The following is a 286,103-nucleotide window of genomic DNA, read 5'->3' as shown; positions in this document are numbered from 1 at the left end:
CAGCGCTAACATTTTGTGTTGAGATGGCGATTTGAAAATGTTTCCCTCTTGAAAACCTAAAATTGGACTTTTACGGTCTGAGAGCTTCTGAATTAATGTGGTTTGCATAAATTCCAAACACTTCTATTATGCTTTGCTCCTGTTAGATATATGCACTGGAGCTCACGGAGCTTAGACAGCCTGTAAACGGCCATGTGAATATGACGGTGCGACTGTACTTTATTGTCACTGGTGAAAGAATTACAGGCTGTCCTTTTAGACCTCTCTGTTAAGCAGTAAACGATGGTCTGCCTACTGCTGATCATAACAGCGCTCATTAATGTCGTGTGGCATGGCCTGTGTGATGACGACTGCCCTAAAAATGATAGTGCACAACCACTGTGCATCCGTCCCTGGAAATAAACACCGGCCCACCGCTAATCGTCCCAGCGTCAGCCGTGCGTAACGCCGTGTCACAGCCGCTGCGCAGGCTGAATGCCTTGCAGGCCTCTGTTTTGGAAAATGTGACAGGGGTTGCCATGGAGCTTGTGTTTGATCTATTGTAATTAACCAAGCCCATTGATTGCACAATGCTCTCCCCCTGGCTCGTCAGCAGGCAACCCTCAACCGGACGTCTCGTCAAACACCACATTAACCACCATTTATGCGGGTGCTTCCTCACACTTTGTCCTCACATGGCCTAACACGGATATACGGATCAGAGGAAGTGAAGGGGAGGGCAGGAGCAATGATCATTTCAGTTTTTAACAAAGGGTCAAGGTTATGGCTTGAAATGGGTTTTCATTCTGAGTTAAGCAGAACAGATTTTAATAGATTAGTGTGTGTGTGTGAGTGTGTGTGTGTGTGTGTGTGTGTGTGTGTGTGGTAGTTAGGTCACATATGAGAAGAACTGAACTTGTGAGGCAAAATTGAGCTTTACATTTATCATGTTCAAACTCTTCTTTGGATGAAGTGCTCCAGAAAGGGCACATTTTTAAATGCTTACATCTGGTTGGAAGTGCAAAATGAATACTTATGAATATGAATGCTTTATGATGACATGTCCATTTAAAACCATGGTTGATTTCCTGAAGCAGTAAAACTTTATTTATCCAAACCCCTTGGTAGTGGAGTTGGGTTTTTGTGCATGCGTATGCGTATGCATGTGTGTGTGTGTGTGTGTGTGTGTGTGTGTGTGTGTGTGTGTGACTGTGGTGTGATAAAATGAATTGAAACTGGGGATGACAGCTTTATTCAAAATGTGAAAGATAAACATTTTCAACTGCTCTGTTCCCATGCGTCATTGCTTCTGCTGAAATGGAAATTCCAAATAATTAATACAAATCAATACATGTTTGAATTCTTTATACCACAGTGTTTTATCCTTACTCCCGTTCAGCTGAAATCCAGTCAGTCTGGAAGACTAAGGAGGTTGTACTGGATGACTCCATCCCTCTACTAGTTTTGTCCTTTGTCCCTCAGTAGTCCAGACACTGTGGCCTGATGCATGTCATCCAGCCTGGTTTAAAGTCAATTAGCCCTGCCTCCCAACCCCAGGGGTGACAATCTGGGGCTCACATGTCCCATCAGGCCTGACCTTCACATGAGGGGCTGAGCCAACCCTCACATATGGCCAAGCCCTGGGGAGGGAGACAGCCAACCCGGCCAAGGACAGGGCACGGCAGCATGAGGGCTGCAAGTGAGCGCGATGCAGCTTCTAATGGCAACTTTGTTGTCCCTGTCTCTAGGAATCTATTTTTAGAGTATTACCGTTATTATTGGACAGTGTAGCAAGTGAGGTAAAGTAAAGGTGGGAGAGAACCTGTTCATAATGTGTGCAATAAGCCTCTTGCATAGTTTATAGTCAGTAGGCGATTTGTTGGCAAAATTACCATGAGCATCCAGCTTGTTATGCTGCCATCCCCCATCTCCATCCCCCAGCAAAGAGAGTGCAGGGGCAGAGGGGTTGTTAGTCTGGTCTGCTAATATCCCTATAATATTCCTTTAATATTTCAATGAACATTCAAGCGCCTGTGCTGCTGAAAATGCATGCCAGAAAATCCTGTATAACAAAATATTTAGGGGAGACATGACTACAGATATAGTTTTTACTAGATCTTTGCTCCCCCTGTATGTTCAAAAAATAACAAAATCACTACTGTTTATAGTATATCCAGGATAAGAGCCAATATATAAAACACTGGGCCTGGACTTTCCCACAGGCCGCTGTGAGACTCTCTTAACTTTCTTTCATCTCTTGCTAAATAACCCAAAGAGAACCAGGAGAGGCACACACCTGAAGCAACACCTAAGATCTACTCAGTGCCTCTGAAGAGACGGCATGAAATACGGCCCAGCTGACCACCCATGCCAAAGCTACTGAGGCCCGCCTAATCTAGCTAATCTACACCAGATTTATTTAACAATTCCATATTTCATAATGAATAACAATGTTATCCAAAGCTAAATCGGCTTATCTGGCTATGGATATTACAGCAATGTAAGACACAACCACATTTAAGAGGCATAACTCTTTTTAAGCCATAGTGCAATTTCATAAGCTGTGGGGGTCAGTAAGTAGGGGCTTGTAAAGAAACTGAAGCCTGCTTGTGCTACAGTTGCATAAAATGAATAAAAAAGATGTGTAAGATGGCTCGCTGCGGGAAAACAAGGTGTTTCTAATTTGAGGGTCTGTTAAACTGAATGTGGCAAAACAATCTGGGAATACAGCAAATTGGCTCTGCTGGCTTCTCCAAATAGTGTTTACTGTGTGTGTGTGTGTGTGTGTGTGTGTGTGTGTGTGTGTGTGTGTGTGTGGATGTGTGCGTCCCCAAGTGTGTGTGAACTTTCTGAGTGGCGATGGCTGAACAGTTGTGCAACTGCAGCCCATTTGCCCAAAGCAAATAGCAATATTCTAAGAAAGAGGAAAGGGAGGGTTGTGCTTTGTGGAGGTTTTTTGCCTGTGTGTTGCACTTGTGTTGTGTTGTGTGTGTGTGTGTGTTTTTTTTTCTTTTCCTTTCTATTTTCCACCAATGTCATTTGCGTTTAATCTGCAGGCCTTGCACAATTTTCTGTTTCGTTTGATGTTGAGCAACACTTTGATAAAGGTCACAAACAGTTGTGGCACTCCTTTTAAAAACACCTCACTCGAACATATCAGAGCATGGATATGAATCACAAGCAAAGCTGTTTTCATAGTCTTTTAATCATAGTCTACAATGATGAACTACCAGTGGTTATTGGGATATTTCGAAAGGTCACCTGGTTTGCACGAATGCCTTGCTAGATAGGTGCTGGCTGAACTTGTAAGGGCCTGTAAGTCTTCTGTTGCATTCCTGCATAACCATAACCTCTGGAGGCCGGGGGTTGCCAGGTGAAAGTACGACTATACTTACTCTTATGACGGGCAAAAAAGTAAGCTATCCACCAAAATAACAAAAAAAGTCCATTATATAAAAAATGCTAACCCACTTAAAATAATGTGGTAATCTACAGACACACATGCATTCCAATGACTCAAACTCACATTATTAAACAAGTCGACTCCACAAGCATGCCCTATATTTAGCTCAATGTTCATGAGGAAAAAATGACTGCATCAACAAAACGATTAATTAAACTGCGTGAAATGATCCAGAAATGGATTTACACACTTCTCATCCATATGTCCGCGACATGCACTTATACAGTTGGCTCGCTAAAATTAACCCTGAGGTGGACCCTGTCTGTGAGTAGTATAGTCCCTGGTCGAATTTTGGAAATCAGTGTTACAAACTCTCTCAGGCATCCAAAAATGTCCCACGGAGCCTACGCCCCTTGTCTGCTGTCTTTGCTATTCCCCCAACAGGATCGACGCTGCCTGAAGCCAAACAAGGTGTACTGGCCTTCACCTCCTTACAGGCATGACGTGTCTTGGTATTCAAATGGAAAGATACTGCACCTCCCTCTCACTCCCACTGGATCAGGGCCATTGTGTTGTGTTTGAAACTTGACAAAAAATTGGCTATTCCACTTAAAAGTCGGTGAATAAGTTAATACGTACAACATTTGAGACCCTTTTCCATCCTTCTTTGAGAAACATGATGTCATCTCTGAGTAATTGCTCCCAAATACTATCATTTTAATGCAACTATTGATTTCTCAATTTTAGTTTTTTAATTTCATTTTATTTGATTGATTTTAAAATTTTCATACTTGTTATTTATTTCTTTACACAACCCGTTTTGGCTATTATCTTTCGTATGTTTACACGTGTTTGTACAGGTTTAAGTTGCTTCTATCTATATGAGAGCAGGCTGCCTGAGGTCAGTTAAACAGAGGAAAATGTAATTTGTGCAAGATGTTTATGTGTACCGGTTTACACAGTCATTCAATAAATAGACACTGGGAAAAAAATAAATAAATAAATGGATTTACAAGTAAAGCCTGACTCAAGGGCGCAAAACAGGAAAGCAGAACACCTGTGTCGAAAGGTAAATACGGGGGATGATGAAACAGATGTGTCCGTAACAAGGCAATACCCTGTCAGCACAAAAGTCATTAGTTGCAGCCAACGATGAACTGTGCACAAGCATATGCTCGGGAGATGTGCGTGTGCGTGTGTGTGTGTGTGTGTGTGTGTGTGTGGGTGGGTGGGTGGTTGCACACTCATGCACGGGTGAAAAGGTAATATCCCTTCAGCCTTACTGGCAAATCTGCCTGTGCTGGCAGGGCCACAACCAGGGGGATTTCACCAGAAGGTAAATGGGAGGCAGTGTGTGTGTGTGTGTGTGTGTGTGCGTGTGTGTGTGTGTGTGTGTGTGTGTGTGCACGCGCATGTGTGGGGGTGAGTACTGGGAAACCTCCTGATAATAAGCCAGATTGCATTTTCAGATCACTTTTTTATTTCCACTCGAATTGTGAAAGGCGAGGGCTTGGTGATCTCAAGCTGACTCCAGGTCTGTGGTAAGGGGCGACTTTGCCCCTGAGCCGCTGCGTCCTGCTATTTACCTTCACAACTGGGAGTCCTGTGTTTACCAACCACACATACACACATACACACACACACACCAGCCAGTGCCTAGCATCGAGATTGCTCGCTGTCACTAAGCACACATATGTCAGCCTGTTAGTCAGCGCACTTCCCCGCTCAGTGACATACGGATGTCTGCTCCTCCCTTCATCAGGATATAAGTCTGTCATCTGTTCAGTGGTTCTCCTCTGCCCAGCCTAATGCTGTTGGAAAGTCATCCTATTTAGCTGTCATATGTCCATAAAAACTGTCTCATGGTGAAAAATATGGATTTCATTTCTGGCCTCATGAGAGAACAAGCCCGAGCGATGAAGGTTTTTGCAATGTAATTTTGCAGTCTAATGCGATCTGGCTTTGAACTGCCACTTCTGTTTGCTCTTCCAGTAAAAATACATAAAGCAATCCATCCTCTAAGTAAGAACACATTTTGGACTGGTTATACTGCATATGTTTTGATATTTATTGTAGGGTTGGAAAACAGACAATGATTTTTTTTTTGTATACATTGCATACACAGTATATACTGTAAATCATTATTTCTTTTAGTCATTTTAAATTATGTGTACCATATAACATAGTGAAACTGCTTGGTAGCACAAATTCATAATGCATTCAGCCCTTTATTTTGTTTTGCAGTAAAGAGGCGTGCATGTGTTCTGAAGATGCACGTTGCACCCTTTTCTTGAACTTCATCATTTGCCTTTGCTTGCATGGTATGTTAATTGTTTGCAAATAGCTCCTTTCTGCATTAACGACTCAGGGTCATACACAGCACGTTTTCAGTTATTCAGTATTGTATGCAAAATATGTCATATATACATATATCCCATTCTTACACAAAAACCCAAGGTCACATTTTGATTGGCTGCCTCGTATCTCTGATACTCTCACATTCCCAGTAATGATGGGTTTCCATGCTGAGCAGAAAATTCCTAACCGCCCATTTGTCACTGGAGTCATTTCTCTCCTTTACACTCTTTTGTCTGGCAGCCCTATACAAGGCCTGACTCACAGACAGTGGAGCTTTTGAAATGCAGCAAATTTGAAATGTAAAAATGTTCCTTTTTTGTTTGATTAGTGCCCCAGACCACACACACTGTGGGGGTGCGGTGGAATTTTTCTTCTTAATAAGCACGTTTCAGGTCAAAACAGGCTGTTTTCCTTTCATTCATATTCATGTTGGAGTGTCTATGAAAACAGGCGTGCCTGAATCATCATAGCACATCACAAAGCTGCAGTATATAGATGGTTGCTTCAAAGGCAGTGGATGTCATTTGGCTATATTTCCCAACACGCAAATCACTGAGAATTATACTAATTATCCTACTGTATGGAGCGTTTGGTTTTCCAAGGCTTCATTATACCACTGTGTTAAATTATTCCTTTGCTTTGGCTTTTGATTAGAGTTCAAACAATACTGCAGTCAAAGATTCTTCTGAGCACAGGGAAAGAGAAACACACAAACTAGAGCTGTCATTTGGCTCATAGTTGAGAGAGCAAAGTGCTTTCCCATGCCAAAAAAAAGGATCAGTCATAAATACATCCATTGCTACAATAAAACCATCTACTGTGGGCACACAGATAAGACCTGTTACCATACACATCATAATTTATGATATATGGATATGGAATGAAAAAAGCTACCCAGTTCCTCTTCTTCTCAATCTTTCTCTCGCTCTGAATATTTACACCACCATTCTTGGACAAGACCACCTTTGGAATACAATAACAGCATGAACTGGATATTTTGTGCAGAGAAATATTAACATTGGAAAGTGTGCTCATCCCTTGAATTACACATTCCAGTTTCACTTCAGATATGTTATCTTGACAAATGTGTCATTAGAGAAACACGTCTGACAGCCCAAGCCCATACTAGGCATGGAATGCTGTCCTGTATACAGCGGGGCAGATGGACAAAGACACCGATGTTAAAGAACAGTGACAAGCCACATTAAACAGTAGATTGCCTCAGCAGGCTACAGTCAAGCTAATAGATTTCAGTATGGGGTCATGGGACCCCCAGGGTCCAAACTGACATCAAACAATCCTTTAGTAATGTTTGTCTGCCTCTTACATAAACTCCTGCTGTTTACCATTCCCACCCATTTATGTATCAGCATATTAGTATCGGGTTTGCTCTTGCACAACTGCCTTGCTTCTCCAACACCCTTAAAAAGTACAGATAAATGCAATTTTAAAACTGTCTTCAGTCTTGAGTTTGTGTCTGTGCTGCCAGTCCATCATTGCAAAACTTTTTTTGGTTGGAATTCCCTATGGCCAGTGTTGTGTTTACAGAGGAAGTGGCCTGCATTTGCAGTCAACACATATCACCAAAACAGAAACTGACTTCACATTAGCATTTCTGACCAGAGGCCATATTTACAAAGAGGCACTAATTACCACTAAGCTACAAATTTAACAGACACAACTGTCTCCAGTTTAGCAGCTGATTTCTTATGACTGCATATGCAAAGTAAATCAGTTGCAAGTTTCCAGCTAGAATACCTGAGGCACAACCAAAGGCCTCAAAAAACAACACAGATCCCCGCTGGGCTGCTACTGTCGACTGGAGCGAGCCACAGGACTCAACAACGTGTGATCACCAAAGTCTAAAATTTCATGAATTCCGCACCGACTCTGAAATGCATATTTAGGATTTGGGGAATCATGTGTGTATTGTCACTCAAGCTGAGAGTAGATTATATGACAAAATGGACATGCTATTTTCACCTGTCCTTAACATGAAAAATTAATTAACATCTGGGCCAATAAACATCTTTGGTTAACGTTAAAGGAACATACCCGTCGCATTTTGACTTCTTTGACAGATGTGATTGCATCTGTTTCATATAAATATTGGTTGCATGAGTGTGTGTAAAATATGCATTGGTAGCTTGATGGTTAAGAGTAACTTATACCAAGTCACTCCCTGTCACTGTTCAAAATATGTTGTACATAATACACAATATAGCCTACTCTAATCAAATTCCTTCTAATTTGTGCATTAATACCAACTTGAGCTTAACAGCAAACACTCGCTGTGCCTCCAGTTGATGTCTGTACTCGCTCTGTGTTGCAACTTTCAGCCACGCCAACCTCCTCTATACTTAGTTACTCTTAGTTAGTAAACCGTATTCACGTAAATTGCATTGTATACACATCAAACATCATATTTACGGGTTAGTAGCATATGAACGCCCTGCTCGAAGTTGTAATTACAAATATGACATGCAGGAATATTGACGATACTCGAGTTTCCGAGTTGTAACGTTTCATGATGGCAAAAACGGTCCCATTCTGCTCGGCTTTCTGCAGAATCTCTGTTTTTCATTCTGCTGCCAAATAGAGAGCAACTTTGATGCTTGGTCTTTGTAGCTGTGTAAAACCCACTGAATAAACACACTTCTAATGCCATCCATGTTTGTGCTTTCAGATTGCTCTGTTTACCCGATATTTATGACCACCACTGACAGACAGATATGATCTGACTGTTGAGAAAAGGGCAGAATAGATCCTCTGTGGCCCTTTGATGTTAGATATCGGTAATAAAACTTTGGTCAAGATGAAGTAACGGTTAAATAAGAAACACTTTAGCTGGAAATGGAGACCGTCAGTCGGTAGAAAACCTCTTTGCACGTGTCTCCTGTGGAGTCAAATTGACATTTCAGGATATTTTATTACCGTATTCTGGATTTTGAATTTTACAGGTGATTTGTATGTCTTATAGAGTTTTTTTTAAGTCACCCCCTCTGCATTACTTTACCTTGGATGAGGTCAGTCATTACTTCATGTTCGCCTGTGTTTTCTCCTTCACAGTGTAACAGTATGTCATGCCTCCGACTCCGACTGAGGGAGACATGCATGTTTGATCTACAGTTGCTCACAACATGCTCTATCTACTCAAGGTTAGACCGTTCCATTACATCCCATCCATCATTCAGTGATGTAAACATCCCCGGAGCATAAATGTACCGCAGAGTCTCGCCAAATGCCCTTTACCGACAGAACAAAAGGAAGGGAGAGAGACGACAGGGGAAAGAGTGGACGAAAAGAATAAATGCGGCATGAGCGGGAGGAGAGACAGATGATTGCCAGAGCGAGAGAGAAACAGAGAGAACAGAGAGGAGTGAGAAAGAGAGAAAGAGAGAGACAGATGGAGTGAGGAAGAGAGAGAGACAGAAGCAGGGAGAAATGTTCCTGAGAAGTACACAGGGATTTGCTGTGTATCCTGCTCTCTCCGTGTGAGAGGATTTGTTTAGGCTGGACAGGATACAGGGGGTACATCTGGACAGGTTCAGCCCAAATGCAGATCTCTCTTCCTGTAGGCAGCAAGAGGGCCTTCTCTCCACGGACAGCAGTCTCTGCAACTGAACCCTCACAACACAAAGGCCAGAGTAGAGATTTACAGCCCAGCAGCTCATATGGTACTGTTTGTATTTATTTACCTGTATAAAACATTTACTGTTTGCATTAAACACTGGGAACCCAAGACTTTGTGATAGAAATTTAGTTGAAGGTCTGGTTTAATCGCACCGGACTGGATGCTTCAAATGCTTGTAAAACTTGAGAAAATTACGGGGGCAAGCACTGTAAGGAGGTGAGACAAGCGATCACGGTGGTCTTGTTTTATTATCGGCTTCATTCTTTTATCATGACTATCTAGCAGGAGAGAAAGTGTTAAATTGCTTTTTTTCCCCTTCTTTTAATGTGCCAAGAAGCAGAAAATGAGCAGAATGTCGTCTTGTCTCCCCCCACCCTCTCACCCTCTCTCTCTCTCTCTCTCTCTCTCTCTCTCTCTCTCTCTCTCCACCTCCTCCGCCTGTTTCCAGTTACCTTTCAACCGGTGAAAAATATTTACTCCTGAAAATGAAGAGGATAACTTTCCATCTCCGACACTGTTCCAGGAGGCATCTGGCTTGTGTTAGAAGATCTCCGGCGTGTGTGTGTGCATGTGTGTGTGTGTGTGTGTGTGTGTGTGTGTGTGTGTGTGTGTGCATCTGCGCATGTGCATGTGTGCGTGTGTGGTGGAGAATGATAATCATAATAAGAGTGTATTGTTCCACTGTCTGTCTTCTCCCACTGGGGAAGTCGACTGCAGCGGATTCCACACAAGCACAAGCCACAGAGTATCCCACAAACACACACACACACACACACACACACACACACACATACACACACAACGGACCTCCCCTGTAGGAGGAGATTCTTGTAATACTTTCTCCTTTCTTACAAAAGAAAGTACACACACACTCACGCACACAGAGGACCCACAAAAAGGAGAACTTCCCATTCATACACAGAACATGTACCGCTAACCTGTGAGGTCACACATGATGTGCATGCAGTCATCCTCCTACTTACACTGGGGAATCCCACTCAGCATTTCTGAGTTCTAACTTTGGTGAAGTCCGTGGTTGTGTGAGTGTGTGTGTGTGTGTGTGTGTGTAAACCCAGCCCTCTGACCATGAACCAGCTTACAGCATAAGCTACATGGTTGAGTAATCGCCTATGAAGGTAATTTAGGGATTTAAGAATGTTTGAAAGCGGAAAATAACAAACCATGAATGTAAAACGGAAACATGAGAGCCAATGTCTAACGAACTAACTAAAATATTTAAAAACCAAGTAAGATCCACATCGACATGGAGTGCACTAATGTGTGAGCGGATGCTGCCTATTAACCTCAAACCACCAAACTCATTCCGCTGGAAGTTTTCAAATTAACAAATCTGATCTGATCATCTTCTCTGCAGCTCGGACCGCTTTTTCTTTTAAACTTGAATCAAATTTTTTTTACAGCAGTATCGGTAAAGACATTTTCATGCCAAAGAGCAGAGGAGAGAAAAAAAAATCAGATTTCAGACAGAAATGTTCAGAGTTCACCCACAGCTGATCTGATGTTTCTGCAAGAGTACCTCTCGGTTTAAGGATTCCTGGCGCTTCTTCACAGAGACATGATCTGAGAAAGATGATGGGGAATTTTTTTTTCTTTTTCTTTTCTGGGGATAAAGATACAGTTTAGATCTATTAAGACAAATACAAATAAAGCTCAGACAAGCATTATCACCAAAGAAAACAATTACCCATGCAATGTCTATGAAGCAGCTCCAGGTTTTCTAATATGACACAGGTTTAATACAAAGGCAGTCCACATTTTGGTATTCAATCATTGTATCGCCTTTTAGCCACAAGTACACCAAGGCCTCCTCTACATTTTTATGGCTTTACAGGTATTTTTTGGTGTCTGGCTTTGGGATGGACTTGCTCGTGTTCACAAAAATTGACTGGGCCTTCCTAACATGCATTGTATAACCCCTTTGACTGGGTGGTATTCTTCTTTAGGGGTTAGCTACCGTGAAATAATCCCGGTAGAACCGAGGTAGTTGCTCCCTCGTCCTGCACTCCACACGGAGAATACCTCATTGCTCTTTTCCAGGCAAGCCTCCATCCAGGTTTTAGTTGTTCTCTCAGATGCACAGCCAGGCGCGGTAAAGAATAATAACATGTCAAAGGGGCTCAGAGCAGCACAGACCACGGAAAATGGAACATGCCTAAGGGTGGAAAAACACTTCAAGATTTCTCACTGTGCTCTTGAATTTATTAAGTCCCCAGTCCCCAGCCAACTTTTCAAGATCAGGGGAGAACAAGAGAGAACAACAGGATGACTTTGCAGACGAGCTTAATTGTGCAAGATCAGGCTCTAATCTTGGTTTTACTATTATAGCCCCAATTATGCCATTACAAAGCAATTTGGGAGATATTTGCTGAAAAACATCTTTCACTGCTCTTCACATATTTGTCCTCGTATCCTCCTCAGAACATGAGCAGTTGATGCTGATGACATCTGCGGGGTTTTTTGTTCTTGGAAGCTGTGAGAAATGTTGGATGGTTTTTCTCGGATGAATATTACAGTCTGGCACGTTGCAGTGAGAAAGAAAATGATTCATGGTGGACCCGCTGTAGGTTTTATTCACATAGCAGTTTATGGTGATAAGCTTTGTGTGCATACTGATTATCAAATAAAAATAATAATAAAAAAAAAAACACTGTTCCATTCAGTGTAGTTAATTCGTTGAACAAACTGAAAGCAGTCAATCAATCTTTTAAAACCCAAAAGCATCCTAAAATCTCCCAGCGGCAAATCAGGAATGTTGTTCCTACAATTAAGGCCCACCACAAGAAAACTACAGGGCATACTTCTGCCAGCACTGCAATCGTCAGGATCTGACAGTTCCACATGTCAGCTTTTCACCAAGACTTAATAATTCCTTCCATGCCCCATTACCAGTTTGTTTTATATTAGGAGATATGCACAATTTCGTGACTTACCAGAACTGGGACATGAGATATAGCCAATTTTAGGCATTTTAGCTGATTATCACAACACACCCATGGCTAATCAGCACAGTCTTTGTTCAGTGGCCATTAAGGCTTCCCTTCCACCTCGGGCTGTAACTAGTAATTATTTCATTTAGTCTATAAAGTGAAAAATGATGACAAATGCACACGGGAAGTTAGCAAAGCCTGAAGTGATGAGTGAAATTGCTTTCTTAATCTGACTCGCTGAACCCGAAGTACTAATTTTGTAATGCTATTGACAGAAAAACGGTACGCACCTAAGTGATCTTTGTGAAGCTGTAATCAGCAAACGTTTGGGATCTTTTTTTTACTTGATAAATAACTAATAAACATGAATTGATGAGCAAATTTAGAATTGATTTTCTGTACTACATCTGCTGTTAATGACATCTGTCTGACCTCAGGACCAGTTTTTCCATTATGTTTCAAGGCGGTTGGGTGAAACCATTCGGAAGTTATGTGCTCTTTTTTTTTTTCAGAAGCCACGCCCACTGCCATGGTTCTGTTTGGCCAATGAGTGAAAAGTGAATAGTTCATCCTGGCTCCAAGAGTCTACAGAGTTCAAATCCATATGCAAATCCTTTCATAACCTGATGTTCTGCTGAAACAACCTCAACCACTAAAACAATATCAATCATCCAAGTGTTGACAGATGTAAGAAAGAAAAAAAAAGATCTTATTATTTACTGTATGATTGACAATGTAGCTGGCAAACAGCAGTACAATTTAATTTTTCAGTGGTATGGATTTCACTTAGTAGTGGTACAGGCATGAGGCATCATACAAATGAGCAAAGCTTTTCATGATCTGCATGCGAAACCATAGATTGCTGATTATTTGTTAAAACATTTGACATTTCTTCCTTCCACTCTCAGCAGCAGCCGCCCACAGAAGCAGGCACAGTCCAAGAGTATGGTGTTACCGGAAAGCCAGAAAAGCCATTTTGCTTTCATGTGAAGCTAATGAGAAGATTGATTCCTGCCTTTGGATACCACTCTCTGTGGCTTTTGGCTTGGGTTGTGATCTGTGCTTTGTTAAGACAACTTTCCTTAAACCTTCACCGGTCTTATGTTCCTTTTCATATGCAACCACTCACTCTGAATTCAAAAGGAGCAGATCAGCCTAACCCCTTCAGAATTTACCCTCAGGGAACAAAGGGTGACATAACAGTAAACACTGAGGGAAAATCAACACCAAACACTGAGTCAGAGCCTGGTAACTTGCCTAACACCTAAACCCTAGCTGTCTCAACACGGGAGTACAAACAAGCATGGCCCCTCTTCAGCCCACTAAGCCATGAATAGAAAATCTTTGTCCTTGTTTGTCTGATGCCTGTGTCACGACTCTGCTCTCATTGAGTGTCCCTTATAGCCTTTTGCTATTGTGTGTGAATGGGAACAAATTGCCTAATGTAACAACAGCATGATAGCATCAAAAATGGGCAATACTGTGTACACAATGTATACTTCACACAGTAAAAAAAAATAAAAACACACACTCATACAGAGTCACACAACACTTAAGCAACCATGCACATACAAGTGCACATGTGAGCCCATTCACACACGTGAAGAAAAGCACACACATGGCACATATACGGCAGTGCACCCGCTCCTAGTCAGATGGATCATATAGAAAACAGAGTCTACCGCTCTCACAAAAAAACATACATACACAAGGAACACACTCACACACAAAACACACCCCAGGGGTGTTAAAGCGGCTGGGCATGACAGATCACGCTGCCTCTCCATTATTACGTCGTGTTACGATTAATAATGCATGTTTCCTGACACTTTAATTACCTCCGCCCACACCCAAACTCAGACACACATTTTCAGTCAGCACCAACTCTATCACAACACAACTCTCTCTCTCTCTCTCTCTCTCTCTCTCTCTCTCTCTCTCTCTCTCTCTCTCTCTCTCTCCCTGTTGAACATACACATTCAGCTCTCACAACAAGGGCTGAGGTGCTTCGAGTGCGTGCAGCTGTCGGTCCCTGAGCACATGCTCCAGGACATGCTGTTCACTCCTGTATGTGCCCATAGCGATCCTGCCACAATGACTCGACAGGCATTAAAACGTCTCACATGAAGCCTGGCAAAGTCAGTCCTGCCTCTTGAAGTTGTGACAGACCAGGTCAAAACTGGTGCAGCAAATCGCCATCCAGCATCGAAAGCTGACTTGTGACCAGGTGACTGGAATCTGCAGCTCAAGACATTTAGATATAGCGCTTCTATTCAAAACTGTTTTTTGTATGTAACCCTTTCAAACAACAATACACAAAAGGCCCAACCTGCCTTTGCCCAAAAATACACCATTCCCTGTGTACGCAAATATTAACAATAATAAAGATAAATGAATAAAAGAATTATACCAAAATAAATAAATAATATTAAAACAAGGTGAAGAAATTAAAATAGTTATTAATAATACATGAATAAATAAACAATAACACATATCAGACACACCACCAATTAACATGGTTATCTTATCTGGAATTTGTCCCAGCTATCCAGAAATCAAAATTACTCCCTGTGGCATTTAACATATCACCAATTTTAATTAAAATTAAAATAGTGTAATTTAACAGGGCTAATGTAACGCATAAGCAACCATTTATAATGTAACAGTTCACATTTGGTATTAATAGTTTTAGTTAGTTTGATTAGTTTGAAGATGCCAGCAACGTATTGTGAAACTTGTTGTGTTGTACAGTAAATTGTTCAATGGTAGATATTGGAGGTTTGAAAAAAGTTTCAGTCTGTGTTTACAAAGCTCCTTGTCTGCAAGCATTTGAAAAAATGCCAGCAAGGCCATATTAATCAACGAACTGTTGAAAGGTAATTAGAATTCCTTCATTATACTGTTTTTTTATTTTACTTAATCTTTTATCTTTATCTTTTCCAGTGTTTGAATCCTTTATCACATCTGGCAGGTCTTAAACTATCTAAACTATTAAAACATGAAAGCTTCTTAGTTACCTTTAGAAAGGCACGGGCTTCATGCCAGACTGTTATAATGTTTCTGAGGAAAGGATTATGTGTATGTTTTATGAGCATAGTTTGTGATGAACAGAGTTATGGTTGTAGTGGAATGTTAATTTAATGTATTTTTTTTCTAAATTTAATCATGCTGTGAGGTCCCTAATACAAAAGTAGTACATGGCAGCACAAAGCGGAGCAGCCCAGTAATTAAGTTTCATATTAGGAAGCCTAAGCCCTCCCTGATCATATGGCAAATGGAAAAACGGAGCCTAGGGCGCTTTTTATTCCAACTAAAGCGGGTAAAGCTTTTCCTAAGTGTGGAAAAAGGGAGGCTGGGAGTGAAAGAGGAATTGACTGTAAGAGGTATAAAAATTTTGGTAGGATCGTAATCTTAATTATAGTAATTCATCGTGTCATCAATGTAGGCTTTGTGCCCCTTCTTTCAAGGGACTCTAATACTTCTAATATCAAAGGATCACAATTAATGGATACAGTATTTTTTTGTGTGTGTGTGTAGGGGTTATTTTAATTCCCAAATAAGTGAAACCTTCAGGAGTATTAGTAACTTGTGTATGGATTCTCTCTCCTCTCTGTTTAATAAGAACAAGACACTTTTATTATGATTAATTTTAAAACCAGACGCATCTCCAAAAGCCTAAGGAAGATGACCATCTGAATAGAAATTGCCTTGCCTTGTGTGTCTCCTTGTAGTTGTTGTTGTGCTGTGTGTCTGACTCTGTTGTTGTCATTGTGGTTGTTGTCGATGTTGTTGTACTGTTTTTTTTTACTGCTACTGCGGCAGAATCAATTGCCCCTCAGGGACAAATAAAGGTCTTGAGAAATGCCAAGGTTTGTAAGGAACAGAATAACATCATCAGTGAAGAGAGAAACGCAACATTTTTTTACTTACAACATGTTTAATACTGTATGTGTGTTATGAAATGGTTGTCTGCCCAATACTAATCTGGTCTGATCATTAGACATCAGGCGTGGAATGTGTCTCTGTCCTCTTAGCCAAGGCCTCACAGAGACTCACAGAGAGAAGACATTAAAGATGCGGTACAATGTCATCTCAGAGGGAGATTCACCTGGGTTTAACACTAAAGAAATCACTGCTGATCTCTAGGATGGCGATAATATTCCTTTTTCATAGGACTCACCCATCCCCTTAATTCTCTAAGCTAGTAGCTGACCCGCCTTTTTCCCTCTGATCATAGTATGACTGTCCTAACCACATCAAATTGGTGGCTGTTTTATTGGTGGTTATTTCATTATATTGGGTTTCTAATAGAAGGAGTTTTTATTACTTTCCTTGACTATCTTTGTGATACAGCTGTTTAACACCTTAATTTGCAGTTCAAGAGCATCTGATTGGTTATAGTGTGACTTTTTATCTCACCCCTTATATGTACTTTAAATGCCTCCCACCTTGCTGAGGTGTTAGTGTGGTTCGTGTTCACAGAGAAACTGTCATCGCTTTTCCCACCAAGAAACCTCACAAAATCAGGACTTGAAGGCCTGCTGTCTTGGAAGCAAAATTAAGGTGTTGAAGAAAATAAATTAAATGTCTGCATTGTTAACGAGACTGGAGCATGGTCAGAGAGTAATATACTGTCAAACCTACATTTCTCAATTTTTGATAGTAAACTATTAGAAATTTTGAGATAAGCAGTTCTAGAATATGATTTACATGTATTAGAGAAGCATGAGTATTTTTTTTTTTTTTTTTTTAGCAGGACTGAAATATCAATTAAATTGAAATATGTCATGATTTTTTATATATTTTTTTCTAATTAATGTATTGTCCAGGATAAGACACTCCAGAGAGAAAAAGATTGTGATGAAAATAATGGTCATCATGACTAATTATGACTTATTAAGTTTATCTGGGTAGATAGTATTACATATCACCCTGATAGATCTGTATGTTTATTTTTCAGCTGGAACAGGACCGATTACTGTTATAAGATCATGAATCCCCTGGCATGGGAAGTGAAGGAGGGGCTTTCTCCGCAAGATAAAGGATGCTTCAGGGGCATCCCTGCGATTTATGAGCTAAGTCTGTATTTGTCTGATCTACTTTCTCCTCATATCTAGGGTATTATAGGGTACAGCAGGATTTCATTACAGTTAAAGAAAGCAATAGCCTGTTGGCAATTAAGATCACTGGCTACCAAAATGGCATGACGTGAGCTCTTGTATACAAGACACAGCAGACAGTTACAGCTTGAGATTCAGGCTGAGCAGCCAAATCAAGCCAGGTCTGTTTTTTGTTCATGGCTTCCTTAGGCTTCCTTAGTGGCTGCCTTCCTGTGTGTTGCATGGACAAAGATACTTCGCTGTGTTTCATCCGGCATGGGGGTGATTAGATCTGCTTTGGGTGAACTGTTCCTTCAACTGATAGTATGGCTGAGCAAAAACGTGAAGAATGCATATTTGGGACCCATCTTAGCCGAGTTCAGCAGAGTGGTGAACAGAGACTCGATGACCTGCGATGAACTGAGGAATAAATGTATTTACCCAACGCAGTATCTGAACAGCTCAATGTGTGCGGGATGGATCGAGCCAGAGACAGACACCACTTCAGGCTCTGCTTTTCAACTTTTCAGGATGTTTTTGACAATTAACCTGCCAAGGTCTGGTCTGCTATATCCCTTTAGTTAGGGGGTTCTTCCATTGTGAATCACAAAAACAAATGTCTCCGAACGAATTCCTTTGAAAGATTTTAGTGGCTGTTTCAATTCCATCATGTGTGTTCCTTTATGATGACACACTGCCGTTGAAACTCAAACACAAACTGTTCATGAATGTTAACCTACATTTTCAACATCCTTCAAAACTGATGAAACGCCAAGAAATGCACAGAGCCTAATTTTCACCAGCCACAGAGTCTGTATTTAATAGAGCAACGCTGCGCTTTCATCTTCCTCCCGTGAGTTGTAATGCAATCATATCATTAAAGCTCTGCGCTAGGTAATTTGTGAAGACTGACAGGTTGTTGTTGCTGGCTGAATAGTAAGTGTGTATGTGTACACACAAACACTTTCTTGTCTTCTCCTGCTGCTCCTCGCTCCTCATTCTCCCGCTGGCCTAGCCCTAGTTCAGTCAGTGTATTCCAATGCATGGGAAATAATTGGCCATCCCTTTCATCACAGGATTATGAGAATAAATCTCCTTTTGGAGCAGAGCAGCGTTAACAGTCACTGAAATCCTGTTACATGGGGGTATTATCCTGCAATTAATTGCTTTTTCCAAACGCTAAGCTCTTCTCTCCCTCTCTCCCTCTCATGTTCATACACTTTGATAAATTCAGTGCTCAGTTGAGTCACTCTGGAAAGAGGTTGGGGGGTTGTGGAACGTGGAAAGAGGGGCTTGGTAACAAACACGAGTTCCAGCTATTTTATCAAACTCTCTCTCTCACTCTCTATCTCTCTCTCTCTCTTTCTCTCTCTCTCTCTCTTTCTACTGAAGTGTCATTAATTTGATCCAACCTGTTATGTTGTGGCTGGAGGATGCACTTTGTGTCCACAGTTAGTGAAAGGAAGAGAGATGGCGGATCTGTACCTTTCTATGCGTAATTTAGTGCAGGGACTTTAAAAGGCGAAGCCCCTTTGAACAGAAGTTGTCGCCCATCTCTCATCAAGTAGCACGGAGGAGATAAATGTTGGATGACATTTTCATGTGCCATCCTCTGAGACGCTGTTTGTAAAAACTCTTTTTATTCCCGCTGAAAAAAAGAAAGAAAGAAAGTAAATGGCATGCGGTGAAACAGCGTGGGTCTGTGGCATAAGAAGCAATTTCTCAGTCGTGGTATTGCATCATTCACAGGAGACTGAGCGACTGAAGAAACACAAACAAACAAAAAATGGTTTGTATGTTTTGTTTTTGGGTTTTTTTGCCAGTACAGATTCAGTTCAGTGTTTAACTACTTTGTCAATCAAACCAAATGATAGACATTTTAATCCAAAATCTCCCTCTGGAGATTTCCCCTCAGTTTCTCCCTCCCTATTCCCCCACTGTCTGAAAGCAGATACTAAATGTGAGCAGACGCTCATAAAAATACTCAAATCTCCCCCTCTGTTTTTCTCTCTGCAGAGTGATTGATAACAATCACTCCTTCCTTCCTTTTCTCTTAGACGCTTCACATTCCTCAGAGGGTGACATCATTAGACTTGGCCTGGCTGAGTTGAGAGATATTGTGTAACTTCGCTGACGGGCTGGTGACAGTCTGGCGGTCTACCATCTACTTCCCATTTGCAACAGGAAAGCCCTTGAGTCATCCTGGAGTGGATTGCTGATTGTAAGGCAAACTGTTTCGATGAAATCATGTGTTGAAGGCTGACTGACAGCTAAAGTCGGTACATTCAATGAAATGATGAAATTATGTTCTTGTGAAGTGAGGAGGAAGTGAGCTGAACCTTTCATTGAAATTCTGCTGGTAAAGGTTAACAGGGATACCAGGTAAAGGGTGACCTTTTCAGTGAAATGATGTTCTTGGCATATAGAGGGGATAGCTGGTAAAAACTGGCTATTTTAATTAAATCATGTGCTTAGGGTATGAGCAGAGGCTTGCATGCAAAGTTGATCATGTCATTGTAATTACGTTCTCAGGGCATTAGCAAGGGCTTTACTGTTTAAATGTAACTACAGTGTTAGGGTATGACAGGGGGCTATGATAAAGTTGACCATTTCTGTGTAATTATGGTCCCAGGGTATGGGGATGTTGGTGAAATGGATTCCGCTGAAATTCCACTTTGAGCTTTAAAGGGGAAATGAATGAATGTGAGACATTTAAATTATATGCTATTTGTTGGGTTGGAGCGAAGGTTAGAGAGCAGACCTGGCTTGATCTACAAAATGTGACAGGGAAAAAGAGTAAAGGTCTGCAATTCTGGGGAGAGTCTTATTGGGGAAGTCTTTATGCTGAGCATGTGCCAATGACAATGAGAGAGGAAATTTGTTTTCAAAGAAATACTGAGGGGAAAAATGTCTAGATGTTTTCAAGTGTAAAAACAATTTCTCCTTGTGTGCTTTGAAATCTGAGCAAAGCTTAAGTATTGGAAGTATATATCAAACCGGGCTTTCATGAGAACAAATTACCTGTGTTGCCAAGAATCCAATCAATCCAATCTGATTAACCCTGACTCAACTCAGCAGATCAAAGAATAAAAGTGATGAACATATTGGGATAACTAGAGAAGGGAGGCAGGAATTTACAGCCTGACTAGAGCCTGGAGTCTGTCCACATGAAACAATCTTCAGCTCTGCTCCTGGTTTGACTGATTGTCCTCTGAGGTCAGTTGGGTTTGTGAAAATACAGTGCATATTCAGTAGAGGTGGTTATGGCAGGGTGATGACTAATCTTGGATGAGACCTCCACACTTGAGTTCATGCAGTTCATGATGTACATGAGCTTATGTCAAGACGCACTTCAATGGACAACTGTGGTCTCCTGAGACATGCGCTTGAATTCAGTCGGTCTGTTTAAAAAGCATTTACACAACGCGAGGACAGAAGGTCCATCATTTCTCTTGCACACCGGCAGACACTGTATGTATCCACTGTCCCACTTTTCACCACTGCAGGACGATTCCTCACTGTAAACTGTTTGGAAAATTCCCTTGTTTTTCTTCTTTACTTGGCTGACAGAAGTACACCGAGGTATTTGGGAATTACATGTTTTGCATTACAGAACTACTTAACAAAATTGAAGAAAGAATAAGGGGCAGCAACTCCTGCAGCGAAAGAAAGCGGTCACATCTTTGCTTGTTAGCCCCGGGGTTCTGGCAGTAAGTTTCCAATGAGAAAACATGTTGGGCTTCAGACGCGATCTACCATAACTTGAGATCGGTTATGTTTTAAGACGGGAATCACTCCTGCATTGGCCTGTGTGATATAAAGATTAATCTGGACTAACTAAATGTCTGGTTTTGAAAATGTCATGTTTGAAGATTTGTAGTCCGTTTTCAAGAAATAGCCAATAATTCACCGCAAGGGTTGCTCAGACGCATCAGATAACATGCAGCCGCTCACCTCAAAACAACTAAATATCTCCCTGTGTCCTGACTTGTGATGACTTTCACCCCTCTGAGAACTTCTCTTGTCCCCATTCTTAAAAACAGAGGATGTTGCCAAGGGTCACCATGGTTATCAGGTCAGTAGCAAACAGGTTGATCACACTGGCCAAGTCTGAGAGCAGGAATCTAGCACGCTGAAGGTTGTGTAGGGATTTAGTCTTTACATCGTACTAGTGCTAGCACAGCAATGCTAGGATAAACTAATCCTTCTGAGACTGTGGTTCCTAAAAGTGTAAATTAGGGTGACCAGACATCCGATGTCTCAAATTATGAGTCCTGAATCCTAAATCCTTTTTGTCCCTGAAATTGGACTAAACCTGAGTTTTAGTTAGTTATATCCTAATAAAACATTAAATACACATTGTTAGTGGTGTGAAACATTATTTTGGTGTTGCCCACAGACAGGCGCTGTCATGTCCGCAGACTATGAATGACGGCTGTTGTAGTTTTTTTTAGCCATGCACAGTAGTGCCACAAATTGAGAAACAACTGCGCATGGCAGCGATACATATCAGTGACACATGGCAGCAACGCTGTTTAATTAAAACATTTATGGAGGGAAATTAAATCATCCTTGGCTGACATGGAGCTTGGTGTCCCAGGGCCTGGTGAACATCCAAAACAGCCAAAAAGCAAAAAGGAGTGGGGAGGGAAATACCTGAGGATCATTGCTGCCTCATGAGATCCACACACAGCGTTTTGCAAAGTCTGCAGGAAAGAATATGGCATTTCGCACATCGGGGAAAACAAACTGCAGAGCAAAGTGCGAGCAGCAAGCAAGATATAGCCAACAGTGTGACTGTGCAGACCAACACGTTGGTGTCCTTTAAGCGAGAGGATGACTCCATGTGTAATAAAATAGCTGCTGCTGACCTCCATGTTCCACTGTGTGACCCACCGACATTCCTGCAGACCCAGCCACAGAGGAGTGATCTGACATGTGCGTTGACAGATGTGACAGGCACCACTCTGATGAAATGAATAAAATACAATGAATTTTATGTAATAGATAATGATTTACACACTGTCAATATTCTTTCTTTTTCATAATGATAGACCATATAATACAATAAAAATAATACATTTTAGTGTTGAATTTTGACTTTCACGTGTTTTACTGTTACTGTGGGTTGACACTGAATGTTACGTACTGGAAGTCACACCCACCTTGGCCACATGACCTCATCCACCCCCAACTCCCCTGTTCCAAGTCTCACCCATACTCATCTGGTCATTCTCACGTAAATGGCGGTGATTGTGGACATTCAGTTTCAGAAGCACACTTTCCTGTTCTGTAAAACCAACACAGGAAAGATGGCTGACGTGACTTTAGAGGCTGTTTCTGACAGAATCACTCCCCTCTATCTCCAAGAGACCTCTTCAGACTCTCAGGTGTGGGGTCAAAGTTCAGCTGTAATTAACATGAACATGTCTCACAATTGGCCAACAACACCAGGCAGCACATGTGTGAGTATGCATACAGTACCTGCTTGTGTGTGTGTGTCTGAGTGTTGTGAGAGTGCAGCTCAAGTAGAGAATAATTCACACCAGTGGCTGGCTGGCAGCCAGATCAGATTGAACTATTCTCAGAGCAGAGTGATCAATTCCCAGCCTCTCTTTACCACTGCTGGTGGTGAGTGACTCAGCTAATTATACCAAGGGAGAGCATGCCCTGAATAGTGTTTTCTTTCCGAGCTCACAAGCACAGGGGAGTCAGTCACACACCTACACGGGGACATACTGTGCACTGTATATATACACATATAAACACATGCATATAAACCACCCACACGCACCGTGAGGTACACGGTGGCCACCATCTATATCATGTAACAACGTAAACTCTCTTACACAAGTGCAAGAAAATGCAGCTACCTGCATATGTATATAGTATATAGTGTAACCTTGTGTAGCACAATTCATAAACTCCCAGATCTCTCTCAATCTCAAACTATACACACACAAACAGCTATATCCCATAATAAGAAACACAAACATGGTTCTCACCACAGCCAATACAAATCAGCCAGTTTTTTTTTTAGCACACACCACAATTCTCTTTCACATACACAAATACACATGCACAAGCCACAACACACACAGCCTACACCAAAACTTTCACACCAACACACACTATTGTCAGATAACAATGAACCTCACAGCCCTCTGTACCTCCGCTGTCCATTCCCACAGTAACAGCTCATCCTGCTTTTTGAACTCCTTAAACAGAGAGGGACTGCAGCGAGAAAGGAAACCTGTTCCAGTGCCTGCTCGGCGGCATGACAAACACACATGCACTCAAACACACACACACACACACAGACATACACACATCAGTGAGTTGGTGAGTCACCTTATTCGTAGGACGACCACTGCACAAAGAAAGAATGTGAGGCCTAAAAATAACAGCCATCATTCCTATGGAATCCGCAGCTCATCCTTGTTTGGACGGCCTGCAGAGACAGGTTCACATAACCTTTTTGAGTCAAGCTGAGCAGAGCTGGAACGACCCGGTTAAGTGTGTGACCTATTGTGGAAAGAACTGCGTTGGAAAGTGCAATGTGAAAAAGAAATGGTTCGGAACAGTGTGCTTCTGTTTGGCAGGAGGGGAGTGTGCAAAAGAGGGGTGATAACCAATTGTGAGTTCGTACACACGCACACACACACACACCAGCTGGTGCTCTGTGCTTTGGTGTGCACTCGGTAAGCCAGATACACCATTACTGAGCTTGTTCAACTTATAGCTGTGAAAATGAGACTCTTGCGCAACACACAGTCACACATTCACACACACATAGCCACATTCATAATTACCTCATGTTGCCGCTGACATACTTTGTATTTACCGTAATGCAATTGTCAGTTTCGGGGTTTTTTTTTACATTTAACTCTCAAGCTCCTGCACATACCTACATGACTGCCACTTTGTCAAGTATTGTGTAACTTTGAGAGACTGTAATGTAATACTACAGGATGAGTCCCTCTGTGGCATTTGGACAAAGACTGAGTTTTAGCCCGGGATACGCTGTCTAAGAGACACCAACTGTTCTAATCTTAAGGAATATATTATGTGAATACTTATAGCCAAGCACCAAGGCTGTAAGGGGATGACTCATATGCACATAACAAACAGGAACAGCATGGGAAAATATCACGGGGATGTAGAAGCTGGAGTTGGGACTCACACACTGAAACCTTGTATTGGCTAGTTCACACTTAAGACCTAACATTTGGAGAGCTAATATTTTCAAGTCCCATACAAAGTCTGAGCTCTCGGTGTTGCAACTGGCAATAAACGGAACAATAATACGGCCGAGCATTAAGACAAAGGGAAGCTGAAAAAATGAGTTTCAATAGAAATGTTAATCATTGTCTAAAACACGTGCGTGCTTTGAGGAAAGAGCTATGATTAATAGCAGATGATTTCCTTAATCCTCTCTCTCACACATGCTCCGGTTTCTCACTATCACTAATGGCAAACTTACAGACAGAGAGGACAGATTAGGAATTTGGAAATTTCTGACACCTTGGAAAACGCTGCTCTCCACAAAAGAAAATAACGAAAAAAGCTGTTGATGTTTGAACCATATGGCCATAGTCTGCTCTGGAAAATAATATAGCAGGCTGTTTCGTCAGAGCCAAGTTGGAGTCGGTGGCGTTAGTGGATTGCTCAATGTTTGTGTCACCAGGAGGCTGGACTGGTCGGGCGGAGTGTTGGAGCTCAGGACTCAGAGAAACATCACCGGAGCTCACTCGCGGTCTCTCTCTCTGTGAGACGGTCTCTCTCTCTCTCTCTTCAGGCTCTGAGGGATCGAGATTTTCTCACCAAAAAGTACACTGCGTGCGCTCTCACGACCGCGGGCATCCACTCTCCCAAAGGACTTGGGCTGGACTATTACCAAAAACAGGGGAAAATCGGATTTTTGTCTTGTTTAAATTTAAGGATATAGGCGTCATCACTGAAAGTGATAAGTAGTTTATATTTGTACAGTTGTAAGGAGTCGCGAAATGGAACACACAGTTGGTAGTTTGTTTTAGCCGACAAAGGACACATCCGAGAACAAGTCAGGGTCGCGTTTTTGCTTTAATGGTAAATCGGTCTGTTGGGATGAACTTACAGTGGAGCAGCCCGGTACCGTGCATCCGCACCGGGAGAGTCGCTCACAAGCGGCTGGACTCAGACGATCAGCCTTTGGCCAAATGCGCCAGGCTGAGCGCCGAGTCCGGAGACTCACCGGGACTCCTCGGCACGTCGCCCGGGTCCCCGGTGAGCCCTGTTCCCGTCACTGTCCCTGCGACTCACCAGGGACCCTCCAGGATAGGACCGTTTCTGCTTCTACCTCTGGCCGACCGGGAGGGCATGCACAGCGCACTGAACACCGATACGGGGGATGAGCTAGTGTGCAAGGTATGCGCAAAACCCTCATTGTGCAATTTCTTTGAATGAATGGTGTTTCAGGCAACCGTGTTGCTCAATAGCCCGTCTGACATGTCATCAGCAAATAGCCTACTTTTCGCAAAATGTCAACCTGACACGAAAACCGTTACACTTTGCAGACAGCGGGCAAATAGCCTCATGACAGTATTACAGCCTAGACAATATTGTGCTCTGTGTTCATTTGAAAGACGAGTGTGTTAGATGCATCGATGAGTGGTGGCTTATGTGGCAAACACGCAACACTGTAGCCTACCTGGTGTGTTGAGGAAATGTCGACACCTATCACCAAGTCCACCTATCTTTGGCCCTGTGGCTTTACACCCTGTCTGTCAACTCAGCTCATTTGCATACACGTCACTGCAATATGCCACGCCATGGCAGACAAATATGTGAAAGGCAAAGGAGAGCAGCCTATCATGATGAGGATCTGCGCTGATTAGCTCCGCTGATAGCAGCAGAGCCCTCCAATGTTTCAAATAACATTTATTTTGCATGAGAGACCTGCAGGGGCTAGGCATTGTTGATTAATAAACTTAATCGCTTCACACTTTTATAATGAATTTGTCATGCTCATGCAAAAGAGGTACTATAGCGCTGAGCTGGAATCAAAGCACATTCTTGACTCAGCCAAATTTACATGGTTGTTTTCTCAGATAATCATTAAGGCAAACACTGGCACACTGACACTCTCCCTCTCTCCCCCTATCTCTCTAATTTCCATCCTGCATCCCTGTCTCTCTGTCTCCTCTCCCTTTTATCTTTCATCAAGGTCTTTGACATGGGGGTTTACCAGGAAAAGATCCGAGCTTATGGCGTCTTACCAGCCCACAAGAATGTGGCCGGCATCAGGGACATTGTCCTTGGTGAACGCAAGGCCTACGTGTTCCTGGACAAGGACTTTGGGGACATGCACACCTTGGTGAAGGGCTGCCGCAGGCTGGACGAGGAGCAGGCCTCCCGCCTCTTCCGTCAGGTGGCGCTGGCTGTGGCACACTGCCACCAGAATGGCATTGTGCTGGGAGACCTCAAACTCCGCAAGTTTGTCTTCGCCGATGAGAAAAGGTGAGGTGTGAGGGACGTGGGTTTGTCCTTAAAGTCTTGGTGCTCAGTGTCACTGTTTTGGAACAATAACAACGCACTGCAAACTACAAGGTATTCACATTACATCTTGTACTGCAGTGTTGTGCACCCTACACCACTTGACCTCTGCTTTCCACACTGTCTAATGCAGATGCTCAAAGGCTGCCAGCTGTAATGGTATTAGTTCTCTTGTTTTGGATGCCTGTGAGCCAAATATTCACATTCCCCTCCAATAGTCAGCCCCTTCAGTGTGTTGTTGATCCTTGTTAGTCTGCAGTATAACCAGATTACTACATATCATCAACTGAGCATTAAGGCCCTAATGAGCTGAATGAGACTCAGCATTCAAAGGGACGTGCCAGTGAAGAGACAGAGCAAACATGGCAACAGCTGGTACACACAGTGTGTGTGCATAAATTGATATGGGCACAGATAGAGTAGGTTCTGTGCTTTCGGAGGTGGACTGCATGCCTGCCCAGATTCTACAGTCTGTCTCTCTCTCACTCCCCATGTCTGTCTGTGTGTGCCTGTGTGTTTGTTTGTGTGTGTATGTGTGTGAATCTAGTGGGTGGTAGTTTGGCAGGGATGCTAGACTAGGGTGGTGAATGAAACATTCATCCCCTTCTGCAGTCTATATCTCAGAATATGTTTATTACTCATTATTTATTAATAAATGACATCATCGCTCTGCTTCAGAATAACTGCTTCTAAAAGGGATTCATTCAAATATATACACTTGTATCCATGAAGCAGTCATTTAGAGCACCACCCTATGGACTTGTGTGCATGTGCGCGCGCACACACACACACACACACACACACACCTTGATGCTTGTACTCTGGGTACTACATTCTGTTCAGGAATACACACAACCCCTGCTTACAAAACTATTTGTCACCTCTTTGCCCTTGCGTCAGTCTCTTTCCTGTAAGCACCCGCTCATCCCAGAGAAATCCCACCACCGCCACCCCCCCACCCAGCTTTCAAAAGGCCTTTTTCATGGAGAGTTTCAACAGTAACATACTCCAGCCACGACCTCTGGCTTTGCAGGGTCACGCTGGATGAATGAGAGCAGACAGCCAGTGAGAGAACTTGGAGTCGCTTATGTCCCTCTAATAGCTATATGGCTGCAGAGCGATGAGTCACAGCTTATATGTGCTGAGGAGAAGTGTGTGTGTGTAGCTTGTTGTCTTTCTGTGTGTGTGTGTGTGTGTGTGTATGTTCATGCATGCATGTGGTTAGACATCCAAACTCAGGACGAGATGATTGCAAGGCCAAATGTTGTTCTGTCATGTTGCCTCCAACTTTAATGTGATGTTGGCAGGCTATAGTAGACATTGCAACATTGTTGCTCATAGACTGACCCAGTTGACCCTGGAGGGGTTAATGTGACCTGTCTTTTTTTGACAATAACAACTCTGTGTGCTTTATTTAGCAACACAAGTGTAACCAATCTGACTGCGATGCTGTTTTGCTTTAAAAACAAAGCAGCGGTTTTGGTTGAGAATTTTAATTGGCTGTGACTGTATGACTACTGAATCGTGGTATTTGTTTGTTTTCACTGTCAAAGCAGAGAATCAGCATTGTGTACCTGCGCATTTCCCTCTCTATCCAATCCCATTTTGATACAGTGTCTCACACAGACGCAGCGATCCTCTGACGTCGTGAAATGCTGTGATTCTGCATGACCTCATTTATTCCATGATACATTCGTGCAAATTCACAATCATCCCTCTTTGAAACCCCAGCCATCGAGCCATGATGCAATGTCATACCGAACAATGCAGCACTCGAGCCAGAGACAGAGAAAGTCACAACAATATGATAAATGCTATCTCCGCTCACAGACACAGCGCAGTTGGAAAGCCAGTTTGGGGAAGGTGACTAGCACTGTGAAACATGCAGAGCTTCATTGCTGGGCAAGCCTTCCCATGCGTCACTGATGTGGCAACAGCCATTTGAGGGTAATTATGGGATGGCTGGCGCCGCAAGTGTGGGACCCAGGTGCAGATAGCCTCAGCAAGAGAAAGAGAGAGAGGAAAGGAAGAGAGAAGATATGTACTCTCAACAGAAAGATGACTCACTCTCTCCACCCCTCTAACTCTCTCTGCTCTGATTCTTTTTCTGTCTCCATTTCTCCCTCTCTCTCTCTCTCCTCTCTCTCTTTCCTGATTTATCTCCACCATTTTCTTGTTGCTGAAATATCAATTGCTCTTTCTCTTGCTTCTTCTGCCTGTCACTCTTTTCATCCCCCCCACCCCCCCTCTCTGTCTGTCTATCTCCCTGCTGATGTCTCTCTAGCCATTCTGTCTGATGACTGGAGTGTCTCACAGAGTTGACCCGTAGAATGTGAAATGAAACGCCACACTCCTTTGTGTGCGTGTGTGTATGTGTGTGTGCGCGCGTGTGTATGTGTGTGTTATGGGATAAGAATGTACTCGGTGTATTTGTGTCCTCGGGTCATTAACTTAGAGCAAAGGTCCAAAGGGACCTTTTTCAATTCAGGACACTAAATCCGTTGTTGTGAGAGAATGATCCTTCCTGAAATCCCCAAAGTGAAATATTTTTTCACTTTGATGAAAAAATATTTCACAGATGATTCCATCCTCAGAAACAGAATAAACTGAAGATGGCGCATAACTTAACCACGATGGTCCAATTTAGATACAGTATCTCTTCATCCAGTGAGTCCTGGTGAAGACGGCGGCACAAAAGTTAAAAGTTACACATGGAAAAAACAGTCACTGAAACTCTTAACAGTAACCCGTAATACGCTTTAGCTTCGTGACGTCGATCATTTTGTTCGAGTAGCGGCGTTTTCAGTGGTGGATGTCTCACTCTACAAATACACACTCACATTCTTAGCTGCTCTGGTATTGGACTGGATGTACGTCCTGCCATTAACATTGCTAAATATATCTTTGTGTGTGTGGTGGGGGGGTGTGGGTGTGTGAGGGAGGGGGGGTTGTTGTGGGTGTGTGTATATTTATATGTGTGTTTATGTGTCTGTCTGTGTGCCAGGAAATCAGTGGAAATGTGCTTAGGCAGCTATGCAGGCTCATTCTAAAACTGCATTCGCTTGTTGTTCATTTAGGTCACAGCACGCTGGTTTCTTCTCTGTCTGCCTGTCTTGCAGCTCGAGGCTAAAGGATGCTTGTTTTTCTATGATGCAATAAGTGACTTAACAGATCTCTGAAATGTTTGACAGTGTTGACCATAAACACCCTCAGAAATAGACACACATGTATGCACGTACACATTCACACACACACACACACACACACACACGGCTGCCTGCTGGACCGTGTGATGATTTGTAGTGAAATGTTGATGAACTCGGGATTTTTTGAAACCTTATTTCCAGCGCCACAGCACTGTGAAGTACCAATGAGGCGTGCATGGATCTTACTCTGAATTTTTCGTGGCATGATAAACACCTAGTTCTTTGTGATTTGCACAATGTGATGATAGTTGAAAGGTTATAAAATCTCCTGGACCTTCAAGATTTCTCGACTGTACAAGCCTTAGTGTGGAAGCCAAGGTGCTTGATGTATTTGAAATCAGCACTGGGACATGTGATCATCTCATAGCTGTCAATATATATCCTCTTCTCCCAGGAGTCTTATAAATTCACAGTACATCTAGCCACTAGTAGCCGTTTTCCTTCCAACAAGGGAAATCTCACTTGTTTTGAAGCCTGAAGGTGCTGTAACTAGACAGGAGGCCAGCAGAGACAAATCCCCCAAGTTATACATGAAATAAAAGTGAGAATCGACTGTTTTTCTGGTGTTTTGGTTGCCCTCAGACATCCCAGGAAAGTTCTTGACCTTATTTTTGAGAAACTATTGTTCTAACCAACACCTCTCCCTCACAGGACCCAGGTGAGACTGGAAAGCCTTGAGGACTGTCGCGTCCTGGAAGACCCACGGGACGACTCCATGTCCGACACCCACGGCTGCCCCGCCTACGTCAGCCCAGAGATCCTCAGTGGCTCCGCCCCTTACTCTGGCAAGATGGCCGACATGTGGAGCCTGGGCGTCATGCTGTACACCATGCTGGTGGGCCGCTATCCCTTCCACGACCCGGACCCGGCCACATTGTTTTCTAAAATCCGCAGAGGCCAGTGTTGTGTGCCGGAGGGCTTGACGCCCAAGGCCAAGTGTCTGCTGCAGAGCCTGCTGAGGAAAGATCCCTGGGAGAGACTCACGGCGAGCGAGCTGCTCGCTCACCCGTGGTTCCACCGGCCGCGGTCACCACAGGAAGTGGCGCTGGGTGAACAGGAAGTGAGCCTGGCGGAACAGACAGTGCCATCCTTTGACGTGGAAGAGGATGATGATCTGTTCTGCTGACAGACTTGATGTACCTGAACTCCTCTGTTTGGCTGAGGGACCAAACAAAAAAGACTATTGCTATGAGGGATTCATTGTTTTGTTTTGTTTTATTTTGTTTCATTTTTTTTTTTTACATTTGGCACTTTTTAGGACCCCATTTGTGTACTGTTGTGTATCCACACACCCTCAAGCTTCCTACAAAAACGTACTGTATTTTGTTGTCGTGTATGTGTTACTTGCTAAGGGCATTGATCACAATGATCATTCATTGTGTGTTTCTGTATTTGCGTGTTTGAAAATCATTTGGTGCTAAAACAAACAAAAAAAAATTTACAAGGATTATAAAATTTGCTACATTATGGTAACAAAATCATCTCTCCGGGCTACACAGAGAGTGTGTCACAGAAAATGTATCCATCGGCACAACAGTGGTTACTAATGGTTTCTCTCACCCCTGACTCCAAAGGATTCAGGAGGCATTAGATAATGCAGGGCAGAGAGACGAGGAGACACTCTCTGCCCGGGCTGCAGGCACCGCTGGCTGACTCACTGCCCGGCTGGAAGGAGACCGCGGCACAAGTGCAGCGCCTCACAACAGGCAGTGATGTGGAGTGAGAAAGATGGTTAGCATAGGATTTATGTGTCACACTCAATGGGACGCTAAGAAGGTGTCTCACTGCCAATCTGGCACATTCTCAGCAAGGGGAGAGCATTTACACGTCTGCCAGCGTGCGCGGAGGGCTGAGGAGGGCACAGTGTGGCAGGAAGAGGGAGGAGGAAGGCTTTGTTTGCTGCACACATCCAACCTTAAACGATAAGTGGCGTCAGGCTGCCTCGAAGGCTTTTTAACCGACTAACAGAGGAAGACATACCAAATAATGCTATCAGGTTACACTGCAAAGAGTCAGTTAAACAAGATAATAAGGAAGCAAGGTATAATTCACCTCCTAACCCGAACTTAACCTCCACTCGAACTCTGAATTCACCAAGGAAAATGGCATAGAAACTAAATATTTGGCAAAAGGTTTTAAAGGTATGAAGTTTCAGAGCCTGCATCTCTCCAGGAATTGTCTACTTTGACGACAGGGGTTACATATCATGCCTCTTCTGACCTTTTTAATTATTTGGCTGGGCTGACGGAGCATTCTCCAGTGATGCTTGAGTGCAAATAGCCACGGCCGAGCCGACACTAACTGTTCTCGTGCAGGGAGCAAATCTGATTTTACGTCAAACAGCTGTGGCCACATACCTGTGCGGCGACAGAGGCGTGCCACGTTAGGACTCAAGTTGAAGAAGTGAGGGAGCTGTGTGAAACGGTGCGTCCTGCCAGCACTGACATGAACTATCTCTCAATCCAACACTGTGTATTTATTTGCCTCAAGACATGTGGCGTACATCCAGCAGCAGAGCATTCAAATTCGTCTAGGAATCTGAAATATTAAGGGAGTATAAAGAGTTTTCAGTCATTTGTTTCTGCTGGAACATTTTGTGAAGCTCTGTCGCCTGAACAGACCGGAGCTGTGCTGAGTGTTGTGCCCGTATTACTGTGTTTCATAAACTGAATGGCTCTGAATCAGTCACAGCCAGGCGGTATTTGATGTCGGTAGACTGATGATGACTCAACACTTCAGTGTGTCTGTAGAGAATAGTCCTGACCTTGGCTCAAAGAATCTGTTCTGACTGTTTCACCTCTTTAATGGTACAGTTTTTTCCTTTTTTTTTTTATTTTATTTTTTTATTTTTATTTTTTTTTGCTTGCCATTAAAAGCCGGGCATCCATGGAGACTAGTCACCACAGTCGGTGACAATGATGCGCCATGTTCTGAAAAATATTTTTATGTTGCATTGTGATAGGCAGATCCAGCATTTCAGTGACGTCGGGCCTATAAGACTGCTATAGGTTGGAAACCAGTGACATCGTTATGTAAAAACTGGTTGATGATGGTACTATATCTGGTATGTCTGAGAAGCGCTGTGCATTTGGCTGATAAAATTTCCAGTCACAGACACTTTGCTCTCGACTGCCTGGCACAGGTTTGGACTTTTTTTTCGGAGGATCTAATGGGTTCCTGTGTGCCAGATGTGTCGAATCAATCACAGAAAATTAATTTAATGGATTTCTGATTCTCTCTCTCTCTCTGGTCCAAATATATGTAGAGTGAGTCACACTTTCATGTGACATGTCGAGTAAACTGACACGGGTGCACAAAGTTCATATTGCACTGTGAATTATGTATTTGTGACATGACCTGGAGGCTATCAGTCCACATAGGTTACACACAAAAAGATATATTCATTGTACAAAACATGTAAATATGTATATTTGAAATATGTGTGGAGATGCTGAATAAAGATCACATTTTTTTCATATTCATATGGGATGCTTTTTCATTGTTACTGCTTGTCTGTCTTTCTCACTCAAATGCACACGCACACACACACGCACACACATAAAACACCTGCGCTTTACACAGTTCAGCTGCATGCCTTGAAGGTTTTTCTGGAAGAATTCTCTCCACACGGCTCTTCATCATTGTGAAGGGGGAAAAAAATACATTTTCACATTTTTCTCAGCACTTTCAATTTCATCTTTGCTAGGAGAAAAAAAAACCCGCAGTGAAACTATCTCTTTCCCTCTGCCTCCAACCGTTTACTCTTCGCTGACCTTTGCGTAATATAACATTTAACTCCTCAAACACACAAATGTCAATAGTGGGTCAGTGTCTTTTCCAGGAAAATGCAAGAGGGAGAATATACACGTTGTCTCTGCTCGGCTTCACAACCAACTATTGGAACTTCAGCTGAACTCTTCACACGTCTCACACCAAGGACAATGAACATCAGCGCGATTCAAAGTCAATCAACCTGCGTTGATTTTCTTGTATCCAGGCCACCTTTCCCTGTGATTCATTGTTTGACCTATAAGAGCTAAGCATATCTCCACCCTGTGTGTGTTATGACTACCCTAGGCATGGCTGACCGGGGCTTGCGTAAGCATTGTGTGTGTGTGTGTGTGTGTGTGTGTGTGTGTGAGCACAGGAGCAAGATTAGGTATCAACAGGGTAGCTGGAGTGTCTCAGTCTCTGGGACGCTGCCAAGCCAGAGATTGCCTAAACACGTCAGAGCCGGGCTCCTCCAGGGGTGACGACAGGACCCCAAAAAGTAGGCTAGCACTAGATCAGCGGTAAAGGACGTGTGTGTGTGAGTGTGTGTGTGTGTGTGTGTGTGTGAGAGAGTTTACACGTGGAGAAGTGTGTTTGGGAAGAAATATGGATATTGAGGAGGTATGTGAGGAGGGCAGGAGGGGGCTATACCTGTATAAACTGTATATATGGAATTAGTCTGTTAGCCTGGGGTGTGTGTGTGTGTGTGTTTGAGTTTGAATTTGAATTTTTAAGACGCAGATGTCCCCACAGAATAGCAAACCAAGACAGCAGTGACTTGTGAGGTTAAAATTCTACACCTCCATTATGAAAAGGCTGATTTTATAGTCGTTGATGGTTCGGATTACGGTTAGTCACAGGTGTATGTGAGCTGTGTGTGTGTGTGTGTGTGATCTCATCTTGTCCCTTGACCACACACATAAACTTTATCCTTCCTGGTGATCTGGGCTCATTATGCTTTCCCAACCACCTAATCCTTTAAACACTGAAGGAAACAACAGCCCTCGCTCACTTCCTTATGATGTGTTTGTGCTTCTTTGATCGCTCTCTCTCTCGTTCACGATAAAAGAAATTGCAAAATGATTGCGCCATGAACGTATAATCATTGACTATTATTGAAGTTCTAATCGATCTTAAGGCCCTCGCTAACAAAACAGCAGCGGCCAACACAATGCACCTGTATGACTGAAATGTTAACTGATGAGAGTTTCTCAATCTCAGTTGGATGTGTAAGCCTTTGAATTCCCCCCTCAAGTTAGACAAAACACTTTTTCCATTTTGTACCACAATCTGTTGTTCATTAACTCACAGACACTGAAATTCACCTTGTCAACTATAATATCGCACAACTAATGTGTAAACCTGAAACAAAAACTCCTACCGCAAAGTATTCAGAATATGTTTGCAATTAGACAGAGCTGGTGACCTTACAGGAATGCGTAATTTCAAGAGAATAAGGTTCAGGACAACTATAAAAAGCAGATGTATCTCAGTTAAAGGGTTGAACTCATGGAACCACTTATGGCCAATCTAAAAACACACAGTCCAACACAGATTAATTAATTATGGTACGCTCACTGGTGAATCTTTGGTGGATGTGCGCTTCTCCAGGTCCATGTCTCTACAGGTGTATATGTACACAGGTACTTCTATGCGCCCACATAGAGGCATATTCTCTGTGTTTTATTGCCTTAGTGCCTTTCTGTTGTTCCTCAGTAGCCATTGAGCTTATCAGTTTTATATTTTACATTTATGATATGGATAGTATTTTGCTCCCAATGTAATAATTCTCATCCGTGAGCCACGTAAGAGCAATCAGCTATGGCATTACACCTTATTATCAATTGCTGATATTTTCATTATATGTTTTGGGAGCACATCTGTTAAAGCTATTCATTATTGTTATTTTGTTATAATTCTGATCATTCAAGTTAAATTAATCAGTTTCAGGAGCTTAAACGACATGTCATGGAGTCTGAGTTGTCACATCGACTGTGAAATTATTCAAATGAAGAGTCTGTAGGTTCCTCATGCTGTTTGATTGTAACGCCGCCTATATTCTGTGTGAGGTCTCAGGTCATGTGGGTGCTGCCCTCCCACCTGTAGGAAACACACGGAGCTGGAGAAACAGGCTGAAGGTGCTGCAGCAAAGCACCTGCTCCTGGTTTGTAAATGATGTCGAGCACATTGTCTGAGGCTGGGAATCTTTGGCACTGAGGTCATGGAAACAGCAGCCCCCTTTGTTTCAAAGTCTCTTTGATCTGATTTATGTCAATAACCAAATCCCTGAAAGAATCTGAGGCATTGTACTGACCGCAGCTCAGTGGGTTTGCAGGCTTGCAGCGAGGACGGCATTTTTTTATCTGTCATCATGAATCACAAACCTGAGATTCATCACGATGCGGTCCGAGTGGCTCTGTTGTCTCTGCTGCCATCTTGTGGACAAACAGAGAACTGCAGTTTTGTTTGTGATACAATACAGTTACTGTACAGTCAGTGGCCACGTTATTAGGTCCACCTGCAGAATTTAATACAATCCAATACAACTGTTCTCACATCAAGTTTACTGTTATGATGTCTGTAATGCTCAGGTTTTCTTTTTGTCACAGTAATAGAGGTGTACATTCAGTTCTGTGTTTGGCATTGAGCTCATAGTTAGTGGTGCTGTTTTACTGGACTGCATTTTATTGAGAGGTGTTTCTACTTTTCTGTCCCCCTCATGTATATAAATAGGGAGGACAAAAAAATTAGAAACCCCTCTCAATATAATGTAGTCCAGTACAAGACCTCTGCAAACTACAACCTCAATAATAAACATAGAATTAAATTGACACATTCTCCACAATGTCAACAAAACCTGAACATTATAAAATTTGTTAAAATGTAGAAAATATGGCAGAGCTGTTGCATTGAATTGCATTATATTGTACAGGTGGACATAATAAAGTGGACACTGAGTGTGTATTGCTTTGGCAAATTTCATGTCTTTGTTTATTTCATTTACTCTCACATCCCCCAACCCTACTTATTTTTTATTAAAAAGTAATACTTGGATTAATTTTGAAATATAGAGTAATTATTTTGTTTTGCACAGGTTACACAAACTATGTAATGTAATTTCCAAGAAAACACAGAACACAATTATCTTTCTCTGAGAACATGATCCCCACCTGGGGGTACGCAGGAGTCTTGTGCACTGGGTCAGACTCAGACCACCAAGGTGACTCAGACCCCCAGTTAAAGTGATTTCTCCCCTCTATGGAGACCCTGATATGAAAAGATATTGTGGTGTGTGTGTGTGTGTGTGTGTGTGTGTGTGTGTGTGTGTGTGTGTGTGTGTGTGTGTGTGTGTGTGTGTGTGTGTGTGTGTGTGAAGTAATATATTATTTAGATGACATACCTGAACAATGACCAAAGTGGTGAGAATTGTGCATTTTGTTTTGTTTTGTTTTTGATGATATAATAACATTTCTTGGTGACTTCATTATAATAAAATCAAACTATTCCTCATTTTCCCGAAGACCACTGTCTTGACTGACCAACCATAGAGAGCCTGTGTGAAATGAGTATATTTCTTTAGTGAATGTTTTGCTGTAAACATTCAGGCCTCACAGGCTGTATTTTTCACCCCTGTTGTATTCTGCTCATGCTTTACATTAGACCGGACACGGCCTCCCTGACCAAGCGTCCCGGTTTGAGGAATGATGCCAATCCAGTTCCCTGGTGACCAACACTGACAAAACAGCAGCACTCGTCATTAAATGTGGGGAATCCACTCCCTCCACCTGTTCTATTGTTCTTTTGTGTGTTAAAAGTTTGAAATACCTAAGAGCACACACTGATGACAGACTGAGATTTACAGTAAATGCTGATTTTATCTCAAAGCAAACACATCCCATCCACCCCGAGTGTGAGGCTCCTCGGGTCTGAGCCGCTCAGGCCCTCTGGCAGAAGAAAAGGCCCGGGACACATGTGTGTGGTGTCTCGTCCTCCTGTTCAACACAGATGTGTGAATCATGATCATCATGTACAATACTACGTTACACTGACCTTCATCTGTGACACCACAATGCCATTTTATTGTATCGTATCATAGATTGTGTGTGGGTTTTTTTTTTTTTTTAAATCTTGGACAATAAATCTCCATTTCATTCTATAATATTCCACCACCACCCCAAAAACACACACACAAACACACACACACACACACAAACACACCTATTCACAGGAACTGAGGAAATGCTATAATAAATCTCATCTAGGAAACATGGGAGGCAGGATTAAAAGCGTTAAGAAACAGACAAAACTCAAAATAGCAGTAGTGATAAAATGATTAAGTTAGAGAAAAAGAGAAAATAAATAAACAAACAAATAAATAAATAATTGTCATCACAGAAGAAAGACCCTTTTTTAATTTTAGTCATTAGTCATACAACCAATGACCAGTAGAGGGCAGTGTGTACTTGGTTTTTACTGTAAGCATATTTTGTAATTACATGTATTTATTTATTTATTTACTTACTTATTTACTTAATTACTAATTTACCTAATCACATACTTACTTAGTTTTTTATTTTGCCTGAAGGTTGAGAACAAAATTACCAGAAATGATTTTGCTTATCATGAGATTAACCAGGGTGTCACACCTTTAGGCAGGAGGGATTAAGTAGGATAGATAGATAGATAGATAAATAGATAGATAGATAGATGTTAGCAGCCCCATGCACAGTCCCATACTCTCACATGTCTCACACACATATTTTTAGTCGAGGCAGACAACGTGCACTGACCTCTGATTTCCGTTTCATGGGGTCTTAAACTGCAACAGACCAAAATAATCTATACTGTTTGGAAGTGGAGCGGTCGAACCATCTGTCTTTGGAACCAATTACGCAGTCCTGGCCTGCGTTCAGACGCCCCTCGGACCTGCACTGTTCACACTTCACTGTAAACATACAAAATACAGGGGAGCCAGTCGGGGCCCTGGATGACTCTTGAAGTGGTTATTTTAATTTAACCTTATTATCTCATTGTTTTTCTGCCTTTCTCCCTCACAGGATGATATAGACTGTAAGGAGACAGTCAGATTAAGAGAAAAAAAGTTGAAATGGTGAGAGTCAGACTCAGCACCACAACAAAAATCTGCTCCTCTGTACTGACAGCAACTGGATGGCAGAAATATTCTTTATGGCACCTCCTTCCTTATCTTAATGTATTTTTTTAATAAAAATCTCTCCAAAAAAAAAAAAAAAAAAAGTCTATACGCTGGGCTAGAAGCCTATTCCACTACATTGTAGCCCATTAAACCAGCCAAGTACTTTCATATGTAATAAAAACCAGTTGGAACTAATGACACAAATATTACACAAGAAGCATGTTCATGGTTGTGCATGTTTTCACTGATATCATTTCCTAATTATGCACACACACATAATAACCAATTTCACCACAAGTCACACATCATTCAGTTTGGCTCTACCAGATGCTGAAAGGCATTGTGCTGTGGCTGTTTGATTTTAAAAATGAAGAGAGAGAGAAAGAAAAAGCCTACAGTAGATCCCTGCAGGCAAAGGCGACCAAACAAGAAAAGTAATCTCCTGTCAAGTGCTGAAACTCATACACTCTACATCTCATATAACCTCATGATTATAGGCTTTCAGCTCTAACAGCCCCACTACAGCTGGTATTAGTCTGTCCATGACTTCAGCCACAGCCTCCTCTGTACATTTCATTCCCATTGCCTGGTAATTTGCGATCCTGCGACCGGCTCTGTGCGGTCGGACCGCAGCGTTAACGTGAACATCACTGACTCACAGCCTCTGCTAATGGAGCCGGTGTCCTATAAACCAGAGCTCCCCTCAAACCCTTGTGCCATTCATGTCAGATTTTCCAATTTGATATGCAACACATACCTGCACAAAGTCATTGGGATAGTGTGCCTCCCATTCACTCATTCATTCATTCATTGTCTGCACTTATTCCTACTCATAACCACAGGGGGCTGGCGTCTATCCCAGCATGCTCTGGGTGAATGGCAGGCAAAGTAGACGAGTTGCCATTCAACCATAAGGCTGACACAGGCAGACAGACAAACACACTGTTATCCACTCATGCCTCCCACTGTTTGCCACAGGGTTCAAAATGAAGTGGTGCCACTGGAACTCGATCTGATCTGCCCCTGACTTGTTTGCCGAGACTTTTACATTTTTAGTTTGGTTGAGTAAATAGCAAAGGCAAGACATATAAACAAAAAGAAAACGAGGGCAAAAACAAAAATGTTCTTCCTTCCTCAAGTGCAGGCGTTCTCTTGTCTGTCTGCAGGGAGATGTTGAAGTAAGTGTGTACTGCTGTCATCCTGGAGAGGTTTTTTTTTTTCTTTTTCAGTCCAAGATATCCTCTTTAGCATGTCACTCATGCTTGAAGTGGTGTGTATCTCGTGTTGTGAAGGCTCTACTGTTCCGGAGGCAAAATGCCAACCTAATACCTGACTTTTTAGTCTCCCCCCACAGACCCGGGTGCTTGAACACAATCACCGCCAATCTCTCTGCAATAGACCCGCGTCTGTGAGGAGAATAGAAATTAGGCTACTTTGTATTTTTCATCATCCCTGGTATGAATTGGAGTTTGGCCCAGCCTGGAGATGATTATTTTTGTACGAAGGTAAATATTTTTTTCTTCCAAAGGAAAAAACTGTTTCAAGGGTATAAGAAGGAAACCAAAGTACTGAACTGTTTGAGACTACCTGATGAAAACATAAATAAATAAATAAAAACACTGAGGTGTTTAAATGACAGTATAGGTGGGGAGAGTTAGGCCAATACCTGATGTGCTGGAGAAATAAGTAAGCTACTTAATGCCTAACCTCTTCCAAAATGATAAATCAGCAATTTCCCAAACTGATGGCAGAGAAAAATACTGCATTTGCCAAAGAGATTAACTGAAAATTAAACAAAGAGCACAGTGTAAGGGGATTTGTCTTGCCACACAGGACTACATTGAATAAATGAGGATACAATAGCTATGGCCAGAGCCTTTGGGGTCTTTCATGGCATTTAGCTTTGTAATGATTTAGCTAAGGTGCTACCAAGGGCTTGAGGCCATTAGCAGACATGCTGCTGGCCTCAAGCCCTTGGTATTAGATGCTCGGTACATAGGTCCCATTGTATGTCTGAGAAAATCCACCAATCAGCTGGGCTCAGTGACAGCCGTAACCCTCTGTGTGCACTCATGTAACAAACCTGCATGCCTGGCCATGCATATAGCTTGTGTGTGTCGCCTGTGACTGGGCATGTGTGTCTGTGTGTTTCATGAGCTGGTGTATGTCTAATGTGACAACCGTGCTATGTCTAATTGAACTGAACATCATTGGTCCTCAGGGGAAGGATTATGCACAAACACATAATATCATGCATTAAACTTCCATGTTCCCCTGACATGCTGTCTACACTCTCTCATAATCCCGTGCTGATGCTCCTATTCCATTGGCTCATCGCTATCTCCTGTCCTTGTTCATTGGCCGGCTTGCAGCTTGTCCTCAAGCGGGAGAAATCATGAGCACTTGCTACAGTGAGTGTTTGCTTTTTCAGCATCCTTTCATTAGTGATAGGACAAGAGAAGGCACTGCACCACGGCATGCCGAACACAAAAAGTGGAAGGGGGGATTAAATCTCCAATCCACATAGCTGCACAATGGCCTCCTCATTTCCTCGCCATTTATTTGGAGCTCCCTGTGGGATAGCTAAGGGGTTATGAACAGGAGAGAGTGGTGAAAGGGCTAGTCTTTCACTCTTTTGCATAGCACAAAGGCTTAGCTGGAGATAAGCCCCACACTCAAAGTCCACTGCACACACGACAAGTAATATTAGATGTACCCGTTCTCTTTAAAAGGAAAGTTGGTCACACATTCAAGAGATCTGAGAGGATGTGCTGGGGCCATTACTGCAATTAGCCACACATATACGCATATACACGCACAAGTGCACACAGGCATCATCTAGTTGCACAGATGCACAGCCCTCAAGGTGTTTACCTTGCATCTGAGCTACATGGTGTTTTATACTGACACCATAATGGCTTACAACTACACTGTAAATACAGGCTTCATGTAATATTCATTTAAAATGCTCCATTTCAGAGAAAGCATGCACGTGCATCTGCAGCGGGGTGCCGAGCAATGCCGTGGTCCAATTATTGAGAGCTTTTGAGGAAAACATAGCAGGGTAGGTGCTGGGTTCGTAAGTCAATGGGTGATAGATGGAGGGAGAAATACATGGGCAGGGAGGAAGAATGATGGACAGATGGAGAGGAAAGCCCGACAGGAGGTTAGAAGAGGAGAGCTGAGTGTGCAAGTGGAGTGAACAGAGAGGAAAACATGTGAGAGAAAATGAGACAAGAATGAAGAGAGACTGAGAGAGAATGGGGGAATAATGGAAAGGCGAGAAAAGAGTGACAGGCAAAGCACGGGACTGCAGTTTGCATGGCTCCACACTGCGAGGGAGATGAGGTGATTTTAATTACTTTTCAGTGTCACTGCCTCTCCTGGTCATGAGCCGCATGCTCTGATCACCCGCCTCTGATTATCGGGCCTTTGTGAGGGCCCCTGCCCGCTGTCAGGTCGTAATTACGTTTGTGCTGGAGAGCGTCTCAGCATGTCAGGAAGCTTACAAGGGCATTATACGAGTACATACCTCCGCTACCAGCCTCCAGCTGCCATGCTGAGGTACCCACAGGTTAATGGCAGGAAATGCATAAAGTGTGTGAAATTGCTGCTATTGGTGAATACTTGGTTGTAATTATTGATATACGGTAATTTATGTTTTCCTCTGTTTTCTTGAGGTTAGAGATAATTGCTGGGGAGTGCGCTAGATACAGCACACAAATAGGAGGTGAAAAGAAGGAAGTGGCTGTAAGGACAAGTCAGTCGATTCATGATTCATGATGACGAGGCTCAATAAAGCAACAAACCATCCACGCACACCCAGTTGAAACATTTATCTGCACTTTACCATAAACACTTTTTTATCCTCTTAAGCTCTGCCGGCGCCATCAGAGGGTTTGTCATTACAAATGCATGCGGCGCGGCCGAGCTTTGATCAAACCCACAGAACTTTATTTTGAATTCTAGTGGAGATACCAAGGTTTCCAAAGATACAAAATATGTCCTGCCGAATTACAGGGAAATGTGTATAAAATGATGCACAAGACATCTAGATATTTTATATTTGATGCAATGCTGCAGCCATAAAACAATGGCATCTTGTGTTTGAATATTTCACTTAATATAAGCGTGAGATAGCTTCAATGAGGTATTGCAAACTGCAGATACAGAATATGTGTGATATTGTTGCACAAAATGAAAAAAAAAAGTATTTTCCAGCTTTGAAACTGCTTAAGGGTAGATTTAAAGGGAAAGCAGAATTCAAATGTATTGTTTACTAGGAGACAATCATTTGAAAACACACAGGCGAATCTGAGTCTATTCTTGTCATATTATCCTGGACTCTGCCTCAGGTTTTCTCCTGTCTGTGAGCAGAGTGGTGCTGAAACAATGAGGAACAGCCTTGAGGATGAGGATAAAGCAGCTTGTTTCCTGCCTGGCACAGCTGTCCCCATGGTCACCGTGATTGGTCCACATGTACGCAGGGTGTTGCTTTGTCTCCCAGGTGCTGCACCGTGACTCCCCAACCTCGTTCACATCCCTCCCTCTTGATACCTCTTCGATCTCCCTCCTCCTCCCTCCGCTCAGCCTCTCCCCCTAAGCAATTCTCCAGCCTTAAAAATGACAACACCTGTCCCTCCCCCTTTCCCCTTTTAGACTGTCTCCCCTTCCTCTGCATCCTTTGTCCCCCTCTCCTGCCGCTCCATATATCCCCTGAGCCACTGATCTTTGTTACCCCCTCCCTTTTCCTATCTCCCCGTCCCTGCCTTTCTCCCTCTCCCCTGCAATCACTCTCCACTGAACCAAACAGAGGGAATGAGATGACATGAACAGAGAGCTGCAGGTGTCTATTGAAGTGCGGTCCAGCCAGGCAGCCCACCTCCAGGCCTCCGCGTCCCACATGCCTGTGGTTGCCCGCGCTTGCCTGAAGGTCGCACCCCTCCCACCTCACCCACAAAGCGACCTCAGAGCCTATTGCATGCAGCTGCTTGGGGCCGCTGAGACCCATTCTCATCTCGCAGTCCAGTGCCTGCCTGCCGAGCAAATCAAAGGAGCCGGGACAGACCTTCAATCACAACAAAGTCAAAAGTTTCTCCTCTTGTGGTGCGATGGTCAAGAGCAGAGCTGAGGAACAACTCTGCGGGGTACAGACAAACCTGATATTTGTCTGTGTTGTTTGCCTTTGTGTGTGTCCTTTTTCGCCCAGAGGCTCCATCACTTCAAGTAAAATGGAATGATTACACTGAGAAGGAGCAATGTGAAATAACCTGAATGAGTGCTGCAGAGAAAACCATGAGAGCACAGAGGTATGATTACATAACACATCGATACTTTGCAGCATCCAATGAAAGAGGAGAAAAAAAATATTAAAAGAAGCTGCTCCCATCTGATGCATGGAAAATTCAGCTTTACTTACAGCAGTAGTTTATAACAAAAAGCAGTGCTTGTGGATTAATCATTTTAGTCTCTTTTCAACTTGATAGGAGCCCTAAACACTTCCTTTCAAGGTCTACATATTGTGATATAGGTTAAAATTTAGATGAGTCAGTGTTGAAGCCTGACTGCTGATGAGTCACTCGTCCCGTCCAGGGGGAGACAACGGGACATGTTGATGGACCTTGATTTTTCTCTTCCACTGTGACAACCATGGCGCACTTGATGGGCAAAATCTCCCACTGTGATACAAAGATTAGGTTGGCCTTTAATTAATAGCACTATGATTCATGGGTATTTGGCTACCATAGGGGACAGCAGCTCCTCCGAGGACAGTTACGTTTCACATTACACAAAGACTACGAGCATTCCCCTCAGAGCGGCTTTAAAGCTTACAGTGGAATGTGGATCTCCCTCTCTGAATTTAAATGATCATTTTGGGTCCCATTTCTGGTATCTCCCGCAATGATAGCGGTAGAATTGGTAGAACAGGATACTGAGTGGATTTGAAGATGCACCTTGAGGCCACTTCACCGCTGAGCAAACACCACCACCAGGATTAAATAGTGCTCACATCTCAGGCAGGTGGAGCAGGCTGTACAGGCTGCCTATTACTGACATAAACAAACAGACAGAAAACATTCAGGCATTATGACTTGTTGTCGGCACTGTAGATTTTAAACTCATTTGAATTTGGGTTGAACGGCCTGCTGTTAAATGATCATACCAACAGCGTAAAATTACATCGTGGCTACATGAACAAAGGGACTGCTCTTGGATTTAACCAAGGCTGGGTGATGAGATGGTGCCGCTGTCATTAAGCAAAAATGTTTTTAGATTAAAGCTGGGAGGAAACGCCATATTCAGTAGATGGTTAACAGATTGTTAAGACTATGAATAGATTCCTTCTGGCTTTACTGAGCCACAGCGATGATGCAGTGTTTCAGTGTTTTGCTATGACAGTAATACTAAGTGCTTTCATGCTATCACCACCATTTCAGATTTCACCATCGCTGCTCTTAATACTGACAACATTCCCATTTGGAGAGAGGACACTGTGTACTGCAATTATGGGTATCACAGTGAGTATCACTTTTACTGTTTCACCAAAAAAGAAAAAAAGCATTACAATAGCAAAAAAGGACACCGGGTGAGCAGGTGACTATGGATTTCATCTACTAATCTGCAAAGTGTGAGTGCTGTGTGAAAAAACTCATTTTTGTCCCTGTTACAGCTGGGTGTCTGGGGGAGTTTTTTTCTTGCCAGCTATGAGGATTAAGTCAGGGGGTGTCATCCTGTTTGAGACTGTAAACTGTGATATTGGGCTTTAAATAGACTTGAACTTGAATTCATAAGGTAACATGAATATATAGGAATATATAAGAATAACATGAATATATAAGAATAAAAACCAAGAGAAATAGAGGACAGACTGTTAACTAGATCCCTAATACGCTCTAGTTGGCTTGGCCGTCTATTCATAAAGCCTGACTAGAACTAACTTTTGAATGTACGTCTGTATCCTAAGAATTGGTCCAGGAATCCGACTGGAATTTTAAAGTTACACTTGGCCTGCGGCTAAAACCTCCCCCGAGGTTATTTCTAAGATACTGCTATGTCACCGTTCAAATCTCCTGTTCAGGTATTTCCATTCCTAAAGCGATGTAATTTCAGACCTTGTGTTCTTTTAATTATCTGCAGAACAGCCATAGTTTATATTGCAGCTGCTGGGTTCTCTGGGTTTTCTTGTTTGTTGACTGAGAGGCAGGTAAATGCTTGCCAATGCTGATTGAGGCGAAGCTGCTTTTACTACTTTCAACATGGAGCAAGCTTATTATATCTAGTTTTGCACTGCTGTGGAAAAGCTTATTTCCTGCATTTTCAAGGCCCTTGTTGTCCAAATGCCCAAGCCTGCAAAAGCATTTCAAATCAAAAGCATAAAAATGTAAGACATATCTCATTCAATGATCAAACTGACAGTCTCTCAAAAGAAGAAATTGCCTGTTTTACCACTGGCTTTGTTCATGTCTTTTCTTCCACGATAATTCTCTATTTAATGGGTTTGTGCAAGTGCATATATGTTGTATGTCAGCATCTCCAATCCAACTCTGTGTTTATGAATATGTATTGATGCCTCTCAAAAATTGCCATGCAGGAGTGAGCGCTCTCAACTGCCTTTGATTGTTGTCATGCCTAAGCACTGAGGGCTGTGTGTCTCTTTCATGTGCTTTTCCACACAGTATGTGTTTGCTTCCCATGCCAGAGTGTGGTATAGCCATCACAGGAACGAGAGCCCATGTTTCCCTAACTTCCCTGACACATGGCAAGATTTTTGTCAAGCTTCTCCTGGAAAAGCAGCAATGCTACCAATTACCTCTGCGGAGCCAGCCAGCCGTCTCCCCGGTTTGACAGATGACTTTGACCTCAGCAAACATGAGGACCTTCTCACTGCTTGGTCGACACATCCTGTTGGCCTGCTGGTGAAGGCGGGGAGGGAAGAGGGAGGAGGGAGGGGGGTGGATGGGGGGGGGGGGGGGGGGGGGGGGGGGGGTGTAGAGGATGAGAGGCTGATTCCCATATTGCCTCCTCCGTAAGGTGTCACGTGAAGTCAGCCAAGCAGGCAAGGACAGGTAAGTTGTCCTGATGGCTTCGTTCTGGACGACTCCTGCAAACGAGCCCCTGTGCGGTCTTATCAGCCAAACACACACACATATTCACACACACACACACACACGTTTTTCCCCCTAATGACTGAGCACATAACATCCCGCTGGGCCTGAGAGCTTGACCATACAGCACGACTGTCAGACAGACACAATACATGAACTGAGTGGTGTAGCTGTGGTCCAGATAGCTGATCACATTGAAAGTGATGGGTGACATGTCTGATGGTTGATATTTTGGTGTGAGGATAACAGGGAGGTATATCCTGTCCTTTGCGAGAATCTAACCCTTAGTAACCCTACAGGTTCCCTTCTAATTCATGCTGAAATACAAACCAGCTCAAATCCATTGTGCTCTCTCATGGGGACAGCAGAGGTGAAGGGCTGCTACTTATTAAACTATGACCCTCCTTTACAGCAAATATGCCTCAGTATATGCAGTGACATATGAAGGTGTGCTAATAAACATGCCAAAAACGCAGCAGAGCGTCCCAGTGGGGTATTACACAAGGCAGGATTAGAAAGTGAGTTGGAAATCCGTAAAAAAGAGCATGTTATATCCTTGTGATAGTGATTGGAATATGTGAAACAAAACTTCAATGACTTGAATATGATTTTTTATACACTTTTTAAAAGTTATCTAGTTAACTTATTAACCCTGCTTTGTGAAATGACCCTCAGGTTTAAATAAACGCCTGGCAAAGTCACTGCAACTGCAATGACAAACGGCAGAGAAACTGGAGCACTGTTTCCCTGTGTTTTCAATAAGTGGCACTGCATGACTCTTCACGCTGTTATTAACATTCCCTGTGATATTACACATTGCAAAAGCAACCCTTTGTTAATCAGAGTAAGGCTCTCAAGCCTTACGCACCCTACGCAGTAACTTGATCCTTTGTTTTCTGTGGCACTGTTATTATCAAATCCCAGCATCGTAATCAAGCCTCTTGAAGCAATGGAATTTGCGCTGCTTTGACTGACCCACCGGGCAGAGCATGATGAATATCTGCCCTTCGTGTGTGAGCTCATTGTAGGATTGATCCGTGCTGTGAGTACAAACATAGAGAGCTCTCAACTGGGTGGTATATTTCACCTGTGGTAAACACAGAAAGTGAATTATAGCCTACTGCTATGCCGTGTTGCCCTGGCTCCTTGTGAAGCGAAGCGTGGCTCACGCTACAGGGGAATGCTACATAATGCTTACAGCTTGATTTACATTGGTATCTTTCCGTCAGTGATGCACAATCCTCATCTTAAATTCACTGCTGTCAGATGTTTGTGCATACAGCAGATCCAATTTTGAAAATTCAGAGGATTTGGGGAAATTGGGCACAATAGCATTTCTGTGTTCTACAGTGATAGTGTTCATTCAACAACCAGCAGCTTATAGCTCCATATATCTGCACAATCATGTTCTGTCTGTCTGGTATTCAAAAGAGAAAACAGAGCTGAGTTAGGAAAAATATTACCATCCATTTAAAGAGGCTTTGCTAAGCTTCTGTTTGACTTTCAAGGTACGTGGAAGAATGACAGAATAAAGGATAACTACACCTTAATGTGAAACTAATAATTCATCCTGAATGTTACACCATTTGGCTTTCTTTGAATACCTGTACAAGCCAAGTTGAAGCTTGTACCTTATAATTTCCCCTATGCAAACAAGTTATTAATTCCCCAAAGGCCTGGAGATATTGTTATTTCTATAATTTAAGCCCAGGTTGTCAGACTCATTTTCTTCCTCATGGCAGCCTTAGGTTAGCATTGTGTTTCAAGGTTAGGATTTGAAACAGGATCTGTGCCTGCCTGGCAGCAACAGTGCAAGAGCTGGACCCCATGGTGGGCACCAGAGGCATGAATATGAAACAGCGCCTTTGTCAATTCATTCTCAACTCCCCACCGACACAGATTTCATGGGAAAATGATGAGGCTCACTCCTCTCATTTTATCCTATGGTGTTTGACACAGAATTAAGGAAAGAGACAAGCTTGTGGTTATTCACAGAGGCGCCAACACGGAGGTCAGAGTTCACTCACACATGTCAGAGTGGCGACCCTTTGCCCCAGCCAGCTGTTATTCCTACTTGCCACACTCCTGGCATCTGGAAGCCACACATTTATGCAAATGAGCAGCAATTAGTACGTGGCTGCTCATTTGGCCTAATGTGCTCCCCAGACACGACCAGAGATCAAGGAGGAAAGAGCCGCAGGGTTTTAACGGGGAAAGGTAAAATACAGTACCACGAATACTGATTCGCCAGCTAACACAAGGGCTGACCTTCTTCCAGTCAAAGCTCTGCAGAATATGTTGTATTCCACAGGACTCAATTCTCTCATTTGGCAAGCCTGTTAGTGACAGCACATAGGCAGCCACTGGAATCATTAGTAAAAGTGAGTTCACCATACTGACACTACAGCTGAACAAATATGGTCTCTCACAAGAGACAGGTAAGGCAAACCCCTTTACACTATAGAGGGAGACAAGAATGACTCGCTCCTGAAACTGATTAAGTCACTAGGGGCTCCCCTGTCCCAGACCATTATCTCCCTGTATCGTCAAGACAAAGGCACACGCACAGCTGACCCAGCTGGAAATGCCACAGCGGAGCTGGGACAGAATTAATAATGATCAATTTGTACAAACTGTTTAATTCACATTTTATCCGGTTTAACGATCTTTGCACTATTGGAAGGGCCTCCCAAGGAAACAGCGTTTCTTATGCAGTAAACTGTAAATACATAATTGATTATTATGTATTACTGCGAAGCCAGGCTACTCATCTGGTCAATCTAATGTGTTTCAGTTAGTGTTTCTGGCTTGAATTTAAACACAGTTTTCATTAACCTAGTTTTAATGGTTGTGTATTGAGGTATGACTGTGGTGCAGATGGTTGCCGTAGTTACCATGGCATTTGCACAGGCATTACTTTCCACAGATCAAATACCTGGTCAGGTTTGTCTCCGGGCCCTTGGCTGTGAGGTGGGTCAGAGCCTGGATATATTAACCCCACTTTTCCCTGGTGTGATAACAGAAATTAAGCCTGGATCAGATTAGATAAATTTGTGTAAAGATACATGCGTCACCTTACTTAGACAAGTCGAGGATTATCTGAGCTTTAACCCTATCCTGCTGCTGTAATGGAAAAATCAACAACTTGACCTCATCTTCAGAGAGGGATGCACTGCCCTCCTGCTTCAATTTCACAATGAAGATGACAGTGACACACATCTGAAGCAACACCTTGGTCCCCTGATCTCCAGACAGATGCCATGTGCCAGTTAGAGTGTGCCCTCAGCTGTCTGCAGCAGCCCGGCAGGGAGGTGCTGCTGCTAGACGATCTACCCATCAAAATTATATGACCAATATGCTCGGTTTCAGCGGGGGCTTGGGAGAATATGCCATTATGGCCTATTTGCATCATGTGCTGTTCTAATCTGATAGAACAGAGTGTCTGAAGAGAAGGGCAAGATTTGGGTACTAACCTTGGAAAAGACCGCTGTTGCATAAGAAAAAAGTTCCCCTTTTACTCATTATGAGTGTGTACCTCACGTTAACCTCAACATACACTGATGTTTATCATCAGTGTTAGACAAAGGGATGATGCCACAGTGGGCTCTCATAATTAACTTTTATTTGAGAATAACTGTGAGCAGATAAAAGTCATTACAAAGCCTCATATGCATTCATGGCTAATATGAAAACCGGCAGTGCGCTGCAGTACAATTTTCTGTGTTTTCAACAGCATCACACTTTAAACAAGTAATTACCCAGGCAGCCTCGTCAAGGTTTCTGCTGATTTGTTTGGTAACAGGAAATCCTGGGCTGAACAAGGAGAGGAATGCAAGTTGATTTGGAGTACCTCCTTCCTGCTCATTATCCCTTCTTGTAAGCTTCACTTTTCTTCAAACTGCCTCTGAATGACCCAAAAAAAAAAGGCTGATGGTTTGAGGCGCTCAAACAACAACGGCCATGAGAGACACGAGTCAACCCGGCCTACAATTAAGTTCTGGCCTCTCGTTACTCCAAGAGGCACTCGCTTCATGTGGATGTGAAAAGCAGAGCGCTGTTTTCTCGCTGCAGCGCATCCCTCAGATCTGTCTGACACACATAAACATATTGGATATTTGCATATTTACTTAATCCAGTCCAATCCACTCTGATCTCGTAAGTTTTTAGGTGTTGAGATCAGTGGTAAGCGGAGGGCCACTTATACGGCAAACACTTTTTTACAACACACTCCATCTTCACTTAACACAGTCTGGAATTTATGCAAAACATCAGCTAATGACTCAGAGCTTTGATTCATCTTAGGTGTTATCCACCAAGCAACACTATGTAAATTTCTAGGTTTAGACTTGCAGGATATACTTGATGAGCACATACATGATAAGCCCAGATGTTACAAGTAAAATTACCAACTAATCTTCTTCTGGCAATATTTGCATAATTTTACACATGGGTTGACAGAATTAAGGAGACACTTTGTAGCTGTCGGGCTTCGGGGGGAGAACAACCGAGAGAGGACTTTGTGAATAAGGATGATTAGAAATAAGGCCTTGCTCAGGTAAATACACCGTTACTCTAAAGTGTAAAACAACAGCAAACTCCTCAAGCAAAAAAAGTGGAGTCACCGCCGAATTAAATGATACAACCATCCAGATGTTCCATCCAGAGTGGCTAATTGAATTGATTAGCGGAAACACTGTCCTGATAAAACACACAAAAGCAGTAATAAAATTATGGAGATTTAGACTTAACAGTTTGCCTCTGTTGTGGTGGTGTTTTGCCCCTTGCAAAGCTGGTCTAAGCAGAGAAGCCTGCCAGAAAATACAGCTGTATAAACAGATAAGGGAGAGATAGGAAGAAATTACTGGGCTACCGTGTCCTATGACTCACACACTCTGCCCTCATGTGCTTCAATTTAGCAGTTTAATGGTGCGTTAACATTGAATATAATTGGAGGGAAAAACCTTTACTGTTTAGCGACAGTATGCAAATTTGCCTTTGATTTTGCTGGTGCTGTGTTATAGTGCAATATATTGTCCACAAATACAATGACTTCCTGTTCCAAAGGGTTTCATAAAGCAATTAAATATTGACTTAGAGATATTTAATAATATTTTCGAATGATGAATAGCCAGTATATTGCTGATGTGATACTGATTCACAAAAAACTGCACAGGGATCTTGTTAGTCAAAGGTGCGCCCCTTTAATAAATAAGCATACTGTATGAGAGGCACTCTCTAAATAAACTTAACTCTCAGGGCTCAAAGTCTGCCATGTTAGCTGATACCTCTAAGTCCACATGGACAAATATCAATTCGAGTGAGTCAAAATCTCAGCCAGCTCAGGGCCCTATCATCTCAGAATGACTGACTGAAAGAACCGGTGCCAATAAATAAGTGCTGTCATGGGAAAGACCAGGGACAACAGCAGAGATAAACAAAGGTTGGGCAGACAATAGAGACACCTGGCTCTTCTCCATCTCCAGCCTCTCAGCTTGGCCATGTGGCTGTGGACCTCAAACAGAAAGACAGGGCTTTGGGCAACATTTGGGCAACATAACCAGGCAACATTCCCAGCTATGAGAAATGAAGTGACGAGAGGAAAACAAATTTAATCCGGTTTATCTAGTCTCACTTTCCTGTGAATCTGAGACTATGCAGAAGTGAGCGACCAGCTCAGCGGTGAAAATGTACAGCAAAATACCGCTCCCATCAGCCTCTCTACAACCCATGGCATGGACACAATATGCATGAAAAAGTGTGTGTGTCAGTGTTGATGTACACATTTGGGGGGGGAAAATGTTGCACAGCACTTGTGCAGAACTAAGGAAAATAAACAAGAGAACAATGACTTTTTACACCTCAAGATGTATTCAGGATCCTTGGAAAAACGCTGAGGTTGGAATCCATTCCATTGCAGCCTGACCACCTCACAAATCTCCCATGGTTCACTGCAGGAGTGATTAAAACGTTTTCCTTATTGTTCTTGTGGATTCCAGTGGAGCTCTGGCTTATACAAGCTGTTCACTCCTTTTTTCCTCTGAAATCTTTGTGCATCAGCTCATACCAATACGCCTCATCACCACGACAACTATGACATGACACCAGTCTAATCAGTATGTAGTCATTCTAGCATGACTTCTCTACCTCACATGAAACACAATGAAAAGCTGTGATGCAGCTCACAGCTATTACTCACTCCCAGTGCAGCAGCTGCAATCACCCAACTCTTCCTGGCATCCTCTGTTCGCCCAGAAAGGGCCCGCCATCAGTGGAGTGGGGCTCAAATCCTAAAACACGCGTATTTTGTCCCAATGTGTTGGACTTTTTAATGAGCTGTTTCACTTTTTATCACCTATTAGGAGAGAAAGAGCACCACAGCACTCACACTCCCTTACATTGATGAAAGTGTGTGTGTGTGTGTGTGTGTGTGTGTGTGTGTGTGTGTGTGTGTGTGTGTGTGTGTGTGTCCATGTGTTATTCTGTCCTGTGACTAAAAAAAAAGATCTATTTTCAGAAGCTGCAGATTCGGCACAATGACTTCTCTTATTTAGGGTTGTGGCATTATATCCACTTTTTTTCAATCAATAAAGGAAGTTTTGGCTGCTATGTTTAAACACTAATAGCATTTTTTCCAGTGATTTTTTCCTGGGAAAAAAGAAAATTCAAGCTACACTTGTAGGAAACGGAGGGAGAAAAAAGGTCTTCCTCTGGGAAAGACAGTGCAGCTAAACACGGGGGCTCAATCAAACTGCAAGACAATATGAACCGCTTTTTCTAGGCACTTTATTGAATTTAATCCGAACAGTCCCTCATTCTTTGGGTCAAGCCCAGTGGGGACACTGACCTTTACAGAAGAAAAAACAGAGGCCCTCTGGAGTTTTTTACCCTAGTCTGTCTGGTCTGGCATGAATGCACATTGTTGAATTGCCTTATAGTTTGCCTGTTTTATCATTATTTTGATATCAGTCATATTTATTATCTATTTTGTTTTACCTGTCTCCTTTAAGCATTTTCATTTGCCTAAAGTCACATGATCATTGAGTGCAAAAGGAACTGCGGCATATATGTTACTATTCAGGTGTTTTTTATTGCTTTCTGATATCTGTTGTTTTATTTGATTGGCTGTTTTACTCTAAAGTTTGTATTTCAGCTGGTTTTAGTATGCCTTTGTATAGCCTCGATGAAGACCATGTGCCAAAACATGTTACTTTTAAGAAATACATTTCTTCTTCATGTTTTTTCTCAGCAGATGTGCCTGATTGTTGTTCAAGTATCCCTGACTACTCCATGCACCTTGTTTTTAGAGGTGAAGCTGTGCTTAATATTTTCTGAGATCCTCGCCATGCTAGCCAGCGTCTGAAAGATTGATGAAGACGAGTGATGAGTTTGACTTGTGGACAGAAACTACACTGTGCTCGCAGAATTTTTTCATCCCACCATAACTCCAAGTGCAGGCCTGGTTTACTGCAATGTTTATGAGAATAACACAGAGAGCACTCTGAGCCTCAAGAAAGACCAGAGATTTAGCTGTCACGGACTCTAAGTCTTTGTGCTGAGAGCAGTCTCAGGCTTTTTTTGGGGGGAAAACAAAAATCATAAGTACAATGTTTTGCTTGCAGATAGTCTGGCAGGTCTTCTGTTATGGATTACAAATGGGAAAATTAAGCATTTGCTCACTCTTATCTGGTGCAAATGAGAAAAAGAACACCTTGCGTCTGGCTGCTGGATTGAACCTCCCAATCAAGCTTTTGCTTTTTGAAACGCATCTGTTTTTAGTATGCGGCTGCTTATCTGCGCACAATAGGCGTGCGAAGACAGTCAACAGATAGGTAGTAAGACTCGCAGTCCTTTTATCAGCGAGGATAAAAATCACATAAATACGGCTTGTTGAAAAGGTAGTTTATATTCCTTGTCCAACATACACCACTCACATGTACAGCAAACACTATAAATACCTCTTTGATCCCTTTCATATTGTCTGATTGAAACACAGTGGGACTATGCATAATGAATTCCAATTTGTTGCTCACTTCAGTGCAGCTAATCTCATCAATTCACCAGCACCTATGGAGGGAATAAAAACATGTAGCAATAGCTGGCATAGATACCTGTAGGCAAGCGCTGACAGTTGATTATAATTGGGTTGGTTCTGGTATGCCCCATGCTTTCACATCCTATCAAGAGGACTGGCCTGAGATGTAGTTAATGCCAGATGGCTCCTACTTCACTGTGAGACGAGTCAGGCTTGTACATCCTCCCTGTACACCACAAGGGAAATGTTGTGTGTAAAAATAAAATACACTCATTGCTATTATTTTGGATCTGAACATCATGTTCAAGCCTTTTGAAAGTACCATGGCTGTCGAAACAGAGAGGATGGAGCAGCACGTACAGATACACACGACACCCAATTCATTCGTTCTCTTTACATTCTTCTCTTCTCAGTGTTGCAAGAGGCTTAGGCTTATCCCAGCATGCACCGGGAGGCACTCTGGACAGGTCACTAAGGTATTTAAACAGTCTGTCACACTCAGATTCATACCTATGAGCAACTTAGAGTCGCCTGAATCACCCAGTCCACCTGACTCCGCATGTCTTTGGGAAGTGTGAGGAAACCCGGTCAAAAACAGTTAGACCAAGACAAACTCCACTCCTGCTGTGTTAAAACTCCTGCTTCAATATGCAGATTATCAAATACACTCAAGACCGGTTGACCAACTTTGTCAAGAAGCTAAATATGTGTTCTCATATCCTCATTTAATTACATTACTTCAGCGAGGCCATGGAATTTGGAAGCAACACTTGGGATTTAGTTGCTTCAGTTTCAAAGCACTCTTTTACGCTCACATCCAAAATCACTTCAAGACTTTAAAATTAATCATAACCAACCAACTGCAGCAGACATTTCCTCGCTTTTCGTAAGTACGGTCGATTGCATCAGTTTTGAACAGAACGGATAATTTTGATTTTGAATACCTTGGACTGCTGATATCAGTGGAGTCCCTGCTATTTCTACTTGCGCTGACACACTTCCACAACCTGTTGCTCCAGGTGGGAAATAACAGAGCCTGAAAAAAAATCCCACAGATCTTTAGTCACAATTAGTCAACATGATTAGTCAACATGATCGTTTTCCTCCCCGGTCGTCTTTTTGCATGCAGAACATCCAGTTTGACGTGAACTTGGCTACTTGAACCGACTACTTGCCAACTAGCTCAACTTAATTAAAATAACATTGAGTATCTGATATTGCAGCAGGTTTCAGGCCAATCAGACATCAGATGGAGGTAGAACCCACTGTAATGTGAGTGCTCATGTGCTGAAAGGCCCTGTTCTAGATACTTTCAAGGCTTGACTGTCCACGACTGTCCTGTTTGAGCACCCTTGGGTGTGTACTGGACAGCATCACTGCCAGCAAACTGGAGGTACTTACAGCTCTACAATAATATAAGTGATGACACTGTTATGATCAAAACAAAACACAACAAAAAAACTAAGAAAATGAGGATCAAAATAACCAGAGCTAGGCTTTAGATGAAACATTGCTGTTTTTGTGTTTCAAATCTGTATCTGAATCTTGTTGCATTTGTCTGGACACTTGTTGGATTATGAGGACGACTAACGTAATGGTTACTGATGTGCAAAATAATGGTGTTTAGACATGTCACTCTGCATATCACAAGATGTATGCACATATAGCTTTAATTTAATAGTTTACCCCCGACATTCTCCCTTAACGCACAAATGAGAAGCCGTGAATTGGAAACCAACATCATCCTTCTGATTGTTTTCTCATAAAGGCAAGAATAGGCCTCATAACTAATAAAACATTGCATAAATATGAAGATAGATTTTGTGAAGAACAGCTTAGAAAGGCTGCATATCTTATTAGACAATAATAACACGATGGGATCACACTGCGTGGTGAGAATTACAACAAAACAAAACAAAACAAAACAGTCTGGATAAATGTAAGTATGAATCCATGTTTTTAGAGTTACTATGCTGATTATACAGTTGTATAACTGGCCAAAGCACAATAGATACCCTGTGTCACAGTGTCTAGTGTAGCACAGGTGGGGTCTATAAGCCAACACTACCTGTCCACTGCACCTAAAGACATTATTGCCAGTGTTATACCTGTGTTACATTTCTTAACACCTGTGTCTCCATTACACCTCTTGGCAAAACAGAGGTTTGGTCATATCTTACGCATGCTGCTTCTGATGCTACTATATGAAGTCATGGCAGACACCACTCCTCTGGCATTATAACAGAAATTAATCTTCATACCCACAGCATTAAGTCTGCTTTGTATTAACACACTGCAACGAAATGAGCTTGTAAATAAAATGCTAATGGGACAAAAAAAAAAAAACATCTTGCTAAAAGCTTACTTTATGCCCCTCATTTACAGATTCAAAAATCCAGATTGAGGCTTTTACTAAACCAATTAGACTATTATTCCTTGTCAACAGGATAACAGAGAACTAATGTAATAAACGGAGGTTGTCCCTGTATTGAAAGCAGCAGAGCTTTTCACCTTCACAGAGCAATTTCCAAATGTAACATTAAATCTAAGATAGTGTAAACACTAAGACGTTGAAACTGGCTTGTTTCTTTGGCCATGGGAACATAAGAAAAATCTATACCGCTTCAAGGCAAATCAGTGAGGCAACCCTGACGTTGTACATTTAGGTAAAATCTCTCGTTTTATTGAGGTACATGAGTGACCAAGAAATATGACTCTCATATTCATTTAGCATTACTATCATTATTATGATAATAATAATGGCTGGCCTTACCACAGGAAATGAAAGAGTGCAAACTCTTTCTGGTATGGTAGAAGTCCAATCTTAAAATAGACATCTATAGGGGAAAAGTCCAAGACATATGCGATTTTTCCTATTTGGGCATTTGTTGCATTCGGAGTTTAGATAAAGCATATTTTGTTCTGTATGAATAAAGGCATCACACTAAACTTAACATGTAAGAACCATCTGAAAACATGAAAATAAGAGAAATAGCCCTTTAAAATAAATGCAGATAGAGCACACAGCCTAGCTAATCAAAAGACCCAGCAGCCACAGATGCATTCAGAGGAGTACTCTTGAAATCGGTGTGAATTCTGAGTGCGTATGTGGTTAATGCAACACTGTGTAGGCCAGCTTCATACAGGATGTGACAGCATAAACAACAACACTCACTATCCAGAGGTGACAAAGAATGAGGGTTTACTTGACTTCAGTGTCTGGTACAGTTAATCGCTGCTTTGTTCGGCTTAATGCAGGCCAGCTCCACAACATGTTTTCCACTTTCCACAGATTCTGGTTTAAGAGTGAGCCTTAAAGGCAGAATCCTTCTTGCAAAACTTTGATGATGTGTGGGTAAACTGAGGAGTGGCACGCCAAACAGGATATGAGCAGAGAAACATTCACCCCTTACTGATGGGCTTACAACAGGTTAAGACAGCGGTACTAGGCTTGTAAGGCAATTATCAACTATACATTCTCTGGAGGGGGGGTGCTATGGGCATATCATTTAATTGAATCAGTTCAATTACTTTCAGATAATTGAATTCATAATTGCTAAGGCCATTATGCATCCAGGGATATTGAGGATTGTGGCTTTAAGGCATTAACTTTGATATAGACCTATATGAAAACACTGGGACCAAAAGGCATGATGACAAAATGAGCATCCTATTGTAAATTGTGGGATTTGTGCTTCAATTAAGTCTTCCGACAAAAAAACGAAACAGTGAAGGTTTGCTATAGATCAAAGCAAGGTATAAAAAATATGTCTGGTTAAGCTATTCTACTTGCAAAGCAATGATTTGAAAGAAAACCGTCAGCTTGCAAAGGGAACCAGTTAGACGAGAAATCACTCGGCGCCTGGTTCACTTTTAATCTCCTCCACACTGAAATGATTGGCAAGCTCCTGCAAGACGGCTGTCCTGCCAAGATGGTCGTTTCTTCTTTTCTCCATGATCATGTCCTCTAAACTCTGAAACTCCAGCACGTGTGCTTGTTTGTCGGACAGGAATATTTTCAACCTGTAGGGCTGTTTGCCTATCCGTATCTCTCCACCCATTTTGAACTCACGCTTGCCAAACCTGCACCAGGCTGCAAAGCACTCGGAATTTCTCCAGCTCAACTCTCGGTCCTTCAAGCCCACTTGCTCCATCGCGTTCTGCACCACCATGTCCGCACCGAGAGCCTTGAATTTGTACAGGTCGTTCACAATCCGACATCTCCTGCCTTGACTGGCATCTGTCAAAAAGCTGTTCTTCACCTCGGATCGGTGCAGGTGCACCACCTGGAAGTCTCCCACGTACACGGCCCAGTGCGGGTACTGGCCGGTGGCCACGAACTCGACCAGGTCACCAGCTTTGCATTTGTTCAATAGATTCTCCGGGGAGTAAGCCTCCAGGTCGCTGGACTTGACGCTCTTCTCGTAAATGCATTCATCTCGGTTGTAGACGGCGCACTCGACCTCGTCGCGCTGGTCGTAGTGCTTCTCTTCCTGATTCTGGTCCTTATCGGTGCCATCTACGGCACTGCCATCCTCCAGCTCGTCATCGTCGTTGGAAAATATGTAAGACACGCCGATGCGTGGACCGTCCTCGGTGTCCACGCCGTTCGGGTCCACCGTGGGAACTTCTGCGTAACTTAAATGTGACAACTTATCCACCTGGTTCCCCATGCCGCCGCTGCTCCCCGGTAGCAGCCTGTAATGCGATCTGATGCTGAGGTGTTACCACTCGCCAAACATCACCCCCGCCATCTGCCCGTGGCGCACACACATAGCAAAACTTCCTGCAGCCGTATCCAAATTACGCATATGAGTATCTCTGAGGTATGAATACGCTGACAGCCTGTTGGCGGCTTATCAACAAGTGGAGTTGGGAGGCAAAGTGGGTTAAAATGCGGCGAGGGGGGAAATAGCCCGCAGGTGTAGCCTCTCTCCTGACTCACCTGCGGTTTCCCAGTGTAAAGTTCCGTCCGCCGGCTGTCACATCTACAGCAAAACAGCGTGAATTACAATCCAGCGCGTCGCCGCGCAGCAGTGATGACTTGTTATTTATTTATCGCAGCACGCCGCCGACAAAACTAGTCCGCTAGCTCGCTTCCGCACTGAATAGCGGAGATCCGACGATGCCTCGACGAGGAGTGCGTGTGTGAAGGCAGATCTGTGGCTTGGCATCGCCACGGCGACTGTACAAACGGCTCCTCTTTTAAAGCGGAAGTGCGCGTTGCGTTCACGACCGCCCCTTTAACACCCGCTCCCCATCTGCAAAGCGAGGAAACTGCATGCGCTCGAGACAGGTCCACAGATGAATGTTACGAAAACATACAATTTTAATATCATGGCTTATTCATCGGATGCACTCAGTCGACCTTGGATCGTGAAAGCCGAGATACAAGGAATAATAGCAGCGGGAAACTTCCATCTCATAATGACTATCATAGTAATCTTAAAATATTCCTGTTATGCTTGTATTGTGTGTCTGTGGTACTGAATAGTAAGTTAATAGCGTCCTTATGTTGCTATTATTATTATTATTATTATTATTAGTCGTCTAAGGTATTGCTGTGATGCTCCTATAGGATTCTAATGTCTGAACTAAACAATTGGAGGATTATGTGGTTCTTTTATGTAAGAGAAATAACTAACAAAATCTCAATTGATCAAAAATTGATCACAAAAAAAGTCATTTGCATCTTTTAGAGGACACCTGTTCATTTGATGCAGCACGGTTTTCATTGTGCAAGCTGAAATACTAATTTGAAAAGGCAGATTGGGCAACCCTCCACCCCAGGGGCTAAATAGCTGATTGGAAATGTTATTACAATGACAAGGAAAAGGTTTGCAACATCTGCATAGATATTTTACTGTCTTGACCACCTGTCTGTCCTTGAGTGAACTGGAGTTGCACAGTCATTTGCTCGCTCTCCTCTCCTGGTGGGACCATAATGTCTCTATTACGTTTGTAGTGGCTCCTGGCCTGCCTAGACTCTCAGTCATGGGCTATTTTCTCACTATGTATCCCACAGGCAAGGGGAATGTGCACAGTATGCCCCAAAAACGGCACACTGCAGCAGCCGTACTGTGAAAACACCTGTCTTGAAAGGGTGTAGCTGTGAGTGAGAGACTGGAAAGAGGAAGATGTGTAGGGGCGAAAATGAGAGTTCCTGTGGGGGTGGGAGAGTGTTTGACAGGCTGAAGAAAACATGCATGTGAATACAGGAGAGAGACGGAAATATGGTACTAACATGGTGCAGAACTTGACCCTGACCTCAGTTTGGAGGGTATCCACCTAAGGATTTCCTCCTGCTGCTGCAAAATCTCACTCCAGAAATCACAGTTACAGCTGATATGATCAAGGAAATGCCTCAACTGGGGGAAAAATGACTCTCCCTCTCAACCCTCCCTTGTCTAGTCTTATTTGAACAGACAGGATGGCCTTAGTTGTCACAGTGGAAAGAGGAGAGATTAGCAAGGTGGCCACATTAGACTTTGGCAGTGCTCCCTAAGACTATCAGGTGTATTAGGAGACTGAGTGTGGTTGGAGCTACACAGGATCAGAAACTGTTATGTTCACCCCTATGTAATCCAGATTTTTTTTCTTGTGATTGCGCTCCTGTGGAGCAGTTCAATATCAGTCACAAAGTTCAAATGAAAAGATGAGTGGGAAATGATTGAGTTTGTCATTATTAATAGCCTATGGATGTTTTTTCGTACTCCACAGGGCTTTTGATTCCAAAGGTGCGTCCATGACAGATGCCACCCATAGAGAGAGATAAACTACAAGCCATCATGTGCAGACTTGATAACAAGATGCAACATGATTCATGCCCAGTGGGAACATTGTCTCTGAGAAAGAAATCTCAGACTTAAATTGGTTGGCAGACTTGAAATGAAGAAAAGATGGCAAACACAGATATCTGGGCACCAGGATGTCAATGCAGCAAGCAGGAAGGCACTTTAATCTCCTCCATCACCTCTAATGACCTTTCAGGACTGTTGGCTCAGGATGTTAAGTCCACAACTTACTGCTGTATTTTTTTTTTTTTTTTTTTTATCCTTTCCTCCTTGTTCATGCTATTCTAGCCTCAGGACTTGTAGCGCAAGTTTATGGCAACAGTGAGATGTGATGATGTCAACAATAATAAATCTGCAGAATGACTTCAAGCAGATTTATTACAGCAGAGGGTAAGGTGAGAACGTAAGAGAAGAACTGAACTATTAGAGTAGTGACATGCAGCCCATTTGACTGCTTATTGGAGCTTGTTATCCTCAGGTGGCGTGACCCAGTTTGCGCCCTTGCTGCCCCCTGGTGACACACTGTAATTTCTGCTGCAGGGAGATTACTGGAGCAGGGAGACCTGGGACACAGAGTCAATTAGGGCAGGGTTGCACCTGTCTGGTGGGCGCACAACCACGGGCAAGCCCAGTCCCAAACCAACAAGTTAATCTGCTCCCAAAATATCTATTTTTAAGAGCCTCAAATTGGTGTATTTCTGTGTCCCAGTAATGGTACTTGTAGTTTTCAGCCCACTCAGTGTCCATCTTTATCCATGAGGCTAGGTGAACGAGTGTATGCACGAGGCAGATGGACAGAGCATCCGGCGCGCTGTGTCTTGCACACCATCTGCTCTACCTGGCTTGGAAAACATCTACAGAGTACGGCCTAATATCGTGTAATGTGATTGGCTACGATTCAAAGCCAGTGGGGGCTGGATTCAGTCTCCTCAGTCTGTGATACAGCAATAGTGAAGTCCAAGTGCTGCACACCCTTTAAGTCCTGCCAATCACTGGTACGGAAAAGGAAAGACAACACTGGATGACAATTTCAGGGAGGAAAAAAAATGTTTCTTATTACATATTTATTTATATTTTCATATACTTTTTACATATTCATTTGTCATAATAACACGTATCTCTGGAGCAGAGGGGAGATAGGCAGAGAGGGAAGGAGAGAGGGAGGGCATATTGTGGAGGAATGTCACTTTCTTTTTTTTTTTACCCATTTAATTACAAGAGCATTGTCATTATTATTCAGTCAATAATATTCAGAGTCCCATTAAACAAGCTACAACAAAGATTTCCTAAAATGTAGGTTGACATATAAAACTAGCATTTTTTTTTAAACACTGGTGGTGGATATACCTGGGGGAGGATGATGAATATCTGGGATGACTGAGTACTGTGAGGCTATCAACTAGAGAATTCGGTCCAGCAGACTGGGGGACTCTTATTGTGGAGGGTAGCTGTATACGAAAATACACTGAGGGACTGAGTGAGGTGTACAATACACACGCACACACAACATACACACAATGGTCTCTACACAACCATCATGCTTCAACAGGACCTCATGTTAGTCTTTTTTTTTTCTACATTACCATTGTGTTATAATAGAAACAACAACCACAACTGGGTCAAAATTGTGGAAGGAAAGATTCCCTCAAAAATGAAGAAAGAAGAACTCAACAAAATGGTTTACCACTCTAAACGCAATAAAAAAAAAGTACTCAATGTCCTCCGCACTGTGCTAGAAATTCATGACAGACATCAGACACTTCTCGGGCCAAAATAAATCTTTCAAATGCTGGGTAAAACATTAGCATTCCCGTCCCATGGGTCTGTGACAGAGCTTTTGAGACGAAGTAGCCCATTCCTCTCAAGACTACAAACCCTATTTTTCAAAACACAGTTGTAAACAGAATCCCTTGGAGAGTGTGGCGGACTGGCCAAGAGCACACTCCACGCTGACTGGAGTCGAGCCAGGCAGAGATAGTAGCAGGCAGCAGAGGCACCAGGCCCGGGTCAGACACATGGACTTGACTGTTCCTGCCCGATTGTGCTGGGAGCACTCGGTTAATCTGGCAAAATGTTTGGAAACGGGCAAAGGTCAGTAGTTTGTGATCCAATTTGGTTGATTTAATTGATTTGATACACTCAATTAAATGCAAATAAATCATTTGAAAGTCAAAAGGTGGAAAAAAAAAAAAAATCAAGTCAAATCGATGGATTTGATCCAAGACCTGGAAGCTGCTGATTGGACAACATTAATAAGGCAGCAAAGTAAAGAGAGAAAAAAAAACAACAATAAAAAGGATGTTCTTTTAAAAAAAGTCACCATAAAAGAAAAAAAAACTAAAAATTTGGTCTTTGGTGTTCTCTTGTAATAAGAGAAAAAAAAAATCCACAAAAAAACAGGATGAACACCAGCAGGTTCCTGTGATGCCCAGTCAAATTTAGATTGGCACCTGCTGGAGTTGTGATGCAGCCCGGCCTGTTGAACTACAGCTCTGAAATCATGCGAGCAATACTAACGATCCAATGGAAAAAGAAAAAAGACAAAGGGAAAAAAAAGGGAAAGATTTCAAGACATTACTTCATCCACAGGTTTGGAGGAATTCCCTACAGTGCAAATCAAAAAATGCCCCCTTATATTAATAACAAGTCATGAAGAAAGTATTCTTAATAATGACATAACTTGTGCGACTGGATCATGCATCAGATCACTAAATGGGAGACGACACAGGGAGGGAGGAGGGGGTCGTATTTGGACTGACTGACCACATGTGGCCCGGTGAGTCCAAAGACTTGGTCCTGGAATGCATATGTCACGTTTCCTGAAGATGTCCATTCAACACTTATGTCAGTTATGCTGCGGATCATTTTAATGACATTTATTTAATATTAAAACGTTTCCCCTCTCAAGGATCACAAAAACATCCCTTGATCGAAGGGCAGAGGACAGAGCTTTTGTTTCCAGTAGTGTCCTGTTTATATGGTCTTCTAGGTTATATGCTGTACCTGCATCACTGTTATATACTGTGATAACAGCACCACTCCAACAGATAACACTGCCTTGTTAAAAACACAAGCAATCACATAGCTTGGGGCAATAGCTTGGGGTTCGTTACTAGTGTTAGCTAGTCTTTTAGAGGGGTGATCTGTTATGACAAAGTGCTGGGGGCTTATTTTCCCACAACTACATATGGATTGAGAATGGCGGGGCTTGTCAATGTTGGCATTTCTTTGTGGCCGGATGTGGAGATGCAGAGTTGGAGAGCCTGTGTGAGGATTTGCTCCTTCACTGGGAAGTGACATTGCGACAAAGGGTGGTCCTTTTCGGTAAGATGGCATTTCCATGCGACCAAACGTGGAGGGTTTTGAGGGGGGTGGCCTATGTGGGTTGGTCCTTCTGCAGGGCTGAGATGTCCAGAGGAGGAGGGGCCCGCCCGCTCCACTCCCTCAGCTGGCCGTCCTTGAAGAGGAGGTTAAGGGCGGGCAAGGGGACGCCGGACTCTGCCGCCGGCTGGCTGAGAGGGCCCGACACGCCGCTGTCCAGGTCAGCAGACTGGCTGCCGTCCTGCCGACACAGGGCAAAGGTCACAGGTCAGAAGACAACGTATAGGCAATAAGACACGATTATATGTGGAGTTTTTCTAGGATGGAAAGAGCAGACGAAGGAAACACTCGACTATAGGTGGTTCTGCTTATGTAGATGAAAGAGGCGATACATTCAAAACACATGGGAGTATATTGTGCTGTTCTTAACTTGGTTTCAGTTCTTCTCAGCAGCTGGGAAACTCAGTCACCAGGAATTACAGATGCCTGCAAGCAGCTTAACCTGAGTGAGATATTAACTGCGGTACGGCTAATAGTTCAGCTACTCTGTGACTGTAAACATCGCCTGTGGGATTCCTCAGCTCTGTTCAGGGTCGGCTATCAAGAACCACTGCAAAATTAATCAGCTTCTGACTGATCAGAATCAAAACACCAATACACTCCAGGGGAAATTGTACTGCTATTGATTCATAACTGCCCAATTAATTTTAATTAGTTCGCAAATAACTTATTAGGCATTTCCTGTGTAGCCCGGCATAATTACACTTTCCCTTGCAAGCGCACAGCAACCGCCGTCGTGCGTTTCCATTCTTCACTCCTAACACGTTCCATTTCAATGATGGCGAGAAGTTAAAGATGCTGAACTTGTAGGGTCATTTTATCAAGACATATGGAATTTATGTAGAAAAAAAAAAAAGAAATATGCAAAGGGGCTACTGCCAGCAATCTCATAAAACACAAAAGCAGCAGTGCTGTGAATTTGAAGCAGTGATGTCTTTTCACTGCTTGAACAAACCTTTTGCTGCATGCACTCTCTCAAAAAAACGTCTCTATAAACCCATGCCTTTTATGTAGTACTTCATGTTCCCTACTCAATATTTAAATATGCAGAAATACCTTTACAGATGCTGCTTTTTGTGAGCAAAGATTTTCAGTTACTAGTAACGATAATAATCCATAGTAAATTGTACATTGATGCAAACAAACCTTTTGAAAGATGAAAAATATTCAACTTTTAGAATTACACCCCATTTGTTGTCATGTACCTGATCTGACAACCAAGACAACTAATTCTAGTGAATTAGTATATAAAACCTAATTCTGTCTGTTCATATTGTTCCACTTTAGGTGAAACGTATGGCCCTCACAGCTTCAAACGTTCAAAGGAGCTTAGTGAACACTGGATTGGCAGCACACAGTGAGTTAACAACTGATTTCCTGCCTTGTGGAAAAGGCTCTGCTGTACACCCCACCTGCTTCATCTGCTGCTCTCCAGCGCCGACTGCGGCTCTGACTGCTGGAGGTAATCATACATCACTCTGTGAGAGTGACTGCTTTCAGAGAAATAAAAAAAATGGATAGCTATGGTGCTCATTTTTTTTAAATCAGATGAGTCATGTTTGACTTCGCTGTACACACCTGCTCATCTAACCTAAACGCAAAGCTGTAACCATGTGTCTGCTCCTTTTATTGAGTGTTTGTCTTTTGTATTACAATGCAAAAGTACCATGATAGACATAAGCGCTCAAGGACGTGCACTGTGCATCACATTATGCCTCACCAAAGCTTTCCTCAACTGTAACCAAACTGAACTGGTCCACATAGAAGAGGCAGTTGCACCAAATGACCCCTTTTGATTGTCAGGGGTGAACCTGGAGGTTTCCTTACCAGAACCCATGAAGTTCAGGGACTGGCTTTTGTTTCCCTTCCCACGGCACAGAGACCCAACCGTGAGGGATAGAGGGGGGCTTCAGGATTACTGTTTTTTTTTTTGTTCAGTTAAAGAGTTTGGCTGTTTTTGAGATGTAAGTGATTAAATTTAAGGAATCTAAGTAAATCCCTGCCCATTCCTGCTGTAAAATTCAACCTTTCTTATTTCCAGCCTCTCATTTTCTCACTGGAGCTTTTTGCTTCTTTGCCTTGCTGTGAGTGGTCTCAGGTGGTCCAGGGGGACTGACAGGGGAGTGCTATTACCTGGAACGACTGAACGAAGCTCAGCACCTTCAGTGATAGCTTTCGGCTTGAGTGAAGGAGCTCTTGAAGGCTGAAAACACAAAAAAAGTCCAAGTTTAGCATTGTTTGAACACACTCTATACGGTTTCGCAATGTTTTCCACAATCTTGAGTTCTTTTTCTTGAGGTCAGGGGAATGACAGTGATACTGAGTCTTGATTTACCTCTCTTTGCTGCACAGTTTGTGCGAGGCGATCTTTCGACACACTTTGCGGTTGAGCTCGGAGCTGAAGAGGGGCATGCCGAAACACAGTTCCAAAGGGACCCACTCGTCTTCAGATGATAGGGCTGAGAAACAGTGATTGGTGGGGGAAGGAAGGGATGGGAAATAAATATAAAATGAAATTGCAGAGAAATCAAAGTGTCACAAAAAAACAAGGGACAGAGCTGTCATTTATCACTGAGAACATTTTTCAAAGAGCATTTTGAAAAGAGAGTTTTCAAAAAAGTATTTTACCATTTATTTTATGTGTAACTGTCTTCCATAACAAACTGTTTTAGTCTTTTCAAATGAGTATGATAGCAAGAGATTGCCCAGTGACTGCTAATAACTTAACTACTGGAAATGAAATCTAACAAGGCGGCCGACTGGCTCATTTGGACATTTGTTGCATATCACTCTTGTCTTTATCTACTTTCAGGCAAACACCTTTGTCACATAAAATCATTCAAAAACAAAAAGAAAAACCACAGGCTTACTGTCCGTCTTTCCTTTGCCGTCTCCATTGTTCTCCTCTGTCACCAGCTCAAAGGACTCAGTGCTGCCGTTGGTGTCCAGGCCTCCACCTAGATGAGTGTCTCCTGGAAGAGGAGCAACAACTTCCAGTCAGCATCAAGGCACCGAACTGATTATAACCAAATTACAGCTTGGATAAATTAAAGCCTCATCCCAAGTTGTGTAGATTTGTTTTGTTATCATTGCCCTCTTGCTGAATAACGACCATGGGATTGCCCATAATAATACATTCAGGGCTGCATTGAAAAAGGAGAAAGCTGACAAGCTGACGTTAGCAAAGGCTATCATAATAAGGGACACAATTAATGAGACTGCATAACTGCATAATTAAAATGACCAAGAGGAGTCTTTTCTCCGGTGAACGCCGGAGAACGCATAATGGAACGATGCATCAACACAATGTATGTCTCTATAGAGGCCCCATATGTAGCTGGTACTGTATGTTCCAGTACATCTTGGAAATCGCGTGCTCCTGTGTGTGTGAGTGTGAGCGTGCGTGTGTGTGCGTGTCCCTGACTCCTACCCCTGCAGTCAGCAGCATCGCTGGCCCGGCGCCGGTGTCTGTTGTTGGAGTTGAGCATGGTGATGTAGCCACACTGGTGCTCCAGATCCACGTGCTCCTTCAACGTCCGCAGGGCTTTGTGCACGCACATGTTTGAGTAGGAGAACTCTGCACGGGAGGGGGACACAGAGGGATGGGCTGCCAACATACACTGCCATACCACTTCAAGTCACATCTGGATCAGTCTGATCAGTAACAGATTTTCTAGGATTTATTCTGTAAGGTGAAAATGGGATCAATGGAAATATCCCAAAAACATGGCAATGCACTCTACAAAGGGCAGCTGCAGACACTGGAGCTGATAGATCGGGCTTTATGTAGATTATCATGTCGAAAAGTACTGTATCAGTTTCATATGACATGTATTTTTTTCAGGGGGTGTAAAGCTCTGAAAGCGAATGTATATTAGGCGGATGAGTCTTGCTGTTAAGCTGGATACACAACAAAAGGCTTCAAGAAGGAAAAGGATTCAGAGGAGTCGAAATCCTTCACAGGATGTTGGAGAGTTAAGCCCTCAAAGCCCAAATCAGCAAATGTTTAAGTCACCAGAGAAAGGACCACATTTTGCTTGCTGGATGAAGGTACTGTTAATCACTTATGTGCAACACAGCACTAACAATAATCCGACATAAATTTCAGTAGTATGTAATGATAATATTGTTATTTAATAAGTGAATCCTGCTGTAAACCCTGGAAAAGTTTGGCCCAGTTCCTCTGAACCTTCACTAAACATTTCCTGACCCTGAAGTCAGTCTCCCAGTCAGTTTGAGAGGATCTGCACCAGACAGTGCAACAGCGAGACATCGGCACTCTTCATTCTCTAGTTTTGAGCTTTGGAAGAGAAGAGGACTTTATCACAATACTCATGTTTTTAAATTGAGAGTCGTTTTGCCATTTTGCAAAGTGACATTTTTTTTCCATCGTTTAATTCAACATCACTGAAAATGCGGAACAATCCTCAGCTGATTTTCTTGAGTTTAAATAAAAGCTAAATGAATTAAAATGAATGATTACCTCCCACCCTCTGCAAGTGGCATAGACATCCATTAAAGCTCACATTTTATTCAGTTTTCATTTCCTTTACAAACAGACTGCGGCTTTGGACATGAGTAATATTCTTCATAATGTTTAACAAATAAATGTAGCTTAGATTAAAGCTGAAATGATTCACTTATATTGAATGAAACTGAAGATCTCTGCGCTAGCCCTGAGTATAGTCATTATTCATAACCAGACGTGTAACATATAAGCTATACAGGGTCAATTATCTATCACTTTTTTCAGCTGTATTCAACACAGCTTACCGCCTTTCAGATCCTCCTCATCAAATGGGAACGGGATGTGAACAGTTTCTCCATGGCCATGCATTCCATGACCCTGAGGGCACAAACACACACACACACACACACACACACACACACACACAAACACACAATGTGATACCTTATTCTCTAAACACTGAAAGCAAACAAAAAGTGAAGCTTGATACAGGCCTGAAAAGGTGAACTCAGTCATGACCCTAAACCACTGTGTCCAAGCATAAAGTCTGAATGTGTAACTTTTTGTGAGTTACAATTATAACCAAAACTGGCAAATAACTGCTGTTTTTCAATAACATTCTTCTAACTCATGGCTAACCTAAACCTGAGACCTTATGTACGAAAATCCTGACCCAATCTGAGTAGGGCAGACTGAGCCTGACCCCTGTGGGTGCTCCTCATAAAAATATCAAGCTTGTGTGTGTGTGTGTGTGTGTGTGTGTGTGTGTGTGTGTGTGTGTGTGTGTGTGTTCACCTGGATCAGTACAGCAGAGTGTGTGAGAGCATCATTGAGCATGGTCAGCACGTTGGAGGTAGGGACGACTCCGGGGTCATGACCCCAGGAAGTGATCAGCAACCTGTCATAAACCTGAAACACACAACACTACGTTAACACAAGAGCCGTCCACAGCCCACTCACACACACACACACACACACACACACACACATACACGGCTTTCACTGTACCATCACAAATGCAGTATGATGGAAATAAAATCATGTGCTTTACATGGGAACACAGCTAGTTTTGTCCCAGCAGCTCATAATTTAGGACAAACATGCAGAAAGAATCATTTCTCCTCACAAACCCATCAGACTCCAAGTGCAAAATCATGTGCTTAAATATTTCAGCCAAATGATATGTCACTGTCCATCCTGCGATGCAAAACATTAACATCTGATCCAAGATTTCAGATGAAGCTCAAAGCTGACTTTTCCACGACTCCATGAGTAAATCTGAGCTTCATGTTTTTTCCTTCCTGATGTATTCAAGCAACGAAATAAGCAACAAATTAAAGTCTCTGGTTTATGCTACATTGCTGTCTTCCTGTGGGGAAAAATATCTGATAACCACCTAAAGCGATGGGGGTGTGAATCGAGTGAGGAAAAACCTTGATATTCCCTGACTTCCCCAGAAAATTCATCAAATTCCCACATGTTCCTTGTCTGGAATATAGCTCTCCCAATCTCTGATTGGCACTGGTGAGGCGTGGCATTTCCTATCATGCGTGTGCATTTTCCTATTTGATTCAACCTGGAATATGTCTTTCAATTCGCACTAACCCTTGAATACGTCTTTCAAATTGGGCGATCCTGGAATATGTCTTTGAGCTTGGACTAACCTGGAATATGTCTGGAAGTTTGCGGAGCCTGGAGCCTTTGGAGAGCAACAGAGATGGCGGGCCTTGGCCGGTCACATGGTACAGGTACAGCTTGAACCAGATGGAGCTCACCTCAGGGATGGCGGGGCCAATGTGCTGCCGGGTGAAACGCACACGTGTATGTATATACGCAGACCTCAGTGCACCAGAGCATGAATAATGCATGCGTGTGTACATAAAACAGAGCAAAAAAGCAAAAGTAATTTGGTTCTGTCAACGTGTCGCCTCCCAACATTACGTCCTTTAGTCTCGGTGTTGTTCTTCTGTCAGAGAAGTGGAAATTGAAACTGCTATCAGGGATGTGTAAATAGGAAACAAAAAAACACCAAGAAAACAATTCACTGAATCCCACTTCACTGAGTCCCAGCAGTCTGAGAATAAACAGCAGCATGAATGGCACAACAAGTTTAACTCCCTCTCTTTCTCTCTGTGTGCTCAGCCAGAAACCTGGAACATAGCCAGCCAGTGGAATTGCTTGCGAGCCTCTCTCTGTTTCCCTCTCTCTCCCTCTTTTTCCCTCTCTCTCTCTCTCTCTCTTTCTCTCTGTGTAGTCTTGTTGTTGGAGGCAATTGCAGGCTGAGCGTTCACACAGCACACAAACACACACACACACACACACACACCACCTCGGGCTGTTCACACTACACACATAAGTGTATACACACAGCAACAGGCCAAACACAGTACACACGCGCATGAATAGCTCACCAAAATGCAAACGCAGATCTCTCACCATCCCCAATACACACACACACACACACACCGTTTCATCCAAAGTGCCAGCATGCCACAGAGTAAACCTCAGCTCTCCCTCCCTCCAGGCTTCAGTACCTGAGGCGTGCAGCTGCTGATGGGCCTGATTTCGTTGCTAAGCGGTGCCATGGAGACCAGCAGCTTGTAGTTCTTGTTGAGGACGCGGCTGCAGGTGGCCGGGTCCAGACCCAGCAGGCTCTCGCAGCGCAGCATGTCCAAGGGGAAACCTGGTGGGGCCAGAAGCCGGCGGGACAGACAAACAAAAAAGGGACAGGGGTGTTTTTTTTTTTTGTTTTTTTTTTTCATTTTTACTAGATGTTTTACTATATGTTCTGTGCTTTCCTCCTTCCTCCATGCACTTTACGCCCTCACATTCCTTTTTCTGTACTGCCTTGTAGCACCTCTGTCCTTTAAACCAAAACCGGAGCTTTCTGGCACTTGATGTCGTTGTTCTCGCCTGAATTGATCTTTGCTTGTTGGTGGATAAAAATTGCACATGCACGTCACTTTAGACAAAAGCACCGGCCAAATGTGAATTGTAATTATAACTGTAATGGTCCTGTGCCCTCCCCCGCGCTTTAAGTGCTATTGAATGACTGAGGTACAAATCCAGAACAACAATACCAAGGACGAAGGGCAGATAAAAGTCCTGGAGGGCAACCTGCCAACCTACAGCACATCAAATGGTCACTTGGCCAATGAGAACAAATGGGAACCTCACATCACATCCAAACAAACAAACACGTGCATCAACAGCACATCACGTCCAAGCAGCACTTTCATCTAAGGTGGAGAGGCAGGAAATGCGGCTGAGAAAATGAATTGCTTTAATTGATCACTTAATTGATCCTTTTCAGTAACACTGGAATCCAGTAAGTATCTCTGAGTGTTGAGCGTTAAAGCCGATAACGAAGATGTGGCTTAAGTCTGAAGGACCAAACCTAAATAACTGGTAAGAAGCAATCTTAGAGGTATATACTATGGAAAGAACTGCACATCCAATTAGCGAGTTCATTTTTTGAATACAGATGGGAAAAAGTTAAGTTTAAGCCTGACAGAAATGATTTTTTATGCATTCAGTACAGGAGTGAGTTGACTGGGTGAATGTTAATGAAGCTCATGTGAAAGTTAAATAAAGATCATCTCTTTCCCACGTATGCACCATCATCATTTGCTTTCCCATGCTTTTAAAGCTCTGCCGCTCTCACTCGAGAACCGTTATCCAATCAGCATTCAGCCCACATTCAACCGGCCAATCAGATGGATGAAGCTGAATTAAATAGCTCAGCTGATTTCTTTCATTCTGTCTCTCTAGACTGAGAAGAAGATCCACCTCCACCCCATAATCTCCATCTTAAAATAAATAAGTAAATAAGAACTGGTCATCTGCAGTCACTCCACCAGCAGCGTCTGTCCATTCCTTTCCCATCCATACATCATCATCTGTCTCTATAAGCATGTTTTCAACTTTTAAGGAGTTTAACCGCCAAACTACTGGTCATTCATCATGAACCGTATCTTATCTTTCTTTGACAATTTGATCTCTCCTTATTAAAGTGATGGTAAATTCTTATGTGGGCTACGTCTAGTTTGACATTTTAATTTGACAGTATCAGGTTATTCTACCGGTAATGCACAGCAATTGTTCAAAGAGGTTTAAGCACATTTTATATTTCAACAACAACAGCATCTCTGCATGTAAACGAAAGCCATTTAGAGCTAGGTCTCCGCACAGATGTCAACTTGGCATCAAGTTTATGCAAGGCCAAGCACTGGGATATCTGTGTACAGAAAGTCAATGACATGCACCTCAATGCAGAAGTCCAAAAACTTTAATGTATGCACTGCCTTTACACGCTGATTATGTTAATATAGAGGTATAAAATGCACTTTATACACCAAAATTGTGTGTTGACTCTACAAACTAAGGAAGAACAATCATATGCAAAACCCAGTTTGTGCAGTTTTTAATTCTGTCACAGATTAGAGCAGGCTGGGATGATGATGCTTGTTATGTTAGATCTTAGACACTAGTTTTTGCAAATAAACTCTTGAGAGGAGCAAGAAAATCAGTACAGTATGTTAGTTGTAAATCTGAATTCAACCAGAGAGCTAATTTAGAGCTTGTGCAGCGCTGAAGCAACAGTAAAGGAAAACAAAGAGAAAAAAAACAGTCGGGTCTGGCGGAACTTCACATAAATGGATTCTGTCGGTGAGACACATTTCCCTGTGTTTCTAAGTGAACAATTATCACCGTCATGACTAAGCTCAAAAATCCTGTATCAGTGGGGGTTTAGTTTAACTTTAGCCAGCAGGCTCTCGCGGTGCAGAGCATCCTGGGGAAGCCTAGGAGAGCAGATGAGGAGGATTGAGAGGCAGATGATCAGAACTGAGGCACCCAGCCAAGCCAAACAAAAAGCATCTGTTGAGTCAGTGGTTACGACAAGAAAACCGAGAGATCTGCTTTGTTGTGGCTGGAGGAGCTGAGGGAGTGACTCTCTGCTGCTGCACCTGCAGGGAGACGAGCTGGAGGAACACAGCTCTGTGGACTCAGAGACACACGCCACCATATTTAGGAGAAACTGGAACTGGAGAGGAGTGAAGCAACATGGCTGCCAAAGCAACAATGGAGAAGCGCCTTTTTGTTCAGCACATCCAGAGTCATTTCCACCATAAACTCTCAAATGAAAGTGAGATGTTGAGACAGCGGAGCGCTCACTGATGTCCCCTGACTAAGAGCTTAATTCAAGACCAGTCCAGTCGATTTCACCACACAAAACACTGCAGTCATCTGCTTTCAGCTGTCTGATGAGCCGGTGGCGGTGATTCAGCCTCTGCACATTTGGGTCACAGTTTGGGATAACCAGCTGGGATTGTGCTAATTGGTATATTCAAAACAACAGCCTTCCAGCAACAACAGTCAATTTGATTTAGGTCATAAAATATTTGCACTTCAGCGGTGGAACATTTTGGTCATGTTGTGCATTTTTGTTTTCTATTTACCGGGGGCTTAGAGCCCTTACCTGCTTCATCTCCGGCCAACAGCCATCAACAGAAACATCCATTACCGCGTGTTTACAGGATACTATTTTGTATTTTCATAAATAGCAGCACTAAATTTCATAAACTGATGTTGTGCTCTGAGCCACACAAACAGTCAACAGCCAATGACGACATCACCGAAACAACCCTCTGCACCCATATTACACCTGGTGATTGAACTTATTCTGTATTCAGCTGTCAACAGTGAGCACTTTTGTCTACGTGTCTGTGTGTCTGTGTGTCTGTGTGTATGAGTATAATCAGCTCTCACTCTTTTCACACCGAAGTCACAGACCTATTTCGCTGAGCCTCTCTCCAGCGCTCAATTCCGGTTGTGGCAAACAAGCCAGGGAATTGCACGCAGGATTACTTGCACAGAAGAAGATAAAGGTATACATTGTGTTTGCAGTAGTTTGCATTGTGTGTGAGTGTGTGTGTGTGTGTGTTTGCATGCAGGCCAGTTAATATTTCACAGTGTCACAGTCACATAGTGTTAAATGCGCCATGCCTAGTTCTTGTGTCTTGTGTGTGCAGTCAATGGGTAAGAGAGGAAGTGTGATATGCCACTGCATAGTTACCTATATTAGGGATATCGGGCCCCTGGTCCTGAGTGAGTTCCTTGTTGTAGCGCAGGAAGAGGATGGTGTTCTTGAGGGTCAGGGCGTGGTCAAAGTAACGCTGGGCCTCGCCCTCTGCTGTGCTCTCCACCTGAGTAAAGAGACAGCTTTAGGTACAGGGTGCAAGAACGTGAGCACATGTAAACATCAAGCTTATGTCACATAGGGGCAAATATTTGGTGCCAGCTAAGCCAGGTGCCCTTGTCGTGTGTGTGTGTGTGTGTGTGTATGGGTGTCGCCTTGCTACAGCGAGTGAGCATCCCATGACGTTTCGCAGCAAACACCAGCTTCCATCAACGAAGCCCATATTGAGGCCTCACCAAGAGAACGCTTTAATTAATATTTGTTTTCATTGTTGGCATCATTGATTTTACCTTTTCCAGCTCGGCCAAGAAGCTGTCCAAAGTCTCATCAGACAGCTTGCCCACCTCAAACATGGTAACCGCATGGCTCTTCAGGTTCTGATGGAAAAAAAAAAAAAAAAAAACACATAAGAAACTATCAAGGTGCAAGCTGTGGGAGCTATAGTCAGTGGCCAACTTGCTGTGTGCTGTGGTCTATTAGGTTGTCCACATTCAGAGATCTGTGTGTGTGTGTGTGTGTGTGTGTGTGTGTGTGTGTGTGTGTACGTCCTGTCACTGACAGGAGACAGGTTGCCCATCATGAGGAAGGCGGTGAGGGTGGAGTCAAAGAGGAAGGCGATCCTCTTGGTGGGTGCAGCTGGGATGCTCAGGCTGCTGACGCTGGCTGTGTCTGCTGTTGAAACCGAGAGAAAAACATGCAACAACAAACAGTTAAACATATAATATATCTTCTACCATTAGTGCCTGCATTAGTATGGGCAGCCACTGTAACGAATCAAAGCCTTAAAGCTGCGCTATGCTGAAACGACACAAGTGCTTTAACATACACAATCCTTTTACCCTCTGGTCAAATGCTTAGTTTATCAGTTCACGGTGAATTTTTCAAATATTTTTCTTATGAAAATAAATCCCAGCATGCCCTGGAGTGACCCCTTGGGGCCCAATTGTGGTGTATGTGTGAGGCTGCCTGAGCCCTGCATTACTGACTGGGATCCCATTTAGACCCGAGTGGACACTTCTATTCGGGTTAAAATCACCACATTTTTTTAAATTGTCACTTCCAGAAGATCTACCTTGTTCATCTGAGACAGGCATTACAAATTTAAAATGACGCGAAAAATATCAATAATGTGAGAATGACTGGCATACTTAGGGATTAATTTGTAACCATCAGAAAGTGGTGTGTGTGTGTGTGTATACATCATAGCATATGTACTTATTTGCATTCACCAGAGCATACATTTGTGTGTATGTGTGTGTGTGTGTGTGTGTGTGTCCAGACCTTGGTCCTCCAGGCTGGTGGTGTCTGTGTCGGTGGCTGAGGAGCCTCCCTCCATGACCGGGCTGCCCTGCTCCCAGGACAGCAGCATCTTCTGGGGGTCCATGGTGCTCCTGGCACAGGGCGAGACAAAGCCGTGTCACCACCCACACAGAGACGAGCTCATGCGCTCACACACACTCACGCCTACACACGACCATGTCTAGGTTTATGTGCATGAGGAGCATCTTAGAGGTCTGTCGTATACTGGGGGCAAAAAAACAACTTTTCGCAATTTTAACACCCCAACTTCAATCTACTTCAATCTTAAAAACAAACAAAATGTAAATAAAGCCAATTACATGGTGTTTCATCCTTACTGGGATTTTAAGTGGAAGGCAGGATAGATGGCTATATGGGTGAAATGTACAAATACAGAGACTATCTTCAATGGATGGACTGAATGTTTAGATGGATAGCTATTAAAGGTGCACTATGCAAAACTGAGGAGAGTTGATTCAAATGAAGACTCTATAGATCCAGCTGAAAAAAAAATGCAGAATAAGTATGCAATTCATCAGTGTCAGGCTGATGATGAGAACTGTCTCAACCGTCAAATTAGGTGCTCATGCCATGTTTTTTTAATCAGCTGAATCTAAATGTCCTCACTTAAACTGACCTTGGGCAATTTCGCATAGTGCAACGTTAAATGGCTGTCTGGTTAAATCGCACATACTTGAGTCTGTTGACAGAGGGGGCGCTCTTCCAGGTGGGATGCAGCTGGTCGGAGCTGAACACCTGGCCCTTCTTGACAGCGAAGCCCAGGCGACAGTACATGGAAACTGCGTTCTGATGAAACAGAGACGCGGTCAAAGAGCCTCGTCCTTCCATGGCACCTCAACTTTTCATGTTGTACCTTTTGACACTGTGCATATCGCCCTGCTGTACCGCAGGGAATTGTTGGCCAGGTTTGACATTCAAAATAGTGAATGTAAAAAAAAAAAGCCCCAGTACTTTGACTCTGAGAAACTGACACAACATTTTGGCCACTATTAAAGACTTCAAATTCGTTCCTGCTTGAAACAAGTGAAAAGAAATCTGCAAACAGGGTGTGATCGTTTCTAGTTTCCTCTGAAATCTCATCTAATCTGATTATTTTCAGCATCAACTAAAAAAAGGCAGAAAACACCATAATCCAGATAATGTGATGGATCTTTGGGTAATTTATTTATAATATCCTTGTCCATTGATCACTTAGATGATGTCAAGATATCAACATTTATGTCAGTGTTGATACGTAGGCTAATATCTGAAACAACTGATTGAGAAAATTTACCCTAACACACATTACTCTGAGACCAGATGACTGAATCTGTGTAAAATAAGACAAAAATTAAACACGATAAACTTTCCACATACTGACTGGCTGTCTTTTTCAGTTTTTCATTTGCTAATTTATTCGGTCTTGAGCTTGCCTTGCCGTGCAATCTTTTATTCAGGCTGATGAGGCCGCCTCAGTCAAGTACAGTGGGCTTGATTGCTTTCTGCTCCTCAGTGCCCTCTAAGTGCAGGCTGAGGTCAACTCTTTTGCCATCCACTTCCATATTGAAAAGAAACACAGCGTTGGGAAATTGTAAAGTCACTGAGGCCATGAGGTAGTCATTACAAAGAAGAAAGTTTAAGGCAAGTCACGAAGGAGAGGAGCGCCGCACAAAATAGACCTCTCAGACATCTCAATCATCTCAAACGTTCCAGGCTTTCTCACTGCACACGGCTACCTTCATCCGTTTCCCTCAAGTGCTGCTTTTCAGTAGCAGGAAAGGGAAGAGACGGAGGGGGAGCGCGGTGTGCAGCTCCTCACACTGGAGGTCACAGCACTGACAGCGACTCTGCCTCTGTGTCTGATACACAGTGAACAGCAACTGGGGAAACTAGGTCAAACTGGAGCGCCGATTCAACCTCAAATGGTGTCGCTCAGTCTGCGGTCATGCCAGGGGGCACGCCGCATCTCATCTGGCATATGACACACACAGGCAAATTGTGCAGAAATATTTACTGGTTAAGACATACACCGTGCCAGCTTCCCTAAACCCTATCAAGAATATCAATTTGCACATAATTTCATTTGAACGGCACAGGGCTAAAATAAAAACGACAGCAAGGCCAATGTGCTCGTCTAATAAAATAACAAGATCTACTTAGCCTAAAAGCTACATCTTAATTTAATATAGTCATACCTTTGAAATAGGAATGACCGTAATACTATTACCACAGCAAAAATACATAAATGTCTCTGAAAAACAAGTTTGAGCTCTCATTATTAAACCATGAGATTTGATGCTGAAGATAAATATGTATAATTGGCTATAATTACAAAAAAAAAAAAAAAACAATACAATGGTGCAATTAACAAGAAACAAATGTATGATCCATTTACCTTTCAATCGAAGCCACACTGGCAAACCGTGTGCCCTCAAGCATACAGAGAGCCCGAAAACACATCTTGTTTCAGAAATCCCATCAAAACCTCAGTGGAACCCAAGAACCCAAGAAAATTGCCTCTCCATTTTGTCAGTGTCAATTTTGAGAGAAGGAGCGCATTCCACACAGTTTTTCATGCTCTGGTGAAAGGTGGCATTTTAGACTATTTTCCCTGCAATAGGTCTCTCACGTTCGCCGGCAAATGGATACCCACCTTCACTAAGCCCAAGTCAATCTCCAGCACATTCGCCAGCTGAAAGGCACAGAAGGAGAAGGAGATGGAGGAAATAAATAGAATATGGTTGACACGGTGATCGATAAACACACAAACACACACATGCTCATATTATATTCGTCGACCACAACCAGTATGTACACAAAAAAAAGGAAAGAAAAAAACATTAATAAAGCCTACCTCTGATACGTTCGTCTGCTCATCAATGGACACGAAGATTTTGTAGAGGAGCGTTTCAAAGTAATCGCCCTGCACGCGGTTCATGACGAAGCCTTCCAGCGGGGGCACTGGGAACAGATGAGGATTAAAACACTGTGCTAACAATGCCAAAGATCAATATACTTTGGCTACTTTGCAGTGAAATTGGTTTCTCATGCACCTCTTTTGAAAAAAAAAAATGCATTTATAATATCACCATTAAGCCTCTTTTCACATCTACAGACATCCATTATGCATAATGGCCCTATTAAGTACCGAGACCGGTGTGTGTACCCAAGTACCTGTATGCATATGCTTGCATTGATGCTCAAAAAAAACACACACACACGCGCGCACACACACACCTGAGATGCAGCTGTCGTCTGATATGGGTACATCTAAGTAGATGAAACCACGGTTGTACAAGCCTGGATGGAGAAAACATTAAGAACACACATGAAAACACACTCTGCTGAACATCGAAGATTGTGCTTTGGTTCATCAAAGTTACGTGCCGCTTTAGCGACAACAGAGCTCTGCAAATCAAAAAAAAAAAAAAAAAAAAAAAAAAAAAAAAAGAGAGAGAGGAAAAGAAACACAGTCAATCAAGTCGTATTTGAAAAGCTACTTGTAGTGAAATTGGCCCAACTGAGTCTGCTGTGTTTACTTCTATTTGTTCCAATCCAATTGCCACCACTTTATCACTGTCAAACTGTTCTCCAATTAACATCTAAAGCGCGCGGACAGATCCTCAGTCACAATTCCTTGACATTCACGCCTAAATGCTGCAGATAAACTGTAGGATTGGCATCAGCATCCATGTGCGGAGTTAAAGTCAGGAGGAAACGCGATTTTGTTGGCGTCTTTCTTCTGTAATTCAGCGAAGCTCACTGCATACTTGATGTGGATGGTGAAGCAATCCACTGTGAAATGAACATAATCTCGATTTGCTACAAATTCTGGATACAGTCATGGTGTCTTAGGAAAAGAAAAATGTGAACACCCCAAAAATGCACCACTCCCATCACTTTAAAAACTGGAGGAAGCTGTTAAAAAATCATGGATACATTTTTATGAACTTGTTTTATACACTACTAAAAATTAAGTCTCTATTCAATAAAAACATTTTTTTTGAAGAAGTAAAAAATTTGCTTAACAGATGGAAAAGTCTTTTCTTTTTTATTTCATTATGACTTTAACCTGTGCAGATAGAGCTGTTTTAATTGCTGAGGAGATGTAGGAGAGGGACACTCACTTAAGACCACGTTGTACTCCATGGATCCTGCCAGCTGTGGGCCAGAGTCTATCATCTTATCAATGGCCTTCTTCTCTGCTTGGGAACAGATCTGTAAACACACAGCAAACAAGCATTTTATGGTATACATATATGCAGTGGTGGACAGTAACTGAGTACATTTACCTGAGTACTGTACTTACAGGAAGACTCCAACTACTGCATGTTCAGAGGAGGAAATGATATCGAACATCTTGTCTCAGTCTGGGTATTTTGTGCAAAATGGTGGAATATTCCTTTAAAGTATTTTTAAAAGCAAGTACTCCAGTAGTTTAACCAAAGTAAAAATTTGACCAAGGAAGTTTCACTTGTAATGGGGTAATGACTGGCGGGAAGTATCTATACTTTGACTCAAGTGATGGGGTTGTATACCTTCACTGCATAAATGTGTGTGTGTCTTTGTTTGTGTGTATGACGCACCGACACTGAACACCTGTGGTGATGCAGAGTTTGGGAACAGGACTGTAATTAGACAGTGTGGATGCTTGGACTGCTTTCCCATTTTCCACGTTGTTATTTACTCTGGAAGACAGATATACTGGTGGGTGCTTGGCAAGTTTTGATTTTTAAGTGAGGTGAGATCTCCACATGGGGCAGAGGCTCTTGCGGGATGAACAGATGCAGATGCTAGATGCAGTTATGAGTTACAACACTCGGGACGACGTGCACCCTTCTGTCACTCAGTTTGTAGATCAGTGCTGACACGCAGGTGAAAGAGAAGGGAGATAAAAAAAAAGAACAAATTGGTCCTTCTTCGCAGCGTCTCTAGTAAATGCATTCAGCTGTGGCAAAAATAATTAAATGGCAAAACTGCTGAGCACGCAGTAGATGGCAGCCCACTTGATTTCAGTGACAGTTTCAGATGAAATCCCCAGTGCACAATGAGAAATCACAACTACCCCATTGCCTCATCTTGTGCATGGTATCCTCACTCACCCGTCTACATGTGTCACCAGTCTGCTATTACTAACACACGTTGACTATCAGATAAGACAAGCAAAGCGTGTGCCGCACCCTGATGTCGTCCTCAGTGATGAAGCCTGTCTGTGCCACCCACCACGGCTCCACTGAGATCTCCACCGGCTTGGCTGGCAGCAGATCCCGCGCCGATTTCCTACGGAAGAATTTCTGACAAAGGACACAGGAGAGCAGGTGAGCTGAACTGAACTCGAAGTGAGGCGTAAACTGTAATTTTTGAGAGGAAATTCAGAGAGGATGAAGAAAATAATTGTTTTTTTTTTTCTTGGACATGCTACATGCTATGGCGGTTGTGATTACACTCATGAGAAAGACAAGCTTACTTATTCATTATTGCTGTGATTGATAAAAGAGAAAAAAATAGCACTTAACTAAACATTCACACTGCTTCCCTTGGCCCATAAACAGTAAACATGAACAAAGTGTCCATTAATAGAAAAAATAAATAAAGAAAAATATCATCTTCCTGATGAATAAACAACTTATTAAAGGAAGGTTATTTTAGTAAGATGTCTCACTTTGGAGGACCTGCACTGGTTCATCAGGTCAATGTACTGGTTTCTCCCAATGCCAAGCAGCCTCAAACCTGTGGGATGATGGGAAAATGAGTCCGACACTTCAAAAGTTAATCTCGCCCCAGTAACTGGCCGTGAAGTTGTAGTAATCACAGTGCATTAACAATATAGCAAATAAATCCGGCCGCAGCACAGCTGGAATGTGTCTCTGGCATTTTTCAATTACAGCGACTGAGGCTCTTCAAGAAATGAGAGAGAATTATAGTGAGAGGCAAAGTATATAAATTGGTTTCCAGAATATTTCCAGCCTCATATTGAAGAGTTATTTCAGTGCACGAAGGAGCCTTGTGAGTAGTGAGTGACTCATCCCAACTCCGCATTGGGAGTGGTTTCTCTCTCTCTCTCTCTCTCTCAAACACACACACACACACACACACACACACACACACACACACACACACACTCTCTCTTATAATCCCCTGACACACACACACAAACACACACACAGAAGTAGTACCAGTTCTTCTACCAACATACATAAAGGGATCTGCAGGGTTAACACTGTGACCATGTATGTTAACATATGCTTCAATATTCGACATCTGAATTAGGCTGAGTGTGACAAAAACATCAGGTCTATAGGACAATTTTGGCAGCCATTACACCGTGGAGCTCTGCAGGCGTTGGTCTTGAGTCCCAGCTTGTCCCCGGTCAAAGGTGCCCCTCCTCTAGCCTCATGTGCTGAGGCCATGAAGGGGCAGAGCAAAATGTGCTGGGACCGCTGCCAAGGCAAGCAGGGACCAGCGAGGGATGCTCGCCTTTCGGCCTCCCGACCCAGCAGTCCCACACACATACCCCCCCCATTTCACAGAGATGGAGACGCCACACACAAACACAAGCACATCAAGCTTCCACCCCTGTGAGTCTTGCTCTCCCTCCACACACAGACAGACACGTGCACACATTCACTGCCTCTCTCCCCACCCACTTCGGCATGACACACTTCCAAAGCCCCTCCAGGGAGATTAGAGGAGAGCACGGCTCCGACAGCCTGCTGGCAGCCTTCTGTCTCAGCAGCATGAAGGTCCCGCTCTGCCAGGACTCAGTCACTCACAGGCCACTGCCAAAGCCTGCTTCACCTGACAGCAGAAAGTCATTAAACTCTGCAACTGGCCACACACTTCACTTCCAGCTATGACGCAATGTTATCAGCTTTTCTGCATTCATTTACAAGCAGCACGCTCACACTACATTTCTGTGATGCTGGAACACATCAGAAATTTATCTTAAAAGGGACAGTTACAAGCTGGTTTGCTTTACCGTGAAATGGGAATTATTTATGCCCACTGCTAAGCCACTTGGCCAGTGTTTTCCTTATGGAGATAAGCAGAAAATATTAGCATTTATTAGTAATGCTGCTGCAGGTCAGTGGGTTTGCAAATCGTTTCTTTGACCAATGCATTTATGTCATGAATTATACCGGGAAAAAGTTGAAAATTTCTTTTAAAAAATTGTGCATGTGATTTATAAAGGTGTTTTCTCCCAATTGGCTTGCAGTGGCTTTTTTGACAAAAACTAAGAAATCCTGCCCCAAGTATTTAAAAAAAAAAAAAAAAAAGTCAAAAGTGATGACAGGGCTTTTTTGTGTGTCAACTCTCATTACCTCCACTTTAAAGTCACACGTAAAATACTGAAAAGAGGAAGTATGTATCTGAACTACTATTCAAATAGCACACAGACGAAAACTAACTTCTCCAAAAACTACATCTGTGGTTACCTTAATTTAGCTTTCGAAGTTTCCGTTTTACAGGTGCAGTTTTAAAAGAATGGAAGAACGATGAAAAACAAAATAAGGGAAAAACAAAAGTGAACGCTGAGATTCATAAACCAGTGATGAGACTGGCCTGCCAAGCATCATTAGCGTTACAGCCGAGTCAAATATTATAAGAGTTTCAAATAGAAGTTAAAAGGTAAAACTGTACCGGTGGAAAGTAAAAGGCACTTCAGTGATGGGTCCACTGTGCCCTACGCTGACAGCCCTTTGCAAATAGGGATTATTGAAGGGCTCAGAAAAAGGGGAAAGGGCAAGAGAGGAGAGAGGAAGTGTGGAAGACACACAGAGCATAGTAACGAAAGTCATCTCTACAGTGTGGGAGTGCAGGGGAAATTGAGAAAGAAACACAGAGAAACACAGAGAAATAGGATGGAAAAAGAAACTCACAGTCAGCAGCAGTGAAGTTGGGCAAGGAGTCGTAACTCTTCTCACTGTTCATAATATCCTGGAGGGGCAAAAAAATCAAGAAAGAGGAAAAAGAGAAAGGAAAAAAGAGGAATTAAACCAATTTTTCTTCCACCCTCCCTCTATGTCCCTTCCCTGTGATTAATAACAGGATTAGCAGATCTGGCTGCTGCACTAATTTCTAGTCCCCGTTTTCATTAAGTGCTTAAGACGGATTATCGGAATATGACATAGCCTTCAGCAATTTAGGGTCTACATTCAAGGCTCAGTCGAATGTGGTTTTGTATGCAGCAGAAAGAGGTTGAGGCCTTCCTAAGCATGAGCTGAAAACTAAATGGCGGGTGTTTATTCATGTCTGAGAGCAGTGTCACAAGAAAGGACACTGGGCATACTATTCAAGTGTGCTCAGATGGAAGGGGAAGTATACGTTAAATGAGGAACAGTTAAAGTATGCGTGCACTTCACAGTCTTTCTAATCTCGCTGACAATGTCAAAAGTCAAGGAGAGCGCCGCTGGTCAAAGTCTCCCTCAGACGGGAGCTGTGTGAAAGTGGCTCCAACAATAGATTGAGCTGTATCAGTGAGAGTGAGCCGTTATGCAGACGAAGCCAAAACTGAGCACAGTGCAAATAGCAAACACTTTCTCTGGGCCTGTTTGTCCTGGACACGGGCCCCTCCGTCTCTGCAAGCCAGGAAAAGACACTGAGTGACATCTAGTGCCTGGCTGAGACCAAATCTTATCAACATTTGAGAAACTTTATCTGAACTTACATTTTATACGAGTATAGAAGAGTGAGGTCCTACTCAATGCAGAGTGTTTGACACAAAAATTTCTTTTGTAATCAGAGAATGCATTGGCTCTTGGACTGGGCAGCACATGCCATGGAAATGTATTTTCCCAATTTTGTGACATTATCTCCAAAGTCCTTTGAGCCTTGTTTGTGATGAAGGGCTATATACTTTAATCAAACTTCAACTTGAACTGTAAAATTCAAACTCACTGACAAAGACTTGTCACTAACACAGCTTTGTCCTCTAGTTAAATTGTAAAATGTTTATTCCCTAATTAAAAATAAGTCAAATTGGAAAAAAAAAGATTTGTAGAGGAAGAAGGTGAACCTGGATCTATGCCAGTGTATGTTATAATACAACACACTACAAATACTCCAGAAAACCTGAACAAATTAGGCATGACAAGTCACACAGTGCAGATCCTTCTTATTATAATGGTTTTAGTCCAGTCTTTGGTTTTGGTCTGGCACTCAACACTAATTGGAGCTGGAATGGGTCTCAGTGATGCCAAAAAAAGACTGCTCATGGTGTGTGGGCTGTTTTTTGTTTTTTTTGTTTTTTTTTTATGACAGCGGTTTCAGGGAAAGGGGAACGTTTCAGGTCAACACATGTTCCTGTTCCACCTTGTTCTCTGATATTCTCCTCAGACGTCACTTACCTCCATGATTCCTATGTAATAGGAGAAGGGGGTGACACGGAGCCCTTTGACCATGATGTCTGACAGGTGGTACGGGTAGAGCATCAGGTGGTCCCGGCTGTACTTCAGAAGCTCCTCATAATACTTGCGCTCATCCTTCCTCACGTGGCGCACTGCACACAGAGCATAATGGTTAGACAGTGCCAGACAAAAGCGTGGGTGTACTGGACAGCTGCCAGCATCTCAGTCAATAAAATGGGATATTGATTTTGGACAACCTCCTGACAGCTCCCCTCTATCACAAGAAAATCAGTACAATTGATTACATGAGGGTTATATTATTACACATCTATTTAAAGCTCATTAACATATCATCTCCACTGACCCATTATTGAACTGGTAGTTTAATCACTTTTCTGTTAATTGAGCGATGTCTCTGTCATACGATCAGATGTCTTTGTTCATGCACACACAAGTAGGGCAGGGTGATATACACCAAATCAAATATCACAATATTTTTGACCAGATACTTTGATATTGATAATGTGCCAATATTGCAGGGATAACCATCTGGGCTTTCATGAGATATTTACTAATTTTTTGATTTAAAAAAAAAAAAAAAAATCTTTAATGTTGTTCTATTATGTGCCTCTCTATCTAGAGGGTAGTGTGATGCACCCTTTCAAAGGAGAAAAAGACAACACTTATGCCATATCATGATATTATGATATCCAATATCCCAGATGATATATAGTCCAAGGATGCATGATCATATCGGCATATTTTCAGTCTCAGCTGATAAAGGTTTTAAACTGAATAGCAGCAAAAAATGTAATAATGTGCATCTTTAAAAAAATTAAATATGGCATTTTTTATATAACCTAAGTTGAAGTAGTTTCCTTATTTGTATTTTACTTATTGTATTTTATGTCTGCATCTGCCAGTGGGCCAGCAAAATATGAGTAATTATAATAAAATGTTAATTCCACTACAGGAAAGACTTGATGCTCTCTGCAATCAGGTGAAAAAAATGTGTATATATTTGATATCAGCATCTGCAATGGCCAAAACAGTTGGAGAATAACAAAATATCAAATATCTGCAAAAAATCATATCTTGTGCACCCCTAATTTACTCTCATACCACCATATCAATACAATACTGATATATCACCTGGCTCTACACACGAATGCAAAGATCATATTTCAGTGATCAACTGTAATTTCTATGGTGGTACAATAAATTGGCCAGCTAACACTTTATGGTTGACCTGATGTCTGTAAGTCTTTGAAGAAATGAGAGAGTGGAGGAACTTATTTTTTGCACCATGAAATTCCATGAAAATCAGGGGAATAAGGAAGCTCTTTGTTTTGACTGTACTCTCACATCCATGGATCATGCATCGCACGGTGTGTTCCTGTTGCACAGTAGTATCTGTGTGTTGTACTCACTCAGGAAGGGCAGACCTGCTCACCTAGGTTATTGCGGAATCGCAGCTGATTGCGGATACTGTAGAGCAGCACATGTTTCTCATACTCGCGTTGAGAGTTCCCCAAACTCTGCGAAAAAACAAACAAACAAACAAACAAACACAGGAAAGGTGAAGACTGACCACAAGAGCAGAGCCTCCAGCTTCAGACTTTGGCACAGCAACACTCATGCATTCATGCACTGCAAGCGCCGCTGTGCAGCCGCCCCCACTTGCACGACATTTGCACTTAATAGCTCAATGGTTTTGCAGGAGATGGGATTAATGCAGCCTAATAATAGTCTTAACAGCATTTACACATTCCCACACTGCAACTCAATTACATTTCGCGCAGCCCACAAGGTTGTTATAGCTGTAATTATTGCAAAAGTGATATCCCGGTGATATGATCATCATGTGGTGCCACCGATCAAATCTTATCAGTCATGTGATGCAAATGTAGTTAGCCCCAGTCCTTGTAGCTTAGCTGGCCGTAATCTAATGATGGTCAGTCATGGCTCCGGCTGAACGGTGAAGCCTGTGTCTTTGCAGATGGGGGTAGCAGGTCGCTCGTCATTGACAGCTGCCCTGTGCCGCACGGTGCACGCCGTCCTTGACAGTGTGAAGCCCCGGGGGGGACAGAAATGCCCCCGTGCAGCCCGGCCCGGCGGTAACATACCTGTTTGACATTAGCTGGTAGCTTGTTCCACGGATAATTCTGCCTGATGTGAAATTCCACGTCCGTGTTCATTGCTAGCTAACGTTAGCTGGCTAAAAGGCAGAATCCCACAAGACGATCAGAAACGGGCTCTCGGGCAAGTCCACGGCGACTATACCCCCCGACACCAAGCAATCGAGCTGACACACTCTCGATTTTGAGAGATTTATGGGGCTGGAGATTATTTCCTTTGGAATAAACGTCCACTTCCTTGTTGTATTTTCGAACGACCCGTTCGTCACGCTTATGGCTATATTCGTCACTTCCGGCCGAGGCGTGACCGTGGATGTGAATAGAGAGCAAGGAGGCAGATGAGAGGAGAGATTATCAAACACCATCAGCATCATCCAGGCTGTTTCCACACGTGGCTTTAACATTTTTATTCATTGTTTTGATATTCTAACTGTGAAGACATGCATAGGCATGCAGTCATGTGTCCCTGCGGTGCCAAGGTGCCATGTGGTGTCAGGGAGACAACATGCAAGCCCACAAGGGATAAATGCTGGTCAGGTGGCTGTGGGGATTGTGGGAAGTGTGCTGTTTTATGGCAGCATATCATATTATATTATACAATCACATGATATTACATAACAGAAATGGTAAATGGACTCCATTAAAATAGGCCAGAGCGTTTGTAGTCTACCAGCCACTTAAAGTGATGAAAATGTATGCTTTACATCCATGCATTCACACACACACACACACACACACACACACACTGACGGCAGGGGATGATGCCATGCAAGGTGCCAATCTGCTCATCAGGAGCAGTTGGGAATAAGGCAACATAACCAGTATGTACATAACATAATATAACATAACAGTGCATGTGAGTGATGTTCTGCTTCCATTAATTCGTTTAAACATGCATTAATTAACATGGCCAAAGAGCTAAATTTTGCAATCGCTACAGTCAAAATATGCCATAAGTTGAAGCCCAAAGCTGTGTTTCTCTCTGTGTTATCAGTAATACTCATGGCTCTCTATGTCTGCAGAGGCACAGGCTCTTGATGAGTTTCAGTTTGAAGACTTTTGCAGAAGTCAGTGATATGAGAAAACTCCCCAAAGCCATCATTTGATTTTATACAGCAGTAATAACGTTGGATCAAGCGTTGGGGCTTTTAAGGTAAGGCAAAAGTTGAAAGTTATGATTTTCACCCATACTCCACACAACCTGCATTTTCAGTATGTGTCCTTTGTTGGAGTTTCAGCCCTGTGCCTGCGGGAGTCTGTAATACACACCATGACCTATGAGCATTAAGTTGTCACTTGGTAACCGGTCACACAGTGTAGAATTTCAGTGTGTGAGAAAGTCCACCAAAGCTGTGTGTGTCCATGTCGTGATGTCTGACTTGCTGACAGCTCAGTTCCATGTAGTTATGCCATTCAATCTGTCCTCATGCATCTCCAATTCCTTGTCATATGCAGCTAAACAAACATGACAATAAGTCATCTCGCTGCCCCAGGAGCTGCGAGTTGGACAAGCGGGGGGCTGGAGATAAGGCCCCTTTGCAGTCTGGAGATAAAGACATGCTTTCTTGGAGATGTCAAGCGTAAGGTAAAAGAGAGGCTTAAATGCTGAATCGTATCTGGAGATATGGAGAGAAATTGAGAAAAAGAGCAGCAATAAAAGAAGAACATATTTCTTTGCCTTTTTTATCTTGCTCATCTCTGGCTTCAAATAATGTTACAGGAGATTCTGTCCAGACTCGCTCTTATCTTCCAGAAAGGTTGAGTTTGAGATGCTTTTGTAGAGGTGTACTATTGTGGAGAAAAAAATATGTACCGAGGCATAAAGAAACTGCATCATCAGACCGTTAGACTTAGTGTATAGTCAGAGATAAATACAATTCAGACTCCTCGAGGCCTGAATATGTGATTATAGTAATTGCAGCATATCTCCACCATATGCAGATGGATACTATTTGGCACCTTGACATACACCTTGGCACAAGGAAAGTAACACCTCAAATAAGTGAATGGTTCTTGCATGCAGTATACGCACACATACAAACACCATCACACCTTGAGGCAAACCAAGCCTGGGACTTTCAGCTGTTCCTCCCGATCAGGCTGGCCCATCAGCACTTTACTATATTTACCTGCTTCCTGGGTTACACAAGCCAATGGAAGGGGGCTTAAAGAACCTAGGAAGGTGGGTAAGGGGTGGCAGCTTGGGGACACTTTCATTAAATGCCCCCCTTGGTGAGCTTCAGGACTGAGCCGTGACCCCATGATGATTCTCCCTCCCCAGGCTATTGTAAACACTCGCTCCACTGGACCCTGGCAGAGTTGTTAAGCCGGCAACTGGGTACCAAACTGCTCTGTGTCACATGAGAGGCCCGGCTGTAGCCGCAGTGGCCCAGGATACTATTCTTAGCTGCAGGAATGTACACAGTGGCCTCATGGCAAGCTCCGAGAGCTCCTAACTGGAAAGCCTGGTACCCCTGTGTCGCGCTCCTTCTCTCTTCCTGAATATGCTGCGCACTTGACTCTCGTATCCGCTTTGGACAGTGTTTTGGTTGATTTTTTGATTGCAGCTGATTTTTTTTTTCTATCCAGACTAACAAGACATTGTGGATAATATAGCTTTACTGAGGATAGGAGGTAAGGAGTTACCCACTCACAAATGGTGCTGATGAACTGAGATCAGATTTTACCCACTAACGGATATAACACTAATACTGTGTTATGTTGCCTCCTAATATAGTTGTCATTTTTTTTTTTAACAAAAGGGATTTGTTAAGTGATAGGCTGAGTATGGACCTAAACTATATGCCCCTCCCTCTCAAATTTCAAAAAACTTTTTCTAGATCTTACTAATGCTCTTAACGTCAGGTCTAAGGGACTCCCAGACACAGCTAAACTGTGTTCAGGGTGTGGCTCTGTGACATATAAACTGATATTTATTATTATTGAAATAAAAGAAATTTAATTACTAACAAACTTTACAAAGAAAACTATAAAATGAATGCCCAGAAATATCACTGTAAACTAAGAGCAGAGTATCTAAAGGGTGCTAATCCAAATCATCCATTAGTGTCTGATCCCTCCAAATTTATAACCAATTCAATATGAAAATTACAAACCAGTCCTTTACGCAAACCAGCACTGGACTAACAAATCTGACCCGTTTTGGAATGTCACTAATGCCCATTGGCAGTTCATAATATAGAATAATGATTAGAGAACCAAATATATCAGACAGGGTGGGCCCTGTTTGTGCGAGTAAATCAGTAGCTGTCACTGGGGTGATTAGAAGACTTAGTGTTGATAATAGTCCCATGAAATTCTCCCACTCTAAACAGCAGGATCATAACAAACCCCGCAGCAAGAGCAGCAGAAAGACTGAGACTGACACAGAGAGGAGAGAGTGAAAAAAGAAGTAACAAAGAGAGACAAAAGAAGAGAGAAATACAGAAAGGGAGAGACAAAAACAGATGGCCTGTGGCATAACTCTGATAAAGTTAGCAGTGATGAGGAGCTGGATAAGGGAGATGTGGCCTAATGCAACATGGATGCATCAAGATAATTTAGGAGAAGCGGTTAAAAATAGAAAGCAGTGAGTCAGTAATCGTCATGTTAAGGACAGCTGCTCTGCAGGAGTTGTAAGAGTTGGAGTGTGGGCTTATTAATAAAAGGGTTTGCTGTCAGCTCCAAACTGTAACAGGAGGGATCTCGCCGCTCGCTCCGGGGGCAAAGTTCAAAGGCAGCTTAGATGTCAAAGTAGTGAAAGATGAAGTGATATTTCCACTAACATACTTAGACAAGTAACCTACGTGTTATGATGTTGTGCACAATCAAAATGATGAATAACTAAACCTAATCTATTTCTAATAGCAATCAATTAAAAAATTCTCTTTATTGTAATTTCTACATTCATTGGAAGCATTAATGCATTCATTAAAAGAACTAATCCCATTCTAACCTGTATCAACTAGTGCAACAGACTCTTGAAGGCAGGCCTCAGTAATAATAATAATAATAATAATAATAATAATAATAATAATAATGACATATTTCCCATCTCTGTCACCCACTTGGTAACTCCAATCACATCTACCCCTTCTCCTCATCACAGCATCCAAGCCAGTTTTTTACACTGGACCTCACCCTCGTTTTTTTTGTTTTTTGTTTTTTTTTTACCACAGGGGATAATGACATTGCTTCTGTCAACCTGTGCTACCCAAAGGCCAGTAGAAATACTCAAAAACTGTGATCATGGAGTGATTCCTCCTTTTTCTTTTGCCTCTCTCTCTTTTCCCTGCTTCTACAGAATGGCCTGTAGATCACGTGAAGTTTTTTCTTTCAAAGACTTGGAGCTTCCCTCTCACCTTCTTGCTCAGCTCAACATCCTCCGGCAGGAGCGCATCCTAACAGACGTCCTGCTTTGCACCGAGCACCGGGAGATCCCGTGCCATCGAAACATCCTGGTCTCCAGCAGCCCATACTTCCGTGCCATGTTCTGCAGCAACTTTCTGGAAAGCAGCCAGGCCCGTGTGGACTTGAAGGGAATCTCATCAGATGTCCTCAGTGGCATAGTGGACTATGTCTACACAGGCACCATCACTATTACCATGGAGATTGTGCTCCCACTCATGCAAGCAGCATCTATGCTTCACTATGGACGTCTCTTTGAGGCCTGCTCGATGTTCCTCCAAGAGCAGCTCAGTCCAGACAACTGTCTGAGCATGATACGCCTGTCCGAGATTCTTCACTGTGAGAGTTTGAAGGAGAGGGCGAAGGAGATGGCTGTGAGGTGTTTCTCTGATGTAGCTGCCACAGAAGACTTCTGTGAGTTATCCCTTCCTGAGCTGATGTGTTACCTGGAAGACGACCGACTTTGTGCAGAGGAAGAGCAGGTGTTTGAGACCCTCTTGGCATGGATCCACCATGACCCGTTCTCACGGCGTGGTGCTATCCACGATCTCTTCAAGAAAGTTCGTCTTCGCTACATCCACCCAACTTACCTGTTCCAGTTTATTGCTAATGATCCGCTGGTGCAGTCCTCCACCCTTTGTACTGAGATAATTGAGTCAGTGCGCCGCCTCATGCTCTCTGTCAGCACCAAGTGTAGCCGTGAGCTCAAGCCACTTTGGACCACACCACGGCGTTACACCTGCAGGGAAACGCTGGTGGTGGTTGGAGGACGCAAAAACAACGAGCAGACATCACGAGAAGCTTTGCTATACGATGAGAGGACCCAGCGTTGGCAGTGGCTGGCCAAACTGCCTCTGCGCCTCTACAAGGCAGCATATGTTTGTATTCATAGCATCCTCTATGTGCTTGGTGGGCTCAGCCTCTGCATGGCATCAGGCGACAGCTCAGTCAGTGCTACAGTTTATACGCTCTCCCTCAAGACCAACCAGTGGCGGACTGCTGAGCCTATGTTGGAGCCACGATATGCCCACCAAAGTGTGTCCTATCTCCACTTTATTTTTGTCCTAGGGGGCATTGGGGTAGACAAACAAATCTCCCAGTCAGTAGAGAGGTATAACAGTATGTTTAATCAATGGGAGGCCATGGCACCAATGCCTACACCGGTGCTGCACCCAGCGGTTGCAGCCAGTGATCAAAGGATCTATGTTTTTGGAGGGGAGGACTCCATGCAGAACCCAGTCAGGCTGATTCAGGTAGAGAAGACCTCTCATTTCACCATAACTGGGTCAACATCACATTCCATTTCAATAACATTGCCATTCAAATATGGCTATGGCTTTAAACGTAATTCATTGTCAATATGAACAGACAAAAATTGTTCTAGTGTAAAAATCAAAAACTTCTACTCAAGAGAAAGCAGGATGTTTGGGTAATTTTTATTTATAGTATACCTATACCTATCACACAAGCAGATGGTGAATCACAGTCTTGTGGCTGATACTGTAAATAGATTAACTAAGTGTGTGTTTATGTTGTGTAAATGCTGTAGGTCTATCACATCTCTCGCAACCTGTGGTCCAGGCTAGAGACACGGACAGTGAAGAATGTTTGTGCTCCTGCTGCCGTCATCGAGGACAAGATCTACATCATAGGAGGTGAGCTCAGGGAATTGTTTAGAGCCAGCTTTTTCATGTATAAAAAACAAATAAGCTGTTTCCCCCAACAGCTACATATTTCCACATGAAAACATGTTCATGAAAAGCTTCAGATGTTATTTCAAAGAGACATCTAAATTATGTATAGCATGCATCTTTAAAGCTGGCCTCACTGAATATTTAATTTCCAGGATACACCAGACGAATGATTGCGTATGACACCAAAGCCAACAAATTTGTCAAATGTGAGAATCTGAAGGAACGAAGGATGCATCACAGCGCCACAGTGATAAACAACAAGCTCTATGTGACCGGTGGACGCTTCCTTAATGGCCACGACGTCATCGAGGACTCGGACTGCTTTGAGTGTTATGACCCCAAGACAGACGTGTGGACCTCGAAGGGCTCTCTGCCCTACAAGTTGTTTGACCATGGCTCCCTGCCATTAGTCTGTGTTTCCAACAGACCCAATCCACCATGACCCGTCACACAACCACCCACGTTGGGCCAGTGCCTTACTACAGGTTCTGCACCCACCCGCCCTTTGCCATGATTTATTGGCTCTACTTTAGCTCCAAATGAGAGACCATCTCAAACTGACTGCGTTCCTTCACGCAGCTCTGCCTCCGACACAACTTAGCGGCATGTTAGGCCAGGCTGACTATCATCTGCGGTATTTTAAATCAAAGGAGACCTCAGCTGGTAAGTAGAAAGCATCACGGCTGAGGCAGCTGTGGGGGAACTGAACTGAGCAGCCCAGAGTTAACAAGAGGCATACTTACACAACAAGCAGCTGTTCAGACACATACGTAATGCAAAAAGCTGTAGTCTTGATGCTTACTAAAGGTGGCAATGCTTACTTTGTCAGGCATTTATTTACAGCATATGAGCCTGTGTGCCTGCTGCAGAATAGCTTAAAAAAGAAATACACAGTAAATTATTTGTCTGGTTAACTCTGTCTTGTTAAATGAACAGGGGGAAAAAAACAGATGAATGTAGATATAACATTCCTCCTTGATCCACATGATTCTATCAGAGATCATTTACTGATGAGAGGCAGCAAGACTAAAGATGGACTAGCTCCTGTTAGCCAAGCTGCCACGTCAGCTGTGGCTGCTACCGTATTCGCTGGAATGTTGCTGGGAAGGACAGTTTTGCTGAAATTAAATTATTTGGGCCAACAGTAATTTACCGGCTTGATTTATGACTTTGGGAGTTGTAACTTTAACCCCCAACAAAGTATGTACATCATTAAATATTCTGCAACATTCTTTGACTTGGAAGATCACACAGTGACAGTAGAATATCACCCGGGACTGTGGACGTATTGTGGATTTCTCTAAGTGCTGTAAATATAATATATTTACAGTGTTTTCTTTAGTGGGGATATTTCACCAAATGTTGTTACTGCTAGATGAAAGTCCTAGTCACTGGTTCTGTGGGCAGCTATTTTGATGTGTGTACTTGTGACATTGCTGCCTTTGAAGGCAAGTGCCTGATGGCGATGCAGTGACCTATAGAAGGGCGACTGTGAGAGGAAAGCACACTCTGTACAATGGACTCACTTTTTCACAAGCATGGCCACAGATACATCTGAGAAAATTCCAGGAGAGGAGAATAATGAATTTTCATATCCAAGGAAGAACAATACCCCTATGTGCATGTAAAAAGCTCCCACTGATGTGTAGTGGTACCCAAACTGCACCACATTTTATATGTGGCAGGAATCTGTAAGACTGTGGAGACCTGTCTTACAATAAGTCGCCACTGCTGCCATTTGCTTCCTCACCAATAGCCTTGACCCCTATGGAACAGATACTCACTGTGGTGCTCAACTAGTTCCTGTCCCTGGTAACAGTCACCATGGCAACCCTATTATCACAACACTGGATCATACCGTGGCCTGCATCCCCGTAGTGAATCTGTTTCAAATCAATTACTATTCAGCTGCACGGTGCATAGTGCCTGTCGCACAGATGAGAAACTTTCTGTTTAAAATGTGCAATTCCTTACAGTGCAATGTACCTGCTAAATTTGTGGATATTTATTACCTTGTTGTGTGTGAACAGCAATATGATTTTTGTGTATGAATGTAGCAAGACTACAAATCAAGTCTAGTTTCTGATTTATTGCTTTGAATTTCCCTACTACACAAGAACAATTAATGGAATCTCTCTTGGACAGTGGTGCAGATTTTCTTTCAGCAGACTGTCTTTAGTTGACCTTAGGGGCGATAGAAATGGGTCTCCCGTTATCTGTGGACTTGCTGAGCCATGGTCCTTTGTGCTCTAGGGACGATTGTTGACAGTGACAAAAGAACGTGTTCACTGGCCATCATGTGACACATTTGCAACTATACATACAGTACATGAACAGAAAAAGACCAGTGCAATTTGCATTGAAATATTGGATTAGTTATTGGGTTAGTTACCTTTGAGGTACTATAGAATATAAATTAAAACAGAAGATTAAAAATGTATTCAGCTTCAGATGGATGCATCCCTCATGTTAGCACATGACCATCCTCTGCTGAGCCCTTTGACCCCTCAGGGCATGTTCTGTCCATAAAATGTGTCTGGCATGGGGAAGTCCACATCAACATGCAACAGCTCATGTTACCAAATTACCCTTGAGAGGCCCACTCTGTGTATGGCACAGCCTATTTCTATATAGCCCTTGGGTGAAGTTGACTTTAGGGGAAGAGATCTAAGATCAATTTTCACTTTTAAGTTTTAATCCTTACCCATTAGAGGATAAACCTTGAAACCTACACAAGAGGAGCAACCAGGGGTGAATTTCATCACACTCCACATTAACACGCCCAAAGTGTCATTGGGTTAAATGGCTTCTCGTTAGCATGGTCACTCTGAATACCTCACAGTATCCCTCTGCTGTTAGTATGTGTTGCTTCAACATCTACAGCCCAACCAAATCATTTACAGGATGTGCAGTATTGCATATGCCACCCTGCAGAATAGCTGTTCTTTAATTTGAAACCTATCAAGCCTGAGTGTAATCATCATGAGTAATTTGTCATCAGCGGGGTCAGCTGTCCATTCAGTTAGCCAGTGCAGCATCTGACAAGAACACCCTATGAAGTTTTTTTATTGAGCTGCTGCTAAATCCATAGCCTATTCAGACTGTTTATTGATGTGTGTTTGCTTGTTGGCTTACCATAGAAACCAGTGTGAGAGGGTCACCCTTCAGGGGGGCTGCGGCCTGCCAGGTTATTTTCAGTGCCTGTTACTAACCCGTCAAGGCGTAACTGCTGTGCCTATGCTGTGTATGAGTTTGCACTTGTACATGCACACAGAGTAGCATGCACACACACACACACATGCACATACATACTAGCAACCCTACCCACCAATTCAGTTTAGATTATGTTGCATATCACCCATATTCTCCAGAAGGACCATATACCATGACAGAAATATGTTCTTTCAGCTGAGGCTGAATCAGCCATTAGGTATATATTACTTCCAGTGCAGTAACACTTTAGGCACTTATGTGTCCAAATGACACAGGGAGAGAATAACCACTCTAAAAGATACAGTCTGGATCCAACAAATGGGCGTGCTACAATTTTTAAACAATCTTTTGAAAGCCCTCTCATTCACTGTGACTGATTCACTTCATAACAACAGCAAACAATAGAGATGGCATGGATCAAAACAGCAAGAGGTGCCCACATGGTGGTTGCCCTTAGAGTTGCTTTGAAATACTGAGGGAATTCCCTGCTGTGTCATGTGAGAGGCCCTATTGACTTGGCCAGTCTGTAACTTTACCCTTCTGTTAATGTGATAGACCGTGAGATTAAGAAACACATACAGCTACAAGTGAGCCATATTGTCTTCCAGCCCTGTGTTAACAGGTGGTTTAGAGTTTAGACATTAAAAGATCCTGCCACCTGTGGCAAATTATGTTCCTTTACACCTACACCCTAAGATGAGACATCCACATTGTTAAATATGCATTATGATGAAACTGATGTGCAAGATGCAACCATTTTTGTTACGAGAGCATACCATGCGTTAAGGCTGAGGCCTGATCGCAGTGTCCTGGGTTTGAATCCAACCTCAGGCCATTTGCTGCATGTCATCCCCTCTCTCTCTACTTTGACTGTCAAATAAAAAGCAGAAATAAATAAATAAAAAGTGTCGTAAATGGTAAAATGTATCATGGATCATAAAATATTACAAAATACTCCATAGAAGTCAAAAGAGAGAGAGGCAAAAGTGTCTCATCACAGCTGATGTTGCAAGTGAAGGTTTTTTCTGGGCAGTATATAAAGCAATAACAGTTGTTTTACCAATAAAATATATCTAAAATTATTTTACCACTCATAAATCTCTGAGGTCCTGGTAGAACTTTAGAATTAAAAGAAAGATAAATCAAATAAGCCATACCGTGGCTTCCTGAAAATAAGCAACATATAAAATGTGAATAGCTTTTGTTCTCATTTTGCAGGAGCAAAGATCAGTTCAGAGTACAGAAGTACAGAAAAGTAAAAATAATAATGAATAGATGAAGTCATATGAAGTCAGCAAACAGTACACCTACCACTATATGAAGTGTTAGGATTTAGAAACAAGTGTGTGTCACATTCCAAGTACTGCAACAGAGCCACGGTAAAAATAGTATTTGTGCTGTACACCAATAGCTAATGACGTTAGTCATGTATCTGCACAAATGGATATGTCAATTCAATATTTCAAAGTCTCTCTCTCTCTCTCTCTCTCTCACACACACACACACACACACACACACACCGCAATATCCACCCTCTGCCGCTTGATGTCTCCATGACCACTAAGTGATGTGTGGTGGACCTCTGTCGCCCACTGCTGGATGAAACAGGAACCTTCACTGGGATAAAACCTGCACTTCAGTATTAACACTGCACATTTGCAGAACGAAGACTCAACTCTAAGTGTTATTTTTTTGTACAAGGGATTTGGGAGTCTTCATCAGAATCTTGATAATTTTATTATAATTTCTCTCATTAAAAAAAAAAAAATCACAGTACAGCATGCACACATTCCTTACATGGGTCTAAAATACTTCATCGTGTCATAATATTACAGGCTGGTTAGGCTTTCTGCTCATTTGGTACCAAATGCCAAAACAAAACCATGAACTTATGTGAATGTGACTTTCTGAATGTGTGTGTGTGTGTGTGTGTGTGAGTGAGAGAGAGAGAGAGAGGGGGAATGTTATTTGAGAGGCATGAAATTCTAGCTCAGTATGCATACTCCAAAGACAAAACTTAAAAACGGTCTACATTCAGTTCGATGGGGTGTTTTTTGTTAACAAAAAAAATAAAAGTTGGCACCATTCACACAAACTTTCATCCACGAGGAACCCTAGGAAATGGCACTATGGACCCCAAGAGGTGAAAAACAAAAATTAAAAAAAAAAAAAGAAAAAAAGAAAAGACAGAAATTAAGACAAACGCAACATAAATAATACATTTCTCCAGTAAAAGTGCTATTTGAGATTTAGAGGGGTATCTTAACAGGGACTTTACAGACAATACAAATAAAATAAAATCTTTATATTAGATTGACACAAAGTATAATGACACTAATAATAAAGGTTTAAGAGAAGACTCTGAAATGGTGCGCATCAGGATTTGAAACTTCACAGGCACAAGGAAAAAAAAAACTTAAAAGAAACATAGCAAAATTATACTTCTAATGTGGAAACATAAAAATCTAGATCCAGGCATGACTTCTGTGTGTGTTTGTGTGTGTGTGGGACGATGTCAAAATGAGTTGTTACCCTACAATGTCAAAACGAAGGCCTTTCAAGTTATGCCTGTGCCTGGATTTTTATAGTATTCCATTAAAAAAAATCCAGTAAAATTTCCCCCTTTTTTACATCACTTAGTAAAGGTTTTTGATTATTAGATTTAATTCATGGTTTGGAACAATTTAGATATACAGCATGTACACATTCATAAACCCACACTTCTGTGCTTCTATTGCCCAGCTTGGAACATGGCAAGGCCGGAAACCAAATATCATTTCCCCCTGTAATGTTCCCCATTTAATTTTTATCACAACTATGTACAATAGGTCCTTAATTAGAAAGGCATTCAGAGAGAAGAAATTATTTTGGCACCAGGCACACAATTTTAATGTACATCATATCAAAGTGGCTAAAACCCACCCAGAAACACACTATTCTTGCCCCCCGACTTGTCATTTCAACATCCTCTGAGAGAACAGTAAATATGTTTGACAAATCTCTACATTTGATGGAAACTGGTTAAAAATAATAACAAATGATGTAACATTTGGCATAATCGTGTTGGAGGGGGGAAGGGAGGGCGGGGGAGTGGCAGAGGACTACCCCAGCAGACCTGACGAGTGGATCTACAGTGCATTTCTGTCAAAAGACAATCGGTTGTTCTTCCTGAGTGCTAGCAGTAAACAGGAACTGGAAAACGTATGTACAGCCAAGATTTGGGTAGGGCCTTTATGCTATTTACACTTTATCTCTGTCAACATCTGACTGGAAGAACCGCAGCCCTTCCCACTTGTTTTAAATGTACATACTCCTACTTGGTTCATCTGTGACATCAGCAGCTTGATTTATCCATGTTACCCACCGATACCCTGCCCTGAATCATGACCGACGCTCACAGAAAACTGGGTCTCTCCATTGTTATCTGGCAGCTAAAAGTATTATAACAACAGGGTCCTGACCACTGGTCTTATTCACAACCATCACAACAAAGCAACTTTTCCTGAGAGGGGGTAAGGTATACCAACCTTACTAACTTTGGGGTGGTGGGGTGATGGACTGGGGTCATGGTCACTTTTGATTTTTCTCTTAAACACTGAAGTGAGGCTAAAAATGACCTGTCAGTTTCAACCTAGATCGAATACGATGTTTTGTTCGTCAACCGACTCAGGCAAGATCCTTTAAGGGAGGGGGTGAACGAAAGGATTGAAGAACACGTGGTGGCTCCTACACCTCATTGATGGTGCGGTCCATGGGCCTGAAGTTCACCGAGCTAGAAGTCGACATGTAGAAGGACTGGGTTTTGCGATTGAGGCGGGCCCGCTTTGTGGCCACAGACAGGCTGCGCTTGCTGGAGGAGATGATCTCCGTGATGAACTTTTTGCAGTCCACGCAGACCTCCATGGAGGCCCAGTCCTCAGTCATCTCCTTGGGCAGCTCTGGTTCATCCAGCGAGCGGCCCTCCTTGCTGCTACTGCTGCCGTGCTTGGACAACCTGAGGACAGACAGACAGGAGGGTGTGGATGAGGGTGCTGACAGACCTCAGCCTGTAACTACAAGCAGAAAAAGGGGTTTGTGCGGTAACATACTTGTAAACCGTCCGACGTAGGCTGTGACGGTTGTGTGAGGACCCAAATGGGGCCTTTTCTGGCTGAGCGGGAGCAGGAGCAGGAGTAGAGGAGGAGGATGCGCTTGCCTCTTCCTTCAGTATGGCACCGGAGCCCAGCGAATAGATGGGCAAGGTGGAATAGGGCTTCGATGGCAGCCGCATCTGTCACAGTAATAACGAATGAGAAAGTGTGGAAATCTGCTTTTGCAATGGCAGCTTTAGATAACATCTGCTAGTGTTCATGAAGCAGCTGGCAGGTGTCAAGAGTGTCAACGCATTTTGAAGAGACTGATCAAGGGTGTGTTAAGCTGAAGTCAAGAGCCACCTACCTTTTTACAGCACTGAGAGCACACAGGCCTGGAGAGGAAGATAAAAATAATGTTTAGTCAAGCTTTTCTGAACTGCTGCTGTACTTCAGTAGACTATAAAGATGACCATTAGTCCCACTAATAGTCATTCAACTCACCGCTTGCAGAACTGGCAGGTGTAGGACCATGTGAAGAGGGAGAACCTCTTAGTCCGACATGAAAAGCAGAGCTAGAGAGGAGAGGATGGGTGATGAAGCCACGCAGAAACTGTTGCATTTGACGGCTTGGAGATTAAAAAATCATTCAGAAGAAGATTCTACCTATGTTTTTGGACAGCACTGAAACTTGACAGAAGCTATGCAGGGTTACTACCTTTCCTTTCTTGAGGGCAGTGTATACATCCTTGTACTGCTGAAACTTCTCCAGCTCAGCCTTGACCAGAACCTGCCTGATGTGCATCACCTCCTCCACCGTCAGAGCCAGGCACTCCACTGGGTAGCAGAACTCCTCCTGGAAGAAAACAAACAGAAGGTTAGCACACAGCCCCTACATACAGAACACAGATTAGCAAACAGATATCCCATGACAGAGAGCATGAGGTGATTGTGCCTGTTGCCAAGGAAATTAGCTTGACACCACATGAATGCAGCCAAATGCAAAAAAACCCAAAATCAGATAACAGATACAACCATGCTGAATCACCCAAAACATGACACCTTTTACACACCACTTTACCTGCAGACCAAACATGCCAGAGGCGATAAAAAAGGTGAAAATTAAAGTGTTCCCCCCATCTCATGGTATTCAATGCATGATGCTTCCACTACCATGAAGATGCAGTCATGATGAAGGGCTACCAGGTGACATAACACACCTGTTAGGGCCATAATGGAGGTCCACAGCTCTTAGATACAACAGCTGATTTACTTTCTACAGCTGAGGCTAAATAACCCTGAAACTGAAGCTAAATAAATTGGTTGTTTAAGTGACTTGAGCTGAAAGAGCTAAGGCTACAGGTTACTTTAGCCTTTCAGTTTACTTGTCACAGTGTCCTTAATTTTGAAACACATCTTCCTTATCTGACCATCCTTTTTTACTATGTTGTTAAATGGACCAATAAAACAATGTTTGCCAATATTTCTTCGGTAGCCTGGGTGCTAAATATTTAACCATTATTTGCACACAGTCAATAATGCAGTGGACCACAATCATGGCAATAGCCTTGGATGCGACAACAACATTTTCTCCATGAAATCCCATCTCTTGGCTCAGCATAATAGTCAATATTAGTCAAACATCAGATGATTAAATTTGTCTAAGGAAGTTGTTTGCCTGTTGAGCTCTTAAGCCACACACATTAGTGCTCAGCGTCTTTGAGTTGGTTCAGTTTAGGAAATATGAGATTCTCCTGTCAGTGTACAGATATTGTATATTTTATTTTTAACACCAAATAAGTCATTCAAATAAATGAAAAACCCTAGGGACTTTACATCAAATTAAAAGTCCTTACTTGGTATCTCTTATGGACCTTAATGATTTGAACCTGCTGGATGGGATGGTATTATGGATGTGCTCCCCACACCATGTTAGTGCAAGAGTTAAGAGGTGCTTTTGATAATGCAAGTTAATGATGTAATGACAGTGACATACCGTGCCCTGAGCACCGCTGGCAACTTCCACCTGACCAGCACATAGAGGAAATAAGACATTCAAGCAAATATAAACAGCACCTTCTTTCTGCTCTAATGAGCCAATATCACACAATATGCAAGAAGTTGATTAATCTAAGAACAGGGTGGGATAATGATTATAGTTTAAGAAAGAAAAACGACACAATGTGTGCCTAGCCTTCCTACACAGTGACTCAAACATTATTATATCTATTCAGTCCCAGCATGGACCCATACCTTTAAAAAAAAAAAAAACTTGGTGCATCTATTTCAGCTTTGGCATGAAGTCTAATTCAATAACAAACGCGTAGTGCCAGTCCCATGATGGGACAATCTACTGACATGGCAGCAACCATCTCGTGATTAGACAATTGTTTGTCAAAGAGAGCATTCTTTCTGTTCATAATTTCCATCATACACAGCGAAGGCGACTGATAAGAGCTGGTGCCCAGTGGAGGGTGTAGTGGTCAAAACAACCCTCATCTGTGGACCCACATGTTTCCCTGCTGAGATTCAAATGAATTCTGCCAAAGCCTTCTCTTCTGTGCTTCCTCGCAGCTGCGTGTGAATTCACTTCTTATTGTTTAAATAAATAAAAAAACGATCAAGATGAAATAAAATAAAATAAAAATAAACAAGGGCTGACAGACAGAGGATTGACCAAGTTACCTTGGTGCTGGGATCCGCCATCAGCTGCAGCATTATATAAAAAAGAAAATGACTGGAGTTACGTGTTTGAAAGGACAAGCCGGCTAATCAGTGTAAACATAATAATGAGATATAATATGGGAACTGGCAGGGGAGGAGAGCTGTAGACCAAAGACAAAGCCTTTAGTGTTTACAGTACATGCTGTTGGGGAAGCTAAACTCTTACGAAGGGCAAAATCTTGTATAAGCATGTATATAAAAAAACATGAGAAACGTGGCTTCTGATTAAATCAGTTAAATGGAAATAAATTTAATTTTATGAAGCAAAAGGATGACAACATTACACAAGAACATGGTTATTGGTTACCCTAATCATTCACACAGAGGGTGAATTGTTCTGATTTTCTAAAGGCAAGGGGGAATGCCATAAAAAATTAGGCAGATATGTAATGGAAAAACAATATCTCTAATTTGACAAATAGTGTAAAGAAATTTCTTTTCTGAGCAATAAGGGCTTGAATCTTAAAGTGGGAGCAGTGGGATCCAGCAGACTGATTACAGTCTTCTGGATGGTTGCTTGCTCTTACCACCTGTGATGATACTGACATGAGCAAATTGGCCACTGCTTAGAAAGGAGGAATTACTGTGACAGGAAGTTTAAACTTTAAAATATACAATTATCCCCATACGGAATCTGCCAAGGATTTTATCCTATTAGTTCTTATTTGGTTGGTGATCTCTGGCTGGTTGATTTATGGCCTCTGGTTTGGCACAAGAGCTCCGTCACTTTACTAGCAAGAGGTAGACAGGGACCAACTCCCATCTTCATCCGCATCCATTCATTCTGTGGTTCTATCCTGTGGTTTCAATTACATCCATCAACCTTATAAAAATCACCTGACCAGCAGAGGGCCACTCAAGGAACCAATGATCTCATAGTGAACCAATGACCAGTCACAGGACAGGAATTCAAATTCAGTACAAAGTACATCCAGTGTTTTTGGCTTGACTGGGCCTGGGGAACAGGATGAACCCATTCAAATATATGTGATGCATAAGTTTGTTATTTGGCATTCTACAGACTAAACTCCTTGGTGTAGGCTGTATTGCATTTAGTCACACCACATTAATGTGCATATTGACTTACACGGACACAAAAATTTTCCACAAGTGTCTTTGTGTGTCTCCAGCCTCAGATGCTTCTTTCTTGCAGGCCCTGATGTATAAATCCAATAAATTTCTTCTCAGGGGTTAACTTACCAAAGACTTGGAGGTCTGTTTGGAGGGGGCCACAAAGGGACGGACACAGGTGGGGGCCTCCTTCTCAATGGAGTGTCTCCTCTGTGGAGACTGCCGCTTGTCTGGCTGAGGCGTGGCTGAGATGGGAAGGAACTTTGGGGGAGCTGGAGAGATGAGAGACAGCCAAGTACACGACATGATGATATAATATTTTGTGTCAACAATGAAGATATCTTTGGAGCCATCTGTTCAGAGTAAGCTCTTACCTTTCTTCCCCACATCACTCTCAGGAGACGTATCCTCCTGCAAAGACGTCACCATGCTGGAGCTGCTCTGTGTGGCCTCCTCCTATGGATAATTACATTAGACAACAGCATAACTCTGTTAGACTAACTGGAGTTAGCATGTACTTGCATTCAGTTTTAGTTTTCTGCTTGCATGTAGATCCAAACTTGCACAATATTTTGAGTATGATAATGTCTGTGGAAAGAAGAAGGGGGAGATATTCTGTTAATATTCTGGTGGTCTCTTTTCCCCCTTAGGAACAGGAATACTCAGTTGCAAGGTATCAAAAGGTTTAGGTAAACAGCTTGACTGAAATATGAATTTAAGTGGAGCATGGCCAAGGATATATAGTGTTATACAGTGCAGTCACTGTGCACTTGGTGAAACCATATCAGATATTTATTGAAGACAGCCAATTAAAATGTGACTGAAATCTTACGTCTGACTCGGAGCTGTCCAGTTCGGCCAAGGTAGGTGCCCTGAGCAGCCTTTTCCTCTGACTGAGCGGCTGCACTCCGCCCGCTGCTTGAGTCGGCGCCGTGGCTCCACTGGCCAGGGACTGCGTGCTGACAGCCAGCTTCCTGGGAGCATCAGGGGTGTTCATATCTAAGAACACAGGGGCAAGCCGTCAGTCAATCATAGGGAGAGGACAACTGTCTTGTCTTTCAACAATGATGCATTCTAAGTCAACTATAAATCCCCCTGTACTATCACCCTGTCTACAGAGCTGGTCATCATGCTTCCTGTTTGATTTATAGGAGTCTTTGTATTGTGATAATGCAGGACCGCAGAGACAATACTGACACACCACATGGTGAGCAAGATAAGCCCTAACCATTGCTAATGTTGGTGCCTCCACCCCTTATATATATATATATATATATATATATATATATATATATACACAAATATATATAAGGGGTGGAGGCACCCCTTGATAGCAGTTTTCAGCTCATCAGGACTGTAATAGCTCAGTCTCCCTCACTCAAGGAACCTCTGAAAGGTTTGAGGTTAAAGAAGCAATTCCTGCTCTGATTTATTATTTACTTTAGTTGAGAAACTGTTAGCTATTTTCATAAAAAAAAAAAAAATAGCCCTGATATAGAGCTCTTAAATGTGTGCAGAAATCATCTGAACATAACTGAGTTGGCAGATGATTATATCTCACTCAAGAGTTCAGAACAGATCCTTCTGCTAATCAAGAAGATACATAAGATTTCTCAAGCTTTAGGTGCCATATATGACCATCCCATGATAGATCTGTATTAGATTCCAGTTAAAAAGGCAGTTAAACACTTAGTGGTGGTTATAACAAACTTTATATACAGTCCAGACGAGCTGTAGGCCACTATCAGAGGAACCTGGGCTTCCATAACATCTCAGCAGAGCCACAGGCCAATCATCTTCATGCCACGTCACACTGATGCAGTCAATCGTGCAACAGGAGCCCCGACCAAGAGTGCATATATGAACATACTTTTCAGAAGGTTGACATTTCTGTATTATAAATCCTGTTTTGAAAACAAAAAAGGCTTGAAATATTTCACTTTATGTTTAATGAATCTAAAATATATGAAAGTTTCACTGGAATTAAATTACGGCAAAAAAATGACCTTTTCCATGATATTCTAATTTAATAAAAGAAATTGATGAAAGGAAAAACAGACAATGACGTCAAAAAAGTATCAACATTTGTACAACATATCTTGGGATGCATGGTGATATCAGCATGTCATCGGTATTGGCTGATATCTGCTTTAATATGAAATATCGCTATTTGCCTGAAATCAAAATTTCTGCCGATATGACCTGCCAATATGTGAAAAAGGTCAAATTTGCCCTGGTTGTGGCTGGATTGACTCAGGAAGAGCATCATCCAAGCCTGTTTAAGTAAGTTTTGTTTGAAAGAAAATGTTATATAAAAATAAATAAGGCATGTTTTACATAAGTTTGAGAAGTATCCTTATTTTGCCCAGTGAATGTGTGCATGTTCAAAAGCATTGTAATTTATGTCTGTATCTGCCAGTGGCCATTCACAATGAGAGTAGGCATGATAAAATGTTAATTCCACTACAGGAAAGACTTGATCTCTGCAATTAGGTGGAAAATAATATGAGCATATATACTGGTATCGGCATCAGCCCAAAAGAGGTGAAAAATATCAGGTTATCAGAAATCAGCAAAAAAACATCCAGTATCATGTATCCCTAAACATATCCTTCACAAAAATAGAAGCAATCACTAATAACATATTAGCTTTCAATATCCTCAGACTTAATGGGATAATGCAGTGCCATATGCATTTGCTATTTACAGAAAGCCTCAGTAGTCGGTTGTCCAAGAACACGTAACAACTTATGTTATTTCTGAGTGGTCAAAACACCAAACAAGCACTGACATAAGACCTGCTCTACCTGACAGTGAGAATGCAGCAGTAAAGTTCATATCCGACTACTGCACTATTCAATTACCTGCAGAGGACAAATGATTTCTCCATAATTAGGTTTTCCAACTGACGTCGGGATATATGTACATATTCGCATGTCTTGTATATTTTGTGACTACTCAGACTAATGACAGCAAGATGGCATATCACACACTGGGTTCACTGAATGAGCAAACCAAAATGCACAGCACACACATGCCCCTCCCTACACATGTTGTGACGAGACAACCCTTGATGTGTACTTTACCTGAGCTGCGGAACAAGTCCTGAGGTGTGCTGATGCTTTTCCCTGAGCCTGCAGAGGAATCCAAGGAATATAAACCTTCAATAGGACCCCAAACTCAGTTAACATTCCCCCTTAACAGCGGTTTGGTGCTACAGTGGGGAAACAACAGTATCAAGCACCTTTTACTCAGTGGCAGCAGGTGCAAAGTGAGGGCAGCCTGTGCGATCTCAGGTTACATTCACACACAAATAACTCTGTGCATAGCTGGAAAGCACAGGAAACGCTTTAGAACAGGTGAGGGAATCGGGTGCCATGGGGTCAGAGGAAAACGATGAGTGAGGTCACAGTGCAAAAGGTCATTCTCATACATCGCCCGGCATTATGGTGTCCCGTGAGCTGCAGTGCTACATTCAGACGCAACACTGTTGAATCACATTCAACTATTACGTGAGGGAAGCGACTGTGTTATGCAATTTCTCATATGTCACAGTGAAAGCAGATTAATATGACAAGCAGACCAGGCACACTGCGGAAGCAGAGTGATGATCTGTAATCTCACCCTACTGGCTGCGGCTCAATGGCTGTCCCTCATCACCTAAACAAGAGATAGCCTTGGTGAGTAGCTTACTGTACATGGAGCATTTCAAATGCTGTACTTCTGACAACATTCATAAAATGCCTAAAACAGAGAACTCCTCTCCCCTGAGGCTATGCGTTTTCACCTCTAGGCCCTGAGATTGACTTGGTTATGACCTCGCAAAATTGAACACCATGACAACAACATGACGGTTCAGACGATCTGGCGTCAAAGTTGCACTGCACCGACCCATCTTTTCCTCAGGTGGGAGCATGTGTCACACCGGCCAGTGTGTGACAGTGTTGCTGCAGTAGCGTGCCTCTACCACGCTTTTACGCAACACAAGCATGGAATGAGGGAAAAGAGGTGCGTGTGTGTTTAAATTAGGTAGGAGCTGGAGCCAAAATCAAAAATAGCCAGGGAGGAAAACAGTCATAGAGTACGCACACAGAGGGTAAAGCAGGAATATCTTTACCTGATGAGTCAAAACTGTAAGACATGCTAAGCGGCCGCATAACTGAAAAATATGCCCACGTTACAAAAAACAAAAAGGAGACAGAGGCAAAAGAGAGAGAAGGAAAAAGAAATCCATGAAAAGTAAAATGGATGGTGAAGTCACTGAGCCACACAAGAAAACTGTCTGTGATTAGCATATAAGCTGTTAACAGCCTTGGACCTAATGAGATAATGCAGCACCTTATGCATTTGCTTTTTACAGAAAACCTCAAGAGTTCGCTGTATGTGATATTATGTAACAACTGCCCCAGGTTACCCCTCTAATTCCCCTAACAAAAGGTGCCTTGTGTATTCTCCACACATGCATTTCATTGACAAAATTATTTACTGTTAACATTATCCTATTAAAGGCTTAAAATATTTTGAAACAGTATAGATTAGGAACATTGGCCAATTGTGACCACCACATACCGCACAGATTATTTAACGCCTATATAATGTTTTCATCCAAAAAAAAAGAAAGAAAGAAAGAAAAGAAAAAAATTAAATTAGCAACTACAACAGTTTTGACTAAAGTGGCGCCAGTGAAGTACAGTAATCACGGTGGCTGCGGTTTAGTGCAATGCAGTTGCTCCCCTTAATGGTTTTGTCCTCATTTGAGGGGTTATGGTAGTAAAAAGCAGCCATGCAGAAGGTAAACAGCCACTCTGGGCCAGATTAGAGACAAGCAGGCTGAGCTGACAAAGTATTCCAACAGGGAAAACCCGCTATGTATGATGAGTGTGCAGGAAAGTGTTGAATAGCTATATTGTTTACATGTCTGAGCATGTATGCAAGCATGTGCAAATTAGCGAGTGTGTGTGTGTGTGTGTTAACTGTCTCACCCAGGCGGTTTCTGCGGATCATGTCTGGTGAGACAGGCCTGAGCTTCCTCTCAGCCTTAATGTCCTCCAGCAGTCGCTCGTGGAGACTCCGGGGCCGTGGGGGGTGAGGTTTCAGCTTACGGGCCGATACCTGTCATGACACCACACACACACACAAGTGAAAATTTGACTATCATTGCCAAGGAGACCGTGGACAGACTTCTTCAACATGAGTCAGTGAAGTCCATTGCGTCGGCATGGTGATGACTGACATGCTTGTGACAGTCACTACTCACAGGGTTGAGAGGAGGTCGCGACCTGATGAATTCAAGAATGACCTCATGGGCACTCTTCTTTAACCTTGGAGGAATGTCTCCATTCACCTGGAATGATACCGTCAAAAGAAATTTGTTTGAGGTCTTGTCTTTCTCATGTGGCAAATGATCTCTAAAAATGGACCTATTCTCCGAGAGGTCATGATAAACAACAGCAGCTACCATGAACTGCCACCTGGACTCTCCACCTCAGACATTTTATCATACAGGTGTGTACACCCTTGTGTATCAGTTTGGCCCCGCACAGTGGAGAGCATAAAACTGCATGCAGGCCATGAACAGACAGGGGACAAAGGTGTGTTGTGGTCTACTCTATCTCCCCGGTTGAACACATTTGGTTTAAGATTAGGACAGCTCAAAGACTAGTAGTGAATGTCTGTAATGCCACTGTCGCAATTCAAGGCTTTTTCTAGTCAAGGCATGAATGCTTGACATGAAACACCGTCACCACTGTCAAGTGTGTTGAACATCCATTTTCTTATAGAGCTGGAAGACACTATAGTGCCTGCTTGTCTGGTAGCGCACAAATGGAAAAGCATCTATAAAGCTGATGCCATTGTTCTCTATGAGTTCAGATTTAGAGCAAACAAGTCCATTCAAAATCTAATCATTAGAGAAGAATCATTTTGTTGGTTGCTAGCCAGAACAAACTAGTCTAGTATCTTACTAACCCTCACTAATAAAGTTACCTTGTTATGTGGAGTAGCTGACCAAAACTGCCCAAAGTAAGGCAGTTAGAAATGGTGCCATTTTGTGAAATAATCTCTAAACTTTCATGCAATTGTGAGAATATTTATGCCTAATATGTCTGGAGTGTAAATATTTACCTCCAACTTTATGCTTAGTTAGAGAGACAGTAGTTGTTATTCACTTGTGGGAAACAAACATTTCAAATGAAAGGTCTTATGGGTCTTCTGTATATTACAGCCGTCAGAGCTATAATATGCAGAGAATAGCCAAATAGCACTAAAAATGTTATGTTGAGCCTGTGCAGATTAGTGAAACACTCACCATGACTTTCCGCAGCTTGTAACGTTTGGAGCGGATGTCGTCCATCAGCATCTCGTAGGGTGTGAGCTGGTATTCAATGGGCAGAGGGTTGTACTGTCGCTCCTGGACTTTCTTCAGCTTCACACCATTCCGCAAGTCTCGCATTACCTGCACCCAGAAACGTGCCTGGGAAAAAAAAAAAAAAAAAAAAAAACATGTTGTGATATGATAATTGCTCTGATCATGATTTAACAACCACAACATAAAGTGCTTTATGGCTCTAACCATAAAGCACATGAACAAAAAAACAAAAACAGGCAGCAGGCAGAGGGAAAGAGAAAACCAATCTAAAAGTGGAAGTATGAGGTACATCTGAAGACCAGGTAAATCTTCTTCAGTGAAAAGATATATCTGGACACAATCCAAATATGAGACATTACTTACCCAATCTGCATTCTGCAGCTCGTTGAGGTCTTTAACAGGTTCCTCCCGAGTCTCACGTTCCATCCTTCGTAGGTTCTGGCCAAGGGTCCCAGAGGAAAGGAGAAGGGTCATGAAAAAGAAATAAAACAAAAGGAGTCAGAGAAGGAGAGAACTATGGAGATGAAAAAAATGACAACTTAATAATGTACAGCAATGCACAGCACTGCGTATAACCCAGAAAATCAGTGTCAGTGTCAAGCTGCCCACGTTGTTATGTCGGGTTAATTAGTGGCTTTTGTTTCACATGAGTATGTCTGATATTCACCTCATCCTGACAGCATGCCAAGGAAAAAAAACGAAATCGATAGCCAACTAATGACTGCTTTTAATGTCTGTCTCTCTGCCAGGTCCTCTTGGTGGCACTTGTACCAGCCAGCTACAGAGAGTTCTGGGTGACTAGTTCAAATGTCAAACGGGGTCAGAGACAAAGAGCAGGGTTCAAGACAGCCGCATGTTACAATGGCCGCATATTATACTGCTTCATCCAACAAATGCATATCTAAGCGGGTCTAATCTCTGTCTCTCTTTGTTGAGTAATCGCTGTTTTAGGCCAGATGATTCAAATATTATATGTCTCCAGGCTAGACTCAGATCAAGAAAAGAGCAGCTAATGACTGACTTTTCCTCTTACTGTTCCTTTCACACCTCATTCAGTCCTTAGTGTTACATCTCTGCTATTCCCTCTTCTCAAAGCCCATCTTAACTCCAGTGTTTGCCTGAAGACGAATCATCATTAGTCTGTGGGGAGACTGAACTGTTATCTGGGCTGAGGAGCCATGGGAACATTTCAACTATTTCTCACCCAAACCTCCCAGATCTATACCAGGGGTTCGCTTTCTTTCTAAATTGGCTCGAAGGAACGAGTGAAGGAAGTGAGAAAGAAAAACAGAGACACCGAGAAAGTGAGAACGACAGTCTGGCTGGCTTACTGACTTGCAGGTAACCTCATTCATATGGAGGTGCACTGTATGGTAGTTTAGACAGTTATCAATTATCTAATGACACATATTCATAGTGCACTGATGAGCGCGGAGCAGCCCCTATAGCCAGCCGCTTTGTAATCTCCTTACACTGATGTAATAAAGCTACAGTGGCTTTTGGAACAACATATTACATAATATCATATGTAGGAAAAATGTCGTCGCAGCCTGTTACAGCAAGAATACAGCGTGCGTACATACAGTACACTGTCTGTCAATCTGTGAGCCTATCATCTGACCTTATCTCCCCTGTCTTACAGCTCGACGAGGCCTAACTAAAGTGCACTAGTGCTGTAAGTATGCACGCATTTGACCCTCATGAGCTATATTCTTTAATGCTTGACTAATTCAATTATCAAAAACAAGGCAGGGTAAATGTCACCTCCAATTCAATGAAGTATTTTAAAGATATATATTTATTAGAGGTAGTGCCATTAAATGGGATGCACTTCATTATTGTAAACACCATAGTGTGATGAGACAATGCTGCCCCACAGGCATTTAGCCAGCCACTTAACTAACAACTTGTTGGGCTACTCCATTCTCTGAGCATACTATTTGATCTTGTGGGTCAAAATAAATGTCACCCCTCTCCCCTGACACCCTCAGTAGTCTACTCTCCACTCACGTGCCACTGTCCAGGATGCTGGACACACTAAGCTACTGTCTTTTCTGGTTACCTAACTGGCTCCTGTTCAACTAACTTAATCCAAAACTGTAATTACACATATCCTGCCTGGGGTTTACCGGTCCAGAGCCACGGGGGCACGAGAGAGCTCGGTGTTTTCTACTGTACCCTCACATCTGTTCTGTACTTTCCAAAATACCTTTCCTTATCATTTTCCCTTTCTGTTTGCTCCATGTTTTGCTGCCTCACTGGTTTTAAAATGCGGATTGATCCCTGTGATAAATTGTTGAATGGAAGCTCAGTGCACAATGTACCGCGTATGACTTGCTGTCACTATTATCTGACATAGTAAAAGTGAAAATAGAAATTTCTCAAGTTGGTGTGGTAGTGTCAATCATGCTAATTCTGAATAATTAAGCTACTTGCCATCGTTCGTAAAGCATTCATCTTTTAGTGGCCTACATTGGTTATCACAAAACCATTTGGGAATTTTTTTATGAATAATCCATAAGCCGTTTATTCCATGATCCCATCAAGTGCCATGAATTAAGTATGGCTTATAACCAGATTGTCGCTGACTTCCATATTAATGTGTGAGCGTTATGCAATGTCATCCATTCTGGAAAACACAACTTCTGGACTCAGGTGGGTGAGCAGATGGCTGTGCGTTCACCTCCTTTTGATGTGGCTTAATCCCACCAGATGCATCAAGACTTGGCAAGCACATTTGTGTGAGTTTCCTACCTCCTTGGCACTCTTGATCTTCTCCAGGAAGGTGCGCAGCTCCCGGGTCTCGGCGTAGAGGGCGCGGCACACAGCCTGGTAATGGTTGGGGGCATCTGAGGGACTGGGTAGGTGTGAGGAACACAGCTATAGAGGGGGGAAGATGAGGAAAAGGTTAATTAGTGGTGCAATGGCCGCTGAATTAAACATGCCTTCCTGACAACCTGAGGGCAGCAGAGAATGTTGATATTTTTAAAAGCAAACTCAAGACCTACCCTTTAGCCTGCCTTATAATTGGGTTTTAGTTATTTACTTCTACATTTATTTATGTATTTTAGCCTGTGTACCCTCTTGGTCTATCCTTTTACTTTCAACTGATTTTGTTTTAAAACTCTACCCTCTTATATTTATTATTAACTCTTATTTTCTGGATTTACTCGCTTTTATGCATGTCATCTCTTTTATTATTTTATTTATCCTTCATATCTTATTCATTTTATTACTACTTTCATTTTGTTATTTTGAGTTTTATATATTTCTTATTGGTGTTAATCCTGTCTCAGATGTTTCCTCATAGAAAACTGATAAGATTTATGATAATGTTTCCTCAGCTCTTGTTTTTGTTTTGTTTTGTTTCTGGGGGGTTGTTATTGCTTTATTGTTTTACATTGTGAGGCATTTTGTGTTACATGCATTTGTATGAAAAGTTCTATATAAATAAAGCCTGATTAACTGATTGATGTCCAGTATACACTGGTCATTACTGGTAAGTGTATGTATTGCCCATATTTGTAAAAGGTCTGAGAATTACTTCTATAGTTTCTGTGTTTGAGCTGAACCTTTCATTAATTAGTCTGAATCACAGAGCGGCTTTCAGCTGACGTGACACATCGTCTGGTGGGCCCAGCGGGGGTCCTCAGCTCTTGGAAAACAGTGGCTGTCGATTTCATTTCTCTGTGTACATCTCGGCCACCTCGACAGAATCCATTACAAATGGTTAACCTGAGCGCCACTTGTGGCTGGGAACTAATCTATTCCCCACCGAGCAATCTGATGAACTTTGTGTTGAGATAACGTCAGCTTGTTAGCTCTCACTAACAATATTTTCAGGTCAGCTTACCATCACTGACATGTTGTAAAAACGTTGGATATGCGTGCTACTTGACATGACTAGAGCTAAAACAGGCTGCTGGCTAGTTAGAAAGTTAATAAAGCCAGAGTCCAGCTGGTTAGGTGATTAATACAGTGTTCAGCTAAAATTTGAAAACCAACAACCTTAATCAAAATGAAAATATTAAATCTAGAAAAAAAGTAGTGTTGGTAAAAAAAAAAAAACTGTTTTTGTTGTGATAATGAGGCACTGACATGTCTTGCTGTGAAATGCTAAATAAATACACTCAATTTGGGCCAACCTCATGTTTTGACAGGTAACTGAGATTTAGCACTGCATTTCTTTCGAGTTGTGCTTTAACTGTGATTTAGTATGCTGATAATTTACTTTTTCTCTTTAAAAGCTACGCAGAGTTGGTCAGACAGAGCCAAACTGTGCATTGCTAAGCTGAAACTGGTCCTTTTAACAGTGTGAACCTGATCACCTGGTGGCAACACCTTCGGTTACCTAGCATCAACCATGAACCGGTTAAAAGCTCTGACTCTTCAGGTATTCCACTGTGATGGCAATGACGATAAAAACAGCCTTAAAGAATAATGCTGGAGCTGTCATGTTATTTCAAGCGAAACAAGAAAGGAACCAGACAAATGACATTTTTCATCTCTCCCTGATGGGCTTGGCTTGCCTCAGGAATGTCTGACAAAGCACAAGGTGCCCTCTTCCTCCTGCAGTGCATGGTCAAGGGAATTTAACAGGTAAAATGACACCTGGGAGGACAGGGAGTGTTTACCATGTTAAAAATACCTCTGCACAGGTGATGTCCTCAGGTTCTGCTGCACAAACAGATCTCAATCTGTGTTTATTCAAACAGGTAATTCAGAAAAGTCAAGCAGGCAAAAGTGTGGGATAATGTGTGCATTGAAGCACAATCAATGCACCAACAATCTGTCCCAGCAACAACTGTTTGGTGGAATCCACTGCCACAGATCAACAGCTTTGATATGAGGATGTAGGTGTTGCCGCTGCTCAGTTCACTCAGTTACACTTAAAGGAAAGAGCGAACCCTTTCGCCTCATTAAACATCACACTTTCCCCGTCTTTGCGGAACAGCAAGTCCTGCTACCTTCAGTGACTGTCACGTCTCACCAAATCATCTGCTCAACCTACCTCAGCCCGACAGAACAGCAGGGCTCATGGGAGGGAAACAGGTCAGTGTCAGGAATGTGTAGTTATCTAATTTAACCATGTCACAAACACACACACACACATACTGTAGTTCACACTCAAGAGAATGATTGTTGCAGGAATTAAGGACTGAAAAAACAAGCTAGACACACAATGGCAGCAAACAGGCCTAGTGCATGTGTTATACACCGGGTTCGTTATATGGAAGGATCAGGCCATGAACGTTTTAAGCCTATTCCCCAAATACCAGTGTGTTTACAGAGCTATAATTACCCGTCTCCCCTTTCAGAAGCTACTTGGACAGCTTTGAGTATGATGTGCCCTACCAGGGGAATATTTTCTGGAGCTGTAGTGACCGATGCGCTGCCCTGTTAAAACAGACTCAATGCACCCAGTGTGACACGCTAAGCTCTCATTTCCTAGCAGACAGACTGAGACTTTCTCATAGTTAAATTGGTTGAACCTACATTAGTCCATTTCAGAAAGAAAAATTCAGACAGCACAGAATTAAAATGAGAATGCACTGAATTCTTTGGCACGGGGCACCCAGGTAGTTCGCTTGGTAGAGCACATAGCCTACCACTTATCAAGTCCTTACTGCAATTCGGGTTCAAATCTGAGGCCAGGCCCTTTGCTGCATGTCATTCCCTCTCTCACTTTTCTTGCAATAAACAACTAAAATGTTTCAGTTATGGATCAGTTTGTGTTCAGCATGATTTTCAGAATAAGTAAAAAAAAAACTCAATTCTGTTGTTCCACCTTTTTGAACCTGTCTCCCCACTAACCTACCGTAATGATGTCTCGATAGCTGCGTATGCCGCTGACTGTGCTGCCAGTCGTGGCAGAGGCAGGGTCCTCCTCGCCTTCGCCCTCGCCTTCACCGCCGTCCTCGTCCTCATCCTCATCCTCTTCCTCAGTGGCCTCGTAACCCTCATCGGGACAGGGGTCACTTTCGGCCTCTGCAGTGTTGGTCATCAGGTCGATCAGGTGCTCCAGGGGTGGGCTCAGCTCACGCTCCTCGTTCTCCTTGAGGCCGTAGTCCAGAGCCTTGTAGATCATGATGCCCAATGAATCAATCACCTGATCACACAGGGGAAAATGGCAAAACAGCATGGGTTCACATTATGCAGCGATACACAATAATCAGCTGGTTTTACAGACCTGCCCATGGACTCTGCCTAGCCAACACAGTTCACTGCCATTCACTTTTCCACATTAAAAACAATCTAGGATTAGGTTTAGTTCATTTATTGGTTTAGTTGTAGCCTATAATCACAATTCAAGCCTAATGTTCTACCACAGTGAGTGAAAAATTAATTTAGACACAAGAAAAATTACTACAAAAACCTCATTGGGGAAAAACGAAGAAAAAACTGATGAAATGTTGGGAACTCTGAGATGGAGGGAACCCTCTTCAGCAACAGTCAGATGTTCAGAGCGTGACTAGATTTAATATTTATAACAAATGCAACAAGGAAGCAAGGAATAAGCTGAATATGAACAGATCTGATTACAGTCATTAGTGCATCAAATCATGACGATGATGATTTGTTTTTTTGCTGTTGTTTTTAAACAAGACAATGCAACACCAACGCCATGTCCAATATAGACTTCATTAGGTATCACGTTCATGCCATCCCTGCCCCAGTTTTTATGAAGTTCAGACAAACAATTCCATTCACCTGCAGAGACAAAATGATATGCCCTGTCCTTAAGCCAGCTGCAAAACGAGGCCACAGTGTTCCTCCAAGCAGCTTGGTTATTAACATAATCTGGGGATGATTTAATCTCTGCTTCCACTCATTAACAAATAGGGAACGTCCCATCCCTTTCCGAACTGTTTTTAACTCATGAGTCTGTATCCGATCTTAAATTCTGAAACTTGTTGGGCTGAGACAGGACAAAGCCGCTCTTTCAGTGGCGCATTACCAGCAGGGCTCTACTCTGCCCTGCCCTCTCAAAAAACTTAATCAAACCACAGCCTTCAGATTGTGAGTGACCCAGTGCTGCAGCTACAAACATGAGCTCTGGTCAGGTCAGTGTGGTGTTCAGAAACAAGCACTAAGCAAACCCTCCCACAGGCCACAATACCTGGCTTATAATTTATAAAACAACTATAGCATGCGGAAAGTGATCTCAAGCAGTGGTCAGTGGTTATTAAATGACAGCAGAATTAAATCCTATCCCTAAACTACGATTGGGCCTAATTTCCAAAGTAGCACACAAGACATTTACACTGACTAGACAGTGAGTATTTCAATATAACCCTAAGTGTCCTGGCATCTATGTAGGATCAACAGCAGCTGTGTTAATTTGCCATATAACATAAGCACCACTGCAGGGATGCTAATTGTAGCAACAAAAAACAACAAGTAATTTGCTGTTATGAAATGTCTTAGGTGAGGTAGTAAAAAGCATGGCTAATCGCTCCAATATGTACTTTGTGCTGAGTCATTAGCTCCTTGTAGAGAAAGGAGTGGAACAGCATTGTTGAGAAAGGGAGGTGCCCCGAACAGAACCCAGAGGCAAGGTGGGTGCAGCTGGTGAGGATGGGCATGGCTTAGGTGCCAGGGGTGTGGGAGGGGAGAGCACCGACGGGAGGGGTGTTGACTGAGCATGTCTGGGCTTATTGACTTTAGGAAACGAAACAAAAAAAAAAATCATTACATAAATGGCAAATGTGCTATTCAATATTGTGATGGTGCAAAAATAACAGCAATGCTTGGGGGCAAAAAATGAATCCTTTCTTCCTTTTTCTGTAAAAGGTACAGTAACAACAACGATCACCGTCTCAATTCTGGATTTTCAGAACGCTTCAACTACTCAATTCTCCCTGGAGAAATGACTTCCTGGGAGTTATATTTATCAGCCATCTCTGTATGCTGTCTGATAATCCTGTGCTAGAGCTAAAATAAATATCCTATTCCTTCGCGTCTCATTATGTAACTCATAATCCATCTGTAGGCCAACATACGCTATAGGGAATGTCGGTGTGACCGCCAGTGTAGGAGGTCTCACAGCGACGAGGTTGCAAAGGCTGAAATTAGACCGCATGTCATCAGTGCTTACCAAGTAAACCACCATACTCTGCGGGCAAAAAAGCCTCTAACATACAATGGTAAAGAGGCAGAGGATAGCTCAAAACATTCTCACATCCACCTCTAGTCGATGCAGTTGGGGAGCGGCGGCACCAGACCAGCTCAACACACAGACATTGTGAAACACGTGTTATCCTGTCAAAGCATAAGGAGCTTATGCCAATAGGTCATGTTTACCAGTGAATGCAATTTCCCTGCCAGAGCTTCAATTCAATTAGAAATGAGCTGTAACACCCAATTGGGCAGTAGCTCAACAACAGGTAGCACTGCACACTTCACTGTTAAATCATCATTAATAAAGCAGTCTGAAAGCTACAGTTCACCATTATTTTCATTAGATTAGTCTATAAAATATCAAAAAAAAAAAAAAAAAAAAATACAAACAGCTATCATAGCTTACCAGAGACAAAAATGATGACATCAAATTGCTCACTTAGACTGACCAGCAGCCACAAATTCTATCAATTTTACAATGATATAAAATGGATAACTGCAAGCAAATCTTAGAAAATCAAGAAATGTTTGGTGTTTTAACTTGATTAGTTATTAAAACCATTATCAAAGTTTAACTTAATTTTTGCCAGTTAACAAACTGATTAATTACCTCAGCACTAAAGCACTCTATGCAATTATCTGGTTTGTGCCAGCTAGAAAAACTCAAGTCAAACCTTAAATAAGAGCTGCTTGCACTCACTCTGCCAAAAACACAGCTCAGTTCAGAGACACACTGCCCCAAACAAAACCACGAGAAGGCAGGATGAGCACAACCTGACTAAAGTCGGTGACACAAGGAGGGTTCATCAAGAGCAGCGACCCTGTCTGGGAACATGGGCGCCTTCACAGTAAAAGATAACCGATGTCTGACAGAAAGGTCACGGGGACGATATGAATCTTGGGCAATTTCCAAGGTGTATGTTTTTGGTCTCTTTTTAACCATGTTTTGCACAGTAGGTCATAGTTGCCAACATTGCAGTGCTGCTCAATGATTTAAGCTGGCAGCAGGAAGAGCTTTATCTTTTTTAACAGTAAACACCATCGAGCACTAATCCCGCATTGAGATTTGTCTCACCGAACGAGTCAGATATGTACAGGGTTAGGTCAGAAGGAATGTGAAAGCAGACTGCAGACTGACAGGGGAAAGAAGAGATGGTAAAAACAAAAAAACAAACAAAAAAAAAAAACTTGGCTCTCCCATGACACATCACAATCTCATTTGATGATTTGTGACTCAAAGCTCAGGAGCAGGCAGAGACAGGGTGCAGGGGTGTTAATGAGGAAACTCAGGTATGTGAAAAAAACACCTAGGAAATGAACCATTTCAAACAATAAGGTACTTACTGCTAGTTTAAAGCAAAGAACTAATTAAAAACCAAACCCCAAAATAAACCGCACCTTTTTGACATTACAACAGAGAGCAGTGCCTCAGGCAACAGTGCTGACACAATAGAATTTATAGTATGTCTGCTCTCTTGACAACTATTCTGAGTTTCCCAAGTGTGTACAAGGCCTTTGGGTGTGACCAGGGTGTAAGATTAAACCACCTTAATAACTGCATGTCCACATCGACCCAGTCTTGGCAAACCTCAGCTGACACAGGATATCGCCTACATTTCCAAAAACCCTTTAGAGGTGCAATAGCATGAGTCATGTGGTGTGGAAGAAATGGTTTCCAGTGAGAAAAAGGGAGCTTCTTTAGCTGCTCTGCTTAACATTACCAAGAAATGTTTACCAAGAAGTAAAGCTGTTAAGGTTTAATAGACTGACTTAAATAGTAAGACTTAACCTCCTACATTACATTTATATATAATGGAGATACTGTTCACAGCCATAAATTCATTAGGCCTGAGCCGTCTTGAATTGGGCCTCTACATCCATTCTGAGTAAAAGTCAGCCTTCCTCTGAGCCGGCCATTTTTCTCACACTGGGCAAAACAAAGATAGCACTCAGGACTCGTTGTGTTAGCAGTATTATGCACATGACATCATTGCCTGGGTTATAAGGAGTGGGCTTATGCCTTCCTATTTTGGCTCGTTTCCTATCAAGGTTCCTCGAAGGAAAACAATGAGTTGTTTTTACATAATCTCGGTCAACCTTTTCACGTCAATACCTGTGTCACAGACGCAATCTGGGGAAACAATTACAAATACCAAGAGAGCTCCTCACTCATGAATAATGCTCGTCTCCTGAAGGCAGAGAGCTGGCATTCATACACTGACATTTCATATAAAATCTTGAAGGTCATAGCCATGGCTGGTTCTCAATATGCACAACAAATTCAAAATAGATAAATAGCTGTCTGCAGGAATTGGACTTCCTAAGAGACCCGCAGTTAAGAAGGACCACACTGCTGCTAATTTGTGTCAGATATTCTCAGGGTCACGTACTATTGAGGCTACCTCTTTCCGTGTGTCATTGAAAAAGAATGAAATTCAAATTTTAATGGCTTACAATCACCATACCATGGCCTTCTGATGACTGAACAAGTTGAACAGAGGGACGTCAGCACTGGTTTCCTCCCACGGCATGCAGCTCAGAAAGGAGTGTGAGCCAGTTGGGCGACTTAAATGTCATCACTTCTGAGCCTGAAATTCATTTGGCCTCAGAGGCTGTGTGCTTCTGTTTTGGGGAGAATAGTAGTCGACTTGTTTCCCATGGCACTGCATAAATTAAGACATAATCATTACTTTACTTAAAACACTGGTATTTTCTCGGTCGAGTAGTATTTTGAGCGGTCGGGTGGGAGCTCTGATAAACTGGCAGTTCGCTGTCATTCAAAATGGGGCGAACTGAAGTACATTCTGTGTTATGTGATACTGTTATACTGCTTAAGGAGCTGGCATGATCATGATGTGGAAAGGATCAGTGGATCAACCAGTATTTAAATGGGAAAAGGTGCTGCCAAGTCCTGCAGCACACAAATCATTCAATACAGCAAGATTTCAATGATACTTGCACATAAGCTGTGTGTCTGCATCAGTAACTGAGCTAAAGTCCGTGTACAAGATCATTATCTAGGACTTTATTTGAAGAAGACATTCTGCATTACTGATGCTCACCGGTAATTAAACAAAAACAAAAGTGGGGTAGGGCAGGACTGTGGGAAGGAACACTGAATGCCTCACTGGAATCAAAATATGAGCTTCATAAACACATGAAGACAAACATTTAAACCTGAACTCTTGATAACCTTGCCATTCGAATGTACTACAAACTGGCAACTGGAGAGCAAAATTCTGTATTCATGCAGACTGACATCATTTTTGGACAAGGCAAGCTGTGGTCACACTCTGCGTTTGCAACTGTGGTGCCCTCTCAACAAAGTGTCTTTCTGAGTTCACAGACCAGACAGATGCGCAGCCTTTAGCATTTGCTGCAACAGTACAGTGAAGCCATCGCAACATAGACAGTTACATAAGCGGCGCTAAATCTAGAGGCCTTCCACTGCAGTACTGGATGCTGAGCCTCCTCCAGTCTGCAGCATCTCCATCGTAGTAGTCACTGAAGCAGAACTAGATGCTGCTCATCCACAGTATCTCCTAGTCAAAAACTGTCAAGCCTGCACTGGCCTGTCCAACTCGATGCATGTTCATTCACTGACAGCCTCTTGCCATTCTGTGTCATCTTTCCTCAATATCAGTATGACACTGGGGTAAAGGCTGGGTGGATGCAGGTTACGACTGAGGAAATTTGTTTGGACAGTGAAGCCCCTCCACATGCATGTGAAGAGGCAGCACAAGACCTTATTATACAAGAATCTATCAGGACAAAACTGAAAATAAAAAGCTCAGCATATATAGTAAATGTGATATCATGTTTTGCAAAATAAGGGATTCTTTTTTTCAAGGTTGGCAGCAGGAGGTGGTGCCCACAGCAGGCATGTCCTGAAAGCATCCTCCTAGAAAATGACACCACACTATTGACTCCAGCCATTATTCACCAGCAGCACAACAACTACACTAGTTATCACAGTGTCCCAGAAACTCTTAGCTTCAGCTAGTGGAAAGGATGTCCTGCTGAGTGTGGCCTAAAACACTGTCAACCCCCCCACTGTGGCTCTAAGCGCCACACAAATCTGATGGACAGCTACTGTGACAGTAGAGGAGAAACTGGCCCCTTCCCAAAAACCCATCTGACCAAATGCCAGGCCAAAGACTTGGATTTTGTCTGAGCCTGTAAGCTAGCTACTGATAAAAGGCCTCTGGCAAAAGATCTGATGGCTTTAAAAATGTGACTGCAACAATCAAGAAGAAAGAGAATCAGATTTCTCCGGTGGTGGTCAGCATGGACTTATGAACTGACCAAATTGTCAGACACGGGTGCTTTTAAGTTGTCCATTACACAAAATCATTGATTGATTAGAATAAAGGCAGGATGTAGCATGACAAGGGCACTGATACAGGTCAGGCATGCAAGGGGTAAAATGAGTGGCACTCAATAGCCCAATTTCCATTGCAGGCCTAAACACATGTGCCATAGACAAGTTTGATGGTGCTGTTTTTAATATGGCACCATTTCCCGGCTTAACACTCATCCCGGCAGCAAAATGAGGGGCAAATATGAGTGATGAACAAGCCCTGGCTGGCTTTGCTGGAAATGGGATAAATTACTCATGTGGACTGTGACTGAACTCAGAGGGCCACCCCACAAATGACTATATGGACAACTGGCCTAAAAACAAATTAACTGATGCACAAATCCTTTAATTCCACAAAACAAAATCATGGTTAAACTCCTGAGGGCCATGAATGAAAAGCCCTCTCCCTGTCCGTCTCCCTCTCTCTCTCCCTCTCTCCCTCTCAGGATGTGCAGTCTGACATCAAAAGAGTGAGAACCAGTCTTTGTAGACACAGAGCCAACAGCCTGCAGGGCCTCGGGTATGGTGGAGGGAGACACCACGCCTACACATGCACACGCAAACGCACACAAACACAGCAGCCTCACATGCAGACACATGCCGCTTCTGTTCCACCAGCTGCAGCATGGGAGCCACCACTGTACACTGCTATATGCAAGAATACCTCTTTAGAAAAACGCACTAGCTGTACACAACTGTACCATTTTGAGCCGATTAGCTAAACACCAACACCAAACCAGTGGCTCAGTTGGGAGGAGCTGGAGTGGTTTGTAAGTGAGGTAGCCTGAGGGACTGTCATTTTCAGTACAGTCTGATCAGGAGGAAGCTGTGTTTTGATGCTCCATGCTTACGCTGACCATGTAAAAATGTTGAAATATTTTAAGTTCAGTCTCTCCACTTTTTTTGAGGATGTAATTTATCCATTTGGATAACAGTAAAAATAGACCTATTAGCAGGCATGTAGGTTCATCACCGACACCATTAGTCAAGTGTGAAGCCCACACCACTGGAATTCAGGTCCAGATCTTGACATACTGTATGACACGTGCAAAATAATTGCTTTGGCCCAAAATTGAGCCACAGGGACATGACCAGACCTTGAAAACCTGTAATAGGATACTACAACTAATCTCACCTTAATCCTCGACTGGAAACTAACTAGGTTAAGCCTGTATGTCGGTTCCCCTCCCACAGCCGGAGGTGCAGGTCTCACACAGAATCAGTCAATTCTCTTGCAGGAAATATCCACTACCAAGATGGAATGGCATCAGCCTGAATCATAACCAGCCTTGATGTGAATGACACAGATCATTACTCGCTTTGCCATTATTCAGATTTTTCCTATTGCTGGTTAACACAGGGGGGTTTCACTGAGCTGGGCGTCAGATAGAGAAAGTGGGTCAGCTCTTCACAAGCTGGTGATTAGCTGCAAAAGGCTCAAGTGTAGAAACAGAGGATGCAAGGAGAGGGGGGGATACTAGCAGGCAGGCTGGCTGGCTGACTCACTCACACCAGGGATCGAGACATGGGGGCAGACGCGCAGCCAAAAATCAAGGACCTACAGGGCAATGGCCAAAGTGTGACCATGTGTGAGATGGATTGCTGCACATAATCAATTAGAACGGGTTCTGGTTGTAAGTGTGATGAGGGACTGTGTGTGTGTGCTGAATTAATCTGTTCAGATGATTTGAATTCAATTGGACCTTAGGGAAGCCAAAAGTGGAATTTATAATTCCAGTTTATGCTGAATTAAAAGCCGCCTCTGAATTTACGATTAAATTATGCAACTTTAATTTCGTAAAAGAGGCAATTCATTTTGTTGCCTGAACACACCAAGTGACACTTGAGAAATAACAACCCAAATAGGATAAACATCAATTATTTAAAAGAAACAAGCAATTGGCGGTAACACAAAGACACAAACAGCACAAAGAAGTGATTGGTAATTATCATTAAAAAAATAAATTAACTTCAAAAATACATGGGGTTGTTTTCATAGCTCCATAAATTTGTGGCTACCACACACAAATCCTGTGAGTGTAGGTTCTGTATGGGGTGGTCATGCTATGCATAACCCCCCTCCATTTCCTCTCTCTTGACAGTATGTACCCACAAAGAGCAATAACTATTTGGGAGACGGTAAACTGCCCACAAAGGAGAAGCACATTAATCTAATTAAGCAAGGAGCAATCCAATATTGGCTAGTATAGATCGTTTGAGTTAAATGAAACCTAGCAAAAGTGGATGGAAGCGTTATTGTTTGAGGAGGCAACGATCCAACCTTACTGTTTTCACTGATGGGCTTCTCAGTGACTGCAGTTATCAGGCTGCCTGACCACAGACAGGTCATGGGATTGCATCCGTCTTGGATATTTGGCTATGACTGCCTGTCAGCTGAGGTAGAGGAATTTTAAATTCCACTTCAGTCATGCAAAACACACGAACATACCAGTGATCACATGAATTACAAGACTAACAGAAGGAGGGATGATCGGCGTAAACACCACCACACTGTTAAGAGTTGACAGAGCACTCTGTGTAATTAGTCTGTGTACACATAATGAACCCTTCATAGAAACTGCTCCTGACAGTACAAGTACCTTGCTAGGCCAAACAAACACTGTGACTGGACACATGTCCATTTCACGTGGTGCCCTTAATATCGTCAGGACTGTCAGCTACATGCAAATGTGTTTGAGTGCATAAAAAGACAGACAGTCACTCATGAATAATAAGAACAAGAAGAACAGAGATGAGCTCTTTGTTGCTTGCTGTTCATGGGAGTGGAGCACACACAATAGGTGCAGAACAATAAGTACACAGCAAATTGTACAGAACACACTCCTACTGACTCATGTTTAATACACGGCAAGTTAGGGCTTAGTCTGTGAGACAAAGCAGTTTAGAGGGTGTCATGTGTACTTGCGTGTGAATATTCTGCTGAAACTTCCTTTTATGTTTTCCTTTTATGAGGTGATTTTCTGAGAAGGTGCTGAATGCTGTGAGCACGCTCCTTATTGCTGCTAAGATGCAAGTGTCTGTGTACCCTTTGTGTCGTGTGTGCACACCAGTGAAGCCAAATCCATGCAAACACGTCCCCTGCCTCCATCTGTGCCTGCTGAGCGCTGCCATATTTACATGCAGATTCAAGCTCTACTGATGTGGCACATTCAGAATTGGTGCATTTCCACCAATTTCAAGGAAAGATTTGAACAGATGAGCTGCCTGCACAGGAAATCACCATTTCTCATCTGCACTGATAAGCAGGCCATGCTACGTTAAAGTCTTCTTACTCAGTGAAACTGAACAATACTGTAAACATAAGACTTTTGACAAGGCCAGCGACAACAATGCTGCAATAGAGTTGTCGCACTAGCCTATTTATGGTGAAAATGATAATGCTAACGGTGTCAGTATTATGACTGAACAATTACTCAAAGTATTATGGGCACTGCAATATATATTCTCCAGGGGGAACAGAAAAAATAAAAATGTCCTTTATAGATTCCACCAAAAATTACATAATTTTAATTTGCTTTAATGGTGAAAATTATGCTGTAATTGCAGTTTTTATTGACACTTGTGCAAAAATGAGCAGTCCCATTAAAGTTGTGAATCATATCACCATCCCAGTGTCTGTCAAAATAACTGCAATATGGTTTCTTCACCCCATTGTTCAGCCCTGAGTCAGCAGTGGGCAATACAGTCGAAATAGATTCAGAAATGGTTTTCCCTGGGCTGTATAAAAAGCATGGTTAATTTTAACTGTAACAAACACTCCTATCAGCTCCAGAGGAGAAAGCTCAGATAAATTACCCAATACGTTCAGGTTAAAAAACCACAGACATGATATCAGTTCTCTCCCACGAGGATCAAAGCGGCTGGGTCATGGCTAAATATAAAACCCGTTCTACCACTGCCACACAACTCACTTAGTGAAACGGTGAACCTGAAATGAGTGAGGAGACAGAGAGGCGCTGGTGACGTACAACTCACCTCTAATGAAGTGTGGGCCGATCTATATTTATCTGCAATGACAAAACAAGAGAGGAGTGTTATTCATACTTTGACATTCATGATTATGTTCGATGTCAAGTAATTATCATGCATTTACTATTTGTAAGAAACAATCTGGGCAGATATTCCCTGTGAACCATTTATGAGCAGGTACAGCTACACAGCACAGCATCACATGAATAGATTATAAAGAGAAAACACACACACACACACCCCTCCACGAACCCTCTGGGTAACCCCATACAGTGCTGGCGAGTATGAATAATTAAACTTCATGTCTAAAGAGGGAGGCGGGGGTGAGGGGAGGCTGCAGGTGATCAAATGCGATCTGAGAAGGACAAAGTGAAAAGGGATTAGCTGACATCATTTGAGACGGTGCATGGTTTGAGAGGCCGGCATGCCCTGTGAATAAATGAATATGTCTTCCACTGCCTAAAACTGCCTGAGGCGAACTGAGGTGTCAAAACCTGCCACTGGGGGCCAGCTGTGATAATTGGACTGTTCATTCTTACTGTCAGAAAACACAATCCAACTATCTCTCCCTCTCTGTTTCCATGGAAAAGCCTCTATAAATGGAAGGTCAAAATAAAGAAACCAATATCTTGACCTTGATCTCTTCAAAAATTGGAGGCTGACTGTGCCCCATTGATTTTCAGCACAGAAAATAAATCTGCCCTACAAATATAACCAATTATAAGACTCTCAATCTAGACGGAAAAACTATACTTCCCCTTTCTTCTATTGGACAATAAAAGACTGAAAATTATTTTTAATCATTTCAATGAACAGGCTCTATCAGATAGTGACTGGCATATGATTGCATCTAGACGATGGTGCCTGTGTACATATTAAGTTATGATATGGTGAAGATAGAAATATTATGATTTCATAAGTGGATTTCTTCCCTTGCTCAAGATAACAGCAGGCTAATGTCAGGGGTGAAAGTACAGGCAGAGCGAAGGACCGGCAGACTTTGACGCCAGTCCAGAATATAAAACGAGGTCATCTTAGACAAATGAGACACTTTGGCCGGATGTGCCAACTCATGAGAGGCTAATATTATTGTCATGTCAGTACCACTGCTATCAATTGAACAGGAAATTAAAAGTTCTCTGATTTGACAGTTTACTTCCACATCTGTTATATCAAATACTATCAGTGACAACTAAATATTTCCACTCAGAGCTTAGGGATACCACCACTGGAAAAAAAAATTCATGGTCAGCTCTGTGCAGGTTGTTCTGACTTGATGGTAGCAGAAGAAAAAAAAATAAACACCAATCTTCCAACGCTCCTCTTGGGAACACTGGGCCCTCTGTTAGCCCCAGCCAAAGAGAGGTGCTTTGGCCAAGGCCTTCGATTCTCCTACAGTTAATCACAGTGGGCATATTTGGAGCCACACACAGGGTCACCCTTGACTATCCTGTTCATGGAAAATGTCCACTCTGTCCTGGTAAAAGGATTTTAGAGAGAGTGGAACACAGCTGAGTGGGGTAACATTTCTCACCTTATTAGATTTTGAAACATTTAATCTTTAACCCAACACTGGCCTCCGTTTTCTAGCGGGGAGTGTTTCAAATTGACCTACATCCTTACTGAGACGCATATGAAATGTAAAAAATGCAGCATGCACATAATCTAAAAAAAATCATCTATACCCTAGGTGTAAGACATTGTGAATCTTTAATGGGTAAACAAATATCTTATCTCAATGCAGCAAAGGCCTGGCCCTTGGAAAGGCGCTGTGGAGTGGGAGTGAACATATTTTTCCCCTTCCTCCATGTGAATTGATCTGAGTGCAGTAGGAGCCGTGTGCATGTTGCATCAGCGAAGCTCAAAATAACACTTGGCTCAGATTCTGTGCCTCTTATTAGTCCAATTCACTTAGCTCTATATCGCAAAAGTGCATAATCCCTCATTTGCTGTGACTGAACTTGTCATTGAAGCAGTATGCATGATTCTAGACAGAAGCTCTAGACGAGGGATCACAGTGGAGGAGTGACATTGGGCAGACAGGTCATAGGGCTAAGTCATGGGTTTCATGCTGGCCAGCCTCTGGATGTCAAACCACATCACCTTGGCACTGACGCACCAGCTGGGTTGCATAAGCTTTGATTTTCCTGCAGGGTAACCTCTTGAACTAGCCTCTGAGCCACTGAGATTTGTGGATGGGCGGCTATCTTCTTAATAGGTCTCATGTCTTTCTCATCTCCAGGCCTAATGAGAATCAGGACGGGGCCGAGCCGTCCCAAAATACCTCGGCCACAGGCCAGAGGAGCAGCAAGGGAGTGTCCTAATCTCCAAACTCATCTGCAGTCAAGCCTCTGAATTCTGTGCATGTAATCACCACGTTAGTTCTATTTTTGGTGGAGCAAAAATGCTGTGTGGCAGCGCAGACTGATGCTGTTTATCATCTGTACCATTTTTTCCCCTCTCTCCAAGACACAACAAACATACTGAGATGGAGGACTGAACCGAGGGATTGGTTCAGGAGTAGAGGAGGGAAGGAGCAATAAGGCGAGGAGAAAAGGAAAGGGAAGATCGCTAATAAGTTCCCAGCAGAGCTATAAAATCGACAGCACCTCAGGCTATAAAGACGCTCTTTCCTCCTCTTCCTGTACAACCCTCTATCATTCAGATATTAACGGTACGCCAGATTTATGTCAGGCAATCCAAAGTGGCAGGATATATAGCCTTGACACATTAAGTCTGTCTCAATATCACATGGGTGAAAGGGAGTTTTAATAATGTTCAACTTCCATCATGCAGTAGAGCCCTCAGCTGCTGCTGGGTAGCTCTCCCACCGGTTAATCAGTTGAGTTAATCGGTTTCACCTGGCATCACAGGTGTAAATCAGAACCTGATTAGATGGCTGAGTGGAAAGCAACAGGGGTCTGCAGCACTGAACATGAGAATCACTGCTGTGGTTCATTTACTGGAGCAATAAAGGCCATGCATAATGATGCTGAATGAATGTTTATTGTAATAATCATTCGCCTGTTTATGTAAATCTTTGCATTCCAGTGTGTTTATCAACCAGCCTCAGTGTAGCCTGGCCCCTTCGCCCACCAAGCACACTTCAAAAGCAATGCCTTTTCACATAAAACGCTACCAATGTCTCATTTAATAGGTGAAACTCTCTGCATCGAGATTTTTAGCCGCTGTCTTTGATGTTTGACTAATTTTATATGTTTTCTGGAACGAACAAGGTGCCCTGCAGTTTGAATGAATCACATGGTTCATTGTTTACACTAGCTAACTGACCGCTGTGAGATAGGCCACTTCACACAGACACCCAGCAGCCGCCCTCAACCAGCCCTCCTTTAACGGGCCATTTGAATAACTCACTGCTAGTCATTTACATGTGTTGAATATGAATATATTGTAGCCTAATAAGTGCTAGCTAGCTACTTATTAAAAATGGATGAAACGGCTCGTCTGGTCGTTTTAATTTACAGCAGTGCTGCGGTTGCTAATAATGTGAGGAATAATTAATAGCCTGACTGCATCACCGCGTCTGTAAACACATTCACCACATGGCTGGAGGCAGACGGAGCCACAATATGGCCTCTGTGCTGGGATGCTCCGCTCGCCTGGCCTGTGACTGACGTGAAGGAAAATGCATCATGCTGGCAGGGAGTAAGGACACAGTCTTGCGCAGCTACTCGGAAAGGCCGCACAAAATTTTACAGAGTGAATTACTTGGTGTGGTTTAGCTTGGTTTGGTTGGTTACCTGTGCTGTCTTGGTAGTGCAATTCAACCGTCCCGTCTCTCCGGATCCTGACATCCCCGGGTCCTTCAATCCTTCTCGGATGGTCGATAGCTGAAGCACCGGCTGCCTTGGAGTTTCTCCTCCGGTGTTTCCGAGCTAAAGTCCGGCAGCACTGATAGCACACGGCCCATGCCTGCTCCTCGTTAATCGGCTGGCTGTACAAGGTGAGAATTTCTTCCAGGGAAAGCTCCTCGACTCCATCGCTACAATCCATGTTGACGTCCCCGGCGTTCAAATCGACGGCGAAGTCCCGCTGAATGGTGGGCGAAATCAGCATCCCGTCGTCAGTCCCCGGTCGCTTGGCCATTCTCACATTATAGAGACACGCGAAGTTGAGGAGAAAAATCGCGAAGGGAAGAAATCAACAAATGTTTCCAACTCTGCCCGCTTCATAGGTGCAGCCGTTGGCCACGTTATGTGTCCATCAGCTGTTCTCAGCAGTGGCCGAGCAGCGGCAGCGGTTCAACATGAAGGCAGGCTCGGTGTGCGGCTCCGCCAGGTCCCAGCGCCCGCCGCTCTCCTGCACAGGCAAGACACTCCCCATCAGCTGGAGACAATCCCTGCGTTCCAATACCCATACTACCATACTATTTAGTAGGGAAAAAAAGAATTAGTATGTCCCAATACATACTAAACTACATACTTTGTAAGGGCAGCTGCAGTACATACTAAAAGTAAAAAGTATAAGTATGCGATTTGGAACGCAGGGAATCAGAATCAGTCTGCTGAAACGTCACATTCAGCTTTTTACACTGGAAAAACAAACATCACTTCTCATTATTATGAGAGTAATAATTAGTAGTAGTGTAACTGAAGTGGTAAATCTATACATTTTGTAAAAAATTTAAGGTGAAAACTGTCTATATGACTACTAGATGATTATACTGTCATCCTGGGCTTTTTAAAAGGAAAATGTCTATTTCTGAGCTTCTTCAAGCAATACCCCCTCCTCCCCGTCCTGTGGTGTAGAGAGAGTAATCAAGGATTGAAAAAAGACAAACAAGATACTGGTCTATGAATTTATTGACTTCTGCTATAGCATTTCTATAGCTGTAAGAAATATGATTGCATTCATCACATTTTCTCTGGCTTTTTCAACAACTTAAAGAACTGACAACAATCAAATACAAAGAACGTGTGTTTTCAATCAGCAAAGTTGATCTTTACGTATTTCACAGGTATCATCTCACTAAATCATAAAAAAAAACAATCACCCTTCCTCTTGACAAACTGTTAACACCCCTGCTTTACTTAGAAGATGTGGCTGATTGATTGACTATTGATTAGTCTCCAGCAAAGCAGAGCTACCTCTATTAGCTGACTGTCTTGGTCTTAAATGTTTACTGGTCAAATTTGCAATCAGCAACAGTCATCTTCTCTGGAGCTACTTGAGCCCTTCACCAAAGACCTGGTTAGGAGCGCCACCTACTGAGCAAGTTTCTTTATTAAAACCATTCTAATACCATGACCACCCATCCTGAATATAACTGACAGAAAAATGTTTTACTTCTTTACACAGTATTTCTGTGTTCATGTAAACCGGATGGGCAAAATATTGGCATTGGCAATATATTTGAAACAGCGTGTTGCCTTTTGTGATGTTTGGACGATCATCGTTGATCAATGACAAAACTTTTTCAGCAGTTTCCAGACTGATTTATAGGATACATGCAAATTAATATAAGCCACACATTACACAATATTACAACACAATAGGGCAAATAATACAATGTAATATGATAACATAAAAGAAAAAGATCCTGAGAACAAAACACAGGAGCAGTTTAAAACAAGACAAGTCATAGGCACATGCGGGTGTGTGTTTTGTTATTTTGCAAAGGCCCAAGTAAAAATAGCCCTCAGCCTTTGTGTCTTAAACTTCTAACTCTTGATTTCTGAACAGCACTTCAGGTTCAACTAAATGTAATATAATTACAGCATTTACTGAGGTTAAACAGTGTTACCACTGTTTTTTTCACTCACTGTTTCTGTCATTCAGAACTCTTGCACACAGAAATGAAGCAAATTGTTGAGGAAGGCCCCACACAGAGAACATTTGAAGTGCAGACTGAGATTATCATGTGTATAAGGGACAGTCTGTTCCTGTAATCCAGTGGTGTCGCTGAACATGGCACCATAGCCTAAGCATAGGAGAAAAGCATGATGGCGAGTGTGTGAACAGTGTTTGTGAACCACTCTTTACTGCATGCATTTGCAATGGCAAAACAAAGATGCAGCATCCCAAGATCTTTGGATGGAGACGAAAGCAGTTGCTTATACTAGAAATCACCAAGAAAAATAGCTAAGATCTTAGAGATTCGCAAGCACACATCTTCCACATCACTATGTAAACCATCATCCCATCCTCTGCTGAGCTGCTCACTGCACTAGCCATGTCCCTCTTTACAGAAGTTAACAAGGAAATGGCCTTCATCTTTCATCACATGCCTGTCCAGATTCATTATCTCCACTGCTGCTGATGTTGACGGGCTGAGCATCCTTAGACAAAGCACTGGCCTCCTTTGATGATCTCCTTTTGGAGTCCCGAGAGGTTTGCTGTGAAAAGATGTAAGATTTTGAATGTCATGTCATTTAAATGTCACCACAGTGGACAGAGAGTGTGTGGGCCGAGATGAGCCCTAGGTCACTGAAGTATTGTTCCTAAGTGTAAGGTTAAAGAAATAAAGCTCAAAAATCTCCCCTTCTGTGTCAGTGAAAATGTGGTTTCTTGTGGATGTGGAATTGATTTTGTGGTCGTAACTCTGCAGCCATTGACCTTTTTCAAACATTTCAATTTGTTTCATGAGTTTTTGGAAAGAACAAAAAGCATACACATCCCAGTCCTCAGCAGATGCCAGACTGAATCATGGAAGAATAAACAAGATGCACACTGTTAATAAATTCATTAACACCTGTATTACAGCTGGCATTTCAGCATTCATCAGTATAGCATTAATGAATGTATGTTCTGGGAGCAGATAACAGCATGTGGGCTTGCTTTCACTCCACGTGGGTTTGGAGCAATTAGCTCTCAAGCTCAGAGAAGGCAATCCGAGTGCAATTCCTCAGATGATTGCAAGAACATCTTATGGAAAGTCGTGTTCCAGTACCTGCTGTTCATTAAGCAACTGGACTTTTTAAGCCTACAATTCATAATTCTCAGTGATTATTGCTTGCTGTTATTGTTACGGGAGAATGGCAGGAGCATCACTGCTGCTTGAAGAAGAGAGCAACTCTACATACATCACTAAGCAAGTGGGCTGCATGTGTACTTTAGCCTTTATGTTTTTTGTGTTTTCTGCATAAGTCTATGACACTGTGAGAGACGTGTTTTAAGGCTCTAATAGATAACTGTAAAGTTTTCTGCATATTGCAATGGTTTCCAAGGATGGTAAAGTCATTTTTTACATTTTTGGCTTATTGGTCAAGGTTAAGAGTTAGTTAGGGTTAGGCATAAGTTGGTAATGGCTAACATTACCTTTGCCATCCCATGAAAAAAATATTGCCTCACAGAAGCATAGCCAAATTTTTAAAATGTAACTAAACAAATAAATAAAAGGAAAATGTTTTCTTTTGTAAAATCTAAAAGCCTATTAATGTGGACTCAAGGTGAGGGTAACCTGTCATTCTCCTGTCTATCATCCTGAGTGTGAGACAGAAGGCCTTGTTTATCTCCTAGGGCAGTGAGAGATCTACTGAAGGCATCCCTCAGGCCGGTGCCTGTGCTACCACTGACACCTACATCATTGCAGGAGCGTCTTGGTTTTCTCTGGTGGTTGGAGCTGGTGGTGGTGAGGGCCTGTTTCCCACACTGGGTCCCCGTGTTCACCATCCTCTTCTCCTTCAGACTGGCCTCCAGAGCTTTACCTGAGCAGAGTCATGCAGACTTATTACTAAACACAGCCACATGCTTCACCTGGCTCCACTCCAGACAGCAAGTCAAGTCAGCAGAGACGGTCCAAAGCTTGAGTCAAAGGGACAAAAACCAGTGAGGTGTGAGTTTGGCTTACATCAGACTTGACAGCTGGGTTGTCATATTGTCAATGAATCATTTACCTCGTGAGCCCCGCTGTTTTTTTTATTTTTATTTTTATTTTATATTTTTTGGAGGGACAGTAGCCTATAGACTTGGTATAAAAGAGGTTGTATTTGTGCAGCATCTGGTGATCTGGTAATCTGGTTACATTGATTTCGCAGTAAAAACAGACAATTAAAAAAAAAAAAAAAAAAAAGCACGACGGCAGCTCTTACTGTTTATTCCGGGGAGAGGAGTCTCCACGTCGGTATTCGTGAGCCACGTCGATTCCGTCTCTCTGGTCCAGCTTTCATGATACCTGGGCTCGATAATCGCGTCCGCCCGGCTCCCACCACAACCCATCGGAGATATCATCCACGGCAGGTGTCGGAGCTGACTGAGGCCGGGTGAGGAGGGCTCGGCTGGCTCACGGCGTCACTGACAGCTGCTGCATCCCCCGGATCTCTGTGCCCCTCCGCTTCCACCCGACGCACCGGAGCCGATGATGCGCTCCGCTCCGCAGACAGCCGCTGCCGAGCATGAGCCACACGGCGGGGCTGTGTGCGTCACCCGCAGCGGGGGAATTTAACCTGCGTCCTGCCACAAACCAGCCATGTATGTGCTAATAAGAGTGATCAGCTCCAGCCAGGGATATAAAGCATACGGATACTGTAACTAATGGTAATAATATTGATCATCATCATCCTCATCATCATCATCATGCTGTTTTTAATGTGATTGTTTTATTTTAGTCATATTATTTGCTTGCGGGGTGTTTTATTGTAATTATATAGTGTATTGAGGATTATAATGTGGTTGTTTTTTCGTTTATTTATTCAATTTTTTAAATTATTTTTCTATGTTTTTGATGTATGTTTTGTCCTATATAGGCCTATTCTTTTTAATTGTACAGTGTATTGGGATCATGTTCTCTAGACAAAACGGATTGGTCATTATAATCATTATCATGACAATATTAATAATAATAACTATGATGTATACAATGACTTTCATGTTATGGTCTGTCAGAGTAAAAGGTGCGTAAAGTGAGGTTAGGTGTCTTTTACATTTACACATTTATTTATTTAAGATATATAGATCAATTTTCAATTATACTGACAATACAGTATTAGCACATATGTGTATATTTTAAACATGTAATAGGCTATACAGAAATGGATGGAACATACAATCAACAAACATCCTTCCTCATTAATGACCTCTCTTACTGTTTCACATGAAGGTTTCACATGAAGATACAGCAGCTTGGGTGGGGAAAACATGATAACACTGCTCACGTCTACTTCTACCTCACACGGAGCTAACAACACAGTATCCTCAAAAAGTAAACAAAACAAATGCTATCCACTTGTTTCAGAGTCTTAAAATAAATATATTTGACATATATTATTATTTCTTCCATTTGTCCCAGATATGTACCTTTCTTGTTACTTTGAAGACAGTAATATATCAGTTTGAAAAAACAAAACAATATGCACTCCAGTGTTTACCAGGGACTTTTTCAACACTCTGTCAAAGTATAAAATGAGAAGCCATTTGTTTAAGCCATGGTAAGAAGAGAGAAACACTAAGAAGATGTTCAGGGCCCACATTTATCAAGTATTTGTTGTATTTGGTGTCCAGTTTTCATGAATTTATGCCACCACGTGACCCTACGCCAATCAGCACTCCTGTTTCTAATAGCTTATTCAGTGTGGACCCAGGAATGTACCAGAAAGAAAGAAAGAAAGAAAGAAAGAAAGAAGTTGTGGTAGAGCTTGTCACAGCAGAACCCAATCGCAGCAAGCAGAGTGAGACTGTGTGGAATAGATGATGATGATGCCATCGGTGATGAAGGCAACATATCTAGACTTTGAAGTCCAGCAGGTTGCAGTCGATCTTGTAGTAAACATAGGGGTAGTACTCCTGCTGGCTCAGATTCAGTCCTGGGATGTCCATAGAGGCCTGGGGGCACACAGGAATTACAGGAATAAAAAATAATAATTATACAGATAAAACAATGTTCTATCATTTATGACAGGGACGCAGCGTAGTCAATTTGCACCCTTGAGCCGAAATCCAAGATGTGAAATAGTAAGCGGGCCTGAGAAGTGCGAGCATGTGAGGAGACTCACGTCAATGATAGCAGCGCTGCTGTCCAGGTGTTTGTACAGGTCGTACAGCACCTCTCTGAGCTTCTTCATGTTCTTCTTGTTGGGCTGCAGCAGCATGGCCTGGAAGTTGACTGGCAGGCCGTATCTGTGAAATACAGGAGGGCCGTCAAGGCTGCGCATCTTTCATGGTCCATTCACAACACAAGTGAGGGACTGCAACTACTAGGATGGATGATGGTAACTGTGCTGTCAAACCAGTATTAAAGGTGTGGCACATGCATCAACCCCACCATCATCATCATCAGCATCATTATTATTATCACCTCCACCAACAGAGCTGGGTGGGAGGTATGTTTTCACCCCATTCTGCCTGTCTGTCTGTGTGTTGTTAGTACAATATCTCTAAAAGTTATGAACAGATTTGGATGAAACTTGGTGGAAAGGTTGATCATTGGCAAAGGAAACACAGATTAATGTCTCACTCTGATCGGCTAAAGTGGGGAGTGGCAGTGGGCATGATTACCTTTTGATGAATATTCATGTGGAATTGGCATATCCTGACAACTGTATAGTGCTGGCAGAAGTGTATGTTCTACTGAGGGCTTTCTAGTTGTTATATCATTATCATCATCATTATTATTATAGCCTACTATGCACAAAAATACACAATACCCTATTGATTACAGTATAGAGCCAGTAATCCTACAGTGGTACTACAGCAATCTGTCTAATCTCATTTAAAAAAAAAAAAAAAAAAAAAAAAAATCTGCAATAAAATCAGAAGTAGATCAATCTGAAGACACACAACACAGTCTGATGCACCAGTGCTGGCTGTGATTTGGGCAAAAATGCCATGCTTTTGCTCTCTCATATTTGTTAATGTTGGCACATACTGTCATACTGCACCTCTCAAATGGCTGCATGGAACATGGCCTCTTTTTTCAACTCTTTCACTATTTTTCATATTCTTTTTCTCAGTTGTTTCTCGCGCTCATCTTACTGCATATTAGGCGTGTCCCCTTCATAAATGCACATAGCAAGTTCTTTTGGTTGATTAACTCGTGGAAGCTACCAGGAACTTTACACCGCTCACCTCAAAACCGACTCCACAAACACACGCAGGGCTTTTATGTGGATCCATGCGATGAAGGCCTCGCTGAAATTCACTTTCAGCCACCGTACCAAAGGCCCCTGGATGGAAGGTAATGTCATTTACATAAGCAAAGTTTTCAATAAAGGATAACTCACCTTTCAACTTGAAAAAAACAGGATATAATGAAACTATACTGCTCTACAAATCCAGTTCTACTTTAGAAATAATTAATGGCACTACCAGATTTTTAATAGATTTTTTCAAACAATCAGTGGTTTTACATTTTCCTCCATTATCCAAGACAGTTAAAGGATGTAGTCTTACTGTGTTGAAAAAGAAAAAAGTCTGAAAATGTGTTTTTTCTTTCCCGTTTTGCCCATTGTGTTGTTGTTTGTGCAGAGGAACGGTGGTCATACAAACTGTTTCTTCTTGTCAGTGGACAAACGCGTCATCTCCTCTTTGTCTGCCTTCATCTCCTCCTCATTGTACTGGAAATCACGCACTGTAAACCTGGGTCAGGGCAGACAACAACACTCTGTGATTTCACACAATGACATGTATGCATGTGTGTCTGACGCTCAAGTGTCAACAGAGCCATGTAACAGGCTATTTTTAGGTTGAAATAGTCCAGTGTTATGAAGCGATATGTAAACTGTGTGATGTGTTGGCCCCTACTTATCTGTGTCTGACTGACTGCCCAAAGAGTAAACAAATTCGATTCAGGACACAAAAATGGAAAATAAATATTAATCTTCTATTCCAAACACCTAAGAATTGTGAATCGATTGAAACTGAAACCCAGCTCAAAAGGGAAACCCAGAAAAACACAATCTAGCCGACTTTACACACTGAATCTTTGAGTAGCTTCTATTCTTACAGGTAGGGAGGAGATAGAAATGATAAAAATGCAATGGAAATGGAATCGTTTACTTGTTTTCTCTGGCTTTGTGTCTGAAGTCGTCGATGGCCTTCCTGAAAAGAGTGACACTGAACAGGCCGCTGTCGTTGTCTTCAAACAGGAGGCTGAGGAAGACGACAAGCTGATGTTAGAGTTCAGGCCTCGGTTTATTTGCTACAGAAACTCATTTCAGCAGATTCTGACAGACAGGGGGCGAGGTTTACAGGGAAAAAAGTACAGTATGTTGCCCTCAGGCTGTGTAATGTGCACAGATGAGCTGAACTGTGTGAGCAACTGCAGTCGCTCTCCACCTTGACTGATTGTGTTTTGTTGCAGAAAAGCATCCACACTTCCTTTTCCAGCCAGTGCCTCTGTTCAGATATGCGTGCTAACATCCCACGGTCAGCTCTTCCAACATGAGCGATCATGAGCTCTGGCTTGATGAGCTTGTTATTGGAGTTTGGCATTTTTCATCAGTTTTTATTTTCATTTCCTTTAGACTTTTTGTTTTCAGTTTCAGTTCAGCTTTAATTCGTTTTTAATACGGGTTTACTAGTATAGTTTATTTTTTATTTTTTTTGAAAATGCTTAGTTTTAGTTTCGTTTTCATTAGTTTCAGTGTTAGTTTTAGTCTTTCTCCACACCATGCCAAGTGTGGACGGACTGGCAACACAGATATGTGAGGTGCTTGCTTGTGCGACAGAAGGATATTAGCCATCTGCTGGCATAAATCTGGCACAGCTCAAAAACTGGAAGATAAATTTCACAGCCACCCAAGAGACTAGGCTTATGTATGAAATACACTGACAGATGAAAACTAGACATTCTCTCTATAATTGTTGAACACACAATGCAGTTTCAGTTAGTTATTGTTTTTACGGAAAGCCTCATTTATATTTTTACTTCAGCTGACAAAAATGTTTCTTCACACCTAGTTTTCATTATTTCATTATTCTTTGTTAGTGATAATAACCTTGATCTGCACCTTTATGACCAATCAAACTCCGATTCCTCATATTCCTTCAGCAACTTTTAAATTTTCTACTTTGGCCATTCTTGTCTTTTGGTTAATGCCATTTCTGCTTTCACTACAGTTACCTGTTTAATCTTCATGTGCTGCTGCTGCTGCCGAGAGTAAATAAACAATACAGGCATACAAATTTGTATGTGGCGCTGTGTTCGGCTGCTTGTCTACCTCAGGCGAGTTGGACTGTGTTGATAGTGTACTGCTACCTTAAGGTACACATACAAAAAAACCAAAACATCAAACCACAAAGAGTTGTTTTCAAAAGGTTATCTGAGCTGTATTTGTTGGATTGCAGCTTTTGAAAACATAAGCCAGCCTCATCAACTACTACAATAAATTAACACCCCGGTAAATATCACAGCTACAAGTTAGGATCAAATCTGCATGATCAAAATCCTCCAACCGCCCAGGAGGAAGGCGTCTGCCAGCTAATATCCTCATATCATATCAAAGTGGAGCTTAGAATAAAACAAACAAATGACTGAGGCGACAGGGAGACACCTCGGCCAAAGTAAAGTCTGCTGTGCCCGAGCTGCTCCGTCAGTCTGTTGTGAAATACAGGATGTGCCTTGTTTCCAGGTCTCATCAGCAGACAATGCTCCATATCTGCTCTGGCGATGCAGGTTGCTAGGTTACCACACCACACTGTGCCGTGTCTGTCCAAAAGCCCGAACATGATGTCTGAATATCCTCCCTCCAAACTGGCGAAAGGTCAGCTGCATTCTACAGGTCAACCATATGATGTCCTCTATTCTAATCATCTGCCTTTTTTTTTTTTTTTTTTTTTTTTTTTTTTAAAGGTCAACTATATCACGTTTCTTATGCTATTAAGAATCAATCAGGACGCTGACAGCTGACAGTGAGAGAAGCCAAGGCACTGTGAGGCTGCAGGCAAACTGATCCACCACATCGGTCCACTAACATCTGTTTCTAATTATTTTTTAATGAGGAGTGTGTGTTGATGATGCGTCCGTCTCTGTTGAATTTTGTGTCCGTTTTGAAACAAAGCCAGGGAAGTGCAAGATGGAACAACAGTGCGCTGAACAGGAAAATGATCAAAATGTTTATGACCTGTCTCGCCATGCCACACACCATTTTAGTGAACACTGCTAATGAATAAAAATATTCCTCCCGAGTGGGCTGATCTTTCCTAAATGTGGCTGAAAAAATAAAAAATATTTGCACACTTAATTAAGTAGTTACTTACTTAGTGGAGCGTGGCACGACCATCTCTGCCAGGGTTTCATACGTCTTCTGCCAGTCACCATAGTTTGGTCTGGTGAGAGTAACAGAAATTACTTACAGTATATTGTAAACATTTCATAACTGATATCAGTCAAATTGCCAACAGTTCATATTTTGTGCTGAAAATTAAATTTGAAAAATTATCTTTACATTTGCAGATATTTGGTGTTTCTCAGTATTTTATTCCTAAGAGGATGAAAAAAGCCTCTGAAATAGCATTAGCCAATCACAGGACACTAAAACTCTCCACTAAAAGACACACTCGTGAAGTTGTTTTACAGTTCTGACATCTTAAAGACAAAGAGACCCGGTCATTCAGTGGTAGGGGAAAATCTAGGATGAATTAAATCTCTTTAAATGCAAAAAAATTTAATTATTTAAATATACAGCCTCAGCAGTTCCACTGTACCATGTATTCAGGTGCTCAGATGGTGGCGTACTTACTTTGGGACAACCACCAGCAGGGTAATCAGGTATTCTGAGTCCAGCACAAAATCCTCTTTCTTCACAATATCAGCCAGACTCCTTGTCATCAAGCTCCCCCTGCAGGACAAAATAGACAGTGCAGGTCATCTGGAACTTGCTCGAGCCAAACTGAATTATTAAATGGTTAATTAATGTGTGAATTAAACCCTCAAGCAAGAACATTTAGAGCACATATGAATGCATGCTTCATAATTTTAATGTGTATGTATTCTCAGTATGTCTCTCTACATACATACATGATTGATTTTCTAGTTATATTGTGTCATTAAAAAGGTGATCAAATAATTTGACAAAAACGGGTATAGCACTTCTGCACTATGCATTTTAATTTGGAGCATCAGTAATAAAATGATAAAACAAAGTACATGTTTTCATGCTTTGGTTCAGGCTGACAATATTATATTATACAATGTAAGGATTTTCAAAAGATAAGAAGATGATCAAAGACAAAGGACAAACTAATCATTTCATATCAGACTGAAAGGGGCTTAAGGGTTTGTCTTTAGATGATACTTCAGACTTTCATCAAAGTTTATCAACTGTGTAGGTCAGAGAAGCTGCAACAGGTTAGTAACTCTAAAATACTATGAGGGATTTGGAGTAATCCATGTTTAAGAAGAGATAATTAATGTGTAATGGTTGAAACTGTGGTTACTCACGCATTCTTCCTCTCCAGGTTCTGCAGGTTGCCCTTCAGGTTGTTGTAGGCAGAAGCTCTGGCCTTCAAGTCGTTGTCTATCTGAGTCACTTGCTGCAAACCAAAAGGGAGACGGTGAGCTCTACAGCTTGGTGACTATGGGACATTCCCAGTGCAGACGCAGAGATGGGTAATGTTGTATAATTTGCACAACCAGAACCATGTCCATATATCATCTACATGACAACCAACAGTACCTTGGAAACAATCTCCGAGATGTTTTTCAGCGACTGCTTGATGGGATACTTAGCCATGTCCCACTGGAATCGGGTGACATAGGTGACCAGGTCAACTAGGAAGGGCAGAAACCAGGTAAAAGTCATGCACATTTATCATCTCGAACATATCCCATAATGTTTCTACAACCAATTACAACAACAGTGGCTTTGAGGTGACATGTAATCTAAGAGATCAATTCTACTCTTGGCATTTGACCTCCATCGATACACCAAGCCTAACACTGATACACCCAGTTGACGCTCCTTTGAGCTAATCAAGCTACTGAGTGCCTGCTCATCAATGTCTTGATGTTACTGGTGATTACCTCCATTGGCCAGTAAGTTCTCCTGGACTTTGTCTCGGCTGTCCTCCAGAACATCGGCCATGTATTGGGCCACCTTCTTCACGACACTGACCAGCCCAACACAGGATGAGAGGCAGGGCAGCACACCGACAGAGGGGACAAGGAAACACACCCATCAGCACAGTAGCAATTAAATATAACGGACATTCCTCCCACAACTGAACTTGGGTGTCTTTTTTTTTTTTTTTACCATCGTGAGACCACAGAGACTTTGACCAGATTGTACTTTAGAACTAGCAGAAACAGAGGTTCTTCATCATGCAGTTTCAAATGGGAGGGCACACCGCTTTGTTTACTAATGTCAAGGATGAGGCCGAGGAAAGATAAATCCCCTCACCTTCATGTCAAGACTAATAACCCATAGAATGAATGGAACACTTTTAAATGTTTATCTTCTATGTAATGTTCTGATGGCAAACGTTCACAAAACCATGAAAAATGGACCAAAATGTTCTTATGTTTTGGGTTATGATTGGGTAAAAGTGTTTTCTTAAACTCCTGTGGTATTTCTAAGTCCTAATCTTTTGAGAACTGAGTGGCAATCACAATTCTTTACCACGACATAACAAGGATGGGTGCCCTCTCCTTTGAAAGTGCATAGTCCACCTTTAAGCAAAATATTTCAAGTAAGAAGTACAAAAATATTTATTAATTTGGTAATAGCGACAAAGTTTACCTCTCCACAAAAGTGTCTAGTTTAGCCAACTCATCTGACAGACCCACTAAGACATCTAGCGTTCCAACCTGTTGGAGACAGCAGAAAATATGTTTTTTTAAAAACTGCCCAGGACTACTGAACTACTTGATTGTGCTGCCAAAGCATTTCCCCCATGGCAGTTTGAGCTGGAAATGACTGGTGTATTTGTGCCACTTTCAGGAGGGATTGCAACAGTATAATCCTCTGGGGAGCTAGAAAAGCGAATGTGAGGATTTGTCAGACAACAACAATACAAACACATAGTGCCAACGCTTAACCTTGAGGTCAGGGATGTTGAACTTGCTGTTGGTGGAGAGGTTGTTAGTGCGTGTGGTGGCCACCATCATCTTATCCCAGGTCTGCTGGCACGTCTTCTCGCCCGGGGCGGAGATCAACCAGAACTCTGTCATGGCTGCTGGCAGGGAGCTTGACCACCAGGCCTCTGATGTAGGGCAGTCACTGAGGTAAGGGGAGAGGTGACAAATATTTTAACTAGATATACATCATTTGTGGAGAGCAAAGTGGCATTGCTATCATTATTATTATGAATAGTAGTAGTAGTAGTAGTAGTAGTAGTAGTATTACCACCTAGTCAAAACAAATGGTAGGAAACTGATGAAGTTCTACTCAGGCTGGGTGATATGGGCAAAATCATATATCATGACCAAATACCTCAATATCAATATTGTGCTGACATTGTAGGGATGACTACTGGTGCTATAATAAGATATTTATATACAAGATTTTTGCTGAACAATCATTACTTATTTGGATAGTATGACCAAGCATGACAGATAAGTTCATACAACTGCATCCCTTTCCCTTTAATTCAGCCTTTAAAGCCAGAAAAAGACAACAGTTATGCCATATCATGATGTTATAATATCTAAACTCCCAGATGTTATATAGTCTCAAATCATAATATTGAAATAATAATGATATACTGCCCCAGCCTTAAGGTCTACATCAAAAGCAGAGTATAAATTACAAATCCATGAACTGTCCTCAGAGTATATCTACAATTCAGAGTCCTTTTTGATATACGCTCCCTCCAAGGACCTCCTGATTTTGCATCTTAAACATAAATGCTATGTATAATCAGTCCTAGAAGACAAAGAGAGAAGTATCATTATTTCTAGATGAATCAGTGTCACATTGTTAAGCCACGTCTTCCTCTTTTTGGTCCCTATTCTGATCCACATCCAAGTTAGGACTTCCTCATAAATAGCAGTTGTCACTCACTCGGAGTTGCAGAGATTGTAAAATTACAGCCTGAGGACACAGATAAGCTCCCCTGGCTGCTGATTGCCTGTCATGTGAGCATGTGTCTCTGTTGTGAGGCCATGATGTGCACAATTCCTTCCCATTACAGTGACTGAGAGTATGTTCAATGGGGTTAATGTGTAGATTATCATTCAACAGAGATTTACTGGTACACAGCAGATTCTGCCAGGATCATCACCTGGCTACAGCAGGCATTAGCTTGCTGTCATAAGCTTACTGGCATTGCAGTCAGACTCTGTCACGACACAGGAATCGGTTTGTTTTCACACTTACCGATGCGCTCACCGGCCTCGGGTCCGGACCACACGGTGCAATGCAGTAAAACTGTCACAATTCCCGATGCATAGCTCAGATCACACCAGGTTTTCGACTCAGAGGTCCTTCAACAGAGCATCACACTCACAGTCAGCTGATCAGGGGTTTTGCGCATGCGCTGATCCCACTGCACGTAATGCTGCCTCCACGTGCTCCTCGACAGATCCCGTTTCCAGAAATGCGTGCGGTTCGAAATATCAACATTAGATATACTAAAGATAACAAAATGTATTTTCATTCGTTTGTATCAGCAAAATGCTTCCTTCATCAAGTTTTACATCAGGTATTGGTGTATACAGGGTACTCATCGTCTACTGAGCATCCACAGTTCCTGAAAATGCTTATTTCCCAAATAAAAGGTATTTATAACAGGTTTGGACTCACATGACTTGGACTTGATCTGGACTCAAGTCACAAATTTGATTACTTTAGACTAGACTGGACAGAATCAGGAAAGACTTGACTTTACCTTTAACACCAATGAGATGTGACTTCACTTGGACTTGAAAATTTTGACTCAGAAAGACTTGATAATCTATCTTCTCCACAGCCAAAGATGGAAAAATCATGCAATTAACCTATACACTTGCAGGCTACTGGATGGTACAAGGAAGGCTTAGGAGTTAGCACTTAACAACAAGGTATAAAAAATTTTGAGTAGTTGCCAGAGAAGAAATGGAGAACAAATGAGTATCTAACTGCTAGTAAGCCAGAGAAGGTACTCCCATATTTCTTCATCACTTGAGATGGCACAAAAGGGGAAGTAATCATAAGATATTGATGAAATAATAAGGGACTACTTAGCAACAACTCAGTATGATGTACAACTTTACTTTGGGTTCGCAAAAACTAATTAATGTTGATTAATTTACAGTTAATCAGTTAATCAAATAACGGTTATAGACTTGTTATAGACTTGAAATGGGGTGTGCTGATGGATGAAGTGCAATAATTTGCATACACAGAGCAGATAGAGGTCAAATAAATTATTAAATAATTGCATTAAGTCTGGCATAGATCAATTTATGAATTGTTAAGGAAACAAAGTTCAAAGCTCAAACGTCTTATCGATGTGTTTTGTTATACATTTGTCTTTCAACAGTCATCACAATATTTCCGACGGTCCATGGAGGCAGCACAAGTGTTTGTTTTGAGAGCTCAGTGCCTCTCAACATTGACCTCTTGTGGGAAAATGCATTTACTGCATAACTTAACAGTAATTTTGCCTTTGAGTGGATCCACATTAGGAAACAGGCGATTCTTATTTTAGTACTCACAAATTCAACTGGTTGAGATCCTCAGCGAATCATGTGCATTATCTTGATACTGAATACAATCTCAGTCTATGCATACTTCCTTTCTGCCCAGCCTACAAACAATAAACATATCTCAGATTTACCAAGCAATCATGAAAATCAAACAAATAGACAAACATAGATCAGTACTACTTCATTTGAGCATTTCCCTCTGTTGTTCAGTTGATGACTCCAAAAATAAGTGAATAAATTTGGTGGCCAGCTGCAAAGTGCTTGCATGTCAACAGTCTTCGTAATGAAATATATGGTGGTACATACACTCTGGATAAACCATTTACAAAACACTGTGCCTCATTATCAACTTTCTAATGTCCCTACGATGAACTATAACAATGTCATTATTTCTCAGAGAGACATTTTAATCAATTAATCATGCTCTGTTTGACACATCAGGGCCACTGGCATGACCAAACAGCTCCAAACTTTACATTTCACCCAGTCACTTGGTTTCTAAACATAGTAAAGAAGGCCAGGCCGCCTCCAGCCTTCACACTATGAGTGTCTTGCATCACTGGGCTTCCCTCGCTGCTCAGAATCCAATGTTTTCTAGGCCACACTGTTTGTGAACGCAGTGTCCCTTAATGTGACGTCGTAAAACAGAGATAAGGTATCTTTGAATACACATAAACTGTCACAGACACAGCATATTTCTGATGCCACAGAAAGATAAAGTATACAACTGAGGTGGCTGCAGGGAGGGTTTATGCTGGAAAAATACATTCTCTTGCCATTCCATCAGCGGTGTGCTGAACGCCTGACCGCCACGTTCAGCGAGTTTTTGTCTCATCAACATCTTACTACATAAAACATTCAGTTTTCACACTTGAATAGGGTAATGTAGTGTTTGAAAGTGAATGTGTCAAAGGCTTAGACACTAATCAACAAAATATTCAATAAGCTCCTAAATCGAAATAATCCCTTGCATTCCTTGAAATTCTGGTGGGAACACAGTGAGATTCAACAAGTGTACTGGCATTGCTGAGACACAGAGACATTTTGGTTGTTGTGTTTTTGCAGTGCCCAAAAAAATAGTTTATTCTCCTTATATTTCCAGTTCTGTACAAATCAAGAATAACAGCAGATTAATGGCAGATTATAGTGTCAACCCAATGTTGATAATGTAACTTCAAAATCCATTAAGGAGCACACACAGAGTCAAATTCACAAAGGTTGTGGAAAGGTTGTGATTCAGTGTGATTGTCCAGGTGAGAAGATTCAGAGGCATTTGGTCCTGTAACTTTCTCAACTCCCCTTATAGTCTCACAGTCATAACTGTATTCAAGGATGGAGGAATACAGTACAATACACTTGATGAAAACAAGTATTGTCAGGGATGAAATATCTTCAGCGCGCACCATATCAGGAAGCAGACCATCATAGTTATCATAGTTAAGATGATTGTTTTGTTAATGCTTGACTCGGCTGGCATCTTTGCAACCTCAGATAGGTTTGTAATGCAGATTTCAAAAAAAGGAAAATCTAAATAACTGCTAATGCATCCAGAAAGGATTTATTAATGTGAGCAATTACCTTTCAAGCCAGTCATGTTAAGTGACTTGTTTTCTTGCATATTATCAGCGTGAACCTTGATGCATGTCATTTCTACAATGGCTGTGCTTCTGCCTCATCAGAAAAGTCTATATATAGGCCTGTGTGTGTGTGTGTGTGTGTGTGTGTGTGTGTGTGTGTGTGTGTGTGTGTGTGTGTGCGTGTGTATGCATGTGTCATTTCACAGAAATCTAGTTGCTATAAAAGATTTGCATGTTTTGTTATCCACATATTTCCATAATTGCACTTCACACTGTCTAGGAATTTAAAGCTGTGTCAAATACTGTAAGTGAACATTTTACTAAACAAAACAAACTAACAAAGCTAAAGTCTATCTCCATGCTCCAAAAGCTCTTATGTTCTGTCCAACTTTACACACGGGTACAAAGTTTCAGTCACACCCTTGATTTTTACAGCAATCAGACGGTAGATAATGTCTGATGGGTTCAGCTACCCAGAGATGTGTGTTACTGCACTGTTGTTACAGCGTGTACAAGAAATTTGGTAATGGGACCTGTCCTGAGGTAAGACTTTTAATCTTACTGTGACTTTTTTTCTGTTTGCATGTATGGTAGGTAACTTGCATGCTGTTTTCTACGAGAAGCCCCTTCTTGGACACTGCATACTTCCAGTAGTGTGACTATATTGTGTGAAATGTGCGCATGTTTATGCAGTTGGTATCCCTGTAGCTCTAAGTTCATCAGACTACAGCAGGTACAACAGTATATACCTGTAAACAAGTGTAATTTCAGTGCTACCCTCTTCCAAAATAATAATAATAATAATAATAATAATAATAATAATAATAATAATAATAACTAAAACCGCAGGGACACAGATGACCGATTAATAACGGGCTACCACCTATGGAAAGTTTTGGGGTTATGTAACCTGAATAAACACAACAGATCTACCATGTCCTCTGCGTTATTCGGAAATACATATTTGGTATTTACTCCAAAACGGGCGAAGGTGATTGGTGCATCTGAACTCGGAGGCCCCGCCCCCCAGGCCGTTGATTACCTCCTTCAGTTCCCGTCGTCGCCAGTAGTTCTCCACCCACCAGCCGAGGAAGAGACAGACAGAGAGAGAGAGAGCTAGCGAACCGACGTTCACCCGTTGTCCAAACATATGGCAAAAATAGCCCTTTTTGTTTCTTATATCGGTGTGCCCACTACTCTTTAAAAATTCCGCCGAAAAAGAGAAGACGATTTTCTAAAACATTCTGGCCGTTATCTCACGTAAGTACCACGGAGCACTCCGCTTGAATTTCTCGGGTTCAGCTGGCGGTGTAACATGGCGGGCTGCTCTTTCTGCCTTGCCACACATGACAGGCCGATTCATTGCACTCAGCGGGGTTTGCCCACGATGTGTTGCTGTGTTTTCGGAAGTCTTCGTTAACTAAGAAACGACATTATCACCCTGGAGTAATGTTTATTTCATATACTCTACGACAGGTAAAATGGTGGTTTGTTGTGAGGGCTATAAAACCAAACGAAGTGTCTACTAATGGTAGCTCGTTTCATAGCGACGTGTAGTCGGTGTTACTAGCCAGGCTAGCTCGCAGGCACCGAGAAATGTCAACAGCGCCGCTGGTGTTTCCTTCTCCCAGAGGAACTTGTCCTTTTTACCCCCGAGATGTCGTGACACATTGAATCTGTCAGGATATGGCTGACCATGGCTTGTTTTGATGATACATTGCAGTATTATTACCGTTATCATTTTAGCCACCATAACGCATGCGCAGTTTAAAAGACCATTAATAAAACGTGAACTAAAGTGTATAGCGAATCAGCGACTAGCCTAATTAGATTGCTTTTCTTAGTTTAGTTAATTATTAAAGCGTGTGTATAGGGTTCAGACTAAAGCCACGTGAACGAACGGACAAGTTACCTAAGGTATCGATTATGTCAGTGAAGTTTTGACCAAAGTGCCTTTAATTTAGTCGTATTAAAGCGGATATTCCTATAAGAGACCAAGTTGATTGGCCAGAAAAGCTAAAGCTGCTTCACTCTGTGTGCTCTCCCTTGTTAAAAAAGAAATCTAGCATGTGTGACAGTTGTATATAAGTGTGTATGTATGGTATCAGCTCTGTCTATGCTAGACTTGAATTTGGCAAAGTTTCTGTTCTGTGCATTAAATTCTAAAATTATATGATCTTGTCCTCCAGGGCTCACCCGTCTCTGCACAGGTGTATAACCGCTATCCAGAAGGCCTAGGGGCGGCTCTTTACCGGGAGCACTTTGACTTCAACGCTGAGCCGCCTTGGGATCCTAGCTGATAGCGGGACAGGTCCATCTCCTGACTTGTCCATGTAAGTAGCTGGGTGCCTTGTTTGCACACATACTTGTGGCAAAGAACCACACAAATCCAGATGTCAACATGTTTTGAGAAGAATTGGTTGGTCTAGGTGTGAGTAATCTCACATGTCTGCAATGGGCATGGGATGGTTTTTGTGGTTCATACGTAGTAAGCAAATCAGTTAAAACTAAAGCTAGATAAACATTGTCCCTTGGAAATCAAGTGTTGATCCTTGGGCAGGAGTTTGTGAGGCTCCTCATGTGTAAGAAGTTTTACTGTGGCTTTGAATAAATGATTGAGCACACACATTCTAGATAAAGAATATGCATATTTTACAGGCATCGATTGTAAAAACAAATGTATTTGCGTTCATCAGTGCCATGTCTGCATGTCTGGGTTACTGTACTGTAAGCTTCACTCATTGATATGTTTTCCTCTCTACTTCTGTCTTTTTCCAGTTTGTTGCATACCGGCAGGACCCCACTGGCTCAGTCGTGACCCCTGTGACTTGCTTCACTGTTCTTTATGATTGTCGGCTTAGCGGACTACGGTTGAGATGAAAGGACTCACTGACAAACCCAGCTACATCATTGAACTCCTGGAGGGAGGAGTGACCCTTGCAGATGTCATTGATGGACACATCTGCGAGCAGGCTCTGGTCAGTACAGCTCACAGACCTTTCACTGAAATTTGCTCCACTGCAGCTCGGTGCCAAAGTGCTTTGTAAAAACAATGGGCCACTCACAAGACGCCCGACCCCTTTATCTGATATTGTTTTTCGCCTGTTGATTGTTGAGACACATAAATCCTCTTGGTCCCTGTTAAAATAACCTTGTCAGTCTGAAGGGATTGTATGGGTATAAGCAGTGTAATCCTGACCCAGTAGTGTTACCAGCCCTATTCATTCAACACATCTTGGAGTCCCAGAATAGTTTTTTTGTTCAATCACAGGGTCAGCAACAGTATACTGTTCATTCCAAAGGGTACATTTCCTCCCCTGACAGAGCTGCCAATGGCTTTACCCTGTGACATAAATGTACTCAGTGCTGCCTTTGTTACCATCTTGTGTCCTCAGGTGGAGAAGAGTGCTTTTGTGGTGGGCGACTTGGGCGCCCTGATGCGGCAGCATACACGCTGGCAGAGCATGGCACCACAGTTGCGGCCCTACTACCCCGTCAAGTGCAACAACAGCCCGGCAGTCATCGAGGTGCTAGCCTCCCTGGGCCTTGGGTTCGTCTGCACCAACAAGGTAAGCTGTTGGTTTCACTGTATTCAGATGGCTTTGTTGGCTTGTCACTGTAAGGAAAATGATATACAAGGTGTATAGTATGTTTGTGTTGTAATTTCTTGTCTTGTGAGTATGTGGGAGCTACGAGCATCACTGGACAATGGCTCATCCTCTTACGAAAGCACTTGACATTTTGGGGCAATTATATGACAAGCACTCAATTGATTGCTAGTCACGTAATATCTGCTGTCTTTTCGATTTATGTAACACACTCAACCTTTGTATGTGTTTGATGAGGCTTTGAGATTTTTCTGGGTCGTTGTTGCTTGCTTCATAATCTGAGGGCGTGTGTCTGTTCTTTACCCAGGCTGAAATGAGTCTGGTACTGGAGCATGGCGTGCCACCAGAAAACATCATCCTGTCTGGTGTTTGCAAGCAGCTGGCTCACATCAAGCATGCTGCCAAGAACAATGTCCAGCACCTCTTGTGTGACAGCCAGGCTGAGTTGTGCAAGATCTCCCGCTTGCACCCAAATGCAAAGTAGGTGAACAAAGACAGCTTCATCAGTTTCTTTCCCTGTTAATCTTTACTCACTTTTGTAGAGCTGGAAAGATGTGATAGATATAATTACTCTTTTAAGGAAAATAAATCCATCTTAACCTTGGCCCAAAAATCGAAAATGGAAAATGATCAATCATATTGACCTTTTCCAGATCTAATGTGTGAGTCCTGCCACAGATGAATTAATCATGGACATCTGTTGATGTGTCAATGAACTTAGACTTGTCTTGACTTAGACTTGACATAGCAGCTCACACTGTGTTATTCAATGTCTTGGGGTCATTGACTTTGCATAGTACATGAGTTTTATGTTTGTTATGTTATCCCTGGCTTATATTTGTTGTGTGTCTCCCAGGTTGCTGCTGCAGCTGACCACTGAGGCCCACGCAGCGGAGACCAGTATGGCTTTTGGCTGCTCTCTGAAGAACTGCCGACACCTGCTGGAGATGGCCAGGGACCTGGGGGTGCAGGTGGTGGGGGTGACTTTCCACATCCCCCCCTCCTGCCAGGAGCTTCAGCAGGCCTACACCCATGCACTGTCGGATGCCCGTGCTGTGTTTGACATGGGGGTGAGCACTGCAGACTTAAACTGTGCAGGGAGAGAATATACGCTTACAGTATCATTCATAACAGACAACATGTTGCAGAGATGGAGATTGTTCATAGGTCTGGAATATGGACAAGAATCAGATTAATTGCATCATTCTCATGTCTTGAAAGTCTTCAGATGCAGTTAAGAAATGAAGATGCTGAAAATGTCCTAAATTTTGAAATGTGTTGGAACCCTGTAAAGATCAGTTTACTGAGATTGTTTCTCTTTGAAACTCTCTACTCTGTCAAGGATAGTGACTGATGTTACTGTTGTTTGGTTCTGTTCAGGCGGAGCTGGGCTTCAGCATGAACATCCTGGATATTGGTGGTGGATTTACTGGCTCAGATTTTCAGCTCAAACAGGTAAACAAACAGCCTTGCTTACATGTTCATTGAAATGTTATTAGATACTAACCATATGAGAATTTTTTCACCATTTCAAAGAAATCACCCTTAAAAAGTAAAACAGAACTGAAGGAACAATAATGAAAATACTGTATGTCCAAAGGCCAAGTTGTTTTACCCTTGCTCCCCCTGTACTGCTGCTGTATTATACCTGTTGTGTGTGTGTGTGTGTGTTTGCAGGTTGAGTGTGCAGTCAGGCCACTGCTGGATGCCTACTTCTCCCCACTGTCTGGTGTGCAAGTGCTGGCCCAGCCAGGCAGCTTCTACGTAGCCTCTGCTTTCAGCCTGGCTGTCAGTGTGATTGGCAAGAAGGTGGTAACCCACCACTGGGACAGCTTAGCCCAAGGTGAGATACTAATTGTTTTCGGTGGCTTCTCTTTTTCTCACCCCATCCAGCTAACTCAGACTCTTCTTACTTTTATTTTTCTTCAGTTTATAAGTACTGTGCAATGTTCTGTATTTCTCACATGGTCACCTTCTGTTGTTCAGACGAGCTTAGCACCAGTGAGGAGCCTGAATTCCTGTACTACATGAATGAGGGTGTGTACGGCTCGTTTAGCCACAAGCTGCTGGGAAGCTCCATCCCTGCCCCGTCAGTGCACAAGGTCAGTAGGCCTCCACCCCAGAGCTCAACCCGTTTAGTGCTGAATCAAGCATCTGATAGCAACTCTAGCTGAATGGAAAAGAGGCCATGCATTATGAGCAGTGATCGGAAGCAGGATCAGATTTGTCTTTGATAGTGAGCCATGACCTCTAAACAAGAATAGCACTTAAACATACTGTGCCATAATAGTGCAGAAATGACAGCGTCAGACCTCAAGAGTTACATTTCACAAGGTCATTTTACACATTGTTTTTCGGTGATATAATTGACCAAAAAGGCAATCTGCCAACTAGCTGGCTGTTGTCTTTGCTTATGATGCCGACTTACTTTCCTCTGTCCAGCATGTCCTGCGTGCTGAGGAGGCGGTGTATCCCAGCAGCCTGTGGGGCCCATCACTGGATGAGCTGGACCAGGTGGTGGAACGCTGCCTCCTGCCTGAGCTCAACGTGGGGGACTGGCTGCTCTTCTCCAACATGGGGGCATGCGGCCTGGAAGAGCTTAGCTGCCTTTCCAGCAGCCCCCAGCCGCCTGTCTACTACACTGTCTCCACCTCTGACTGGTGAGTAAAGACAGGACTCGGTGTGTGAGGGCCACTTTTGGTCTCATTCTCCTCTTTCTTGTGTTGGCCGTTTATTATGTGTGAAAAGGAATACAAAGTTAAGGTATTCACTGAAGTGCTGCTTCACTGTGCTTTATGATAGGCTGAAACATAAGTTTGGGAATTTCACAGGTTTAAGATATCAGGCTGTTTGGACCCATCCCATGCACTTTTAGAGTGGTTTCTGTTTTCTAGTGCAATTTTATGCTTTTTTGACAACTGGATGCTAATGAGTGTCTAGTGGCTTGTTCATTACGTATTTGGATATCAACAGCCCTTCACAGTAGCTGTCTTGATGTGAAATTTCAGGGTAAACACAGGTGTTACCAATGTTATTGAGTAAGGCACTGTTTCATTGTAAGTGTACCAGAGACTTTTCCAGTGAGCCAGCATCAGCATGCATGATAGCAGGGCCCTGGCACAAACTTAATTAATGTCATTAGTAACACCTGTGTTTACTTGCTATTCAAGTCAAAATAGCTACTACGAAAAGGGTCTTTATACAGGGATCCCATGGGTCTTGGGATTTCATAAATTATCATCATCAAATTTAGTCAACCTCAACTGAAAAGAAAAATCAGTAACTTGTTATTCACCAAACAATTTTTTCCCCCATTGTGCTGTGTTCACTGTCTTACAGCCATTTGCCCCGCAGAATAAACCTCTGAATCTGAGGAGTGTTTATACAGAAAATTCATCTTTTTCATGGAAGGTCATGGAAAATTCAGTGATTTTTTTTTTTTTTTTTTTTTTTTTTTTTTTTTACAGTTGACAAAGGGGGAATCATGATATGGATGTAACAGAAATGTGAGGAATATATAGAGAGCTCATCTCAGTGCTTTGTGTGTTTCCTGCAGGTACGAAATGCAGGAGGCCGGCGTGGCACTGGACAGCACCATGAAGAACTTCTCCATGGTCAAGTACCGTGTGTAACCCCGTCCTCTGTCCCTCTAGAGCGGATTATATTGCACAGACACCCTGACCTCCACTCTCGTCCCATGAGAGGAGGGGTGAGGGTAGCAATGGGGGCAACGGGGCTAAACGTGGTCAACATTCCAACCACCTCAGAAAAATGCAGTGTCCTGAATCTTTTCCAGGAAATTGGACCTTTTTTCCAGCTTTCTCTGGAAACAGGAAAAATTGGTTGTTCCATACCTCAAGTGTCCAAAATTTTCTGTGGAAGATGTTCTCATGTTTTGCCCCTCCCCTGCTTTGCTGCTCCCTCTGCTGGACTCAAAACAATCTGTTAGCTAGACGAACTCCAGGCCATGCTCAAACAGCAAACCTTATGCAACAAAGTGGACGACTCTGCGGAGATGGAACGCCCGCCACCTTTGGGGTGTTTTTATTTCCTAAATCCAATCCAGTTTACATAAATGTACTATTGATATTAATCTTGTTCTGTATTGATTACCTGTTGACAGTCCTGTAAAATCTTGTGTCTATTCAGCACCAATACGTTTTGTCTATAGATAATTTCTGAGAGCTATTTTAAACAATCAATGCCTTCTGTGGATTCTGTACTTTAGAGCCCTCACCTCGCATAGTTTAAATGAAATTGCGACACAATGACATAACCTACTTCTTACTGCATTTCACTTTTGCTTTTTTTTTTCCTTTTCTTATTTATTGGATTCTGAGATCATTTGGACATACTGAAAGCTCTGTCTTTAAGTCTGTTTTTTCCAAGTGTATACTGTGGCCCATCTAACAGTATTTCCTGATAGGATATTGATGTGTTTTTTAACGCTACATGAATTTTGTGTGCTGTGATTGCCATTTGTGACCTCAGTGTTCTCCCTTTACTCGAAAGGCATGAAGGAATTGGTATGGGGTAGTTTCTCTGCTCTGAGCCATAGCTTGAATACAGTGAAGCTACACCCTGTAAGGCACTCCCTCTTGGTTAAACTTGGTTATTGATCTGGTTTTAAGTGAACAAAATCCATTGTAGGTTAAGCAACTACTGTGACATTTAAGACAATACAGTCCGTTTTTTCTGGACATCAGTGTGTCATGGGTACCTTGGAAAGAGATTAGTCCTAAACCACTGAGCATCACTGAACACAGGCTTTACCACCAGCAGACAAGGGCCTATTTCAAACATAAATGTGTTATAAATGGCAGGTATACCTATGTGTATCTGTCAGATGGAAGAAATGCTAGTTGTAGACAGACCAGTCTGAGGCAAAGCAGATGTTTTGGCTAATGCACACCAAGCTGGTCTGTTTATGTAGACAGCAACTCTTCCTCATGCCTCTCTGAAGTTATATGAGGGACGTAATATAGTCTCTTGTACAGCTAAATGTCTAATTATATTAAAGGTGACCTGACTGAACTCCAGGTTTTAAAGAATCCTGCCCCAGTGTGTTACACACGACTAATGTATTGTTAATTACTTGCTGTCTAAGGCACTAATGGACCGTAGCCTGTTTTTGACTGTAAATTGTGCTTGTTAAAGTAATGAAAGTGATTAATACATCTAACTGAAATCATTTACTTTGTGTATGTGTGATATTTTGGGCTGAGGGTTGTTTGGGCACAACACTTTTCAACACAAATGTTTTTAACATTTGCTAACATAATTTAAAACTATGTTTCCTCTGATTTTGACCCTGAATGTACTGAAAAATACTAGAAGCATCATGGATCCAAATTCATACTGTTTATTTATATAGTTGACCACAGGACCAGATTTTATCTCACATGATGTTTTGAATCACAGCTTACACACTGTATCTGATGGAATGAGGAAAGCCGTAAACATGTCATCTTCCCTCCAGATAAAAAGATTCTTGGCCTTGACATTGTCTAAGCTCTCTCCTGTAAAGTGTTCATACACTGTCTGGAAAAGCTTGAAAAAGTATGGAACATCATTTTGATGATTTCCAGGTCTGGATAAGTATGGGAAAAAGGAGAGAGTATGAAATACATTTGCATTTCCAGACTACAGCTTGTATTAACAGTTTTCTAAAAAGTGTAATTGAGAAATTGCAAGAGTAAATTAATCATATAAGCATCCTATTTGGATTTGTCGGCATTTGGATCTGCCAGCTCAGTGTTGTCCCCTGAGAGGGCGGGGCAGAGCGTGTCAAACACCTGTCCACTGGCACCTGCTGTGCCATCTCATGCAAAGCCACAAGCTGGGAGAATGTAAGTTTTCTGAAAAATGGCTTGCCCATCCAAAATATAAAAAATGGTTGGTGAAGGATCCTAAAACAGAAAAGCAAGGTGCAGTCAGTTTTGTGGGTGAAGTTCGCAGGATTTTCTTACTACAGCTAATGAGGGGAAAGTCACTGGAGGCACATCCTTTATAGTTCCATAGTAAACTATATATTACTTTATTTACAGTAGGAATTCAACTTAAAGCCTGCTGATAGCTCCCCAAAACTGAGCTGCATTGCATTGTTATTTTTAGCACTGCAGCTTTAATAAAAAAAAAAGATTCATATTGTGTTTGGTTCTTTATTGAAGCTACCTTTCCATAATGAGCTATATCCAGTATCACTCATTATGGCCTATCTTAACCCTTTCAGTCCAGTTGGGAGTATTTACATGCATGGTAAACATGTAGCTCTCACTAGTATGAGATGTTAAACATAGTCTGAAAAAAATACGCTCAGATGTCTGGAAATGTAGGTCTGGAGAAGTCTGGAATTTTGAAAATGTATTGGAGCCCTATCACTTTATCACTATCACTTTATCATTTTATCACTGATGTTATTCATCAGCTCATTTCCAGATGCTTCTTTTCATCCAGGAAACATTTTAAGACTTTACAGAAAAGCTCTCCTGTCCAAAAACAAAAAAAGCAAAATGATGTACAGAATATAGATTATTATTATTATTCCTGTCGTTGATTGTCTGCTTCATTTTCTCCTACTACCTAGGAGGAAGTCTGCATCACAACTTTCAGTTTTGATGGATGCACAGATTGTGTTGTTTTTAACCTAAATTCGTATATTGTAACATATTAGTTACAAATGATGTGTTCAACATGAAATATCCCTGCTGGCGGAGGCTGTCGGCTCCTCTGCTCACTCATTGTTCATAAAAGATGGATGCACATCTCATTGGAGCGATATAAAAGCCACTGTCGGGTGAAAATGTATCCACAGTCTCTGGGGAAACTTGGTGTGAAACATACATGAATCGCAACCAAACACTTCATACATACATTTTCACAGATAATCTATGACATTTACAGTATATTCGTTTATTTCTGTTGAAGACAATACAATATGGTGTCATGGTATCTTTTATCTACATTAAAAAGTGATGAGCAAATGCTATTTTGATTTCATTCATTCATATATTCCTTCACTTTCCATAAATGTTTACTCTGGAGGGCTCTGGAGCCTATCCCAGCATGCATTGTGCAGAAGGCAACTTGGACAGCTCACTGGTCTATTACAGCATAGACATGATTCAAAATAAGACTACAAATGAAAGATTAGTGCAAAATGAAAAGTTTCCTTTGCCATTACATGTCCTGTTCAACATGGAACACCAAAAACTGAGGACTGTGACACATTATATGGTGTATTTCATTATTGTGTAGTTGTGTTTGGGTTATTTTGTGTGTATTTTACCATTGGCAAATCAATCAATCTATCAATCGATATTCATATACTCGACTGTCTTAACTGCATGTTCAGCAGGACTAGGCTGAGCACTCGATTCAACTGGTCTGATGGCGCAAACCGATTCCACAGAGAGGGCCTGACATTATGAATCATCATTTTCCCTTTCTTTCTCTCTTTCGGCTCAGAGACGCTGTCATGTAACTCCGGCGAGCCTCAGCCATCTCCTCATTCTCTTATGGCCTGCCTGGCTGAGAAATGCCACGGTGCGGTCGCTTCGAGAGTAAAAAATCATGCATGTCAATACCTGCATTGCTTCATTATTAACCCATGAAGTTCAATCAGTCCTGGCAGGTAGCACCTTACTCAAGGGCACAACGGAACACATAACTAGCTGCGACTTCACCTGGTCAGCTTAGTAACTGGCCCAAATTAAATTATTCTAGCACGCTGAGCTTCCGCCTCTATTTTCCTTGGCTATTAATGGAAATAAATCAAATTGCAATGGAGCTGTAAGGGCAAATGACCACACAAATGGAGTGGCACTGTGTGTTTGTGCGTTGACTGAAATTACAGCACTTTATTGACATGTGGGCACTTTGTTCATTGGGATGGGCAGGAGAAAACATGTCAGTCTCGGTGGAATTGTAGATTATGGAGTTGCAGGTACAGTAGTTGACCACAAGGAAGCTGTAGACCGGCATACTGATGAATTTGAGCGGCAGTGGATTTCTCTCCGAATGAACAGGCCTCAGTACCTGCCAGGCGAACAGGTGAGTCCGAATCATCAAAATTCATATAACCCAGGCCTTCAAATGCAACAAAGCATGAAAAAAGGTTTCCATCCTTCACTGCAGTTGCTGCTAGCTATATTTTCTTTTATCAATTCATCTGTCATATTATTTAACAAAGTTTCAACAGGCTAGCTAAACTTTTAGATTTCCTGCAGGCCAAATAACACCAAAGCTGCCTATATTTACCTGCTCCTAGAATTAAAATGTGGGACTAATGTCATTGGCTGAAAAAAGTAGCATGATATGACGTCATCACTGAATGCCTAGAGGACCGCCCATTTAGCTCATTTTCTCGACAGCTCATTGGTCAGCGCATGCAGAAACCACGTGACTGTCTATGGGGGTCGCTGTGGCCACGCCCACAGACCTAGCTATTTGATGTGGGATGTCACAAATGGAGTTAACAGACCAATTATGAAATTATGTCACACTCAACTGACAGTTATGCTCACAAATTGACTCCAAGGGAGTCTGGAAGAGTGGCTACAAGTGTGGGTTTAGCATAAAAAAGTTATTCAGTTTTAGAAGGAGAGGAGCCTGATTGGTTGCTTTGTACACTATGCAAATTAGGGCTCCTACGTCAGATCCTGAAGTTGAGCGCCATTTTTTTCCTCAACAGGAAAAAGGGGACAAAAGCTCGATCAAATATAACTTAATCCCCGACAGGATCATCGAACATCATTATTCATATTTGAGCGTATTTGCCCTACATGGTGCGTATTCCCTGGATTATGCGCGGCTGAGTGTCCGTGTGCATCGTTCGCGGCGGAAGTAGCGACGTACGCGCACGCGGCGCCAGGGAAAGTAGATTGAGACGTTCACGGTGGCACAGCGACAACTAGCCTGGAAATTAAACCACGTCCCAGGTAAATAACATGAGCTATCTGTGAGCATCCTCCAAAAGGCGAGCGGCGTTGGCTCCGCACAGCCGAGCCGGTCTCCTGCCTCCTGCACGCCGGACCGAGCTCCTCACTGATGCTGTCTGACACATTTAGCGTTAGCATGCATGTCAATATTATTGTGTCAAACCCGTTTGCGGCGTTAGCTCACGTTAACTAGTCCGGCACTGAGACATTCAACAGGATAAGATGCTACGCCAGCCCAGCCCATCAGCACACAGCCTCTGTGGTAACCCTCTGTGGATGTGTAGTGTGTGGGCTGCTCTCTAGTAACCTTATCGCACCGTTTCTGTGCTCAGCTGCTGTGGTATCGCTATAATATTCTTGCACAGACTGGCTCAGAGTTGCTGTGATATTTGTGTGACATCCCTCTAAAATGTATCATAGCATTTGTGTGGTAGTTCACAGGCCCGGCGATGTGTTATGTTACACTATTATGTTACAATATAATATTAACATACTACTGTGAATGTTACAGATGCTTGCTTCTTCTTCTTTTTTTTTTTTTTTTTGCAAAGGTAGAAGATAATTTCATGTTGCAAGTCCCGCCGTAGTTTTGTGTGATACAGTCATATATTGTTTCCAGATATGTTTTCATTGGACTACTTTTCATTGATACAGTGGTTGCTCGCTGGGAATATTACTTGGGCTGCTGGTTTGCATCCCGTGCAGCAGTGTAATGCTAAAAGCAGCCAACTGCATTGCCTCTATATGCCTTTCGCCGTTTCCCTTTGCTTTTATTGCATTAAAGTGCCCGCTTTGATAACGGCACCAAAATAGTCAGGCGTAAGGGGTTAGCGGCGCAACTTAAACTCGACATTTCAGGGAAATTAAGGCTGCTTGGAGGATCACACACATGCCGAAGTCAACACGGAGTCTTACTAACGCGTAATGTTGGAGCGTAACGCATGTGTTGGAGCGTGTGTAATTTTGCCAGTAAGGTGTCATGTAAAAATGACGAATTTCTCAGTGGAGTTTGACATGGCTTTTCTCCTGTGCAGAGAGAAAGGCACAAATCTGGACTGTAGCAGCAGGAGCGGTGAAGTGGCGCTCCAGGAGGGGGACACGCAGACCCCGGCATCAAATACCTGGGAGAAAAGGTGGTGTACAACTTAATAGCCTCATATATTGCAACTTATTATATTGCACAATATTTTTTGTCATATTATTGATATCATTATCCAATTTGCACATGGTCTGCTTTAGTATTCACACAATTTGATGCTCTAAAACATGACTTGGCGCTCTTTCTTTTAATGTTTATTAGGATTCTGAGGAATAATGTTTCAGCTTCCGGTGGAAAACATTGATAAGGTTAGAAAAACACGGAGGAAAGTGAAAAACATCCTGTGTGAGATTGGCCTTGAGGACTGCCAGAACCTTCTGAAGGTATGCCATGATCCCAGAGATGTTATCCCAGAGGTATTAATTAGACTTTGGTCTGACTTAAGTCACAAATTTGAAAACTTGAGACTTAATTATTTACTGAAAGTCCCCATGAAATGACCTCACATGACCCCTAGTTCCTATAAAACAGTCTCTTGAATAGTGATATTAAGATTTTCAACCCATGAAACCTTCACAGATCATCCACGTGTGCCTTCAAATAAAATTGTGTTTCTCCCTTGATTCTATTGGTTTGCACTTGAGAATGATACCCGTCTGCACTATGTCCCGCTCAAATGTTTTAACGTTTCGACAGGAAAAATCAAGAAAGTAAGAGTCCATTTCATGGGGTCTCTAAATGTGCAGAACTCAACATTTGACAGGTGTTATAGAGTACTTGTTTCCACTGTGTGTAAGGCAGCCTCTGTATTACTTGTTTCATACAGCTGCAAAACAGTGGGGTGGTGGTAGTGTTTCTCTCTTGGTGATGATGTAGTCGGTGCATTAGGTGTTTTGGCTTGTGTTCGATCCAGTGGCGGTAGTCACAACAGCCTGCCTCCAAAAGGCTTGTTATTATTGTCTCAAGGATTTATTATTGTCTCAAGGATTCTGTTATGTTTTCTCAAGGAGAAAACATAACAGGAGAGTAGCAGGATGGAGTGCATGGACAGCAAGAGTCATCAACTTGTAATCTGCCACCCATGTCTTCTAACACTACAACAGTTACTTGCATTTGTATGTAAATTTTATTCAGTAAACATGAGGCTAATGGAGTTATTTCTGTTGTAACACTTGATAAGCAGAGTGTGTCAGGTTGATGATATCAGTCATGCCTCAGCGCTGTTAGATTTGACTGGTTTCACCTGTGGTTTGTAGTCATTTTAACTATTTGTCAGTTCAGCGGAGCGACTCCACCTATCATTTCAGCAGCAGTGCAGCCCTAAGTCATAATTGTGTGTCTTTGTACAGGATCTAAGAGAAAAGTCTGAGAAAAATGTGCATGAAGAGGAGGCATTTCAGGACACCGAGTGGGTTGATCTCACAGATGGATTCAATGGCAAACTGCGGAAAAAGGTGAATGTGACACTTTGCTCCACATGGCAGCCTTGATTTTTAATGTGTCTATGACCATTTTTGGATGAAACCTCTGTTAAAAGGTAAAGAGTGTTGAATTTCGAGGCACACCAGGTTTGTGTGTGAATAATGTTGGTATCCTGTCATAGGTTGGAGCTGTGTACTGCAAATCTGCAATTTATCTTTTAACAAAACTGTATTTACCACATTTTTTTGTATTTGTTTGTTTGTTTGTTTTGTATGTATTCCTCCAGTGCATGCTAGTGTGTGTGTGTACGGCTGATTTTCTCCCCCAGACAAAGTCTGATGGATACTATGGATTTGCCATCCTCACACATCCGCCACGTCCACAGACCCTTTCTTGTGAATGCTCCTTAGGCTTCAGTTATTCAAGTTCAAGTTTATTAAGAGCCCAGTATCACTGTTTACAGTCTCAAAGGGCTTTACATGCCCACATGTTTACAACAGAACAGACTTAATCCTTACTGACTGATTTATTTATTTATTTATTTAAAAAAAAAATAATAATAATAATAATAATAATAATATTTGGAATGGATATGAGTAAGGCTATCGATTTCCACTGCAGTTGAAACAGGACTGCCTGACTAGCGTGCAATTTGGGCTGAAAACTGTACCCCGACTGACACAGCGCGCGTTCGCCCATAAAAGTGACTTAACCAGTACAAATATATAATAACAATGCAAAGTAATTTCAAGATATATACTATTCGGTGTATACTTTTCTAACTAACTGAGCAGAACATAAATAAATCCACCGTACTTTCAAATAGCATGTTGTAACTTAATTCAAAGCTAAACATATTTTGGTGAAAAATGTCCCTCTTCTCACCTTTGGGGAGAGGCTTCAATTAAATAAAGCCCATGCTGTTGTGCAGTCATCCATTGTGCAACAGCGTAGGCTTTACATAATCTCCTGTTAGATCAATTTGTGAAAATTTTACTAGACTTATAAAAAATAAAATACATTTCTACATTGTTGGGCGGTGCCCACAAAACTGTTTTTAATAAGTGCAACATAAACTCCATGTTCATGCTCCTTTTACAGAATTTTTCAAGACTTTGAGTATTAACTAATATTCTGTCATTTATCTCCTGGCCTCTGGCTCGGGTAACATTGTCTGTTGTTTTGAGAGTAATGCTGAGACATTTGTTACTGTGGTTTGCACTAACCTTACCGCTTCCCAAGGACTTTTAAATTTGGTTCAGCCTTAACCTGAAATGATGTATAACTGTTTTTTGTTTGTTTGTTTGTTTGTTTATTGTGTTCTGTTTAGTGGCCATACCGGTCTCGAGCATTGTGCTGCAACCTGTGCAAGTATTCTACACGGAGCATCTACAACTTCAAGAGTCACGTCACTCGCAACCATGAGTATGAGCGGTCGGTCTGTGCACTGGCTCCCTGTACTCAGTGCCACTATGTCGGCCACCCCAGGGCTGTCAAGAGGCACATGCTGTTCTTCCACTCCATGCTCACCGCTCATGCAGGACCAGCAAGGGATGGGCCTTTACCCACCCATCGTGGAAATGAGCGATATCAGTGTCGCAAATGTGGATTCCCAAGCTCTTCTATCTTTGCTATGAAGAAGCATGTCATTCTCAAGCACCTTGAGAGTTTAGCAGAACAGTTTATTGGATACCGAGTACAAGTGCATGGAACGACTACTTTAAAGACATATTTCTGCAAGGTGTGCAAGGTCATCACTGGAAATTTGGACCAAATGCTGCATCACATGCTGGTTGAACCATCACACTATTGGGTCAACACACAAGTACAAGGTATGATTACTGAGAACAAGAATTACATCATTAAACCAACACCAAATGGGAATGGTGTGTTTGTGACATTCCCAAGTATTGCCCCAAAACCACAGCAACCTCAAGCATTCAGTAGTAGGCCCTTGGTTTTACCGAATAACGGCCAGCAGCCTGGGACAGTGGTGACGTTACAGCAAGTACAAGGAGCTTCAAGCAGCACCACTTTGATATGTACCCCCGGGACCAACCAGGCATTTCTGCCCCCTCAAGCTTCAGCCTTGGTGCAGCTGGCTAGTGCTGAGGCTAAAGGTTTGCTTCAGCCTGGTGCCACTATAGCCCTCAAGAGTGCTTTGCCCCAAGGAGCGCCTATGGTCCAGTTTCCCACAATGTCTAATGTGCCTCTGAAACAGGCGCCACTGGCCCTAGCTCCCTCGCCGCTGCTCCCAGGGCAGCCACCACAGAATTCGCAAATCCTCCTCCCACCAGGACTGCAGGCCAACGTGACAGTGGCAACTAGCTCTGCATCTCAGCCGGCTGTGGTTCCCCAAAAGGTACCATCAAATCAATTCACCTTACAAGGCACCATGCTGACTTCTCAGTCCTTACTGAGTCACCTGATCCCCACAGGCAACAAGGTGAATGGCATGCCAACATACACTTTTGCTCCATTACAGGTAGCAATGCCCGTCTCTCAGAGCACAAGTACACCTCTGAAGCCGGTCGAGCCAGCTAGTAATTCTGCGTTGCAAACTAAGAAATGGATTACATGTCCTCTCTGCAATGAACTCTTCCCGTCCAATGTCTATGACATGCACACAGAGGTGGCCCATAAGACTAAATCTACTACATCCAAGTCTGAAAGTGTGGCTGCCCGAGCACCATTTTTGAAGAAAATGCCTGACAAAACTGTGAAATGCCTAATGTGCAAAATTCTCCTGTCAGAAAAGGGTGTATTCCAACACCTGCTGCATGGCCTCAATTGTTTGTACTGTTCATCACTGTTCTTCTCCATCAAACAACTTGTTGAACATGTAAAGGAGCACAATCCTACGAACAAAGCATACTGCGACTTTATAAGGCGGGAGTACAGGGTGTACACAAATAATGTTGGGAGAATCCTGTTCCCTTACTTTGACGTCAACACCACTGCACCAAAAGAGGTCCTAGGAGATAACGAGGTCAACTTGGCCCTGGTAACAAATTCGCTTGACCTCATCTTCCTGAAGATGCTGCCCAGCAGCCAGCCAGAAATCTGCCAGACTCCTGTGAAAATCAACAGCGCCTACTGCCCCTTCTGTGATGAGAAGTTCCAGAATGCAGCTAAACACCTTCAGCATTTGAAACAAAAACACTTTGTAGCGCCCACCATCCATGCTATCCTCAACACAGAGGCGTTCAAGTGCATTTACTGCAATGGCGTGTACACAGGTAAGGTCACGCAGCAGGCTGTAATGCTCCACATTCAGCGCTGCCGGTGTTCACCCAAACAACCAGAACCACCTAAGACTATAGAAAGTAATGATATACCAAGAGGAAGACCACGACAGACACCAAAACCACCTGAGCAGATCAGTCAGCCACAAGGACTGTATTTCCTCCAAATGCCACAAGCGGTCACTATGAAACAAACTCTAGCTCCAGCTCCACCTCTGGTGACTCCAACTGTGTCCACCATGAAGCCTCCGCAGGCGCCTCCAGAATCAGAGGCAGAGCTGCAGTGCAAGAAGAGGCTGGAAGCAGCGTGGAAGGAGGTGATGGAGGCCAACAAGCGGGAACGAGAAGAAAGGGCAGCCATGCGCAGGAGACGGGAGCAAGAGAAGTTGATGGCACCACCTGAGCCCGAGTTTCACAGTGACCCCACAGTGAAGCTGGTGCTGGAGCCCACTGTAGTTGAACGCCGCTCCGCTGAGGAGCGCAGAGACTTCATATCCAGATACTTTCACCTGAACCCCTATGCGACCAAAGTTGAAACCGAAGAGCTGTGCAAAAGGCTGACACTCACAAAAGCGGAGTTGGCGGCCCACTTCGGCAACAAGCGCAGCAAGTGCATGAAGAGCCTCAAGAGGAGCACTGCTGTAGTTCTCCTCGGCTTCAACATGACCGAATTGAGCAAAGTCAAGCACAACCTTTTGATCCCAGAGGTGCAGCCCACTGAAGTGTCAGAGCAGACAAACAAGCACAAAGAATTAGAACCGGTGGAAGAAAGCGCTGATGAGAATGTGATGGAGTCGGAGCCGATGGAATGACTTCAACAATCGGAGACAAAAGAACAGCCTCAAATGGCAAACGATGCACATGTAGATGTCTGTGATTTCATAGGAGGAAAAACAGATGCTTAAATGATGGCCTTGTGTTGTGTTCACACCAGAGAACTTTAATATTACGCAGTGCAAACTGTGTATTTCCCAACATACATGTTGACTGTAACAGAGTGCTGTTTCTTGTTGTAGCCCGCATTGGACATTTTTTTCCAATGGCCCCTACAATACAGTATGGAAAATACATAAAATATGAATAACATGTGTGATGGTTGATTGTGTAAATCCTTGGACCTGCAACATTATTTAGCTGGTTACAGTTTCTCATTCAAACAATGGCTACTGACTTCAAGTTAAGCACTGTCCTGCTACTGCTGGCTGCTGTTTTATAATTTCTTGCACCATTCATTTATTCACCCATTTGTCCCAAAAGTGGTACATTGCTGCTGTGTGATGGGTTGATGACATGACTTTAGTGCTCGAGGTAGAGCTAAGGTGTTACAAAACCCTTTTTTATTGCCACCAACACAACACACCAACACATTATTTTCGTTTGAGAAAACTGCACCCTTTGTCACATTTCACAGCACATTATTTTTTTTTAATCCCCACATTGTTCTGACTTAGTTATCTATGTTTTCCCCTATATTCGTTTTAAGTTGATGAAATTTATTTATATCAGGGACCATGTACAAAATACATAGAGCTCAAAGCGAATATATGCTTTGTACCAAATTTAGCTACGAGTTAATTTCCATCTGTAGTCCCTGGGCAGGTAAACAGAAACAATATTTGAATAATTTAAGAGGGAAAAATTCTCAAACGCCAATCCCTGCACTTTTCAGATGAGTGGTCATCCAAACCGAACTGCAAAGAATGTACAAATGTTTGAAGAGTTCTCAGATGACTAAATTCCTTCAGCTAGTGAACACTTGGTTTTCAGTCTCAGGCCATGTTGTTTGCATGTGCTTTTCATGTTATTTAAAACCCAATTCGTGCCATTGTGATTTCTAAAGTTGACATTTTTGCATAGACTTTCGTTGAAATTTACCTTAGAGATTCAACAGAACATGAAAACCTGTTATAGGATGTTGATATGCGTGTCACCATGTATCTTGTGTTATTCATAGCTGTTTTCCTGACAGTTGATTTTGTATTATGCCTGTTGTATTTTCTAAATTCTTAGAGGAACTAAACAGTTGGGAGTGGCACAGCATCTGAATCTGTCCATGGCCGCTGTGACATACAACAGTGGTTTGCTTTTAGTAAAAGTATATGAAAGCAGTTTTTCCTTACTGTTCATTTGTAATAAAAACTGTTTTTTTTTTTTTTTTTTTAATCAAGCTGTGCCCATGCACCTAAGGTATGTTTCTTTATATATAATATGGCATAATCTGGCAACTAGTCCTTTGAAAAGCAGGTACAGAGACTATGGGATGTGATCAATATAAAGACAACACATGTACAATAAAAGGCTGACAAATGGATTTAACTGTTTAAGTAATTTAATAAAACACTGATGCCGTCAGGAGACATTAACTCATGAGCATGTTTATGATATTCCCCTGAGGAAAAAAAAAAGTTGCCTCCCCGTCACATTGACTACGTTTACATGCGCGCAGTGTCCCGGCTGCAGGCCTGTCTGGGATAAGCTGTTAAGAAAAGTGATGGGGAAACCACTGTAATGTGCAGAGAACCTTTTAATGCAGTCTTCAACTATGCATGTTTTACAGTGTGAACTAATATAAAAACACAAAGGCTTAAAGTCTACATGCTGACCAACTGCATAGCAAGATATTTCAAGTTGCTGTAGGTTTAAGCCTTTTGGCCTTTTTGGGAACCCTGATTTCCACTTTTTTGTGTGGAGCTTTCATCCAGTGCGGTGGGATTCACATAAATCTTCATTATCCTGCTTTGGTGAATCCCTGTTTTCAAATATAGCCTTAATCAATAAATAAACAAATGTGCTGCACTTGAGCACTGGAGTGACTTCGCCTCTTCCACGGTTTGCTGCCATATTTTAACATTTGAATGGTCAAATTATATCCACAGTGCTTCGCAAAACAGAGCTGGAGAAGGTGATTACAGAGGTGTATCCCTTAAGGTAGGATGAACATATTAGCCAGAAAACTTAAAAGTGTCAGAAAATGTGTAATGAATATTTATTACCAGCAATAATCAAAAATAACTCAATCATACTGCTTTACAGATTCAAATATCCATGACCAGGTTGTAACAATCCTCCAGTCCTCAGAACAGGGCTATGCTATAAACATTTTGCTCTAAAACAATCTCTTCCACATTTATGTGACTCAACTTTCCAGTCTTTCTTTGTTTAATACTCCACGAGATAACATCAGTACTCCACATATATTATCCTGGTGAATTTATCCACAATATTGGTGAGTATTCCACATACTGATGGGAATTTTCATGTGCATGTAATCATCGTCATTGATTATGGTCTTCCATGGTGACAGCTCTTAAAAATATATTGAGCCAATACGTCATCAAAATAAAAAAAAATGTGATAAGAGTGACTAAATTCAGCTCATGAGTGGTGTCAGTGCCCATATAATTGTGTGTGTGTGTGTGTGTGTGTACAGGCAAGATGTGGCTCTTCCGGCTGATTTCTCTCCAGGCAAGCAGTCAGTTAAATTGCTGCAACTATAACAACAATCCTGTATGTTTTGGAAAGGGCCATCTGGAGAGCTCGCTGCCCGGTGAGCGTCTACACTCTCGGCTGAACGTGGATGCTGCTGCTCCTACTTCATGACTCCTTTGATTTGGTCGAGGATTGAAGGGCCGCTGTAATTGTTGGTCTGAACGGCCTCCAGCCTCTTCACATAGTCCACCGGGAGACTATTCTGCTCGGCCCCTAGACACACGACCTTATGGAAAACACGGACAAATAATCATTAACAGATGTGACACGCAAAGGAACACCAGTATCTCCACTGCAAAGACAAGCAACACATTAAGAAAACGTGCAAATAAAGTAACAGCCGGTTCCTTAGTATTTTGTTATGCAACATTCATTAAGGTGTTTTGGTGGTGGTGTTGCAGTAAGAGATGAATGCATAACGTGAGTGTGCAAATATATGAGGACACAGGTCACATGCAGATTTGCTTTTGAACCTTTGTGTGTGTGTGCGCGCGCACACAAAAACACCTGTTTGTACTGAGGAGAGGGAGGGCAGGTGTGAAAATGGTTCATCTGGTATGTCCTGCAGACTACTGGTCCGTTATCCGTGTCCACGGTGACCTCCAGCGGAGAGTACATCCCCTGGCTTACTCCCTCCTGGCTGGGGATGCACACACACACACACACACACACACAGGAGAGGCGGGATCAAACCTGTGGCCTGGCACGTGATGCTCTCTGACCACCAGACCATACCGCCTTGTCTAAAATGACACGGATTAATGAGCATGCATGAGTGACTGAGTGTATGTGTGTGTGTGTGTGTGTGTGTGTGTGTGTCTCACTTGTCCAGGCTCATGAGATTTTCATTGCTCAGAGTCCAAACCACGCCCCACACCTCTTCTCCAGGACAGAACTCAATGGTGGCCACTCCACCATGCCAGCGGTTGTCCACATGTTGCTCCCAAAGGCCAAACTTCAACACATAGTCCTACACACACACACAGACCATTTGGAACTGCATCAACAGTTTGTACTGTAAGAATGATGTGTTAAACATGATGCCACGGCAACAGTAATGCCACACCAGAGCCACAGTTTTCAGTTTGACCAAATTATAGTCCAGTTAACGGCGTCAAGATTCAGTCAACTAACCAAAATTATGTCTAAAGATTACCCTCCTTTAAAACTCAGAAATCACAAATTGGCTAAAACTATTAGATTAGTTAGACATTTAAAATTTACTCCAATCAGTTGGAAAGACCCTTAAGGTTTTTGTTTGTTTGTTTCCCTAAATTTTGTCATTTGTGGTTATCTGTGATTTTTTTTTTTTTTTTTTAACTTAAGTATTTATAGCAGCTGTTCCAGTGGGGGAAAATGTATGCAACATGTACACTTGATGTACTTGACTTGAATTTTCCCAAATGGGAAAAAGTACTCATGGAAAAAAAAAGACACTTTCCGCGAAAGTCTTTACGTCATAACTCCGCCGTAACTACGCCCTTGGTGTGTGATGCCAAAATGTTATGTGATTTGACCTTTGCATTTTTGTGCGCCCACGTTCGAGAGCCCGCGTTCACGATGTTTCAGAGAATATAAACATATAAATAGTTCAGTTCTTTTCTGTGCTTTATGAACAAACCGGACATGTGCGTAACCCAGGAATCTAGCATTTTGGCGGCGTACGCGCGTGCACGTCCGCGTTCGTCTACTAACGTCAAATTTTCTCCGTAAACAGCGTAGACGGCGCGTAACTACAGCTTTAACCTGGCCACTGCGCTCTTTAAATGTGGGTTTAATAACAAACCGGCCGTGTTGTTCCCTGTATCCCATTTTAAAGTTACCTTCAGGCGGCCAGTGCAGCAGAATATCGCCGAGGGGTTGGCCAGCTGCAGCCTCTCCTTCAACAAGTTACTCCCAAAAGCAAAATACATGAAGTGACCAGCACGCGACATCTTCAAGCGCGAGTCCATTCATTAGCAGGAGCTGAGGCGCGTGCCGGGTACCAGACAGGTGGATGGAGGCACCTGCATGAAGCCGCGTCGAGTCGAAACGTGTCACCCGGAACAGAGCGTCCTCCCCCCGGCGGCGCTCCTGCACATTACCACGGGGAGAAACACACACCCACACCGACACGCAGCTTCAGAGGCGGGTCAGTCGCACCTGGAGGCTCGCTCACACCCGCGTGTCGTTTGAAGCGTCCGCCCGTCCCGAAAAGCGCGGTCAGCTGTGCGCTTCTGTACGACCTGCCGGTCACAAAGCGCGTTTCCGCTCCCGGCGCGCGTCACGTGAACGGGGGCTTCTGCACATGCCCAAGTATTAATTTATACCCGCTTGCACATTCATCCAAGATGTGTTAAAGCTTGTTTAACAGTGCAAGCCATGGAAATATTAAATTATTAAACACATAAAACTGGGGTGCACCGCCAAGAAGGCCCAGGTGACTCATTAAAAAAAACTGATGAGTCACCCGCTTAGTGCTTACTAAATGGCTGGCTATTCTCTTCCGGTTCAGATTTTGATGGACTTTTATCTGGGAATAGCCATGTAGCACTTGCGCATTCAGTTTTCGCCAGAATAAAATATATGAACACAATATAGTTTACTTCGTGTTTTAATTTTCATGTAGCCTTCCAGGATGCACACAGGTGGATAATATTGATGAAAATGGCAGATTCAATGAGACTAATCCTGCTTGGTCAGACTTGCAGAAATAAAAGATATCGCTTAAAATTTTTTAAGCGATAAAAGCAAGCAGTTTTTGTTATTAACAATAAAAGCTGCAGTTTGTCACTTTTACTTAGTGATTTTACAAAGTTGGTGTGCACACCTGGGAGGGAGGGGAAGTAGTAATGCATAACTAATGCATAACTAAATATTGTAAAAAACAGGCTGTGAATGGTTTACAGATTAGTTAAAATAGCAATGACTTCACTTTGACTGCTGAGCTTTCTGGGTTTCAGATGTGACTCTTCTGCCCACAACATGAAAACACACAGGATGCTGATGCAGCCAGTGAACAATTCATCTTTAAAAACAGGCTCATAGGTCATTTAGATGATCATTTGATGCGATAATATATAAACTATAGTGTAGACTATTTGATGCTCCATTAGAAGTTGCAGTGTAAGTGACTTTGTTTTTCACTGTGTTCATAAGTAAGCAGCTTTACACAAAATCACATTTTCCTCAAGAGGCACCAAGTCAGGTTTTGTTTATGCACTATGTTCCAACCATTTCTTCAAAGGCAAAGACTATGTTTTTCGATTATTTAACTGCTCTTGGCTTTACACTGAGCACACAACACTTATGTTGACTTTCTCACGAGCACTCAGGACTACACATTTCCATGCAAAAACCACTTTATTCAACTGTAGCTCTGAAACTCAAGAACAAAACAAAACACCTTGAAGGCCAATCAGTCACAAACTGAAGTATCCAGTCAAAGCTGTAATAATGCACAGACACACTTCTTCTGTTCATAAGGAACATTTTTAATGTACAAAATATGAAAAAAAAAAAAAAAAAAAAAAACAAAGACGTGGAATTCACAAAACGTTTCCATGAGGAAAAAGAAAAGAAATCCTGTACAAACAGTGTGGAGATAACAGTCGACTCTACGGCTGCGGTGATCATCTCCTGGGGCCGCCCCGGCCTCTGCCTCTTCCTCTGCCGCGCCCTCGTCCTCTGCCTCGCCCCCGACCTGCCACTGAGAGAGCGGGAGAGGGAGAACATTAGGAGGGTATCAATATTTGATATCAGCATTTATTAGCATTAGCAGGTATCATGAAGCGGTTTAGTGTGAATCACTCATCAGGAGCACAGTGAGAACTGGGACACGGGGGGTGTATCTGTGTTTTATTTGCACTTTTGAACATGATGTGCTGAGATGGTCTGTGAGGCTGCTTTTCCTTCATTCACCTGACACCAACAGCTCAATCTCAGACTGACCTGTTACAGAGTAATCACAATAGCAAAGACCAGATTTCCTCGATACCTACACTGGAAAAAAAAAGGCTGACTGTCTAGCCAACAAATCTGCAAACAGTTCTCCACACCTAAAACTGCCTCCTCAGAGGGGAACCCTGCTGGTCATCAAGTTAATGAGCGATCAAAAGTGAAATTAAACTGAAGACAACCTGATTGGCCACCCAGCATGCTGTTGTGTAACCAGGATGTCTGGTTTAACCATTAACACATGCACAAACTGTGTCTGACAGGCCAAATAAAAGGCTTTTCTGTATAACTGTATGACCACTGTGCCATCATGTTCCTGGCACCACGTCATAGCTACATGACACATGTATGAGCTCCACAGCAACACTTCTGCACTCTTTTTGAGCACAAAGAGCTAGGAAGGACAAATCTATCTTCTAGGTTAAACTGACCGGTTAACCTTGAATTCATAATACTTGGGCTTACATATTGTTTTAGTGCACTGCTGGCACTACAATTACTGAATTGTTTCATGTAATCTCTGGCCAAAAGCAGTATGACATTCAGCCTGTATCGCCATGCTCATGAGTATTCAACAGTGTGAAGCTCTGTGTATTCATTCAGACTGAGCTTCTTTTCTTGACCCGAGCTGTCCTCAACACATCACAGAGGTCAGAGGTCAGCGTCAGCAGTGTCTTGCCTATAAGGATTTTGCCCAAAAATTTTAAGTGGTTGCCCTCATTATAGATTAGTGGAGATTACCAGGGAACCAAACTTGCCCCGTTTCCCCTGGTTATGAAACTGCTCTCGGGCTACATAATCATTTGAATACCACAATAAGAAACAAAAACTGAATTCAACGGATGTAAGGGATTTGACATTAATAGTTCTTGACTGGAGCCTGTATGTTTTGGTATTGAATGCACAACAGCTGAATCTTTCCTAAACATCTCACACCACCTATGCCTCCTCCATTCTAACAGGAAATTTCCTGAAACGGGACAGCCTGCACCAAAGTCCGTCACTCACTCCCTTCCAGTGGTCACAATTAGTTCAACACTATTCACACATTAAACTATCAATGTTGAACAACCACGTGTTGTTTGAAAGACCTTCCTGTTCTCTCTCAGGCCTGTATACCTTAATCTGACAGGAATCACGGATAAAGTTCTCTATTTATTATATGGTACCCAGCAACCTCTCAGTATGGCTTTATGCCTCAGAACCACATAACTCTCATCCTTCCTATTCTGCCTCTTTGTCAGTGGGCACAACAAGCTGGACAATTGACCAACAAATCAATTTCACTGTACCCAAACATCATGATTGACAAGTGTCAATCAGTGTGTCAGTTTGCTGGATCAAGCTGTCTCACGAGTCAAATGTAATCCTAATCTACCGGAGAACCTGGACAATTTGTGAACTGCACCGAGTCTGATTCTGTCATGTTTCTGAAAGAGCAAGGCAACCGTGAACTGACAAAACAAGCATTTCTTCCTGTTCCTCACCTGCTTCCCTCTTCTTGGACTTGACCTTTGGCTCAATGTCGACCAGCAGGGTGTCCAGTGGCAGGCTGTCTGGCAAGATAAAGTAGCGGATGTTGTTGCCACGGATACTGAGCGACTCCAGCTGAGTGGGCTCCCTGTTTTTCAGGGTCATTTTGACTGCCTTGAGGTGGGTATTCATGCTGACATCCACACCTGAGTGGAGAAAAAACAACAGTAACACAGGGATGAAGATCAACCTCAACAAAAGCATCGAGGTAGACAGCCCATACTATTGCACCTCTGCTGCAAGCCAAATATCCCCTCCAGGGGCCAATAATGAAGTGAACTGAACAGTATCCACTGACCTAAAAGTATTACTGTACAACATATTGTCATGTGTACACTAACCTCCATACTAGGGATGGAATGGTTCAAGTAAAAAATCTGAACATTCGGTTCACTTGTCACAGTTGGGGACATGTATGTATTGTTCGGTTCAAGGCATGCGGCAAAATAAAAGTGAAACTTATCAGTTGGCGGGGATGTGCGTCGAGTGTGGAGTGCAGCGTTTTGAAAATGGTGAGTGGACAAGACAAAGTACAGTTAGAGGATCCACCAGCATCGTTTCGGTCTGCTGTATGGGAGCATTACGGATTTAGTGTGACCTATGACAATGACGGAAAAAAGCGGTGGATAAAACTGCTAATATGTGCAAGCACCATGCAACACGTGTGGCTTGTGCTGGCAGCAACACTTCCAATATGATGCCGCATTTGCGAAGACATCACCCCCGTGTGTCTGTTGACAGCACAAGGAGGAGATGGGTAAGAAAGAGCAACTCCTCCTCCCCGCAGCATTTAAACAGCCTCTCCATGCAGATTCAGACGGGGCCAAATCCATAACCAAAGCACTGGGGAGGTTTATAGCAAAAGATATGCAGCCCTATGCGGACGTGGGGGATGCTGGATTTCAGCACATGATTAAAGTACTAGAGCCGTGCTATCATATCCCCTCTCGCTGACACTTCAGCAACACTATAATTCCTGCCCTTTATGAACATACATACAAGAAATTGTTGAAGAATGGAAAAGTAGGCAATATTCTCAAGTTCAGTTCAGTGTTTTTGTGCCCCACATGCACAACATGTCCAATAGATGGCAGTAGCGCTGTTTTTAATTCAAAAAACCTATTCTTTTAATTTTTCTGCCAGTGTGTGTCATTAAATGTTTATCTTCCTCATGTTCTTCGCCAGAATTTTGTTTGGTGTTAACTTTTCTTGCCAAATAAATGAAAAGCATGCTGAAATTGACAATGCCTCCCCTCCTGCTGTACAAAAAAAAACATACCATGGCACAAACCGACCTATGAATTTTGTGAGGAATACACATGTCGTGTACTGTACATGACATGTAATTCATCTCTCTCTCTCTCTCTCTCTCTCTCTCTCTCTCACTCACTCACTCACTCACTCACTCACTCACTCACTCACTCACTCACTCACACACACACACACAGGTGACTTGGTGGGGGTCTCACCTGTGATGGTCCCGTGGACTTGGGTGCCATTCTTCAGTTCAATAGTGACGGTCTCATGGCTGAGCTTCATCAAAAACCTGCAGGTGGTTGGAGTTTGAGCGAAAAACAAACAAACAAACAAAAAAACAAAAACAATGATCTCTCACATTAACCATACAGTCTCAGTGCAACGATACACTCAGCTAGCAGGCTAACGTTAGCAATGTAGCCTTCCCGACCAAAACAAATAGCCTAATACCACTGCAGCCGGCTAACATCACCAGGCTTAAGTAACCACCACACTGCTTTGAAACTAAGCAGCTGCAATTATTTACTAACTACTATCAAGGTGGGAAGTATTAATTAAGATTTAAACGTTAATTCTGCGTTGAATTGCGTCCATATCAGACGAGACGAGGCCTAACAATGGTCCAGTGGCTAACATTAACGGGGTGATAGTTGGCCTAATTTAACGATATAAAACCCAGTCTGGTTCACAGCTAAGTCACTGTTTGCTGGAGAAATATACCGAGTGTGGAAGCTACATGCATGCGTTAATTTACAGCACCGGGTTCGTTCATTTAAATCTGCTGGAGAGTCTCCATTCATTCAGACGCTGCTTCCCGCCTCCGAGCTAACTTCACCATCCCAGCCGAAATCTAAAGCCATCCGGCGGCAGAGGACACGTTTCCTCACCGCCTGCCGCAGCGCTGGATGAGAGGCAGGTTTTTATTACCACTCACCTGACTAGTTTCATGATGGCGATGGACTGCAGAAACAAATCCTCCACCAGATACAGAAAAATTACAGCGCTGAAGTGAATCCCCCTCAGGCCGCTGGCTGTTGTATGAAATACGTTCCGGTCGCGCACAATCTACGTCTGCACGAGCGACGGCGGCACAGAAGACAGGAGAGGAGAGAGAGCAGGATGCCCCCTGCTGGCTGGGAGTCGACAGACACTCAAACGTCTCACATTAACCCCGGCAGTGACCTGAGATAGGATCCACTGGAACATCACTGTTATCATAATAAAGCACTTCAAGAAAAAAAAAAAAAAAAAAAAAAAAAAAAACTCGGATCAATTCACTTTTCTGTTCTTTTTATTGAGAGTAAACTTTGCACTGACACTTTCATTTACAGTATTGGCCACAAATCAAACGTTGCCTCCTTTCTTATGGACCGATTGGGAATGTATCAAGTATTAATCTATGAAAGTGCAATCAACCTTTCTGATTTCTGTAGTTGTTTTGTTGACGGATGTTAAAATGTGAAAAATTTTGATGGAGTACAAAATGGCACGGACCCCTTCCATAAACAGATGCCATAAGTCCCATACAAAATCAAAGTAACGGAACATAAACACAACTAAGGATAGAAGCCATGCACGTCATTCCTCAGCAACTTGCCTGACAGCAGTGAATTAGTGCTAACATACAAAACAAGACATCGGTGTGCAAAATCAAATTAAGAGCAGGAAAAAACAAAAACAAGCTGCAGACTCAGTGCTTCAGCTGTGTATCCCGTTGCTTCATATGACCCGTCGGATGTGTGCAGTCCTAAATCTAGCCCTTGTCTTGTTCCCAAGCAGCTAGGGAGCAAACTCTGAAAGGGAGTGGGCAACATGAGTCGCATGAGCATTTCAGTCGGCTTCGTGAAATTTCATCATCTGCTTCTTCAGTGCAGTGACTGTTTTAACGTTCAGTTGTTGGAGTATGAGGTCATTTCAGGATTATTTGATGTATCGTCACCTCAGTTACATCCAAGTTCACTCCAGACCACTATACTTTGAAAGAAGAATGGCTAAATATGTCCATGTATACTGCTATATGGAAAAAAAAAATTAGACCTCAAGCTATAAATTAGTGAATACATTTTTGATTGCATATCCCGTTCTGTTTAACTGGCTACTTTCATAAAAACAAACGAAACAAATTGAACAAAACCAGAGTCTTGGAAAGGATTTCACTATCATTTCATACACTACATCTACAGTATGTTGGGCATACCAACAAAATGTCATTAAACCCCCTCTCTACTACTACCACCAGTCTGTTTCCCAAAGCACCTACACATATCTCAGCACAACAGGCAGTGTTTAATCCAAACGTTTGTAAACACTCCAGCCGGGCGTTATAGTTTTAAGACAGAGGCTGTAAGACAACCTAGGAATCAGAGTGCTAGGCAAGGAGAAGTGATGCTATTGTGCACCGTAAACCTCAGTGTATGGCAACAGTCACACCAAAGGGGTGTGTAGTCAGTTATCTTAGATTAGGCATTCTGTTAAGATTGGACTTTTGTATTAAAAAGTAATGATACTAATAAATACCCATAAATAAAATTAACTAATTAAATATGATTTAAATAAAAGGCACACAGACCCAATACCTCAGGCCTTGCATTTAAGAATTTTCATTGTCATAAGAGGGGAAAAAAAGGAATAAAAGGATAAATAACAACAGCAAAACCCCAACCCGTCTCCCGTTATACTAGCACTATCAATAGCACACTGAACTAGCCATCAATAGTGGAAAAGATGTGATAAAAACAAAGCCAATTTGAAAAAGACTGAACACCATAAAGCCTGATAGTCAGCCTGAAGATCAATTTCTGATTAACTGTGTTTAAAAACCATCAAGTTTCAGGAGTGTTTTTTTTGTTTATTAACTTATACTTCACCTATGAACGGCAGCTCATCTCTGATAAAAGCAAAGAGAGAAATATCTAACGCGGTGTCATAGTGAGTGGGAGGCTCTCCTTAAGCCAGAAGACTTAGGTTCAATCCCCTCTGACAACCAATATTCATCCTACTCATGTGTTTTCCTGGACCAAAACACTGATTCCCCACCAGCTTCAGGAGTGCTGTTCTGTATCTCAGCCTGACCTCTGACCTCCCTGTGGAGGAAAAAAAAGAGAAATTCCCTTTGTGGTTCAACAGAGCATCACAACATAAGTATGACTATGAGAAACACCAGAGAAGCTAGTTGTACTGGTATTATCAGAGCTGCGATGTCAGGTGGAAACTTCACTGATGTTCCTCGTCTTCCTTTACAGCTTAACAAATGGAAAAAGCAGTTGTGGGTTGGCTGTCTACCAGAACAGGCACAGTGTGCATGAAGGTCCAAAAGCAGAATTAGCCCCTCTGATTGTACAGTACGCTAAACGAGCTCCAAGGTTGCAGTTCTCATATTTGGCTCTCAGAGCCCTTAACAGGCTTATGGTTGGGTCAGTGTGTTAACAAAGTGTGCAGCCGTTATGGACCACTGCCAACTGCTTGGAGGGTGTAAGAGGCAAGTCTGGAATTCAGTGTGATCAGCACCAAAGCTTCACCCTCAACAACTGAGAAGACAAATTCAAATACAGGAGGCAGTGGAATAAATTAAATTAAATGAATGTTCAGCATTATGTGTACATATTCAGTAGCTTTCTATTGATGCCCTCAGTGTCAAACACTCATTCATTTTGAATGTCAAAGAATAGTTTGTCTGTTCCTACCGCAGACAAAAGCACTTTTTTTTTTTTTTTTTTTAAATCACACTGCTTATGACATCATCTTTACTGGACAAAGCCCTCGCAGCTTTATGTCCTCTCTAGATACAGTATAATACATACAGTAAACACACAAGCCCCAGAGAAGCAGCTCTTCCACTGGGGCATCACTATTCCATCTTATATTTTGTCTTTTTCCATCTTACATTCTATCAGTGCTACTCTCCAGTTTTCCCAGTATTTCTTTTTCCTTTCCTTTTTCTGGTTCATCTCCACTGATCCATTAAATTCTCTCATTTATTAATATCTGTACTTAGCCCAGTCATCTCTCTCTCTGTCTCATTCTCTTACTATCACACTAAGTGTACTTGCTCTTCCCACTCCTCAGGTGATTGGTCCTCTTCTAACTGAAGGGTGAGGTCTAAGTCCGTCTCTCTGGCCTGGGCAGTGTGCACAGGACCGTCTCCATGTTGGGAGTGTGAGCATGGGTGTGTGTCTGCTTCGTCCAGCGACACGTTTGCCACACACCCTGTGTTCACACCCTCCTTGTCAGCCTCTCTGTTTTCCAGCTCCAGTGTGTTGGGCCTCAGCGTCTCTTGGCCTTCCACGCCCCCAGCACCAAGAGAGGGACTCATCACCCCTCGACCCACCTCCAGCTCACCCACCAGGGGCTGCCAGACTGGGGCAGGAGTGACCTCCCGGGAGGTGTGTCTCTCTGAGCCAGTCTCAGTGACTGTGTCAGGGGAGGACTCAGTTTCTGTGGTGGGTGGGGAGGGGATGAGGGCCAAGCTCTGGGTGTTGTTCTGGGGGTTTATGTTGTTGCTAAACCAGGCCATGATGTTGTCCAGCAGCTGGGCACTGGCTGCGGGGTCTAAGGGCTCCAAACTTTCAGGGTCACTGGGAGTGAAAGCCCCACCTGGTGGGATCACCGGTGAAAGCAAGAGCTCTGGCTCAAGGTCTGGAGAGGGGAGGCACAGCTGGCCAGGGGGCTGCGAGGCTGCCTTGGGGGTACGTTCAAGAACATAGGAGGCAGGACGTTCCTGTGTGTAAGAGCTAGTGAGTGCTGAGTGGGGGTTGTAAGAGCTGTCTGGTTTCAGGTTGCTTTCGTAAGTGGCTGAGTGTTCCCGTTTATATGAACTAGGATGGGCGGGATTCTGGGTGTGTTCAAGTTCGTAGGAACCAGTGTGTTCAGCCTCGGCCAAGTAAGTGCTGGAGTGGCAGTGACTCTGCTCTTTGCTGTCGCCGCTGGGATCTGAGCTCTGACTGATGGTGATATGGTCAAGCAAATAAGGAGCGGTCAGTGTGTTTTGAGCTTGTCTATGGCTGCGGTCGCTGTAATTAGCTTCCACGGTGTAAGCAGCAGTGAGGGTGCTATGGTTGTATGTGTGGTGTGAACATGGCTGGTCCTGTGTATGTGTGTCGAAGGTGTGTGTGTCTAGGTCGTAAGGAGTGGTTATATTCCCTAGTTTCATAAGGCTGTCCCCCAGCTCCAGCAACTCTGCACTGAGGGAGGGGGGTGGAGGAGGGAGAGGCAGGGGGTTAGAGGCAGGCGGCTGGGGAGAGGAGTCTGTCCTGGTAGGGGGGCGGGGAGGATCCAGGAGGGAAGGAGGAAAGGAGGAGCCTCTGGCCCCTGGAGGCCCGTCTGTGTTGGGCGAGTGTGAAGAGACACCACCGAGGTCTCCTGTCGGACCAGGCCGCCTCTCATGTCTCTCCGGGTCTGGTCTACCCTCCATCCCTCCCTCCAGGCTTCTCTCTCTGCGGGACTCCTGGAGGGACAGCTGGATGGCCAGTAGGATGTTTGGGTCATCTTCGTCCAGTGAACCCAGCGCTCGTCTGCGGCCCTCACTCCTCTCAGGACCTTCTGGAGCACAAACGTCAAATTGAGACACAGAGTAAGGACTGTGTTTGTACAGCCTGAGTCTCACTTAAACCCAGTGATGATCAATGGTCTTTGGTCATAAATAAAATAAATTTCCCTAGGCAAAATTTATATATAGAAGTACAGAGCATAACTGGAATAAGACGTTTGTACATATACATAATACTGTACACACGTACTGTATGTTGTGTATGTTATGGTAAATGTGGTAAAATGTGTCATACTGAGTTCATGTACAAAATGTAACAGACCCATTTTTTGGGAGAAAAAAAAAAGGAAAAGAAAAACCATTACTCGATATTCATTATTCAATATCTCTAAAATAAAAAGGACTCTTGATTATTTGCACCAAACGGAAACGTTAATCATTTTTATGAGTGTAGGTGTCACTTTATTTCAAAATGGTGGATAACACTGAAACGAAACTTGTAAAAACTCTTTGTATATATGACACACACACATGTAGTAAATACTGTGTACTAGACCTGTGTTTTCACTCCTCCTGCTAGTCTCCGGTGTGTTGCTGTTGCTCCTGATGCTGTGTAGACTCAGCATGTCTCCTCTACGACGTGGCCTGTGTCGGCGGCGGTACTGGATGTCAGCATATTCCTGGAAAAAAAAAAGTTATTACGAAAACAAGAGATTGTTAACAACTGATAATGTGTCTAAGAGGAGCATGCTCAGAGCAGTGATCCAAGTTAGCAAACAAAAACAGGATGCAGCCCACGCAGATGAGCAAAACACAATTTTCTTGCAATATTGTGGAGATAGTAAGAGATCTCTGTGTGTTACCTGTGTCTGTCTCTCTCTCTGATCTCCTCCTCCCATTACAGAGTGACGACTCAGCATCTTAACACATATAAGCAAACTAGGTCAGCTGCAGCCACAGACATGCAGGTGCACATGACTTCATATTGAAGTGGGTCAGTGAACACATGTTTAGGAAGTAGCATTAGCTTGGCAAGAGGCAAAAAGCAGAGGAGAACAAAAAGTTACTGTGTTAGTGTATTAGTGTACGGTATGACAGAGGCAGCATTTTCTTTTACCTCTGGAGAAGCAAAGCCCAGGTACTCCCAGTCCCATGATCCTCCAGGATAGCTGAAACACACACAGAGAATGTTTTCTTACAAAGAAACATTAATTAGAGGACTTGTTTTTTAATTTGATTCAGTCTTGTTTGAAAAAACTTTTTATGCCGTTTCTCTTAGTATGTGTCACATATGGCAATATTTTTCCATTTCAAATTCCCTCATTCACTTCCTCACACATGGAGCAAAGCTACGTATTGTCTGAGTGTGTGTGTCCATACTTCCTGCGGGGGGCCTCAGGAGAGTCGTTGGGAGCCACGCCTCGGGCCACAGAGGCCAGGAACTCCTGCCTCTTCTGCTGGACCAGGCGGGCTGCGCTGATGATCTTGTGGCAGGGGGTTCTCAGGTAGGGCCGGTTCACCTTCTGAGCCAAATCCTCCACCACCATCTCCAGGTCTGTCTGGGAGGACACACACGCACGCAAATGACAGGTTCAGTCTATCTACTCCAGGACAAACTCCAGGACAGGAAATTCAAATTATGTGTAACTCACATAGATCAGACCTATATTTATGCACTCATATTTTGAAAAGTTAGTCTTAGAAATGGCCGCTATGTCCACTACGCTATGTCCAATACAATCAATCAATTAATCAATCAAGAGGGAACCACACTTTAATTTCATTATTCAACCTGTTGTATAATGACAAATAAACTTCCTTGTATCGTTGTATCCTTGTACTCAGTCTGTTTTTGCACACCTGGTCTGCACCTATTGCAGCCAGAAGAGCCTCCTCTCCCCATCAAGATTTCACACCTTTTCCCTTATTAGTGGTATTTGGGTTTTTTGGTAATTTTTTTTGATAAGGTTTCAAGTCAGGGGGTGTCATCCTGTTTATCTGTTGTGAACTTGTGGGCCTGTACAGCCTGTTGAAACTGTAAACAGTTCTAACTGTTTACAGCTCTAAATAAACTTGAACTTGTTCAAGTTGGTGTCTGGCAAGTAGTGATGAAGCTATTTATTGAGTAATCAGTTGGAAGATAAATAAATGATTATAATTATGATAATCAATAAATCATTTAAGGAATTTATCAGGAAAAAAATATATCAAACATTTTCTGGTTACAGCTTCATAAATGCTAAGGATTGCTTAATTTTCTCTCTTTGTAATCAATATAAAATGAATACTGGAGTTTTTTTTTTTTTTGGCAGCTGGTCAGACTAACAAAGCAGTTTGAAGAGATCACTCTCCCTGCTAACTTTTGATGGAAATTTGTCATTATTTTGGCCATTTTGAGAGACAAAATGAATCACTGATTATTTGAAACAATAACTGCTAGATTAATCAACAATAAAAAATAATCCCCAGCTGCAGCCCTACTGACAAGATCAAGTGCACATCTGGCAGTTTAAATGTTTTTGCCAAGTTCTGTTTTGTTCTGCATGGTTTGGAATCATAATCTTAACATGATCTGACTGAACAACAGAGGCATTACCACAGATGGAGTATTAACATCTCCAGAGGAGAACTAAGTGGTGAGAAAATGTGAGTAAATTATTACTTTACAGACTATAAAACACTCAGTCCTAATTCCTTCTCAGAAAGATGACCTTTTCTGTTGACAAGATACAAAGCAATCCAGATTACCTGCATGAGCTCGAAGATCTCTTTCTGGGTGCTGCCTTGCTGCAGAAAGAAGCCGTAGGGATAAGAGCACTTCAGCACACGCCGCGTTTTCAGCAGCTCACACACACCGTCCTCAATGAACTGTGTGTCTGGAGGAGTGCCTTCACCTGAGTGGACAGGGACACACACAAATACACTCAGAAAAACCATCCAGTAGCCCCTTGTAAATGGTCATACTTGAGGTGTGCATAATGAAGCAGTTGCCTACACACAGGCTCCAAATAGATTTATTGTGGCTTTTTATCAGTGATTCTAGCTCTAGCTTTATAACACTTGTTTTTAACGGAAACACAAAAATTAAAATTTTGTTTCATGTTAAGAATAAACAAGTTCAAGTAATAAACAAGTAAATTGTGATAAGCTGAGACCTATTTGGCCCTGAAACCATATTCAAACCCCTAAAAAGGAGTTGAAACACAATTTTCCACACATCTTCCAGCAAACTGCAGCTGAGTCAGGAGCTCCTCAGTTTGAGGACAGCAAACCTACAGGGGGAAAAAATGGGGGCTGGAGCACACTGACTAATTCACAGCTTTTATTGATTCAAACAAGACTTTTCGACACAACTTTGTCTTCGTTAGAGTCAACATCTTCTAGCGTCTTGTTTGCATCAATAAAAGCTGTGAATTAATGAGTGTGCTCTGATCAGTAAGGTCCCAAATACTGGGCTCATCAAAGTTGACTGATGAAACTTTGGGATCAATTGATATAGACGGTGCAAAATGAAACAAAAAAAAGCATTAACAGCATCTCTATCAATGTGTTTAACAAGCCATCACTCCTGTCAATGTGACTTTGGGATCAATGGATATAGATGACAAGAAAAATAAAATAACACTAGTATGGTCTTCACCTTTCCTGCAGCAACAAGCCTAGACAAGGTTTTCACGTGGATAGGATTATATATCAAAAGGACAATGTCATATGGTGAGTACAGAAATGCATTAGAGGCTCAAAGCGCTGTGCTCTGTATTACTCCTTAGCTACTTGAAAGCCCTTAACAAGCAGTTGGCTTGCCGCTAACAAGCAGCTAACTTTCTGATGTAGTTCTCCCCGGCAACAGTCTGAGAGCAGTGTGGTGGAGACTCACGGCTAATGAAGGCTCTGCTTAGCTGCTCCATCTTCTCTTTGGCTGTTTTCAGCAGTTTCTGCTCCAACTAGTAGAAGAAGAGACAGCACACACACGTCAAATATTTTCTGACCATCAATTTGATCAAATGTACGCCTTGACGCACACAACAGCAGTCAAGTCATGGAGTATATTTTTAAGTACTGAATGTATGTGTCCGTGTGTGTTACCTTGTAGCTGTGTTCATGGTTCTTGAAGCGGGTATAGTAGTGCATGAAACGGTCCAACTCCTGAAAACTTTTGTGCTTCTTTTCTGCCTATAACAAACAACAACTCCCATTCGTAAAAATTGTATGTATCGCTTGCATATCTGCATGTGTGTTCATATGAATCTGTGTTTGTGTGAAGGACTAGCTGACTACATTTTCTGTGTGTACCTCAACAGTCATCTCCTTGGACTGCTCCTCCAGCTGCTGGATGACCTCATAACGAGTGCAACGGTAGTAACCTCCTGTCGACGAGCTGTGCTTCTTCCACTCCTCCAGACAGATCCAACAAAAGTCATACTTACACTGCAGAGAGAGAGAGAGAGAGAGAGAGAGAGAGAGAGAGAAATGTAACCTCATAATCTTAATAAATACACTGTATGGGTTGGTATAAAGTCTATCTAGTACTAAATAGATAAAAATATTCCATTATCATTCAATTCTTTGATCAGAGAACATAAGGACATTTCCTTGACTTGTGTGTGTATGTGTGTGTGTGTGAGAGAGAGAGAGTGTGTGTGCATGTGAACCTTGGCACACTGCATGTGATTGCAGCCTTCGTTCTTCTGAATGGGCGACTTGCAGTTGGCACAAGGTTTGGAGTTGGTCAGTAGCCAGAGGCAGTTAGCTGCGTCTTCATAAGCCTCGCTCACGCCTGCCACTGTGGAACAAACACACACACGCACGCACGCACGCACGCACGCACGCACGCACGCACGCACGCACGCACGCACGCACGCACGCACGCACGCACGCACGCACGCACACACACACACACACCCATAACATACATTAGCAACATGTAATGTGCTAGAGCCCCACAAGTACACACATTTGAGTGGCGACCACCTCAGTTGACTGGGATGCATTTTTATAGATTATTATAAAGGTGTTAATATATGGTTACTGATTTAACATTTTAACTATTTATCATTTCACTTTTCTTTCTTCTTGCATTTTTCTGGGGATTTAATTAATTATGTCAGTTTTATTTGATTTCTATTTTATGTGAAGCTCTCTGTAACTGTGCTGTTTTAAAAAGTACTATGGAATAAAAGCTATTACTATTAACAGCAGTATTAACAAGATGTATCAACACTGAAACTTATGCAAGTGCATTCTCTGATTTCTCTGATCATTCTAGACTTTCTGCTAGAAAGTCTAGAAATTAAAATCAAAATGATGAATAGCTGAATCATCATACAAACATCAGTGATCTGGACCCCTGTTACCATAGTGGAGAGCACATTAGACGCATCCTGGTAGGCCTTACTGACAGCTGCCTGCCTTTAAATGGATGCCAGGATTGTGGTCATAGTGGTGCCAGCTGAAATGGGTATTAATAACATTAAAAACTACTACTACTATAAATACACACACACACAAAACACACAACAGACTTACACTCCTCAGGTTTCATTTCTGTGACTTTCTGAAGCCAGTTCCTCCATGTCTGACAGTCACACGGCTCATGAGCCTCACCAAGGCACTCCCTGGAGGTAGGAGGGGAAACAGAGACAGGTGGAGTTGAACACACCACAACACGTAGAGTTCAGTCTCAGTGTCAGTGTTAGAGTTCTGTGTTTTATGTATATTAACATTTTGGTCACCTTACATGGTAGTTTAACAGTTTCCCACACCATACTTTGTTAGATTTTATGGCAACAAATCGTGGGCGTACCAGCAGAAGAGGTGACCCTTGCCGCAGTCGACAGCCGGGGACGGCAGCAGTGGGAAGCTGTGGGGGTCGTTGTCCCCAGGGCCCGGTCTGGTCAGCCGCACCGCCCGCTCACAACGCACCGCGGGACACCAGCGGATGGCTGGATTGTTCTCCACGAACGCCTGGAGGACAGAGGAGGTCAGAGGGACAGGAGAGATGGACCGAGGGAGGATGCAGACAAGGAGGAAGAAGGGAAGAACAGCACACAAGAGAAGATGCGAGAGGGAAAGAAAGAAAGACAAACATACAGTTAAAAGGTAGCACAAAGTGGGACAGAGGATGAAGAGACTTAAAATAAACGAACACTGAGAAAACAAGCATTCATCTAGGTGTCGTTTGACTATTATATTAAATGTAAAATCGGTATTTGTCAGAGTGTGAGTGGGCGGTTCTACCTTGATGTCAAACTGCAGGTAGCGCTGGTCCATCTCTCTGGAAATCACACTCTCAATCACATGTACGGGCACCAGCTGGTAGCAGTCATAGGCCGGGCAGAAGATATTGTGGGCATCACCCTCCTGGATTTTTACGTTCAGGAACCTGAGAAACAAAGACACACATAAATGAGAAGTTAGATGCACACACATTGAAACACACTGAAGCATTGAGGAACATTTATATCCCCCACCACCACACCCCCAACCATGGGTCCCTACCCCTCCCAGCAGGCTCTGCAGAACTCATGGCCACAGGACATGTCGACTGGATCCTCAAACACTGAAATGGAGCAGAGACAGATGCCACACTGCAGGGAGAAAGAGGAAACACACATCATGTTATATTGAGGCTTTTTGGCACTGTATAATATCACTAGTTGCTCTTCATATTATTTATCCGATTATTCAAGATCCAACATTCAAAGGTGGATGCCTTATTGCTGTGTCAACATCACTATAATACAACTTGTATCCATATTTATACAAAGGCTCATGCAGTTCAGTGAGTGCACACAGTCTAAGCATTATTAAATTCCACCCATCTCCTAAAATACACCTAAAACCTCTTTTAGCTTGTACAAGTGTAGAGGCAGAAAGAACCTAGAAGCCTGATGTAAGATAGCTGCTTATAAATGACAGGCAGTGGCTTGTCTAATTACACCTGCTGTGAGACTAACTGTGGATAAAAGCCTAATGGTTATAAATGCACGTCACCTAAAAAAATGAACAAAAAAAAAAAGCAGACAGGACCAATACAGCAAGAGACTACCTACAAATCACATTTCAACAAGATTAGCAATCCCATTTTTAGAAAAATAATATACAAAACAAAACAAATAAACAACAACAACAAAAAAAACCTAGTGAGCTGAAAAAGCGCATCAGAGCATGGTTGTAACTCTTACTTAGCATCAACCAGATTTGGTGAGACCTCTATGAAAAGGTAATAAATGCAATAACGCAACAATATAGTTTGAATACTTGAAAGTTTTCTTATATATCACCTAAAGGAGCATTTATATATAAATAGACCTGAATTAAACAAGGCAGTGAACACATAATGTACTTTCCAGTGTTACTGCCACCACAACCTACCAAGTAATCCAATGTGAACCAAGTGAATACAAAAATCCATACAAAAAATCTGTTTAAAATCTGGGATTTTAAATTCTGTGGCAATACAGAAGAAATCTGATTTAAGCCATCATGTCTCTCACCGTAGTCAGGCCCTCCTCTGCAGGGGTGAGGCAACTGTCGGTGGGAGAGGTCAGGGTGAGGGTGAGGGGCGAGCGGGGCGTCCTGGGGGTGCGGGGTGAGGGGAGGGTGTCCCAGGCGTTGTAGCCACTTGGTGGAGGGGTGGGCATGGCCACACCTGAGCGCTGGCAGCAGCCCTCAGAATCCGACATCCAGGCTTCTAGAAGCTTCTCTCTGTCCCAGTCTGAGATACGGGGTGGTCATACACACACACACACACACGCACGCACACACACAAAAGAATCACCTATATATTATTCCCGTACATTTGAAAACTGTCGCAAAATTTGACAGAACAAACACTGCGACATCCATGGAATTTCCTATAGACACACGCATGTGCATGATGCATGTGCAGACACACACACACAGACACACACACACACACAAACCGTGTGCTCGGAGCAGTGCCTCGGCAGTGAAGAGGGGGGCCTGCAGCATGTCTGCCGTCTCTACAATCAGCATGTCCTTCAGTCTGCGCAGGTCCTGGAGCTTCAGTCCCTCATAGGGCTGGAAGGATGGAATGGGGGAAATTGAGAGATAAGGAGAGAATTAATAGAGAGGGGAGAAGGGAGAGGGGTAGGCAGGAGCGGCCAGAGGAGGAAGAGAGGAGAAAGAAAGGAGGAAGTGAAAAGGGGGACCAAAGAGAAGGTGAGGAAAGTGAATGATGAGACAAAATAGAAAGAAGGGACAGGTATGAAAAACAAAAATATGGGTTTGAGAAATGAAAATGTGAAAAAGATGTGAGAATCACAGAATAGGACAAGGATAAAGGGCAGTGGAAGGAGAGAGGTGGGAGAGAGACTATGTATTAATATGAATTTGGCTGCAGGAGGGCAGATCAAACTGCAGGCAGCAGCCACTGCTTGAGGTCCGCACTGGGTGTCCTCCATTTAACTGGAACCCAAAGAAACATCAGGCAAGGTGAGAGTGTGTGTCTGTGTTTACTTCTATTACTTAATTTGTGAGTGCAGGTTGTGGAGGAGGACATCCTGAGGAAGAGAAGATAGTTTATCCAGTGCACTGGCACTGGGACCATTTGAGAGTGACGGGTCAAGGTCAGGGTTAGGGCAAGAAGGGCAGTGGAGTAAGAATGGTATGAAATAGTAATGGTGAAACTAAAGCTGATGAAGAGAGGCTTTATTAGCTGACATTTTGTTTGAATTTAGCAAGAGTGTTACAATGAGTTAAATGAGTTAAGATAACATGTCTTCATGTTGATAGCACCAAGCGATAGCGATAAACTTCTTTCTAATGCCCATTTTACACTGACTTGAAATCCCACTACCTTCTGGGACTTGAGCTTGGTGTAAATGGGTTAAGTGGGATTCCAGTCTTGCGTTCTGAACCCTGCAACAGCCCCAGGTAATGATCATCTTCAGCTCCAATCGAGACGAGTGCAAACAGGTCACCTGCTAATTTGAATGATGCTCTACATTTTAGACATACAATTCTAACCTCAGTGTAACTTTAACTTAAGTAATAATGACAAATAATCAATGAATCACCATCTTGGATTGGACTCTTGCTTATGTTCATGTGCAGTTGTAATGAGAGGCAACCAGGGTGGAATGTAAGAGAAAATGCTGCGTTGTCAGCTGGGCTGGAAGTTTGTGACAACAGTGATGCTGGAGATGAAATATGTGCCCCAGGACTTCTGCTGATGTGAACTGTGTCACCTGCATTTTTTTTAGTCCTGGGCCGAAAAGTATAAAACTTGCTTGCTTGGTGTAAAAGTTGTATAAATCGCCAACCATTTCCATACTGAACATGCTGTGTATGCTTCAGCTTTAAAGTTATGGTTACAGGTTATGACTTATGAGTTTAACTTGCCCGCTATGAGGGTTAAGTCGGGGTGTCGTCCTGTTTGTTTGTTGTAAGCTTGTGGGCATGTAAAGCCTTGTGAGACTGTAAACAGTGATTCTGGGTTCTAACTAAACCTGAATGCATACAATCAATGGAAGTTCTTCTCTGCATGCAGGCCAAGTGTGTGCAGTTATTGTACATATACAGCAAACTTGTGAGCAAGCCAGATATTTTTTTGCCTTGAATGTACAGCAAGGTAATCTTTAAGTTGGGTTGTTCTATTTTAATATTCTGTTTGAATGTCACACTTATAATGTGCATTAATGTTAATGTATTATGTGCCATCTAATGGTGTGGGTGTGCGCTCATATATCTCAACTATGTGCAGAGTGTGCTGTGGTTTCTCATCCTTGCATCACAGCAGCTTATAATCAATGGCTACATACAGCATGTCATTATACATGCCTGTGCTACGATTGTCTTTGTGAGATGTGCCCATCATCTTACTTTAGCATTGTGTTCCTCTGTGTGTGTGTGTGTGTGTGTGTGTGTGTGTGTGTGAGAGAGAGAGGGAGAGAGAACATATAACGAATATGCATGTATTATTCATCTACTGTTACCTGTGTAAACGGTGAGCTCATATCACAATTCCTTCTGTGCATTACTTTTTAATGACTACTTTGGAAGTCATACATTTTTTTTCACAACCTCAAAAAAATTTGATTCCATCCAAGAGTGTTTGCTAATCTTTAATTCAGAAAACCCCTGAAGGAGTAAACAAAATATGACACGGCTTTCTCAAAGAAATAATGAGATGCTTCAGTTTTTCTCTGTATGAGCTGTAGCACCTGAGCGAGGCTGGAATAAACTTACAACCTCGTGCTCTGCAGGCAACCATCCCACTACAGCACCAGCGGTATCCCTTCTGACTAGCAGCTTGGAGCTAACAGGCCATCCCACAGTTGCTACAACCTCTACAGCTTGTGTTTATGTTATACAGTGCACAAATGACAGTAGTATGACTCAGTCGCTGACTAAAATCGGTGACCAGCAGTGTTTCCCCTACCATACAAATCAGTGGGTGTGCTGCCCACTAATAATAATCATCTGCCCACTAATCCACTCTCTGGCCTATACTTGACCATGGTTGAGTACACAGCCTTAATTATGTGCGGTAAATTCATTTAATTTCATGTATTATTACTATTAGTAGTAGTAGTAGTAGTGGTAGTGGTTGTAGTAGGAGTAGTAGGGGTATATTTTTATTTGTTTGTAAGGTGGAAAAATAAATGTTATGTGTAATTCAGTATGACTTTTGTGTCTTGTTGGACCACCCCTGAAAAATGAGAGGCATAAGCTAATTGTAAGATATGCTGATTCTAATTTTCTAAATAAATAAATAAATAAACATCCACATTTAGAAACCTCCCTGACCAGCAGGGAACTCCCGGATGGTGCGTCTGTGGTCTCACCTCCTTGCATCGCAGCAGGTTGGTGTCGCTGTGCGTGTCTGTTTGTGCCTGCTGAGCCGAAGAGGAGGAGAAAACCATCTGTGACTCCAGGCTGAGGGCCAGCTCTGTGTGGTGCTGCCGCTCAGCGTGGTCGCATGGCGTCAACTTGTCCTCGTCCTCAACAAAAAGGTCTGCCTCACTCTGGATTAGCAGCTTGAGGGAGGGAAGGGAAAACAAAAAAGACGGGGGAACAGAGAGGAAGGGAGAGATGGTTAGAGGGGGAGGGAAAGAGAAAATAAGAACATGAAAAATAAAGTGAGTGAGAGACAGAGGCAAGGAATGGGAAGGAGCAGAGAAAGTAAACAAGGGGAGGGAGGGAGGAAGACAAAAGAAAAAGGAAAAAAGGAATTAAGTGAAAGCGAGAAAAGTATAGCATATGTATGTTGACAAAGATTGAGGAATGACTGAAAATGAAGTATAGAGGGGAGAAGTGAATAACTTGCACTTTATGCTGCTTGTCCTTTCAAAGCTCTCCTGCCACCTTTTCCTCCTTCATGAAGCTAGCTACACTTTACACGCTCCTTCCCACTCTCCATATCAGAGTCAGGCTCACTTCTCTTTCAATTCAATCAATTCAGGAAATGGATTTTCTACTGAATCCAGAAGCTGTAAATCCTTTGCCAAATCCAGCAGACGTGGAAGTGGTGAGAATGAACACTCCATCATTATTATGTGAATTATAGTTTCAGTTTGCATTCTGACTTGAAAGGACTCCAGTTTTCTGTCCACACTCTCTTGTTCTCTCACCTCCACGCAGCTCTTCATGCCTGCGGCGGCGGCGTAGTGCAGACAGGTGCTGTGGTGGTTGTCGGTGGCGTTGACATTGGCCCTCTCGTACTGGCCCCTGTCCAGCCTGGCCCCCGTCCAGCTGAGGATCATCTAGAAGGGGGCAGGACACGCACACACACACACACACACACACACACACACACACACACAAAATTATTTGTGGATCAGCTTTGTCGACTGAATTAAAAGGAACAAGCTTCAATATATCGGTGTACTTGTACCTGCAGGCAGTCTGCACGGCGCTGCTCGTCCCTTTGGGGTCGGGCCAGCCGCGGGGAGAGCGCCCCCTCTGGCAGCAGCAGGATCTGCGGGCCCTGGCACAGCACGTGGAGGCACGTTTCGTTGTGCACATTTCGTTTGTTAGGGTTGCCCTCTTTGCTGTATAAGAAGGACCTTGAGGGAGGGGCAGGGGAGTTAACGTGGATGGATGGATGGATTCAGGAGGGTAGAGTAAAGAAGAGAAGGATGGGATGAGGAGAGAAAAATATATAGTGAGTTAGGAAATGAAATGGATTACGAAAGAGTGGCGGTGATTTGCGGCAAGAGACAGAGCAGGCAGACAGGAGAAGATGGAAGGAGAAGAGTGAAACAGAGTTAAGAGAGAGGTGGAGTGTCAGGAAAGGAAATGATAGAATGGATTGCAAGAAAAAAACGTGGGATTAAGTAAGAGAGTGATGGCAGATACGAGTGTAAAAAGAGGGTAGAGAGAGGGAGAAGAAAGGAAGATTGCTGAACATTGACTATTTCTGTTTAACATCCCTGAGATAATGGACAGGCAATCGTACACACATGCCCCCTCCTCCCAACACACACACACACACACACACACACACACACACACACACACACACACAGACCACAGAGTGATGAATTTGCCAGCTGCAGTGGGAGCCAGGCTGTGGTTGCAGATCTGTTTGGTAAATAGGCTCTCTGCCCTCTGTCCATCAGGACCTCCATTTACTGATTACGACTCCGTCCATTCCTTTTTTCTTTGGCTCCACCCATCTCTCATTTTTCTCTCTGTTTCCTGCTGCCTTTCCATCTTTAAATATCTTCTCTCTTTTATCTTTCACTTCCCCTTTCTGTCATCATCTTCCAGGTAATTTTCCTTCTCATCTCCTCTCTTGCACTTGACATCCTTTCCTCCACTTTCTCATGACAGCTGAAAGTTAGAGAAAACACTGGTAGTTTTTTCTATTACAGTATCAATTGTGACACATCAAATGAGCCTCTCAACATAATATCTGTTGAGAACAAATGTCAAAAATGTGGGTAACTAATAAGATCTCAAAGGATTTACACTGTTTGGATACACAAAATAAATGTAGATATGTGGATTTGCAACCCAAATATTCTGTAAAACAGCATAAAGTCTTGTGGGTGCTGTCTAGAATCTCTCTCCCTCTAAGACAACACTGGCGTCTCTAGCGATTAAGATGTTGCAGTAGACTATCCAGTGATTTGAACGTTCCTTCTTCCTGTCCCTCCCTCTGCTGCCCTCTTACTCTTTCACCTTCTCATCCTGCCAGCCACTCCCCAGCTGCCAGCTCCTACAGCCTCCCTGACGACTGGATACTGTCAAGGAGGTCAATTCACCTACACAGCAATAATCACTAATCACTCCCCTCTTGACTACACCCCAGTGCCCCCACAGCTCCTACTACACACACACACACACACACACACACACACACACACACACACACACACACACACACACACACACACACACACACACACACACACACACACACACCACAACCTTATGATAAGGATGAATGGCCCTAATATAAGTCTAGTGGAAGTGGAAGGAAAGAACACAATCTTTGCTGCAATCGTCAAGCACCAGAGTTGCTGTTCAGGATCTAATTTAATGAAGGCTCTTGGAAAAGGCTTCTGGCGAAGGTTATAATGTGTTTTCACTCTGAACTGGATTTGGTCATTGGTCTGTAGTGAGAAAGCACAAGGTGCCTCAGCAAGAGGAACACTTCAGACTCAAAAAAGAAAAATGATGAAGAAAAGTGTTGTCATGCTTAGTTAAAATGTTGTACCCTGACTATGAAATTTCTTTAAAGCAAAATTGAATTTTGGTAGAGTTGGGTTGTATAGTTACCTGGGTGTTAAATGAGGTAGTGGAATATCCTTGTTAATTGCCCCTACTCCCTTGGGCTGCATTTACCTCCACAGAGCAGCAAAACAAGTCTCCAAAAATAACACTTTTAGCACATAAACAAATGTGAACAAAGCCGATTAGGCCATTATACAAAGTAACAAGCCCCAGTACCCATTTTTTAGTTCAGTTATATGAAAGTGCTACCAGGCCGTTTCTTCCTGACACAACAATAGTATTAGTAGTCTCCTGCAAATGCTGCATGCCAGATCTACTTTCCAGTTCAAATAAGAAAATAACAGGAAAAGAGCTAGCTAATTTCCACAAAAATGGGTACACGGACATGATGTTTTTTAAACTGGCATATTCTGCTTTTTTTGAGTTCGCTGAAGTGCTAAAAATGGTATTGTGGGAGCCGTTTAGCCATGTTATGGAAGTGAATGGAGAGATACAAACACAGTGTTCTGGATTACCAGTCCACAGGAGCAAGAGCAACTAACTTCACCATCATGTGAATTCATATAACATCCAGGTAAGCATACAACCCAACACCCAACAAAAATTCAGTTTTGTTTCAATTCTTTGCTTTCCTTCAGTGAATCAAATCTACTGTTTACAACGACTGATAAATTAACAATAACCATTCACATATTCTGAAGACTGTGTATTCAGTTGTTGTCGAGGAAGGGTTGTGCTTCCTGAACCACACCCATTTTTCCAGTAAAACTCGTAAGTGCACAATCCCCTTATCTCACAAAGATTACCAGAACCGATATGCAACAAAAATCTTAAAAATAAGGTAGTGCATCCACAAGCCCTCACTCTTCCACTATCTGTGATTGGTTATTTGGTCCAGGTTTTGCCAGTCATTTATCTGCTGCCTGAGTCTAGTCAGGTTGTATGAACCAAAAAGCATTTCCTGTGATACTTATCGAGAACGCTGCGCTGTGTCCAGCCTTCCTCTCCGGCCTGTTACCGGTTAGCAGGAAGACACACAAATAAACTGCAAATGGAGTGTCTGAGTGCAATATACAGTCAAATACACAACAGAGAACCACAACACACACACGGACACTGTTTTTCTATTGGACCTTTATCCCTTCACACACAAACACAAACACACATACACACACAGATAATTCACTGGCCTTTTCAAACAGCTTCCTCTGCCCCCCCTGTAATCATGGGGAAAAAGGGCAAGAGAGAGGAAGAGTACAAGGAGGAGGAGGAGGTGAGGAGGGCTACTGAGTCACAGAAGCAGCTGTCTCACTCATGGCCAGCAGCCTGATTATACCCACAAGGAAAAAAAGCGATCCACTGTGTCTTACTCTCTGTAATTTTGTCTTTTGACCTCTCTCTGTTGCATGTATTCAGTGACCATTTATGTCACAGACACACCCTCCCCTCATCCAAGGGAGGGAGGGTGTGTCTGTATGTGTACACCAGTTCTGAGTAAGACTACATGTGTAGGACCATGCAGGTGCATTGAGATTAGGGCTGTCACGATGTCAGATTTCCAGCACGATTATTGCAATATCAATAAAAAATGCAAAATCATAATGCTATCAGTCTAATTAATCTTTTATTTTGTTTATTGTGTGTTTTGTCTCTTTTTTTAGCGAATGGGCTGCATGGAAATCACAGATCATCTCAAATGGTTGTGTGTTTGTTTGTATGTCCCTCGAAGGGGCTGACAATGACGTCAGCCCATGACAAATAAAACACACCAGTTCATTATGAAGCACTCAGAACCCTGTTTTTAACATGCCATGGATCACTCAATCACTTTGAGTCTGCCTTTAATTTGTCACTCCTCTTTATATTCCCTGGGTAATGAAATCAAAGCAGTCATTTTGTCTGTGAATGCTTGTACTTGACTGAAAATATGTGTCACTCAAACTATGTGCATGAGCATCAATATGACATAGTAGCGCTGCAGTGACTACATTGTCCATGGCAGCACTAAAAACTTATTTATTAATCCTAAACAAAAGGACTATGCTTTTTTTGGTTTCTGGCAGGAAAACTGGCTTAATTACACTACATTTATTTGACTTCACACTTCTGTTTACTCCATCACTGCTGCATGAATACATAGGAAACTCTCTGTCTGTTTTACCTGAGCAGCCGTGTCATGGCATGGCGGCAGACGTAGTGCAGCGGTGTGTTGTGCTGGTACTGCTCTCCATACGACGCATTTGGGTCCAGGCCCTCCCTGAACTGGGGATTGCCTTCATACAGCTGCCAGGCCAGGGCCTCATCGCCGCTCACCAGGGCCTTGCGAAACTTGGTGGCAGTGTTGCCCATGGCTGCAACCTCGCTTAGGGCCACCTACTTTGGAGTTGTGATAGATGCCTGCCTGTCTGCCTGCGCTGTCGTCCTCCTCCTCCTCCTCCTCTTCCTCCGCCCCCGTTCACCACAGATTGGAAGTTAGAGCAACATGGTTTGTGGTATGCCCCTGCCCTGGAAGATGGAGAGAGAGAGAGAGAGAGGGTGGGTGACAGAACAGAGAGAGAGAGAAAAAGATTGATGGGAGGAAAGGGTCACAGATTTGTAGGGCAACAAGGACATGAGAAGAGGAGGCAATTAGAATGAGAAGAATGGAAAAGAAGGCGGGAATGGGATGGGAAAGAACAAGACACAAATAGTGGAAGAAAAGAGCAGGAAGGAAGAGAGATAAAGAGGAACACAGAGAGAGAGAGAGAGAGACAATCAATCAGTCCATCCATCGATCAGTTGGGTGTGCCGCAGCAAAGATGTTATCTTACAGGAAAGAGAGGAAAAAAGAGGGACAGAGAAGTGAAGGCAGACAGGGAGATGACTAGAGTGAGGGAGTTGGTTAATTATGTCCACACCATTGATTTGTTAGTCAGCTGATAAAAGGCAGAGTCAATATTACCACTGCATATATCAGGCTGTTTATTTATTTGTCTGTTACAGGAGATATGCGTGAGTGTGCATCTAACCATGCAACACTAATATTCTGGAACCAAACCAGTTTTGTGTTGTTATCAGGCTCCCAGCAAAAGAATCACAAGCATGACAGCTGTAGCTGCTAAGGCTCTTCTCCTAGAAAACTACTTAAGCAAGTTTAGCTCTCAATGTCTGTCTTTTTTCCCCTTTCTTTTTAAACCACACACATAATCACCATCTTTATCAATATGTTCTGCTTCCTTTCTCTCCCACACACCCGGCCCAAAAAAGGACACACTTTGTGCTTTGTTTAACACACACATACACACACACCATTACATCCTCTAATGAGTGTAGCCTGTGTGTGCATGTGTCTGTGTGTATCGGGCTGTCGAGGGTATCATTACAGTCTTCATTCTATAGCCATCTGTCTGGCCCCATACAAAGAGCCTCTTTTAGCCGAGCTACAGTTGGCCACTGGCTGGCCAGCTCTGGAACATTTGAATAATGTGGCTGGCTGCCTCCATTTCTACGTAATGGCAGACGGACACAGACAAAAACATAGACAGACAGACGGAGATGTACAGGCCATCCAGAGGGCTAACACCGCTGATAAATAATAGTCAACATTTTGTGAGTTCTGCTCCAGTGATGCCTGCAGTATACTGGATCTTGTGCATGTGTGCGAGTGTGTGTGTGTGGGGGGTGGGGGGTACTACAGTTAATAGGTCAGTCTGTCTGCTTGGCTCTCTGTTTTGTGCACAGAGGTTTACTTCCAGTTCACTTCACCCCTCTCTGTGTCTCAGCCGGTCTCTCTCTCATGCTAAATAAGGACAGACAGCCTGGACGTGGCGGAACTTAGAAATTCCAGAGATCTTTGGGCCCTGCTGTTAGTGGTTTGTAGTGACACTGCTATCATCTGCTATTACCAAAGCCTACAAGTCATTTAGCGGTCAAGTGGAGCAAGGCTAAAGAGGACAGCTTGTGTCATTGTTGAATGAGCATTTGTCTTATCAGTCTCAAACCAAAGCGCAGGAGATATGGCCCTGTGGTATGTTTAAAAATTTAAAAAAAAAAAAAAAAAAAAAAAAAAAACACTAAGGCAGTATTTGTCATAGGTGTCACATTGTTATAACACCGCAGCTTTGCACAGCACAGGCTTGTAAATCCTTTTCCTGACTTCAGCCGTAAGTCCAATTTAACAATCAAGACTTGGCCGACACAAGCTCAAGAATCCCAAACACATGACCTCTTAAAGCATGAACTTGGTGAATATTCTTGTCAGGAATGCAGGAAGCCAGGCCATCACTGCCACCACTGCCAGAACACCATAACTGTCTCACAATGCACAGTCATTTATAGAGCACAAGATCCTCAGTAATATAATACAGAAGTGAGTCCTGAAACAATAACTAAGGTCTAAAACTTGTGTTCAGTTGAAGAAGTCGGTAAACCAATGCTAGAGCAAATGTTCAGTGTGACAAAAGTCAACTCTGAAACGTGTGATGAGTTTTGGAACATACTGTTCTGTTGACCAACATTTTTTGTTATTCAAATCACGGTTATTTAAAAGTCTCAGACAAGACTGTAGTCCTGATTACATGGATTCGCAATAAAAATCCACCTCATAAAACGCCACAACAACTGTCAGATGCCAAAGTGCATTTGATAGTGGTGTCAGCTGATCTCTGACCTGATATCAACCCTAAAAATCACGGTCAAACGTGTTGCTGCGGGCTGGATGACAGTCTGGTTGTGGTGAGACACATTAAGAAGAAGAAAAAAAGACGCATCACGAGATAATACAGCCCCAATTCATTTCCATTTCAGCGTTGGTTTGCTAAAACTAGCTAGGTCACGCGTGTTATCAGCTCCATTCAGGTCAGACCTCATGTGGTTTAGCCGTGGAGAAGTGTGTCAGCATGAAAATGGACCACAAAACAAACACAGAGAGCCCGGAGAGAGGTGGCTACCCAGCCGACTTGTGTGTGCTTGTGTGCCCATGCGGCCCCACAGACAGCACAGTTCACGCTTCTTTTGTTCAACAACACCGGACAGTCTCTCAAATTAGACCAAGTGGAAAGCGAGGCGGCCACGGCACCGAGAAGGGCGACTTAAGACTGTTTAACCGTTAATTTTGAATTTAGGATAACAAAGGCTGTAGCGTTACCGGGGGGGAGACAACAACCTAAGGCAAGCCACGGCAGCTAGCAAACCTTCTCCCGGGTTAACGTTAGCGAGTTAGCCTCAACATCCAAATCTTAACCGACAGCGTTTTACTTACACGGTCGTTTTACTTGGTCGATAGTCGCACATCCAAAAACTTATGTAAATCGACTGCCATTATCTTAATAGTGTTGCTCGCATCCAGGTTTTCAGATGAACCATCCTCTCTGCCGCCGGGACCCAGCAGGGATGATGCTGAGAGCGGAAGGCGAGGAGTCTGACTGGGTCGCTTCTGCTCTGTTGTTGTTGCTGCCAAAAAGAAAACCGCACTGCGCAGGCGCCAGGTCAACCGTCACACGGACTTGTGTCCTCTGATTGGTCGACGTCTGGGTGCGCTCGTTTTGTACACTTTAGTGCTTTTCTCCCATTCTGAGAGATTTGCCTGAGCTCTGTGTGTTTCAGATGAGCGCACTCGTGGAAATTATGAGCACATCGATAAACCTTTAAACTTTAGTTTATTGACAATTTGAAAAAATACAATACTTCAACATCTTGGAGGAAAAGAATGTGGTCTCTCAATTCAAGTAAGACAGTTTTTTCAGGAGATACGTCCTACATTACCCAAAATATTATACAACAAAAAGTAATAACGATAACACATTAATTAAAAAAAAAAAAAAAAAAGCTAATTAGCAAACAAACACTTGAGTGACACACACTCAACACTTAAGCAAACTTTTGAGTAAATCACAAACTTTCAGCATAATGTTCAAAATCAGAATCAAAATCTTTTCTGATGCCTATAATGCATGTTTCTACTATTATACCCCACCCCACCTTGTATATAAATGGGGAGGACAAAAAATTAGAAACACCTCTCAATATAATGTAGTCCACTACAAGACCTCTGCAAACTACAACCCCAGTAATGAACACAGCATTAAATTTAAACACAACATTTCTCCACAACATGAACAAACACTGAACATTATAAACTTTAATTTATGGCAGAGCTGCTGTATTGAACTGTGGACTCTGGGTGTATGGTCTTGTCTGGTTGTCTTGTCTTGTTAGTCAGGTTTACTGCAGGACAACACATGTTCTGCATCTACTGCAAAGCATTTTAGCTTTTCTCCCAGTAGGAATGGTATTTTTTGGTTATTGCTGTTTGTTTTAATTACAGGAAAAAATCTCTGCTTTCATATTCCATTTTCTCTCTGTCTCACTCACCTCTATTTATTCTTCCTGACAAATGCCCTCGCTGCATGCCTCACACAGGTTTTCCTCATGGGGTTTGGTGTACACATTTTCAGTGCTCCCTGAACAGTCACCATCCTCTACTCCGTAGCAGTTCTTGCGTATCTTGGCGAAGAGCTTGAGGAGGGCCTGTTTCACCTCATCTTCAGAAAAACCTGGGAGTATGAACTCTTTATTTTGGCACTCCCGACAGGCCTGTCTGAAGGGCCGCATGATGACTGTGCCCCGGTGCTGGTTACCCCGCAGCCGGTAGCGGAACAACACCACCACCCGCGCCGAGGGCCAGGTCCTCCGGCAGGAGTGACACAGGAAGCTGCGGGGGACACCTGGACTTTAAACCTTCTGGACATGCAATGCACCTTATTTAACCAATCATGTGTGACAGGGACGCATGCTCTATAATGCTGACATACTCAATTTAAATTCAGAATGCTTTACTGGCATTCCGATTTTACACAATATGTCCAAAAGCATAAGACCTTCAGAGGTTTTTGTACACACTCTCACACACACTCACTCTCACCCACCCAGAAATGCCCTAAATCTCCATTAAGGAAGCCACTGCTTTTGTCCAACGTCTAAGCCTGTCTTTTACAACTCCACGTTCAAGATGCAATACCATGTTTTTCCACAGAATGACACTTTGATTTAGCAGACAGCCTGTTGTATTGTCATGCTATGACACTGGATCAGATGACCTGAGGCCTGTGAGTTGCCACAGGAATGATTAGACGCTTGACAGAGCACAACAAGGCAGGCACAAAATCCAAAATCCTGTAGCACTTTCCATGATGTTTTCCTTGAAGTTTTTTTTTTTTTTTTTTTTTTGCCTCAATGTTCTTAAATATGCAACAACACCAGTCACCAATATTTAATCTGTATTATGTAATGATCCTTAGCTGATGTGCTGATATGAGCATACACAACCACACTCACTCTCCAAACGTGCGGCAGCAGCAGACTTTCCAGCCTCTCTTATTCTCCTCATTGGTGACTTCATTTGTCTGGCTGTAGTTAAAGTTGAGGCCCCACTGGTCTCCATAGTCCAGCTGCTCGTCCACCATTTGCTCGAATTGGTATATCCACAGTGAGGGAACCCACTCTGCAGGATAAAACACCACAAACACAGCATGAGATACTCTCGCTTAGTTGGCCTAGAAATGTGGGCACTGTTCCTCTTAAGGGAAATCCCCACACTATCTGCAGAAATTAGAATAAAACAAAACAGTTTGGACCAAACACTGTTTTTTTTTTGTTTGTTTTGTTTTGTTTTGTTTTTTCAAGTCTGCGACTCCAGCGCAGGACCTCGCCCACCCCCATTCTGATCTGATATTTTATATAATTAGAATAAACACAATATCCCCCAAAGATGGATTATGATTGCAGTGGTCTGTAAACACAGGAAATTGTACTTATCATGTCAGCTATAACAATATAGGGTGCAATTACAGTATGTGAACCTTAATAAAAAAAAATATATATATATATTACGTCTCACACATCAAGTTGGTATTAACGCCTACCTGTGCTCATGGTTTTTCTTTAGTTTTGTTTTATTTTCCGAGGCAAAACGAGGGGACGCGTCTCTCTCAGGTCGTCTGTGTTGTCGCTCCTGCAGTCTGCCCTGGTTTATAATCTCTCCTGCGTGCAAAACAGCATCACTAAGGAAAACGAAATTACACTTCCACTGTCCACCCTGCCGCTATCTACGGGCTGCACAGTGCGCTAGTAGTGTTTGGCTCAGCTGATACACTGTTTCAGACTGATTAAAAAAAAAGTTGTTGTTGTTGTTTTACTTCAAAAATGAGGCATGAAAATTATTGAGCTGTGTTGTACTGACTCTTAGAGTTTCTAAAATATATAGCCTACGGGCTTTTAGATTTTGCATTGGGATCTGAATTTATGGTGTGACATGAAAGTTATTGTATATAACATGAAAATGAGGTATACTTTTCGCAAGTAACTCAATTTATCATAATTCTCCATTACTATTTGGAGATCCAGCGTTTACTTGCGCACACCACTACATTTTGCGTTATTTTTTCTAAATTATCGTGCATAGTAAGGCATCTGTCCTGTCTTTCAATATATTTTAGATTAATTCTGACAAACCCTGTTCGAAATCTAAAAGCTTGTGACTCTTGCTGATATTGTTTTCCATGTGTTCCACTGAGATTTTCAGGAGTCATCATTAACAAAGCCTTTTTATTGTCACAGTTTTGGATGTCACACCACAGGATGAGCAGCACCATGTCACAGTTTGTCAGTTCAAGAAAAATCACCTGTAATGTGGGACACTGTGCCACTAAACATTTTACAGCAAAGATTCATTCATAACAAATTAAAATTCATTTTTCATTTTATTTGATTTCATTTATTACAAATATAAATGTTAAAATGCAGCTCAGCCTTTCTTGTTAGCTCAGCTGAAGATTTTGTCTCTGTGATGAGCTGCAACAACTGATCCAAGGTCCACTACCCCCCCCACCCCTACACCTTTCTCCTTGTCTTCTTCTCCTTTTTCTTTTTTCTGTATGTTCCCTCTCTTACTCTGTCTCCCCATCTCTCTCCTCTCCACCCCATCCCTCATCTCTCCTCCTCCTCTCCTCTCATGTCCTCCTCACCTATCTTCTCATCTTCATCCTCATAAATAAGGCCGTCATATTTTAAGAGTGTGGCAAACTGGCTGCTTGGTGTAAATTCTGATAATCCTCAGACAAGTTGATTGAGATGATAGAAACTACAATCTGATTTGTTTGGCATTTTTCTCTCCAAGTTGTTGCATCCAGGTCACCTGCACCTCCTTCTCCCCATATATCCCCATGATCTGTCCACATACGGTCTGTCATCATATTTAACATTAACAAACTGTCCCTCCATCTGAACTTGTCTCGGGGGCGGGTTCATGAGATGGCATCTTCTGACTGGACTTGGGGCTCTCCAGTGGGAGAGCTACAGTGGCTTGATTGAGCACATGGAAGGACAAAACATACACTAAACTTAGATATTAGTTATAACATATAAGAATAAACTGTTAGCTAAAATGAATAATTATTATGTCTGTAGGAAAATATGGTTCATATGGAGAGAGAAGCAAAACCTGTCACACCGTATGATGTTGTGTCACACCATGTGAGGTTTCATGCACTTAAGCTTAAGCAAACACTGAGCCTTGAGGTCTTTGGCATTTTATATAAAAAGTGTATAAAAGGACACTGGAAAAGGGTACTGAAGTGGAAAATGATTTGCTTTATTAAAAATGGCAACTAACCTTGTAACCCCTCTATAGGTCCGTCTATAAAATTTCTGTGCATCTATGTTGAACAAGGACCCCTCCTCCCCAAGGGTTTGCAAACTACTGCCCGTAAAATATCACAAAATAGTTTCACACCATATGGTACTGTTTCAAGGGGCCTTTGATGCTGACATGACATGCACTGTCTTCCTCTGTCCTGTAATTACCTGTGGATGGCTATTAGGGACCGTTACTGCTTCATAACTTCATAACTAAGAAATAGATTTAATTTGCATCTCGCCACCCTAAACCAGGGGCAGGCAACCCTGTGCCATGGAGAGCCGAGAGTCAGCAGGTTTTCATTCCAATTAAAAACTACTCTAGTAGATTTCACTGATTCAAGGAGAGAGGAGGAACTGATCAGTGAAATCACCAATCAGTGAAACAATGAGTGAGTGAAACAATCCAGGGAACATCCAAGGATCCCTGGCACTAGCTTGTTTGTTAAGTTTCTGTTTTTCTTTAGATATGTACATGACTTAAAAACCAAAAGGGAAAGAGCAACACACATATGTTGACAAGCCGACCAGTAGGACAGAAACTGAAACAGAGGGAGTAAAACCAATCAGGAACAAACTAGTTTTAGCTCTGCCCAGGTTGTTCAGTCAGTGATGTTAATATGCTGTAATCTTACAAGCCCCTTTATACGTCTTTTTTGCTAATTCTAAAAGGAGCTAATTCTCTCCACATGAATAAAATAAAATAAACTCCATAAGTCAAGGAACATTTGCAGACGATGGAGGTGGAAGTGAGGACAACCCACTCTTGTGCAGCAGGGGGCAGTATAAGATGAGAAGTTATGGATATTGTTGTGAATTTATTGCATTCGGGTTGCCATGATTGAATGCAGATTTTTGATGACTAAATATATGAGTGCTGACTTGTTCCCAAGGCCATGGAGCAATTCTCAGTGCAATAACTGTATCAGTTTTTCATCAGTAAATACACTCTCAGCTTCACAGTCAGAACATCAGTGCAGCATGTCACTGGGGAACTGCTGCCAACCAAATGCACTTCCAGAGAAAATCAAGGAGCACATTCTTGTCATTACTGAAAAGGGTGTAAGGCACTTTGAGGGATCCATCCTGTGGTTTTCTTCAACCAGTGGCTGGGCAGCCTTTTTTATTTTCTCACGAGTCTGAAATGCCCTAAATCTCCATTAAGGAAGCAACATGGTGGAGTTACCGTACAAAAGAGACACAGATATGAATTTGGACACAGAGGATGCTGCTCTGAGGGAAACAGTTGCCTTTAAAAAAAAAATTATTCAGTGCTATTTGGTTTCATGCTTTTTTTTTCTCCAAATGCAGCATCAACTGAGTCTATGAAAGGCCAGCTCAAAACGTTACTCACACATGACTGAAAATCCTTTGATCCATTGATCCTTTCACTCGTCACTGTAGCCTAACATTAGATGACCAGATTGGCCCTGTCACAGAAACACAAAAAGAACTGCATAAATAAAGTTTTGGGAACAAATGTGTTTATGTTTGGTTGTAACTACTAACTTTTAAGATTTTACCTCATGTGTCTTGGGTTAGCTTTCCACCATAACAATATTTGTCATAAGCCAGCATAATCCATGCAGTATAATTATATTTCTTTGAACTTGCTTTGATTGCATTTAGCCTCTGACTTTAAGCTTTTTCTACTGGTGTATTCACAAACACAAGTTGCTATGCAGTGTCAACTAAATGCCAAAGTATTCTCTGTGTCTTTATTGTCACCTTGTCTGTCTGTCTTTTGCCTTCTGCCTTCTAAATGGGCAGAATATCTCTGATGTTATATCACCTGATGTTGTCTGAGGATTTGTATATCATTAGTGATGTATCCCAGATCAGCGATGCATGCACTGAGGTCTACCAAGTCTTCATCCTCTGCTTAAACCAGTCTAGGCCACCTGACTAGAGTCACAGAGGCCTGTGTCCTTGTTTGTCCTTCCTCCATAAACAACAGTGATCTTATTCACATTGTGTTGTATCTCATATTTTATTGACAGCCTCTTTACAATTGCATACATGCACAAAGAGAATTGATAACAACCGGTGCAGCAGGTGCTGACTGTTCAGTGACATTCATAACTACCATGACGACTGCCCTGCCCACGTGTGGAGCTACACTGTGCTCTAATGGCCCACATATGACATGTTGGGAAGTTTCAAGCTCCTGCCAAGTGCTGCTGGTGGAAACACGACTACTCTGTGTCATTAATCTGAAGGACAGCATGGTTTTGGCCCTTTTGAACTCCTGCAGAGCCAGAGTCCTCCCGTCTGGTGCCGTCTAGACTCAAGACCAAACACCAAGACTGAGCGTGGCTTCTGGGGTGCAGCCGGCCTGGGCAGCTTAGGCTGGCTAAACCAGTTCAGTGTTTATACTGGTTCATAAAGCTGTTTTTATGAACCTGCTCACTCTGCTTTACACTGCTCACATTAAACTTGGAACAATTCACAGAGGGTTATTATTTCTTTTTTTTATTTTTATTTTTTATGACAAATTTCTATTTAATGGAATGTCTTCTTATAGTCTGTGATACATACTGTTATTATTGGTATTATTACAAGAAGTAGTGGTAGTTGTAGTAGCAGCAGTAGTTTTCTGTAAGCAAATGCTGAAGCTTTGTTTTAGCAGTAGGGTGATTTAAAGCCGGTTTGATTGTTCAGACTTGTTTACTAGTACACACGTAACCTGTTTAGCTATGTGCCTGGCTTCCTGAAAAATCATTTCTATCATTTCATGATAACGCTAATTATAGTATCAGCAAAATGCCACCTCAAACAGGTCTGCATTACCACATGCAGCCAAAAAATTCATGCATATCCATGCACACACAGTGGGGACTTTCCAGCCTATAGTCTGGCTGCTGTCCAGCATTTCTACCTGTCTGTTTATAGTTATGGTGAAACAGAGAGCTCCGCCTGGCACTAAATCCAGATTACATTGTGTTTTAATGTTCATGTCTGTAGTTGTATTGTGTCTTGCCTCCTGCTCCTGCATGATGGCACTCACAGCTAATAACACACACATTCAGGTCTGTTGGGACCAGTAAACTTGTCTTACTTCTCATTTAGCAGTACCTCAGTGGGTTAGGGCTCAGGTGCTACCTGTCTCAATAACACAATTATAATTATGTAATCTACTCTCCCAGTTATGTAAATACACATCATTAAGACACACATAATATTGTGTAAACAAATTATAATACAAAATCACTCCAGAAGAGTTCATTACTAATTTTTAGAGAATGGGTGTAAATGTATTGTTTTACTTTATGTTTATTAGGTTTTAAAGCAACTTATAAACAACTTATGAGGGGACCACTTTGTTATACTACGATCTCCCTGTTGAAAAAATAACATATAAAGAACATGGATGTGGGCTTAAAAACAAAAGGTGGAATATCATTATAGAGTGAGTGGTAATGGGAATTTACAGTGATGTTTCAAAACTGGTGTGAACATCCATGCACACACACATACACACTGCACCGATCCAGCAAATACACACACACGCACACACACACACGCATATCCAGCCACCCACATATAGTGTGCTGCTGCTGCTGAGCTGCTGTGCACCTTTCCTCCCCACATATTGGTGTAAAGATGACCTCACTGCCCCGGGCTCCACAGAGTCACCTTATACTCAGGTGTGACATTACAGCGTGAGAAAAGCATGCTGGGAAAACTCACAGGGGCACAGAGATGCAGGCTTCAGGCAGAGACAGAGAGAGAGAGAGAGAGAGAGAGAGAGTGAGAGAGAGAAAGAGCCCACTTAAACACTGACCTCTGCATACTTTTGCCAACAATCAGCTCATTCTGAAGCGACTGTTACATTGGTCTTTTTATTATCTTTTTATTATCTTTCTGCAACACTGAGACAAATTCCTGCCGCTCTTGGTAAATGGTTATACAATCTGTCCTGGGACAAACAGGTCAAGAATGGGATCAGTTTTGTGTTGATGTGCAGACAGTGAAGAAAACAGAAAGCATGTACATTCCAGTCTGGCACCGGCAGAAACAAAAGTGGAATCAGACTGAGCCACAGCCTGCATATTGTTGATGCTCCCTCACTCCCAATCCACTGAGCCGCTCTCCATTTTCCACAGACTCCTGCTGTCGTCTCAGGTAACACAGACCCTTTGGCCAGAGCTGAGGAGGTACAGGCCAGGATTTAGCTGCTGCCTGGACTCGTGTCCGGACCTGCACCTGCACCATAGCTACAGGTGACTCAGACAGAGAAAGCAGGAGGAGAAGGAGAGAGTCAGAGAGAGAGAGAGAGAGAGAGAGAGAGGTTGGGTGTGGTAAGATGCCCTGAGCACATTCCTTGGAGCAGCCGCACCCTCACTTTTAGCATCTGTACCTATGAGTGTTTGTTTGTTGTTCAGTCATGTGCGTGCATGTACGCACGCATGCGAACACACACCAATGCACACTTCTTTCATTGCATGACTCCTTCCACATAGTTCTGATATTTTACATACACAAGCATTCACATTTTAACATACAAAATTAAACTCTCACATATTCAAATGTACTTGTATTCAATACTTTCACTTCATATCTCTTTAATGCTGAGAGTTGAAGATTTGCATGAGCTGGGTAAGTTCAAACAAATGTAGAGCAAGAGCCCAGAAGTACCATTTTGTTCATAAATGGCACACAAACGTATTGCTCATGTACAGAGTGCAAGCTTGTGTGTGCACACACCCTGAGGAGGGTGCTTTTATAGACATGGGTGCTCTGGCACACATCTAAACATCATGAGGCACACCCTGAGGAACCAGCGCTGAGCACACATTCATAATGATTAGTGTGTGTGTGTGTGTACTACTGGCTGTCAGAAGGCATGAAAAAGGGTGTGTTTTGTATGATAGACGAGTTTCAGGACAAAGGACAGCCCATATAAAACACACATATACCTGCACTCCCCCCTTTCTCTCTCAAACACACACACACACACACACATATACATGTATGCACACATACACACACATTTGTTTTACCTGTTACACCATGTGCTAATGTAACTGTATGTAAATGTAAACTAATACAAGTTGTGCTAATAAACCTTATCAATATGCTAGAATTGCTGTAATTAGCTCAGTCTAATAGCAAATAATAAATTATTTATAAATAATTATTCACCCTTTTTAATTGAAGTCATTCCTTTTAACCACATCTATGCAACTTATAAAATGCAGCTGACAGAATATGTTTACCTTGCTATATCAGCTTTTAGCAAAATCCTGCATCACCTGTAAATAACAACAAATGTGAGTGTGTGTGTCCACCCAAAGAAAAAAAAGTGATGTAGGATATGAGTCTAATTATTTCACCAACACGTCGCCTGGCCTTTGTTTAGAGGTTAAGCAACGAGCTTCCCACATGAAGCCATCGCCATTCCAGAAGGAGGACCTGGGGGAGAGCGCAGTTTTCTGTAGGATCCATGTAGAATAGGGAACTTTGTTTCTGCTGATTCAGCAGGGTGTTTGGCCATGGAGAAAACATGAATGTGTGGGTGATTTATTCTGTCCATGTTTCAGAGGCGAGCACAGCCTCCAAAGAAGCCCTTGTTCTTTTGAGGAAAACTGGCGCCAGACGCTGCCAATCATGAGAAAAAGAAGATGCTGATGAACTAGCCTTTAAGCCATTTGACCATGGGTGGGCACTGACCCAAGGGTGTCTTTCTCAGTGTTGTAGTGCTGCTTTGATGACTTGTGACACGACTTGGATTTAATATTGATGACTTGGACTTGCCTGCCGACTGCACAATTGGGGCATGAATTTGTTACTCAACAACCTTAGAAACAGTCTGCAAACCTTTTTAACATTACGCTAAATTTGTATGTGCAAACCTGGTTGGCTAACAATATAGGCCTAGAGAGGCTATAAAAATGTATTTCGTAACAGAGCCACTGATAGGAGGATGCAAAATATCAGTGAACATGGTGCCCTAGGGGTGAGACTGTCAAAGTGATTGATGAGGACAGCCCCACCGTGTACTGTGCACTTTGCTCATATGTATAAGTCATTGTGCAAAAAGTAGGGCCAAAATTATAGCATGCACATTTAAACTATAAAGACAGATTGATGTACCCTGTTCAGAGCCAAATTTGATATTCATAGAACAAGAAGGAGCTAAATGTTAACTGATCCTAAAGATATAAATAAGAATTTTTTTTTCTTTTTATCATTCCTTGTGTACTAAAAAATGTCACCCCCCTTTCCAAAGAGGAGGCTGAGGGCTGAGGAAGACCTATCACCATAAATGAAATCCACACTGATGTCAGGGGGTTGAAAAAATACAAATCTTTTTTTTTTTTTTCTCACCTCCAGTTGATGCAAATTCAGCGATAACATCTGCAATCCCTAAGCCCAAGAAAGAACAAAGCCTGTGTCGTTAACTACAGACCTTTTTAAACTCAGAAATTAATTTTAACTACTGATATGGAACCACAAATGACTAAATGGATCCACCCTCACCAAAATATGCAAAAGAGAAAAAGACTACTGCAGCATGGATTACTTACTCCCGTTCAGATAGGACTTGACACTTGGTTCAAACATCACTTTGGTCAAATTAGACGGGATGTGAACTTCCTGAGGGCTTGAGGATTTGGGAATAATCTGTGACTTCAGGGCTGATGTTTGGACTAGACACACCGGTCACCTCCTCCAAATTTGTGAACCAGTCAGGACAAGGCTACTCTTGAATTAAAGTGTAAGGAAATTGCCTACTTTCACATCAGTTCCATGTTAAATTAGTACCCATGTCATGTACTAGTCACCATTTTTGAAATATGCCACTGGAGCCGGGCTTCCAATAACGTTGGGTTAGCAGTCATGATCCAGCAGGGGAGGAGTCTGAGGGCTGAGGAGAGCCCAGGCAGTTGGAGCCGTCCCGTTCCCTCCTTCCTCATTCAGCGCTGCTCTGTGAAGGCGGCAGGCCTGGAGGTACAAGCCGCGCAGGGAAGCGCTCGGAACGGGCCTTACAGGGGGGCGACACGGCTTTTGGGTGGAGTTCTGCCGGACCAAAGGAATGTGACACTCCGACAGGGAAGGAGACGCACAGCCGGGGAATATCGGCGGTGACAGCGGAGAGAGAGAGAAAGAGAAAGAGATACCTATCGGCAGACCTAGACAAGGAAACCTGCAAGTTTCTGCAAAGCAGTAAGTGAGGCGATATGGGGAATTGGTTCAAATTGTTAGCGAAGTGCAACTCGGGCCACCTCTTCGGGACTAGGGAGCTGTCTGTACAAAGGACCTATTCTATTCTTTTCTTTTCTATTTCGGAAAACATTCCCGTAGCCCAATAAAATGTCTGGATGGAGTAAGAAAGTGAAATTCCGGTTACCTTCCGCACCTGAGGCTCCGAGGATTAAGTTGTCCAGGTAGTCTAATTGCATTGCAAAACCTGAACCTTACTGTTATTATAACCTGAGTACACAGTAGACTCCCTATCGTCTGGTGCTAATTTGGAGAGGAAGTCGGTGCTTCTCTCCATATTATGACTTTTTTTTCTTTTTTTTTTTTTTTAATCAAGAGAAATATATATAAACGCATGGAGTAAAGTCATAGTCTGTGGGCCTACAGATGTAAACATAGGCAATAATTTATGTTTAAAATGGCAGTCACTTTTTTTTTCAAGCATTTTAATACTGACATGATGCTCCCAATTAGTCTTTTATGTAACTAACTTCAGATCTCTGTAAGTGTAAGATTAATTATGGGGTAATAGTTGGTGTCCGCCTTGTAATCCTACAGTCCTGTGTGTGTTGAGTAAGTAAAATACATAGGTCCAACTCACTAGACTTTGCTCTGATAATAACAATCTTACACAGACTGATCAATGTTAGGCACTTGGTCAAACCAGTATTGTGTTAATGTGAACTACTACAGACTATTGGCTGTTTCATTTCACAGTGACTCACTGGGTAGAAATAGTTCAACATGTGGTTTTAATTTGAGGAGGAAAAAGTTTGCCTGTTTTAATGTGGTGTCTCTGTGCCTGTGTGCCTCCTATTATAGGTTGCATCTTCCCGCAGAGGACATACACCCAAGGCTGCATTCACTGAATATGTTTGTGTTATCTGTGTATCTAGGGGTCAGTGTCTGTTTGTTCAGGCGTTGTCCTTCAGGTCCTCTGAATGCCTAATATTGTGCTTGGAAAAGCAAATGAGAAAGACTTTACTTGGTTTTACTGGGTTTGCCAGACAAAACAGTCACAAAGGCACCAAGAGCTGATAATGAAGAGTGAAAAGTGAAAAAAAAAAAAGTTAGAAAAAGGCCACCTCAGCCTGACAGAGAGAGCTGTGTATACAAACATATACATTCACCTGAACCTAAGCTGCTTATTGTGTGGTGTGTCAACAGTCATACTAAGGCGTGATGATATATGGAGAGACATGTTGTTTGCTGTGCCTTTCTGGTCTTATCTGTGTACACGTTTGTTAAAGTGATAAAAAAAAACACACTGACACATCCTGACAGGAGCATCGATAAGTGACAGGCTCATCCCTACCGACCTGTTTTCAGGTATTCTATTCTTGATGTATTCCCACAGAATAACCATACCGCATAATTAGAAAGAGCTATGCTGGATCAATGATCGTGTTTGTTTAGTGAGGCGTGTTCAGATATGAGTGTGAGTGAGTATGAGAGTGTGGGTGACAGAGAGAATATAGAGCAAGAGAGAGAGAGAGAGAGAGAGATGGGAGAAAGTACTTTTTGTGTGATGGCGTGGCGAAGGTGTGTTTGTACCTCCTCACTCTTTGCTCTTTGCTCTCAGATTCACGTGTTGAGACAGATAGAGGGTTTCCATCTCTCTGCCCAGTTTTCCTCTCAGTTCCTCCCATGGCAGAGCTCGCACAGGAATGCTGAGAATGAGCCGCTTACACGTCCGTTGAGCAAACATTGTGCACGTCTGAATATTGGGTACATTGATCTCACACCTGCAATTTAGGTTTGTTGCCACATGCCTCTGCCGAGTATTTAAAACTGTTCAAACTGGCTTTATGGCACACTTAAGGCCAATTACCTTTTGCAAGAAACTTAAAATATCATATAAGGCTTGGTGATACTTAAATATTATTGTGAATTGTCTTTCAGCACAATTACAATGATTTCGGAATATTGCGCCAAATAATTCTGCTCTATAAACTGATGTTAACAAGTTATTTTTGTTGAAAAACTAAAAATTAGATAGAGAGATCTTTAGATACATAAGCATAACAAATAAAATAATAAAGTAGCTTAATACAAAAAATGTAAGAAAACTTTGCATACCCTATAGTAATACAGTTTAATGAATATTAGAAATCAAATAGTCTAATAATTAATTTTAATTTTCTATACTATAATTTTAAATTTAAATTATGTATAATTTCATATAACGTAATTAATTTTTGGAGTTTTGTTTGACATCACAACTGACATTACTGTTCAGTTCAATGGTAGGAACATTAATTTGATTATTTATGTGATTTGCACACAAGTCATATCGTGACAATATTGAAAAATGTCATTATGAGTATTGTGATATTGATTTCAACCACATTGCCCCGCCCTAATGTCATAACTGAGTTAAAGAGACAGAGAGGCCCCTATCATCATGTGTCACTTCCTACAGTTTGGTGCACACTGTTGTTGCTATAACAACAAACAAAGCAGCACTATTTGTTTGAAAGCCCCACCACTCAACCAGGTGGAGTGGAGACAGTCTGTCATCAAGATTGTGTTGCTTCATTCACGGTGACCTGGAGGTCAGAACCTGAATGAGGAGCCCCGGGTCCTGTAGTGCCGCTGTGCCCTTGAGCAAACCACTCAGCGATCACAAAAGCCACAGGCTGTACTCCTCGAGTAGGGATGTGAATTTTCTGTTCAAACTAAAAAGCAGCGGCTGAAGATGCAGTCCTGAACTTGGAAAAAGGCACTCCCTGTGGTTTTCTGTCTGCCTTTATAGAGGTGCACGTGCTAGAAAGACTCTCTGAGGCTTAAACACTGTGACTGACACAGGCGAGTGCACATCCCTCAGTTTTGGCTGCTATCTGGACAGGTACGAGCTGTTTTGCCATGCCAGCAAGATTCAGCTGTATGCAGAGCAAGTCCTGGGGCTGCTACATCGCTTTTATAAACGGAATGAAAAAAACTCAGCAGATCGAATCACACGGTTCCTCCACATTAGAAACTTGGCAACACTGAAATTATTTCCATACAAACAGCATGTGCACCCAACATGGCTCCCTACCCACCATGGAACTTTCCTCTGGAATGGGGACAGCAAACCACAAGGTCTATTTCAATGGTTTGAAATGAGTCAAGAAGCAGGATGTTAGCCATTTTGCTAGCCGATGAATCACCACTGAGTGGCATGTTGCAAATTAGCCCTAGGCCAGGCCAGGCCAGGCTAGCTGGTGACTCACCAGGCTGTTGAGTAAACAGTGTTCTCCCTCTGAGCTCAGGGTAGGGCTCCAGGATTTTGCTATCATTATCAGTTTCCTTGGACACACAGACTGCCAATCACATTTCTTAAGACGATAGGTTTCCACAGTAATGTATCTAAACAGTAAAAAACACTTCCTTTTTTGATCACATGTTGCATTGTGCAGAGGAAACCACATGTTCCCAAGTTTCTACCAAGTGTATAACCAGCTTATTCTGACTACCTCAACAGCTGTGTTCAAAAATCTCTCCCATCGAATGGACTGTCCAATATGCAGCAGTCAGGGGTGCGTTATTATAATGTCTAAAGCATAAGTCATTGGTATGTAGGACACATAATGGTGTCCGGGGTTTGAATCTAGCCTGGGTTGTTGTCCCATGCCTTCCCACTCTCTCTCACCCTGTCTTTCCAGTCTCTCTCTGCCTTGAACTGTACAACAAAAACATAATCTTATCAGCTGCATCTGTGCCCATTGAGGTGTGTATATCTGCTCGGTGAATCCTACAACTTCCCCACCCTCTTTTACACACGCATAATGGCACACTCAGAAAATCTTATATAACAGGGCATCATTCAGTACTCTAAGTAAAGTTCAGCTCATCAGGACATACTCTGGCTACATGGTGCTCTGCCACTTCAATGTGTTTGTTGTGAATCAAACAGATTTTAGGAGGTCTGAGCAGCAGCTTGAACCGTGACGCACCCGTATGACAGGTTTACTGAAGAGAAATATGAGAGAACCTGTCTACACAGCTCTTCACACCTCCTGCCTTCCCACCTCTCTCGACTTTGTTCTTTCTCTTACTCTCTTATTGTCTTTCTCGTATTGTCTCTTTCATGTTCTCGGATATTTCTTTCTCTTGACATTGATTCACACTTTGCCCAGAAGACAGGTTTCAGTCATTGGTGCTGTTGCAAGGATGACATTGCATTGCTGAATACAACTCAAATCTTCTATCCAATGGGCAATTAAACAGGGTGTGTGACGCCAGAACTGAAGACTGAGTCAAATTACTCTTATCATTCAGACACAACCAATGATTATATGCACATCCACATAATATATGAGGCATGTTTCTTCTCCCGTGTAAAAAATGTAGTATAAAACACAATGTAAGGTGTACTCTTTGTTTTACAAAAGTTGTGTAGATGTTATGCAAAATACGTAGTATACACAAAACAATAAGTGGACAAATAAGGGAAAGATAAGTACATGTTTTGATGTGTTTTGGTTAGAAATAGTTTGATTCTTGGGCTGTATTTGGTTGAACTCTCACCTTATAAACCCTGCCCTTGGTCTGGAATATCAAATTTCTGTGTTGTGATGTGTCTCAGGAGTTATGCCTGTTGGTGTATTAGATTTAAGCTTGTGACACTGTGAATAAGCAAAGATTTTAATAACGTGAAAGGTGTAATCATCATACTCACTGTACTGGCTTTGACACAACAATAGGTGTATTATGTAAGACGTTATAGGCAATCTGTCTTTTGTGTGCCTTGAGTCGTGTCACAAAGTGGGCTTCCTCTCACCTTGCTAGTGGATATCTAGTTGCATTTTGAGTATTGTTCACCACTGATGGAGGAGCGGTGCATTATGTATGTGTTTACAAAAGTAGCACATCTCATTGTTTCATTTTACGTTAACCTATATGCTATTCTGTTGATTCTGAGACTCCTGGCATGGTATGTTGCATCTCTAAAAGTTGCCACACTGACAGATGAATAAATGAAAATATGGTGCTCACAAAAGCTTTGTGAATGTTTACTTACCTAGAATATTTGTATACATTTATGAGTGTGCATGACACTGTGAATTGAAAGGGTAAACTTATATGTCCCTTTGACTTTGTTGCACAGGTTCCAACCCTTCCCCCCTTACCTTTCTTCACCCGAGCCCTAACCTTTGATCCCAACCTTCTCCAATCATGGCACACCGGTCTCAAGTTCATCGATGGTGATAACCCCCTGGACCCCAACTACCTGTCTCCACACTACCGTGAGGAGTACCCGCCTAGCTATTGACGCTTGATAGAGGAAGACTTACAGGTAACACCACAGACATTTACATGAAAATACACTTTTTATGCATGTGTAATGACTGAAATATTGATTAAGTAATAAATATTGTCCTGTCTGCTGTCATATCAGGGCTACTATGAGTTCCTACAGCGTGCTGAAGTGGTTGATTTCCTGGCACGGCCTGAAATTGAACATATCAAGGCCACAATCCAAGGACCCAACCTGACCTCCAACATGCCAGAGCTGACTTACCATGACAGAGGTTGTGAGGCTGAGGGATCTTCGGACACTTACTGGCCGGTGCACTCAGACCTGGCTGCCCCAGGACTGGACCTGGGCTGGCCGATGCAGCAGCACAGCTTCATAGGGCCTACAGAGGTCACCACCCTGGTTAACCCCTCCGACCCAGATATGCCAAGCATCAAGGAGCAGGCCAGGAGACTCATCAAGAACGCACACCAAGTAAGTCAAAAGGAGGGATGAGAAACAGGCGGAAGGAGGGAGATGTGTTCAAACTCGCATGTCTGGTTTGCTTTCAGGAGCTGCATTTGAGAGTGTAGTGGCATCTGAAAGTCAGATCAAAGCATTCCACACAGTACACAACAATGGTAAATGAACTGCATTTCTATAGCGCGTTTCTAGTCTACCGACCACTCAAAGCACTTTATAATATTTGCCTCACCTTCACACACACACACACACACTCATACACCGATGTCAGCAACATGGTAGTAATATGCTAAATATGAGTATTCTGGTCTCTGAATACAAATTCCTCACTGCTGAGTTCAAAAGGATGGCGTAGAAACACTTGTGATGTGATAATACAACATTTATAACTAGTGAATACCTTGTTTATCTGTCTTATCAGTGTGCAGTGGTCAAGAGTTATTTATCAGAAAAGGAAATTCCATCAAGAGCTGCCAGCAATTATCAATGGTTCATTGTTGGGTTTATCTTCCTGCGTGTCTCCCACTGCCACCGTTAACACCACTCCCTTTCAAATGAATGTCTAGGTGCTTGTCTTCTGCTGAATCAAAAATATAATTAACTTTGATTGTACTTACGCCAGATGTCATCAGAGTAGTCAAACCTGTTTGTGTGTAATGGGTAGTGTCACTGTCTGGTGCAGTCACCTGTCCTAAAAATGTACGAGTTTGTGTATCCTCTTATTATGCCTTGTAGCATTGAGGGAGTATTGTCCTGTTTCCACTTGTCTGAAGAAGCCACACAAGTTACTTGAGACCTTCATCATATCTGTACCATGCCTGTTATGAAAATTTAACAAGTAAAAACAAAAATCCATTCATGTACATAACACCACAATCACCGAGGACAAAACTTGACAAATATCAAGGTGCTTCAGTGGAAACTCGGTCTGGGGTAGTATTCTTTGTTTAACTTTAGGATCGACTGGAATACCAAGAGTGTTTCGATCAAACCCTATTGAAACATGGAACCCTGTATCTCCAGTTTGATAGCAGCTGGACACATTCACTGTTCAGAATCTCACTGGGTTGAGGGGTGTTACTGTGCAGTGTATGGACATGCACATTAAAACCTAATACGGTCCTATCTTTTTCATTAAGAAACAAATTTAAGTCAATCAGTGACAAGTAAAACACTAGACTATGTGTGCTATCAAATTTCATCATGATTTGTAGCACTTTACAGTGTCTCATTATTAACTGAAGTTATGTTACTGTCAAAATAGAAATATAAAGTCAGTCTTTTTTTTTTCATATTCAGAAAAAACTAATATCATCCCTCATACCCCATAAACTGTACAAAACTTGTTGTCTTGGTCAAGTGAAGTGCTCCAATCATAATATTCTACGCATTTTTTGCTTTTGCTGATAACCAAAATGAAAAACTCCTTTGACAATGGTTCCTCCAAATAATGTTCAGAATTCCCCGCAGAGGTCAATAATATTTTTCTCGTATTATTTTTGTTTCATTATCTCACAGACTTATTTTCCCCTTTTCTGATTTCTTGTGCTCACTCCAGGTTATTGCTGTGGTGATGGACATGTTCACAGATGTTGATATTTTTTTCTGACCTGCTGGATGCCACAGCTCGTCACATTCCTGTCTACATTCTACTGGATGAGCAAATGCCATCACTTTGTTGCTATGGTCACCAGCTGCAGAGTCAACTTGGACATGATTCATGTGAGTTTGTGCTGTTCATTTTTCTTATAAGAATTAAATTACCATAAAATCTCCTACTATCCATTGATTTAGGTGTGATTTTTTATTTTTTTATTTATTTATTTTTTTTTACCAAGGAAACATGATTTCTACTTAAAGATGATTAAATTTGGGTTTTTACAGATGATGCGTGTGCGGACTGTAGCAGGGATAACATATTTTTGCCGGTCGGGGAAGTCCTTCAAGGGGCAAGTGAAAGACCGCTTCTTATTGGCTGACTGTAGGGCTGTACTCAGTGGGAACTATAGGTGAGCCAAATGAGATAATTTCATCATTATGCAATTACAAAATGACATGGCAAAAAATCTTCACTGTAACTTAAGGCCACTTTAATAGCTTCCACTATTCTCTCTCACTGTTCTATAGTTTCATGTGGTCCTTTGAGAAGATCCACCGCTGCATCGCCCACCTCTTCCTGGGGGAACTTGTCACCACCTTTGATGAAGAGTTTCGGATTCTCTATGCTCAGTCACAGCCTCTAGTTATTGACCAATCCATTGTGCCACTTCCCAATTCTGAGACAAGCAGCACCAGCAGTTACTTCAGCAGCCAGTTTGGTTTTGAAGAGAAGCCAATCACTGCGGAATCCCAGGGGTTTTCCTCCGGCAGCCTGAGATTCCTTCTGCCTTCCCCTATGGAGACTCAGATCGGAACCCTGCACTTCCCTTCCGGAGGAACGACCTGTTTCGTCACACAATTGAACCTGGGGCTGGAATTACAATTGGAAAGTATTCACAGCAGCAGTTCCGTCTGCAGCAGTCATTCATGGAGCAGGGAAGGTCTATTGTGTCCAGACAAATGGAGATGAGTGCCAGTGCCCTTCAACGGCACAGCTATGCAGAGGGAACTCAAGAGAGCTACACTTCCGCCAGGCACTACATGAAGCACAGAGTCATGAGTAATCTGGAGGAAACAGACCTCCACAGGTTTTGCTCTATAAAATTTTGACATGCTTGTTTACTATCGATAATCTGAATTATTCATGAAACACATACTTTTACACATTAATCATAATCACAAAACAAATAAAATAATAGCTATTATATTTTCTTACAGAGAGCGGACGCAAGGTCATTTCTATCATGAAGGGCCTGGGCCTGGTTCTGGCCATGGACACTACGATGCACTTCGACGCCCTGGTTCCCACCTTGCGCTAGACCAGTATTCAGACTCAAGCTTCCGATCAGACCCGGAGCCCCCTGCTGCTGAAAGCTTTAGTCGAAACTTCCTTTCATCTGATGACCTGAGAGGACCTGATGGGCTCCAGGGACCTCCAGTAGCAGGGAGATATGGTGGTGGTTCCACCAATAAGAGACCAACTTTAGGCCAGTCCTATGCCTGTCAGAGCTCCCCCACACAGCCCCACCCTCATGAGAAGCAACAGTTTCCCAAGCAATCTGATCAAGAGCGGGATCAAGACTCAAGTGTTAGGCAAGGCCTGAGAAGTTGGAGGATCAGCTCCTATCTCAGCGCTTATGAGGATGGTGGAGAGGAAGGCCTGCCCCAACCTATGGGGCCTGATGCATTTGAAGAACCACCACCATCTCAGCAGCCAACTACCGCTGAACTTTCAGTACCGCGTTTTGGGACAAAGGACCAACCAAGTGTTACTTCAAAGCTCAGACAAGACATTCTTAGACCACGCTTTGGAAAGCCGATCATACCTGAGGATAATGATAAAGACTCTGGTCTGAAATCAACCAGGGATCTGATTCTATCAGGAGGTAGCTACAAGCCACGGGTACCTGAGAAGGAAGAGAAAGAGGAGGAGAGAGAGAGAGAATGGGAGAGGAGTGGAGCAAGGGAGGTGGGTGTGGATGTGGAGGTGAAAGAAGCTCCAGATGTCATGCTGTCCAAGCATGAGTCTTTCCGCACACGAATTAACCCGCTCCTTCAAAGGAGCTCTCGTCTACGCTCCTCTCTTATATTCTCATCGTCTAAGGCTGAAATACACAGTGGTAGTCTTGGTCTGAAAACAGCTACAGAGGAAGATGAGGGGCTTGACACAATCCGCACCTCCTCGATTGTGGCCCAGATCCTAGAGAAGAGGAGGTCAACATCTCGGGAGCCTTTTGAATGGAGGAAGAAAGCTGAGGAAAAGCAGACGGAGATGGTGAAAGAGCCAGAGAAAGAGAAACAGTTGAAAGTTGAGTCTCAAGCAAAAGAGGAACTTCAAAAAACTGAAACAGAGGAAAAAGCTCTACCACCTCAAGAGACCCCTCAAGTCAACACAGAATCCCGCAAACCCCAGGAAACACCAACTCTGAACATGAACGATCCGGCCAGTCGACTCCAGTATTTCAAGGAGCTGGCTGCCAAGAGGAAATCCTCAAAGATGGGAACAGAGTCATCGTTAAAAGCCGCAGAGCCTGCTGAAAAAAAGCCAGATCTCTCTGATAAGTCTCCTCCAGTTACAACAGTTCCCAATATTCCATCTGTCTCTGTCACCCCAGCAGACCCTGAACCAAAGAAGCCAGACCTCTCATCAAAAGTGGCAGAGCTCACTCCTAAACCTTCCCTTAGTGCCTCAAAGCCACCTGTGATCTCTGCCAAGCCATCGGTAACCCATCTGAAGCATTTAGAGGACAACTTCAACTCATAAAGAGGAGAATGTTCCAGAGAAAAAGATCTATTCAAGTCCCTAAAACCCCTTCCTTCACCCAAAATCTTCAAAAGGGATCCCCTGAAACTGAAAGGATTGAATCCTCGTCGTGTGTCCTGTGGTGAGGAGATTCTGACAGCAGATGCTACAGATGCAGAGAAGAGTGAGCTTAAAAAGAGCCGCTCTCATAGCTCTTCAACTATGACACGTGCTGAATCAAAGGATGGACTTCAAAAGATCATGGGCTCTAATACGTCGATCAACACACTATCAGGTGAGGGGAAGGGTGAGGGAAAGCCACTTGATTTCCTGAAGAAGCAAACTCAGAGGCCTAAAAGGGTTCCTGGGACCCAAGATAAGGAAAAGAAATCTGCAGCAGGATCAGATGATAGGGACTATGAGCACTGTAAGAGGAAGACTGAAACTCTGGCCACAAAGCCAAGTTCATCCTCTAAAGACACGGGGTCCGCCACCTCTGACCAAAGCACAGCCAATCACAAAACGGCAACAGGCACGCAGGCTCGTCCCGGTACCAGACCTCCAGCAGCTATGTTCTGTTCAGCAGCAACCTGCGAGATGATACCAAAGTCATTCTGGAGCCAGATCTCAGCCAACAGCCAGAAGAAACCGACAGGAACGAGAGGAAGCAGGAGGGGACAAAGACAGTGATGGGGGGGAGAAAGGGTTGGAGAGAGACAAAACTCCCTGAGAAGGAACCGATTCCTGCGACCACAGGGACTAGTCAGGATGCGAGAAGGTTTGCTGAAGAGGATAGAGAGCCTGAGGAAGGAGAAGAAGGTCTACAGTCGCTTCGAGGTAATTATCACTGCAAGATAGAGGTTTGCTGAGTAGGGAAAGAACAAAGGAGAGCTGAACTAAAGTAGTGTTGAGAGGAGTGAACACAAAAAATCTTGGATTTAGGATTTCAATTAAATACAACTGTTATTTCAAATAGAAAGATTAAATTCTGAATTGTTTGATATTTGATAAAACAAATACAGAGAAATCCCAAAGTGCTCCCAAATACATTCAAACTTCTCTACAGAATGAGGACAGTGGAGGATAGTGGATACTGGAGGTGTCACATACTCTCAGGGTTTGAATCAAGGATTCATGTAGAGAGTTTGAAATGGAAAGATGTCTTCAGTCTATGAAATTAACATGAACTATGCATTTGCTGGGCAACAGTCTTTCAAAACAATGAATATTGTAATAAAGTTGTCTCTCAAATTTAGAAATTACATACTGTATTTCACCAATTAATCGCCGGGCCGCAAATGGCCGCCTGGCACCCTTTTTGCGTATTAAACGACCACCCGAATAACTGCCGGGGCGATTATTTGCATTATATTGAGGTAAACCCAAAATAAGGCTATTCACCTTATTTTTGCAGAAGTAACCAGTTAGCCGCACAATAACTGTGCGGCACTTCCGTTTTCTGTCAAAATAAGAGGAGCTAGCTAACGGTAGAAAAAAGGATACCGTATTGTACCTATTGTTAGTGCTTTTGTACTACAAATATGTTGGACAGTAACTGTCATCACAATAATGGCCTGGTGCAGGTCTGTGTAAAAATAAATAGAAAAAAAATAAAATAAAAATAAAAAAGGCCTGCAGGCCTAGTTCTTGTAAACGCCTGGGGTCCAAGTTGATTTTGCGTATTAAACGCCCGGGCTATTAATTGGTGAAATACGGTATGCTGCTACTTGTATGTTGAAAATTATTGCAAATTTCATAACTATAACATATACATTTTTGACATTTTGATATTTCCTTGGAATTTGAAGCCAGAGAAAATAAAAACATGTTGATGAACCTTTTACATAAAAGTTTGGTAAAGCCTTGTACATATCACAACAAATGAGCCACCTCCTTCTCATTGCTTTTTATCTGCAGTAGAGGTTCAGAGTATAGTTAAATAATGTTTTACAATAGCATACTACTCTAGCCAGAATTTGACACGGTTTTACGTTATCATTGTCAGCAGCCTAAGTTTAACAGCACCGTTAAAATTCAGAAAGATAGGAATGTTCACTGAAAGCCAGAGGAGTCAGTGGACGTTGAGGGGCACTAACGGTAAAGGGGAGAAGAGAAAGACACTGTGTGTATGTGTGGGAAGGCTCGTATCCTGTTGCATTCACTCTTATCCCTGTTGTTCTGTTAACAGATGGGGAATAGCCTGGATAACAGAAGATGGAGGAGAGACCTTTTGTAAGGAGACTATGCAAAATGATCAAAAAGACTCATTGTTCATATGTGCCAATGACACGATGAAAGTACCTCTACAGGTTCTACACTGTAGCCTTGCTGGATTTTCACACAAAGCAATAAAACTTGAAAAAACAAACTATAAAAAATCTGAAAACATTGATGTTTTGGAGTTTGGAATGCACCTGCGTGCCAAGACCGGGTACTTCTTTTGCCTTATATGGTGACTGAGAGAAAGAAGAGTGGAATTACCTCCATGTGGTGGATGGAATAAAGTTCTTCAACAAACATCATGGTAGGGCAACTTTTACCTCCACGGTATGACTGGGTTGTATTGTATGCATGTGAGCAACTAGTTAGAGGGAGTAACAGAATGTGAGTGCATGCCTCTTTGGCAGTTAGAAAGAAATAATTCATGCCAGTCAACCAACAAGCCTGTATATACTGTAACTGCACATGCCTAGTATCAGTGCTGTGGTGTTAACAAATGTCCTGTGTATTTATGACTTTGTGTGGAAATGGTCATGTTTAAAGTAGGTCTCTGTGGAATTACGCTGTGCCACAGCCCGCCAAGGTCCTCAATAAAACCCAGCACTATTATTAACCCAGGTACTCCAAAACCAAATATAGCAAGACAAGGATATGAAGTAGGAAAGAGGAACAGAGATGGAGAAAATTATGAAGGGAGAAAATGATGAGCAAGTCTGTGAGATTATGGAGGGTGTGGAGCGAGACAAACCAGAATGCAGTGATAGAAAACTTTGTGCTATATTCACTACAAGTCTTACTTTTGAGATAACAGCAATAATGTTCCCATAGAAAGCTGAGCCTGTGGTGAACTTTAGCCTCTCAAGAAGTGGTATGTGGTATCTTTCTATTAAGGTGTGGCCCTGCTTCTCGGGGAATGAATATGTGAAACAACCCACTCAAAGAAGGACTAAGCCTGCTAGGGCACAGGAACAAAAACAAACAAAAATAGATTACTATCACTAGTAGTCTCTAAGCAATGTAAAGGAAAATGTAAAACATCTCCTCATGAATGACTTCAGCATATGGACAACTTCTGTATGGCTGAAAAATGTGCCCCTTATCCCTGTCTCCTTCCTGACCTGTGTCAGATTAGTCATCACCTCCGTAGGAAAAGAGAAAGGATAGCAACATTTCAGTGCTGGAGGAGGGCCATGCTTCATAACATGAGTGCTTAACTTGTGAAACCTACGCCCCTTTACAGCTTTGATAACCTGTTTTTCAGTCTGTAAACACTCCACCAAAGGACTTGGCTTCTTGGTACACAGTTCCAAACCCTGAACACTAGCCCGGCATCAAACCATTTAGTGTTTTGTTTCTAGTGTTGTATAATAAAAAATAAATAAATAAATAAAATACAAACTGGAGGCTCTAAAGCTGTATTGGACCAGTTAAGACTATATTGTATTCTGCTAGACATGCTTCTGTAAATACTTTGATAATAAAAGGGGTGGTTAATATTTTAAATAACAGATTATGATCACCTTCCCTGTGATCTCAAAGTGCCTTGTAGTGTCATTATTCAATTAATGTGTGAATATGTGGTTTTGACAAAAAAATTAATTGGCATTAAGGGTAATTTCTTACACAGGGTAATTGTGTTTTCTTTTCAAACCTGTATTGTATTGTATGTTATGGTTATTACCTGTAACGAAAAGTGTCCTGTATTAAATCTATGCAAAACCAAAGCTGATTCTGATGATACTGTGTGCACATAGGTTGTGTACGTATACTGGTTGTGGTGTTTTCATTCATAGTTGTTAGGAAATCACACAATACAAATCCTTTGACAACAATTTGAAAACACTGAGAATAAACTGTATTCAGTTTCTTATATGAACACCTTTACATTGTCTCAATACAAAATAACTAATAATGGTGCAAATAAATACCGCACACAATAATAACTATATGGCCTATAACAGACTAGTTCAACAATCAAGAACAGTAAATATCAGTAAGCAGTAAATACCCAGGTATCAGTAAATAAAATGTTTATTGTTTGCTGTTTACCTTGTAAGAATATGTTAAATACGTAACCTGCTTTGTGTGAACTGATCCAAATTCTTAGACTTTGTATGATATGAAATGGAGCAAGGATGACAGCAAACAAAGTGGATACCAACTGCCTTTTTTAGCGCAGCATCTCTAGCTTTATAGAACAATTAACATCAAAACCAACCATTCAAAAGAGTCAAGGGCTTGGCAAATAAATAGGGTTTGGCAGGCAAAGATGTTTCTTACATATGCAGTGAAAATGTGTCCTGGTGGGAGTAGAATGAAGGATTATTACTGCTTCTCTAAAACTTTATGTAGCTCTAGCCCTGAGTCTGTGCTGCTGCTGCCCCTTGTTGCTTCAGCTTCATCTGTTCCAGCTCCTCATCCAGGTGGTGCAGCTGAGCCAACTTAACTTGTTCTACAGGAACCACAGAACAAGGCCAAATTAAATTAGATTAAAAACTTAGAAACAAATTGCATGCACATTCGCAGAAAGGTGTGAATAATAATGTGTGCTCACACAAACAGCACATTGTTACATGCTTACCGACTGCTAACAGCTGTCGTGTTGCGTTTTCAACTCTCTCGATTTCATGCGGAAGTCTCTCCGGGGTCTGGGGAAAAAGCAACAACTTCAAGGATATGAATCTATTTTAAACAACAAAAAAGGCAGCAAGTTTTTTCTTTTTTTAGTTTAGATGTTTTGGAAAAAAGAGGAAAATAAGCTCAAATGAATCACTGTTAAAAATGCAGCAGCAAGCAGAACTCACAAAGACAGAGTGCAGATTCTTATGCTGCTCTATCAGCTGATGAAGGCTGTTTTCAAACTTCATTCTGCAATATTAAAAAATAAAATAGAGCAGAGAAAGGCGAGGCAAGGCGAGGGAGTCCTCATGTGTTCAGAAAGTGTATTTCACAGGTGGGGAGCACAGAAACTAAACACTGCTTCACCTTGTTTGGTTTTAATTCTGGGAAACACTGAGCAAACCTCTCCCAGATGACCTGAGGGCTCTGGATGCCTCATGTGGTTCAAGTTAGAAATATATGTAGTCCCATGACCGTTTAGTGCTTTGTAGAAAAGTAATAAGATTTTAAAGTCTATTCTTCGACAGTATGACATGATTTCAAGGATATGTTTAACTGGTCTTGTTTATTTTATTACAACTCTTTATGCTGTAGTTTACTGATAAATACCGCTGCTTTCGGTGTTTAAGCTTGAATTCCTGGATTTCACACTGTACTTTTCCAACCGCTCCTCAGTTTTCTTGTTTTCAGCTGCAACTGCCTGGAAAACCATGACCAACAAAAGGAAATAAACACTACAGTTTTTTCTCCATGGCATGAACAATTCACCTAAAGATGGGTGACCAAATTAAGGAAAACCCAACATAAATAGTCTTAATCAAGTGTTGAGCCAACAGACCAGCTTAAGTACACCTTAGCACAGATTCTGGGACTCCACTGGAGGAAGGAAGGAATAATATCATTGCAAAAGACCCTGTATGTAGAGAGGGATATTACAGTAGGGCTGCTGTTCATAAACCCTAATTACAAGGGACAAATGCACATTTTTGAGAGTTCAGTGGCACAAAACCGTAGACACTGGCTCTACAAAGATGTGGAAAAAGTGATTCTGTGTTCACGTCATCCTTCACCATATTCTGGACAAGCGCGCGGGTGAGTGCACAACGTGGTGTCACCAAGATAACACTACAGGCCTGAATGGCTGACCCTTACAGTGAGGAGGTCCCCTGGCTCTGTTATGATGTGGGAGACCATTCTCCTAGCATGGATTGGGTCCACTTGTCCCCTTAGTAGGAAGACTCATGCCAAAACAAAGTTATTCTGAGTCATCACCTTTAAACTATGGTAAAACATTTCTATCCTGAGGGGAGTGGTCTCTTCCAGGATGACAATCTCCTCCATCCACGGGGCATGAGAGCTCTCTGAATTGTTGATGAGGATGAAAATGAAGTAAATGATTTGCTACAGCCGCCATATTCACCAGATCTCAACCCAAATTAACACCTAGAGATTTTGGACTAATGTGTTAGATAGTGCCCTCCCACTACCCTCAAAACCCACCCACAAAACACCAAATGAGGGAATATCTTCTGCAAGAATGGAGCTCCATCCCTCCAGTAATTTCCTTGTGAGACTTGTAGAATCTAGGGTTCGACCTGAGGGCATGTGCCTCTAGGAACATGTTTCGCGTAATGTGTATCAGGATTATGTTGTATATTTGATACAACAGCACCATATGATACTGGAATGCTGCACGACAATGTTTATCATATCGACGTCACAAACTGTTGAATTGTCCAAGGACGTCATGTAGGCCTGCAATACAATCTGTTATACACCAAATATGATTCTATCATGAATGTATATAAAAGAATTTCAGAAAAGCAAACAATAAATGAAAGCATAAAAAATAAAAATGGCATATCATGAAAAGGAGGAAAGATGGTTACGCCTATAAAATTAATCTCAAACATCTAGGGCTCAACTTGAGATTTTTAATTCTGTACTTAGCATCTGTGGTGATTAACCATCGTTCTAACATGTAGCAGAACGTGTACTGTCATTTACTGCCATTATGTGTCAAAATAAATACATGTATCAGATCTACCAAGGAGGATGAGGAAAATGAGTAATATTCATCCTGGAGCAAAACTTTGAGGAAACACGCCCATTGACATATTAGTGCAGAGCCTCACCTGAAACATTCCTGCTCTGACTCGTCACCACTGGAACTGCCAGGATCCTGTTCGTCTCTGCAGAAAAACCTCTGCTGATTCTACTGGTCATAATTAGTGCAAGCAAGTGTGTATTCATGCTCTCATTGTTTACAGACATCAGTGAATGAAAACACACACTCTGTTCTGTTAAATGTGTGTTAAATGTGTGGGTTTTGACAGAATACCTCCATTACAGCTCAAGAAACTGATGACAACCTCAATTTGTACCTTCTTTCTCTTGGAGGATTCTCTCCAGTTCATAAGCTTCACGTTGTTCTACAAATAATAATAATAATAACAATTGTGGTGTACAAACTTCATTAAATAGTACAAAAAATTATCAACAATTCATATTTACTTCAACCCACTTGTGTAATAGAACATAAATGGACAACCTGTATTGGTTTAAATAAAATATTAACAAGAACATATCTATGGCAAAGTATCCCTGCATGAAACTTTGAACTCTGCTAATTTCCTACAATCAGAAAGATGACTATGGATGACTGGGCGACTGGTGTTGGTATGTTTTGTTTTGTTCTCCATGGGATTCAAGGGATTTACTTGGAGGTAGACGATGCACATGGTGTCAACTTTTGTCTACCATCTAGAAACACGGATACACAAAGTTTAGTGAAAGATGATTCAGTATCTTACTAGATGCAAACTCCTTCTGCAAAGAGTTATGAAGCGCCTTAGCTCTTTAATTTCTTCTTCCAGGGACCTTATCTCTAAAATCAGCAACCAGAAAAACTTTATAATTGCTGCGGGAAACTGGGTCAGTTGCAGAAATAAAAAAAAATAAAATATGTTGTATTAGAAATGTGTAAAAAATGTATGTGCTTATGTATAAATATGTGCTTTAAATCCAACGTAAAAAGGTATGTGCATTATGTATAAATATTTGCATTGATTAATACTACGCATTACAACAATAAATACTGAAATAAGAAAATGAGCATATGTATAGATACACACGGGGACATTGCACTGTTCAGTGGTTAAATAAACAGTTTAAACAGTGTAGAGTTATGCAGTCTGCACATTTTCATTCCAACTAAAAACTCTGCCAGGTGATGATCACCTCACCTTCAAGCAGAGAGGAGGAACTAATCACTGAAGTCATCTGGTGGTGTTTTTGATTGAAATGGAAATGTACAGACTGTCAGCGATACAGGGCACATGGCTAGCTACCACTGCAAGGTGTAAATATTGAAGATACAGGAGTTTATGTTATTACTTTCACTACTACACAAATTATAAAGAGTTAAACTCTACAGCTCCTTCACCATAAAATATTTATTTTGTTTAAACATATTCGATAATCAGAATGGGTCTTGTGGAGTGTTGCTGTTCTCCACAAGCCAGAGATAATAATCATATCTCATAAACCTCCATTCATCATTTTCTGATACTCCATTACTGGAGTAACAGGTAAGGATGTACCTCACTGACGATACTGACTGAATGCGTCAGAACTGGCCTACCCTCACGTAAAGCTTTCTGGGTCATGGTGCTGAAGTTTGCATGAAAATACTATGGAGATTGTTCGTAACATCTACCTAAAATGATTTCATTACAGTCGAGTTCATAATGTACAATTGTGTAAAGAAGCGTTAACAGTCCTCGAAATAGCTTTTGTTAGCGCAGAATAAGCAACGGCGTGGTTATTCGCATATCGTCATCAGAAGGCCAGTCTGCTTATTGGTGCATACCCCAAAACACTTTTATATTAACGTTATTATCGTCAATATACGCAGTCGAGCGTTTTCCATCTCCAATTTGAACCGACAATGCGCTGTATCGCCTTGTCATTCCTAAACATACTGATGTTGTTAAGAGAAAGACTTAAACGACTTACAAGCGGAAGCGAAGTGTAACCAAAGGTAGTCCTCAAATGAAGATAGTTATTTCGCCTAACCATAGCCGACGGAGACCTGTTTGAGCGGCGATCATCCTATTTAACTGGAATAGGGTGACTAATAAACGTCACATGCAGTTAATACTCACAGCATAATTTACCCAAGAAGATCGGTTATCAGAGAAATAACACATCACCATACTGCGTAGGCGTGAAAGAGGATCACGTTGTTTATTCCACTGCTCGTAGAAAATAATCGCGAATGAAATGTTGTGAATTGGCAGTGTCTATGATTTTAAATGCTGCTACCATTACTACCATCAAATCCGGGCAGTGTAGCGCAAAAATGTCTGAGACAAGGTGATGATAATTGCCCCAAGTTATCCCCAAGGTTCATTTGTTCAGAAATGAAAGGTAGATGAAGTTCCTACTTTGTCCGATAGATGTCACTGTTGTGCAAGCGGACTGTTTTGTACCGTCCATCTATCCAGGGCTGTTAAAACTCCCCTATCGCAAGTCACAATATCTAAACCAGAGAGGTTTAAAAAGCTGTGCAAATATGTCCATACTTTATATACATCACATACCTTGCTGATGCTCCTCAGTTTTGCTAGCCAGTTGTTCAACTTTAGACTCCTCCATGTTTCCGCCACCCGTGCCTTACACAGAAGATTGTAAACGTAAACGCATTTGTATTTTAAAATAACACCTCTGCTTCTTTGCAACATAACCTAATTTAACTACGTTTTGGGGGCTTTACTAACACCCTGAAGGTTGAAACCTGTGAGGAAAAAACAAGGGCCAAGCTGTTAGCATTTCAAATGAGCTCGCTAACATCAACTAGCCATACAAGCTAGCTTTCCTCCGGTTGCTCCGTTAGCTAGCTGGTAAATAGTGGACGCATGGCGGACACAGGGACCACTTAAATAATTAATTAACAACTAACACTATGAATTTAATGACTATCTTCCCTTTTTCTAACACAACTGTGTGTTAGCATACTTTTGTAAACCCAACAAGCCACCTCCAAACTCAACGGTTTCAGGCCCGGCTGAACCTTCAAGTATTCCATTGCACATGTAGAGTTTATTTCATCTTACCTGCAGATTTGTCCTATTTATCCGGCTCGAACAGGCTTTACGGAAAGCAAAAGGGAAAACAAAAGCAAACTTTATCCCGTTGTGAGCCGTTCACCGTCGAAGCGGCTCCGAGACTTGCGCCCAAACTATAGCGGTGTTCGTGCGCCTGTGGGCCACAAGTAGACACAAAACCCATTTTCCTGCTCGCTTTGCAATAGCATATATATAATAGCATATATATATATATATATATATATATATATATATATATCTATATATATATATATATATATATATATATATATATATATATGTGTGTGTGTGTGTGTGTGTGTGTGTGTCTATATATATATATATATATATATATATATATATCGTGTGTGTGTGGTGTGGCTATATATATATATACTATACGTGTGTGTGTTGTGTGTGGTGTGGTGTGTGTAAGCTTTGGAGTTGGGCAACCGTTAAAGAGACAGTTTTTTCATATACTACTAATACTGGATAATAAGAACAATAATGATAAAAAAAAAAAAGTCAATATTTAGTTGTCAGCTGTAAAAATACACTGCACAGAGCCATTGCAAAGCATGTTATTTTGTGGACACTTCTCAATATAGTACATTTTTATAATGGGAGGCTGCAGGATGATTTAATCTAACCCTGGCAGTGTTATCCGACTTCCTGCACCACAACAGTCACACTCTTGCTGCTGACCAGGAATGACATGCAGTTTTGCTTTGATTGCATTACATATCTGAACTGTTGATTATTTGATCTTATTAGGTTGCAGTACGTTCGCTGTGGTTGTGCGCCAGACTCTCAAACTGCACGGCCTGGCAAACTGAGGAATTTGTTACTTGCATGACTCTTTAGTGGTCATGTTACAGCAAGGCAGTGTATTTGCAGTCAAGACAGAGTGTGGCTGCCTTCAAAAACAGCTAGAGTTCAGTGTACCAGAAATATTTATCCAGAGACTGGGGATAGTCCTTGTTTTAGAAAATTTGTTGTTACTGTCTGTTTATGGGAAGTGAATGAGCACACAGGGAATGACACCTTTCCATTGTATTTCTTTTAATGAAAAGCGAACAGCAGTGTAGAGAATGCAATTCCAGTTTGATTCAATGCAAATATACAGTGCAAACAGACCTACAAAGCCCAAATCACTTTTTCTATACACATCAAACCACTAAGGAGTCATATATACACTTACACATTAGTTAGATACAAACACAAGAGTTAAAAAAAAAAAAAAAAAAAAAAGTTAAACAGGGTGCAAATTTTTTCCACCCCAGGAAGGTGAAGGAATTTTTCAGTGATCATTTTGGCTGACTCGTTAAGGTAAGGGTTAAGGTCAGGTTAGGCATAAACTTGTTATGACTAACATTTGGGAAAGACTGTAGAGAATGAATGTAAGTCAATTAGAAATCCCCTCCCTTTGCTGGGGGAAAAAAAACTTGCTAACAGGGCTGCCAAAACAATGCTTTACAACACTGTGTCTCTCTGAAACAGAAACACCTGGTGTGCAGTGTGCATTATCAGCACATGCAAATGTGAGGAGAAGGTCATGCAACAGGTGAAAAATGCAAACAGAACTCACAGATTAAAACGTCCTCATATACATATGTAGTATGCCATTCATGTTGTGAGAAAGAAATATTTATATCAATTAATTTTCCCTAGATCACTTTTATAGAGTTCAAATGTAATCCATGTTTCATATTTTCACGGCAAACTTCAGTACCAACTTCTTTGAAACTCTGCGTGTTGCAGTTTCAAGTGCTGATGTGGACACTCAAGGTTCAACACAAGAGACAACGGCACACATTCCTATCATTAACAGTCTCCAAGGAGACCATCTCTTCAAAATGTAATGTTCAAGTTTCCAGCCTATACTAACATCAGAACAACCCTGTACTCTACAGCAAGTTCAATAAATAGAATGATAAATTATTCCTACCATGTCCTTCTTGCCTACTGTCCATCAACTTCAAACTACTTTTAAAAATCTGAGGTGGCTTGAGAGCTTGAAACAAAACGGATCAGAAATTTCAATACTTAAATATTTCACATTTGTTATGATGGAAAAAAATACAGCACTAAATTTCACGTGACATAAAAGACCAGACAAAAAGGAATTAGTGAAGAAAAGAACAGGGAAAACAAAAAAGAAAGAAAAGAAAGATCCTCAGGGAATATTAGTTTAAACTTTGGAATCATAGAAAATTATTTCAGAGCATCAATTTCTCTCTTTCTGAGAAAGATATCCGGTATGACTATATATAGAGACTATATAAATATATATTTGCGTTTAACTGTATTTGTACACCCAACACTAAACTTCATTCCTTATACGCCATTGAAAGAGTTTTGGTCATTGTACTGGATTAGCTAATTTCTGATGTCAGGGCACATATTTCCTCATTAAGTATCACATCTGTATGACTCACTCCAGCATGCCTAGAGATCAGTAGTGAGGGACATTAGCATCATATACAGTAATACACTGAACTATTTACAGCGACGTTAACAAGCAAGCTAGGAGAAGTATTCCTCTGGTGGTTCTAGAGAATCATAACACATCGTTAGTTGTGTTTCCATCGTTGCCATGCAGAGTTAATTTACACTGGCAGGCTGAAAAGGGAGGGAGGAAGGTCTCGGAAACATACTGTATACTGAAGGAAGTTTTTTTGTTAGTTTTTTTTTGTTTTCTTGCGATAGCTTCTTCCCTTCAGGCAAAGCTGGTCTGTATCACAGCACTGCACTCGATTTAAAGTGCCACCGACGTGCTCCCCACTCTTCCTGTTCAATCTCTGTGCAGCAAGGCAAGGCAGAGTGCCAAGCAGACATGGGATAGGATGTTCTTCTACATGTGTTAAGCCAAAGTGGAAGTTAGTGGATAAGTACTGTACACAGTCATGTGTGTTAGTAGAAGCAGAGGACAGTTAGAGCAAGCAGAATCGTCGAAATGGAGGGAGGCGAAAAAGAAGGATCTCAGTGGTCTGGCTTTAACGGCGAGATTTTTGTAAAATAAATAAATTAAAAATTAGCACTCTCCGTTGTTTTTTTATGACTGACCGCAACACCTTCACAGCCCAATCTACCTGCTTCTGCACAAAATATGGGGGTTGTGTGATAGGAGAGGAATGAAAGTGTGAGGGAGAAACAATGAGTGAAGAAAAAAGTTTAAAAGGAATCAGAGAAAAGTGGGCAATTTAGCATCATTCCACAACAAGAGGAGGCATAATCCATCTCCCCTATCTGTCCCCTTTAGGGGGGGTACCCTCATTCACGGGAGCGTCCCACTATAGCCAGGATGTAGAGGAAGATGTTGATGATGTCAGTGTAGAGGTTGAGGGCTGCAAAAATGTACTCCTCGGGACTCAGGGCCAGCTTCTTATTGCCCAGAAGAAGCTGGGTGTCCACGGCCAAAAACTGTGGAGAGGAAACAAAGACGGAATTAGTCATGTCTGTTTGATAGTTTGAGACGCAAAGGAAATACCAGTCAAATGTAAAGCCACATCCTTGTAATGATGCTGAGTGAGAGCATATGGGCAGAACACTGTAGATTTGACATGATGCCACGATCTTTACACAGATATACTTTTTTCATGATGCATTTCTTCCATACAGATGAATATGTATTCAAACTCTTGTACAGTATATAGCAACTAGAATAAAATCAATTTCCGGTCCTGCTCACGGTAATACTGTCATCTGCACTGCCTCACAAGTTTTCAATTATCATGGCTCCTAGACTCTGACACAACACAGACACCACACTGAGTAGTATTTGTCACACTAATATGTTTTGGTTCCTATCTGTGTTTCTACTATCACTGAATGTTGTCCTCAGAACTTGTGCATATAGGTTTGCTCAAGGAAAGTAGAGCTGTTTCACCAAATGTTTGTTACTCCTTAACAAGTCAATATCACCTTTGCCCTTTGTCTGGTTGTTCATCTAGCTGACCTCTAATGTTCATGGAGTTTCCTCCCTCTTCTCTTCTGCTGGCCCAGAAGTCTTCTTTCACCCTTTGTCTTACAATTTGACAACTCTCTTCCCTGAGTCTCTTATGAAACATGACCATATAACTCCAGTTAGATCATGATCATAGGGTTAGTTTTCCACTTTGCTTTCACAAGGCAGAATCTTTTTTCCTGCACTGTTTGTACTTGGCTCTTATGATTCTGCAGATGAAATTATCCCTCCCTGCGCAGACTGGGGTTCACCAAGACGTGGAAAACCCTCTGTATGCCAGTGGCAATGACTCTAGTATCTAGACTGCTGGACGCCTTTACCACACAAATCTCAAATGACCCAGTTGGGAATTTAACTTTATGTACATTAAGGGTGAGTGTTATGGACAAAATCAAATATTTCAATATTTTTGAACCTCAATATTGCAACAATAGCTTGGGGATGACATTAACGTAGGTTTAGACCTGTAATCACATAATGTAATCATGCTCAAGTCACAAATTAATCCATGTAACCATTACTGTTGTGTTATTTTGATGTTTTCAGCTCAGCAGCAATAATCTAAAAGACAAGCATGAGTTACCGAAATCCCCGATAAGACAAGCGTTGCCATTTCTTAAAGGCAGCAAAGTATGAGGATGAAAACTCACGCAGGTGAAAAGGAGGGCCCCCAGTGAGGCATACACGATGTGCAGGATCCTGTGGCGGATGAAGATGCAGAGGATGGAGAAGAGCAGCAGCACAATCAGGCACACAAACAGCACGCCCCGACAGGAAGTGAAGTCATACTTGCTCTGTGGTGGGGAAAAATAGATTCAGAGAAGATGATAAGCGAGAGAGACTAAAAAGAGAACAGAGATAAAAATACAGGAAAATATGAGCTGACTAATGAAATTGAAAGTTGCATTTGATAATTCATAACCTGCTCAGAGCTCAAGGTTTGAAAATGCAATACTGAGAGAAAAATTCTTGGGTATGAGTGTGATCACAGTGAACAGAGGACTACATCGCTGTGTGAAATTACTCACAAGGGAATTTTCTCAGTGTTTGTTTCCCCATGACTAACAACCAGAATTAGAGAGAAATGCCCGAGGAGGGGCTGGGGGGTTGTTTGTGTGTGTGTGAAGGTTTGTGTACACGTATTACTGTGGCTGTACAAGATGTTAGTGTGTGCTGACCTGTAGTGAGAACAGGACAACAGTGAAGCAGACCACGGCGGTGATGCCCACGGCCATGATGACGGTCTCTGTGTCGTAGAAGCTGGCGATCATGCCCACCATGTAGGACAGGCTCAGTGTCAGGATAGACTGTGAGAGGCAGAGAATACACACCCACATGAACCTCGCTAACAAGACACACACACTTAACCCGCTACATCGACTTAGTTTTTGTAAATATACACATCAAAGGGATAGTTCACTCATATTTTAAAATCCCACATTTAGTCTCAATTTTTTCAAATAAATTTGAATTTTCTGATTTTATTAGCCTCTTGTAGCTGTTCTGCCTCTTGGTTGTCATATCCACTTTACTAATGATTATTTATCAAAAATCTGCTGGATGTAAATACCTATTGGAAGCAGTCATCCCTATAACACTGTCACAAAACTGATACGGAGTCATTTGGTCAAAGATATCAAGTCACTAGAGTCAACACATTCTGTATTTATTGTTTTGTTAGTTATTTGGTGTATGGAGCAACTTCTCACCAATGCAACCAAGTTCCAGGGGTGTTTGCGACGGAAGTCTCCACAGCAGCTGAGAACAATAAGAGCCACAAAGAAAATTGCGTAGGAAATGTAGTATGTCCATGGATTACGGCGCACAAAGTACTTGGCATCATCAACGAAGGTGAAGACAGCAACGAAGGAGAATGTGACCATCAGCTGCACTGTGAGAACCATGAAGACCTGGAGAAGGGGTGTTGGAAAAAAAGAATCACTCATTTGTATTATTCAGTGTTCAGTGCATGAACATGAATTTGATACACTAATAAAGGCAAATGAGCAGGCTGAGAGTCCTGACATCAGACAATAAAGTGTGCAGTATGGCTGGTGTATTTTGAGGGTAAATATGCACTTATCTCTTTACCTTTCTGATGAAAGCTTGTCGGATAGTCTTATCCTCAAAGCCAGAGTTGGTGAACTCATCATTGTCGTAATAAGATGGAGGCCCATCACCATGGTAACCAGGGCTGCCCATGGGGGCTGGAGAACAACAGAAAGACAACAGAGGGTCAAATTAAATAGCAAGTGGCAACGGGGCTTAACAAACGGACAAGTGACTGCAGTGTTTCCAGCACAGCCTGACTAACATATTGATCATCCTTTTGATTTCCTATTCATCCATGCTGTAGTCTGCACAGAAGCATTGCCAGCGATGGGTTTTCTCCCTGATCTAATGAGAGACTGAATGGAGGGGGAACAAACCTCTACAGCTGTTTTCTTGGTACTTACATACTTTAATGTGGAAACTCCAGTAGAGAAAAAAAATATCTAAACTGGTGTTTTTCACATGGAAAAATGAAACTGCTTTATGAAGCAGAGTGGGACAGTTTTATAACAGCAATAAAATGTACCTGGCTTGAGCTTAGCACACTGGCTTTAGAGCATTTGCACTGGTGATAAATAACAAAATACATTCAACTGACATAAAGTTTTTGATTTTGATCATAAGAATGTAAACACAGAGTGCATATCTCTGTCTGGCTGTCACTGGCCTTATACCCTTAGCTTTGTGAGTCTATCAAATCATTACAAAGAGCGTATTTTATTCATGAGACAAGAGCCATCCTGTGTGAGCAAAGGTTTCCTCAAAGGGATTGCTCACCCAACGTTACTGAGTGCTGGATATTTTTTAAAATGTTAACGTGGGGGAAGTTCATCTCAATGGCAGGAGGCTAATGGTTAGCCTCCTGCCAGTAGCCAGCACTGAAGAGGAAGACAGTAACACTGCTGTCCCACATAACCGCTGGGGGTGAGGTGAAATAATATCACTTTTTCTAAATGGGTGAAATATCCCTTTAAAATGTCTATTTCATAAGGTATATTATTTCTGTTACTCTCAAAGTTCATGTCAAAGCACTCACCACTGGGATCTCCAGGAAAACCGGGCTGTTGGGGTCCATGCTGGTAAGGCCCCTGAGGGTAGGGTCCCTGTGGGTAGGGCATCTGAGGGTAAGGCATCTGGGGGAAGGGACCTGGGCCGAACCCTGGGCCTGCCTGTGGGTAGCCTGGCTGCCCAATACCTGCTGCTTGTGGGTAAGGTGCCCCTGGGGCCTGGCTGTAGTTGGGAGGGGGCATGCCAAAACCCGGCTGAGGGGGTCCATACACACTGTTATGGAGTGGGTTGCTCTCACCCATAACAGGGTAGCCACTCTTGTCCTGGGACATGGTGTGGAGGAAGGCTCACTGTGATCCTAGTACAATCTATAGAGGAACATATAGAAATGGAGGGATGAGTACTTGCTTATTAAAAAAATCATCCACCACAAATACCATGCACTAATCAGGTTTGATGTTTAAAATCACACATTTAAGTTCACGCTGGATGTTGATAATGACCTCCATCTCAATTTTAATACCTTACCTCTGTAGTAGTAAATGTTATGGTATCAAGGTAAAACAAAAATAAAAAAACTAACAAACAAACAAACAAACAAAAAACAGTGGGAGAAAGGCTTTTAAGGAGCCTAGGACAGAATCACAAAAATTGAAAAAGATTGCTCTTACAGCTATTACAGTGCCACAAATAAAAAGCGATAGACATATAATGGTTATGAATGAACATACAGGATTGCTAAATGTTTTGAGAATCGTGCTCTTGCTCAGGCAGCAGTGAGGCAATTTTTTGTGGTAATGTTAAGCAATGACTTCTCATTCAGCACATCTCTTTTGGGTCCCACAAGAAAGCAGAATAAAAGGAGAAGCATTAAGACATACAGTAAGTGATGATACTACACCAACTTGGCCAAACTGGCAACGATACAAACTCTGCATCTGTCTGATTAAAAAGATCACAAGCAATCAAATAATGCAGCAAAAAGAAAATGAAGGAAGAAAGATGAAGCAGAGCTAAAGCAGTGCTACACTCATCTCAGAATCATCATTGATGCGGTTTTACCTTTTTTATATCTGGATTCTGCTCAAGGAGTTACGAAAATGAACCAAACAGCTCTTCATTAGGTTCAGTGGCTCTTAGTATGATGCCATGACATTACAGCGTACACCTATTCAGTGACTTATTAGTGGAAAGCAGGCATAAGCAAATCCCCTAATACAGGAAAATAGGCCACAGGGCTGGGAATCACTATAAACATTGCTCAGACACTTGCGTCACGCTGGTCTTAGGCGAGAGAGAGAGAAGGGGAGGGGGGAAGTAGCTTAAAAGAAAACTGTCATCGCTGACTATTCTGAGAAATCAAAACACCTAAACTCAACCAATGGCTGCTTAGGAAAGCCTGATCTGGAAGCCAGTGGATTTAGACAGCGAGTTGAAAGAGGGACAAGAGACAGGACAGTAAGCATGTCACTGTCAGGAAGTGCAGTCTCTGGAAAGAGAGGACTGAACAGACTGCTTTGTTTCAATTAAGGAATAGCAGTCCAAAATAATAGAGCTGTATATCACTCCACTCACACTCTCCAAAGATGCCTGAGGCCTGCGTTACTGATAAGACTAAATATGTTTGAGGCCTTATGCAAATATTAGCCAAGTTACTGGGAATTCATGTAGCATGAGGAGATTATGTGGCTACACACATAATTGTCATTTTGAAACAACAGGCTGGCTAAGTGAATACAAAACTACCGGTTAGCTTCAATAAATGTATTATTTGCAGATGTGGGTGGGAAAATAACAAATATGGCTCTGGCTTAGAGCTGGACAATAAAACAATAGCAATAATTATTACATTTCCCTCAATATTAATATATACACACACACATAAATAATTATTGATATAGACTGAAATAATGCATTTTACTTTGGTAACACTCATATCACCTAGCCCTACTCTGGCCTACCCTCGTGAAACCATCGTGCCATTGTGAATTTTCCCCACTAAACAAGGATCCCCAAAGTGGCCTGCATGATCTCTTCACTGCAAGAGGAATGAAGGATTCTTGTGAATTAAGCTGAGCTGCATGGACACTCTGTGCTGACACACACACACACACACACACACACACACACACACACACACACACACACACACACACACACACACGTAACAGAGACAATGTGAAGGAGGAAGGTAGGGTGGGCATGACAGAAGCACTGTTTGATAAAACCGGTTTTATTAAAAGGTTTCCTCCGCCAGCACTGACAATGTTGCCATGGACGCAGGCGGTGCCTTGGTAACTGAATGCATTATTAATCTGCCTTGACTTGACACATTGGCCACTACTGCAGTGTCCTTCCCCTGCCAGGCCCCCACACACAAACACCTCCTCGTAGTCAACAGGTTCCCTGCCATCTCCATTGCACTCTGTGACGCTAACGCAAACATCCAAACGCAGAATACAGACCTGAGCATGTAAAAAAAAAAAAAGACACTTCACATCAAATTTAAAGGTTATTTTGTGCTTTCCATGATGATATGCAAGTCTCATAATGGCCAACAATTCTCATGGGACGTCTGCTGAGGAGGGAAGCCAAAACCATTTCCTCTAATTGCTGCCTTGAAAAGAAGAGCTGGACCAGGAATCAGACAAGGTTTACAGTGGTAGACCAGTGTGATGTAACCTACAGCATCTGTGCATCAGTGCTACTACTATATCTTTTACACCATATCAGATGAGTACAGAGAAAGTAGGCAGTGAGTGGCAGATCACAACATTATAACATCATCTAACTATTTGTCTCTCTGCCAGCAGTTTCTCTTCCTCTTTCCAAGCCACACTAAATATCAGGCAGCATTATGCAACAATGCTCCATTTCCTACTGGAAAACAAATCCACAGCGTGTCTTCCTGATCCATGTCTGCCCGTCACTGGGACAGTGCAGTGCAAGACTGCAACAGGGAAACATGGTGGCTGCTGGATCTCTGCTTTGTAATGACAGTCTCCATTAAGATCACAACAGATTACAATCATTATCTCAGGAACTAAATCCCTCCCAGCTTTCTAGACAACAATGGTTGTGTCAATAGGCATGCCGCCCAGGCAGTGCAGCAGCAGTTTTGCTAAATTACTGGTGCATCCATCTGTCCATCAGTAAATAATAAATAGCTGCTCTGTAATAGCTTTGGTTTATAGCACAAGGGACCACTCACTTAATCAGAACAGGTAATGCTCTTTTCATTAGCTCTTTAATTTTTTTTTTCTTTCATGTAGCCTTATACAAGCTTGGACACACGTACACAAAATAAACCCTCAGATGTAGCTCATTAACTAGAAAGTCCTTTACTAATCATGTAGACACAATTCAAATGTGATCAACTCAATATCCATCAACTAAAACTCAAAATGAATTTTTGTAACTCAGGATTGCTATTATATTTCCTGTAGTGAAGGTTGCAGGTGATCTGGTAGGCCACATTTAACCTTACTGGCTTTACACAGAGCAAGTTGTTTCTGGTGAATGCTACTTTTAATCATGCTGCTAGTCTATGTGTAACTTTCTATCTCCACATAATAGATTACCTTGTATAAATGTCAGTTAACACATCAGACAGTGAGAGAATAGGACACTAATGCCTGCAGCCTGCATACTATGACAACAGCTAGGTCAGTACAGACAACAGGCTCCTCAAGTATTTTGACAACAAGTTTCTCTTTCCATTCATCTTAAGACCTAGGTAGATATCACTGTAAAAAAAATCTATAGCATAGACAACACATAGACTGGTGTGGGACTAACCTACAGACAGCAAAGCACTGTTGTGGTTAAAAAAACAAACAAACAAACAAAAAAACAAAGAAATGAAAAAGACAGACATACTTCACTCTAAATGTGCCATCTTAGCCACAGTAGTTTCACTTCAGCCTGAAACAGTGAGAGTGAAGACAGGTGCATGGTGGGGAGAAGTAAGTGTGAAGCACTGTTTTTGTACAGCTCCATATGCGTAAAGTGGGAGGGTTCAAATCCTCTTATGAGTGACGTCCTGGCCCTGTGGATAAAGACGGTGCCACTATCCCTGGCTTCTGCTGATGGCTATCGCTTGGGGGGAATTAGGCTAAGGGGAGGGATTCACTGGGCTAGCCAGAAAGCCACATAACACAATTAGGCTAGCACAATAACTGGACGAGCCTATGTATAACATGCTGTGTGCATGACTGAACAACACAGCTAAAAAGCAACAGCCACACAAAGAAGTGGGGCCAATGTGGAAGTCAACTTGCTTATGAAAGAGTCCTAAACACGTTACAGGTGGGGAGTCGTGATGGTTCATAACAGAACACATAATAATCATACTCTTTCTAAAAAATGATGTTTTAGAGGACAAAATACTCTGTTCAAGCTAAAAGTTAAGACTCCAGTGAGTCAGTGATATCAGGATGAAACTGGAGCAGTTTCACTCACACAGAATAGGAGATTCACTTGTGCAGCAGTAGAAAGCCCTTTGAGCTTGGCATCACAGCAGCATCAGCAATTTTGGAAAAACAAAATGTGCCAGTTCTTAGAAAGTTGTCAGTCACTTTTTTCCATTGTTTTTAATTCAATCTCTGTGATAGTCTGTATTGGTGTGATGTCCTCAAAACACAAGTTTCAGAGGAAAGCAGTTCTTAGTTTTTCATTCATACAAGCTTTACTCTCTTTGGACATAGATATAACATTTGTGTGTACTTGTATACACTCCCGTTTCAGTCCATCTCCACCTACCCCACTAGTTTGAAAATGCATTGCACTGGGTATATAGAAAAGGGTGGTCTGGGGGTGAGGGGATTATCAAATCAATATGATTGCGCAGATTTGAAGTAAAGTGAGACACTACAAAACATCCAGACATTCAGGTAATTTGAACACTGACCCTGGAATAAAGATGTTGATTGATATTGATTTAGCACCTAAAACATTGGCAAGTCAACAAAAAAACTATATGTGGAGGTAAAACCTAATGTTATTGTCTTCTGTGTCAAAGTGGTCTACACTGCAGTTAACATTAAAAAAAAAAGTTTGAGTGTTTCCAATCCCTTTAGACAATGTAGTTCAATAAAAATTTCCCTTCAGATGCAAGCCGTTGCCTTGCAGAAAGGAACATTTATGCAAATGTATAGCCTATTGCTGCTTTTTAACAACTGCTGAGAACAAGTTTCAAAAGTAAAAGTTTTTCAACTTGTTCAAACCACAGACTGTACAGTTGTTTCACAGGCTGCAATAAAACACAGAGGTATGGATTTTAACCACACAAGTTAAATCGCTCAATACCCAAGGATAAAAATCTGAGTCATTATAAAACTGTGTCATCAGGGCCACTTAGTAAACAGACCTACAGTGAACTGTTGTCAGTGGAGTCTTCAGCCTGTCTGCCAGCCTATGCAGCAGTCTGGCGGGATATCGTCATCATGTCACGCCGTGTCAGCAGCAACTCTAGCTATGTCAAACCTGCAGACACCTCACCTTGTGACAGATGGCTGCATCACAAAGCACCTTAGCCTGGTCAATGCTCCTGCTCAGCACAACTTCAAAACCTGGTAATGTCACTTTTAAATAACCTAATCTTTATTTATGATGTGCAAAAGGATGCCCAACAATTTTAGGATGTGGTGTTGGCAAGCTGGTTCAGCTTTATTGTTCTGGTCAAAGTAAAACTATCATTGAAAACCTACATCTGAAGAAAACATGTAACTACAATGAAAAAAGAGACTTCTTTTTAAAGATAATTTTTTGGGGCATTTCTGCTTTATTGGAGAGTTACAGTGGAGAGAGACAGGAAGGACAGGGCAGAGAGAGGGGACGACATGCATCAAAGGGTCTGGGCCAGATTCGAACCCCGGCCACTGTGGCTTAGCCTTAGTATTACATCGTAAGTGCTCTACATAGTGAGCCATAGCCCCCCTAACCCTAACCCTAAGAGAGACTTGCAAGATGCTCAATTTTCCACCTTTCCTATTCTCCACACATTGGCTGTTCCTCAATAACAAAATGGAATGAACCCATAAAAGACCAGTGCAGGATGAGGCACTTATTTCCATGGCTGCAACAGAGATTCAGTAGCCCTGGAACAGATTCAAGACTGTCACACAGATGGATGGTGGCACAATGGCAGAAACTACACTAGCTTAGTAGAATTCTCCTACCCTCACTCTTCCTTTTACTGACCAACCGCAGACAATGCTGAAATCCTGTCAAAAATCTCTCCAGGCATGTTCAACCCTCTTGAAAAAAGGCCAGAAAGACTATAACACCTCAAACTAGTGAGATTCCACCATTACCAGAGATCTACCCACAAATGAAAGCTGTTATTGTAATAGCTATTAATAAACAATGAAACACAGACCTCTGATAGAGAAAGCAGATTTTATGGATAACAGAGACAGTATGCATTTGTGTTGTCAACTCTGCTAGGAACAGGCCTACTGATAAGACAAAGCAGCCTAAATACCATGTGAAACAGTGTCTCTACTGCACGCATATTTCAATACATCTCGGCCAAAATAAAAAAAATAAAAAACATAAGCATATATACTGCAACATGTATGGAGACAATCTGCAGAATCATACAATATGCAGTTGCTTAACACCTTATTTATTTATTTGTTTAGTCATGGTTTGTTTGATAGTGAGCGATACAACGCACATTGGCAGACTATGAAAACAGCGATCCAACACAAGTATCACAGTGTTCGCAGGGGATGATAATTTGCAATATCCGACCGTTGCATACGCATTACAGGTTTTAATCAAATGTAGGTAATGTTTTACAATAGCAAAAGGGGAGACCGAACAAACAGGACTTGAGCACAGTCACCCTGGAGCCATCGAGCTAGCGTTACTGTAAACACTGTGCCTCGTCGGCATCTTTACACCTGCAGCGGGCGCCTGTCCATCTAGGCCGCACTGGTCCGGTGAAATGCGACACTCGTCCAAAAAAAAAAAAACACCACAGCCACCGGACTAATATTATTCCAAGCTAACAGGACGATTTCGTAACAACGAAATATGGAGAAACTGTACACAAAGACGCAAGAGATGTGAAAGATCTTAGGCTGGCCATAGTGAATCCATCCATGATTTTATGGACCCCACGCCGCGCCTCCCTGTTTGATAATGCTAGGCTAGCTTGTCGTTGACATGTCGGCAAGTGGCTACGACTCGTTGCCAGCTTTCTGTACACCTAAATACATTTTTACTCAGTTTATCCGGTTGTTTAGCCAATTCACGTTTTATAACGTTCTCTGGTTTGTTAATAACATGAAGCTACATCGGAGTCTGATGTGCTAACGCTGCAGTTGGCAGCGAGCAAGATGCTGAACGTCGGTAAGCGACGCAGCTTGGAGATCCGCTGGCTCTAACGTCGTACACAAAACCGTTGTTTTTTAACGGCTGCTTTAATTTCAATTCGGAAAAAAACAACACGGACGACCTGAAGAGGCGGTATCCTTACCGTTTAGGTAATATCGTTAACGTGCGTCCGGTGATATAGAGGGGTATTCGTCGGAGAGTACGTGCCGACACCAGCCTTCGTTTCGGCTGCCTCCTCCTGAGCCTCTGGTCTGGGAGCAGGCGGACCTGACAAATGGGTCAGGAACCGCTGACGTCACCTCACGATGCTGTCATGTGGTTTGTGGGAATCTCCGGGTAACACGAGAATGACCGGCGACTCAGCTGCTGCCACATGGACTTTACTTTCTCTATCACTTTGCGATTTAACGGGAAATGGGTCAAATGGATGCAACCCTAGCTTTAGAAAAAAAAAACGTTTGGCAATAGCTGCCCACCAGTGAAAAACTGCTCATGAATGCTGCTTTGCGTAATCATTTTAATCATCACCAGTCATTTGTGTCTGTAGCAGAATATGAATTGGGCCCAAGAAAAAAAAGGACCCTTGTTGTTGTTGTTGTTGTTTTGCTTTCTATACACGTTAAAGGAACAAACAGGTTTCTTGTAACTGTATTTACATTAAACATATTTCTCTGTTGCATAAGTTACTCCACTATATAAAATAGAACTGAAAGTAAAATATGGAAAAACTGTGTATACCAGTTTGGCATGTCAACATGTGTTTCTGATCAAATTTGATAACAGTGATATGAAATCACACTGAACTTTACAAATACACATTCACTGTCACAGTGGATGGAATTCCATGTCTCCATGGGCACAATCTATACAATGTAGAGCTTTTTTTTATTTCTCTCTCTCTCTATATATATTTTTTTACAAGGTCTCTTTCACCTGGCAACATCCTAGTTGAAGGTAACGTTTGTAGTGGAAGGGGCCTTTCCTAATACAAGCAAAACGCAGGTCCCATCTATCCATGTAAACTCCAGTGTGTTATTGGTTGTAAGGGCAGTTCCGCAGTAGATTGTCCAATCCGGTCTTGTTGATAGTGCCATAAGCCTGGGAATAGCTGCCCAGTTTGGCCCGAGGGTCACCCGCGCCTGCCACATTAGAGTTGTTCTGAAAGACTTTCTTGCTGAAACGTGGTGGCGGGCGCGCTTCACGGACCTGAGAGTGGGAGCGCTCGTACTGGATGAGAAGAAAAAGGAGATATCAGTAAGAAAAAAAATCCTCAGAGCAAGAATCAAATTTAAAATCAAAATTATATTAAAAAAATATCTGTTTTCCAGTTTCTCAGATAGCAACATACATTGCACACACTTCTCAAACACAATAAGAAGTGCCATGACTTGACATGTGACATTTACATTCTAAGACTCATGATCACCAAGGTTTAACATGTAGTTGATATGTGGTTGATAACCTTCAACTGCATGCTAGCTTTGGGATATAAAGTACATATGATGGGGCACAGTGGACTGACCAGGTGGGCAGAGGTCACACATATCCCTGGGGACATCAATGGCTCGTCCCTGCGGACAAGCGGGTTGTTGTGGGCTTGAGTTAGAGTCAGGGAGAAGGAGTGGGTGCGGGCCACAGGGGCTGAGCGCCCACGCTGTAGGATCTGCTCTATGGACTGGAAGGGGAGAAAAATAGAGTGTAAGTAGGAGAAAATTTCAGTAGTCAAAAAAATAACAAGAGGGGGAGTGAGGGGAAAGCACAGAACAAAGAGGGTGATGGGAGGAAGGGTGGAAAAGCAAACAAATCAAGATTACATCACACTAAGAGAGATAAAAAAAAAAAAAAAACAATCAGCAGAACAGTGAATGGTCATTCTGAATGAGGTCTGCTGCTTACTGTATTAGCATTAGCGCCCTCTGTTGGTGATGTAGTAATATGCTCATTGCTTGTCTGTCTCCTGGTCGCTGCACTACACTGGTAATAATGCGGAGGGCCGCCTGGACTCCTGACAAAACCATCTAAATGACAAAGAGAAGAGTCATGCAAGTTGGTCAAAAAGAGAGACAGCATCATGTGATGAATCATAAGGACAGCAAAGTGTCTGAGTTTCTATTTCTATACTGAGCAACGTGTGCGCAATTTATACAAGGATGTAAAACCTCTAGCATTGTACTGCCAATGTGTAGGGCCCAAACTCCATACATACTCGGGGCGTGTGTGATGGGGTTGTACGTGAGCTTCCCTATGACAGGGTTAGCTGTCCGGCTAGACTTCTCCACAGGGGGCTGGATGGATTCATTTTCTGGCCCAGGTTTTATGATGCCTCCATGTAAAGGCAAGCTTTTTGACCTATCAGTCTTTTCATGTTGTGTTTTCCTGTCTTGGTCAACAGTCCCATCTTGTTCTGCATCGGGGACCTTTTCTTCTTTGTCGTTCCCGGTGGGTTTGTCCTTGCCGTTGACATGCTCCCTGTCATATGCCGAGTCTGACCCGGATCCTGATGAGCCAGAGCCAGTTCTGTCACTCTGCTTCGGCTGGATTGGTCTTGGCATGGTCTGATTAGTTCTTTTCTCCACCATCATCTTTTTTTTAGGTAAGGAAGATGAAAATATAACAGTTTTAGTACAAACTATCATGATAGTTTCATGAGAGATTTATCAGGCTATTAAAAGAATCATTTTGCAGAAACGCGCTTAGTTTCATAATGAGTACTCCAGAGTTTTAGTGCACTCCGCTGTATGCATTATATTGTGTAAACTTCAATTTCCTCATGCTGCATTAAAAACGTTTATAGCTTGCTGTGTACCTCATAAAGTTTGTTGCGGTATTGAACCACAGACAACTGTACATCATCATCCAGCGGCAGCACAACATCATAACTCAGGGCTGGCTCCTTGGCTGGGTTATGGAACCTTCAGGGGGAGAAAACACAGTTACAAATAAAACAGTTTATAGACAGCAACAAAAAAATGAGGCAGATCTAATCTTAACACAAACAGTGTAATATAATAACTTAATTTGCTACATTATTTATTCTAACCATTCATAAAACTAAAGCAAAGAGAAGAGAACAGTGTTGTCCTGTGTTAGTCAGTGAATGGGGGTCTGACCAAGTCTTCTCCCTGTCAGTACCTGGCTACATATGGGTGTTGGAGGGCTTGCTCAGCAGTGAGCCTCTTGTCTGGGTTGAAAACAAGCAAGCGTTTCAGCAGGTCCAGAGCATCAGCAGGCACAGATGGCTGGAGAAGATCCTCCAGAGGCACCTGGGGTCTGAAGAAGGAGGGAGAAAATGAGATGGATGCAGAAAGCAGAAGAGAAAACATTTGGAGAATGTAAGGATGTAAAAATGAGATCTCTGAGAAAATAGAAAACTAAATAACAAACAATTAATTATAGACTCTTGTCATGATTTCTTCTACGGTCTTCAGAGACTTGTGCAAAGGTGTGCATTTTTGGGTTTTGAGATTAAGAGATGTACAGATCATATATGCACAGACAGCAAATGTGCACTGCCAACACAAATCATGTACAGGATTTTTATAGCACAATTAACACAAATAATAAAAATAAGACTTACTTCAGTAACATCCTCTGAATAACAGAGGCACCATATTCAGACTTGATAGAGAGAATATCTGAAAGTACAATTGCATTTTATTAGCTCATAGAGCTGAACAGTCTCCCTCACTGACAGTAAAGTGCTGTAGGTTTGAGTGAACTATACATGGTGTGTTTTAGTCACCATCTGGGCTGGGGTGTGGTATGGCACTCATTATCTTCTCTATTTGGTTGATGGTGGATGTCCCGGGGAACAGGGCTTTACCCAAAAGCATCTCTCCCAGGATACAACCAATGCTCCACATGTCCACACCCTTGGTGTACCTTGGGAAAAGATTGTGCCTTTGACAGTGCTGGACACTTATAACAACATATATGTAGGTTTCTAAATAGGAATTCTGCTTATGTTCACTTATACCAGGATAGGTTCAGCCTTGATTACAAAACCCAAGTTGCATATTATTTTTGAATGAACTGCTGTAAAGAGCAAAAGCACAATATTTACAACAGATGCCTGTCGCTGTTGTACCTTGTGGATCCCAGCAGGATCTCAGGAGCTCGGTACCACCGCGTGGCCACGTATTCCGTCAGCGCCGGGTTCCCAGAATCCTCTTGCATCTGGCAGAGAGATCTGGCCAACCCAAAGTCACACAGTTTGACACGACAGTCGGTGTCCAGGAGGACGTTGGACGGCTGCGGAGGACACCGAAATGGGAAACATTCTTCACAAGGACAATAAAAAGGCTGACTTATATTCCTCTACCCAGAGGTCAGTTTGAGAGTGTGTTACAGTGAATATAACAGCTCAAATTTTTAGCCCTAAATCTACAAAATTTTACAACAGAAACCAAAAATAATAATAGATAACACATAAAAAAGATTTATCACAGGTACCTAATTTGGGTGGATATAATTCAACTCAAATGCATTTCAATAATTGCCATACTGCATTCAACTATTACTCCTCAGCACTCTCTCTGTGATAACCTCGCTGGCATACCTTTTGGTCCCTGTGGATAACGTTTCCTGAGTGCAGGTACTTGGTGGCTTTGAGGAGCTGGTACATGACAAAACGCTTATGGATGTCCTTCAATAAACTGCCTTTCTTTATAACTGCATGCAGGTCAGTATCTGGCACAAAGGAGAACCAGTGATTAAAGGAAATATGACTTTGACAGCAGTGATATTATCGCCAGGCAACTAACCAAGGTCAATGTTAGGCCTGAATGATATGTTAAAAAAAAAAAAAATCATATCGCAAACTTGTGATTAATTTTACAGATATTGCGGTGACGATATGAATTGCGATTTCAGCAGGAATGATAATTTTTGTATCATATTTTACATTTTCACAGAAATGCATTTTAAAATGACAACAATGTCATTTTTGCTTGGGTCTGTACCAAACAAACATGTTTTCTTACATCTGCAAAATACAATTACAGCTGTGTTTTATCACACATATTACCATTATTAAAAAAATTCAGCTCCTATGATTTGGATATTGCACAATTACAATTACCATATTACGATTTCAATAATGTTTTGATTAATTATTCAGCCCTAGGCAACATATAAATGCACAATTCACAGTTTGGAAGTCATAGCGAACAACAACAGCCCCAGCTTTTAAGTAAAGGCTGGAGAAAAACAATGGAGCTGGAGCTGCTGGCACTTGTGGAGGCAGCAGTGAAGGTGTGTGTGGGACTGCTGCATGGCTGTGGATTAGACTGCAGAGAGGGAGACCAATCTGTGGACTCAGCAGTGGGGCACTGCAGGCAGCCAAGAGAAGCAAAACTCCTCAAACACACACACACACACACACACACACACATACAAACAGACACATACATACACACACACTTAAAAAACTGCATGTACATCACAAACTGTAGAAAGTAGATATAACCATGCACACCTATTTGCCATGCTGTGCATACTACTTCAGGGTGTACATGCATGCACACACACTCACAGAGACACAGGCGTGTGTGCACACACACACACACACACACACACACACACACACACACACACACACACACACACACACACACACACACACACACACACACACACACATTTCAGTGCCAACTAAAATTGCTGAGTGCCACTGCAGCGCTCATTCTTCTCCGTGTTGCTGTATTTTATGTTTGTTCATCTGAAATTAGCTGCACAGCACAACGTTTGTGGGTGGTGATCTAAGTCAAAGTCCTGGGTGTAACAGATCAGGCTATTGTTTTTAAAAGGCTTTGTGCATAAAAACCACGACAATGAGTGTTTGTTTAAGTTGTGAATGTGTGCCACAGTTCAGGAGCAATGCAAGTCAAACGCTGGCGTCACTGCTCGGACTCTGTGCCTCTGATTACTGAGATCATGATCATGTAAAGGTGATGCAACGTCCAAGAGGCTGCATCAACACTCACCCATAAATTCAAAGATGAGGTAAATGTCTTTATCATTCTGTGCTCTGATGACATTGAGAAGCCTGATGATGTTGGTGTGATCCCCAAACTCCTGTTCACAGGATAAACACGTTTAGTGATGGAAACCACACAAAACACACGCAGACTACACTGTTGACCCATAATAACTGGTAGATATCAAGGTTATGTATACAAGGTAGAGTTTTAGTTACGTAATGGTTGACTATGTTCCCCTGCTATGCAAACCTCATGACTGCTCTACTGGAGTTTAACTGGAAGATGACAACAGCTGATTAGGGGGCAGCGGCACAGCTGACAGTCACATGAGTGTAGATGGGTGTGAGTAAAAGATAAAGAGACAAACAGGTATATACATGATAGAGAGAAAAATAGAAATAGGAGCTCACTAAACTACTGATACAAGCCATGTCACCTGTTTCCTGTTTTTTTTTTTTTTTTTTTTTTTTTTAAATATAATACTGATGCACTGAACAAGCTACTGGAATGGTACAGTATCATTACTCTGCTTTTCTCCCACAATACTGAGCAGCTGTGGCTCTATTTCAACAGCAGTAATGCTGACACCACTGCCATTAACCTTTGAGACCGGGCCAATGCAGAATAAGTTTAGGAATCTTACTGGCATCCTCCTTTCTTTCCATACACACAACGTCATGGAAAAACAAACCGCACTAAGCCAGTAATTAATTAATGAGGGATGATGTCTTTTACCTGGACTCACCTTAGTAATAAATAATAAGAAAATGTCTGTGGTATTTTGTGCACTTGACGCATTTTTAAAGGGACTGGAAAGAGGATTAAGAAACAGAGGGTGCACATAGCAGAAGATATAGCAGGAGGAATGAGTGGAGAAAACACATGAGGGGCTAAAGTTGTAAAGGTGTCTATCCCCTGAGGAAACATTGAGAAACGGGTATTTTAATTTCCTTTTCAAAACCAATGGCACTTATTTATGACTCTGCTTGTGTGACCTCTGTTCATAACTTGAGAAAAGCCTGATTTACAGTTCTTATCTAACGACTGGTAATAGCCTGGGAATGAGATTAAAAGAACACATGCTTTCAGACTACAGTGTGGTATATATCTGACTTTAAGTTATCCTTACCTGAAGGAACATGATTTCTCTGAATGTCCGCTGCAAAAGGTAAAGCAATCACCAATCAGGTTTTGTAACCCACAAGTCATGTGGAGCAATAAACTGAGTACACACTGTCACGTTGTTCTATTTAATCATTGGCCTAACTCAGGTGAAACAGGTTAGACAATTTGTAGCTAGATATACTCAAAGTTAATATTTTAGAGTGATGGCATGCATTATCTCATTGTCACTTAAGGTCACAAGAACACACCTGGGCATCTGTCCTGTTTCTGAAGGCATCAAAGATCTTCTTCACAGCCACAACCTCGCCTGTCTGTCTGTCGACTGCCTTCCACACGATGCCATAGGCCTGAGACAGACACACAACACACAATGAAAACACTGCGCCTGCTGCTTCTTTGGGAAAATTACATTCAGTAAGAGCATCACAGGATAGCAACAATGTAAAAAGTGCAGAAAATGAGTAAACCGTAACCCAGCTAGGTGATGAGGAGTAACACCGGGCACTAAATCAGCTTATGATACAGCATACTTTATTAATCCCCCAAGGAGAAACTGGTTTGACAACACACATATTACACAATAAAATTACAGTCATACCATCCCATAGCAGAATCAAAGAGGGGGATCACAAATCCCTGTGCTACATCCATGACATAAACATACCACCACAACAAATAAAGATAACATCAGTCATTAACATCACTATTACCACAGCATCATCCTTTGTCAGCAGCTGAAAAACCTGACTGCTGTAGGCACAAAAGACTTCCCACATCTTTTTTAGTAGGACATGAAGACATGAGGGTATGGCTGCTACAAGTACTCCTTAGGTCATTAAAAACACCATACAGAGGGAGTCATCACACACCAGAATACACCTGAGCTTCTTGTTCTCTGCTCTGTTATGGCCTCTACAGAATCTCAGGTCAGTCCAGTGATGGATCCTGCCCTCCAAATCAGTTTGTCGACCTTGTTTCTGATGTCAGCTGTTGGGCTTTTCACACAACAGACAACCTCATTGAGAAGCATGCGCTACAATACTTTGATTAAACACATGCAGTAGAGACCTACTGATATCAAATGACCTAAGGAAAAAGAGTCTGACCCAGACCTTCTTAAAGATGGAACTGGTGTCCTCTGTCTAGTCCAGAACATTGTTATCCCTGTGAACACTCAGGTATGTGTATAAAGACGCTGTTTCAACTCAGTGTCCTTTAATCTGGACAGGGGTGACCTCAGCTTAACTGAGCCGCTTTCTCCCACTGGAGCGACCAACTTCCTACTAAAGTGGGTCCAGAAAAGGAAATGTGTTGTTTACAGGGGAAAGATGATTAAATTAAATTAAGCTTTAAAACCACACTATGTATATCCCACAATAATACTACAACGTGCATCAATCATTGCTGCTGTAACCCTACTTTATGACTTTCTCTGACAGTGCCATGTCCAGCAGGTCTTTGTCTCCCTGCAGGGATCACTGCACAGTGCTACCGCCCAGCTTCCTGCAGGTGAAACCACAGCAGACAGTAAACAGGTCCAGCTGCTGTGCAACATGAGCCAGGCCTCTCCTCTCCCTCCCATTCAGGTGTGGTTGTTAGCAAATATGACGCGTATACGTGGCAGTCCCAGGTCGCCACCTGGCCACTAATAGTGTCTACACATCAGAGAAGCAATTTGAAAGTCTCTGAGGACAGTATATGGAAAGAGCCCCATCTGTCTTTAGTCCTGTGGCTACCATAGAAAGCTACTAGTGGAAAGCAAAACAAAGGGTTTGGACTCTGACACTGCAAGGGGGGGAAAACTGTCCTCCCAGCTCAGCTGATCTGTCCTGCGAGAGTAAACAAACCTCCTGCTTACGACACTGCTATTCAACTCAGGACATTTAAATCTGGAGAATTTGAAGAATTTATCCTAAGAAGGAAGAATTTCGTGGTGAACACCGTGTGCAACGTGCGCAGACTGAATAAAAGAGCGTGACTCTTAATATAACAAGTGATTGCAAAGTGAAACTTAGGCCAAAGTATTTCTGAGGAAACATACAACTTGAAACTTTGCTGATGCGATTTGTGTTGACAACGCAATACCTGACTACAGTAATAAAATTAAACCGTTTTTATGCACTCACCCCTTTTCCAAGCCTCTTCTTGATTTCATATTTCAGAGAGATGTGTTCCTCCACCTCGGAGACGCTCACCCCTTCGCCTTTTTTGCTCATTTTTAGAGTCCAGTTCATTTGGTCACGCACAACTATTCACGTCGTTTGATAGTACCTTAAACAGATCATTAGGATTAAAATGTCTTTAAAACAGGTGCAAAGTGTTGGCAGCGCAGACCCACATGCGACTTTTAAGTTACTAGACAAGCGCCGCGTCGCTGCCTGATCAATCAATGTTGAAGCCGCAGGTTAGTTTCCTCTCTGTGCTTAAAATTTCTCTGTCACAGTCCACCAAAGTAACACGGTCGCTGATGTTTTGTTTTGTTTTGTTCTGTTTTTTTAACACCGGGGGTGGAAGTCAGTTCTGACTGCGAGTTTGGATAATCCCAAAGTGCAGGTTGGCCGCTGGACCTCAGACCGGGCTAACGCAGCGTTTTGTAGTTGTTTGTCGTCCTGGAGACACAACCAGCCGCTGCCCGCTCCTTAAAGGAACCCGCACAGAAACAGAGGACATAGATCGGCACCTCCCGATAGTTAGACAGGTGAATAGCATCCTTCAAGCTCGGTGCCATAGAGTGATCTCCATGACGGCATTGTCCAACACTGTGAGGTAGCTGTGTTGAGGTGCACCAGACAAAATGGCCTCTTAAGAGCACTGACTGAGTTTGGCCAGTCTAGTTATTCCAGTTCTGTAGGAAAACGAGCCAGTCGCATTAACCAGACATGTAGTGAGGTTAAAGACAGGTCTCCGGTCCCTAATCACCATTAAACACACAACCTCGGTAGAAAAAGTAATAATTCTTTCAGAAAAGCATTGGTTTCTGTTTTTAAAGCATAACATTAAAAAATTAAAATATTAAATTCTGATCTCTGTATGGGCACCTATGCAGCAGCAGAAGTTGGCCTAGAATTCAGTCTGGAAGAAGAACAAGTGATGTGTGTATGCAACAGAGTACAAAGTAGGCAAAAAAGGAGAAACAAGTGTAGTATAGTAATAAAATGGAATGTAAATACACGAGGGTAAATGCTGCTGACATGTTCAACACTGAGGATGTGCACAAATATCTCCAGAAGAAAAAAAAAAACAGCACAGCAACTAGACATTAAACATGTGCAGCATACATTTTAGTAAATATATTAAATGTAATACCACATCCTAATAAAGCATGACATCGACACTGATAATTAAGAGATATCATATGGGGGGAAAGCCAGTCAGTGCATTATGTGTTGTACAAATAAAAACATGATCCACTGCATTTCTTTCAAATAAATTTGAAATGTGCAAAAATATCACCAAAATATTTACACAATATGCAAGACATTTGGAGGTAGATTTTTTTTTCAGCTTTATTTCTAAAAAGGTGTTACATGTTTTATTTAAAATTCAAAACTATTATTTACAATGATAATTCTTAATAAATATGTTCTCCCTAATTGTTGTTGAGGGTTGAAACATATTTAGTAAGCAAAATTAGGAGGGGTTTGTGTCCACCTCTCTTTTGCCCACTCAATGTGGCCAAACCCTCGCTTCTAGACAAAATCTGAACTAGACATATTAACTGAAAACAGTGCTAGTGATAGAAAATATGCACAAAGAGGAAAACAAGTAAACATAAACATTTCTTCCACCAATGTAATGATGAATTTGAAGTGTGCTACAGTGATCTTTAAAGCCAGACAATTATTTCAGTTGAATATCATTAATATACATCAACTGATAGACGAAGCAGATTTACCCTTTCTCAGCTTCTTTTACTGTACTGACAAACACTAGTGTAAGTATACTGCAGTAAAAACAGATCTGATGCATTAGAAAAGTGATTACACAGCCGAGAAAAAAAAAATGCAAATCTGACTCCTAAATTTTGTATGATTTTTGAGCCCCATCAGGTAGCGGGCACATATTTAGGAAAAAAAAAAAAAAAAAAGGTATATACTTCTTTCTAATTATATAAAGGCTTTGGCTGACACAACCTTTCATCTTGTGCACACTTTGTCCAATATAATTTTGTCATGCTTTTTGTTGCTCTGTGACACTTACGTATAAAATTAGACCCTTTTTGATATTACAAAGTGAGAAGTAAACTATTCTCAAGAGCAGGGTGAACGGACGATGTAAAAGGATTTACCACCCTGCTTTGGGTAAAAGGGAGGCTAATGGAGCACCTCACAGCACAGGTAGAGCCCAGTGGGCAAGGCTGCAGACAGCATCGAGAGCTGCTCTGGAGTGCACAACCATGTACCAGAGACAGTCACGTCAAGAGATTGAATGGTACAGAACATCAATAGGAGCACAGGAAACTAATGCTGACAGAGGAAAGGAAGGGAAAGAGGGTGTGAACAAGAACACCTGTCCAGACGCAGATACACTCTCTACAAAGGTAGAGTGCTTCATTTTTTTAATCAGGTATTAGAGGGAGAAGTCCAGACAGATGGATGTAGGATGGAGGGACGGTTTAAGAGGAGTGGAGGAAGCGGTTGAAGGCATTGTAGGCCGATTCGAGGTCAAACAGCATCTGACGAACCTGAGAATCATCCAGTTCATCTGAGGCCGACATGCTGCTGAGGGTGGTCAACCTGAGGAACGAGAGCAAGACAAAGATCCACAAGATCATTATGATATGTCATTTAGCAAATGCTTTTGTCCAAAGCCACTTATAGCCAACAGTCGTCAATCCAATCAGAGTCATCATGAGCTAAGCCTCCAGCAAAGATGGGTATCACCTAGGGCTGGGTAATGTATGGATATAATATCAGTATCATGATATGAGACTAGATATTCTCTGAGGTTTTAGCTATTGTAATACGGCACAAATGTTGCTTTTTACTGGTTTTAAACGCAGCATTACAGTAAATGGTTGCAGTTTTCTTAAGTTATTAGACTGTTGTAACAGGTTGCCAGTCCAACCTTTACACTATGCTCAATGAAATTTGACTGCTTTGTTGTCATTGTCTGCACCCGAAGAAGTCCTTTACCCACACAGTGCTTTTAACTCAAACCACACGGTTAGCTGCCGTGGGTTTGTTCATTTGAGTGTTCATGTGTAGCTGCTTATGCATTTTTTATAGTACAGCTGGAGTCAAATGCAAGCACTGTAAATATTGCACTAGTGTTGCTGTGTATATAACACACACAATAACTGGCATAGTGATAATATAAACAATGTGGGTGGCCTAGTGTAACATACCAGAGGCTGACTTTGTCTTTAGCCTCAGAGTCTGGAGGCATGTTGCTCATTCTGTTCATAGTCTCCATCAGCTCTCTCAGGTCTGGCTGGATCTGGTCCAAAGGAAAACAAAATGCATCCAGTTACTCAGGTTTATTAAGCAGTAACTATAACAATATAGCCATTAGCCTGTCACAAATATTTAATATCTGCCCACTTACCTCATCCATGGCCCTGATCTCCAGTCTCAGCTTGTCCATCACAGTAATGAAGAGCTAAACATTGGAGGATAGAGGGAAAGCGAGAAACAAAGGACAATAAGCATCTTCAATGTATTTTCCTGCTTAAACTATCAGCAAGCGGAAATTAATTTTCCACCCTCAACAACATCGAGAGAGCACACTATCTCACTGTCCAGTGATTGCATTTGGGGTTACGATCTGATTTCATGGGTTCCTTTAAACTTCTCTGGTTTAGCCTGCATTTTGAACAGAACTACGCTATGTGGCGAGCACTGGCTCAGTTGGCTCTGAGTCAAAGCTGGCAGTGGACACCTCTGGCAACTCCATACCCACTCAAAGTTTTCTGTCTCTGATTTGAGGATGGGCCAAATTAGGTGGGATCACTTTGTACACTCAGTGCTACAACGTATTAAATCATTTAATCAAAAAAGGAACTGCAACAACTTTTATGCTGGCATACAGCCCAAACAAACCCAGAGTTTGCATTGACTGAGTAGGTAATACGATGGCAGGGAGAGAGAGAGAGAGCGTACAGAAACTATATCTGCAATGCAGCGGTTCAGATTGCCCTTGTCATCCTTGATGGTGATTGGCCGATCCTCCTTAATCCTCTCCATGGCGAGTGGGCAATCAAGCTAGAACACAATATGACAAGAGTGAGCTACATGCAAAATAAATAAATAAAAAATAGTATTGTGTTTTCTCCACATTATGTCATGTTGAAATGGTTCCACTGACATTGACACTAAGCTGTAGAGGTTTATGTAATCATTTTGCAAGCCGAGTTTTGGAGAAATTAGATATAATCCATCCATGTTTGTTGGTTAACGTGCAACCATTGTACTTAAAAAGGACCTGAAAAAGATAATGCTTTGGCCAAGATTTAGCTTAGATTTTGTTAACCCAGCAATTCAGCTTGATTAAGCCAAAGTTAGCCTCCATTATTACCATAACAAAGTTAAATAATACCATTTAATACCATAGTAATGGTAATGCATACAAATGTAAACAATATCAACTTTGAAAATGTTTGAGTTTTCTTGCTTGTGCAATTATTACTACCTTTTCAGGCCCTTAATAATTCAAGCTGACAAAATAGGCCATATAAAAAATGGTCTATATCCAATGTCTCCTCAAATCATGTGCACTCCAAATCAGGAGCTTACCCTGTACTTCCTGCAGAAGTCATCGATGGAGCCCACATCAGAGCCCTGGACCTGTTTGAAAGCAGCCTTATACTGAACCAAAAGTCTTGAGCAAGAAGCCGTGTACCTGAAACAGATGGCCACCGCACATTACTGGACACATACAGAGAGTGTACAAAAATATACATATAAAGAAACATATGTACTCCCGCACACAGAATACAAATTCAAGTAGGACTCACTCATTTGGTGTGACACAGTCTTTGATGTAAGCTTTCTCCAGAGCCTGAAGAGTTTTGACGACAGCAAACAACTCCGCCATGTTGTCATACCTTCAGAGACAGAGTTAACAGCGAGGTGTTACCATAACGACTTCATGAACCCTGCATGGGCTCCAGTGTATTCATATTAGGCTCAGACTGGACATTAGTACACACACTTACTTCTCTCGTTCTCTTGCATTTTTGTATAGCTTCACCTCCTGAAAAGAGGCATGATTTGTGATGAAGGGCTTCTTAAGATGACATTAAGTATGTCTAATAGTATTATGCACACACACACTGCTATGGACAAATGTATATTTCAAAAAAGCAACATCATTGGCAACAAACATGTTTTATTAGGTCAATACTGGCATCTGTGGGTCAATTAAGAGTAGTATGATAAGTTTATAGAGGTTAAAGTTTCAAAGCGTGTAATCAATAAGTAACAAAGCAAAGTCACTTATTGTTTAAATGTAAAGATGTTGGCTATCACTCACATTTTTCCCTGTAAAAGCTAATTTCAGTTAGCAATTTGAAGAAATGACATACAATTAGAAAATGTGTTGATAATTTTATTTAATCCTTTAGATTGCTAAAGTCTTGAAAATTAAATTGAAATAAAATCCTATCTCTCCAACCCTTAAAAAAACACATGCAGTCACATTTACCTCATATAACTCAGGCTTATTGGCTGGGGCTGTGGAAAAAATAGAGGTAAAGTAAGTATATGAAATGAGTGAAATTATTTTTAACAGTGTTTGGAGTGTGTAGTGTGTAGACATCAGGCTTCTGTGTCTCACCTCCTCCTATCCCTCCTGTCACTGGTATTCCGTGGAACATGGCAGCAGCTGGTGTGTGTGAGCTTGATCTGAGTGGGACCAAGGTTACAATCTATTAGGCCCAACTATAGTAACGTTAAAGATATGATGTATACCTAACTAAAACGCAAAAAAAACAAACACTGTGAAGACTGGGCATTTGGAACAGCTTGGGTTTCACCCTTTGTGCAAAGGCATTAGTTTTGATCACAATTTAATTTGCGGTTCTTCTTAGGAATGACAAATGTGCATTAATCCGTGTTTTTCCAAAGCATTACACAAGTAATCCAAGACCCTCTTCAGCCTCTTGATGGCAAATGTGTGTCAAATGCTCTGGCTGCCAATTTAACATATCATCGTATCATATTTAACATCTTCTAAATTTGCACATTGACCTACCTCTATGCACATTTTATACACCCATGCACACGGTTTTTTCTGTTTTTTTTTTTTTTTGTTGCACATTGCTTTTTGCACACTGGGTTGTACTTAGGTTATTCTGTTGTACTCAGATCTTATTCTGTTATACTTAGATCTTATTCTTTATTTCTATTTTTTTTTATTTACTTAATCTGTAATCTGTGGATACTGCTGAAGAAAATGTGAATTTCCTGCGGGATGAATAAAGTATCTACCTACCTACCTACCTACCAACTATCAAAGTCATCCCAGTTGTGTCCGTGGGGGTTAACAGTGAAATTGTTACCCATGAAAACTAGAAATTAATCTAACTCAGTTTCATGCCATGAGTCAACAACTCTTTGGGTCTATAAAATCAAAGATCAAATGACTTCTCGGTAACTGGATGGACACCTGTAGCAGGCGTCACGGGTTAAAACGTTGGTTCTTTGAATTCCAGGTGCTGCGAAACCTGTTTTAAGGTTTTAGCTCCTCAGGACTGTCGCTTGGTAAAATATGAAAGGGCCGGCCGGCCACGCTAAAACCCTGGCACCACGCACTGCTGAGTTTAGCTAAACACGGGCCACTCCAAAGACAATCCGCAGACAATGATGAGCTGCTAAACCCGATCCGCTGACATGTTGTGCTTTTACTTTGACCAGCTAGCTTGTGGTAAGCTAGCAAGCCCTGTTCGTTAGCACTTCCTTACTGATTTGTCAAAACTGGGCCAGATAGTTGACAGTACACAATAAACACTGTATGTACTGTCATCATTGAGTCAACAGCTATTAACTGTAACGGCCTTTTGCTGCTATTTCGATGTTAACATCTGTTTAATCAACGAATTGAAATCATTTTACTCACCTCCTTCGGCAAAATGTTGTGACGACAATGTAAACACACCCTCCCGTGAGGACCCACAGACGTCAAAATATTAGGTGTCCGTCGCGCCGCGCTTAAAATGAAATAAAACGTGATAAATTAACGCCTTTTAAGATGAAAACCGATTTATCCAGTTCACACGGTTTGTATGTATTTTCATTCACACCTCGGATGTTGACTGACAGGTGGTAGTAAAACTCTGGGTCATGGTTAAGCACTTTTCCGTTGCCTCGGTGTCTCTTTGCGTCGTCATCCTCCGGCAGCCGCCGTCGACGCGCCAGACTCAAACCGGCTGCTGATTAAACATATCCGACCGAGGTGAGTTAACTTAAAGCCTTTTGCCACAAACCCCTCGCTTATCACTTGACTTAGAAAACTTCACTCGCTGCACATTATGTAGTCAGCTCACATTTATCATCGCTCATTATTTAGACAAACTTTTATAGACGAATAACCAGCTAATGATTGCTAACTGTGAGCTAGCCTGTTAGCATGTTGTGCAGCGCTAAAGAAAGTTAACGGAACTTAACAGTTGATTTTGTTCAATGTTCATTTTTCTTTGACACGGTAACTTTAGCAGTCTCTTATCTTTGTCTTACATGACAGAACAAAGAAGCAGAGTTTGATAAAATTGTAACTTAATTGTATGTTAATGTCAAAAGCCCATTATTTATGTTAAATCACATGATTTTCACCAGCAGTGTAATTTCTCTCCAAGCCTCTCAAGGTGGTTTTATGCAGGATCTTGCAAATCTCTCCACTCTTCATCATGAAGACCTCCAGACCTGCACTGCAGGCCCCTGCTCAGGAGGAGTGTGGTGTTTGGCTAGACACTGTGCAGCTCAAAGGAAAAGCTAAGCAGGTAAATATGGAAATAATTTTTTTTCATACATGTAATACATATTTGTCCTTGCATTATACCTGTGACTGTTAGCAAGCTCCATCACCTAATGTTACCCCTGATTCTGTAATTAGACAGAATGGTGATTTTGTACCAAAACTTAAAGACTGTGATTCATTACTCCAGTTGAAAGTCGTGATTTTTTTTAAAGGGTGATGTAAAATCACAGTGAACATACTTACAGTGCAGAACATTCAGCTCTTCACTGCTTTTGATGAAAAATGATGTTTCACTTAATTGACTTTTCATGAAGTTGTATACAAAGATATCATGTTGCTGTGTTGCACAACCTTTAGAGAACATCTGCAAAAGTGTATGAAATTGAAATCAAAAAGAAGGAACTTGAATTCTGAGTTTCCCAAACCAAACTAATAGAAACCAAATTATGACCTAAAAACCAAAGTACAAACGGCATTGTGAAAAAGGTGAATGACTACACCCCTGTTCTGTAATTATAATTTTGTGTCACAATAGTCTTGTATTCTGAGTTGAACTTTCTGTGTATGTTTCAGAAACGACTCGCCCGTCCCATTTCTAAGCTGCTGAACCCCTTGGCTCCAGGTTCAGGATACAGTTTGGCTGTGGCTCTGAACTTCACTCAGACCAAAATTCAAATGCCAAACACCAAACAGAGCTCCATATCCTCCTTTTTTGTACCTCAACGCAGAAGTAAGTAGCTGCAGCCCTGCTGCAAACAAGTTATGGAAATACACTCCAAGAATTATTATTATCCTCCAGATCAGTCATGAGCTGGTGGAGCTGTTATGTGTCTCTTTCTTTTTGAGTGAACATGTTTTCCTGTTTCTTCCACACACAGTTCTCAATAAGATATCCAGAGCTGAAGTAGCAAACACAGATCCAGAGGACTTGTCTTCTTCATCCTCTACCTCTACCACCTCTACCTCATCCACATCCACATCTGGGACAAAACGAAAACGTGATATGGATCTTGATGTGTGCGACTTGTTTAACACAGAGGAGCGCCACATCAAGACATCAGACGTTGATGTTAGAGGAGAGGGTGCAGGTCATGAGTGGCAAAGTGAAAATTTGACTGAAAATGAGGCACCAGTGTGGCGGGAGCACTGTGATGGAAGCTATACACTTGCATTAAACACGAAGCATGAATCTGAAGAGGAGTCTGATAAGGAGATGAATCAGCCAGAGAGGAAGAGGAGACTCGCTGAACCCTCTTCACCGTCAGCTAAGGGTGGTGCTCTTGGACAAGAGTGCAGTCAGACGAAGGAGCAGTTTCTCACCTGTAGCAGCCGTCAGCACAGTCAAGATTCAAAGGACTCCAGTGAAATGAAGCCATATGAGCACATGACTCCCAATTCTGACAGTGAAGCTGACCTCACTCAACAGAAACACCTCGAAGCAAACAAGGCCAGAGACTCTGGTTCAGCATTCCTTGAAAGTCTTCTAAGTGAGGACGCTTTTGGGATTTGGATGGGTGCAGAAGGGAGAACCTCCACTCAGAAGTCTCACAAACCCCCTCCTTTATCTCAGCTGGATGACGAGAAAGAAAACAGCGAATCATCCTGTTCCAGATCTCCCTACAAGCGTCCATCCCTCTCTCCTCTCAGACCTCTTTCAAACCGCAAATGGGCAGATCCAAAACCTGCATCGTCTCAAAAACCCATTCCAAAGCTGCTGTGGAGGACGGCTGAGGAAGAGAGCCTCAGTTCTCAGTGCAAGTGGACAAAACCGAATGGCTCTCCTCTAAAGAAATGTGCGCCAAAACAACCTTGCAGAGAGGCTGAGGAGGACAGTCTGGCCATGTTGTTCACCCAGGACTCTGAGGGCTTCAGGGTGATAGCACACCGCAGCCTGCACGCCAGGAGTCCATTCAAAGATCACACTAATGTAAGCACAGGGATGATGAGGAGAGCTGGTGCTTACAAACCTGTGGTGGAGGATGAGGAAGAGGAGATGCTCTTTACTCAAGACTCCCAGGGAAATATGGTGATCAAACATTGACAGTTTTTTTTTTTTTTTTTTTTATAGATTGTACATAATCTGGGAGTCCTGTGAGGAGAGTGTCCAATTAAGTTCAGGGTTTGTTTTGGAAGTCGTTCTTGAGATGTTTCAATGTAGATTTTTGTAAATAAGCCTTTTTTTTTTATTTTACTGTGTAAGCGCTTGAAATCAGTTATCCTTCCTGTAAGTGAGATACAAATCTATAATTGCATTACTTTACTTTTTTTCTGTAATTTGTCCCTCCCCTGCACTTCTGGGGGTTTTAGCCTTTCTCTCTGTTGTTTCAAGTCAGAGCCTATTTTTGTGATGTTTTGTTTCTTTTTGTCTTTATCACTACTGTACATCTCTCGACATGCAGCTGTCTTGTGTAATAATAAACTCTGGCCACAAACCAGTGCTGGAGGTTTTGATTTTATTTGGAAAAAATGCTACACAGTTACATCACATCCTTTTTGTGTGACTTGAAAGTTGTGAAACGTGTCATTGGTGTACACTTGTTTTTGCCCCTATGCTGGTACCATAAAGCTCTACATTTTAATACAAAATATAGTGACGTACACAAGAATATACACAATAGGATATGGGTCAAGTGTGAAAGTGGACATTAGATACCTTTAATGTCAGTATTTTAAGGCATATAAACACAGTGCTTGTAACATAACTTGTTCATCTAAGAAACTTATTAATAGCCCAGTACTTCATTACTTTATTTAATGTCACATCTCCAGCAGCATGACCGACCTTCTTTTTGCAGTCATCATACAAACTGTGCAATAGCAGCATTGCTGCAGATGAAGTATTTAGCATTAAAAAAAAAAATGCTGCTTCTCAGTAAAACAGTGCTACATGACTAAAATGATAAACTGTAAGATACATTTCAATAGATAGAAAAAAAAGAACATCATACATATGTACTGTAATACCAAATAGTACTATACTTTTGACTAAAATATAAGGCTTGTGTGATTGGCCACCAAATGTATATTAATGTATAATTTCTATCTTAGTCTAATGTGCAACTGTACTAATTTCTGAAATATCCTGCAACACTGACGCAATGAAACTTGACATTGAAAGTAGAGTACAGAGGTATATTAAAGTCAAAATATATGTCCCTTACAGTAACAGTATCTGAGGCTAACGAGGACCTGTCCAGATTGTTGGTTACATAATATCAATAGTTATATATTCTTACATAAATGCCTTTATTGCTATGGCACAGAAATGCAAGACAGTGAAAATACAATTTTTGTAGTGCGCATTTTCAAATTTAAATGTGTTCAAAGCTAAAATATCCCTTCTCTTCCAAATGAATATTCCTTTATGCTATGTCTTTACAGTGCTTTTGTAGCAGAGTTACTTAGGTTTGTAGGTAGGGAAAATCAGCTTCAGACAATTACAGACAATCAACAGTTTCAAAGTTCATAACAATCAACAGTTTCAAAGTGCGAGATGAGCTACACATACGCCTACAACGAACTGACCCATAGTGAAATGTTTTGGTGTCTGTGTGAAAGATCCCTTTTAATTATTGAAACGTAATGAGAACAGCAGAACAGCGAGATATATTATGTCTGAAATGATGACCTTGATGATGATTATGGTGGTGGTGGTGGTGATGAAGATGCTGCAATCAGCCGGCGATCTCTGTGGGCTCTGTCACCAGTTTGGAGCCGTCCCACAAGGTTTTGAACTGCTCCGGGACGGGAAACTCCCTCTGTGGAACAACCCAGAACAAAATGCAACCACTGTAAACACGGAGAATCAGACAAACCTTGCATGAATACACACTCATGCTTGCACACACACACTCAGGCATAAGCATAGAGAATAAATGACTATCCGAGACACTCACGTAGTCGTCGTCTCCCTCCGGTACCAGGATGTTCATCTCGGAGCTCTTGGCACTGACAATATCACAGCTGAGGGACTCTTTGCTCAGGTAGACCTGGCAGCCCTCTGTCTTGTTGATGGAAATGGTCGGCACTTTACCCAACACCTACGGAAGGAAAGCATTCTACAAGTAGGTATGCAAAATATCAAGGCAAATTTACTGTCATGCATCCACATGCAAATTATACAGCTAATGGGAATTGTGCAAGAAAGACAACAGCAACAACAAACACAACATAACAAAACATCAGATAAAATAAGTATGGAATATAAATATAATATATAAGAATGTATTGTTACTGCACCACCAACTTGTGCCACATGTAAAGATCAGAGTAATAATGTATATTATAGTATAATAATAGTATAGTAATAGTATAATTATAGTAAAAAATAATAATATAATAGTATAACAATAGTATAATAGTAATAGTAGTGGCATAATAGTGGTAATAATGGTGGTAATAATATATGTATGTTTAAGTTTACTTGCAGTAGATAAGGTGATTATATGCTCACAGATAGGTGAGTGTATGTTATAAATAAAACATTCATCACATGTTGATACAATATGTTGATACATGATATTTTACTTCACTTATTATTTTATCTTACACAGTCTTTCAAAAGAATTTAGTACATATGAAACAGTAAAATAAACTTTAACTCGGGGAAGGCATGTGCTTTTAAAACCAAAGACGTTTGAATTTGCTAGTGAGATACTGAATATCCAGGCAGAGTTTACACAGAGCCTTTATGTGGACATTAAATGAGAAATACTGCTGTACCTGGTGAAGACGTCACGTTTGCTCACCTGTAACTGAATGGCCTTAGAGTTGATGATTTCCACAATACCAACCACGTTCTCAAACACCAGGCCCAGCTTCTTACAGTTGTCTGTGGATCACGAATAAAAACATGTTGAGGAGGGGAAATGACAAACTCCACCTTAGATTCAATTATGCCACCTCCTTACCACTGGAAACTCACCGATGATGATGGAGTTGATTTTGCCCTTGACCTGCACGGTGGAGTTGTTGCAGCCAAAGACGTAGACGACTTGTTTTAGTTCTGTCTCCTCAATCACCAGGTCGTGTTTCTGCTCAAAGTTCTCCTGCACCGATACGAAAAACAGGTTCAGTCAATGGCCTCAGCGGAAAGACGTCCCTTCTGATTGGCTGATCTCAGCATCTCAGTCAGCTCTGACCTAGAATCCTCTTATTTCTAATTATTCATCTTCAGTCTTTCTTTCCTTTACTGCCCTTTCCAGTCCTCCAGAGTGGAAGGAAAATGTTTACGTACCACCCTCCACTTCTTGCCCTCCAGCTCCAGTACTGGGGTTTTTTTCTGGGGGGCCACTACAGCTGGGCCCCCAGCCCCAGGGTTCCTGCCCCTGGCCGGTGACGAGTGGGGCATCGCTGCCTGGGAGCGCAGGTTGGGGTTCTTATGGGTCTTCTTGTCATCTGATACATGCTTCAGACCTACAGAGGAGGGATTATACATGCACATGCATGTACTTTTCAATGTAACTCTTTCAATTTTTGTAAAGAAGCCTATATTGCAATAAAGGTATATCGAATGTGTAGGTTCATATCCTGACCTGGTGTATTTTAAACAAAGCTACATTTACACAGTACTTTCCACAATCATTATTTTCCTTATGCAACCTGTCTTTGAAGTGATCGGACCAATTTCTGGTCATTATAATTTATTCTCCAAATTCAAGACGCTTTCATCACTTGGAATATGCTGCAAACCACCCTACGTGTTCACGTCTGAGGGCAACTTCTGAACATGTCAGATATTATGTCATCATTTTCATCCATTGTTACTGTTTAGTGTGGTTGTCGGGCCTCACCTTTAGTGATGTCCATGCCCTGGTTGAGCTGGGCGAAGAGGGCCGAGTGCTGGGCCGCCATGCCGGGCGCCTGCTGCTGGGCGTCATCGTCTGTGAAGACTGGAGGAGGTCCAGGGGGAGGAGGGGGAGGTGGGGGAGGAGCAGAGGGAGCGCTTGGGACAGAGTCAAAGAGAGACGGAGGAGCGATGGGGCCCTGGAGATGGGATGAGAGAAAGAGAGAGAGAGAGAGAGAGAGAGATGTTAGAAAACATGACAGCATTTAGGGTTTGTGTGACTTTCATGAAAGACGGTGGGGAGTGTAGGAGAGAAAAATAAGATGGTCTACTGATGCAGTCCACAAGGGAGGGTGCAGTACCATAGCTCTCCAGCAGGGGGAGTATTGCACAGCAAATATCTTGAAATTTTGTGCTGCAGTCGTATCTTTTCACCATGCAAAACTCTACATGAGACACAACAGATAATAAAGTCTCTGATTTTGATGCATGTGGATGGCATTTTTCATCGTTAGGGCCAAGAGTTTTGACTGAAAATAGGATCATGCCAATCATGCATAATCAAATTCTCAACAACAAAACATTTTACAGCTCTCCTTACACCTCCAGCTCTCTCTGGTCCCCACCAATGTGTCAACAATGGATAAAAACTGGTTTAACTGATGAGCTGTATAAAGTAAAATTGCACAGCTACCAACTTAATGACTGCAGTGAGGAGAAACAGATACACACCCACTGTCTACAGACCTGGCAAATGCCCGCACAGCTGCCACACACACACACACACACACACCTATCACAAAGGTTCAGAGGGTTGAACTGTCACAGTACGTGCTTTGGAGTACAGCTGAGGCTACTTGACCTTTGACATGAGGCACATGTGTCGCACATATCATTGCTGAACAACACCGGCCTGTTATGCTAAACAGCTCAGCACATACCACTGGATTAGAACTGATCGGGACGCTTGTGTGTGTGTGTGTGTGTGTGTGTGTGTGTGTGTGTGTGTGTGTGTGTGTGTGTGGCTCTGTAAAAACATCTGACTGCCTCTTTGTGCTCATATCTGCCTCTGAGTGCATGTATGTGTGTACATAAACATGTTTGAGGCAGGGTAAGAAAATGTACTTCAAAGGGATTTTTTGCTCCCTTGATTTGATTTTCCGGGGAATTTTTACTCTTTTTAGGGAACGGTTTCATTGAATTAATCCATCTGCACTGCAGAGTGGTAGGCAAATAGTTTGCAGGCCTACCTCTGAGATTTTTAAAATTTAAATCATAACGTCCCAGGATATAAACAGAGTAATGCTCCAAACCGTGTTCTACAACCTCAGCCTGCTCAGTTGTTTTCTGATCAAAAGCCACTGCCTTTTTCTTGCCCTGGCCACACTTGAAAGGCTGTCCTGTTCACACAGGTTTCCAAGAATCGCCTACGGTAGCTTGCAGAGGACAGTAGGTGCATTCACATGAATAAAATGAATAAAAGAAAAAATAGCGTTTTACAAAATTAAATCCAAAATGGGCACTACTGACTATCAAAGATATGTGTTCCCTCATTTGTACTTTCATTGACAGTTTATACAATTTCAAGGGCCTTTTGCACTGAGCCTGGTGTGAGACATGAGTGGTACTGTGTGAGTGTGTGTGTGTGTGCGTGTGTGTGTGATGTGCAAAGCCATATCCATATGTCAGGCTGAGCGTATGTGAGTAAGTGAGTCACTAAACCCCTATCTGAACAACAGCTGACGTCTTCGTTTAAAGAGGACAAGCCTTGCAGTTTAAGTTACCGGGCGCTGTGTGTGTGTGTGTGTGTGTGTGTGTGTGTGTGTGTACACAGGCCTTTTGTTGGGGTTCTTCTGTGAAGAAAACCTCCATTCAAGCCAAGCCTGAGGACCACCTGTTAATGCCACACACTCCCGTCCTTGTGCACACACACACAGCAATCCTCACACACACTTCAGCTCTGTCGTGTGACAGCAGGGGCGACAGCTGACACACACGGCTACTGCAGGCTCTCAAGTTTCTCCACACACACCAGCACACAGAGATGACACACGCTTGGACACAGTTGTTGAATGTTAGCTTCTCTTTGGCTTGCAATCTAATCCTTTGACACCAAGAGAGAGCACAACTTTCCTAAAAATTTGCGTGTTCTGGTTGTTAAATGCATTTTTACTTTCAATTTTGATCTTTTTTTTTTTTCAAGTTAAGAAGAAAAAACAACCAAGAGCTGGAAAAAAAAGAAGCCCTCACGAGATGACACTCCAAATGAGCAGGGCCAATGTAAGTTCAGCAGTGGCCATTCCCAGACTTGGTGGGAAAATCGAGGTGGAAGAGAGTGAGTATCTCTGCCAGCTCCCTCAACATCTCACACTGGCCTTTGAACACGGGACTCAAAACTCCACCGCTGGAATGGAGCGGCTCAGTCTGTGGTTGAACCTGGCTGCTCCGAGATGTGAGGGAGGCAGGGAATCGCCAAAATGCAAAGTGCTTAGAAAACCCTCCCTAGATAAATAAAGGTTTAAAAAAATCCCTCCCAGCTAAGAAGAGGAAAAACTTTGGTTTTAACCTATCATACTCTCTGAGATGTGAGCAAGAGTGCAGAGCAGTTAAAAGTCCTGAAGCAGACATCCATAAACAGAAGTGTGTGTGTGTGTGTGTGTGTGTGTGTGTGTGTAGGAGTGATAGAGGTTCAGTGAGCTCTGTGTTGCTCAATGGAGGAGCCACAGCGAGCGCTCACCAGGGAGCAGTTTCATTCATTCATTCATTCATGCTCTCTGGCCTGGTTTTTATGTAACCAGCTGCTCCATAACTAAAAATGGAAGTGTATGCAAAGTACGATTTAATTTGAGACCTGATATAAAAATATCGAGGCTTGCGAACGGAAATGAAAGGAAAACACCGCAGAGAGACGAATAATGACAGAGATATAGAGGTGATTAGATGTGAAATGATAGCATTCCTTGTTTTCATCAAGTTTATTATGGATGCTCAGAGACAAAGGAAGGGCTACGTTGGCAGTGAAGGGGACAGTGACACTGTTATCTTCTTGCATGATGTGGTGCATGTGTGTTTTTTGTATGGATGTATCTACAACATCAAACATACACATATCACATTTAAGTATTGTATATGGGTCAAAAGACCTTTTTCACAGCAGCCATTTTGACATGAAATCACAAGTTTCAGCTTTCTATGTGTGTGTGTGTGTGTGCATGCTACTGCACTCACAGTCTTACTCCAGACCAGCCCGGTGGTGTGGTGCTGCTTGATGAAGGACTGCATCTCGGTCCAAATCGACAGGTAGGAGCGCACCCACTCCACATGGCGTCTGTCGCTGAGAGGATGGTGAAGGAGGGCGGGAGGAAGGAGAGAAGGTGGGGGGAGGGGGGGTGCAATGAGATAGTAACGAGGGAGGCGTGTGAGGATGGATTAGAGCAGATGCGCGTGAACAAAATTAAAAAATGAGAGCGAGGTGGAGTGTTTTACAGTTACTGAGAGGCAGTGCTAAGTTTTACTGCTTGTGCAAAAAAAAATGTAATTATCAATGCATGTAAAATGCCTTTGTCAGAATATATTACGCATATTCAAATGAAACACTATTGTACGCTGTAGCTTGCTCACTCAACTCTACAGGGTTTGAAAGTTTTGAAGGGATATTTTTTTGGGAGTACTGTATTTTACAGTCTGCAAATTACAGTGTAACTATTTTGTAATTATGGGGTAATTACGAGGTAAGAGAACCAAATTGTGGGGAATTAAGGGGTAACTATATTGTAATGACGGCTATAAAATGAATTGGCACCATTTGTTTCTAATTTCCAAAGTCAAATCCCCATCCGCATCCTCTTTACCATGAAAAACTATAATGTCACTGGTTGTTGTGTTGTGGGGTCCTCGGTCATGTTGGAGCCTATTAGACATACTTACGTTTCCTTGTAGTCCTTCAGCACTCGGTTGGTGTAGAAGGTGGCAGCATCGTTCATCTCCTTCACATAGGGACCCGGCTTCTGGCTCTGACAGAGAGAGAGAGAGAGAGAGAGAGAGAGACAGACAGACAGAAAGAGGATAAATTTCCTCGAGAAGGAAGAAGGATCTGGCTAACTGCAGCTCTACCTGAATTTGAGAAAACGTAGACGAGCACATGGTGAGATCATTCACTTGAGCAGGACTGACTGACGAGTCCTCTGAGGGGGAAAAAAGGGCCCCACTGACGGCGTCGTCATTTTACACAGACCAGACACATTTCCAGCTCTTGTTTTTCCAAATCTCAAGTGGACGAGCTTTGATCCTAATCGGGAATAATCTTCCTCCCCAAAAAATTTAAGAGGAGAGATTTTTGGAGTGATGGAAAACAGAGATTGGAGGGAAGACAGAGGACGGGAAAATACAGATAGATCGGTTCATTTAAAGTTTGCAAATCTATCTATGTGTGACGTTTTATTCCATTTATTATAATATGAATTTTTGTTTAATTCCCCTTAATACCAACACTTGGTTTAGTATTTAAGCAGTTGGGCTGGTAGCCTTTGGATGTCTAAATGAATACTGTATGATACAGTATAAGTGTACCGATTCTCTGTTCTTGTTGAATTGTTCACAGAATGAAAACCTGGAAAGACTTCAATTTGATGTTATTTCTTCTTCAGCTTTATGATTTTGCGTGTTTACTGCACATTATTTTCATTTCAGGATGGTTTCATGGCCTATTTTGGTCTATAATAACCTTTAGCACATGAGTGTACGTCTGCAAGTGTGCATGGATTTGTATATAAACACATGCGTGCCTCCTTATGTTCATACACATCTGCTTGTGTGTTATTCCTCACCACGGCCACCCAGCCCAGAGCGGGGATGCTCTCGCTGACGGCTGACAGGTGGTTGAAGAGGCTGCTGCCGCGGTTTCTCTCTCTGAAGCTCTGGATCTCCTGGATGTGATCAGAGATCGGCTTCAGCAGGTCACGCAGCTCCGCCTGAGGGGGAGACACAGAGGCAGGGGAGGGCAGCAGGAGGGGAGGAGAGGTAGAAAATGGGAGAGAAAAGGAGGGGAACAGGTGAGAGCAGAGGAGGTGAGAGGGGAGCGAGGAAAGGGTTTTGTTTGTAGGTGAGTGGAGCATGAGTGCAATCAAACTCTGCATTGCATTTAAAGCAAACGACACAAAAGCCTTGCAAGCGAGAAATCCACACTGGACACATTCCTGGACATTTATTTAGCAAACTGCAGCAGTATTTTTTTTCGCATGACAAATCCTCTTTAGAAAAAACCTTAAGTGCCTCAGATACTTTGGATTTTAAAGACCCCAGTGACGTCTCTCCTGTCCACCCATGGCACCGCCTGCTTCGATGCCAGCCGTCAGATCCTAAACCAGGCTACAGGGCAGTAACTAATTTTATTAACTGGAGCCTTTTTTCCACTGGATCTTCCAGATCTCAGTTATGGCTGCTCTTCCATTCCCAGCTCGCTGCCTCTCCTCCCCTCCGCTCCGCTCCCGTCCTGCAAACATTCCTCTGTTCGCTGGGAGATCCCTCTGGCCTTGTAAGGCATACCGCTCTGCAGTGTTTACAGTTTACCTATCACATATGCACGCACACACACACACACACATGCACGTAGTAACACAATGTTTCCTTGGTAGACTGCCGACTACAGCTTTCTTATTCTGATGTACAGCTAACAGCTGCTGTGACCACGCTATGAATTTGGGAGTGGATTATTGTTGACGAGCTGTAACGAGACATTTGTTTCTGTACTCTGACAGATTTGAACAAAAACGGCCACAACATGACCTGCGGCTTAAAAGGCTGATTTCATTGTAGGCATTAAGATAAACCACAGTTTGTGCAAGAGTCACACATTCCTGATGCATAACTGGTCAGTGCAGAATATACTGTGAAGCTCTGTCCCACAACATGTGTTTGTGTGTGCATGTGCATGTTTGTTTGTGTGTGTCTGTGTGTATGTGGAGGATGCACGGATTAGTGTAAAAACTACTTTTTTATATTATGCATGCATGGATGCAGGTACCAGGTAATGCACAAGGTTTGTAAATGTATCTTTCTGCATGCCTGCCAGAGAGTGACAAAAATAGAAATACACTAATTCCTTTTTTCTGACAAATTTTTCCCCCAATTAGACGCACATGATCTCCATCAGTGGAGATAGACGGCCCTTTCACTGCTCCTCCGGCCGCTTTGATTCTCACTAAATCATGCTAGCAACTGTCCGTGACCAGATCTGCTCCCTGTCCACGAAACGGACACCGCGCCACAGGAAACGGGGATGTACTGTATTTTTCCGAGTGAGAATATGAGAGCAACCTGACGTAACACACGCTGATTCCCAATTTGGTTGAGTGGTAAAATGCACCATGAAGTTTTGTCTCTCTTCTCGGGCAAATTTAGAGCATCTGCACCTAAAGTTTTCACTGAGAGAAGGAAGGTGTGCTTGCCCTGTAGGCTTTACTTCTGCAAACGTTCCCGCCCCAAAGTGGAGTAAATGTTGCACCAGTAGAGGTTAATGGGACCAAAACTAGTTTATTCTATTTTCCAGTATTTATCTACTCTTTTATCTCTTTCTTCAATGTCGAATATGTGAAAATTTAGTGTAGAGAAAGGGAACTTTTTCACCTGAAGACACTGCTGATAGTTAAAGCCTTACCAAACAAGGCTACCGCAGGCCAACATGCCATTGTGCAAGCGGGGTCATGGGGTCCTCAGCAAAATGATGAACCGTTAATTGTCATCTTATTGTTGTTGTTTTAAGCTCACCAGTGTGTTCCGACATCTGAACAATGTAATACTCGACACAAACCAAAATATCTTTTCATATAAGGATCACCGGGGTTTTTATGACCTCAACTGGGGACCTGCGGATGAATCAAAGGTTTGAAAACCAGCGGTCAAGGCCTCGCTACTTTGCAGTCAACAGCAACGCGGCTCTCACTGAACGTATGAACTGGTTTCTGTGAGTCAGTCCCCAGATCAGAGTGTGGACTTCCCCTCTCTCAGTCATGCTACATTGTGTGAACGGACACAGAAATAGCCACTCTATCTCTGGGCTGAGAGAGAGAGAGGGAAGAGAGAGAGAGAGAGGATGAAAGGTGCAGGGAGGGATTCGAATATGAAAATAAACAGACAAAATTTCAGGGTGATGAAGTAAGAAACAGGAAAATGAGACAACATCCACCAAGTGAGGCTGCACAGATTTGAGAGCGGCACCCAAAATGTACCCGCACAAATTCAAATGTGCATGTACGGAGTCGGCGCTGTGGCTGATGGAGCAGCGGACAGTCGACTGAGGGAGAATCCCAGCCAAAAAACAAAAAAAAAAGGATCAAAGTGTCGACTCATGTTATCTGATTGGTAGCAAACGAGGCCAGCATGCGATCGCGTGGCGTCCCGGGCCGTGACTTCCTGTGCAAGCAGCAGATCAAAAGGTGGAGAGCAGGGAGAGTGACGATGGGACAAAACAGTCTGTCTGCAGGGGGGGATGAGCAGTGTGAGAGGACTGGCAGTGTGTGAACTCCCAGAGCACACACACACACACACACACACACACACACACACACACACACACACACACAATCACACACATGGAGTAACAGGCCAAGCTGGGGTCACATGATCAAGGCTTTCTTTCTTTTGCTCTCTCTGTCTCAGACACACACACACACACACATACACACACACTGACAAGAGGCTCAAATATAGAACATGCCCATAAAAAGTCAGGGAGCACAACAGGGCTGCGCTGGAGAGAAAGGCCAGAGGTTTGTAAGCAGTGTGTGTGTGTGTGTGTGTGTGTGTGTGTGTGTGTGTGTGTGTGTAACTGTGTGTGTATTTGTGGAGATCTCCATCGGGGCATTGGCGAGGGTCACACACACTTTTCTACAACTGTCCAATCTGTATGGAGAGCTACAGATAAAGTCATGAATGAGAGAGGGTGACGGATGTGTTTGTATTTGTGTGTGTGTGTGTGTGTGTGTGTAGAGGTTTTTTGGAAGCTGGTTTACAGATAGGGGGATTCACAGTGTGTGCATGCGTACGTGTGTTTGTTGAGGAGTGTATCAGCTGCATTGAGTAACTGATACAGAGAGGTTTTTAGTGTGTGTGTGTGTGCAGAGGAGGGCTATTTAGCATGCAAGTGTGTATGCGAATGCCTTGATAGACGCATATATGCTTGTGTTTTTGGTTCTTTTTCGGTGCCATTTTCCATTTTTTGTTTTGGATTTGCTCGTGTTGCCCGCGGTGGTGGACCTCCCACCCCACCCCCGCCCTCATCACCCCGCTCCCCACCCTCCTCTCTTGGGTCAATCCCTCTTTCTCTGTAAAACCCTCACTCCTTCCTTGTTTGCATTTCTGACAATCGCTTAATGCTCTTTTCACAGCCTCTCAGCCAATGGCCTGGGAGATAGGGGGTAATCATTTCCTGGTGGGCTCTGTGGACGCTGTAACACACACACACGCACACACACACACACACTGAAGGCCAACAGGATGATATCACATCAGCTCACTCTCACACACACAAACAGAGCTCTCTCTCCCACCTCCCCCTTTCCCTATACGTGAATACGTTGGGAATGTGTTGTATTAGCGTTTTCTTAGTCAAAGAGCAGCGTAATCCCTCTGTGAACAGCGGTCTGTGCCGTGTGGTGCCGCATGGCTGGCCACAGGACGGGCCCCGGCTAGCCGCTGCAGCGCTGGGGAGCTCAGGAGAGGGAGGCCAGAGAGAGGCACATGGGGCCAGGATCCACAGCAAGCTCAGTCTGATAGATTTCAAGCTCTCGTTTCTTTGTTAAAGTGAAACGTGGAGGGGGAACGTGGGAAAAAAAACAAGAACATGCAACAAGCTCCTTCAGAAAGAACTGCTGAGCCACCATGGGAACCCCCTCACGGATTTTGCACACAGTTCATAAGTTCAGACTGTAAAGTTTCCCGATGCAACCCTCAAACAAAGAAACATCTGAAATGAGTAATGCTCTCAGATCTCGTCGTTTCTCTGGAGCATATTTCATACATGAACAGACTCATAAAATTCATATTCTCTTGTTTAGGCTGGACTTGTGCTGCCGATTTCGCACGTTAGTCGCTCCTTAGACAGACTGAGGGCACAAACAGCAGCAGGTATGAAGGAGAGCCTATTCACACCATTTTATTTGTCTGACAAATCGAACGGGTGTTGGGGTCGAATCAGCCCAGCAGCACTCATGTTGTCACACTCCTTGATGGGTGTCAACTTTCCACTGTCGTACCTGTGCAGGTTCCTGGTGCGTGGCGGCCATTTTGAGAAAGGTTCTTTGAGTCTGCAGGGCGTTGCTCACCATCTCCGCCTGGCAACGAAAAAGGACCGAGGTCAGTTATGATTACAACATGCATATGAAGCATTTTCCTGAATGTAATAAATAGTGAGCATTAGATAAGCTGAGGATATATAATGTGAAGTTTGCATGATTTCTCAAAAGCCAAAAAATACGCCCAGTTTTGGCCTCCAGTCAGGAAATCAATCTTAGACATGAAAAGAAACTCCATGAAAAACACACACACACACACACACACACACACACACACACACACACACACACACAGTTTGGGTTAGGCCCAGCCAGCCATGTCCTCTGTGTATTTGGGAAGAGACCTCAAGTTGGGGCCAAGGGAACCACCGGGGAGTCTTTGTCCATAAAAGGAGCTCTCCAAACTTAAAGACAGTACCTCTTGCTCCCGCTCACACACTCCCCCCACCTCCTCACACAAATCAGTGATGGGAGACTGAAATAGAGGGATTTTCTGCCCTGACACTGAGAGAGAAACACACTCTCTCTCTACAGTTTGGGGTAATTTCATTCTGATTGCATCAACTCCTGTGTTTTTGGAGCGCTCCCTGTTGTTTTTGGTCTATTTCAAGAGCATAATACAGCTATTATTGCAAACTCACTTACCGCAAAATACACACAAAGTCCCACTGGGAGTACGGGTCATTAGAAAAATAGGCAAAGGTGCTCCATGTGTGGTTTTTAAAACTAGAATATCGGGTCAAAGTCCAATCGTACTCCCATCCGTGGCTTTGTAGATGGAAGAAAAAAGATTATCTTCTCCATCGCACACACACACACTGCCATTTCCTCTACATAAACTTTGACAAGCCTTCTCTACAAGACTTGTGGACCTCCCAGACACGCTCATTACCCTTCAGCTTCCCAGACCCAATCATATCTAGGCAAGGGAAATCCACATCTGTATATAACTTGACCTCCACTGAAATAAAAGTTGTCAGAAACACAGAGTGCGTCACGGATTTCTCCTTTTGACGTCCGTCATGCTCACTGTTGAGAGGAGCTGCCCTCACTATGATCTCTGCCCTCACTATGCTCTCATGCCACTGCAGAGCTGAGAGGCAGAGAGGCATCATCATCTAAAGCACAAACAGATGTGTGATTAGCTGATCTTCCCCAAAATCTAATGTAATTAGACAAATAAAAAAGTATCAGGCTCAACATTTGGACAATCAGGAGGTTTTGAGGATATGTTAAATTTGACTGAACACTAAAAAAAAAAAAAAAAAAAAAAAAAAGCAGGGTTCCCACTCTTTTACAGAAATAACTTTCCAGGAATTTTCAAGGACATCTTCAGTGACTTATATACATGCTTGCTGTTGGTCTCAGGTCACCTTAGACTGATTCAAAGTGGCCAAATAGCTCAAAATTGCATGAAACTGATGTCTCAAATAACACGTTGTCAACACATTGTTGGGCTGTGCAACATTTTGTTTTACGTGTAAAAAAAATGACAACAACACACAAATGTGTTTATCTCGCACGGCTGATCAACCATACTGATCAAAGAGTCTTTTTTGCGTATTTTTGACCTGTTTTGCCTTCCAAACTGCATGAAAGACAACAGCCGGGTATCAACAGGTGCTGCAAAGGCACACAAGGGCAATGTGAGCTGAGGAAACGTAATGTCAGCCAAACTTTATATCTTTCCATTCCTATTTCTAGATCATTTTTGAATTTTCCAGGTGTTTTCCATGATTGGAAAACGAGCCCGTGAATTTCCAGGAACATTTACACCTACGTGTTTCTCCACGTCGTCTCCTATGGCTCGGCTGTTCTTCAGGTAGTCTGACACTGGACCCCTCAGCAGCAGGTCGAAGGCCTCCACGCACTGGGACAGAGCTACCGAGACGGAGGGAGACCAAGGTGAGGAAGGAGGGCACGAGAGGGTGAAATACAATGAACACAAAGAGAATAATAAGCCGGACATGGGGCCCTGCTTGTTTGTCTGGTATTCACTCTTCTCCTGCTGCTTGTGATTCACCTCCACATTCTCCAACAACAAAAAAGAGCCCCATCAAATTCAGCCCAACAGTTCCAGTCTCAGTTTGTTCAGCCAATCCTGTTTGAAGGTGAGGTGCCATCAGCCTTGTTTCAAATTTCAGCAGTACAAAACATAATGCATAACTCATATGTGCGGTTTGTTTGGGCCCCATTTGCTTCATTTTACAAACATGTAAACATGTAAAAACATTCCTGCAGGAAGCATGAACCAACCAGAGCACATCAAATTCCTCTTTCACAGAATTGAATAGAAGAGAATAGAATAGACGCTCCGTTGTTTGTCCCAAAAAACAACCCAAGCTGCACTTTGGTATAGTTCAACAACTTCTCCATATTTCCCCAGAGCAGAGCTGTGTTGCTCAGCGCAGTCCTACAACATCGTCTTCTCTGTGAGCATTCAAGTTGCTCCGAAGCGCTGCTTTCCAAACGTCTGCCGAATGCCGTTCTCAGCAGACAGACTCACCTCCATCGATGCCATTGACACAGTCCCCATTAGCCATGCCACCAGACGCCTGCATCTTGATGGACATCTGCTCTAGGCGAGTCACGGCTTGCTCCAGCCGCTCCATTAGCGCTTCCATGGTGACGAACCTGAAAAAAAATCAAAAGCAAGAACAGTCAGTGGGCTGCATGATAGATAAGAAAACCGAGATTGGACTCAATTTCTCAGTCAACTACTAAAGACGCAGCCCTGACTGCTTAAATCACATTAAGAAAATAAATGATCTAGTCTGAGGGTTTAGTTGTGTGATGTGACACAGCAGCAACCCTGAAGCTGGCAGCAATTCAGTGATTTGCTAAAAGACACTTCAGCAGCGCAGATGCCTGAGCTCCAATCCTCCACTTGAAGGACAATCTGCATAACAACTATCCCACCCTGCTGTCCCCTGGTTTTCAGGAAACTAGTTGATGTCAACAGCAGACAGTGACAGTAACAGTATCCAGTGCAGTGGAGTTCATATGAGCAATGTCCCTGTTTGAGCTCCATGGCCCTCTGCCACAGTCACACCCTCAGCTTCCAAACACATAAATGCATCACCCAATTAGATTTAGGAGTGACAGAGAAGGGAGACAATGCTGATGGAAAGCCAGAAAGCTAAAGTCAGAGAGAGGTTTGTGCAGTTACAGACGAATGGGGGAAAAAAGTTGAGAAAACACAGGCGTCGACAATATATCTTCTCTGTCTGGATGGATGAGATATGGCCAATAAACTACCAGAATGTTTTTCTGTGTCTGCCCTGTACATACAGGTTTAATGCTGATGTTTATAGGATTTTTATGGCGTGGGGCTGGTTCAGCCTTCCACCCTGCAGTGGATATATGATCATGCCTGAGTAATATAGGAACCGACTTGGATGTGAAGACTCAAGTTTCATTACTGTATAAAAACATAAAAGCCCACTGTTTTGTAATCTAAACAAGAGCATTAACGACAGTAGAAGTGTCCTTTTAAAAGACACATTACTCATGGTGGTAAACTTTCTTCGAAGGGGGACAAACCCACGTAATCTTCTCCAAAGATAGAGTAGAAACTGTATCAGATCACCTGATCTGGACAGTGACCTCACCAGCCCCGTCCATTCCCCTGATTACATTTCTACACTGTTAGCACAAACAGCTCCTGTAAATGAGAGACGAGACTCTCGGCGAGGATGCTGACCCACATGAGCACACACAAATTATGAATGCTCATGTCAAAGAAATGCACTGGCACTCATGCACTCACAAACTGCAATGTGTCCAAATTTTCCTGAAACATGGTATGCATGGGCTTCAACGTTGCCGGTCCCACTGGTGTGTTTGTCACTGCTGTGCGGCCGAGCTTCACTTTAAACCCTAGTGGAGATTCTAAGATTTCCAAACACACCAAATATGTCCCGCTGAATCAAAGGGAAATGTATATAAAATGATCTGTCGCTGTAGGTGGACAGATCATATTTTCTTCACAAAGCCTGGCCAGCCATGTGTCTCACCATGAGGCAAAGCAGGCCTCTTTCCAGTATTTATTGGTCAACAGGTTGGAATTCAATCTAGCCACCCACTGCATGTTTATGCAAGGTCTCTGTTTGCAAACTACTGCGAGCTAACACACGCTTCCTAATCTGACACCTGCTACCTGCATATCTAACACACAAACCAGGAGAATAAGTTATAGACTCATTACAGCCGACACTTTTTACCAAACAATCTCCAAGAAACACAAACATCACCAAGGTCCTCTGCATTATGTGGCAAAGTATGTTGGATTTTGCTCCGTGACTGTAATTTCGGTAATTATGTCTAGTAATTATGTGCTATGAGCAGCAAACACGGCCTGATGGGCGTCACCTTGTCATCTCTCTAGAGAATTCTCTCAGCAGTGCCAGATGCCTGTCGCAGGCCTCAGCAGCTATTTCTGCTCTCCAGGTCAGGGCGGCGCTCCATGTGGGACGGGGCAAACCCTGAAACCTGGAGAGCTACAGGTTGAGCATGTGCGCTGTAAACTCTGCTGCAGCTGATCCTAAATTCTGGTCAGCTTGGAAAAGATTTTGGTCTGATCTTCTCAGACTATGACACCTAACTCTAGTTCTTTTCAAATTTCACACTATCTACACTATATTTAGATGTGTGCCCAATGTATTTATGTATTACAATAGTTGAACATGTAATTTTGTATATATGTAATAATTACATATTGTAGAGAATAGACAATAATTACTGCATTTTCTCCAACCCATCATACTCCACTTCATCAATGTCACTCTTAATAAAATCCTCACACTTCTCATCTCTTTGGTATTGTCGGCCAGCCAACCTTTCCATAACAATGCAAAGACATGGCCAATGACTTTTATTTGTTTATGGAATTTATGTTTCCCAATCACAACAGAAACTGAGTGAGAAACAGCACAGGTTGGGCCTGACCCACTGAGCTCAGCTGCATTAGAAATGCATTAACAACAGCACTTGGCAAATGTTTCAGTCTCATGCATGTGATCCATGTGCCCAGCGAGTTTCAGTAAGCTTCAGCATCACCTAAAATACAGATTAGCAGCCTTTTGTGTACCAAGATAAAGCCTCCTGTTTGATTTGGAACAATTTAAATACCACATAATG

The 286,103-nt window shown here is 42.4% G+C and overlaps 19 protein-coding genes, 1 long non-coding RNA gene and 1 other non-coding gene across 31 annotated transcripts in view; 6 read left to right on the top strand and 15 right to left on the bottom strand.

Annotated features, from left to right (window-relative positions):
• The first annotated feature begins 25,155 nt into the window (after nt 1-25,155).
• On the top strand, nt 25,156-33,641 carry trib1 (tribbles pseudokinase 1). Its single transcript, XM_030064247.1, has 3 exons — nt 25,156-25,827; nt 26,627-26,919; nt 30,813-33,641. The coding sequence occupies exons 1-3, from the start codon at nt 25,507-25,509 to the stop codon at nt 31,285-31,287; spliced, it is 1,089 nt and encodes a 362-aa protein (XP_029920107.1). The 5' UTR covers nt 25,156-25,506; the 3' UTR covers nt 31,288-33,641.
• A 23,227-nt stretch (nt 33,642-56,868) lies between these two features.
• Nucleotides 56,869-60,398, bottom strand: lratd2a (LRAT domain containing 2a). Its single transcript, XM_030064293.1, has one exon. It carries the CDS (start codon nt 59,895-59,897, stop codon nt 59,076-59,078), a length of 822 nt encoding a protein of 273 aa, XP_029920153.1. The 5' UTR covers nt 59,898-60,398; the 3' UTR covers nt 56,869-59,075.
• A 2,667-nt stretch (nt 60,399-63,065) lies between these two features.
• fam91a1 (family with sequence similarity 91 member A1) lies at nt 63,066-89,109 on the bottom strand. Of its 2 annotated transcripts, none has more exons than XM_030064516.1 (24): nt 88,839-89,109; nt 88,166-88,250; nt 86,713-86,864; nt 85,246-85,303; nt 83,028-83,095; nt 82,546-82,659; nt 81,493-81,583; nt 80,603-80,665; nt 80,220-80,326; nt 80,019-80,057; nt 78,060-78,172; nt 77,348-77,457; nt 76,626-76,738; nt 76,357-76,443; nt 75,944-76,073; nt 72,402-72,550; nt 71,532-71,666; nt 70,663-70,776; nt 70,173-70,245; nt 68,830-68,976; nt 68,270-68,371; nt 67,735-67,858; nt 67,533-67,602; nt 63,066-65,580 (listed from the first exon to the last, which is right to left on the bottom strand). In XM_030064516.1, the coding sequence occupies exons 1-24, from the start codon at nt 88,908-88,910 to the stop codon at nt 65,395-65,397; spliced, it is 2,502 nt and encodes an 833-aa protein (XP_029920376.1). In that variant the 5' UTR covers nt 88,911-89,109; the 3' UTR covers nt 63,066-65,394. The 2 variants fall into 2 exon arrangements, with proteins under 2 accessions (XP_029920376.1, XP_029920377.1); XM_030064517.1 differs by having other exon boundaries at nt 76,626-76,735.
• A 2,338-nt stretch (nt 89,110-91,447) lies between these two features.
• Nucleotides 91,448-95,393, top strand: klhl38a (kelch-like family member 38a). Its single transcript, XM_030064527.1, has 4 exons — nt 91,448-91,484; nt 93,154-94,510; nt 94,807-94,912; nt 95,104-95,393. The coding sequence occupies exons 2-4, from the start codon at nt 93,155-93,157 to the stop codon at nt 95,391-95,393; spliced, it is 1,752 nt and encodes a 583-aa protein (XP_029920387.1). The 5' UTR covers nt 91,448-91,484; nt 93,154.
• A 4,821-nt stretch (nt 95,394-100,214) lies between these two features.
• Nucleotides 100,215-133,124, bottom strand: spire1a (spire-type actin nucleation factor 1a). 7 transcript variants are annotated; one of them, XM_030064519.1, is made up of 20 exons: nt 132,629-133,124; nt 128,874-128,905; nt 118,215-118,505; nt 115,151-115,276; nt 112,760-112,834; nt 112,337-112,501; nt 111,287-111,373; nt 111,012-111,141; nt 110,147-110,188; nt 109,116-109,163; nt 106,862-107,028; nt 106,404-106,485; nt 106,159-106,301; nt 104,920-104,943; nt 104,231-104,260; nt 102,953-103,090; nt 102,739-102,809; nt 102,602-102,629; nt 102,253-102,434; nt 100,215-102,158 (listed from the first exon to the last, which is right to left on the bottom strand). In XM_030064519.1, the coding sequence occupies exons 1-20, from the start codon at nt 132,972-132,974 to the stop codon at nt 101,891-101,893; spliced, it is 2,475 nt and encodes an 824-aa protein (XP_029920379.1). In that variant the 5' UTR covers nt 132,975-133,124; the 3' UTR covers nt 100,215-101,890. The 7 variants fall into 7 exon arrangements, with proteins under 7 accessions (XP_029920379.1, XP_029920380.1, XP_029920381.1 ...); XM_030064520.1 differs by lacking the exon at nt 104,920-104,943; XM_030064521.1 differs by lacking the exon at nt 110,147-110,188.
• Nucleotides 133,125-133,692: 568 nt separating this feature from the next.
• Nucleotides 133,693-137,083, bottom strand: si:ch211-215i13.3 (brain and acute leukemia cytoplasmic protein). Its single transcript, XM_030063940.1, has 3 exons — nt 136,919-137,083; nt 136,410-136,534; nt 133,693-135,223 (listed from the first exon to the last, which is right to left on the bottom strand). Exons 1-3 carry the CDS (start codon nt 137,055-137,057, stop codon nt 135,098-135,100), a joined length of 390 nt encoding a protein of 129 aa, XP_029919800.1. The 5' UTR covers nt 137,058-137,083; the 3' UTR covers nt 133,693-135,097.
• A 656-nt stretch (nt 137,084-137,739) lies between these two features.
• On the bottom strand, nt 137,740-147,240 carry atp6v1c1b (ATPase H+ transporting V1 subunit C1b). Its single transcript, XM_030064170.1, has 13 exons — nt 147,080-147,240; nt 145,801-145,981; nt 145,502-145,569; nt 144,787-144,872; nt 144,440-144,534; nt 144,205-144,296; nt 143,504-143,602; nt 143,022-143,090; nt 140,820-140,912; nt 140,306-140,399; nt 139,890-139,987; nt 138,818-138,941; nt 137,740-138,647 (listed from the first exon to the last, which is right to left on the bottom strand). Exons 2-13 carry the CDS (start codon nt 145,930-145,932, stop codon nt 138,549-138,551), a joined length of 1,149 nt encoding a protein of 382 aa, XP_029920030.1. The 5' UTR covers nt 145,933-145,981; nt 147,080-147,240; the 3' UTR covers nt 137,740-138,548.
• Nucleotides 147,241-151,041: 3,801 nt separating this feature from the next.
• Nucleotides 151,042-158,766, top strand: azin1b (antizyme inhibitor 1b). The gene is made up of 11 exons (XM_030064436.1): nt 151,042-151,226; nt 152,156-152,299; nt 152,745-152,944; nt 153,362-153,535; nt 153,882-154,054; nt 154,431-154,644; nt 154,955-155,029; nt 155,252-155,417; nt 155,561-155,676; nt 156,017-156,234; nt 157,131-158,766. The coding sequence occupies exons 3-11, from the start codon at nt 152,843-152,845 to the stop codon at nt 157,204-157,206; spliced, it is 1,314 nt and encodes a 437-aa protein (XP_029920296.1). The 5' UTR covers nt 151,042-151,226; nt 152,156-152,299; nt 152,745-152,842; the 3' UTR covers nt 157,207-158,766.
• A 3,472-nt stretch (nt 158,767-162,238) lies between these two features.
• adnp2b (ADNP homeobox 2b) lies at nt 162,239-170,530 on the top strand. Of its 2 annotated transcripts, none has more exons than XM_030064434.1 (5): nt 162,239-162,513; nt 163,548-163,646; nt 163,814-163,935; nt 164,902-165,006; nt 166,305-170,530. In XM_030064434.1, the coding sequence occupies exons 3-5, from the start codon at nt 163,828-163,830 to the stop codon at nt 169,029-169,031; spliced, it is 2,940 nt and encodes a 979-aa protein (XP_029920294.1). In that variant the 5' UTR covers nt 162,239-162,513; nt 163,548-163,646; nt 163,814-163,827; the 3' UTR covers nt 169,032-170,530. The 2 variants fall into 2 exon arrangements, with proteins under 2 accessions (XP_029920294.1, XP_029920295.1); XM_030064435.1 differs by having other exon boundaries at nt 162,242-162,360.
• Nucleotides 170,531-171,181: 651 nt separating this feature from the next.
• Nucleotides 171,182-173,996, bottom strand: ggcta (gamma-glutamylcyclotransferase a). The gene is made up of 4 exons (XM_030064437.1): nt 173,532-173,996; nt 172,533-172,678; nt 172,216-172,348; nt 171,182-171,934 (listed from the first exon to the last, which is right to left on the bottom strand). The coding sequence occupies exons 1-4, from the start codon at nt 173,658-173,660 to the stop codon at nt 171,809-171,811; spliced, it is 534 nt and encodes a 177-aa protein (XP_029920297.1). The 5' UTR covers nt 173,661-173,996; the 3' UTR covers nt 171,182-171,808.
• Nucleotides 173,997-175,160: 1,164 nt separating this feature from the next.
• Nucleotides 175,161-179,529, bottom strand: snrpd1 (small nuclear ribonucleoprotein D1 polypeptide). Its single transcript, XM_030064574.1, has 4 exons — nt 179,369-179,529; nt 178,647-178,723; nt 177,132-177,323; nt 175,161-175,396 (listed from the first exon to the last, which is right to left on the bottom strand). The coding sequence occupies exons 1-4, from the start codon at nt 179,380-179,382 to the stop codon at nt 175,320-175,322; spliced, it is 360 nt and encodes a 119-aa protein (XP_029920434.1). The 5' UTR covers nt 179,383-179,529; the 3' UTR covers nt 175,161-175,319.
• A 178-nt stretch (nt 179,530-179,707) lies between these two features.
• Nucleotides 179,708-203,037, bottom strand: LOC115367637 (ankyrin repeat and IBR domain-containing protein 1-like). Of its 2 annotated transcripts, XM_030063480.1 has the most exons (21): nt 202,866-203,037; nt 199,788-200,131; nt 195,780-195,951; nt 195,517-195,648; nt 194,731-194,922; nt 191,845-191,962; nt 191,416-191,636; nt 190,418-190,506; nt 190,157-190,301; nt 189,723-189,883; nt 189,446-189,534; nt 188,572-188,702; nt 188,213-188,347; nt 188,006-188,092; nt 187,797-187,863; nt 186,668-186,813; nt 185,300-185,478; nt 185,037-185,088; nt 184,783-184,839; nt 184,476-184,599; nt 179,708-183,972 (listed from the first exon to the last, which is right to left on the bottom strand). In XM_030063480.1, exons 2-21 carry the CDS (start codon nt 199,973-199,975, stop codon nt 182,465-182,467), a joined length of 3,993 nt encoding a protein of 1,330 aa, XP_029919340.1. In that variant the 5' UTR covers nt 199,976-200,131; nt 202,866-203,037; the 3' UTR covers nt 179,708-182,464. The 2 variants fall into 2 exon arrangements, with proteins under 2 accessions (XP_029919340.1, XP_029919341.1); XM_030063481.1 differs by lacking the exon at nt 184,783-184,839.
• Nucleotides 203,038-203,644: 607 nt separating this feature from the next.
• On the bottom strand, nt 203,645-205,651 carry LOC115368044 (receptor-transporting protein 3-like). Its single transcript, XM_030064005.1, has 3 exons — nt 205,528-205,651; nt 204,941-205,106; nt 203,645-204,317 (listed from the first exon to the last, which is right to left on the bottom strand). Exons 1-3 carry the CDS (start codon nt 205,535-205,537, stop codon nt 203,984-203,986), a joined length of 510 nt encoding a protein of 169 aa, XP_029919865.1. The 5' UTR covers nt 205,538-205,651; the 3' UTR covers nt 203,645-203,983.
• Nucleotides 205,652-214,222: 8,571 nt separating this feature from the next.
• On the top strand, nt 214,223-228,385 carry fam83hb (family with sequence similarity 83 member Hb). Its single transcript, XM_030064183.1, is given in 17 exon segments — nt 214,223-214,468; nt 219,597-219,690; nt 219,692-219,785; nt 219,888-220,220; nt 221,767-221,808; nt 221,810-221,871; nt 221,873-221,930; nt 222,093-222,217; nt 222,336-222,528; nt 222,530-222,565; nt 222,567-222,895; nt 223,026-225,082; nt 225,085-225,170; nt 225,172-225,195; nt 225,197-225,256; nt 225,259-225,387; nt 226,739-228,385. Coding segments are annotated over 16 exon segments (3,702 nt in total). The 5' UTR covers nt 214,223-214,468; nt 219,597-219,664; the 3' UTR covers nt 226,787-228,385.
• Nucleotides 228,386-228,605: 220 nt separating this feature from the next.
• Nucleotides 228,606-234,662, bottom strand: LOC115368049 (uncharacterized). Its single transcript, XR_003928976.1, has 9 exons — nt 234,507-234,662; nt 233,994-234,065; nt 232,203-232,276; nt 231,774-231,821; nt 231,525-231,581; nt 229,999-230,089; nt 229,575-229,638; nt 229,352-229,418; nt 228,606-229,222 (listed from the first exon to the last, which is right to left on the bottom strand). It is a non-coding gene; the product is annotated as an uncharacterized LOC115368049 (long non-coding RNA).
• On the bottom strand, nt 232,870-233,002 carry LOC115368456 (U8 small nucleolar RNA). Its single transcript, XR_003929035.1, has one exon. It is a non-coding gene; the product is annotated as a U8 small nucleolar RNA (small nucleolar RNA).
• An 875-nt stretch (nt 234,663-235,537) lies between the features above and the next one.
• Nucleotides 235,538-249,145, bottom strand: grinaa (glutamate receptor, ionotropic, N-methyl D-aspartate-associated protein 1a (glutamate binding)). The gene is made up of 7 exons (XM_030063157.1): nt 249,011-249,145; nt 241,553-241,892; nt 240,556-240,671; nt 240,174-240,374; nt 239,643-239,771; nt 239,115-239,258; nt 235,538-237,920 (listed from the first exon to the last, which is right to left on the bottom strand). The coding sequence occupies exons 2-7, from the start codon at nt 241,854-241,856 to the stop codon at nt 237,771-237,773; spliced, it is 1,044 nt and encodes a 347-aa protein (XP_029919017.1). The 5' UTR covers nt 241,857-241,892; nt 249,011-249,145; the 3' UTR covers nt 235,538-237,770.
• Nucleotides 249,146-249,469: 324 nt separating this feature from the next.
• On the bottom strand, nt 249,470-258,571 carry mapk15 (mitogen-activated protein kinase 15). Its single transcript, XM_030063156.1, has 14 exons — nt 258,101-258,571; nt 256,223-256,321; nt 255,979-256,008; nt 254,853-254,943; nt 253,427-253,557; nt 252,956-253,119; nt 252,611-252,750; nt 252,446-252,503; nt 252,001-252,138; nt 251,675-251,780; nt 251,075-251,450; nt 250,765-250,886; nt 250,391-250,543; nt 249,470-250,095 (listed from the first exon to the last, which is right to left on the bottom strand). Exons 1-14 carry the CDS (start codon nt 258,206-258,208, stop codon nt 249,901-249,903), a joined length of 1,911 nt encoding a protein of 636 aa, XP_029919016.1. The 5' UTR covers nt 258,209-258,571; the 3' UTR covers nt 249,470-249,900.
• An 887-nt stretch (nt 258,572-259,458) lies between these two features.
• On the bottom strand, nt 259,459-265,122 carry vps28 (VPS28 subunit of ESCRT-I). Its single transcript, XM_030063575.1, has 10 exons — nt 265,032-265,122; nt 263,751-263,818; nt 263,619-263,647; nt 263,131-263,168; nt 262,930-263,019; nt 262,709-262,814; nt 262,076-262,177; nt 261,522-261,575; nt 261,322-261,413; nt 259,459-260,710 (listed from the first exon to the last, which is right to left on the bottom strand). Exons 2-10 carry the CDS (start codon nt 263,788-263,790, stop codon nt 260,590-260,592), a joined length of 672 nt encoding a protein of 223 aa, XP_029919435.1. The 5' UTR covers nt 263,791-263,818; nt 265,032-265,122; the 3' UTR covers nt 259,459-260,589.
• A 24-nt stretch (nt 265,123-265,146) lies between these two features.
• Nucleotides 265,147-268,328, top strand: aunip (aurora kinase A and ninein interacting protein). Of its 2 annotated transcripts, none has more exons than XM_030063573.1 (4): nt 265,147-265,367; nt 265,768-265,911; nt 266,463-266,619; nt 266,768-268,328. In XM_030063573.1, exons 2-4 carry the CDS (start codon nt 265,819-265,821, stop codon nt 267,928-267,930), a joined length of 1,413 nt encoding a protein of 470 aa, XP_029919433.1. In that variant the 5' UTR covers nt 265,147-265,367; nt 265,768-265,818; the 3' UTR covers nt 267,931-268,328. The 2 variants fall into 2 exon arrangements, with proteins under 2 accessions (XP_029919433.1, XP_029919434.1); XM_030063574.1 differs by lacking the exon at nt 265,147-265,367 and adding an exon at nt 265,418-265,616.
• Nucleotides 268,329-268,330: 2 nt separating this feature from the next.
• Nucleotides 268,331-286,103, bottom strand: part of cap2 (cyclase associated actin cytoskeleton regulatory protein 2) — a 19,370-nt gene continuing 1,597 nt past the window's right edge. Inside the window, exons 2-13 of the mRNA XM_030063572.1 lie at nt 283,471-283,598; nt 282,745-282,845; nt 280,926-281,003; nt 276,501-276,644; nt 275,602-275,687; nt 274,903-275,008; nt 271,682-271,874; nt 271,126-271,304; nt 270,814-270,937; nt 270,638-270,720; nt 269,786-269,929; nt 268,331-269,647 (exon numbers count right to left, since the gene is read on the bottom strand). Of these exons, the coding sequence (XP_029919432.1) occupies nt 269,564-269,647; nt 269,786-269,929; nt 270,638-270,720; nt 270,814-270,937; nt 271,126-271,304; nt 271,682-271,874; nt 274,903-275,008; nt 275,602-275,687; nt 276,501-276,644; nt 280,926-281,003; nt 282,745-282,845; nt 283,471-283,588 (1,440 nt within the window). The 5' untranslated portion in view covers nt 283,589-283,598 and the 3' untranslated portion in view covers nt 268,331-269,563. The remainder of the gene's footprint in view (nt 269,648-269,785; nt 269,930-270,637; nt 270,721-270,813; nt 270,938-271,125; nt 271,305-271,681; nt 271,875-274,902; nt 275,009-275,601; nt 275,688-276,500; nt 276,645-280,925; nt 281,004-282,744; nt 282,846-283,470; nt 283,599-286,103) is intronic.

The sequence above is a fragment of the Myripristis murdjan genome, chromosome 11, assembly GCF_902150065.1.
Source record: "Myripristis murdjan chromosome 11, fMyrMur1.1, whole genome shotgun sequence".
NCBI lineage: Eukaryota > Metazoa > Chordata > Actinopteri > Holocentriformes > Holocentridae > Myripristis > Myripristis murdjan.
Note: the sequence above shows the minus strand (reverse complement) of the source record. Positions and strands in the feature narration are given on the sequence as shown.

Coding starts and splice junctions, on each gene's coding strand:
- trib1 (XM_030064247.1), top strand. CDS start 25,507: ATGGTAAATCGGTCTGTTGGGATGAACTTACAGTGGAGCAGCCCGGTA. Junction 25,828..26,626: donor GGGATGAGCTAGTGTGCAAG/GTATGCGCAAAA, acceptor TCTTTCATCAAG/GTCTTTGACATGGGGGTTTA. Junction 26,920..30,812: donor GTCTTCGCCGATGAGAAAAG/GTGAGGTGTGAG, acceptor TCTCCCTCACAG/GACCCAGGTGAGACTGGAAA.
- lratd2a (XM_030064293.1), bottom strand. CDS start 59,897: ATGGGGAACCAGGTGGATAAGTTGTCACATTTAAGTTACGCAGAAGTT.
- fam91a1 (XM_030064516.1), bottom strand. CDS start 88,910: ATGAACACGGACGTGGAATTTCACATCAGGCAGAATTATCCGTGGAAC. Junction 76,074..76,356: donor TCTTGGCCGAGCTGGAAAAG/GTAAAATCAATG, acceptor CTCTTTACTCAG/GTGGAGAGCACAGCAGAGGG. Junction 68,372..68,829: donor CGATGCTGCTGACTGCAGGG/GTAGGAGTCAGG, acceptor CTCCTCTTCCAG/GAGACACTCATCTAGGTGGA.
- klhl38a (XM_030064527.1), top strand. CDS start 93,155: ATGGCCTGTAGATCACGTGAAGTTTTTTCTTTCAAAGACTTGGAGCTT. Junction 94,511..94,806: donor ACCCAGTCAGGCTGATTCAG/GTAGAGAAGACC, acceptor TAAATGCTGTAG/GTCTATCACATCTCTCGCAA. Junction 94,913..95,103: donor CAAGATCTACATCATAGGAG/GTGAGCTCAGGG, acceptor TTTAATTTCCAG/GATACACCAGACGAATGATT.
- spire1a (XM_030064519.1), bottom strand. CDS start 132,974: ATGGCCAAGCGACCGGGGACTGACGACGGGATGCTGATTTCGCCCACC. Junction 128,906..132,628: donor GCACTACCAAGACAGCACAG/GTAACCAACCAA, acceptor TTGTCATTGCAG/ATAAATATAGATCGGCCCAC. Junction 104,944..106,158: donor AACAGACCTCCAAGTCTTTG/GTAAGTTAACCC, acceptor ATAATGCTGCAG/CTGATGGCGGATCCCAGCAC.
- si:ch211-215i13.3 (XM_030063940.1), bottom strand. CDS start 137,057: ATGATATCTCCGATGGGTTGTGGTGGGAGCCGGGCGGACGCGATTATC. Junction 136,535..136,918: donor TCCTCTCCCCGGAATAAACA/GTAAGAGCTGCC, acceptor GACTCTGCTCAG/GTAAAGCTCTGGAGGCCAGT. Junction 135,224..136,409: donor CAAGACGCTCCTGCAATGAT/GTAGGTGTCAGT, acceptor ATCTTTTCACAG/CAAACCTCTCGGGACTCCAA.
- atp6v1c1b (XM_030064170.1), bottom strand. CDS start 145,932: ATGACAGAGTTCTGGTTGATCTCCGCCCCGGGCGAGAAGACGTGCCAG. Junction 144,535..144,786: donor GAACTTACTGGCCAATGGAG/GTAATCACCAGT, acceptor TGCCCTTCCTAG/TTGACCTGGTCACCTATGTC. Junction 140,913..143,021: donor GTCGTGCCACGCTCCACTAA/GTAAGTAACTAC, acceptor CGTCTTCCTCAG/CCTCCTGTTTGAAGACAACG.
- azin1b (XM_030064436.1), top strand. CDS start 152,843: ATGAAAGGACTCACTGACAAACCCAGCTACATCATTGAACTCCTGGAG. Junction 153,536..153,881: donor GGTTCGTCTGCACCAACAAG/GTAAGCTGTTGG, acceptor TTCTTTACCCAG/GCTGAAATGAGTCTGGTACT. Junction 154,645..154,954: donor GTGCTGTGTTTGACATGGGG/GTGAGCACTGCA, acceptor GGTTCTGTTCAG/GCGGAGCTGGGCTTCAGCAT.
- adnp2b (XM_030064434.1), top strand. CDS start 163,828: ATGTTTCAGCTTCCGGTGGAAAACATTGATAAGGTTAGAAAAACACGG. Junction 163,936..164,901: donor ACTGCCAGAACCTTCTGAAG/GTATGCCATGAT, acceptor GTCTTTGTACAG/GATCTAAGAGAAAAGTCTGA. Junction 165,007..166,304: donor ATGGCAAACTGCGGAAAAAG/GTGAATGTGACA, acceptor TGTTCTGTTTAG/TGGCCATACCGGTCTCGAGC.
- ggcta (XM_030064437.1), bottom strand. CDS start 173,660: ATGGACTCGCGCTTGAAGATGTCGCGTGCTGGTCACTTCATGTATTTT. Junction 172,349..172,532: donor AATCTCATGAGCCTGGACAA/GTGAGACACACA, acceptor GTGCATCCCCAG/CCAGGAGGGAGTAAGCCAGG. Junction 171,935..172,215: donor CCTCTCCTCAGTACAAACAG/GTGTTTTTGTGT, acceptor GTTTTCCATAAG/GTCGTGTGTCTAGGGGCCGA.
- snrpd1 (XM_030064574.1), bottom strand. Junction 177,324..178,646: donor AGTCCACGGGACCATCACAG/GTGAGACCCCCA, acceptor TTCTCCACTCAG/GTGTGGATGTCAGCATGAAT. Junction 175,397..177,131: donor GTCCAAGAAGAGGGAAGCAG/GTGAGGAACAGG, acceptor CCGCTCTCTCAG/TGGCAGGTCGGGGGCGAGGC.
- LOC115367637 (XM_030063480.1), bottom strand. CDS start 199,975: ATGGGCAACACTGCCACCAAGTTTCGCAAGGCCCTGGTGAGCGGCGAT. Junction 195,952..199,787: donor GCCATGACACGGCTGCTCAG/GTAAAACAGACA, acceptor CCCTCCCTCAAG/GTCCTTCTTATACAGCAAAG. Junction 191,963..194,730: donor ACCTGCTGCGATGCAAGGAG/GTGAGACCACAG, acceptor CCATCCTTCCAG/CCCTATGAGGGACTGAAGCT.
- LOC115368044 (XM_030064005.1), bottom strand. Junction 204,318..204,940: donor TGCTGCCGCACGTTTGGAGA/GTGAGTGTGGTT, acceptor TGTCCCCCGCAG/CTTCCTGTGTCACTCCTGCC.
- grinaa (XM_030063157.1), bottom strand. CDS start 241,856: ATGTCCCAGGACAAGAGTGGCTACCCTGTTATGGGTGAGAGCAACCCA. Junction 240,375..240,555: donor GACAAGCTTTCATCAGAAAG/GTAAAGAGATAA, acceptor CCCCTTCTCCAG/GTCTTCATGGTTCTCACAGT. Junction 237,921..239,114: donor GGGCCCTCCTTTTCACCTGC/GTGAGTTTTCAT, acceptor TCCTCTCCACAG/TTTTTGGCCGTGGACACCCA.
- mapk15 (XM_030063156.1), bottom strand. CDS start 258,208: ATGAACTGGACTCTAAAAATGAGCAAAAAAGGCGAAGGGGTGAGCGTC. Junction 251,781..252,000: donor CAACACCCATATGTAGCCAG/GTACTGACAGGG, acceptor CTCCCCCTGAAG/GTTCCATAACCCAGCCAAGG. Junction 250,096..250,390: donor GTGTGACCTCTGCCCACCTG/GTCAGTCCACTG, acceptor CTTCTCATCCAG/TACGAGCGCTCCCACTCTCA.
- vps28 (XM_030063575.1), bottom strand. CDS start 263,790: ATGTTCCACGGAATACCAGTGACAGGAGGGATAGGAGGAG. Junction 263,169..263,618: donor ATAAGCCTGAGTTATATGAG/GTAAATGTGACT, acceptor GCCTCTTTTCAG/GAGGTGAAGCTATACAAAAA. Junction 262,815..262,929: donor GACTGTGTCACACCAAATGA/GTGAGTCCTACT, acceptor CATCTGTTTCAG/GTACACGGCTTCTTGCTCAA.
- aunip (XM_030063573.1), top strand. CDS start 265,819: ATGAAGACCTCCAGACCTGCACTGCAGGCCCCTGCTCAGGAGGAGTGT. Junction 265,912..266,462: donor TCAAAGGAAAAGCTAAGCAG/GTAAATATGGAA, acceptor TGTATGTTTCAG/AAACGACTCGCCCGTCCCAT. Junction 266,620..266,767: donor TTTTGTACCTCAACGCAGAA/GTAAGTAGCTGC, acceptor TTCCACACACAG/TTCTCAATAAGATATCCAGA.